Genomic DNA, 253,476 nt, shown 5'->3' on the forward strand with positions numbered 1-253,476 from the left:
AGGGGCTACTCACCTTGAAAATGAAAATCTCCGCTTTTCTTCAAGTCTGCGTGGCCCTTGTCTCTGCTACCCTGACAACTGTGCTTTGTGTCTGAATTATTCAAATGCCTCCAATCAATTTTTACAGCCCAAATTGTTAAAGGTCCACATGTTAGTGTTTGAACCCACATTTTTCTTATTTCAGAAGATAAAATATTCTGCTTCTTGGGGCGTTTCTGTGATTACAGAAATTAAGAAGGCATTACTTAGAGCCTTAGGTCAGAAGGCAGAGAAGAGAAGACAAGGTGTGTGGAGGAAGCAGGAAGGGGGCTTGCTGCCTGACATGAATCTTACCCAGCTCGGAATTCCCAGAGAATTGGGAGAGGGAGGGAAAGAGCTGGAAAAAGCAGATGGTCCACTCAGCATCTTGGCCTGGCCGTGTCTGTTTCCCGGAAGCTCTGCTCTAGCTGCCTGATGGACCTCAGGGGCCTTTTGCAGATGCCACACGCCCTCCTCCATTTCCCTTCTCACCTCACAGCAGTTACAGTGAGGCACATGAAGGGTTCCCCTGAGCCATTACTCTGAGAAAGAAGGCTGTGGAGTCAGTTATTCCAGTAAAGTCTTTGCTTTTGAGGGGCTTGGACTCCATCTTGGGTTTGGCTTGACAAGGTTTAAAGCACGAAGTGCCCTCTCTGTGGGTCTTCTCCCTCCTGAAAGCCGTTGGCTCTTAAAACCACATTGGCTGCTTGTACTCCTGGATCTGGTCCTCCAGGCACGGCTTCAGATGTTTTATGTGTGTTAACTCATTCAGTCTTCATAACATCCCTGTGAGGTGGGTACTCCTGTCACCTCCATTTTCTAGAGCAGGAGAGCAGGAAGTGAAGGCACCCAGAGGGCAAGGAACTTGGTTAAGACTTTGTACTGAGGCCGTCTACTTCAGGGGCCGGGCTCTTAACCAGAAGTCAGGAGACTTTCTCTAAAGGGCCATATAGTCAGTATTTTCAGTTTTATGGGCCATTACAGTCTCTGCTATAATGACTTGACTTGGCTGTAGTAATGTCAAGTATGCATAGACAACACTCAAGTGAATGATCTTGGCTGTGTTCTAATAAAACTTTATTTACAAAAAAAAAAGCAATGGTCTGGATTTGAACCATGAGCCCTATGTTGCAGACCCCAGCTTTCTTCTTTTTTTTTAAAGATTTTACTTATTTATTTGACAGAGAGACACAGCAAGAGAGAAAACACAAGCAGGAGGAGTGGGAGAGGGAGGAGGCGGCCTTTGGCTAAGCAAGGATCCCGATGTGGGGCTCAGTCCCAGGACCCTGGAATTATGACCTGAGCTGAAGGCAGATGCTTAATGACTGAGCCACCCAGGTGCCCCCAGACCCCAGCTCTTAACTGTACCAACACTACCTCTACCTCATTTATGTTTCCTCAGATCCACCTTAGTTCCCACAACATGCCATTCAAATGGCAACTATCATTATATCAAACTTAAAGTTTACAACACATCTGCTCTTGGTGGTACTTCTTTAAAGAATATTTTATCACTATGTCCATTTTGGAGAAGAGCAAAATGAGGCTTCAGAGATAGTCACTTGCCCAGAGTCTCAGGTTACAAAGCTCTTTGGCATGTTTTAAACTTGAAATCTAACTCAATATACACCAACTTCCCCATGCTGCCCTTCCATCCTGTTGTTGATATTTTCTCTTTTCCTTCTAAAATGCCCGCCCCCTGCAATATTCTATGCCTGCTTTCTTGTCGGGGAATCAAAAGGAAGGCACCCTGACCTCTCCTTCTGGACCTTCTAGAATCTTCTCTCTGACCTTCTAGAATCTTCTTGATGAAAAATGTTCTTCTGTCATGCCAGGTCTCTGGAGGGTATGAGAATAGACACAGCCTAAGTTTGAGTATGGAGACTGCTTAGCAAATGTCATTCTTTTTTTTTTAAGATTTTGTTTATTTATTTGACAGATCACAAGTAGACAGAGAGGCAGGCAGAGAGGGGGAAACAGGCTCCCCATTGAGCAAAGAGTCTGATGAAGAGCTCCATCTCAGGTCCCTGAGATCATGACCTGAGCCGAAGGCAGAGGCTTAACCCACTGAGCCACCCAGATGCCCAAAGATTGTCATTCCTGAGAATGAAGCAGGATCAGTCAAATGCAGGATCTATGCGCCAAAGGGCCAGAGGAATGGGAGCCTCAACATCAGTGACTAACATTTATTGAGAGCTTATTCCATACTAGGTGCTGTGCTAAGTATTTTTTATATATTATCATATTCTCAGAACCATACTTAAGGTTGGCAGGTCTCGTTATCCGTATTCTACAGATAAAGAAACAGAAGTGCAAGAAGCCCAATGACAAATGCCCTAAGGATTGAGTGTACTGATGCTCTTTCTTAAGGAGAGCTTAGATGTTCACGCAGGGTAAATAGTGCTAGTGCTAGTGCTAGGCAAGAACGTAGAACTTTGCAGCCAAAGTAAACTCCCCCTCCTTGTTGGAGGCCCATGGATCTAGAAGTAGAGAAAAAGGAAGAAGTTCTCCCCAGGGGAGAAAGTGGCTATCAGAACCCTCCCAAACCCAAGTTCTCTAGTTTTCCCACTGTTCAGCTCTGGTGACTGCATAAACTCCTCACCTTCCCAATAAGGTAACTAATGTGTTATGAGACATTATCTCACTACCCTGCCACAGTGTTTTCCAGTGTGATTGTGTAAGAGCACAATCACATTACTGCACCTCAAAAATTCTTCGTGGGAGATGGTCAATAAGTCTTCTCTCCAAGGCCTAGAGAATCATCATGGAGTAGAACTCAGGGGAGGTGGGGGGTACTGAATGACAGCCCAGCTTGATCCAGGGAGCAAACATTCAGTAGACCCGACAGGTCTATTGGTGTCACTACACCGAGCTCAGATCCTGCTGTCGGGAGGGAAACGCTGGTTGGTCTTTGCCAAAGGTCTCCACAGCTCTTGGAGGCCAAAACCACCTTCACATCTAAGAACAGTTGTGTGTGTGTGTTTTTTAAGATTTTACTTATTTATTTGAGAGAGAGAGAGCACGAGATGGGGTGGGGCAGAAGGAGAAGCAGACTTCGCGCTGAGCAGGGAGCCCAACGCAGGGCTCTGTCCCAGGACCCTGTGGTCATGACCTGAGCCGGAGGCAGACGCTTAACCCACGGAGCCGTGCAGGCACCCTACACAGTTGTGTTGTCTCGCTTAAAATACAGCAGTATGCTTTGTGTCTGTACCAGAATGTGAAAAAGACCGACTGGTTCCAGGAATGGCCCGATTCCTACGAGAAGCACATCTACAGCTCAGAGGACAGGAATGCGCAGCGGCACCTGAGCAGCTGGGCCATGCGCAACACCAACAACCACAACTCCCGCATCCTCAAGAAGTCCTGCCTGGGCGTGGTGGTGTGCAGCCGTGACTGCTCTGCAGAGGAGGGCCGCAAGATCTACCTGCGACCCGCCATCTGCGACAAAGCCCGGCAGAAGCAGCAGAGTGAGTAGCGTTGGGGGCACAGTGAGGAAGCTGGCGTCCAGCAGCCTCCTCACCCCTCAGGGTCTGCCCTATGGTTCTCCCCGTGCCCAGAGTACCTGCCAACAAAACCGCTCCCTTGGGTTAAGGCCCCTGACTCAAGGTTTCTGTTCAAAAGCGGAGGTACCACTTAGGGGACTCATACTAGTTCATCAGGGGACCCACATAAAGTCTAGGAGAACGTTGTTGATCACACTTGACCACGTGACATCTTGGGGAATGGGTCCCCATCGCCCCCACCCCGCCCTCACCCAGGAGCTCAGTGAATGCTTTGGTCTGGAGTGGGAGCAATGGGACGAAGTTGGAGATTTGGCTCGAGTCCACGCCATTTAGGTCCACGCCGTAGTCCGGTTCGTTGTGGTCCTCTTTATCATGTCCATCTGATTATGAAAGAGATGCATCCAGCATTCCCCTGTGCCCTGCCCGCTTCGGACTTCAAGTTACTTCGTGTTCTTTCTTTGTAAGCTGTCTTGAAAACTGGCTCTCCGGAAAGGGTCTCGTCTCAGTCATTTACACTTTAATGAACATTTAGGGGCTGTGCTTCTTCTTTTCTGTGACTTTGCTCCTTGACCCTTTAATTCTCACTGGGAAGTGAAGGATTTCTGTTCTCTTCTCTACAAAGAATTTCAGGTCTCAGTAAATACGGAGGGAGGGAATTTCTGCTCAGAAGAGCTCTCCCTTGACCTGTGAGATATCCCAGTCTGTAGGAAACTGCTTCCTCTGTCCCTGTGTGAGACTGGTCTGGGAGGCTTTGATGGCCAGGCCTCCGGGGGTCAGAGGTAATGCCCAGTGGAAGGGAGCCCGGAACACTGCACCCAGGCCCATTCTCCACCATCCCAGCGTCAAGCGCCGACTGCGGGGGCCGCACAGACTCAGGACTCAGGTGGCAGGGTCACCTGCTTGTGCTCTCTTACAGGGAAACGCTGTCCAAACTGCGACGGGCCTCTGAAGCTCATTCCTTGCCGAGGCCATGGGGGCTTCCCGGTCACCAACTTCTGGAGGCACGACGGACGCTTCATATTCTTCCAGGTTGGATTTGACTTACAGTTAGGAGATGCCGTTTTCTCTTTAATTCGGGAAGTGTGTGCAGAGCACAGGGGGAGGTTGCGTACAGGAGATGGGCAGGGGAATGCAAGCCTGTAGCAACCCCGAGGCATGCTCTGGGCAAGCAGATGTCTGTACCCACACCTGCACACAGACGCCAAGACCCGGAGCCCCAGGAGGGGAGCTGGCTGATTCCACCTCCGGCCCCTGGCGGGGAGGCACCCTGCAGTAATCTCATTACGCTCAGGCTAGCACAGTGCTGTGGCCTGTGGTTGGCTTCAACAAACCCAAAATGTGGGTGTGCAGGAGTCCTTGAGGGGGCGATGCTAAAAACAGGATAAAGTCTGGCTTCTGATGGCAGAAGGTCCTTGGTGTGCTGGTCAACCAACCCTCCAAAAAGAAAATGTCCCAATGGCTAGCGTGGGCCAGCATCTGTGATCACAGGGGTTCCCATTGTGGCTCATCTTCAGCTGCCAGCCAGCTCCCAGAATTCCCGAGCATTCTATAGCTGGCTCTCAGCTTGGGCAGCTCCAGCATGCTTTGAATCCCAGCTCCCCGCTCACTCATGGGGGGACGGGGAGGAGTGTCTCCTCCATAGCTGGTGGAGTGTCCCCATGCTTCAGTTTCCTACTCTGTAAGCTGGGGCAGTGATAATGGTGGCAGGACTGATGCTGAAGAGTCAGTGAGGTGTGTGTTGCAGCCTCCTCTGCACACCAGGAAGCACTTTGTAGTGTCGCTTGTTATGGTTGCAAGTGTGACTTCACCAGGTGGGCAAGGGGCACCGTGTTCAAAGGTGGGCAGGAAAGCGTGTGACAGGCCGAAGAGGTTTATGAAGTCTTGGGCCTGCAGCAGCACCCAGTCAGGCGGCAGGGCACAGGGTAACATTCTATACACCGTGAGGTCCAATCTTGCTGTTTATTTTACCTCCTTGTCTCTTGTAAGTCAAAGGGAGAGCATGATCATCCAAAACCAGAAACCAAATTGGAAGCCGAGGCAAGAAGAACAATGAAAAAAGCACACGTGGCATCTGCCTCTGTCCCCTTAAAGCTGAAGGAGAGCCCAGAGACAAAGGTAACCTGTCCCCCGTGTGTTCAAAACATATGGCAACTCCCCACGCCCGTGGTGAGGACAATACCCTTCTCCAGTCCCTCCTCACTGACAAATGAGGTCGAAACCATCCCATCTGGCTCGTCTATAGGGCAGCATCCCCCAGAGAAAAGAAATAGAATCTGGGGTTTTCCTCTTAATTTCTGCCATCTTGTAGCATGCTCTCAAATACTCTTAAACTTTATGTAATTTTAGAAACATCTTCCCTGCTACAATTACAAGGAGAGACTTGGATTAGTACTTAACCTCTATTTGGCACTTTATATTTTGGTTCAGAAGTGAACCTAAAGTGGTCTCAGCAAAATACCATTCCAAAATGGTCATTCTTCCCCTAAATAGATTAGCAGACTCGACCCAGAGGAAATAACCAGGAAGTTTCTGAAAACATTGGCCACCTGTGGGGTTGGGGGTGGAGAGGCCACACTGTGATGTGAACTCTCTGGCTTTATGGGCATCATATTATAGGTTGGTGGGTTTGTCTGCTTGATAGTGATGCTAATTCGTGTATTTTACTGCTGCTCCGTGCTTCACATTTCTTTTCATGAGGACCGAGATGGAGCCCGTGCATCCCTAGAGGTTTTAAGTATGCCTTACGTAGTAAAAGAAAATGTCACTTGGGTCGGTTATAGGGACACGTGAGCCCCTGAAACCGAATGGCAGGTTCCTCACCCCTTCTCCCAGCCATGGGACAAGTTGAAGGGCATTTCCTCCCACTCTACCTGGTCACAGTCTCTCTATCTCCACCCTCTTGTTACATAAGCAAGCAGATCACTTAACTCTCAGCCAGTTTTTTTTCCCTGAGATGAATTGCAAAGTAGTACGTATGCTTCCTTTATTTATAGAAATAAATTTGCTACTTCATTTTTCTAGAGGCCCTATTTATGGGTCAACAAAATCCCCATGACCTTGGAGAAAAGGCTCTTGAGAAGAAAAGCAACAGAACAACCCTAGTCTCTCAGACTGCAAACAGTACTAAAAAATAGAAAAGTCAAGGAAGGCAATGACGTGTGTGTGTGTGTGTGTGTGTGTGTGTGTGTGTGTGTGAGAGAGAGAGAGAGAGAGAGAGACACTGGGTGAGCAAGCAAGACAGAGAACTCCTGAGAGTTATACTGAGTATAATATAAATCTTTGAAGCTGTAGTTTGATTTTTCTTAAATAGTCTCTTACAAGTTTCTCACAAAGACAGTTACTGTATCAGATTTGTGTTTGAGGATGAACCATTTTCAACACACTCACTCTGCTCAGAGTCAGAGGAGTGAGAGTAACACAGCTTGTGCTGGTGAGTAGGCTGTACAGTGGACCTGGAGGCAACCTTGACTTCTTTCAGACTTTAAGTGCTTGTGGTGAAACCCCACTGTGTGTTTGCGCTTCAAGTATGTGAGGAATGAGGAAAGTCGGACAGAGCACTTATTTGTACAGAGTAACTCTGGGTGCCTGTGGTAGTCGTGTCAATTTGCTTAACTTATTAATGTGAGCTTTTCGCTTTCCTTTCTAGTCTCTTCCAGGTGAAACCCAAAGTTGGGGAAGTTTTCCTTTAACTTGGTCTTTCCAGGAGGGCGTCCAGTTGCCCAGTAGTTACAATGGACGTTTAATAGCTAACACTCCCCAGCAGAAGTCTCTGAATGATTGCTTGTTCTTCTCCAAGAGCTGTTGCTTGGGGGGAACCACTGACCTGGCAGACCCCACCTCCACCTTGGTCCCCACTAAGCTCTATGACAAATGCAAACTGTCCAGTAGTTGGATCTGTAATGGTGGGGACCTGCTTCATCCTGTTTCCGGAGTCTTCTCTGACTACGGTGATCGGCAAACATGGAATATAAATACTGCCTTGGGGAGACAGTCTCTTAATGACAACTGTTGTCCCAGTTACCCTTTCCCTCTGACCAGCTGGCCTTATGACTTCTCCCCTTCCCAGAGCTCTGCAGAACCCTTTCCCCAGCAGATTCCAGTGGAACCGCCTGCGGCCGAAAGTAGCTGTCACCCACTATGGCCTAATCCAGGGGGTGAGCTTTATGAAGAGAGGCTGCATGTGGATTTTAACAGCTGCTGCCCTTCCTCCACATGCCACTCACCTCAGGAAGACCCCTTTCTCCTTGCCTACGCCTCCCATCCCCACCACCAATACTCACTGACAGGCAAGAGCAGCAAATGGGATTTTGATGAAGACATGAGGGGCGTGGGTTTGGATCATTACAGCAATGAGATGCTTCTAAACCTCTGTCCTTTAAGATGATCCAAACTGAAAACCTGTACACTATTAGCAGGACTACAATTTAGTGCATACTCTCTGGAAAACAGTATGGAAGGTTCCTTAGAAAACTCAAAGTAGAACTACCTGCACTCCCGTGGTCATTGCAGCAGCATTCACAATAGCCAAAGTATGGAAACTGCCTAAGTGTCCATCAGCAGAGGAATGGATAAAGAAAATACGGTGTGTGGTGTATATTTATATATATATACACACATATACAGTGGACTCTATTACTCAGCCTCACAAAAGTGAGGAAATCCTACCATTTGTGACAACATGGATGGACCTTGAGGGCATTATGTTAAGTGAAATAAGTCAGACAGAAAAAGACAAATACTGTGAACTCATTTACATGTGGAATCTAAAAAAACCCAGACTCATAAAAACAGATCAGATTGGGGTTGCCAGAGGTTGTTGGGGGAGGGCGGGAGTCATGGTGGGGAATTGGGTGAAGGCAATCAAAAGATAACGAAACTTCCAGTTTTAAGATAAATGTACATTTATGTAATTTTGGAAGCTGTAATGTACAACATGATGACTCTGGTTAGCAGTATTGTATTGCATGTTGGGAAGTTGCTGAGAGTAGATCTTAAATGTTCCTACAACAGGGAAAAAATGTGTAATTATGTGAAGCAATGGATATTAACTTATTGTGGTAAAAAATTTGGCAGCAAATACATATATCGGGTCATTATGTTTTACATCTTAAACTTATACAATGTTATATGTTAATTATATCAATAAAACTGGAAGAAAAAAAAAGGTTACCCAGGTTTTTTATAACCATTCAAAAAAACTGTTTTAAGAAATGGCTGAAAAAATTTCTTTGGGCAAGAGCTTTCAGAACATAACCACAGGTAAATCAGAACCATGGCAACAAGCAGAAGGCAAGTCTTCCTCACACAAGTGCTTTGGGTCTTCCTCTATTCCAATCCTCTCATCCTTAGCGAGGAATGGAAACTTGTCTGGTCTGTGGTGAGAAATGTCCTCTGCTTTTTCTCCCCCCTCGTTATTTGGGGGGTCTTAGCATCTCCACTGCATTATCTGTTACATTGTCCTTGAATCCTGTCAAACAGCAGAGATGAGAAGAGCCCACCTACCTAGGATCTCACCTCTGCCCTCTGGGAAGCTGAAGCTGAAGCAACAGGGATAAAGGGTAAGAGAGCTTCAGAGGTGTAGAAAGATGAAGATTCCACCACAGAGGGGTTTAATAAGCATTGCCTAGTATTAAACCTGTGGGGTTGATTCGTGAACTCTGCACTTTCTGGTTGATTTCTAAGACTTGTGAGGACAAGGAATATGACCTGATCCCATCTAAGACAAAGACAAGACTAAATGGCTGCAGGAGAAAAATCCCATCGTGCCAAATGGCTTCCTGCTTTTCCTTCTCACTTTCCTTCATGGCCTTCCCCTTCCATGAAGGCTTAGACTCTTGTCCCATTTAACTTTGTTTTTATAGTGGCTAAGTCAGTGGCAAGTTCCTAAAGGAGCTTGAAAAATGTTAGCTCAGAAAAGTCCTTGCGTAATGAATGTGGCCATGGTTGGTCAGCCATGTTTAAATGCCAGTTCTTTGCTAAAGTACTTGACAATAAAAGATGACCCTAGACATAAAATCTGGAAAGAACTGTGCAATAAACAAATATTTTCCAAAATTAATTATTTTCTTTCTATTTAAAAGATAACAAATGCACATAATACAAAATTTGGTTGCTGGTCTCCTCCTCAAGGCAATATTGACTCATTTCTTGTCTATTCTTCTAGAGATAGAGGTATTCTTCGTGTGTGTATATAGATGTGTGTGTGTGTGTGTGTGTGTGTGTGTGTAGTACTATATGAGATTCATTTCTAGCATGGCTTTTGTCATTTTAGGACACATCTGGGCTTCGGGTCCTTATAAGCATATAGGACCTTATAAGCATATAATTGGCTCATTTTTGTTTTAAAGATTTTATTTGAGAGAGAGACCACACAAGCAGGGGAGGGAGGGCAGAGGGAGAGGGAGAAGCAGAAGCAGACTCCCCACTGAGTGGAGAGCCCAATGTGGGGCTTGACTCCAGGACCTGAAGATGGTGACCTGAGCCAAAGGCAGATGGTTAACTGACTGAGCCACCCAGGCACCCCCGGTTGTCTCATTTTTAATGGTACAGAATACATTCCATGACTGTATTATAATTAATTTAAGTAGTCCTCTATTAGCAGACATTTAGATTGGGTTGAATCTACTTAATTTGTTTTCTAAGTGCATAAAACTTAGAGTTTAACAGAGTTCTAAAGCAAGTGCTTATGTAAGCACCATTCAGGCCAAGAAATAGAACTTACTGACATTAAGTCAGTTAAGATCCCCTGATAGGAGCCCCTAATCTCACCCATTCCTGATCTTAAACCCTTTACTGCATTCCGAACATTAAGTAATTGACTGGCTTTTAATATTTTTACTACGTTTGTATGTACTATGGAACAGTAGTTCAGTTTTGCCTTTTGCGGGGAGCTTAACAAATAGAATCATATGGGATACTGTAAAAAAGTTGAATATAGCTTACATACAGAAGAATGCACAAATCATCTATACAGCTCAGTAAATTGTCACAAGCACACACCAATCTAGCCATCAGCTAGTTAGCATGTAGTTTGCTCAAGATTGTCTCCATAAGAATCAGATTGCTTTGTGTGGTTGTGGTTTGTTATTTTCAGTCGTAGTAAGTTATTTTTTCAAGTTGATTTAAGTAATCTCTGCACCCAATGTGGGGCTCAAATTCACATCCGTGAGATGAGGACCCATCTGCTCTACCAACAGAGCCAGCCAGGTGCCCCTAAATTATTTTTTCACCCATAAATGCCTTTTCTCCATGCTCTAAAGCAAGCAAGGTCTGCTTGCTAAAAATTTTGGCTCAAAATTCTGGAAAGTAGTGTGCCAGAAATTCATTTCTCCTCTGAGATTTCCAGGGTTTTGAGTCCCCTCTTTCTACATGGTCCTTGAGTCTGTAACCACTGGATCCAAGAGTTTGAACTAAGTTTCAAGGTCACTTGTGAAATAACTGAACATACATGAATCTTTCTTACTATTTCCCAAATAAAAGTTTATCCAGCATGTTTTTATTGCTTTGCAGAGAAGAGAGATTCTTTTCTTCAGAGCATAATCACCAATTAAAAACTACAATAGACTTGAAATACACTTTAATGTACCTTGAATATTGTGATTTTTCCTTGTTTTTCAAAGGTCTAATTCTTTTTTTTTGTTTTGTTTTGTTTTTGTTTTTAAAATAAGCTGTGGCCAGTTTTATTAAAGAAAAATTCTGCGTGATTTACTTTTCACCAGTCTGTTCTGGCATGCTTCTAATGATATCAGAATCACCTGGATCAATGATAGCCAGCGTGCATACTCTGTAGTATTTCCCACATGCTGTGCCCAATTCAATATTATTGCCACTGTGGTGAGGGACACCAGTTTTGGCCAACATGGCATAGTATTCTATTTCAGATTTTCTTAAGGCCGGGCAGTTGTTGGCGAGGATGACCAGCTTCGCTTTGCCATGTCTGATCATTTTCAGAGTCTCCTTGTACCCCAGCACATATTTTCCACTTTTCATAACGAGCTGGAGCCTGGAGTTGATCGACTCCAGCGACTTTTTTGTCTTCTTTGCGGCCACCATCTTCCTGCCTTAGGTGCGGGACAGCCCCAACCAAGAGCAGCCGCCAAAATGGCCGGGAGAAAGAAAAGGAAAGAGTCAAAGGTCTAATTCTTATCATTCCTCCTGCCCCATCTCTGAGAGTAGGGGTGGGGTATATTAGTGTGTGTGCTCAACTGTTTTTTTTTTTTTTAGACTAAATTGCCCTATATAAAATTGTATTAGCTTTAGCTACCCATATAACACAATGATTTGATATTTGTGTATATTGTGAAATGATCAGCACAATCAGTTTTGTCAACACCCATCACTGCACATAATTCCAAGCATTTTTTCTTGTGATGAGAAGTATTAAGATCTGTTCTCTCAGCATCTTGCAAATACATACAGTATTGTTTTGTCTTTTGTGCACATATAAATTTAACTGAAACTGCCAAACTATTTTTAAAAAATGGCTATATTATTTTGCATTCTTACCAGTTAGTGTACAAAAGTTCCAGTTGCTTCTTGCCCCAATCTTTTAAATTTCAGCCATTCTAGTAGGTATACGTAGTGCTATTTCAGTGTGGTCTTAAAAAAAAAAAAAAAAAAGGTTGATTGTTCAAAGACTGTATTTGTCAGAGAGAGAGAGAGCCCAAGCAGGGGGAGCAGCAGGCAGAGGAAGAAGCAGGTCAGACTCAATCACAGGACGCTGAGGTCATGACCTCAGCTGAAGGCAGATGCCTAACCTACTGAGCCACCCAGGGACCCCGATTTATTTATTTATTTTAGAGAGGGGGAGGTGGGGTAGAGGAATAGGGAGGGAGAAACTCTAAGCAGACTGCGTTGAGTCAAGAACCTGACACAGGACTCCTGGTCTCGATCTCATGACGCAGAGACAAGGACCTCAGCTAGAACCAAGCATAACCAAGCGTCAGCCACTTAACTGACTGCCATCTAGGCACCCCTCAGTGTGGTCTTAATTTGCATTTCCCCTGATGACTAATGATGCTGAACTTTTTGTATACTTATTTGCCATTTGTATATCTTTGGTGAAGTGCCCATTCGAAACTTTTTTTTTTTTTTTTTTATTTTTTTTATTTGATAGCACCTAAATTCAGAAGAAAGGGGGAGTGGAAGAGGAAGAAGCAGGCTCCCTGCTGGGAGCCTGATGGGGTTTGAGGCTTGATCCCAGGGCACTAGGATCTGCACCAGAGCTGAGGGCAGACACTTAAGGGACTGAGCCACCCAGGCACCCCTATTCAAAACTTCTGTCTACTTCATTGGGTTGATTTCCCAATAAAAAGTTGTAGGACTTACATATTCTGCTTACAGTTCTCTTACCAGATAAATGTTCTACAGATTTTTTCCTAAATCTTCTGGATAAAAGTCTATAATTGAATATAGGTTTTATGTATTTTTATCCCAGCTATTAATGTCTTTTCTGATCCAAGATCACAAAATTTTTCTCCTTTGTTTTCTGCCAGAAATTTTATTTCTCAACTCTTACACTTAGGTCAGTGTTCTGTTTCTGGTTATATGGCATGAGGTAAGCGTTGAACTTCATTTTCTTTTGCACATGGATATGAAATGGTTTCAGCACCATTTATTGAATCAAAATGTAATTATGACCTTTGGTTGAATGAATATTCAGAATTTCTGCTTTTATGACTATGTTACAGGGAGACCGTTTGGTGTACTATAATTACAGTACCCTTCTTAGACAACAGATTGTTTATTCTGGAGTTAATGAATGTCTCATCTCATTGCATAGTTTGCTATATTACTAACGATAGTTTATCCTTAACCACTGTCCAAGTTATAAAAGTCCTTTTCTTCATAGTAACTCATAGTTTTCTTCCTTAAGATTTTACTTATTTAAGAGAGACCACAAACAGGAGGAGCAGCAGAGGGAGAGGGAGAACCAGACTCCTGACTGAGCCCAGAGCCTGATGCAGGGACCAATCCCAGGACCCTGGATCGTGACCTGAGCCAAAGGCAGACACTTAACTATCTGAGCCACCCAAGCACCCATAACTCCTAGCTTTCTTAAAGACCATCCTCCTAGATTCTTCCATCTCTCCTCAACTGTGGACAGACTGCACAGTAATCCTGATGTTTTACTGTCCTGTTGTTTCTCTTCACCATCATCTTTGGACCCTCTTTCTTCTCTCTGGGGGATTCCACTCCTTTCTCACTCTTGGCATAGGTCCTGATTGGGTGGAGCATGCACTCCACTAGTTTCCTATGAAAAAATGGATGGGAGATAACTTTAGAGCTTTTGTACACTTGAAGATGTCTTAATTCTGTCCACATATTTGAAGTTTTAGCTGAGAGTAGAAGTCTAGGTTGGAAGTGATTTTCACTAAAAAATTTGAAGTTACTGCTCCACTATCTTCTAGCTTTCAATGTTGCTATTGAGAACAGTGGGATGATGTTTTGATTTCTGGCCATTTGAATGTGGCCTACTTTTTCTTTTCAGAAACTTCTAAGATATTTTTTGTTATTTCTGATTATCTGAGATTTCATGATAATGAGGTTTGGTGTGGGTCTTTTTATTTTTTATTTGTTGTGCCAGGCACTTACTGAGTTCTGTTCTGGGGCATTTTCTTGTATGTAAAAAGATGAAAATTGGGGAGGGGGAACCTGTTGGCTCAGCCCATAGAGCATGTGACTCCTGATCTTACATTGTAAATTCAAATTTTAAGTAGGGCAGGGACCCTACTTAAAAAAAAAAAAAAAAAAAAAGGATAATTTTCTTTTTCTCATTCTCTTTTTGAAACTTCTTTTATTTTTTTTTAAGATTTTATTTACTTATTTGACAGAGATCACAAGTAGGCAGAGAGGCAGGCGGAGGGAGAGGGGGAAACAGGCTCCCTGCTGAGCAAGGACCCCCCCGCCCCACACACACACACACAATGCAGGGCTCAATCCCAGGATCCTGAGACAATGACCTGAGCTGAAGGCAGAGGCTTAACCCACTGAGCCACCCAGGTGCCCCTTGAAACTCCTTTTAGTTGGGTGTTTTATTCAACAATTTTTCAATTGAGCATGTACTCATGTATTTGCCTCAGCTACTGTGCCAGGCAAAATTGCATCAACTGTGTTTACAGAGTATTGATTGGTTACAAGAACCATACCTGGGCCTAGAGAAAGTTACAAGATATAATACTAGATCAAAGGAATCCAAATATATTGAGGTCAAGATAAAATACAAATAGAAAATTATAAAAGGCAAGTAAAGTAGAAACATAGATCTTAACAGTTACAGTAGCACAAATTTTACTTTTAATATTGTCAGGCTTCATATATGTAATCAGTGAACCTCCTATCACCTGGCTTAATTCCAAGCTCCTGGAGATGACTTAGAATGGCTCAAACATAAAGAAATGTCAAAGGCTAATCAAAATCCATGATCAAGACTGTTATTCTGACTTTGATAAACATATAAATAAGAACAAAGTGTCCAGAGTAGAAACTAGTTCTACTGCCTTTGTTTTGTATAAAAACAAAGTCATTTATCACTTAGTTCAGACCAAGTGTATACCTTTGCTACCTCTTGACATCTTCCTCAGTGTCAGTGATAAAGTACAGAAAAAGAAGGAACTCCTAAGCCAAGAGAATATAAGGGAGATCATAAGTGCATCAGAAAGGTCAACACATTACTGAGAGATGGGAAGTAGATGGCCAGTATATGGACCTGTAGTGTGGAGGTGTGTTGGGAGACTAGAGGTGGGGCTCTGGAAGGTCTGTGGGCTTGTCACCAAGCTGAAGAATGGGAATGGGAAGGGTGGCGACTCCAAGAACAGGGCCAACACTTGAAGGTCTTTCTCCAGATCAGCAGCCACCAGTCAGGCCCTCTACCAGCAGGCATTCATCCAGACCTGTAGCCTGGGGAATAAAAAACTAAAACTAAGCCTTAAATTAAGACTTATCTCAAAAGAAATTCAAATAAGTGTTCTAGAAAGTACTAAGGCTCTTAATAGGGTACATGTTCCCAAGAATAAAACCCCTCATGCTTGCCTTTTGGGGGTCCAGTGTCCAAAGTAATAACTGGTATTACTTGATCTTTTTGCTACAAACTTAAACCCACAGGTAAGAAAATCCTAGCCCACTGGGTGGCCCTGCAGGGAGCTGTTGACATAGACCCAGTACTGTAAACAGTCATCCTTGAGTTCCAACTTTTATTTATTTATTTATTTTGAGTTCCAACATTTAAAATTAACCACAGATAAAATACAGAAGACCTTGTAAAAGTTATAGCACAGCATGTAACTTTTGCAAACATAAAGGTGTAGTTGATAGATGGTGAGGGCGAAAAAAGTGGAGAATTTGGGTAGGGTTCCTTATATCCTTGTGTGGAAGGGAATCACCAAGTGCTGATGAATATTGATGCACTAATAAATGCATGGTGGTTTAATGTGTTATTCCAAGCTTCCAAGATACTTACTAGAAACATTGGAGAATAATCCTATAACAACATATGTGGAAAGATCACAAAGAGGAAGGGAGAGGGCGGGGATAGGAGTGGTCCTGCCGTTGAACTAAATTCATTCTGAGGAATCCATAACTCCCTAGACTGGATAAGAATAGGATTTAGAATTCTGAGGGTGACCTTAGAAAAACTGAAAAGTCGGGGCACCTGGATGACTCAGATGGTTGAGAGTCTGCTTTCAGCTCAGGTCATAATCTCCAGGTCCTGGGATTGAGCCCCACGTCGGGCTCTCAGCTCAGCAGCGAGTCTGCTTCTCCCTCTCCCCTTGTGCTTTATCTCTCTCTCTCTCACAAAAGAATAAAATAAAATCTTAAAAAAAGAAAAGAAAAACTGAAACATGATTTAAAGTAGAGGATGCCTGGATGGCTCAGTCAGTTAAGCATCTGCCTTCAGCTTAGGTCATGATCCCAGGGTCCTGGGATCGAGCCCCACATCAAGCTCTTCACTCAGTGGGGAGCCTGCTTCTCCCTCTGCCAGCCGCTCCTCCTGCTTGTGCACGCTCTCTCTTTCTCTGACAAGTAAATCTTTTTCAAAAAAAAGTAAAGTAGTTGCCTTTTGGAGAAACTTAGAGGAGGGGCAGGACTTTTCTTATAAATTCTTCACTTGTACTATTATATACTATTTTTTATATTCATATATATGTGTATGTATTATATATATATATAATATGTTATATATAATATGCATTTACCATATACAAATTTCATTTTGATTAAAAACTGAAGAATAACAAAAATCACTACATGAGTGGTGCCAGGATGACTCAATCAAGGGTCATGATCTTGGGGTCCTGGGATTGAACTCTGCTCAGTGGGGAGTCTGCTAATCCCTCTCAAATAAATAAAGTCTTTAAAAAAAAAAAAAGTACTACACGAACCTGTAAATTCGTCACAAGTGCTTTTGATTGGCTTCTATTGTTCATCATATATGATTAGTAATACTTCTGTTTATGACTTGAGTGCTAACAGCTGTGCTTCTACTCTGTACCTTCCTACTGCTGATCTGTTAGCTGGTTCTGAAGGTACGAAGTGGCCCTCCATTCGGGGAGTGCTTTCTTGCTCATTCATAGATAATATGTAATCGGGAACTGGGTAACTGGAGAGGCGTGAGCTCAGAGACGCAGGTGAGGTGCTGTCCCTGGCCAGGTGAGTGCAGTGAGTGGGAGTGAGCGGACAGTCAGCCAGGGTGCTGCCAGACTGTACATACCACCTTCCAGGTGGTACCTTTTTTTTTTTTTAAGATTTTATTTATTTATTTTTTTATTTGATAGAGATCACAATTGGGCAGAAAGGCAGGCAGAGAGAGAGGAAGAGAAGCAGGCTCCCCACTGAGCAGAGAGGCTGATGTGGGACTCGATCGCAGGACCTGAGCTGAAGGCAGAGGCTTAACCCACTGAGCCACCCAGGTGCCCCCTTTTCCCACTTCTTGGGACCCATTTGGTTTTGCTCTTGGTGTAAGGGAGATGGAGAACATCCCTTGGAGGAACTGAAGTGTTCGAGCTGTCAAAACTCCATTCTGAGATGCAGAAAGTTTCTCATGAAGCCTGGGAAAGAATGTACTTTTTATTGAGAGGGTTAGAACGTGCCAGACATTGTGTTGCAGGCTTTCTATATATTCCCTTATTTAACCCTCAGAATGATGATGTAGACCGTTTTCACCATCTTCATTTCACAAAGAAGAAAACTGAACTCCCAAGACATTAATTAACAAGGCTACCCAGATAGAGTACAGAGTAAGGGTTGGTTAAGAGCATGAGCTGCGGGGGTGGTGGGGGTGGCAGAGGGCGGGGGTGGGGCAGTTGCATTAGGAAGAGCCTGATTAAAGAGTACAAATTTGGAATTAGAAGATGAGCAAGTTCTGGGGATCTCATGCACTGTATTGTCATTATAGTTTCAACACTGCATCATATTCTTAAGAGTCACTAAAAGATCTTAAGTGTTCTCACCACAAAAAAAGTAGGAGACACGACGGAGGCGTTAGTGGTAACTGGATTGTAGTATGTAAGTATGAAATCAACATGTTGGATGAAAGGTAGCCTGTTTACCATGTGCCTTTATTCCTCCAGGTGTTTTGAAACTTTGAATGTTTCCTTTAAAATCCATTTCCAGTTCCCCTTTTCATAAGCGCCAAACTTGGATCCAGTCCCTTGGATCCATCCAGTCTGAGTGTGTCCTCCAGGGGTCAGGAACCTCCTCACAAGACTTCACTTATGAAAACCCATTCTCTGCTAACAGCTCTGAATAAGTTATCCTCATATGGTTTTGTGTCTGTGTTCTAGCAGGGGCCTTTGCGGGACAGTGACTTGGCCTAGGACTGACTTGACCCATCACAGGAGGCCTACTTTGGCAGGATGCTGGGGAATATTCTAGGACTGGTGTGTGCTTTATGAGTCTACCTCAAACCAGAGTCCATTTTGGCCTTGCTTGTTTTGGAGTTGTAGTTCACATTTGTTGAGCAATTACGCTGTGCCAGGTTCTGTTTTAAGGGCTGTATGTTCATTTACCGACTTAAGATAGCACCACCATGAAGAGGGTGCTGTTACCATCACTCTCTTAAATGCCAAGAAGTAACTTTTCCAGGGGCCTTTAGTTGATCACTTGGGAAAGTCAGGATTTGAACCCAGGCAATTTTAGTCCCGATCTATGCTCTCAACGACTCACAGTATTTGCCTTGGTCTCCCAGAGCTTAGTGGTGTCCCAAAACCCGGGGAAGGAGGAGGACTGGCTAATGGAGTAAGGAAACCGGGTCCTCCCAACAGTTAGCCACTGAGAAGAGGGCTAGCAGGGGAAAGCCTCGGGAGGGAAAAGTCATTCCCCATCAGTCAAACACCACATCAGGAAAAGGCCAAATGCTCCTCCACAAGTCCCACGGAACTCATTTGAAATAGAAAAAGATAAATGTCTGAATTCTGACCTCCCCAAAATGTTACCAGGAAAATACAGATGATGGGATGAGTGTTCACTTCTTTGAAAACCTTCAAATTCACAAAGGTTGTGCCACACGATTCCTTTAAATAATAAGCTGAGGTTCACTACAATAAATACAGCTTCAATGAAGCTTTGCTAAGAAAAGAGAGTCATGCAGGTACCATTCCTAGAGCTTCCTAATATTCCTGAACCGGAAGGTTCAGGGCCAGAACTGCAAGGAGCTCTGTGGAAGGGTTCTGGGGGCGGTCATGGGGCCCCAAACCAAGGGCTCCCCAAGTGGTGAAGCCTGTTCTGACACCAACATGGCAGGGCTACAACTCCCCTGACCCCTTGGTGTCACCGAGACACGTGTCCTTCTCTGGCCTGTGAGGGCAAATGTCACCGTGTTAGTATGACAGAGTCACCTCAATTTTATACAACATTGTATATTTCTTTTTTACCATATTCTAATATTTCTGAAATCAGGATGTGGCGATTTATGTATATATTTAATGTAATAGTTTTCTTACTGTTTTTTAATTAAACTGTTGTTAAAGCAGTGGCTCATTTTGCAATAAATAGGACCTAGGTCCTAAGAACCTGAGCAAACTCCGTCCTCCAGAGCACCCGGTCCATGTGGGCTCCCACTTGAAGTGCAATCCCGAGTGCCTTTCCTTCCCCGCCCCCCGCCCCGTGTCCTGGGGGTCCCTAAGCGCGATGTGACGGGCTTCCCCCAGGGAGGTCTCAGGCTCACCTTGGGGGGTCTGTCCGTCCTGAAGTGTGCCCCCTCGCTGTGTGGCAGTCCCTCTCCCTGTGACAGGTGGGAGGAAGCAGCTGCAGGACAGTCCAGCCACAGCTTCTGGCCCCTTCCTCTGGCTGTAGCTCTGCTCCCTCACTGCCCTGGTTCTCCAGGCTGCTGGGCTGCCCTGCCACCGGGGCCTCTGCCCACATCTCTGCCATCCTTCATGGGCGCGTGAGTGCCGGGCAGCAGGGCCTTGCACCCCTGACACCTTTCAGGGTGTGGCGCATCAGTGGGCTCTTGGCGACCCTGACACAACCCTGACCTTGCTCTGGGTTTCCGCTGTCTCCCCTCCCAGAGAGGAGTCCCTTTCCTCGCACACAGCTTCTCCCAGGGGAATCCCACTGGGGACAGGCACTCTGAACTGGAAGGCCGCTATGCTGCCCTCCAGCCATAGTCTGTCCCAGGACGCGGGACTTGCTGCAGAGTCTGGCCTTCCCTCCCTGCTCTTTAGCGTTGTGACTGGTCTCCTAGGATCCCTACCTTTCTTCCCCACAGCCTTGCTTACAATGAGCCTCCCCGCCCTCTGCAAGTCTCTCAGCCATTTCTTTCTTTCTTTTTTTTTTTTTTTAAGATTATTTATTTATTTATTTGACAGAGTTCACAAGTAGGCAGAGAGGCAGGCAGAGAGAGAGCTGGGGAAAACGGGCTCCCTGCTGAGCAGAGAGCCCAATGTGGGGCTCAATCCCAGGACCCTGGGATCATGACCCGAGCTGAAGGCAGAGGCTTTAACCAACTGAACTACCCAGGCCCCTCTCAGCCATTTCTGAACATGCCTGTGTCCTGGCCATGGAAGGATCCAAGTTCTCTCTCTCTGAACTCCTGACCCACCTTAAGAGTTCCTTGGCTCAGGGAGCGGAAGGAAGATGGGCCACGCATAGTGGAGCAGACTTCAGGACAGACTGCTAAAGGGGCGGACCACCTCTGACACCCAAGCAGGTGAGCCCAAGGCATCCCTAGTTTATACCTGGCACGCAGTGCCTAGGGACTCAGGGGCTGGGGCTGGGCACTCACAACATCTGGTGACATTTACCCAGGCTCCACCATCGGGGCCTGACAAAGCTCCTTCTGCAATACTTCAAAGTAAGAATTAAAATTCTCCGGTGTCCCTAAAGTTGCAATGCACAACACACACACACCTTTGCATGTCAGTTGTCATTCTGCCTCCATTGACCTGTTTTCTCAGAGTAGCTTTGGTTTTCTCCTGTTGGATTTTGCTGGATCTGCGGTAGCAAAAGCTGCCAGGGTTCAACCGTGAGATAGACTCCATGCTGTGCGCTGACGTAAAGAATCCCAGGCTTTGGATGTGGAAATGTGCTTGGGTGACCAGAGGTCACGAGGCTGGCTTTACATGATAGCTTCCTTAGAAATGCTGGACACTTCTCAGAAACCATCAAAGCCTGCTGCGGTTTGCATGGCTAAGTGTGTTGTTAAGCAGAAAACTCCGATGCTTTCTCTGGCTTCTGGCTGTGCCTAAGCCTCAACGTTAATACAGAGATGAGTGATGGGAAGCTTGCTCTGGCATACCAACCCTGAAAGATACCACTGCGGAACTCAAAATGTGGACCACGAAGATTAAGATCTCCAGACTTGCCTCAAAATAAAGCATGCTTTAGGGAAGTGGGCAGGGTGGTGACAAGGTCAGGTGGAAGGAGCCACTGAAGACTGAGACTTGAGCTCACCTGGGAACTCTCCCTCACTGCTGATTCAGGAGTGTGGTGTCAACACCGCAAACTGGAAAGGACATGGGACAAAGTGCCAGAACATGTTGTAGAGGAAAAACACGGTGTCCTCTACCCTCTCTGGTTCTGTGACTGAGGCCCTGCCTGGAAATTAAACTGCCAAGGGATGGACGAACAGGAGTAAAAGGTTAAATTCGCATTTATACGGAAGGCCTCAGAGACATGAAATGAGACCCCAGAGACATGGTCAGACCCAAGGGCTTCTACAGTGGACAATAAATACGTAGAGAAGTGAAAGACATTTTGAAAAGACTTTTGAGCTTCTGGAGCTGGCACATTGTGGGAAGGTAAATGTAGTGGCCGATGAATGTTCAGGAAGTTTTGTTATGTCACTTCCTCTCTGTGCCATCTTGGGACTGCTGGGTCTAGAGTCCTCTCCAGTTGTTCCGTCTTTCTGTCCTTCTAGGTACAAGAGAGAGGAGGAGGATCCCTTCACAATGGGAAAAACTGTGCCCTGCTTTTAGGCAAATGGGGAGGGTAGGGAGCTTTTTCTGTGGTCTCTTTCATGGTTGCATTCAGCTCAAAATTCCTATGCCAAAGTGGCATGTTTTGGGGTGACCTATTCCAGTAACACTCAATTTCGTATAAGTAATCGACAGTCTCTCTCCTGCTAGGCCGGAAGCACTCTGAGGGTAAGGACTATGTCCATCTTGCCATCACTGTTATTTCCAGGACCTAGCACAGTGCCTGGTCCATTTGTTTGACTACAAATTCATGGACGGTTGATTTTGAGCTGTGCTGGGCCACAGTTGCTTTGTCTGTGAAGCCAGGATAATAATCTCGTCTTACCATCACTAGATCTCTTTCTACAATGACATACAGGTTCTCAGGGTGGGCATGAGAAGGAGACAGTATAATCTCTTAATTAAAAAAAAAATTTTTTAATAAGATTTTATTTTTATTTATTTGACAGATCACAAACAGGCAGAGAGGCACACGGCGGGGTGGGGGGGGCAGGAGCAGGCTCCCCGTTGAGCAGAGAGCCCAATAAGGGACTCAATCCCAGGACCCTGAGATCATGACCTGAGTCGAAGGCAGAAGCTTTAACCCACTGAGCCACCCAGGAGCCCCCCCAAAAAACTGTTAAGTGTAAAAAATTTTTCATCATTTAAATGGTAGCTCTTCCTTACTTGAATGTTCCCAGGGAAATATGGCAAGCTCGATGGGAAGGAGATCAAGACACATCACAGCAAACTCCCCGTGAGAGTTTTCTCATTTTGTCACCTCTTGTGACACGTTTTGCTAGGAGTTTGAAATATGTGGCTGCACGCCTTCTGCTAAGGAAATTGCACCAAGGCGGGGATGGCTGGAGGAGCAGCAAGTGTTGATTTCCCAAGTGCTGCATTCACAAAGGCAGGAAGGATAAGAAATCAGAAGCCCGACTTCGCTTAGCTGCAAAATGGAGTTTTTGAAAAAATGTATAGCTGCACTAATCTCCCCGTGTTTTTCACAGAAAAATGATAGTGGCAAATGTATGACTTAGTGGGGAAAAGTCTTTCGGGCTAGCATTGGGTGTCTTGGACCCTAGCCAGGGCACACTCTGCCTTGTCCTTGGGCAAGCTGCACTTCCCTGGGGCTCAGTTTCCTACTTCGATCTGAATGTCTATAAGGCTCCTCTGGGCTCTGATTTTTTTTTTTTTAAGATTTTATTTGTTTATTTGACAGAGATCACAAGTAGGCAGAGAGGTAGACAGAGAGAGGAGGAAGCAGGCTCCCCACAGAGCCGAGACCCCCCCGATGCGTGGCTCAATCCCAGAACCCTGAAATCATGAGCTGAGCTGAAGACAGAGGCTTTAACCCACTGAGCTACCCAGGCGCCCCTGGGCTCTGATGTTTTTAGGAAGGTAATATCAGTACAGACTGGGATAAGCCAAGACCAGGTGCTGCTGCCATAAGGTGTCTCTTCCCATTCCCAGGTGATGCTGGTATCCCCCTAACCAAGTCAGCTGGGCTAACACTTGAGTCCACTGCCCTAGGGTGGGTGAGGCTGCTTGGCTCATTAAAAGCCCCTGGCCCGACCTCCCAAGTGACCAAGGACACAGTTAAGAGATGCGGGGCATTCAGGGGGTTGGCAGGGAGCAGAGCCCTGTGAAGGGGCTGCAAGAAGGGGGAGTTTCGCTCTCCCTGCAGCAGTTTCAAGGACTCAGTAGAAAACTGGTGAGCCCATCAGGTGCAGTCTTCCAGGTGTGAGTTTAGCTAGGCCAGGCAAAACTCAGCATAGTTCCTTAAAGCTGGAGCTTTCAAGAAGCCCAGACATTTGGCTAGGACCTACAGGGAGTATCCTGGGGCTTGGGAGTGAGGGCAGGTTGGGTGCTAGGGAGGGGACTCTGCACACAAGTTGCTTGTGATAAACATCACACCCTTTCTCCGAAGCCTTGTGATGGGCGGTGCATGCCAGGATATGGGAGAAAGTAGAGCGCAGGTGAAACGCAACCTCTGAGAATGTCCTGGAGGCCCAGGGGGAGCAGATTGTATATAATTATTGAATTAGTCTTTGGCTGGGGAGAATTCCGGGAAGGCCTCCAGGAGGAGTAGAACTCTCGATGTAGAGCTGGAGGAGCTGGGAGAAAGGCATTCCAGCGCCAGCAGAGCAGAGGTGCCTGAGGCAGAGAGGTGACTCGGATGTCCCGGGAGCCAGCCAGACCGCCTCTTGGCTAGCCAAAGGCCCAAGCAAGGGCAGAGAGACATTTGGAAAAGTAGGTCATTGCTGAATCTGAGCCTAGAATACCATGTTAATGATTCTGGATTTAGCTTGTACACCAAAGTAAGAAATGGCTGATTGCATCTACCCTGCAGATGGCTTTTATCTGGCCTGTTTAGTGTGTGTGTGTGTTTGATTTGAGACAACTTTAAAAAATATGGACCCACATTTCACATCCTACCCAGATTTCCAGGTTCTCCTTAACCGACTGAGCCACCCAGCCATCCCCCTGCTTTTTCAAAAGATTTTATTTGAGAGACAGAGTGAGCGAGAGAGAGAGCACACAGGAGCAGAGGCAGAAGGAGAGGGAGAAGCAGGCTCCCCACTGAGCAGAGTCCAGTGCTCCAGCTTCTTAAACACGGGAAGATCTGGCCTCACAGAGACAATCTGCAGGAGTGGAGTAGCTGAGTCCCTTTCGGACGAGCTCCATAGGGTGCAGCAGGCGTGTCTGCATACCTGTCCCACCTGGCTCGGCTCATCTGTGGCACCCTCCAGCCCCAGGCCATCGAAGGTTGCAGTTTGGGGTTAACAGTTAATGAGTAAGGCCAGTGGGGGAGGGTGTAGCATTTGGGTGGGGCAGGGGCAGGAATGGAGGCAGCGTGCCCGCCAGAGACAGTTGGCAGAGGTTCCAGCAAGCGCCTCAGTGGTAGCGGGGCATGAAAAGAAAGCTGGTGTTCTGTGCCAAAGGAACGGGTGCTGCCTGGTGGTTTGATGTGGGGGCTGGTAAGGTCTCAGTCCCAAATTCCCTCTCAGCCAGGGTAAAGCCCATGCTCAAACCATAAGAACTTACACCAGATCATTTCACCTCCCTTATCTCCTTTGATCTGCCACACGCGTGAACGCAGGGTTGATACCGTCCGCCCTGTTCTGTGGGTGAAGATGTAAAGCTCAGAGGTGGGGGGGTATTTGCCTAAAGCCGCTCAGCCAGGAAACAGAAGAACCCGAACAAACCTTTGCCTTTCGGCTTCCAACCTGAAGCCACGTCCGTTGGTCAGGCATGCGTTTTTGTGTTGCACAAGGGACTCCTTTCGGCTTTTATCTTAAAAAGAATGCTTCACGAATTTAAGTGTCATTCTCGTGCAGGGCTTGTGAAAATCTATCATTCCAATTTGGGCATATGCGCTGCCAGAGTGAATGCCTCTCACTGGGCTCTTTTATTTTTATATTTACTTATTTGAGAGAGAGAGTGAAACAGAGCATGAGCAGGGTGAGAAGCAGAGGGAGAAGCCGACTCCCTGCTGGGCAGACAGCAGGGATCCTGATGCGGCGCTGGATCCCAGAACCCTAGGATCATGACCTGAGCCGAAGGCAGATGCTTAACAACTGAGACACCCAGGTGTGCCTCTCTGTGCTTTTTTTAAAATGGCAAATACATTTAGGTAGGAGACCGCTCTCCCGCTCCCAGCAGAGCGTGATGGTCTCCTGATGGAGGAGATATGGTAGCCTTGGGGGCTGGGCACTGGCTTGGAGCCTGCCTGCCTGGCCGAGAATCCCATGGCTCCCACTTCCTGGCAAGTCACAAAATACTGTTGCCTCAGTTTCTTGGGTGTAAGAAGTGGCGGCGGTGCCTACTTCGCAGGGATGCTGCAAGGATTCACTGAGCCGCTGTGTGCTCTCTCCTGGTTCTCCACACTTTTCAGAAGCCTGTTCCCGGCCCTGGGTGTCTTGTGCTGAGCAGAGAATAGCAGGAGCGTCGGGGAGACTTGCACAGATGTGGCTGGAGTACTGGTACACCCTCTCTGCACAGTGTTGGCCAACAGGAGGCTCTGTTGGTCGGTGCAGAGCCCTCTGGGCCATGATGGGTGGTGGAGAGAGGAAGTTGAAGATGGGGCTCACACTAGCTTTATGCCCTCCTCTTAGGCAGTCAGGCCTGGAGGCTTGTATTTCTGGCACAGCCAGAGCAAGGAGACTGGAGAAGGCTGGTGAAAAGCCTCGAGGTAGACTCCATGCTGCCTGGTATAATCATTGGTGCGAAACAAGCTGGTATTGGGCCGACCGTGATAAGCACCTAGTGAAGCCCCTTCCAAAACCCCTGAGCTCACAGCCTGCACCCCTCAGAATGCAGACACCGAGCTGGACTGATGTTTGTAGAGACTAGGTAGTTGGCACACCTGTAGTGAGCGGAACAAGGACCCTGATGCCTAGGACCTGTGACAAAACATTACACGGCCTGTAACTGATGGGATTAAAGTAAGGATTTTGAGATGGGGAAACTAGCCTGGGTTATTCAGATGGCCCAGTCTAATCCCAGGGCTCCTTAAAAGCTGAGAAACTCTGCTAGCTGTGGTTCAAGAGCGAGGGAGGTGTGGCTAAGGAAAATGCCTGCCACCCACTTGGAAAATGGACGAAGGGGACCTTGAACCAAGAAGTGGGGGTGGCCCCTAGAAACTGGGAGAAGCAAGGGGATAGATTCTCCCCTAGAACTTCCAAAAAGGAACGCCATCCAGCAGACACCTTGATTTTAGCTCAGAGAGATTCATATCCCATTCCTACCCTCCAGAGATGCAGGAAACTCTCCTAGAACCAAGGAATACAGAAAGGGCACAGAGAGGTTTCAGAGAGTCTTGAATGTTTGAGTGGGATCAACAGTGAAGGAACTGTAACTGGAGTCAAAGGTCAAACCTAAAGTAATATATTTAAGGATATGTGAGCTGAGTTTTAGCTGGGCCTTGATGTAGAGTGAGTGTGACCCCCCTCCCCCCAGAAAGAGGCTGTCCCTGAAGCCACCTCTCTAACTACTGCTCAAGACTTCTACTTAGTTCTCTCTCCTTCAGGTTATCTCAAGTGGTTCTCAATGAGGCGACGACAGGGGTAATTTTTCCCTCAGGAAATATTTAGCAATGTCTGAAGAAATTTTTGGCTGTCACAACTGGGAGGGAGATTGCTACTGGCACCTACTGGGTAGGGCCAACAGATATTGCTAAATAACCTACATGGGCAGGAACTTACCCCTCCCACACACAGTGAAGAATGATCCCGCCATAAGTGTCAACAGTAGAAGTCTGAAAACCCCAGCGGTAGACAAAACTGGGAGGAATGGGTTCAAATCCACGTGGCTGATGAGTGAGAGACAACCCTGCTTCTCTGTTCCTCACTGAAAGGCGGTCACGCCTCAAACCAGTTCCCTGAGTGCAGCAAGTTTGATTGGTTCCTCTGCCCACGCATAGGACCAACCCCAACTCAGGCATTTATGACAGGCAATAACTGGGATGACTAAAAGTTGTTTTTTCCCCCCCATTGGTTTTATTTATTTGAGAGAGCAAGAAAGAGAGCTTGAGCAGGATGAGGGGCAAAGGGAGGGGGAGAAGCAGATTTCCCACTGGGCAGGGAGCCTGTTGTAGGGCTCTATCCCAGGACCTTGGAATCATGACGTGAGCTGAAGGCAGAGGCTTAAACCCACTGAGTCACCCAGGCATCCCGAGAAGGTAGTTTCAATTCTGAGTAGCCACCAATGGCACAGGGGGAGTCTTTCTGTAAAACTGCTTCATCTCCTGGTTAGTATACCTCCTGTTTCTTGGAGGTGTCTGTCCCATTCCAGCAATGTCCCCTTGACCATGTCTTCCCAGCGCTGAGCAGAGAATTCCAGGGACTATTTCGGTGATCAGGATATAGAGCTAATCTCAGGGCAGCCTCTGATTGACCCAGAGCTCTTCTGTATTTCCCCATCATCCCCGCCCATCAACATAAACCAGATGGTCACTGCCTACCTTGGTTTGGCAGAGGGTAGAACCCATGGTTAAGGTATAAAGGCCCTGGCCACAGGAGCTTCAATAAGTAGGCTTTGAAATAATTGTTTCATTTTTAGTTTGCAGGGAACTTGACACAATTTATCTAGTATAAACAGAGGCTCTCCCCACTGTACAAATGAGGAAACAAGGCTTTGAAAGAGGATGTTTCTCAAACGTGAGGGACTGTGGTTCTAGGTGGTGAAACCCCTAGCTACCTACCTGGATACATGAGGATAATCTTCACCAAATTATTCCCCAGGCCAACAGTTAGTGTTACCACATCTAGAGTTGAAAAGCCTTAAGCTCACACTTTACTCACACCTTCCATCCCCCCATTTCTCACCACTGTGATAACCACAATTAGTACCCCTCATCTTCCTCATACCAAACCCTGCCGGGTGAAAAATTGGCAAGGAGACAGTAGGAACATCTTCCCAGCATACCCGTGTCCCACAGCACATACAGACAAGGGTGACCCAGGTACTCATTACTGAATGGCAGACGTGAGGCAGGCACGTGCAAACAGTGGTTCTCTCTGGTGGCAGCTTTATGGATAAATGCTAATTTCTTCATGCCTCTCTGTGTTTTCCAAAATGGGTATATTCATTCTATAATCAGGAAAAAAATAAGTTTTGAAACCAACATTTCCTAAGAAATAATACAGGAAAGTTGTGAGTCTAGAACCCACATCTTTTCAAACTGAGCCAGACTCTGTCGTCTTTACTTTTCAGTAACATTTGCCAAAAAAGTATGGAAAATTCACAGGTGCTTCCCAGGGGGCTGTGTCCTTGGAAAATGGAGGACAAAAAGGCAAAGTATTATTGCTTGTCCCAGAAGGATTAGGGCGAGGGCCGTGGCGTGCTTCCTCCATGGTGGCTGACCCTAAGGGTCCAAGCAACATGGTAGCCACCTGGACAACTCTCCTCACACTCAGAGAAATCTGCTTAATGATGGTCTCAGTAGGAGAGAAGCCTGTTCTTGTTTTTTTTTTTTTTAATTGTTTCATTTGAGAGAGAGCACAAGTAGGGAGCAGAGTGGAGGGGAAGGAGAGGAGCAGAGGCAGAGGGAGAAGCAGACTCCCCACTGAGCAAGGAGCCCAATGTGGGACTTGATCCCAGAACCCTGGGATCATGACCTGAGCTGAAGGCAGGCGCTTTACTGACTCTGCCACCCAGATGACCAAGATTATTCATGATTTTAGAATCTTCTTTCTGGGGGCTCCTACTTTAGGAGCTATCTTCTCCAGCTACCTGAGTGGTACTGTTCTTTTAGAGAATCCCATGCAGTAATAGTTTCCATGGATAGAGAGCTGTTTACGAGCTGGGGCTTAACATCTGTAGTCTTTTGTTATCACAGCTACCCTGCAGGTAGCAGGTCATCATCATCCCTAGTTTACAGGTAAGGCTCCAGGGGGTAAGTGAAATAACTAGTGCTAGTAACTGTGGGAGTTCACAGCCAAGGCTGTCTCTAACTCCCAAGTCCAGAGTTGTCTTACTGTTTTCTGCTACTTTCTTCTCCCTTCAAGTTCTGAGTTAGGGGAAGGCATTACTCCTTCCTGTTTGGGGGAATAAGGTCCTTTCTTTCCTGTTCAGTTCCAAAGATCCAAAGGGATCCAAAGGAATCATGTTTAAGGTTTGAAAGATGTACAGATGAGAGCCCCTAGATCTATAGAAGCCCCAGTGTTAATCACGTGCTCTGAATGGTACTCCCCTCTTCCTACCACAGTAGGCTTGAATTGGGGGCACACAGGCAAGGAACTCCTCCTCTGACACCCTGATAGTAGAGAAGATCACAGACCTCCCCTCCACTGCGAGGGTTCTTATGATGGTCGAACTTGCAATCCTTTGCATTTATTGAGCATTTACTATGTGTCAGGCTCTGAGCTCATGTCCTTTGATCGAATTTGTGGTCTTTGTGCCACATGGAGGTGCCTCACAGATGGGAATGAAGAAGGATCAAGGCAGGAGGGGGAACTTGGCCTCTGCTTTACAGCTCAAGGGAATGTGAGTCATGAGGCAAGGGGAAGATATCACTCATCAACCGTCCACATCAACCTGGGATTGTGGGTTCAGGCCTGCAGCAGCTAGCCATATAGCAGAGAATCAGACTGCACTAGGGAACAGACGGGAGGGAAGGAGGAACTGGCATACTGATGCACACTTTCCTGCTGTTGGTGATTGCTGGCACCAGGCCCTGCTGGCTGACGGTAGTGTCGGCGAGTCTTCCAGGGGCAATGAGCCGCGTCCACCGGGAGTCAGTCTACACCCACCGAAGAAGCACCAAAGTCCTTTTCTTCTTTGCTGTCAAGAGCAAGAGAAATAGCCAGACCAGAACAAATAACTTAGATTCCAAGTTAAATCTGATTAAAAGCTGTTTGTAGGGCAGTGGCCTTGTATCTAGAGTCACCATTCATCCCAGTTCGTCCAGTTTAACAGGCCCAGTTTGTGCTTGTTGTCTCAGTGTGATGAGAAAACACACTCCTCTTTCCACTAAAAAATATTCTGATTTTGCCAACAAAGGGAGATAGGGTCACCTCGCTTATGCAGCAGGTGTCAACTTACTGCTCCTCTGGCAATAAAATGGATGGATTTCCCGTGTTTGAGGAAAGGTTAGTCTGAAGACTTGCATTTTGTGAGAGAGAAGCGGAGGCCACTGAGGACATTTCCACCCCATCCACCTTCAGTCTGCTGGGCGTGCCTGGCCGCGCGTGTGTGCGTGTGTGCGTGCCCGTGCGTGAGCACGCACGTGCGCGCCCACGCACACAGTGTCTGGCATCAGTCGCCTTTCTTTGAACGGTTCCGCGCGCTTTTGTGAATCTCGGTTCCACGGCCAAATGTACTGCAGTCACAAGAACAAGGTAGAGATCAGGGAGCCTTGAGTGGATTTAATAGCGATGCGCCAAATCTTGCTTCCCGTGGTATGGACTATGGGAGGCGGGGCTGGGAGCCTCCAGATACAGAGTAGTTCCAAACTGAGCTATTTGCCTGTGAAATGGGGACAGCTTGGCCTCTCTTCTACCCCTTCCTATCTTTCTTCCCCTCACCGCTTCCCCAGATGACTCATCCCAGGATCCCTCTCCTGTTCTTCCAAAACAGGATATTCTGTTTCCTCAAACAGCCAAGATAAACTGGCCAGATAAAAATGGGCCAAGACAACTGGGATTCCTTTGGCTGACATACTGGGTACTTCCACATGGCAGGAGTCAGAGCTCTGACATCAAGATGACATTTCATGTTTGGATGCACACCTTAATTCCTAGAGCCTGTCATTTGCAGCTTTGAAGGCCAATCTGCGGGATTTGGGAGTGCTCTGTTTTCTTGTGAATGTGAGAAATGGCTCCCCACAGACTTGACTACAAACAAAAGCAAAAATAATGGTGGGACAAGAGTGTCACCTAGTGGCAAAGATATACTTTCTTTTTTTTTGTTTTGTTTTGGGTTTTTTTATTTCAATAAGCAAAAAAAGCCCATAGAATGTGCCCAGTGCTTAATAGGGATTATCGTTATTATTTTAATTGAGGTATAGTTGGCATTCAATTTCACACTAGTTTCCGGTGTGCAACATAGGTGATTTTTGCAAGTCTGTGTGTTATGCTGTGCTCACCACAAGAATAGTTACCATCTGTCACCATACAATATTATTAGAATACCGTTGTGTGTCTTTCCCATGCTGTACATTTTATGCCCATGACATTCCGTAGCTGGAAGCCTATATGTCACACTGCCTCTCACCCTCTTTGCACATCCCCCTACCACTTCTCCTCTGGCAACCATCCGTCTATTTTTTGGAATTTTTAGTTTTTTTTTCTGCCTTTTGTTTGTTTATATTTTTGTGTTTTTTTAAGATTCCACATATAAGTGAAATCATAGGGTGTTTTTCTCTGTTTGACTTGTTTCACTTAGCTTAATAACCTTCCATTCATCCATGTTGTGGCAAGAGCCCATTCTTTTTCATGGCTGAGTAATATTCCACTGTGTGTGTATACACATCATTTCTTTATGCATTCATAAATCAACAGACACTTGGGTTGCTTCCATATCTTGGCTACTGTAGATAATGCTACAGTAAACACAGAGGTGCATGTATCTTTTTGAATTTGTGTTTTTGTTTTCTTTGGGTAAATGCCCAGTGGTGTAATCTTACATTTCGAGCTTTAATTTTTTGATAAAACTCCATACTGTTTTCCACAGTGGCAGCACCAATTTACATTCCCACGAAAAGTACACAAGTGTTCCTTTTTCTCCATATCCTCATCAACACTTGTTATTTCTTGCCCTTTTGATTCTAGCCATTCTGAATGGTGTAAGGTGATATCCCGTGGTAGTTTTGATTTGCTTTTCACTGATGAGTGATGTTGAGCATGTTTTCTTATGTCTGTTGGCCATTTGTATGTCTTCTTTGGGGAAATGTCTGTTTAGGTCCTCTGCTCGTTGTCTAATTGGATGATTTGGTTTTTTGGTACTGAGTTGTAGAAGTTTTTTATATATTTTGGATATGAACCTCTTATTTGATATACCATTTGCATAGCTCTTGTCCCACTCAGTGGGCTGCCTTTTGGTTTTATTGATGGATTCCTTTGCTGTGCAAAAGCTTTTTAGTTTAATGCAATTTCAATAGTTTAATTTTGCTTTCGGTCCCCTTGTCTGAGGAGACGTATCTAGAAAAATACTGCTAAGGCTGATATCAAAGAAATTACTGCCTATTTTCTTCTAGGATTTTTATGGTTTCATGTCTCACATTGAGATTTTTAATGAGTTTTGAGTTTATTTTTGTGTGTGCTGTGAGAAAGTGGTCCAGGTTCATTCTTTTGCATGTAGCTATCCAGTTTTCCCAGCACTATTTATTGAAAAGACTGTCTTTTCCCCCGTTGTATATTCTTGCCTCCTTTCTTGTAGATTCATTGACCATTAAAACATTTTTTTTTTCTGGGCTCTGTGTTCTGTTTCACTGGTCTGTGTGTCTCCTTTTGTGCTGGCTCAATACTGTTTTGATCACTACAGCTTTGTAGTATATCTTGAAATCTAGAGTTGTGAAACTTTCAGCTTTGTTCTTCTTTCTCAAGATCGCTTTGGCTATTTGGGGTCTTTGGTGATTCCATATGAATTTTAGGACTGTTTGCTTTGGTTCTGTGAAAAATGCTGTTGGTATTTTGATTGGGATTGCATTGAATCTGTAGGTTGCTTTGGCTGCTAGGGACACTCTGACAATATTAACTCTTCCAGTCCATTAGCATGGGCTGTCTTTCCATTTGTTTGTATCATCTTCAGTTTCTTTCATCAGGGCTTTATGGTTTTCAGAATACAGGTCTTTTACCTCCTTGGTTAAATTTATTCCTAGATATTTTATTCTTTGGGGTACAATTGTAAATGAAAGTGTTTTCATAAATTCTGCTTCTGCTACTTCATTATTAGTGTATGAAAACACAACCAATTTCTGTGCATTCTATATCCTGCAAGTTACTGAATTCATTCATTCTGATAGTTTTTCTGTGTATAGTATTGTGTTATCTGCAAATAGTGACAGTTCTTCCTTGCCAATTTGGATGCCTCATTTCTTTTTCTTGTCTGATTGCCATGAGTGAAAGTAGTGAGAGTGAACATCCTTGTCTTGTTCCTGGTCTTAGAGGAAAAGCTCTCAGTTTTCACTGTTGAATATGATGTTAGCTGTGGGTTTGTTACATGTGGCCTTTATTATATTGAGGTGTGTTCCCTCTAAACTTATTTGGTAGAGAGTTTTTATGATGAACAGAAGTGAATTTTGTTAGAGTCTTTTTCTGCATCTATTGAGATGATCCTAGGATTTTCATCCTTGGTTTTGTTGCTGTGGTGTAGCATGATGATTGATTTTGCGAATATTCAACTATCTTTGCATGCCCAGAATACATCCCAATTGATCCTTGTGAAAGATATTTTTAATGTATTGTTGAATGTGGTTTGCTAATATCTTGCTGAGGATTTTTGCATCTATATACATCAGCGATATTGGCCTAAGATTTTCACTCTTTTTTAGTGTCTTAGTCTGGATTTGGTGTCAGGGTAATGTTGGCCTCGTAGAATCCATTTAGAAGCTTTCCTTCTGTTTTTCTTCCATCCTCCCTCACAATAGTTTGAAGAGAATAGGTATTCACTCTCCTTTAAATGTTTGGTAAAATTCACGTATGGATACATCTGGTCCCAGATTTTTGTTGGGAGCTTTTGGTAACCAATTCAATCTCATTACTAGGAATCAGTCTGTTCTGAATTTTTATTTCTTCCTGATTTAGAATTATAGAAGATTATGTTTCTAGGAATTTATCCATTTCTTCTAGTTGTTCAATTTGTTGGCATATTATTGTTCAGAGTAGTCTCTGTAATCCCTTGGATTTCTGTGGTGTTGCTGTTACCTTCCCTGTTTCATTTCAGATTTTGTGTCGTCCTCCCTTTTTTTTCCCCTCTTGAGTCTGGCTAAAGGATTATCAATTTAGTTTATTTTTCAAAGAACCAGTTCTTGGTTTCATTGATCTTTTCTATGTTTTCAGGTTTTGTTTCTTTGTTTGTTTTTAGTCTTTATTTCTGCTCTGATCTTTGTTATTTCCTTCCTTCTACTAACCTTGGGCTTTGTTTGTACTCCCTTTCCTAGTCCTTTAGGTATAAGGTTAAATTGTTTATTTGAGATTTTTCTTGTTTCTTGAGGTCGGCTTGTATTTGCTATAAATTTTCCTCTTAGAACTGCTTTCACTGTGTCCCAAAGATTTTGGACCATTATGTTTTCATTTTCACTTTTCATTGGGTATTTTAAAATTTCTTCCTTGATTTCTTTATTGCCCACTGGCTGTTTAGTAGCATGCTTTTTGGGCTCCACATGTTTGTGCTTTCTTTTCTTGTGAATGATTTCTTTTGATTCATACAGCTATGGTTAGAAAAAGATGCATGATATGATTTCAGTCTTCTTAAATTTATTGAGACTTGTTTTGTGGCCTAACATATGACCTCTCCCAGTGAATGTTCCATGAATACTTACAAAGAATGTGTATTCTATTGATTTTTGATGGAGTGGTGTGTATATATCTGTTAAGTCCCTCTAGTCTACTGTGTCCATTCAAAGACACTGTTTCCTTGTTGATTTTCTGCCTGGGCGATCTATCCATTGAAGTAAGTGGAGCGTTAAAGTCCCCTATTATTGTATTACTGTCAGTTTCTCTCTTCATGGCTGGTAGTATTTGCTTTATGTATTTAGGTGCTCCAATGCTGGGTACATAATAATCTGTATTCTTTTGTCAGATTAATTCCTTTATCATAATGCAGTGTCCTTCTTTGTCTCTTGCTACTGTCTTTGTTTTAAAGTCATTTTGTCTGATCTTAGTATTGATATATCAGCTTTTTTAAATTTGATTTTTTTTTTTTGGTTGAAACAAAATGTTACATTAGTTTCAGGTGTACAACTTAGTGATTTCACAAGTTTATGATACGCTATGTTCACTGCAATTATAGCTACAGTCTCTTCCATTACATCACTATTATAATTGACTATATTCCTTACGCTCTGCTTTTTATTCCTGTGACTTACTCATTCCATAACTCAAGGTCTGAATCTCCCTCTTCCCTTCACCCATTTTGCCCATCCCCCACCTCTCTCCTGCCCTGGCTATCAACTGTTTGCTTTCTGTATTTATGGTTCTTTTCTTTTTAAAAGATTATTTATTTATTTGAGAGAGATGCGAGAGAGAACACAAGCAGGGGGTGGGGAGAGGGAGAAGCAAGCTCCCCACTGAGCAGGGAGCCCAGTGTGGGGCTCCATCCCAGGACCCTAGAATCATGACCTACTCTGAAAGCAGACACCTAACTGACTCAGCCACCCAGGCACCCATGTATTTATAATTCTGATTTAGCTTTTTGTAGATATTGTTTTTTAGATTCCACATATGGGTGGAATCATGGTCTTTGTCTTTCTCAGTCTGACTTATTTCACTTAGCATAATAACCTCTAGGACCGCCCATGTTGACTCAAATGACACAATCTCATCCTTTTTATGGCTTTGTAATATTCCTTTGTGTATATATACCACATTTTCCTTTCTATTCATCTTTTGGTGGATACTTAGGTTGCTTCCGTGTCTTTTTTTTTTTCTTTTAAAGATTTTACTTATTTATTTGAGAGCATGAGAGAGCAAGAGAGAAGGAGCAGGGGGAGGGGCAGAAGGACAGGGAGAAGCAGACTCCCTGCTGAGCAGGGAGCCCGCTGTGGTGCTTAATCCCAGAACTCCAGGATCATGACCTAAGCCAAAGGCAGACTCTTAACTGGCCTAACCACCCAGGTGCCCCAAGTTGCTTTCATGTCTTGCCTATTGTAAATAATATTGCGATAAACATAGGTTGCATATATCTTTTTGAGTGTTTTCATTTTCCCTGGGTAAGCCCAATAGTGGAATTATTGGATCATATGGTGTTTCTCTTTTAGGTCTCTAATCCATTTTGAGTTTATTTTTGTATACAGTGTGAAAGTTGTCTAGCTTCTTTTTTTTACATGTGGCTGTCCAGTTGTCCAAGCACTATTTATTGAAAAGACTTTTTTCCCCATTATATATTCTTGCCTTTTGTGTTATAGATTAATTGACCATATATCTGTAGGTTTATTTCTGGGACTCTGTCCTGTTCTGTTGATCTTTGTGTCTTATTTTTGTGCCATATCATATTGTTTTGATTACTGCAGCTTTGTAGTATATCTTGAAATCTGGAGTTGTGCTACCTCTAGCTTTGTCCTTCTTTCTCAGGAGTGCTTTGGCTATACCAAATCTTCTATGGTTCCATACCAGTTTTCAGAATATTTATTCTAGTTTTGTAAGAAGTGTTGGTATTTTGATAGAGATTGCCTTGGATGTGTAGATTGCTTTGGGTAATGTAAACACTTTGGCAGAATTAATTTTTCCAATCCATGAGCATAGAATATATTTCCACTTGTTTATGTAGTCTTCAATTTTTTTTTTCATTAGTGTTTTACCAATGAAACACTTTTCAGAGTACAGAGTACAGATCTTTCACCTCTTTGGGTAAGTTTATTCCTAGGTATTTTATTCTTTCTGGTACAATTTTAAATGATGGTGTTTTTAAATTTCTCTCTGTGATTTTGTTAATGTATAGAAATGCTACTGATTTCTCTGCATTAGTTTTGTATCTTGCCACTTTATTAAGGTTTTTTAATTACTTCTAGTAGTTTTGTTTTGTTTTGTCTTGTTTGCTGGAATCTTTAGGATTTTCTATGTATAGTATCCTGTCACCTGAGTAGTGACAGTTTACGAACATGGATGTCTCTTATTTCTTTTTCTTATCTGATTGCTGTGGCTAGGACTTCTAGTACTATGTTGAATAAAAATGGTGAGAGTGGGCATACTTGTCTTGTTCCTGACCTTAGAGAGAAAGCCCTCCGTTTTCCTCCATTGAGGATGATGTTAGCTGTGGGTATTTCATGTATGGCCTTTATTAGGTTGAGATATGTTCCCTCAGATCTCATTTATTTGAGAAATTTTTTTTTGTGAAAGGATTTTGAATCTTGTGAGATACTTTTTCTGCATCTATTGAAATGAGCATATGGTTTTTATTCTTGATTTTGTTGATATAGTATATGTCATTGATTGATTTGCAAATATTATACTATCCTTGCATTCTAGGAATAAATCCCATCTGATCATGGTGAATCATCTTTTTAATGTATTGCTATATGTGGTTTCCTAATTTTAAGATTTTATTTATTTATTTGACAGAGAGAGACACAGCGAGAGAAGGAACACAAACAGGGGGAGTGGGAGAGGGAGAAGCAGGCTTCCTGTGGAGCAGGGAACCTGATGTGGGACTCAATCCCAGTACCCTAGCTGGGATCAGAACCTGAGCCAAAGGCAGCCGCTTACCTGACTGAGTCACCCAGGTGCTCCTTCCTAATATTTCGTTGAGGATTTTTGTATCTATGTCCATCAGAGATATTGGTTTGTAGTATGAGTGGGGGGGGCGCTTTTTGTGTTGATGTCTTTGTCTGGTTTTGGTATCAGGGTAATAGTGTCCTTGTAGAAGGTATTTGGGAGCTTTCCTTCCTCTTTTATTTTTTCCCCTCTGAATAGTTTGAGAAGAATAAGTATTAACTCTTCTATAACTATCTGGTAGAATTCACTTGTGAATCCATCTATTCCTGGACTTTATTTTTTTGTAGTTTCTTCTTTTTTTTTAAGATTTTATTTATTTATTCGACAGGAAGAGACACAGAGAGAGAACACAAGCAGGGGAAGGGCAGAGGGAGAAGCAGGCTTCCCTCTGAGTAGGGAACCCGATGTGGGGCTTGCAGGACACTGGGATCATGACCCAAGCTGAAGGCAGACACTCAACAACTGAGCCCCCCCAGGTGCCCCTTTTGGTAGTTTTTTGATTACTGATTCAGTTTTGTTACTTGCAGTTGGTCTACTCAGATTTTTTATTCTTGGTTTAGTTTTGGAAGATTGTATGTTTCTAGGAGTTAATTCATTTTTTCTAGGTTGTCCAGTTTGTTGGCATATAATTTTTCATAATATTATCATAATCCTTTGTATCTTTCTGGAGTCAATTGTTACTTTTCCTCTCTCATTTCTGATTTTTATTTGGGTCTGTTCTCTTCTTTAAAAAATTATTTTTATTAACATATAATGTTTATTTGCCCCAGGGGTACAGGTCTGTGAATCATCAGGCTTACAAACTTCACAGCATTCACCATAGCACATACCGTCCCCAGTGTCCATAACCCAACCTATCCTACCACTGCCCCAGCAACCCTTAGTTTGTTTTGTGAGATTAAGAGTCTCTTCTGGTTTGTCTTCCTCCCAATCCCATCTTGTTTCATTTTGGGTCTGTTCTCTTTTTTGTTTGGTCTGGCTAAGGATTGGTCAATTATGTCTTTTCTATTGTTTTTTATAGTATGTACGTCTTTTATTTCAGCTCTAATCTTTATTATTTCCTTTATTCTACTTACCTTGATGTTTGTTTATTCTTCTTTTCCTAGGACCTTTAGGCATATGGTTAGATTGTTTAAGATTTATCTTGTTCCTTGAGATAGTCCAGTATTACTATATACTTCTCTCTCAGAACTGCTTTCTTTGTGTCCCAGAGGTTTTGGACTATACATTTTCATTTTCATTTGTCACCATATATCTTTTTTTAAATTTCTTTGATTGCTTCACTGACTCCTTGGAATTTTAGTGTCATGTTGTCTAGTCTCCTTGTGCTTGTGGTTTTTTCCCAGTTTTTTTTTTCTTGTGATTGATTTCTAGTTTCATACTATTGTGGTCAGAAAAGATGCATATGAGTTCAATCTTCTAAATTTGCTGAGGCTTATTTTATGGCCTACTATGTGATCTATTCTAGAGAATATTCCATGTGTACTTGAAAAGAATGTGTATTCTGGTTTTGGATAGAATGTTCTGTATGTATCTGTTCATCTGGTCCAATATGCCATTCAGAGACACTCTTTCCTTATTAATTTGCTGCCGGGATGATCCACTGATGTAAGTAGAGTGTTAAAGTCCCCTACTATTATCGTCTTACTGTCACTTTTTCTTAATGTCCATTAATATTTGCTTCATGTATTTAGGTGTTTCAGTGTTGGGTGAGTAGATGTTTACAATTGTTATATCCTCTTGTTGGATTGATTCCTTTATTTAATGTCCTCCTTTGTCTCTTATTATAGTTTTTATTTTTAAGTCTATTATGTGTGATGTAAATGTTGCTATGGCTTTTTTGTCACTTCCATTTGTATGGTGAATGTTTCTCCATCCTTTCCCTTTCGGTCCATATGGGTCTTTAGGTCTGATATAAGTCTTTCATAGGCATCATATTAGGTGGATATTGTTTTTTTTTGTTCATTCCACCACTCTCTCTTTTCATTGTAGCATTTATGCCATTTACATTTAAAGTAATTATTGATAGATATGTGGTAATTGCCATTTTTAAAATTTGTTTTCTGGTTGTTTTTGTATATCTTCTCTTGCTCTCTTTGTGATTATTTGTAGTTTTTTGTTTGGCTTTGTCTTTATTTTTTGTGTATCCACCATAGGTTTTGGGTCTGTGGTTACCATGAGGTTCATATATACCATCCTAAGTAAATAACTGCTCATATTAATTTGTTGGTTATTTAAGTTCAAACATATTAAAAAAAAATTTTTAATTAGGAAAGAAAACTTTTTCCCCTTCTCTTCCCTTTTTCAGTCTCCTCTCCAAATTTTATGTATATGCTATCATATTTTACATCTTCTTGTTCATATTTTTCTGATCTTTTTTGAAGTTATTTATTTATTTGTTTATTTGACAGAGAGAGAGAGAGAGAGAGAGAGAGAGAGAAAGCACAAGTAGGCAGAGGGCAGGCAGAGGGAGAGAGAGAAGCAGTCTTCCTGCTGAACAGGGAGCCCAACCAGGGCTTGATCTCAGGACCCTGGGATCATGACCTGAACGGAAGGCAGCTGCTTAACTAAGCCACCCAGGTCCCCCTCTTAGGTCTTAATGGACATTTCTTTTCCACTTAAAGAAGTTTCTTTCACTTTTCTTTCTTTCTTTTTTTTTTTTTTTAGATTTTATATATTTATTTGACAGAGAGAGATCACAAGTAGGCAGAGAAGCAGGCAGAGAGAGAGGAGGAAGCAGGCTCCCCACTGAGCAGAGAGCCCAATACGGGGCTCGATCCTAGGACCCTGGGATCATAACCTGAGCCAAAGGCAGAGGCTTTAATCCACTGAGCCACCCAGGTGCCCCTTCTTTCACATTTCTTTTTTTTTTTTTAAGATTTTATTTATTTATTTGACAGAGATCACAAGCAGGCAGAGAGAGAGGAGGGAGCAGGCTCCCTGCTGAGCAGAGAGCCCAGTGTGGGGCTTGATCCCAGGACCCTGTGATCATGACCTGAGCCAAAGGCAGAGGCTTTAACCCACTGAGCCACCCAGGCACCCCTTCTTTCACATTTCTTATAAGGCTGGTTTAGTGGTAATAAACTACTATCTGTATATTTTGTTTGGGAAACTTTTTTTTTAATTTTTAAAAAAGTTTTTATATTCCCATTAGTTAACATACAGTGTTCTATTAGTTTCATGTGCACAGTATAGTGATTCAACAATTCCATATATCACCCAGTGCTCATCACACGTGTACTTTTTAATCCCTGTCACCTATTTAACCCACTTACCTCCCTTTAGTAGCCATCAATTTGTTTTCTGTAGTTAAGGTCTGTTTACTGGTTTGTCTCTCTTTTTCTCTCTTTGCTTGTTTGCTCTGTCAAATTCTACATGTGAGTGAAATCATACAGAATTTGTTTTTCTCTGACTTATTTTGCTTAGCTAGTATACTCTCTACTCCATCCATTTTGTTCCAGATGTCAAGATTTTATTCTTTCTTATAGCTAAGTAATATTTGTATCTGTGTGTGTGTGTGTGTGTGTGTATGCATGTCAGATCTTCTTTATCCATTCATTAGTCTATGGACATATGGGCTGTTTCCATAATTTGGCAATCGTAGATAACACTGCTGTACACACCAGGGTGCGTATATATCCCTTTGAATTAGTATTTTTGTATTCTTTTTTTTAAAAGATTTTATTTATTTATTTGACAGAGAGAGACACAGTGAGAGAGGGAACACAGCAGAGAGAGAGGGAGAAGCAGGCTTCCTGCAGAGCAGGGATCCCAGTGCGGGCTTGATCCCAGGACCCTGAGCCGAAGGCAGATGCCTAACAACTGCGCCACCCAGGTTACCGTATTTTTGTATTCTTTGGGTAAATACCTGGTTATGCAATTGCTAGATCATGGTTCTATTTTTAACTTTTTGAGGAAACTCCATATTCTTTTCCAGAGTGGCTGTACCAATTTGCATTCCCACTAACAGTGCACAAGTGTTGGGTTTTTTTCCATATCTTGTCAATACCTGTTATTTCTTGTGTTGTTGATGTTGGGAGTTTTTTGGTTACTGATTCAATTTCTTTCCTAATTGTCAGTCTGTTCAAATGTTCTGTTTCTTCCTGTTTCAGTTCTGGTAATTTATATGTTTCTAGGAATTTATCTATTTTTGTCTAGGTTGTCCAATTTGTTGGCATTTACTTTTTCATAATATTTTCTTATAATTGCTTGTTTTTCTGTGTGTTGGTTTTGTTATTTCTCTTCTCCCATTTGTGATTTTATTTATTTGAGTCCTTTCTCCTTTTTTCTTGATAAATTTGGCTAGAGGTTTATCAGTCTTATTGATATTTTCCCAAAGAACTGGCTCCTGGTTTCATCTGTCCTGTTGAGTTTTTTCATTTCTATATCATTTATTTCTGCTCTAATCTTTATTATTTCCTTCCTCCTGATGGTTTTGTTTGTTCTTCTTTGTCTAGCTCCTTTAGATATAAGGTTAGGTTGTTTATTTGAGATTTTTCTTGCTTCTTGAGGGTAGGCTTGTATTGTTATAACCTCGCTCTTAGAACCATTTTTGCTGCATTGCAAAGGTTTTGGACCATTGTATTTTCACACTTATCTCCATGAACTTTACTTCTTTTATTTCCTGGTTGACTCATTCATTGTTTAGTAAGTAGCATGTTATTTAACCTCCATCTCTTTGTGGTCTTTGCAGATTTTTTTCTTGTGCTTGACTTCTAGTTTCATAGCCTTGTGGTTAGAAAAGATGCACAGGATGACTTTGATCTTCTGGAATTTGTTGAGGCTTGTTTTGTGGGCTACTATGTAATCTGTTCTGGAGAATGTTCCATGTGCACTTGTAAAGAATGTGCATTCTGCTTTAGGATGGAATGTTCTGACTATAGCTGTTAAATCTTTCTAATCTAGGGTGTCATTCAAAGCCATTGTTTCTTTGTCGATTTTCTCTTTAGACGATCTGTTCATTGAGGTAAGTGGGGTGTTAGTCTTCTGTTACTGTATTATTATTGACTCATTCCTTTATGTTATTTACTGTTTTATGTATTTGGGTGCTCCTAAGTTGAGTGCATAAATACTTAGAGTTGTTATGTCTTCTCCTCTGTTATTTTGTCCTTCTTTATCTTCTAGCAGGACAGCTATAGTTAAGTGGGTGCAAGCTGAGGTATTCCAGGGTTCTTAGTGTGTGGGGTGCCCTGGTGGGGTGATTAGAGTCAGGGCTAGCATGGGCCAGGTTGTCCTGAGGTCCTCTAGCCCTGAGGACAGACATCCTGGTAGAGAGTAGTCTAGGGGTGCTCGGGTTGTCTATACAGGGAGAGCCTTGGTGGGGCAGCTAGAACTGAGGGAGGCACTGGCCAGGCCTTCCTGGGGTGCTCTGCATAGGGGGAGGTTTGGTGGGGCAGCTAGAGCCAAGGCAGGCATGAGCCAGAAGGTCCTAGATTGCTTTGTGCCATAGGTGCCGTGGCAAGCTGTCTGGAGCCAAAGTGGTGTGGGCCTGGAGTGTTCTGGGGTGCGTTGCACCTTGGTGTGATAGCTAGAGCTGCAATGAGCCCGGACCAGGGAGTTCTGGGGCTGCCTTGGTGGGGCAGCTGGGGCTGGGGTCATTTAGGGCAAGGGCTCACCGAGGCGGTAAGCCAGCGGTGGCACCCAGGCCTTGTTCCTGTCCATTGTGGAGTGGGAATATAAATCATGGTGCTCACCAGCCCTTCTGGTCCGGAGAGAGTTCCCCCACCATTTGGTGGAGTTTTATGACTGGCTCTTTTATATTTTAGTTGCTCTTCTATTTTATTTCATTTTGATTTTTTAAAAGATTTTATTTCTTTATTTGAGAGAGAGATAGGGAGCACGAGCAGGGGGAGGGGCAGAGGGACAGGGCTTCACCAGCTGAACCACCCAGGTGCCTCTAGTTGCTCTTTTATTTTTTTAAAAAAGATTTTATTTATTTATTTATTTGACAGAGATCACAAGTAGGCAGAGAGGCAGGCAGAGAGAGAGGAAGGGAAGCAGGCTCCCCACTGAGCAGAGAGCCCGATGCCAGACTCGATCCCAGGACCCTATCCCAGGACCCTGAGATCATGACCTGAGCCAAAGGCAGAGATTTAACCCACTGAGCCACCCAGGCGCCTTCTAGATGCTCTTTTAAACACTGGTTGTTGTTTTTTTCTGTGCCCCAGGGCATTCGGGGCTGGTGTGGGTGAAGGCCCAGGGCTCGCTGAGGCAGCCAGCCGGTTATGCTGCTTGGACTCTGTTCCCATGTGCACCATCAGGGTGAGGGGGAGCATAAACCACGGCACTCATGTGCCTCTCAGACCCGGAGAGAGTTCCAGGGCTGGTTCCTATATATTCTAGTTCTCCTTTTAAAACACAGCTTTTTGGTGGCCGGGGCAGGGGGCTACCTGGGTGGCTCAGTGGGTTAAGCATCTGCCTTTGGCTCAGGTCATGATCCTGGGGTTCTAGGATTGAGTCCCACATGGGGCTTCCTGCTCAGTGGGGAGCTTGCTTTTCCCTCTCCCTCTGCCTGCTGCTCCCCCTGCTTGTGCTCTCTCTTTGTATCAAATACATAAATAAAACCTTAAAAAAAAAACAACAAAAAAAACACACAGCTTTTGTGTGTGTGTGTGTGTGTGTGTGTGTGTGTGTGTGTGTGTGAGATAAGGGAAGCAGATCTGCTTACCATCTCTCAGCACCTCCCTCCTCGCTGACCTTTGCGTGAGAGGGATAGTTGGTCCCTTCACAAGTGTGTTTCCATCTCCCATGCTATTCTCAGTGTGGTCTTTTCTTTGTGCAGAAGTTGTTCAGTCAGCCATCACTTCCTCCTCAGGAGGAATTGCTTTATGAAAAGATGTAGATTTGGTGTGTCCCTGGAGGGGGTGGGTTCAGGGTGTTCCTGCATTACCGTCTTGGATCAGAACTTAGGGATCATTTAATGTACACAGCACAGAGGTGCTTCGGAATCAGGAATTTAAAAGGAATATTCCTAGACCTCAAGGAACCCAGACTTTAATAGAGGGAAATCGATGTGTAAAAACTTTAAAATTGTCTGTGATAACAGATGAGGAGAACAAAGGCAAGAAAAATGCAGCTAAAATTAAATTTCCTTATAGTTTTTAGCCCACTGATAAATACCTGAGGGTTACAGAGCATGACATTCCTCAAGGACTCATGACTGCCTTCATGTTAATTTTTTTAAAGATTTTATTTGAGAGAGAGCGAGCACGTGAGTGTGTGCACAAGTTGGGGGAGGGGCAGAGGGAGAAGCAGGCTCCCTGTTGACCGGGGAGCAGGATGTAGGGCTTGATCTCGGGACCCTGGGATCATGACCTGAGCCCTACACAGACACTTAACCCACTGAGCCACCCAGGGGCCCCAGTGTTAATATTTTGCCAGAGACTAAAATTACCTTATCTTGACAATAATAGTTAGATCTCCAGATCCTGTCATTCTTCTTTAACATGTGGAAATCCCTTTAGAGACTTACGGTATCTCTGGGCACCACCCCTCCAAACTTCAGCCACTCTTCACAATCACAACTGCAGCTATCTGTCCACAGGTCCTGTGCCTGTGCTATAATCATCTTTTTACACTGAAAAATGTCTTAAGAATTCTTTTTTGAGCGTTGTGCTTGATGGCCCCACATCATTTTTGGTGTCCCCTGTATACAGGGATTCTGCATCATCCTTCATTTGGACTTCGAGCCTCAGTGCAAACTTGATGAGTTACTAATGCTCAGGCTCCCATGGGAGGTTTCCTCCTCATTAGTCTAATGTGATCCCCTCCACATTTCTGGTTTAGCAACTTCTGCCCAGGAGACCTCTGCCTACAGCTGGCTAAAACAGGTGCCCTGACTGAATTAAAACTCAGCCAGGGACCATTTCCTGGGGAAGTCAGCTATCAAGACCACATGTGTTGGAATGTCACTTAGACCATGATGGATTTCCATCTTTACTATTCTTCCTCAGTGTCCTCTACTGACAATTTAAATTGTAACATTAGGTATTTCCTCCTGCAAATTGTTAGCATCTCCAAGGGTTAAGATGGCAGGCTCTGTTGGTTCACCTACTGACACCTGTTGTGTCCTGGGAAAAACAACAGGGAAGCGAAGAGATGTTGACATCCCTCCAGTTAAATAAGTCAGTATTTTAACAGCTTTTTGAAGGATGCCTCTGGTCTCTCTGAATACTAGGAACCCTTGCCATAATCCTGAATGGGATGCCATCAAGCAGTCCAGGAGGGATTATGATAATGGACTTTTCTCCTTTTATGGGAATGGAATTTTCCTCTTGGGGGTGTCTTCCTCCCTTGGGGTATCTCTTAACCCATTGGAACAGATTTGGATTGCAAGATTTAAAAAGAAGAAAGGACTCATCATCTTCTGCAATAATGCATGGTCTCAGTACTCCTTAGGAGTTGAGGGGGAAAAATAGCCCAATAATGGGACAACAGACTTCAGTAGTACATACCAGTTAGATCTCTTCTGCAGGAAACAAGGCAAGAGGATTGAAGTGCCCTATGTCCAGGCCTTCATGGCCTTAAGTTAAGATCCTGACTTCAGGGCTTCTTGCAAAATTTGTTCCGCCATTAAACAAGCTAATGAATCCCCCCAACATATTGGACGATGACGGTCTGAATAGGCCCCCTCCTCCCAAAGAACTTGGGCTCTGGGAGGAATCACCAGCCAGTTCAAAGAAGACATTGAATCTGTTACTATCCCTCCTCCTTAAAAGCCCCAAGACCCTTCTGCTCCAGCTGGGAGTAGAATTCCCTGTCTTCTGGGAGCTCCTTCTAAACCTGGACTATATCCTGTCAGGGAGGTTGCTAATGGAGACAGTGGACGTGATTAGAGTCCATGTCCCATTATCCATGGCAGACTTGGCTCAGATAAAACAATTAGGATGATATTCTGAAAACTCTTCTCAATTTATTGAGGGTTTTCAGCAATTATCTGTTAGGTTTGAACTCATTGTTGTACCCCTGAGGAAAAGAACCCTGTCTGGGCAGGGGCTCAAGAATTTGTTGATGAACTAGCAGCCAGAGATGGAGATAGAGATGGTGGGAGGTGTTGCTATCCCAAATACCCAACCACATTGGCATTATCAAGGAGGGGAAAGATGAGTCCAAATGATAACTTAATAGAGGAATGAAAAAAAGTATTTGATAAACCTGTAAGCTTTGTTAAAATTCATGGAATTACTCAAGGAGCTGATAAAAATCTAGCTCTATTTCAAGGTCATTTGCTAGCAGCCATCCTTACATATACAAATCTGGACTCCATCTCACCTGAGGGAACAGTTAGATTATGCATGCATTTTATAAGTCAGTTGGAGCCTGACATCCACTGAAAATTGACTAGAGTGATTTTAGGTCCTCAAACTCCCACCCAGCACCTACTAAAGTTCACTACTGGAGTTTTTAATAATAGAAAGTTTTAAGACAGGGAAAGGACCGGAGAGCTAAGCTGCAGGGTAAAATACAGGTTCAAATATTGGCTGCCGCTCTTCGCGGATCCCCCACAACACCAGACTAACCAGGGGCCAAAGAAAAAGCCGGCATCAGACCAAGGACCAGGTAAGACCCATGCTATGGGTGTGGCCAGATTGGACATTGGAGCAAGGAATGTCCAAAAAAAGCTCTCCACCGGGGCCATGTCCTGTCTGTAAGGAAGAAGGACATTGGAAGAGAGACTGTCCTCATCTCCAGAGAGAGAGGAAGACAGGAACTCACTTCTTCGCCTGAGAGCAGGAACCTGAGGATCTGGCATGATGGGGCCCTGAGGCTGGTCCGGCTGCCTTTGACATCCAGATGACTGAGCCCCAGGTTACCCTGGATGTGGAAGGTAAGTTTGTCAATATCCTTATTGGTACAGGAGCCATTTACTCTGTTTTTTACTCAGCACTCAGCCCCTAGTTATCTTTCTCTCTCTCTCTCTCTTTCTTTGTTTCTTTCATTTATTTATTTATTTTTTTTTTTTAGAGAGAGTGAGTGGAGGGGGGAGGTGTACAGGGAGAGAGAGAATCCCAGGTAGGCTCTACATTCGGCATGTAACCCAACTCAGGGTTTGATCTCGTGACCCCAAGATCATGACCTGAGTGGAAACCAAGGGTAGGATGCCTAACCCCAACCACCCCAGCCCTAATTGTCTTTCTAACCACAATATTGTTGGCATAGAAGGGGAAACTAAAATGAAATGTCAGACAATTCCTTTAACTTGTAAATATAGAAGTCAGTTGGAGACTCGTGTTTTTCTAGTCCTTCCATATTGTCCCACTCCATCACTTGGAAGAGACTTAACACATAAACTAGGAAGCAGGTTTGCTCTTACTAAAGAGGAGAATGGCTTTTCTCTTTAACACTTGGAGAATTAAAACCTTGCCCTGTTAATCCCTTCTAATATTTGGAAGGAAGTAAATCCACAGGTCTGGGATTGCAGTGTCCCAGGACAGGCTCTTAAAGACCAACTAGTTAAAATGACCTTAAAGGATCCAACCACTATATGTCATAAAAAAAATAGATATATCCCTTAAAACCTGAGGTAAAAGCTGGGTTATAATCACTTATTGGTAAGTTTCTCAAACATGGTATGTTAAGGCCTTGTCAATCTCCTTATAATTCTCCAAGTTTACCAGTTAAAAGGCAAATGGAGACTATTGAATGGCATAAGATTCAAGGGCAATAAATGAAGCTGTTGTACCTATTTATCCCATAGTGCCAAATCCCTATACTATTCTCACCCAGGTCCCTGGGGATGCTAACTGGCTTACAGCACTTGACTTAAAAGACACCTTCTTTTGCAGCCTTCTAAGTGAAGAAACACAGCCACTACTTTCTGTTGAATAGGCCTCACGTTCAAGCCCAGAGGCTGCTCAGTAAACTTGGACAGTCTTGCCATGAGGATTTAGAGACTGTCCTCACCTATTTGGGGCTGCACTTAGTAAAGACTTTGGTGATAGATCCTTGATCTATCATGCCCTTGAGGGACGATAATTCAATATGTGGATATTTTACTCTATAGTCCCACAAAAGAAATATCTGAGAGTAATTCTGTAACTTTTAATTTTTTTTTAGGATTTTATTTATTTATTTACCTGACAGAGATCACAAGCAGGCAGAGAGGCAGGCAGAGACGGGGGTGGGGGGTGTGGTGGGGGGAAGCAGGCTCCCCGCTGAGCAGAGAGCCCAATGCGGGGCTCGATCCCAGGACCCTGGGATCATGACCTGAGCTGAAAGCAGAGGCTTTAACCCACTGAGTCACCCAGGCGCCCCTATAATTTTTTATTTCTTGGTAAATGGGATAGCATGTTTCTTTTAAGAAGCACAGATATCTAAACAAAAGGTGCACTCATCTGTGATACGAATTAACCCAGGCTCACCATACCCTGTCCGCTGATAGGAAAAAGACTGTTATCTCAGACCCTCTGCTACAAAAAAACAACTCCATATTTTCCCAGCTGTGGCAGGATTTTGCCACCTATGGATGGCTGGATTTGGGTTCTTCGAATCATTGCATGATTCAGTTAAAGGCCCTGATAAGGAACATTTACTCTGGACTAAAGCCCAGCAGACAGCCTTTCAAACATTAAAAGCTAACCTTTTGTCGGCCTCAGCTTTGGCTTTACCAAATTTAGAAAAACCTTTTACTTTGTCTATAGCAGAAAAACAAGGACAAGCTTTGGGGCTGCTTACCCAGAAATTAGGGAACAAAACAAGAGTGCTGAGGTGTTTTTCCAAGGCCCTTGATAACTATAGCGTCAGGGTGGCTGGCTTGTCCTCAAGTGGTGGCTGCAGCAGCTCTCCTGGTAGAAGCAGCTTCAGAACTTACTGTGGGACAGTCCTTGACAGTGGTGACTCCACATCAGGTGCACAGTGTCCTAGAGACCAAAGGTGACCAATGGATGACAAGAGGCGGACGTACTAAATGCCAGGCTATGTTTACAGATATGTCTGAAATAATACTTAAAACCTGTCAAACTTTAAACCCAGCTACCCTGATGCCTGGACCTGACCATCTGACTTCTATGTTAGGACATGACTGCTTAGAAATTATTGATTTTGATTATTTTAGCTGACCAGACTTAAAAGATTCCCCCTATTGAAAATGCAGCGGATAGTAGATTTACCAATGGCAGTAGCTTCATGGATAAGGGAGAAGGAGAAGTCACTTATGTTGTAGTTAGCTTAATTAAGACCATTGAGGCCAAAGCCCTTCCAGTAAATACATCTGCCCAAAAGGCTAAATTAATAGCACTTACCCCTGCTCATCAATTGGCAAAAGGCCTGAAAGTTAATATTTATACTGATACCTATGATTTTTCCTGGTGCTACATGCCCATGGAGCAATTTGGAAAGAAAGGGGATTACTATCAAGTCAGCTCCTCAGATAAGGGCCTGAAATAATTACCCTTCTTGAGGCCATAAATCTACCTACAGGGGTGGCTGTAATTCATCTCAAAGGACATCAAAAGGATAGGACCTTGGAATCTAAAGGAAACAGTTTGGCTGACAGACAGCACAAAATTAACAAATATTAAGTCTTACATCAGTTTTAACTCCAATTATTTACTTAAGTGGTGGGGGGGGCAGACAGGGGGAAGGGCAGAGGGTGAGGATGAGAGAGAATCTTAAGCTTAGAGGCTTGATCTCACGAGCCTGAGATCATAACCTGAAGTGAAATAAAGAGCACTTAACTGACTGAGCCCTCCAGGTGCCCCCATATCGTCAGATTGTTTAGACCAAGAGATTCACGTGGCCTGGAAACAAGTATATTTTAAAAAATGCACAGGACTGCCTTGTTAATGATGGGAACATCTCCATACCCAAAAATAGCTGATGGGAGGTAAAATACAGGTTTACACCAGGCTAGTCATTTGGGCAAAAAAACGCTTTAGAACGTTTAATAAAAAATATATTTGGTGGCATAAATTTAACAACTATAAAACAGATCTGTCGATCCTGTATTGTTTGTGTACAAGTAAATCTGGAAAGAGCTGTCCATCCCGCCTCCCCCCACTTTTGACACCAGTCCAAAGACATGGAACGTATCCAGGAGAGGACTGGCAGCTTGATTTCACACAGCTGCCTCCTTGCAAAGGCTCTAAGTTCCTACTAGTGTTGGTTGATACTTTCACTGGCTGGGTCAAGGCCTTTCAGTATAAAACTGAAAGAGCCATGGAAGTAACCAGAGTTTCATTGTGTGACATTATTCCTAGATCTGGCCTTCCACGGACCCTTCAAAGTGGCAACAGACCTTTTACTGCACAAATGACAAATAGCACAGGGAGCTATTAAATATTAAAATAATTAAATATTTTCTATATCCACAATCCTCTGGAAAGATAGAGAAAGCTAATCCTACTTTAAAACAGCACCTTACTAAGTCTAGAGACCCAGGAAGATTGGTTTACTCTCTTATCACTAAGATTTCTCAGAATGAGAACTGCTCCAGAAGAACCTATAGGTTATGAGATATTATACGGAAAACCATTTCTTACAGTGGACCTGTGATAAGATAAAGATCATAACACTTTATGTAATGACTCATTTGAGGCTGGTTTAATTCCTAAGTTACTTAACAAATATGCTGATGACATGCTTCCCAAACCTGACTGAACTATAACTGAAAGCCCAGCCCATGCCAGCCCTGGAGACACGGCTTCTTTCCAGGATTGGAAGTCAAGTGCAGTGGGGGACTTAAATCTAAAATAGAAGAGTTGATGTCGGGTCATATTATGTACTTCTACTGCAGGAAAATTAAGGGGACACTCTTCTTGGACTCTTGGATCTAAAATAAAACCTGTACTTCCTTCATAGGAAACCAGTGAACAAACTACCATGCCTTCTTACTCCTGTGAACCTTTAGAAGATTTGAAACTCCTCTTCAAACGACTATGAAGGTTGTATATTTTCTTTTTGTTCTTTGTTCACCAACATTAAGAGACAGTGCCTTTCTACAATGGGCTGAACTTCAAAATCAAACAATTTGTTGGCTGTGTGGAATTATGCCCATGTCAAGTACATTCAAGTTACCCTGGTGTGTTTCTCCTTTACAAGGTACTGACTGGCACTCCTTATACACTTATATTTTAGATATGATACATAATCCTAACACCAGCATATATTGTGATAATTCTATCACTTTAAAAAAGTGTTTCTTCTTGGCCCATGATCAGTATGACTTGGAACTTTCCAGGTCATAGCCAGACTTTTTGAGTCTGGTGTTTTTTTTTTTTTAAGATTTTATTTATTTATTTGACAGAGATCACAAGTAGAGAGGCAGGCAGAAGGAAAGGGGGAAGCAGGCTCCCTGCTGAGCAGAGAGTCCGATGCAGGGCTCAATCCCAGGACCCTGGGATCATGACCTAAGCCAAAGGCAGAGGTTTAACCCGCTGAGCCACTCAAGCGCCCCTCAAACTATTAAGGTTTTAACTGAATTCACAAGCCTACAAATTAGTGTCTGTCAATGAGTGCTTAGATTACAAAACCCTGCTTCTCAATATACCTATGATGGTATATACCAAATCTGGGATGATGATTTATGGTTCACACCAACTTCTGGACAATGCAATCAAAGGGCAGTTTTATGCTGACTACAAAGAAATACATGTGATACCTGGACAGCATTTGAGATGGCTATTGCTAGAAGATGCTCTCAAGCCATTGTACTCCAGGTTACCGATTAGTTTGCTACTGGCTGAGCAAGGCAACCCAGAATTAGATGGCTGGCTCCAAATGGCCCCTGATGGTTACATGGCTCTAACCCATGGCCCTGGTTTCCTCTGGGATGGACGTGTCATTGTACCTTGGGTTTTGCTTGGATTCATGGGCGCGTTATCAAAACCATCACTACTCTGGCTAATCTTCCAAATTTAAAACAATGATAGACACAATCACTGTTTCACTGGTATGATCATTTAACATCCATCTTTGTTCCCTCGATGGAACTGGAGGATGTCATTTGGCATATGGAATCCCTTACCGAAAGCACTATAAAAGCACTAAATGATTCACAAAGCAGTATTTCCTTACCTAATGCTGAAGTTACACAGAGGCTCAAAGCACTTCTACAAAATCAAATGGCCTTCGGTATTTAACAGCTGCACAAAGCGATACCAACCCTGTTATTAAAATGGAATATTGTTTATATATTCCAGTTCATCACAGAAAGGTAACAGGATTGCTAAAAGATATGAATACTCAAATTGGCACTTTACACGATCCCTCCCTCTCCTTTAATGATTGGCTAAACTCCTGGACTGGAGGAGGATCTTGATCAACTATCAAAGGTCTTTTTGTTGGGCTTCTTTTTCTTGTAACAATATCCATCTTCTTTTGTTGTTTTTTTCCAGTGTCTCCCTGCCTGGTCTCCCTGGGGAGACTCTTCCAACTGCCGTTACTTCAAGCTGACCGATGATCTTTTCTACTTGAGGAGATTTGCATGGGTTTGTCTACCTTGGATTCGGCTGCCTCTGCCTTTGGTAACTCCTCTGTATAAATTCCCCAACTGACCGATGTTGACTTGTAGGTAGGGACATCGCTGTTCCCCTCTTCAGCAGAAAGAAGTTACAGAAGATAAAAACCTTCCAGCCTCAGCAACCTTAAAGATTGAAGGGTCAAAATTGTTCGGGGGTCGGGGGGAGGATGATGAGGAGAACAAAGGCAAGAGAAATGCAGCTAAAATTAAATTACCTCACAGTTTTCAGCCCACTGGTAAATACACAAGACCTGCAGAGCATGACATTCCTCAAGGAACTCGTGGCTGCCTTCATGTTAATGTTTTGCTAGAGACTAAAAGCAACCTTGTCTTGATAATAATAGCCAGATCTCCAGGATCCTATAAATATTCTTTCACATGTGGAAATCCCTTTAGAGACTTACATTATCTATATACTTTTAAGTTTGGGGGGTGCGTGGTGTGTAATCAGTTGCTCCTCACAATCCTAAGTGCAACTCATTGCCCCCCAGGGGTCCTATGCCTGTGCTATAATAAAGGCACCTTCTTGTACCGTAAGATGTCTCAAGAATTCTTTCTCCACGAACCCACATCAGTAACTCCACGTGCACTCCATGACACCACATCAGTAACTGCTAAGAGAGCGGTAATATGGGGTATTTAGGAAACACAGACCAGGGCTACGTTCTGATGGAGTGGGGGAGCGTATTATAGAAGGGCTGAGCCTCAGGTTAAGAGGGAATCCCGTTAGCTCCATGATTGGCTCAGTGATCCCTGCAGCCAGTTACACTGGTTAAGAAGCTGTGAGGGTTGAGCTTAGCCCTCATCATTCTCTTGCTCTCACTGGTTGGGTTCGTGCCTGTCCATCACTGTAGCCACCTGCCTCATGGGGCTCTTCAGCATCTGAGGTACAGATCATGTGAACTGAGATGTGCTGTAAATGTAAATTATATTGCAGATTTCAGAAATTAAGAATGAGTGTAAAAAAATCACATTAATATTTTTATATTACATGTTCAAATGATAACTGTCTTGGATCCATTGAATTAAAGTCTATTATTGAAATTAATTTCATCTCCTCTTACTTTTTTTTTTGTTAGTGTTGCTCCAGAAAACTTAAAATATTTAATTTATGTAGTTTAAGTTTGAACTAGGCTATGCTGGTCTAAGTCATTGGTTCAGCTCCAGTAGGAATTCTAGAATGTTGGAGTTCTGATGTGACCTCTTTAGAAGTGGACCCTTGGCTCTGCCACGGAGTCAGCCTTGCCCCACTCCTCAGTAACTAGGGTAAGCTTACACACGTGTAAGTAAGCTCTCTTAACACCAGGGTTATTTTAACTTTTAAAGTGGGGACAATAATGCTCATGAATTGTGAACATACACAATTGGTTTATATTTCCTATAAACCAAAGCTTATTCCCCATACATAATACATTTAAGCTCTTAAAATGTTTAAACAGCTCTGTCAAGGTGTCATTTAGAAATAATAAACTCTTAATGAACGTTATTAAGACACAAATTTATGGAGTGCTTCCTACTGCCAAGCCCTTGGTATGAATTCCCTACTGTAATTTTTGAGGCTCTAGTTTTATCGCCTTTGGCAAACCAGTTCACCATTCCAGGTCCTCATTTCCTCACCTCTGCACTGGGATGGTTGATCAGTAAATGATTTCTAAGATAAATTCTAGCTTTGACATCCTATGTTTCCTCTGAATTAAAAAAAAAAAATTAGCTCTCATATTTGTAATATTCCAAAGAGCTATTTCCAATGGTTGGTTTCTTTTTGTCATCTCTTGTTCTTGTTTCTCTGGTTGTATTTCTTCTTTCATCTCTCTAGAGATGTATAATGTTGGTTTGTTCTTAAATTTTTCTCCTACTACCTGTCCTTTCCTGTTTCTCTGCAATTCTTGTTCTTTTTCTCTGTAAGTTTGCTTCCTTTTTTTTTTCTTTACTTTTAAAAATTATTTTATGTTAGTCAGCATACAGTACATCATTAGTTTTTGGTGCAGTGTTCCATGATTCACTGTTTGCATATAACCGGGTGCTCTGTGCGATATGTGCCCTCCATAATACCCATCTCTGGGCTGACCCATCCCCCTACCCCCCACCCTTAAAACCCTCTATCTGTTTCCAGAATCTGTAGTCTCTCATGGTTTGTCTCCCCTCTGATTTCTCCCCCTTCATTTTTTCCTTCCTTCTCCTAATGTTTTCCATGCTATTCCTTATGTCCCTCACATAAGTGAAACCATATGATAATTGACTTTCTCTTCTTGACTTCTTTCACTCAGCATAATCTCCTCCAGTCCCATCTACGTTGAGGAAAAAGCTGGCTATTCAACCTTCTCTATCTTTTGTGTTAGAGACTTTCCCCTCCCATGTCTGGCCTTCCTGGCTTGCCCATTGATATTCAGGAATGAGACACTGCATGCTGACTGGAACCTCTGTCTTGATATTCAGGAATGAGACACTGAATGCTGACTGGAACCTCTGGGGGGGAGGGGAGAAGCGGTGGGGGACGGGTGTTGACTGCGTAGTGAGAGATGAGCCTAGTTTGTTGAGGTACCTCAGTGTCAGCATCTAGAGGTCTTTATTTGGAGAGGCTATTTTCTCAGAGAGGAAGTCTCCACATTCCTGCCTGATAGGTATCAGCCTGGCAATTGGAGTTCTGGAGGCTAATTGGGAATCCTTCTTGCCAGGTCTTACCATTTCAGTGTGGTGCCTTGCCTCCAGTTGGAGTTCAGTTGAGTTATTTCCTCTCTTCAGCCTCCCCTACTTCCAGCCGAGTCTCTACAGAACAGCAGCAGTCATGAGAGTATGTGCAATGGCTGTTGTTGATGAAGCACCAATTCCATTAAGCATTGTTCTAAGAGATTAACAAGGAATGTGTCATTTCTTCCTCTCCACTCTTGGGACATGGAGAGTTTAAGTGACTTGGGACATGGAGAGTTTAAGTGACTTGCTCAAGGTCACAGAGTCATGGATCTGGCACTTCCACCCAGAACCCAGGCTCAAAATCACGAGTCACTTGTCCCTCTGCTGTCTACTTCCCAAATTCTACCCTCTCTTGTCCATTGATGGTGCCTCTCCTGTTCTTGTCTTTGGGGATTTACTGCCATTTTAGCAGGATCGCAGAGAAGAGTGGAGATAATGTAAAGGTGTCATTCACCATATATAACCAGAGATGGAAATCCCTTTTTGGATATAGGTGGCCCTCATAACTGGTCACCTGACTGATGAATGGCCAGTGTGAGACTAAGGCCAGTCCCGCTGTCCCAGCTTCTGCTTCTGATCCCAGTTAGACGTTGTAGCCTCAGAAGCCCCAGGGAGCCCTAGTTCATATATTTATTGGCATCATAGTCAAGTTACCTAGAGCTGTTGCCAATAGCATCCACCACCAGGGAAATGACTGGCTAGGTTGTGCGATTCAGAGCATGAGACCATCTGCTAAAGGAGACAGAACTGGAAGTGTTTCACTGCAGGAGTGAGAAAAATCTCACATATATATCAGAGGCCAGAACAATTAACACCAAAAGGTAAATAGTGGATTTTGTTGGGTGAGGTTCCTACAGGTAATTCATGTTTTTTTCTTTCTGCTCACCTGTTTTGCAGATTTTTTTTATACTGCATGTCTTATTTAACAAGAAATGGTTAAGATGTTTAAAAACATTCACCCTTTGATTCAGCATTTCTGCTTCTTGGAAACATCCTAAGGAAATGATGAATGATACTGTATGTTAGGATTTAACCACAGCAATGTTCATTCCAGAGACATTTAGAAAGTTAGAAAACAGAAATGTCTAAAAAAGAGATTAAAGTTGGACTATGTAGTCAGTAAGATATATATTGAGGGGCACCTGGGTAGCCGACCCTTGATCTCTGCTGAGGTCTTGATTGCAGGGTCATGTGTCCAAGCCACACATTGGGCTCCACGCTGGGCATGGAGCCTACTTAAGAAAAAAGAGAATATATTGAAATGATGTACGTGGTACAATTATGTAAAGAAAACATACCTACAAAGTCTGTGCAACAGAATTCCAGTTTTTAATTTTTATTTTATTTCTTTAAAGATTTTCTTTATTTAGGAGAGAGAGAGTGAGAGAGAGCATGAGAGGGGGAGAAGGTCAGAGGGAGAAGCAGACTCCCCGTGGAGCTGGGAGCCGGATAGGGGACTCGATCCTGGGACTCAAGGATCGTGACCTGGGCCGAAGGCAGTCGTTTAACCAACTGAGCCACCCAAGGGCCCGAATTCCAGTTTTTTATTGAAGTATAATTGATATACCCTCATGTATTCATTTCAGGAGTACAACACTGATTCAGCAGTTCTATACTCCGTGCTCACCGTGGTAAGCGTAGTCACCATCTGTCACCATGTGATACCCTTATAATGTTACTGGCTATATTCCCAATGCTGTACTTTTCATCTCCATGAATTATTTTTTTAAAAAGATTTTATTTATTCACTTTGACAGCGGGAGAGAGAGTGAAAGAAAACACAAGCAGGGGGAGCAGCAGAGGGAGAAGCAGGCTCCCCACTGAGCAGGGAGCCCAATGCAGGGCTCGATCCCAGGACCCCAGGATCATGACCTGAACCAAAGGCAGACACTTAATGACTGAGCCACCCAGGCACCCCTGTTCTCTGTATTTAAGAGTCTCTTGGTTGGTTAGTTGGTTTGGTTTGTTTGTTGTTCATTTGTATTGTTTTTTAGATTCTAAATATGAGTGAAATCACTTGGTATTTTTCTTTCTCTGACTTATTTCTCTTAGCACAATACCCTCATGTTTATCTGTGTTGTGGCAAACGACAAAAGCCATTCCATTTTGCAGCTGAGTAATATTCCATCATAGGTATATACCATTTCTTCCTTATCCATTCATCCACTGACATACATGGGTTGCTTCCATATCTTGACTGTCAAAAATAATACCGCAACCTACAGGTGTATATCTTTTCTAATTAGCATTTTTGTTTTCTTTGGGTAAATACTCAGGGGTGAAATCACTGGATCATATGGTATTTCTATTGTTAATTTTTTGAGAAACCTCCATGCTGTTCTCCACGGTGGTGTACCAATTTACATTCCCACCAACAGAGCACAAGTGTTCCTTTTTTCTCCACATCCTCACCAACACTTGTTGTTTCTTATCTTTTTGATTCCAGCCATTCTGACAGGTGTAAGGTGCTATCCCATGGTAGTTTTGATTTGCATTTCTCTGATGATGAGTGACATTGAGCATCTTTTCTTATGTCTGTTGGCCATCTGGATGTCTTCTTTGGAAAACTGTCTATTCAGGTCGTCTGCCTATTGTCCAATAGGATTATTTGCTTTTTTGGTGTTGAGTTATAGAAGTTCTTTATGTATTTTGGATATGAACCTCTTATTGGATATACCATTTGCATAGCTCTTCTCCCACTCAGTGAGTTGCCTTTTGGTTTTGTTGATGGATTCCTTTGTTGTGCAAAAGCTTTTAGTTTTTATTTATTTATTTATTTATTTATTTATTTTTAGATTTTATTTATTTATTCGACATACAGAGATCACAAGTAGGCAAGAGAGGCAGGCAGAGAGAGAGGAAGGGAAGCAGGCTCCCTGTGAAGCAGAGAGCCTGATGTGGGACTCGATCCCAGGACCCCGGGATTATGACCTGAGCTAAAGGCAGAGGCTTTAACCCACTGAGCCACCCAGGCGTCCCATAAGCTTTTTAGTTTGATGTAATTTCAATAGTTTATTTTTCCTTTTGGTCCCCTTGTTTAAGGAGATGTATCTACAATAATATTGCTAAGGCTGATGTCAAAGAAATTACTGCCTCTTTTCTTCTAGGAAGAAAGGTCTTTTTTTTTTTAAGATTTTATTTATTTGATAGAGAAAGGAGGGAGAGAACACAAGCAGGGTAGTATGGCAGGCAGAGGCAAAGGGAGAAGCAGGCTCCCCACTGAGCAGAGACCCCGACATGTGGCTCGATCACAGGACTCCAGGATCATGACCTGATCGGAAGGCAGATGCTTAACTGACTGAGACATCCGGGCGCCTCTCACATTAAGGTCTTTAATGCGTTAGACTTTATTTTTGTGTGTGCTGTGAGACAGTAGTCCAGTTTCATTTTTTTTCATGTGGCTATCCAGTTTTTCCAGCACCATTTATTGAAAAGACTTTTCCCCCATTGTAAATTCTTGCCTCTTTTCTCATAGATTCATTGACTATATAGGTTTTTTCCCCCTGGATTCTGTATTCTGTTTCACTGGTCTGTGTGTCTGCTATTGTGCTGGTTCAGTATTGTTTTGATCACTACAGCTTTGTAGTATATCTTGAAATCTAGAGTTGTGAAACTTTCAGCTTTGTTCTTCTTTCTCAAGATTGCTTTGGCTATTTGGGGTCTTTGGTGATTCCATATGAATTTTAGGACTGTTTGCTTTGGTTCTGTGAAAAATGCTGTTGGTATTTTGATTGGGATTGCATTGAATCTGTAGATTGCTTTGGATGGTATGGACATTCTGACAATATTAACTCTTCCAATCCATTAGCATGGGCTGTCTTTCCATTTGTTTGTATCATCTTCAGTTTCTTTCACCAGGGCTTTATGGTTTTCAGAATACAGGTCTTTTACTTCCTTGGTTAAATTTATTCCTAGATATTTTATTCTTTGGGGTACAATTGTAAATGAAAGTGTTTTCATAAATTCTGCTTCTGCTACTTCATTATTAGTGTATGAAAACACAACCAATTTCTTTGTATTAATTTTAAAGATTTTTTTTATTTATTCATTTGACAGAGAGCGAGAGATCACAAGTAGGCAGAGAGGCAGGCAGGGGGAAGGGAAGCAGGCTCCCCACTGAGTGGAGAGCCCGATGTGGGGCTCGATCCCAGGACCCTGAGATCATGACCTGAGCCAAAAGCAGAGGCTTAGCCCACTGAGCCACCAAGATGCCCCTGTGTATTAATTTTATGTCCTGCAAGTTTACTGAATTCATTTATTCTAATAGTTTTATGATGGAGCCTAGATTTTCTGTGTATAGTATTGTGTCATCTGCAAACAGTGACAGTTCTACTTCTTCTTGCCAATTTGGATGCCTCATTTCTTTTTCTTGTCTGATTGCCGTGGATGAAAGCAGTGAGAGTGAACATCCTTGTCTTGTTCCTGGTCTTAGAGGAAAAGCTGTCGGTTTTCACTATTGAGTATGATGTTAGCTGTGGGTTTGTTATATGTGGCCTTTATTATGTTGAGGTGTGTTCCCTCTAACTTACTTTGTTGAGAGTTTTTATGATGAACAGACGTGAATTTTGTTAGAGTCTTATTCTGCATCTATTGAGATGATCCTAGGATTTTCATCCTTGGTTTTGTTGCTGTGGTGTAGCATGATGATTGATTTGAGATCATTGAACCATCTTTGCATGCCCAGAATAAATTCCACTTGCTCATGATGCAAGATACCCTTTTAATATATTGCTAATTGTGGTTTGCTAATATTTTGCTGAGGATTTTTGCATCTATGTTCATTAGGGATATTGGTTTGTAGTTCTCTTCTTTTTCTTCTTCTTTTTTAGTGTTTTTTTGCTTTGGTATCAGAGTAATGCTGGCTTCACAGAATGTATTTGGAAGCTTTCCTTCCTTCTAGTGTGTGTGTGTGTGTGTGTGTGTGTGTGTGTAATTGTTTGAGGAGAATATACGTTAACTCTCCTTTAAATGTTTAGTAGAATTCATTTGTGGATCCATTTGGTCCTGGATTTTGTTGTTGTTGTTGTTGGGGAATTTTTTATAACCCATTCAGTTTCTTTACTAGTAACCAGTCTGTTCAGATTTTTTGTTTCTTCCTGATTCCGTTTTGGAAGATTATATGCTTCTAGGAATTCATCCATTTCTTCTAGGTTGTCCAATTTGTTGGCATATAATTTTTCAGTGTCATCTCTTAATTCTTTGTATTTCTGCCAGTTTTTACCTCCCCTCTTTCATTTCTGATTTTGTGTCCTCTTCCTTTTTTTTCTTCTTGATGAATATGGCTAAAGGTTTATCAATTTCGTTTATCTTTTCAAAGAGCTGGCTCTTGGTTTCATTGATTGTTTCTTTTGGTTTTGTGTTTGTTTATTTGCTTGTCTCTATTTCAAATGCTTCTGCTCTGAACTTTATTACTTCTTTCCTTCTACTAACCTTGGGTTTTGTTTGTTCTCCCTTTTCTTATTCCTTTAGGTGTGAGGTTAGATTAAGGTTTTTCTTGTTTCTTGAGGCAGGCTTGTATCAGTATAAATTTTCCTCTTAGAACTGCTTTCACTGTGTCCCAAAGATTTTGGACTGTTGTGTTTCCATTTTCATTTTTCACCAGCTATTTTTAAATTTCCTCTTTGATTTCTTCATTGATCATTGGTTGTTTAGTAGCATGTTGTTCAGCCTCCATATATTTGTGCTTGTTTTTTTTCCCTTGTGATTCATTATATTGTGTGAAAAGATGCATAGGATTTTAATCTTCTTGAATTTATTAAGACAGGTTTTGTGGCCCAACATGTGACCTACTCTGGAGAATGTTTCATGTGCACTTGAAAAGAATTGGTATTCTATTTGGTTTAGATGGAATATTCTGTATATATCTCTGTTAAGGCCCTCTGGTCTAATGTGCCCTTCAAAGACATGTTTCTTTATTGATTTTCTGTCTGGATGATATATCCATGGAAGTAAGTGGGTTGTTAAAAATCCCCTACTGTTTTTGTATTACTGTCAGTTTCTCCCTTTATGACTGTTAACATTTCTTTTATGTACTTAGGTTCTCCAATGCTGGGTGCATAGATATTTACAATTGTTATATCTTCTTGTTGAACTGATCTCTTTATCATTATGTAGTAATGCCCTTCTTTGTCTCTCGTTACAGTTACCATTTCAAAGTAACTTTGTCTGATCTGAGTATTGCTACATTGACTCCTACCCCCGACCCACTTCCACTTGCATGCCAAATCTCTTTCCATGCTTTCTCTTGTCTGTATGTATCTTTAGGTCTGAAGTGAATCTCTTACAGGCAACATGTAGATGGGTCTTTTTTTTTTTTTTCATTCAGTCATTTTGATTGGAGCATTTAGTCCTTTGACATTTAAATTATTAATAACTATGTACTTATTGCCATTTTGTTCATTGTGTTGGTTGTTTTTGTAGGTATTTTCTGTTACTTTCTTCTTCTCTTGCTCTCTTATAGTTTGTTGGCTTTTTTTAGTGTTATGCTTGAATTCCTTTTTCTTTTGTGTGTGTGTGTATCCACTACATGGTTTGATTTGTGGTTCTCTTTTCATTCATATCTAATATCTCATGTGTACAGCAATTTTATATTAAGTTGATGATCTCTTAAGTTCAAGCACACTCTAAAAGTATTAAATTTTTATTCTCCCCCTACTTTTTATGTGTATGATATCATTTTCTACATTTCTATTTTGTGTATCCCTTGAGTGAATGTTGTAGAAATAATTGATTTTACTAGTCTTTGTTTTAACCTCCATACTGGCTTTTCAAGTGATTTATCTGGTACCTTTACTATATGCTTGTTTTTACCAGTGAAATATTTCCTTTTAATTTTGTTCTGGTTAGGGCCTTTTTTTTTCCAGTCAAAGAATTCCCTTAAATGTTTCTTATCAGGATGTTTTAGTGATGATGCATTCCTTTAACTTCTGTTTGTCTGGGAAGTTCTTTATCACTCCTGTTCTAAGTGATGACCCGCTGGATAGAGTATTCTTGGTTATAGCCTTTTTCCATTTCAGCACTTTGTAGGCCAGAAGGGATTGGCATGATACATTAAAAGTTTCTGCTGAGGAAAACAAAACAAAACAAAACAAAACAAAACAAAACAAAACAAAAAAACAACTGATAGCTTTATGGGGTTTCTCTTGTATATCTTTTTTTTCCTTTTCTTTTCCTGTTGCTTTTGAAATTCTTTATCATTACTTTTTGCCACTTAAATTATTATGTGTCTTGGTGTGGAACTCCTGGGTTCATCCTGTAAGGGGCTCTCTGCACTTCCTAGACCTGGATGTCTGTTTCCTTCCCCACATTTAGGGAGGTTTTCAGTTATTTCTTTAAGTAAATTTGCTGAAGTTTTTGTTTTTGTTTTTGTTTTTTTGAGAGAGAGAGAGAGAGAGAGAGAGCACAAGCGATGAGGATGGGCAGAGAGAGAAGGAGAGCAGGGAGCCCGACACAGGGCTCAATCCCAGGACTCCAGGATCATGACCCGAGTCAAAGGCAGATGCTTAACCAACTGAGCCACCCAGGAGCCCCTCTTCAAGTAAATTTCCTGCCCCCTTTCTCTCATTTTTCTTCTTCTGGGATCCCTATAATGCAAATGTTATTAGGGTTGATGCCATTGGTGAGTTCCCTTAACCTATTCTCATTTTTTATTCTTTTTATTTTTTTCTGTTTGGCTTAGTTGCTTTCCTTACTGTCTTCTGGATCACTGGTCTGTTCTTCTGCATCTTCTAATCTGCTGCTCTTTCCCTTTAGTATAGTTTCTATTTTGGTTATTGAATTCCTTACCTCTTGTTCTTTTTTATATTTCCCATCTCATTAAGTTCTTTCTTTTTAAGTAAACTCCAGGCCTGCCATGGAGCCCAACTCAGCACCTTGAGATCAAGACCTGAGCTGAGATCAAGAGTCGGATGCTTAACCAACTGAGCCACCCATGTGCCCCTATCCATTCTTTTTTCAAGTCTAGTGAGTATCTTTATGACCATTACTTTTTTTTTTTTTTTTTTGAGAGAGAGAGAGAGAATGAGTGGTGGGGAGGGGTAGTGGGGGAGGGAGGGAGAGAGAGAGAGAGAGAGAGAGAGAGAGAGAACAGATTTCCTGTTCAGCAGGAAGCCCAAAGCAGGGCTCGAGCCCAGGACCAGAGATCATGACCTGAACCAAAGGCAGACGGTTAAATGGCTGAGCCACCCAGGTGCTACATTACTTTGAAAAAAAAATTTTTTTTTTTTAAATCAGGCATAGTATTTCTCTGTTTCATTTTTGCTGTGATTTTTCTATGCTTCCATTTGGGACATATTCCTCTGTGTCTTCACTTTGTCTTAGTCTCTGTGTTTGTTTCTGTGGAATAGAGAGGTCAGCTACGTCCCTGGTCTTGAAAGTACTGGCCTTGTGTCCTGTGGTATCCTGGAATGCAGTGCCCCCTGGGCCCCAGAATCAGCTGCTCCAGGAGTATCCCTGTGGAGCCTGCATGTGCTCTACTGTGTGGCTGAGCTGTGTTTGCCTTCCCCTAGTCAGCAGCAATGACCTGCTATGCGTGCTGTGGGCACACGGCACTGGGTTTGGACCCTGCGCTGTTGAGGGGCCTGATACCAGTTTGGGGCTTGTAGGTGGATGGGATCAGCAGTCAGGTGAGGTGTGTAAATCAGCCTTTCTGCTGTAGCTGTGGGCCCTAGGAAGGGCAGCGCTTTCTCCCTGTGCTCCACAGAGGCTCACACTGATGGGCAGAGCCGGCAGTCAGACCAGATTAATCTTGCTGGTGCAGTTACCAGAGCACTGAGCAGTGGGCTTGCTCCCTGCACAGCCAGCTAAGAGGCTCTGCCTCTGGAACTGGGGCGCACTGGCAGATTGAGTTTTCTCCCTCTCCCCATGGCAGGAGTCGCTTTCGGCAGGCAGGGGAATTGGGGGGGTGGGGCAGGGGAAGCACACGGGGTGCTGGCGAAGTAGGTGGAGCGTTAGTGCTGGTTGCCACCAGTATCTGTCTAGTCTCAGGGAGGGAGAGCCCCCAACAGCCCTGAGCCCTCCTACCTTACCCTCCACCAAGGTGTGAGAAGGGGGTTTCTGGAGGAAATGCAACAGCAAGAGAAGCCGACTCCAGGGTTAGTGCTTAGGCCAGAGTCCCCATGAAGACAGCTGAACAGTTCAGGCAGGAGCTGAAATGCAAGTTCTCGAAAATGTTTCATGGATTTTTTAGGAGTGACTGTACCTACTGTTCTGTCAGCTTCCCCTGGTACTTGCTGGCTTCTGTAATATCCAAATAGAGCAAAGGAAGGACATTCCTGAAGTTGAAAGGCTTCTGTGGCAGGATTTGCAAAGAACAGTAGAAAAAGGCTACACAGCAAAAATTCCTTCTGGTTAGTTATCTTTGGGTGTGTCTTCGGGTATTTTTTGATTTTCTGTATATTCTAATATTCTCAAAATAAATGTATATTGCTTTTGTATTAACAGTCTGAATGTGCTGGGTAGGCACCTGCACGGTTCAGTCAGTTAAGCGTCTGACTTGGTTTCAGCTCAGGCCATGATCAGGGTCATGAGATAGAGACCCCCCCCCATCAAGGTCTGCACTCAGCTCTGAGTCGGCTTGATTTTCTCTCTCCCTCTGACCTCTGACCCTTTCCCCTGCACTCTAAAATTAATATTTAAAAATAAAATTTAAAAATCTGTACAGAAAACAATTTAAAAAATACTATTTTCAGCTTCAAGCTGAAGATGTAAAAGTTGCTTTAGCGGGCACAAGGAAAGCTTTGAACTTGGTACCTACTGGCTGTCTGCAGCAGGTCTTGACTAATCCAGGCATGGTGGCCAAACAAGAAAATCTTCGATTCCTACTCTCCTTAGGAAATTCTTTTCTAGCTGTATTTGACAAGGTCCTAATCAAATGTCCTTTTAACTTGCATTATCAAAACTACTGGTCACATGAAGAGCCACTTTACCTTAGAAACAGGGAGGAAAGCAAAAAGCCTATCTTGAGGGAAACACCATTTCTCAGAGGACTATAAAAATTCAGCTGAAGTAGGAGTCTCTTCAAACACACTCTGGATGTTTGGTTTTCACCTTAAACATAACATGCATTAGTTTTTTAAAAGACCCTTCCCATATCGAATTGCAGGAACTTAGGAGGCATCTTTTAATGTCCACATGAACTTGAAAGCAGCTGTGGCTGCAGCTGCTGATTTCTGTAAGTGTGTGTGTCTTTGACCCTAGCTGTGTTTGAATCACCAAGGAGAGAGCGGACTCTGGGTGAGGGCTCCCCGGCACCGACTCTGAGACCACACAGCAGTGGCATCGTCACTAGGGAGGCAACACAGCACACTCAGGGGCTGGCGCTCTCCTTGTTTGAATTCTGGATAGAGCGGGGACTGGGTTGACGTGATCGTCTGCTGTGTTCTTTGAGGAACAGAGATGCCCAGCTGAGTTTGTTGAGGGGCTCTCGGCTGGAGTGTGCAGATCTACAGTCTGCAGCTGCAGAGACCATGGATGGAAAAGAAGCAGGTTCCTAAGCTTTTGCTGGCTACCACAGGGCTGTTTATGACTCTGACATGTAAGGAAGGCCATCCAAAGGCATTTTGTTGAAAGAAATGTTTATTATTTTTATTGGTCAAACAGTCTCAAACAAATTCAGAACAAGTTTTCACATTTTGAGCCTTTAAATGCAAAGACACTATGTCATGCATGAGAGAAATGCTGACCCAGGGGAGCCCTCCCCTGAAGCAATTAAATACCAGGACGGTCAGGCGGAAGGAGACTTGTGGGACAGAATTCTGCTCAGAAATCCTCTTGAAAAAGGACATGATTTAAAGCTCATCTGAAGATTTTTCACAACATAAATGTGCCTGAACAACTTGTAATCTCAACTTCTTAATTTCAAAACAAAATACCCCAAGTATCAACTATCCCTTTTAAATAAAAAAAATAATCAATTTATACTCTTCTTAAAAGAACTCTAACAATGTAAAATAAGTTCCAATTCCATATATATATATATGTACATTTATAACTTAGGTGCTCTTTTGCTCTGTATACTTTTATTCATGCAACAGTGACAGAGGACTGGATGTGAGGCCCTACAGAGGCCTCTCTGAGAAAGCAGTGTAGCTCCTCACTCTGGCGAAGAACAAGGGGGTGTACATCTTGTCAATCTCAAAAGCAGTAACTGCAGTCTCACCAGTTGATCTGGAAAGAAAGCACAAAATTACCAGTTACAAGGAAATTTCAACTTATTTAAAATCCTTACATATTTATAAGGGAGAGCTTATCTTACACTTTAGTCTTTTTTATTTTGAGTTCATCTCAGTAAACTAAAAATGATAACAGCAGGATAAGAGAAAACCGCAGGCCCAAAATTGTGTCACTTAGACCGAGTTCCCAAACCAGGGCCCAATACCTAATCTAAATGCAGTCTCAAATCAGTCGGGAATCTTCTGATGGGTGCCCATGCGTCTGCCACATGGGCCCTCTCTACCCCGCGAAGGAAGATGAGGTAGCCTGCATGGTACGACTCCCTGCTCCTCCCTCTGAGGGAAAGCAGCACTGCCTGGAACAATCCTTCCTGCCCCTACCCTCCTTTTATAAAAAACTTCCAAGTTTGTGCAAGCTGCACACTCCAGCTCCCCTCTATACCCTATATGGGATGCTGCCCAATTCAGGACTTGTTTAATAAAGCCAATAAGACAATTAAAATTTACTTGGTTGAATTTTTGTCATTTAACAGATTTGGTGGCAGCGCCTGGGGACGAGAAAACATAGGCATGGTACCTGTGAACCTTTGGAGTTCACTCTTTCTCACCATTCTGAGGGCCATGGGTAAGTTCCTCTCGGTTATGGGTTCTTTGTCATCATTGCTGACACTCAGGCTCCCCAGCTACGTGGTGTCCCTTTACAAGGCAGGATGGCTTGTACAGCCTATTGCTAGTGGGGATCTTGGAGGCCAAAAATCCACAAGAATTGGTGGGGATGGGTCGAGCATTTAAGGCCTGTTACAAGTGCTCAAAACCTCAAGAAGACTGCTGGGATGGGGTAAGTTGATCGTGAAACAGGTTAGCCTGGCACTAGGTCACCTACCAATCTCCAGAAACTTCCCAGGCACGAGGTACTCTGCGAAACACGCACCACCCCCAGCCCCATAGCACATCCCTTTCAGGTGTTCGTTTAGCTCAGAGGATCCCTAAATTCTGAAGGGTCAAGTGTGCCACCTTCTGGCACACCTGCTTATTTCATGTCTAAGAACTACAGTCCCAGAAGTTTCAGATATCTAGCAAAAATGACAAAATCTTCCTAAGCTTGTTTTGTGTCCTGAGGAACTCGGCTTGGTAACCACCAGGTCCCAAAATAGGCTGATGTGGGTTGACTCTGTGACTAGCGTCCTACCAACCTACTGGCGCCCTCAGAAGATGATGACCTAGAAGTACAATGGCCGTTACGTGGAAGGTTCCAATTAGGTAAGATCATTTAAGAACGAGACCTGAAAGCACAGGTTCCCAATTGAACAGAATGGGATACCCATTTCATGTGGCATGCAGACGCCTCCAAAAGGTTTCAAAATTCCAAAAACAGTTTCATCGAAAGGTTTTATTGCAAAAAACTTAAAAATTAAAAAGAGAAAAACATAGGTACCTATAACAAGACTGTAAGACCGAGTACTCGTTCTCATCTGAATTTTACATAAACATCAACAAAATTCTGCCAAGTTAAGGGCCTTACGGACGCCCTGTTATCTGCCTTCTAAGCAGGGTCCTCATGTGAGCCCCAGCCAGAGCTGACAAAGCTGAGGGATTTTCTGATAAACTGCTGCTACATCATTCCTTAGGCAGTCAAGGGGAGATCAGCAGATACCAGATCGTGTTGAGGGGATCCTGGACAAACTGGCAGAAGCCAGCAAAAGGTGAAAATTCTGACCAGAGTCTGCTGTTCCAAATCTCTGCCCACCGAGTCAAACAGAAAATACAATTACACTGTCCTTGCCTTCTAAATCCAGGCCCACTGGTTAGTGAGCCCTTCTCTCCCAGGGACAGCTACTGTCTTTCCTGTTTATCTGGTTTTGTACAACTGGGCTTGGCTTTCTGCCTGCTTGGGACAGGCAGGTTGTTGGTTCTGTCTTTTGGCCATCACGGTGAGTGATTCTAGATTTGGGAAAGTTGATATCCTCTGTACCCTCCTTGCTGATCCATCTTTTTTACCCAACAGAATCTATTCAATACTACCAAAAATACGTAAAGTTAGAACGATGTACCCAGAGGGGAAAAAAGCAAACTGAGGATACTACAGTTAGACAATCGCAGCAAGCTCTGATGCCATGTAAGTTTGACAGTCCAGTTCTCTGGACTGAACTGAAAGCAGTCGTCCTTGTGTTACACGTCTTTACAAACCAGCAATGCAGCTCTCCAGGCAACTGAAAGTTCCCCTATTCCTTTACCAATCCCAAAATGTCCCCTGCTCACCTCAAACAGCTTGTACATTACTGGCCTTTGGAAACTAAATTTCTTGTAGAAGGAGCCTGCATTTTTTCCTGTGCTTTTTAAATCTAAATGTTGAATGTTCTACCTGGTCTTCTCCAAGAATTTCTTAGTCCATCTCTTTAAAATACAAACTTAAGGAGATGATTCTTATCAAGAAAAAACAAAATGGGCAAAGTCATTTGGAACTTGATGTATATAAAGAAAACCTTTACCCATGTAGCCAGGTAACCTCAACACATTCAACCTACCAGGAAAAAAAACTCACATCCGACTTTGATAAATCTTTATTTTAGGGCAGGATTTTCAAAACCAGCAATAAGGTCTCTGAGCCAACCTGTTCACATGTGTTTATACATGTGTGTTAGTTATGTGGTACTTTCCAATTATGGTATTGCTAAAACGAATTTATAAAAGCTCTATTTATGGGTTTGAAGGCAAGTGCCTGTATTGGATGGACATTCTGAAAATCATAATAAAGTCAGAAACTAACCCAAATGGTTAAGTGCATGTGATCCAGGAAAACATATGATATAAAAGCTAGATTATGGCTGATGGTTTAATTAAAAGACATGGTTTTAGTTATCAACATTAAATATTAAACTTATTCTACCTGAGTTTACTAGCCATATAAATTCACGTTCTCTAAGATGTATACACACAAAAAATAATAGCTTCGGAGAATGGCTGACTTTGTCTAACACTTTAGACAAAGTGTTTGTAGTAATCTAAACATAATTCAGGACAAATAAAGCTAAGCAAGACAAAAGTTTATAAATGAGATTTTTGGCAATATATGTCTACTTAGTTTTCCCAAACTTTTTTTAATAGCCTAAAACCTTAAACTGAGTTAGGTTAAATGATGAATTAAATTAAATGCATTAAATATCTAAATCATTTCCAAATAAGATAAAGTACTAAAACATTAATAAACATAAGTTTATCTACTTTTGGCTTCATATTACAGAGAATCTAAAAGATTTAAAAATGCTAATGCTACACTGAAACACATAAAACAGCGCATGCTTCAAGAAATTTTAAAATGTATTCCTAAGTAAGTGAGCTAAATAGGAAACACCTAATAGATTTGGCTTTGGAATACGTGACATCCTTTTAGAAGACTTACCCTCCTTGCTACAATTTTATTAAAATCAGTGTATAATCCCAGAGGGTAAACCAACTGGAAATAAAAGCTTAAAAAAAATGGTAAGAGTGAAGCACTGGAGAAGAAAAAAGATTTGAGGTTTTAAAAGTGCCTTGAGTAAGTCAATGAGGATAACACACATGAACAGCGTAAAGGTGACAGTACCATTCTAATTCCAAAGTGGTGGCACCCATTCCCATGCCTATTCCCACGGCCACTGGGGAGAGCACCACCTCCTGCTCCACTCTTCTGCGTGCCTGACAGACTCCTCTAGAAAAGACGGTCATTGGCCTGGGACGTCTCTGTGGTGCCACTATCACACTGACAGCTCTCTACCTAGAGCACAGCAAACTCTGGAGGCATCTACAGGGGCCATGTAATACTCTAATGTAACGTCACAGAACATAAAGTGGTTTCATAACAGAACGTTAACCCTGAGGGCTTTCAAATCAGAGAGTTTGCTGAGCCTGATATTATGGTGCAGCTTTGGCATCTGTACTACATTCACCTACCTGTACGTGACGTGACAAGAATGATGGATCCAGATGAGTTTGTTGAACCTCTGGTGGCCACTGGAACACAGCTGGAGCCCCACATGAAAACTCTGATCTGCTTCTTGTACGGGGACACGACGGAAATATCTGTATTTGTAGTCAAGTGGTTTCTATAAAAGAAAAAGTGTGTGAGCTATCATGATACATAAAACTCAGTGATACATAAAACTATGACAGGCACCTATCATGCAAGAGTAAAGTAAAAGTAACCTCTTCTCTGCACACAGTAGGGGGGGTCTTGGGTATCAAATGAGAAGGTGGATGAGTGCCCTGAAAAATGGTAAGCACTCTAAAAATAAGGTTTTCTCTCCTTCATTGGCTCAGTTACTCAACACAACCACCCCAAGTGTTAAGTATGACTATACACTGCTATTTAATGGCTAAAAGAATGAAGACCCCAGGAGGTCAAACAAGTTAACCAAAATTACACAGCAGTTGCAGAGTTGGAAATGAAAACTTCTGTCTTTTCCATGTAAGCCTAGTATTTCCTTCTACTGAAAATATGGGAATTTTTAAAGAGGCAAAGTGATGAATTGGTGAAAGATGCAGAAGCAGCATGGTAAGCAGAAACTTACCTTTTGCAGTAACAGTAAAAGAATCAATGAAGAAATAGATGTGGACAAGGTTCATTAGAATCACACTTTTGCAAATACTGGTGCTAACAACACAAGAATGCCAACACTATCCACGGTTTCACTGTTACATTCTGAAGAGATAACTGGTACTCAACATAGAGGAGTTCCTATACTCTTTTATAAGATAAGACCTAAACAAGGGCCTCACAACTCCCCAGTTCTGACCTCGGGAAACTCATGGCCACAGCCACAGCAGCTACCTCTGCTCCTTAGACAGCTGCCCCAGATCCCCAGAGGCTACCTGAGGCAGGCAGAGAAGCCAGCCACCAGCGGCCACAAGGTGAAGGGACTCCAATGAAACCCTGCCCTAACTAACACATGATGCCAGGGAAGAGAGGAGGATCTGATACAAGGAAAACATCTGAAAACCATATTAATTATAAAAGTATTGGGCAGGGCGCCTGGGTGGCTCAGTGGGTTAAGCCTTTGCCTTCGGCTCAGGTCATGATCTCAGGGTCCTGGGATCGAGTCCCGCATCGGGCTCTCTGCTCAGCAGGGAGCCTGTTTCCCTCTCTCTCTCTCTGCCTGCCTCTCTACTTGTGATCTCTGTCTGTCAAATAAATAAATAAATAAATAATCTTAAAAAAAAAAAAAAAAGTATTGGGCAAGGGGCGCCTGGGTGGCTCAGTGGGTTAAGCCTTTGCCTTCGGGTCATGTCATGATCTCAGGGTCCTGGAATCGAGCACCACATCCGGCTCTCTGCTCAGAAGAGAGCCTGCTTCCCCCTCTCTCTCTGCCTGCCTCTCTGCCTACTTGTGATCTCTCTCTGTCAAATAAATAAATAAAATCTTAAAAAAAAAAAAAAAAGAAAGCATTGGGCAAGTATTTATTCCAACTACATCACAACTGACTCCTTTCGTACCCATTTTTAAAACCGGGATTGAAAAACACATACAAGAAAAGTTGTGGAAAAAAAATAGGCCCTCAATGTGTTAGAGTTAAAAATATTCTGGAATGTAATAATTCAGCAATATTTGCTTGGCATTTTTTTTCCTTTTGTAAGAACAGGAAGAAGGAAATTATCTTACTTTAGCTTATTTCCAGTAGAAATTGAAATTCTCCGTAAGAACATCCTTGAGAAAAAATTATCTATATAAGCTAACTTAGAAAGGAAATCCCTTATGATTCAAAATAGGGATAGCTAAAAAACATATTCAGGTATAATTTTACTAGTTATTTCGTAGCACATTTTGGCTTTACATTTTCTAATGTAAAAAACCTAGACCAGAAAAAGAAATCACTTAGAGAAAAACAAGCTGATCCAATTTAAAAACCCCCCACATTTCAGAAAACCCTCCAGCTCTCTTCAGAGAGATGTTTTAAGTCAACATACATATTGTGTAACAGTATACATTATGAAACAGTATTTTCTTATCCTTTCTAATCAAGAATGCTTGAGTAAGTAGAGTATTGAAATAAACAGAGGACCTTTAATTCCAATCACATACTCACCTCTTCTTTTTTCTTGGTTATCACAGCAAATACTTTGGTCTGATTGTCTGTATCTTGTGATAAGCGATAATGACCCAATAGAATTGCATCAGTTCTAAAAATTAAAAAGTACAATTTAAGTCCAAGTCTATTAATTAGTTGTTACATGTATTTAAATAATCTAGGAAGTAATGTGTTCTAACAGCAGTTACTCAACTTGCCCGAGAAGAATCAGCTAGGATGTGAGTAAACCTAGTTTGCAAGGGTTCTAAGAACTACTGAAGCACACTCCCTAGGCAGAGAGGCCCAGGCACCAGTGTTTTTCCTAAGGGCCCCTGTGGAGTACTGTTTTCATCAGCCAGTACGAAGTTAAGGAAGCACTGGATTACATTAACCTGCAAGTAACCACAGAAAATGTGAACTGGACAGACAACTACAGAAAAATACTACCTAGTATTCCTAGTTCTTAAGCGAGGAACAATGGACTGGGGCTCCTCAGGGGTTGTCAACACCATCACGAGGCCATCAGGGAAGAATCTTATGTACCTGTGTAAAAAGAAAAAGAACACCAAAAAACACCACACACACACACACACAGTATAAAATATGTCCTTGTTTCCTGGCACCTAAACCTGTTCACTGCTGTGAAATCAAATCAGAAGTACCATGGGCCAAAAAACCGGCAAAACAACATTAAAACAAACATGACTGGCAACCCATGAGGCCAGCGAAAAAGAAGTGAAAACAGTCTGTTATTTTTCTTAGAGGGAACTGTCGAACTTTCAGTTTTATTCCTGAATAAAAATAAATATACCTCCATTAAAACTGTTTTTTTCTTTTTCCTAAAGCACTAATTAAGGTCAAGAGTAAGACCTAATGATCATACACTGTAGTTCACATGTCTCCGTATTTCTCAAGGCCAGTAACGTCTGATGGACAGTACAGCTGAAAGAGCACCAGCTAAGTGAAAAGGCAAATGAATCCCACCAAAAGCAAAAAACAATGAAGAGCTCTAAAATGTAAAGGGATTCTTCAATTTAGAAGCTAGGAGGAATTAAATAATTTGTATTAACCTCTTGGTTCTTTGAGTTCAGTTCCTATTACAAAACTGGAGAAAAGTACGGAGGGTCATTTTGTGGATAAATGCGAAGGCCACAAACAACAGCCGCCCGGTAGCTAATGAACTAATACTTGGAGAGAGAGAATTTTTCACTCACTCAGTTTACTACAGTTGTACCTGTAATATTCCACTTGGTGCCAGGCTCTATAGAAACCATCAAGAGACTGTTCCCCTTGACGAATATATGTCGTTTTACTGATATACACTCCTATAAAAAGAAAGTTTTGAGGTTTTTTAGTTTAGTTTTTTTTTTTTTTACAGTTAAAATCAGCTAACATGTTTCCAGCTTTATTTTTATTGTGGTTTCCTTTAAGTATGATTAGAGTACTTCGATCTGTTACAGAAAGTTAAGACTGTGTACTTATCAAAATCAACATGCTAGACCACTATTTCTCCTAAGTTCTGAAGAGTTCAACTTACCATCAAACCGAACACGGGGCCTTTCTAAAAACATCTCCCTCCAGGATGTGTACGGAACAAGCTTAATACAGCTTCTGCCCCAAACTTTCAAGCAGGCCAAACGCCATATCTCAGGGTCTCTAGGTAATAAAAGCATAACATCAACTTATAAAAAAGGCTAAGTCCCTAAATGTAGAAATATTTCTGCAAGAATCTGATGAGCACCTGCAAGGCACTGACCAGGGCTCTGGAGACAGACAAGGCAAAGACCCTGCTCTTTTCCTGGTGGGAAAGCAAACCATACTAAAAAACAACAGTTTCAGATAGTGTGCTCAGTGCAAAAACAAATGAAGTAGGGTAAACAGGCAAGGACAGCTAAGGTGGGGGAGGAGAGACTACTTCAGGCACAATGGCAGGGAAAATACCTGGAGAGAAGCCATAGCAAGTGCAAGGCTCTGGGTGGGAGGGTGTCTGGTGCGTTCGATGAGGACCACATGGTTGCAGCTAACTAAGCCAGGTTCACAGGCTGCATGACTGGAGGGGCAGTGAGGGGCTTCCAGGCTATTTAGTGACATGGATGCCACTGAAGAGCTCTGAGTATGATTTAGGCTTTCTAACTCTGGTGGTCTGCTCTCTGGGTGCTCTAGGGGTGTAAGAGGGGAAGCAGGCCACTGCCATAATAACCCAGACCGGCTGTAACGGGCAGAACAAGAAGGGTCCCTGGACATGGGGGAAATGTCAGATTAAAGATCTATTTTTAAGGTAGCACCAACAAGACTTTGTTACGGGATTAGTGTAGTAAACGGAGTATTTTTTTTTTTTTTAAGATTTTATTTGAGAGACAGAGTGAACGAGAGAGAGAGCATAGCAGCAGAGGGAGAGGGAGAGGTTCCCTTGCTGAGCAGGAAGCCCAACACGGGGCTAGATCCCACGACCTCAGGATCGTGACCCAAGCCGAAGGCAGACAGTTAACCAACCAAACCAACCAAGTGCCCCACAAAGTATTTATTTTTATGTAAAATATCCATGAAAGATTACCAGTCTCAAATCATTTTATACTAAACTATGATTATTCTTCACAAAGCAATATTTTAAAAAGTATAGGATAACTTCTAATGGGCCAAAAGAAAATGCTAGTGCAATCTAAATTTAAGTCATTACCACATAATGGTATTTATAGAGTTATTGTGAAGATGACTCAAGTTTATTTTCCTAGCACAATTCTTTTCCCGAATCAGCTAGGATAGCACGCAAACTGCTCTATGTAAGTACCACATGTGACTACATCTGCACCCTGGAAATCCACTGCACTCTAGACTTTAAGGGCTAGGTGGTTTGGGAAGATCACGTAGAGCTTAGGCAAAACCATCCATTCTAAGTTTTTACTGAATATCGATCAAGTTTTTTTCTTTATCGAAACTGGCAAAAGACCATAATTCTTTCTTCACCCCTGCCTGAGTTGTTTTAAAAAGATGAAGTACCTGGCACAGATATAGAATCCTCTGCACACCTGCGACAGCTGCTCTAATGACCTGAGGTCCAAGTCGCTAGACACCACCCATCGGAAGATGTACATCAGGACCTCCATCGGCAACACTGCAAAGAAAACATCGTCCCTTCAGCGACCCTCCTTCGCTATTGGGTGGTCTCATTCTCGGGCGCAGGCAGCTTCACTACTCCCGGACTTTGTGAATCACAGCCTCAGTATGGCTCAGAGTAATAATGGTTTTGGACGTCAAGACACAATTTTCTTTTCAGTATAGAACAGATCAGAAGCTACTTTTATAAAGCACCTTTTCCTTCAAAAGATCATTTTATCACCAAGAGATTTTAAAATAAAACAGTCTGATATGTATATATTTATATCTAATTATGTATGTATACGTAATCCATACTGCATTTGCTGACACTAAAACTAACTTTCATCTTCTTGAATATTTTCAAGTGTCTTTCTCTAGAAAACCACATAACTAAATAACACTTAACATATGAAAAGAAAGAAACATTCATTTTTATTAAGATCTTTTTATTTATTTGAGTGAGAGAGAGTGTGAGCACAAGCCAGAAGGGCAGAGGGGCAGAGGGAGAGAATCTCAACTAGACTCCGAGCAGAGCGCAGAGCCTGACATGAGGTTCAATCCCAAAACCAAGGGTCTGGACGCTTAACTGACTGAGTGGCCCAGGTGCCCCAAACACTCATTTTTAAGTATGCAGCTTCTGGGGTGCCTGGGTGGCTCACTTGGTTAAGTGGCTGTCTTTGGTTCCAGTCATGGTCCCAGGGTCCTGGGATCAAGCCCTGTGTCCGGCTCCCTGCTCAGCAGGGAGTCTGCTTCTCCCTCTCCCTCTGCCTGCCTGTTGCTCCCTCTGCTTGTGCTCGCTCTCTCTCACTACCTCTCTCTGTGTCAAATAAAAAAATTAAATCTAAAATAAATAAATAAAAATGCAACCTCTCTCAGGCTGAAATGCCTCATGACACCTGTCTTCCTCTAATTTTCTTGGGCAGCTTCAATAACTCAGACACCCTTTTAAATCTTCACTGAATCACGAAGGGCATCCTTGAACTGTACTCCAAACTCCTTTCTACTTCAGATTTTGAAAAGCTTATTAGTATATGCAAACAGTAATTATAACTAGCTCTCCCAACGTACTTTAAACTAGAGCAATTATTTGGCTAGTTATCTGGCCCTGTAAGTTTGGAAAATCTAAATCTAAAGTGAAAGTGTGCCTCCCTGAGTTCTAACAGCCATGTACGCTTACCTGATATGTGAGTCTGATTGCTCTCCAGCTCAGGCTGACACAGTTTGAGCACAGACTCCTGGAACGTGAGCTGCTGCTGGAAGCACGACAAGAGGTCTGCCATCTTGCTGTCATCGTCATTATCTTCCATGCTGAAAAAGGAGGGAGGTGAATAAATTAAGTGCTTCGCTCCACAGAGTTTAGAAACTGATTTTTGATAGTACTTTCAAATCTGCTTTAGAAAAAGTTATCTAAATGCAAACTGTCTTAACTACTTTTTTGATTTGATAAAAGTTTACTCTGCCTCACGAAGGAGGGCCATACCAAATTTTTTGGCGAAAAAAGCTTCAGCCATTTTCATTCTCACCCAGGAAGAACTAGAATTTTGGATATAAATGTTGAGATTTAATTAGTCCATTTTACTGTAGAGATTTCTTGAGTTAGTGAAAAAGATAATTTCAAATGATTTTTAAAAACTTATGTAAATATAGTCCATACTAATGTGACTACAATCCATTCTAACTGGATAAAAATCAAGTATATAGATGTTATCTGCAGTACTTACTTACCAAGGGTTTTCTAACAGATGTGCCTTACCACCCTACCTTGAGAGAGGAAAATATGTAATTTAAAAATCTTAATCAGCAGGGTCCACAAATCATCTATCAATCATCTAAACAGGGTAATTCAGTGTTTAAAAATAAAAATCTAGGGCTCCTGAGTGGCTCAGTGGGTTAAGCTGCTGCCTTCGGCTCAGGTCATGATCTCAGGGTCCTGGGATCGAGTCCCGCATCGGGTTCTCTGCTCAGCAGGAAGCCTGCTTCCCTCCCTCTCTCTCTGCCTGCCTCTGTCTACTTGTGATCTCTCTCTGTTAAATAAATAAATAAAATATTTAAAAAATAAATAAATAAATAAATAAATAAAAATCTGCCTTTAATTTTTGTTGAATTAACCTTAAAAGCGATCAGATATACAAAGCAGCTTAGATGAGAATAAGGTCCGAAGACCAGGAAGGGCTAATTATACCACAAGAAAGGCACGTGTGGCAGAGGCTAGATGGGTACAAGGGCCGCTCTACCAGCGCTTCACAGAAGGCAGAAAACAAGAACAAAACCAGGAGAGTAACTTTCAGGGATTATTAAACCTAATAAGAAAAAAACACCTTTATCCTTCAAGAACTTTCACTGCATCTGGGCTTGTACAAAGGGATGGGAGAGAAAAGAAATGCTTCTTTACCGTTTTTAATATGGCCTTTCTCAACAGCACCTGCACCATTCATCAAACTGGCTGGGAGCCGGGTCTAAATGCCCACCAGGGCATAATGAGGCTTAGAAAAAGCCCACATGATTCATTTTGAGTTTCAACTACCTCACACTATTAAATTTCATTTGGTGAACAACACCATTAGCCTCCAAGTTCAGACAGACAGTTAAGACTAACTTCACTGTGATATTTTTATTATCCAAAGCTTGAGTGTTAATACTGCAAGCAGTTAAAAAAACACTGGCAATGAGCACATGTTATCCATAAAGGTAACTTCTTAATTAACTCATGATGGAGGTATACCGTAACATAATGGTAGTATTTTATTACTAAAAACACTATTTTCCTATGTATTGCTCGTTTCTAACCTGACATTCTCTCATGGGTAGAGACTCTCCTCTCTCTAATATCAGCAAATTGAGCTTTTGGAGATAGATTAAGCCAAAAACAATTCTCTATAATTGGCTCGCAAATCTTTTGATCTTTGTCCATGTAAAACTATCAATGCCGCTTTATGACTTTGGTGCAAGAGGCATCTATCCAAAGAAACATGGCTTCTATCCTGCACCTGGGCTTTTAAAGAAACACAGTCTTAACAATGTCCTCCCAGATACGTTAAGAGAATAATAAAGTCTTGTTATAATTTAGCATTTTCTTAATAAAATGAAAAACCTTTAAAAAAATGTGTAACTTCAAACATATCTAAAAGGAGAAAAACTAGTTTGATGAAACCCCATGTACCCATCACCCAATTTCAACCATTATCAACATTCTGTCAACTTTGGCCTAATTATATTTTAATAGATTTGACTTTTTAAAATAGGTTTCAGTTGGGTGAACTGTGTCTTTTAATTTACTTTCAATAATTACTGCTTTTATTTAAAAAAAAAAAACAGCTTGCCACCTTATCTTTGTTGTATCTGTTTAAAATGTGCATTTCTATATTTTAATCTTAACATTTCCCTAACTAAAAAAAATTTCTACAACTTTATAAACAAGTCTTTATGCTAAAGACTATATAATTTGACAGAATTACCACCATCTTCTTATCATGTTAAGAGTCAACAGGGCAAAGATGCTTAACTTTAACGAACTCTATGTATTACTGTCTATCGAATTATATACGCACTAGCTGTTTCCAACGCCATCACCATCTGGAGACCGGGTATAAGTAATCTTGAACTCTATATCAGGTACAAGTTGCATAGCCCTACGATAAAACTTGATGGCTAAAAGAAGAAATAAAGCTAAATTAGCTATGACCACACATTTTTTGTCATTTCCTTTGATTACCTGTAACTGTGGTTTAATTTGGTAACTTTCTTTCAAATAGCCAAATTCCCTTTTTCTACATGCAGTAGTAGTTCAGTGAACAAACTTATTTCCAAGCCTTACTACTCAGAAATAACCTTTCTTTTTTCTAAAGCTAACACATTATAGCAGCTTAAGGACTGTTAGCCCTTCCCACCTTTTCCCTCAACCTTGTAGTTAGAAGCGATCTTATGTGGTTGTCTTCCTTCACACTTTGGAAATGCAATTGCTGTAGACCCAAGAAAAACACTTTTAAGCAACCTTTTGATTCTAGGATGCAGAGTTAAGGATAATCAAATGCTTCCTACTAGGTAGAAGAAAGACTTTTTTTTTAAATTAACCTTCAAATCCAATTTCCTTTAGTCGAGATGCCTATTACTTAGCTAAATAACATTTAAAACCTATTTTCTTATAAGTTCCTGGCCAGGTGGTTTAGAGCTATGGTATTTAGCAATCTCTCCCACAAAGCTATACAACAGAACTTGAGACTGCAGAAGCCAACCAGCTCTTCTTTCCATAGACAGACGCTATTCAATTCAATATATTCTGCTGTGTTCTGTTACTCTGGGTAAATTACTGTACATTAAATGGAGATGAGAATCTTACAAACTAATGAAGACTGTGGAGGGATCTCACCATTTGGGCTCTTTTAATATCTGAGTGAAAATATCACTAGAAGAAACTTGCGAGTAAAATGCAGTAATCCTGAAAATGTCATTTTGAGGACATTTTCAAAGTGATTCAAGCACAAGCATTTTTCCCATGCCCCAATTATTAGCTTTACTATCACAAAATGGAAGCCGACTTACACACCTAATACAGTAAAATACCCCACTGCTCTGTTTATGCATTTCTAATGGGTTAATAAAAGAGGTAATTAAAAGAGGTAAATTAAAGAGGTAATTAAAGCTGAGGGGTAATTCCTTAGTGTAAAATGTAAACTAGTAAATACATATATGTTCCAGAAACTTTTATATTCCCCCCTCTGAAGTAATTTTCACCCATAAAAGAATACACTATTTTAAAACAAGAAAGTTATTTTTAAGACCTTAATAAAATGAAGAATAAATACTAAAACCTAAACGTAGACCAATATGATGATGGTTCACAGCAATATTTTTTGAAAAGAGGTTGTAGAGAAATACAATATTTAGTTTTGATTTGGTAGAAAACAATTTTAAATATAGGGAGACTGATAGCTACATTCCAAATATATTCTAGTTAAAAAAAAAAAAAAATATTCAGTAACTAGGAGTTGTTATTAGAAGTGTCATGACATATGATCCTGGGCCCTGAATTTTTTTACCTTCATAGAGAGCTCCATTCTGTTCTTCTTCTACTGCTTTTAGGAAGAGTTCTCGAGCCTATAAAAATAGTGAAATGCAATTTTTGAAAGTCTGTTTTAAAAGTGAGTATGCATGGCATTACAGCCTTTCTAACACAAGTGCCAGAATGATTGGACACCCACAGGCAAAGTAATGAACCATGACATAAACCTCACATCTTACATAAAAACTCAAAAATGGATCATGGACTTAATTGTAAAATAAAAAACTTATAGGAAAAAGAATTTTTTAAATCTTGGAGACCTATGGCTGGGCTAAGAGTTCTACTTGATCCAAAAAACACAATCCACAGAAGGAAAGGTTGATAAACTGGAACTCATCAACATTAAAAACTTTGGCTCCATGAAATACCCTGAGGATGAAAATGTAAGCCACAGGCTGAGAGAAAGAATGTATGAGCCATTTACTCAACAAAGGACTGTATTTAGAATAAAGAACTCTCAAAACTCAACAAACACAAGCAATGCAATTAGGAAAGACAATATATTATACAGAGAGGAGAGAAAGGTGGCAAATGGCACATGAAAAGATATTCAACATCATTAGCCACTAAGGAAATACAAATTAAGATCACAGTGAGGTATCACTACATGCCTATCGGAATAGCTAAAAAGGAGTGACAACCCCAAGGGCCGATGAGGCTGTGGAGACGCTGGACCACTCAGATACTGCTGCTGGAAACGTAAAATGGTGCAGCCATCCTGGAAAACCCCTGGGCAGTTTCTTTTAACCAAATAGGTACTTACCATACAACCCAGCAACTGCACTCCTAGGCCAGAGAAATGAAAACTTACATTCATGCAGAAACCTGCACATGAATATTCATAGCAGCTCTATTAATCACCAAACACTGGGAACAACCCAAATGTCCTTTAATTGGTGAACAGTTCAACAAACTGGGGTGCACCCATATTGTGCAATACCACCGAGCAATAAAAAGGAAGAAACTACTGTTATACACAAACCTGGATGGATCTCAGGGGAACTCTGGTGAGTGAAAAATGTCCATCTCAGAAGGTTATATACTGGAGGATCCCATTTTTGCACCATTTTTTAAATATCAAAGTTACAGAACTGGAGAAGAGATTAGTGACTGCCAGTGGGAAGAAACGGTCAGGGAGTGGGGGACGGGAGAGAACTACAAAGGTGCAGAAAGAGGGAGTCCTGTGGTGCTACCACAGTCCAGATCTCCATCGTGGTGGTGGTTACAGGAAGCTACACATGTACTATTTATATACGTGCACATAAAAAAAGTGCTTACAAATCTGAGAGGTCCAAATAAGCGCCGTGCATTATACCAAGGTCTATTTCCTAGCTTCTGCTAAGGTACTATAGCTATGCAAGGTATCACCGCTGAAGAAAGGGTGAAAGGTGCATGGGGATTCCCTGCACCTAGGTTTCTGTAATTATTTTCAAAATAAAAATTAAAACAAGATGAATATGGAAGTTTTTAGTTATCATGGTAATTTCAATTACTTAATGCCAGATTGCTTATAAAATATTTTGTGTAAACATGAGCACCTCTATGGAACAGGAAAAATGGAAAGTGTAATGTGCCTATGTCATGTTAAGTACTAAAAAGAGGTTTATTCACCAGGTTTATTAGACAGCATTCCAAATATTTTCAGTGTGAGCACTTTCAAAGTTTTCCAGAAGAAGGAAATAATTAATGCATCATTATACATTGGTTCAACTCAAAATGTAACAAAATACTGCATTAAGACCTTTGCAAAGGTGTTAACATTTGAACAAGTTTTTTCTCCTTTTTTAGCATCGAACTTTTAGAGACCAAATGAATCTTAGCCATCTATAAATTGCCAAAGAGAGTTCTATGAAGACACTGTACCTCTAGAAAGAAGCCCCTGAGGAATGATGGTATCATCCAAAGCACCTAGAAATAGTAGTGAAGGATGGACATACCAGTATTCTTCTGCACATGAGGGAAAGTTTTACTTCATAAGTTACATGCTTATGTCACCAGAATACAATTAAAATGATCACTTACTTAGACTCTAAAAACTCTCATGTATAATTGAAAAAGAAAAAGTTCCTTTGTCACAATGTCCATAATACTTAACTTTTCTTCTTTTGCCAGTTCTTGCTTTCCTTTGGTGTCTGGTGCTTTCAGTAAAGAGCCTTTTGATGCTCTGCAAGGCCGAGTTTCTAAATTGCTAGAGCCTACACCTGGAGCAAGTTCAAACATCCACTGAGCTCGGAACATCTGGAGCTGTGCCTAAGGAAAGAGAAGGGCTTTAGGGCTCACCAAGGAAGAGCAGCTCAACCCTGGACAATTTATCAACAGGCCCGACATCAATTTCCATATAAATGCATACTTAAGACTAAGAAACATGGTCTTTTAAATTACTAAATCAATATCCATTCAACACCTTACCTTCTAAAATACTGTTCTGCTTAAATCTTCGAAAAAAAAATCATGAAAAGTTGCCTGATTGTCTATATGGGAAAAATCTAATGGTATCAGAAAACCAAGTTCTGGTTAGAGTTGGAAAGATAAGCCATCTCCTAGGGGCTGAACATAAAAGCTTTCAAACATTTGTTTACCTGGAACACATCATCTACTAGACGTGGAAAGTACTGTTAATAGTTCTGTAGTTGAACCCTAAGTCTTTCTTTCAAAAGGATTCTCTTTTTTAAAAAGGAACTATTTTCTCTAATATATGTCATCAAAAATTCTGAATATAGAAACTGAAGTTCCCCAGTGTGGTGGACTCTGCTGTGCTACCCAGATCCCTTCAGGAATGAAGGCACTGATCAGCCCAAAAGCTGGGACTGCTACAGAAACAGCCCCCAGCTGTCAGCCCGTGCAGGCATCGCCTACGCAGGATCACGCCTCTTCCCAAACGATCGCTACCCAATGACTGATCAACAGCTGATAAAAGTGTGAAAGGCTCTGGTTCCTCCATACTCAGAACTCCCACAGAATTGGCTGAGACAGTCCATTAAGACGGTATAGCAGCTAGACTTCCTCTGCCCACTCCGGCCTCCTCCCTCTCCCCCTTCCATAGGTGTAGATCCCAAAAGAACTCCCTAGTACACTTTCCTCATCATAGTTTCTACTTTAAAGTCTGTTCTCTGGGATCCCAACTTGAAATACTCCTTCTCCCAAAGAAGGCCATTATCAATACGACTGTGTATATTATTCCTAGTTTTTTTTTGAAGAGGCATATATAAAATATGTAAGTTTTAAAAATAACTTTTCTTGCCATTCTGAACAGTTCTGGTTCCCACCCACCTGCTTCTAACACAAAACAGACACATTTGCCCTACAGAATCTTTAGTAAACACTGAATGTCTGCTAGATGATATATTCCAAATAAGTATTACAAAGCTTATAAATTCAGTAAGATACACTAATGTAACTACAATGAATATTTTTCTATTTTAATGCACAAGGATTTGCCCCATCCTATTAAATGACTGCAGTGTAGGGGCACCTGGGTGGCTCAGTGGGTTAAAGCCTCTGCCTTCGGCTCAGGTCATGATCTCAGGGTCCTGGGATCGAGCCCCGCATCGGGGTCCCTGTTCAGTGGGGATCCTGCTTCCTCCTCTCTCTCTGCCTGCCTCTCTGCCTACGTGTGATCTCTGTCTGTCAAATAAATAAAGAAAATCTTTAAAAAAAAAAAAAAAATGACTGCAGTGTATTTCAGTGTATGAATGTACCATTACTTAATACAAATGATGAATATTTAGGTTGTGGTCTATTTTTTCATATAATGCTATAATAAACATTCTTGTACATTTATATATACTCAGTTTCCCCATCATTTTCTTAAGATTAATTTTCTAGAAATAGAATTGCTTGATCAGGGGCGCCTGGGTGGCTCAGTCAGTTAAGTGTCTGACTCTTGATTTCTGCTCAGGTCATGATCTCAGGGTTGTGTGAGATCTAGCCCCACATGGGGCTCCTCCATACTCAGTGGGCAGTCTGCTTGAGATTCTCTCTCTCCCTCTCTGCCCCTCCCCACAACTCACACGTGCATGTACCCTTATTCAAAATAAATAAATCTTTAAAAAAGAACTGCTTGATCAAAGGGAATGTATGTTTTTCATCTTGTTCCATGTTGCTAGTCTGCCCTCCAAAAAAGCTGTAGCAATTTACACTTCATGTGCACTGCTTAAATGTCCTCAAAAACTGAACAAAGGGCACTATTCACCAATCTGATTAAGAAAAATCTCAGTGTAGATTTAATCTGTATTTTATAAATCATGAGACTATCTCTTCAAATATTTAATAGCCATTTATATTATTTTTTTCCATTAGTTGTCCATTCATATCTTTCTATCTTGTGTCATTTATATTAATTTATAAGGATATTCCATATACTAAGGGTGGGTTTCAATCCTCTGCCAGTACATGGTAAATAGTTCTCCTAGCTAATCATTCCTCTTGATTTATGATGTCTCTTCTATATATAGGTTTTAACTTTTGGGTGATCAAAGCTGTCAATCTTTTTAAGGTGATGGGTTTTAAGTTATGTCTTATTTGGAACATTTTAAACTTATATATTGAACCTCATAACGGCAATTATTATATTCAGTGTGAGCACTTTCAAAATCTCCAGAATAAGAAAATAATTTGTGCATCACTACACATCTGTTCAATGGAAAATATAACAAAATACTGAATTAAGACCTTTGCAAAGGTGTTAACATTTGAACAAGTTTTTTCTCCTTTTGGGCTTCTGCTAATAAATTCAGAGGCACTGACCTTTTAGAAACCAAGTGAATCTCAGGGGTCCATAAATTACCAACAAGAGTTCCACGAAAATCGTGTATCTGTAGGAAAGCACCCATAAGGAACCTGTGATACTTCGGTATCATCCAAAGCACCCAGAAGCAGTAGTGAGGGATAGACTGGATCTGCTGCTTGTGGAAGCTGGTGAAAGGGAGGATCCCAAGCTCACCTTCTCCGACAGATATACCAAGACAACATCTACCACAACTCATTCCGTAAATGACCTGAAGACGCAGAACAGATCTTCCACAGCTAGTTACAGAGAGAAGACCACCTCGCAAAGGGTAAGAGGGGCAGAAATACAGCTGGGAACCAAATCCCCAGGAAGACTAACAACTAACAGGAGGGACATCACAAGCATAGAGGAGTGAGGGGATCAAACCCCATACCAGCCCTGGGAAGAGGAGTCCCCATTACATCTGGCTTTGAAAATCAGTGAGGCTTAATTCCAGGAGAGCCAGAGAGCTATTAGAAAAGGAGTCTCCATCTTTAAAGGGCCAGCACACTAAAAACTCTACCAGGAAAGAGCATAGAAATTGCACTTTGCAAATGCCTGGATATATGTAAAGGGAATTTATTAATTAATTCTAGGACATGTGCCAAAGGGGTGGGTATTTGCAGGAGAGTTCTCCAGGAACAAAAGTGCTGGTAGGTGCCATTTTTCTTCCCTCCCCTAGCCTGGATAGTTGGATGCAATAGGAGCTAATTCTAACACTATCCATCTCCCTTGCTAGCACACTGTGCCCAGCTGCTGCATTCACCTGTAGACTTCTCACCCTAGTAGGCACCCATCCAAAACAGCTCTATGCCTGCTACAGCCGGCAAGGCAGCCCTGGCCAGGACCAGCAAACCTCCTAGGGACGCCTATCATGGGAAGGGAGATAACCCCACACAATAACATGTTAATCCCTGCAGCCAGCCTCTTTGCTGGCAGTGCAGGAAGCAAGCCCTGCCCTTTGGTGTGCCTGCAGCTGTCAGCAGCAGTGAAAGGCAGACAGCCATTGTGAAGACTGACTCCAACAACTATAAAGCCCATAGGAGCCGGGCATCTAACAGCACCAGGAGCAAAACCTGCCCAGGGCACCTGCAGGAAGAAGTAGATCACTGAAACCAGTGGACTGAGGGCAGTCCAACCCACCAGCATGCCTGTATCAATCACAGCTCATCCACAAGAGGGGGGAAAATACAGCCTACACTGCTCATGGCGTGACTATTCTGGTGACCAGGGGACTGAGCTACAGGGCACCTCAGGACTTCTTTCACACAAGGCTACTACTTTCAAGACCAAGACATGTAACTGACCTATCTAATAAAAGGAAACAGAGAGTCAGACAAAATGAGGAGACAGAGGAAAATGTCCCAAATGAAAAGAACAAGACAAAAATCACCCCCGGGGAAAACAAACAAACAAATAAACAAACTAAATGAAAACAAGATAAGCAATGTGCCTAATAAAGAGTTCAAAGTATTGGTCATAAAGATACTCAACAAACTTAAAAATGGGTGAAATCAGTGGAAACTCAACCAAGAGATAGAAAATATAAAAAAGAACCAATCAGAGCCAAAGAACTCAGTAACTTAAATGCATAATACACTAGAGAGAATCAATAGCAGATCAGAGGACATAGAAGAATGGATCAGTGAGGTGGAAGACAGGGTAACGTAAAGCGACCAAGCTCAATAGCAAAATGGAAAAAGAATAATAAAAAAGAATGGGTTAAGGGACCTCAGCAACATCACTGAGTGTAGTAATATTTGTATTATAGGGGTTCCAGAAGGCGGGGACAACAACTCATTTCAAGAATACCTGAAAACCTCCCCAATCTGGGGAGGGAAACAGATACCCATCAAGGTCCAGGAAGCACAGAGAACCCCAACAAGATGAACCCAAGGAAGTCCACACCAAGGCCCATAATTAAAATGGCAAAAAGTATAAAGAGAGAATCTTAAAAGCAGCAAAGAAAACAGTTCCATATGAGGGAAACCCCATCAGGCTATCAGCTGATTTTTCAGCAGACTTCGCAGGCCAGAAGAGGGTGGCATGCTATGATCACAGTGCTGAAAGGAATAAAACCTACAACCAATACTCTACTCAGCAAGGCTAACTCAGAACAGGGGAGAGAGAGTTTTCCAGATAGAAAAAAGTTAAAGAAATTCACCACTAAACCAGCCTTATAAGAAATGTTAAAAATAATCCTTTAAGTGGAAAGAAAAGGTCAGGTCTAGAAGAAGATATTAACAGAAAAAAAATTCACTGGTAAAAGCAAACATACAGTAAAGGTAGTAGGTTAACACTTGTGAAGCCAGCATGAAAGCTGAACAACTAATGTAATAAAATCAACTATATCTATAAAGATTAGGCAAGAGATACACAAACTAAAAAGATGTAAAATAAGACATCATATACAAAGAACAGGGAATGGGTAATGAAAAGTTAGCGCTTTAGAATGCATTTGAACTTAAGTGACCACCAACTGAACACAGAATGGTATATGCACAGGATGTGATAAATGAACCCATAGTAACCACACATAAAAAAAATAATGGAGACACAAAAAATAAAGAGGAAGGAATCCAAACATAACGCTAAAGAAAGCTATCAGTCACAAGGGAAGACAGCAAGAGAAGAAAAAAGGAACAGAGAAAAGCTACAAAACCCAAAAAAACAATGAACAAAATGGCAGTAAGAGTATACTTATCAACAAGTACTTTAAATGTAAATGGACTAAATGCTCCAATGAAAAGACAGGGTGTTGAATGGATAAAAAGACAAGACCCACCTATATGCTGCCCAGAAGAGACTCACTTCAGAGTGTGAAAGATGGTGGCAGATTAGGAGGACACTAGGATTGCTTCATCTCTCAAATACACAACTAGATAACTATCAAATCAACCTACATACTTCAGAAACTGACCTGAAGACTGGCAGAACAAACTCCACAACTAAAGGTAGAGAAGAGGCAACATCAAAGATGATAGGAAGTGTGGAGACACAGCTTGGGAGAGAAACTGATCATGGACACTGCAGTGGGGAGGGAGTCGCAGTTGCAGAGAAGGGCTAGAGACAGACTAGCACACAGGGGAGAGCACAGTGTGGACACTTGCTACCTAACTTGCTTATACCAAACCCCACCACCCCATGATCCACAGGTACCACCCCTCCCATTCACAACTGCCTCAGTCCCATTGTGGCAGGCCCCCTCTCCCCTAGTAGTGTAGCCCAAACCCCTGCTCACACCACGTTTCGTGACCCAGGAGTTTTCTAGGGCCTCAGTTCCGGTGGCGGTGGTGACAGTTGTCATTTCATAAGCAGACCAGAGCACACCTGGTTAAAACGCAACACATTCAGGCCAGGGACCAAACACTGCCCATAACAGCCAAAGGAGCCTCTGCAGACTGGCCTGAAGGATAAAGCAGCCAGGACACAACAGCAGAGTGCACAGAGCACACACTGGAGACGCTCCCTGAAGCACCAGGCCCTGGGGAACAGGAGACACTAGACTGCAGGGCCCTACAGGACCTCCTCTTCATAAGGCCATCACCCTCAAGAACAGGAGACATAGCTGACTTTCCTAACACAGAGAGGCAGGCACAGAGACTTAGACAAAATGAGAAGACAGAAGGATTTGTCCCAAATGAAAGAACAGGACAAGGCCATGGTTAGAGATTTAGGTGAAACAGATATGAGTAACTTGCCTGACAGAGAATTAGTAATGATCATAGAGATATAAATAGAGAATATAAATAAATATAAATATATAAAGAGAATAAAGTAACAATTATAAAGATACTCACTGGACTCGAGAAGAGTAAAAGACATCAGTGAAGTCATCAACACAGAGATAAAGAATAACATAGAGACAAAGGATTTGATAAACGAAATGAGAAACACATTTGATGGAACGAATAGCAGCTGAAAGAAACAGAATGAATCAATGACCTAGAAGACAGAGTAATGGAAAGTAATAAAGGTGAACAGAAGAGAAAAAAGAATTATGCAAAATGAGAAAGAATACACATTCTTTTCAAGTGCACATGGAACATTCTCCAGAACAGATCACATATTAGCCTAGAAAACAAACCTCAACAAATGCCAAGAAGAGTGCAGTGATACCATGCATCTCTTCTGACCATAACATGATGACACTAGAAGTCAAACACAAGAAAAGATTTGGAAAGACCACAAATACATGGAGATTAAATAACATGATACTAAACAATGAATGAGTCAACTAGGAAATAAAAGAAGAAATTTAAAAAGTATATGGAAACAAATGAAAATGAAAACACAACTGTCCAAACCTTTGGGATGCAGCAGAATTGGTTCAAAAAAGTAAGTTTATAGCAATGTAGGTCACCTCAGGAAGCAAGACAAATCTCAAATAAACAACCTAACCTTACACCTAAAGGAGCTAGAAAAAGAACAAGCAAAACCTAAAACCAAAAAGAAGGAAATAGTAAAGATTAGAGCAGAAATAGATAAAGAAACTAAAAAACAAAAACAAAAAAAAAATAGAACATATCAATGAAACCAGGAGCAGAGTCTCTGGCAAAAAAACAATCCATAAAATTGATAACTCTCTAGCCAGACTTATCAAGAAAAAGAGAAAGGATCAAGTAAAACCACAAAGGAGAGGAGAAATAACAACCAATACCACATAAATACAAATAATTATGGGAATATTATGAAAAACTATATGCCAACAGACATCTAGAATAAATGCATAAATTCCTAGAAATACATAAACTACTAAATCTAAAAAAGGAAGAAAAAGAAAATTGAACAGACTGATAATTAGCAAAGAAACTCTATCAGTTAAAAAAAAAAAAAAAGAAAACCTCCTAACAAACAAAGTCCAGGACCAGATGGCTTCACAGGGAATTCTACCAAACATTTAGTTAGCAATAATTGTGCCTAAGATAAACTTCATTGGCTTTAATACTGCTGCTGCACAAAGCTCTACCAAACATTTAAAGAAGAATTAATACCTATTCTTTTTAAACTATTCCAAAAAGGAAAAGAGGAAGGAAAACTTCCAAATTCATATGAAGAGGCCAGCATTACCCTGATAACAAAAACCAGATAAAAGCACCACTAAAAAAGAGAACCACAGGTCAATATCCCTGATGAACATAGATGCAAAAATCCTCAACAGAAACCAACAAACTGAATCTAAAAATACAGTAAAAAAAAAATCATTCACCACAATCAAGTACGAGTTATTCCTGGGTTGCAAGGTGGCTCAATACTTGCAAATCAATCAATGTGATACATCGCATCAATAATAGGAAGGATAAGAACCATATAATCATTTCAACAGATGCAGAAAAAGCATTTGACAATGTACAGCATCCATTCGTGATAAAAACCCTCAACAAAGTAAGCTGAGAGATAACATACGTCAACATAATTAAGGCCATATATAAAAACCCCACAGCTATATGGTCAATTAATCTTTGACAAAGCAGGAAAGAGTATCCAATGGGGAAAAAATAGTCTCTTCACAAATGGTGTTGGGAAAAGTGGATAGTGACATGCAAACGAAGGAAAGTGCATCATTTTCTTATACCCTACACAAACATAAATTCAAAATGGATTAAAGACCTACATGTGAGCTCTGAAACCTTAAAAACCCTATAAAAGAGCAAAGACAGTAATTCCTCTGACACTGGCCATACCAACTTTCTTCTAGATAAGTCTCCTAAGGTAAGGAAAACAAAAGCAAAAATAAACTATTGGGGGACTACATCAAAATAAAAAGCTCTGGGGCACCTGTTTGGCAGAGTCAGTTAAGCATCCAACTCTTGGTTTCAGCTCAGGTTGTGATTTCAGGGTCATGAGATCAAGTCCTGCATTGGGCTCCACACTAAGTATGGTGGCTGCTTAAATTTCTCTTCCCCTTCCCCTTTCCTTGCCCCTCCCCCATGCACTCTCTCTAAAATCAATCAATCTTAAAAAAAATAAAATTAAAAGCTTCTCCACAGCAAAAGAAACAATCAACTAAACTAAAAGGCAACCTAAGTAATGGGAAAAGATATTTACAAATGACATATCCACAATTAAGAACCAGTTAGTATCCGAAAAAGATAAAGAACTTAGAAAACTCAACACCCCCAAAAAACCAAATAATACAATTTCAAAATGAGCAGAAGACAGACATTATTCCAAAGAAAAAATCCAGATGGCCAAAAAAGACATGAAAAGATACTCAAATCACTCATCATCAGGGAAATACAAATAGAAACTACAATAAGGTATCACTTCACACCATCAGAATGGCTAAAATCAACAACATAAGAAACAACAGATGTTGGTGAGGACATGGAGGAAAAGGAACCCTCATGCACTGTTGGTAGAAATGTAATCTGGTGCAGCCACTGTAGAAAACAGTTTGGAAACTCCTCAAAAAATTAAAAATAGAACTATTCTTCAATTCAGCAAGTGCACTACTGGGTACTTACCCCAAAAATACAAAAACACTAATCCAAAGGGATACATGCACCCCTATGGTTACAGCAGCAATAATGTACAGTAGCCAAGATACAGAAGCAGCCCAAGTATATCCATCAATCGATGAATAGATAAAGATGTGGTATAAACAGACACTGGAGTATTATTCAGCTATTAAAAAGAATGAAATCTTGGGGCACCTGGGTGGCTCAAGGGGTTGGGCCTCTGCCTTCGGCTCAGGTCACGATCTCAGGGTCATGGGATCAAGTCCCGCATCGGGCTCTCTGCTCAGCAGGGAGCCTATTTCCCCCCACCTCTCTCTGCCTGCTTGTGATCTCTGTCAAACAAATAAATAAAATCTTTAAAAAAAAAAATGAAATCTTGCCATTTGTAATGACATGGATGGAGCTAGAGAGTCTAATGCTAAGTGAGATAAGAAAATGACAAATGCCATATGATTTCACTCATAAGTGAAATTTAAGAAACAAAACAAAAGAACAAAGGGGAAAAAAGAGAGGGAGACAAACCCTTAACTATAGAGAATTCTTAACTATAAAGAACAAACTGATTACCAGAAGGGAGGTGGGTAGAGGAATGGATTAAACAGGTGATGGAGATTAAGGAGTATACTTGTCATGATGAGCACCAAGTGATATATGGAATCGTTGAATCATTGTATAGTATACCCGAAACTAATATAACACTGTATGCTGTTGTTTTTTTCAAAGATTTTATTCATTTATTTGAGAGAGAGAGAGACAGAATGAGAGAGAGCATGAGAGGAAAGAGGTCAGTGGGAGAAGCAGACTCCCTGCTGAGCAGGCAGCCCGATGCGGGACTCGATCCCAGGACTCCAGGATCATGACCTGAGCCAAAGGCAGTAGCTTAACCAACTGAGCCACCCAGGCGCCCATAACACTGTATGTTAACTAACTGAAATTAAAATAAAAACTTAAAAAAATCAGACTGTAACCTCTCCCCAAAAAAAGCCTATTTGTTTTTCAAAATCTATTTTATATAATAGGATTAAACTGTTACCAAAAGAAAAAATAATTTATTCAGCTATGAAGATGACAACAAAACATAGTAGCCAAGGCTAAGAGCTTTACCAAGTTTCAACTTCCACGTACCAATATTTAATTCAGTGTATCTTCTCTTTTTTACAAAAATAATTTGTAAGAATAAAATAAAAAGTGTGTGACAGAAGTATTTAGGGATAAGCCAATAAAGTGTATCTTTTTTTTTTTTTTTTAAAAGATTTATTTATTTATTTATTTGACAGACAGAGATCACAAGTAGGCAGAGAGGCAGGCAGAGAGAGAGGAGGAAGCAGGCTCCCTGGATGCAGGGCTTGATCCCAGTACTCTGGGATCATGATCTGAGCCGAAGGCAGAGGCTTTAACCCACTGAGCCACCCAGGCGCCCTGAAGTGTATCTTTTATTTATTTTTGTCTGTTTCAGTCAGCAAAAAAAAAAAAAAAAAAAAAAAAAAACCTTTTATCTTAAGACACATACAAACTAAAAGTGAAGGAGAGAAAAATACATACAATGCAAATGGAAGGGGGAAAAAAAAGCAATACCTGTATCAGACAAAACAAACTTTAAAATGAAGACTGTAGCAAGCGGCAAAGGAAAGTACTACATAGGGCATCTGGGTAGCTCAGTGGGTTAAAGCCTCTGCCTTCAGCTCAGGTCATGATCCCAGGGTCCAGGGATCAAGCTCCGCATCAGGCTCTCTGCTCAGCAGGGAGCCTGCTTCCCTCTCTCTCTGCCTGACTCTCTGCCTACTTGTGATCTCTGTTTGTCAAATAAATAAATAAAATCTTAAAAAAAAAAAGAAAGAAAAGTACTATATAATAGTGTGAAATGTATAAAAGGATCAATCCAAAAAAAGATATAATAATTACAAATACCTATGCATCCAATATAGGAGAACTTAAATATATAAAGCAAATATTAACACAGAAAAAATGGACAGTAACACAATAATAATAGGGGACATGAACACCTTATTTACATCAATGGACAGATCATCCAGACAGAAAAACAATACGGAAACAAAAGTCAATCAACAACAACAACAAAAAAATCAATCAACACAGGAGACCAGCAGGACTTAACCGATACATACAGAACATTTCAACCAAAATCAAGAGAATACACATATTTTTCATGTGTAAATGAAATGCCCTCCAAGACCAATCACATGCTAGGCCACAAAATAAGTCTCAATAAATTTGAAAAGTTTGAGATAGTTACCAGAGGGGAGGTGGATGAGAGGATGGGTGAAACAGGTGATGGGAGTTAAGGAGTGTACTTGCTCTAGTGAGCACTGGATGATGTGTGGAATTGTTGAATCACTATATTGTACACCTGAAACTAATATAATACTGTGCATTAACTATGTTGGAATTAAAATAAAAAATAAAATGTTTGAAATTATCAAGCATTTTCTCTGACCACAACACTATGAAACTAAAAATCAGTTATAAGGAAAAAAAAGGGAAAACAATAACCACATAAGAGACTAAATAACGGGGCGCCTGGGTGGCTCAGTGGGTTGAGCCGCTGCCTTCGGCTCGGGTCATGATCTCAGGGTCCTGGGATTGAGTCCCACATCGGGCTCTCTGCTCAGCGGGGAGCCTGTTTCCCTCTCTCTCTCTCTCTGCCTGCCTCTCCATCTACTTGTGATCTCTCTCTGTCAAATAAATAAATAAAATCTTAAAAAAAAAAATTAAAAAAAAAGAGACTAAATAACACATTACTAAACAACCAACAAATCAACAAAGAAATCAAGGAGGAAATAAAAAAAAATACATGGGAGACAAATGAAAATGGAAATACAATGGTCTAAAATCTTTGGGATGCAGTTGAAAGTAGTTCTAAAAGGGAAATTCATAGTGATACAAGTTTCTACTCAAGAAATAAGACAAATCTCAAACAATCTAACCTGACATCTAAAAGAACCAGAAAAAGAACAAAGCCCACAGCTAGTACAAAGAAGGAAATAATAAAGATCGGAGCAGACGTAAATGAAACAGAGTAAAAAACCAATAAAAAGTATCAATGAGACGAAGAGCTGGTTTTTTGGGGGGAAAAATTGGCCAGACTCATCAAAACAAAAAAAGAACTCAAGTAACTTCAGAAATGAAGGAGGAGAAATAATAATGGACACCACAAAAATCAAAGAATTGCAAGATAATATTATGAAAAAGTATATGCCAACAAATTGGACAACAAGTAGAAGAAATGGATAAAGTCCTAGAAAAATACAGTCTTTAAAACTGAATCAAGAATAGAAAATTTGAACAGATCAATTACTCTAACACATTTGACCTGGTAATCGAAACACTCGCAACAAACAAAAGTCCAAGACCAGATGACTTTTCAGGTGAATTTCAACCATTTTTTTTTTCCTATCAAGCATTTAAAGAAGAATTAATACCTATTCTTCTCAAACCATTTCAAATACAGTAGAGGAAGGAAATCTCTCAAATTTACTATACAAGGTCAGCATTACTGTGACACCAACAAAGAAAAGGAAAATTACAAAAAAAGAAAAAACTACAGGCCAAACTACAGGTCACCCGATGACCCCAGAGATACAAATCCTCAACAAAATATTAGCAAACTGAATTCAGTAATACAAGGATCATGCACCACAATCAATGCAATTTATTTTAGGGATGCAAAGGTCTGATTCAATATCTGCAAATCAATGCGATACTTCACTCTAACAAGAGGAAGTGTAAAAACCATATGATCACCTCAACAGATGCAGAAAAAGTATATGATAAAATTTAGCATCCATTCACAATAAAAACTCTCTGAACAAATGGGTTTAGAGGGAACATACGTCAACATAATAAAGGCCATATATGACAAACCCACAGCTAATACCATACTCAGTGATGAAAAATCCAAAGTTTTTCCCCTAAGATCAGGAACAGGACAAGGATGCCCACTCACCACTTTCATTCAACATAGTACTGGAAGTGCCAGTGGCAGCAATCAAACAAGAAATAAAAGGTATCCATGGGGTGCATGGTGGCTCAGTTGGTTAAATCAGTCGAAGTCTTGAATTTGGCTCAGGTCATGATCTCAGCGCCATGGGATCAAGCCCCTGTGGCAGGCTCCATGCTGGGCACGGAGCCTGCTTGGGATTGTCTCCCTCTTCCCTGTACCCCCCAACATGTGTGCATTCTCTATCTCTAAGAAAAAAAAAAAAAGAAAGAACTAAAAAATTATCCATATTGGTAAGGAAGAAATAAACTGTCACTATTTCCAGATATATACAGGAAACCCTAAAGGCTCCACCAAGAAACCATTTGAGTAATAAATGAATTTAATGAAGTTGCAGGATACAAAATGAATATATAGAAATCTGCTATATTTCTGTACACTAAGAACAAAGTAGCAAAAAGAGAAATTAAGAAGACAATCCCATCTGCAACTGCACCTGAAAGAAATTATGTAGGAATAAACTTAACCAAAAAAGGTGAAGGAACTATACTTTAAAAACTGTAAGATGCTGATGAAAGAAATGGAAAACAATATAAATAAATGGAAAGACATCCCATGCTCGTGGATTAGAAGAATTAATACTGTTACAATGTCCACACTACCCAAATCAAATCTAGAGATTCAATGCAATCCCTGCTAAAATATCAATAGTATTTTTCGCAAAACTAGAACAAATAACCCTAAGATTCATATGGAACCACAAAGACCCTGAAGAGCAATCTTGAGAAAGAACAAAGTTTGAAGAGGTATCATAACTCTCTGGATTTTAAGATATACTACAAAGCTATGGTAATCACAACAGTATGAGACTGGGACAAAAACAGATATAAAGATCAACAGAACAGAAGAGAGTCCAAAAATAAGCCCACACTTAAGTCGTCAATCTACAACAAAGGAAGCAAGAATATGCCAGGGAGACAAGACAGTCTCTGCAATAATGGTGCTGGGAAAGCTGGACAGCTACATGCAAAGGAATGAAACGGGACCACTTTCTCATATCACACACAGACATAAACTCAAAGACCTAAATGTGAGACCTGAAACCACAGAACTCCTAGAAGAAAACACAGGCAGTAATCTTTTGGACATTGGCCTTACTAACATCTTTATGGGCATGTCTCCTTAGGTAAGAGAAACAAAAACAAAAATAAACTAATGGGACTACATCAAAATAAAAAGCTTCTCCATAGCAAAGGAAACAATCAACAGAAAAAAAGGCAACTACTAATGGGAGAAGAGATTTGCAAATAATCCAAAATATATGGAGAATTTATACAACTCAATACTAACAAAACAAATAATCCCATTAAAAATGGGTAGGGGGCGCCTAGGTGGCTCAGTGGGTTAAGCTTCTGCCTTCAGCCCAGGTCTTGATCTCAGGGTCCTGGGATCCAGCCCCGCATCGGGCTCTCTGCTCAGTGGGACGCCTGCTTCCCCCTCTCTCTCTCTGCCTGCCTCTCTGCCTACTTGTGATCTCTCTGTGTCAAATAAATAAATAAAATCTTTAAAAATAAAGTTAAAAAATTATAAATAAATAAATAAGTCACAGATGAAAAGCACAGCACAGGGAATACAGCCACTGATAATATAATGACACGTAGACAAATGGTTTTAAAAATAAAAGAAAGTCTGGGCGCCTGGGTGGCTCAGTTGTTAAGTGTCTGCCTTCGGCTCAGTTATGATCCTAGGGTCCTGGGATTGAGTCCCACACTGGACTCCCCGCTGTTTCTCCTCTCCCTCTGCCTGCTGTTCACCCTACTTGTAATCTCTTTCTCTCTGTCAAATAAATACATAAATCTTAAAAAAAAAAAAAAATCTGTAACACAGCTTTAATTTACATATTCTGTAAACCAATATGAAAATACAGTTAAGGGGCGCTTGGGTGGCTCAGTGGGTTAAACCTCTGCCTTCAGCTTGGGTCATGGTCTCAGGGTCCTGGATCAAGCCCTGCATCAGGATCTCTGCTCAGCAGGGAGCCTGCCCACCCACCCCCCCCGCCGCTGCTCTGCCTACTTGTGATCTCTGTCTCTCTGTGTCAAATAAATAAATAAAATCTTTAAAAAAAAAAAGAAAGAAAGAAAATACAGTTAAATTCAATGCAAATAAGAACCAATAAATCTTGGAGCACCTGCCTGTCTCAGTCAGAAGAGCATGCGACTTTTGATCTTGGGGGCTGTGAGTTTGAGCCCCATATTGGGGGTATGTACTTATGTACTTAAATACATACGTAATTTAAAAAAAATAAAGAACTGATAAATCTTCATAAGGAAGACCAATTTTTGCTTATGTGTGGCAAGCAATGGAATAAGAATTAAATATACACTTGAAGAAACATGCCTGCAGATCTGTTTCAGCAGGGCTTTCGTTTTCATCATCATCTGCTCTGACAGTATCAGAATGACAATCTTCCTCAGCTTCTGCCTGAGGGGAGAAAAACAGAAAGAATCATCAGGAATATGCGAACATCAGTTTCCCTTTGTAATCCACATCTCTTTGAGTTACCTGCCCAATGAAATATTTAGTTGCTTCTCTCTAGGTATCTCCTTCACAGCTGAAGTTTAATGATTTGATACTTTAGTAACCCTGTAGAACAAACAACTTCACTGGGCTCTGGTTAAAATGTTCTAGTAGGTGATTTAAAACAACTTTGCTTCAAAAAATAACATGTAGCTGCAGCATGGCGTTCAGCAAATAGTTTTTGTTTCATGGATCACTTAAAATTTGATTATTTTTAGCCCGTATTTGGATGTCCTTCCTTTTACATGACTGGCATGTTACCAATATGCGAATATGACTTTTGTCCATTTATTATTTTAAATGTCCTAGGAAAGCTCATTAATCAAAGACATGTAATAGTGAATGTTTTTGTAAAGAAGCCTGTTCTATTTCACAAACCCAGGTTTTTATATATCGAATTGATTTAAAGTGGAGTAAGACCGGACTAAAATTACTGTGCAGTGGCCTGGGGCATTTAGTACAGGTTTCAAGTCAGTTTCCTTGCATTTTATTCTTGTATTCTCAACATGTTTGCTAAATTAAACTGAATCCTACCTTCCAGGGAAAATGACATGTTGCCTCAGGTCAGTGTGTTGGCTAACAGACTTATTAACAAATGGGACTTGCTCAACACTTCATGTGTTCAGTCCTATAATGTAGCAATAGGGGAAATAACCTGAGGGTCAAAAGTAAGAAATTATAAAACCAATTTCACTTGTTCCAAAGATGTAAGTTTAAAATTGTAAATTTTCACTGGAGTTTGTTTCTAGGGTAAAAACATTTACATTAACACACATTTTTGAACTTGGCCACCAGATGGACATGCAGTACTTCACAGAGCAACATAAATAAGCCCTGCTTCTTATCTCTGACCACCAGGCTCAGAGCAGAGGTGCCTTTAAGACTTGAACTAGATGGTGTAAGTAAGTGCTAGGCACACTGTAAAGGATAAATTAATGAAAAAATAAATGAAAGAAGCCAAGATTCTGAATTAATTTCCAGGAAACTGGAAAATTGAAGCATTAATATATCACCAAATATATATTTTTAGTATCTAAGCTGGAAGCCTTCCTACTAATAGGAAAATAATAATGAAGGACTTTGAATTTATAGATCCCACTGAAAAGGCTCTTTCCATTCTTCAGTAAGAGACTGATTTATTACTGTAAACTCTAAGTACAGCTAATGTGTGGGGACCTGAGCTCTCTAGGGTATCCCCTTAGTAACTCAGTCCTCTAGCTCTGTCCGAGCAGTCATGCCTAAGTGACTTCTTTCAACAGCTTTCTCTGCTCCCTCCAGCATCAAGCCCTAGCATATGCTGCTTGCTCTCTCCACCTGGAATAATTTCTTCCTCATTTGGCTATTTCTCATCCTTCAAGGTCCCAGTCAGGGACTATCCCAGTAAAAAGGGCTTTCTGGTCTTCTGAATTGCCTTTGTTTGCCTACAAAAGTTGTGCTTGTATCACAGCATCTAACAGTTGTATTGACATTTTGTCTCTTCCCTAGAGTCAGTGTGTTGGGAACAAGGATCAGTCATAAATTTGTAATCTCAGAGGGCCAAACACATTGGAGTTATAGTAAAAGCCTGTCCAGGCCTCAGCTTTCACACCTGTAAAGAGAGGGTGTTGGATGTGGGAACCTCTGAGGTCCCCTTTCATATACGAAAATCTATGATTAAAAGTTTACCATAAATCACCTCTGGTGATTTGAGCTGGTTATAATGAAGCTCTAATATTGTGCTGGGACTCTAACATTATGCCAGGCTACTAGTAAGTGCTAAAAAAACAAAAACAACAACAACAACAACAACAACAACAAAAAACCAAATTAACCAATTGTGCATATCTCAAGGATGAGGAAATGAGAAATCAACAATACAGAAAGCATCTTCTCCCCTGATTTCCTGTTATTATTGAATTCCAATCCTCTATTACTTTAATTCTGGCTGTACGAGGACTATAAATTGGGGGTTTTACTACATTTTGCCAACTCAAATACCAACTGAGATAAATAGGTCCCCAGCTGTCACCCAGAGATTTTCACGTTATTTTTCATAACTGAGCAGCACCTTTCGCGCGAGAAGTTCACGTCTCCATCATTTTACTCCTGTTTTACAAACAGGATTAACGAAATATAAGAAATTAAGTGCTTAATCCTGGTCAGAGAACCACTTCCGAAAGTTGAAGGGCACAGTCAGTTACTGCTTTTTCTATCCTCCAGGTTAACTTAATATAATAAATTCTTTCAGCCATCCACTTATTCAATAAATATTTGACTGTCTGCGACGAACTCATTAGTCTGGTATCACTTCACACTCGATTCATTTAATCCTAGCTAGAGATGAGTTTCTCAGATGGGAAATTTATTCAAAGCCAAAGAAAGGTAGCATAGGGCAGAGACTACATATTCCAGCATGCAACAGTCCCATGGAATTTGCGTTGTCAATTTCTGGAGCTTAACTCAGTCCCTCTCCATTTGGACCGCACTGACGCTGCTCAGGCCCTCACCGCTCGGAGGTGAGACATAATCCCTCTGATCCCACACAGCCAGGACCGCCTGCCAACATCCTACCCTCGGCAATGACGCGTCACGGGGCCGGTGCGTCCCAACCTCAGGACTCCTTAAAGGATCTGAACGGCTTCTCCGTGGGTACTGCTTTCCGGAGGGGAAATAAATCAACAAGTGTCTCCGTTTGTCAAGGCTTCCCCCCTTCCCCGCCCGCCAGTTTCAGACCTGCTACGGCTCACCTCAACCTATCCTCATTGCTTTGGATAAAATCCCCAGAGGAGAGTAAGACTGGCTCGCTGTCCTCAGCGAACCAAGAAAAGGCATTCTTCTCTGCTCTCCTGCACACCCGCTCTTCCTCACATCTGGTCCCGGCTACCGGGGGCCGCGTGGGGCGGGGGTGGGGGGGGAGAGTTCAGCAGGAAGGAACCGCGGGGAGCGGTCAGGGCTGGCACCCGCTCCACTGCCGCTCAGGCCAAGGGCCTTACAGTGGGTGGCGGCCGAGCAGTTCCCACTCCTCCCAGTCTCCACTTCCCGCTCTCTCGGGGCTCCTCCCAGGCCTACCCCCTTCTGCACACCGCACTCCTGCCTCGCAGTATCCCTCCGAGTCCCCTCCCGGGTTACCATGCTGGCGGGGCAGCCGGCCGCGGTCGAGGGGCTCTCCGCGCCCCCTCTGCACCGCTCCCCTGAGGAGGTGTGCTGGGTGTTCGGGTGTCTACTCCTGCCCGTCTGCTGCAACGGGGCTTAGCAGAGTTCTCGGTCGGAGAAGCGCACCAGGCAGCGGCAGTAACTGCGGGCCCGACGTACGGCAGCCATCTTCGCGGGGCAGGGGGCCAGATCCGGGCGCGCTAGAGCCACGGCCGGGAAGTCGCGGAGCGGAGGGACGCCCGCTGCTAGCGGAGGCCGAAGACCGGACGAACACCAGAGCGTCGGCGCTGCTGGAAAGCCCGGACGCCGCGGCGTAGCTACCCCCCTCTACTGCGGAAACCTGTGTCGGCGCACTGAGCATGCGCAGTACCGCCACTGCTTGCGTGCACCTCCCGGCTCACTTGCCCCGCGCGCGCCGCCTAGTGGAGGGGTCGGTGGCGTGAGCCTACTGCGTGCGCGACGCGGAATTGGCAATCGGGTCACCAATTTGCCGACCCGAAATTCAACCCACGTGTTTGTCTCAGTGACCCCTTATGCAAACTTAAACTATAATTATCTAAAAAGTGTTTATAACTGAAAACTTAGGGTTGAGACCCTACGGCGAACAACCCTTAAAGAACATTGAACTTGGTGCTCCGGGAGGTCGCTAGTACGCTTTTCCGAGGTTGTCCAGAGTCCCAAGCCGGGAATGCGGGGAAACAGTGAAACTCCACTAACAGTCACAGGCTGTTAGAATGGCTAAACTTTTTGAAAGCACGGATCTGGAGGTTGAGGAAAAGATAGGCTCAGGAGAGAAGCAAGAGAAAATAAACGCCCCGCAAAGCATGTCTTACTATAGATCCCATCATGCAACCGGCGAAAGACGTTGGGGCTTCCAAGGCCCTGAAACCCGAGTCCTGCGGAGACGGCACCCGGGAGGTACTCTGGGATTTGTAGTCCGCTGTTCTTCGTAGAGTGCCAGAGCTTATCCCGCGATACTAGCCCCACCTCTTAAAGCCCAAACACCTGACTTTGCTTCCTAAGAAGACACCCTTATTTATCAGGCAATTTATTATGTTTCCACACTTTACATTATTTTCAGTACGGAAGTTTGCATGCTCTGTGAAAACCTACAGTCTTACAGCCTCATACCTTCATTTGGCAAACGTTTACTGAGTTTCTACGATTTCTACCAAGTGTTAGGTACTAGCAGTGATTAGGTTTCCAAGATTGGGTTCCAGAGTTTACATCTATTATCCATTATTTTATTCTGGAGATACTAGAAATGCAATACATCTTCAGCAAAAAAAAAAAAAAAAAAAAGAGTAAAAAAGTGGGGGTGGGGGTAAAATAAGCTACAATAAGAAAACCCAACTGCTTTCTTTTAATATTAGGATCCACCCTTCAGATAGGTGTTTTTATTGCTCCCTAAATCAGCTACCTAGAAAAAGGAACTTCATGTTTAACGAAGGCCAAGAAACTTAACAGTTTTAATTTTTAAAGGAAACGTTAGTCTTTTAAGAATGATTTCCTCCCAATGACCTCTTTAAAATTAGATTTTGCAATTTAAATGGGTGGGAAGGTCAGATGTAAGGATTTATAGTAGAAGAAAATGATATGTGACTCATGAACACAAAAAAATTAGTTTTGCAAATAAACAATGAGGTACTGAAATGTTTTCAGAACTACTCCATTTCATTAAACATGTTGACTGCTAATTTAAGATATCTTGGTTAATTAATACAGATGATTTCTATTCTAATTAATAATAAATCTTAAAATAATAATTAGTATTCATAATGATAAATTAAACACCCATTTTATTAAAATGTTATATGGGGCACCTGGTTGGCTTAGTCAGTTAAGCGGCTACCTTCCCCTCAGGTCATGGTGTCAGGGTCCTAGGATCCATCCCTAATCATGCTCCCTACTCATCGGGCAGACTACTTCTCCCTCTTCCTCTGCTGCTCCGCCTGCTTGTGTTCTCTCTCTGTCTCTCTCTCTGTCAAATAAATAAATTAAAATTTAAATAAATAAATAAAATGCTCTTCTATTTCAGTTACTAATATTCTATTTTAGACCAATATCCCCTGTATCCACTATACTTCAGGTTTGTATTATCCTATCATATTATGTTTACAGGATTATAATTTTCCTGACCTAAATCACATACTAGCTTAGTGGACCCTTGTTAAAGGTAGAACAAGAGAGTCCCTATATTTGCTGGGTAGACTTGCTGGGACAACTGGTAATTTTAGATACTTTAAAAATCACCTTTCATGGGAGCAGAATATAATTTATTAGCTCACCCCTCTTGTCTCCTTGTCTTTTCATTGATAAAGACTTTCAGTTTTCATTTACCATATGGTTTGGGTGTTATACAGGTAAACACAAAGATAGATAAATGTTATACATTTCCCAAGTGGCCAGATGATCCTTTCCCTTCTGGGACAGGAAATCTTGTGTCTTGTGGGTTTCTTCAATAGGAGCAAGAATAGAGAGGGATTCAGGTCTTTGTTATAGATTCTATTAGGAAAAAACAATGCTGAGTTCTTAGAATTCAAAAATAAAAGCAGAGAAAATCGATATGGTGATGAGCTGGAGAATCTAAACTCAGAGAAAGATCTGCAGTGTGTAAATGGGCTATTGCTTTATTGATTAAAATTGTGTTGCTTATGGCAGTACGGTTCCCGGGACCAGAAGCATCAACACCAGAATTCTGGGAATAAGGCCCATCAGTCTGTTTTCACAAGTCCTCAGATGATTGTAATGCCTCCAACTAAAGTTGCCCCCCCCCCCCCCCCGCTATGGGCATTAAACTAGTTCTGAAAAACATAAAGACGTGGGGCAATTACATTAATTTAAATCGGGAGCCTTGAAGCAGTTTCTTGTCTCAAGGCACTTCCGAACCAGTCCTTGTATGGTTGATTTAAGGTAATGTCTACAGTATAATTTAGGACACAAGTGTGTTTAGCACACAAGCGTTCGGTTACATGTAACTAGTTTCACACAGAGGACAATTGTTGCGTACATCATATCTAGTGCGTTTCCCACCTGGATAACAATCCAGTTTTTCAAACTAAAGTTGCTAACTATAGAACTCTTCCAGCTCACATGAACGCGAACGGGCAATCCGTTGCGTGTTTATTTTAAAATATTTTTCTTGCGGGAAAACTAACACAATCTGCCATCTTAACCGTGTTGGAGTGTACGTTTCAGGGGCATTGATTGCATTCACAATGTCGTGCGTCCCCGGTTATGTTTTCCGAAAGCCGGGAAAGGGTTTTCACCATGATTACCTGTAATGAAATGTACTCAGAACCTGCGCCCACAGCCTCCATATCTAAAGCTGTGTACCTGAGGCAGCCGACCTGCAAAAAGGCGTGTGTGTGGAGCTGGGGGGCGCACGGGCGGTCAGCGGGCCGCAGGGATCCCTGGGCTCGGTCCGCCCCGGAGGGGAGCGCAGCGCCGCGGCTCGGCGCCCCCGGGCGGCCTGGACGCGGTGCAGGGACGCGCAGGGCCAGCGAGGGGAGCTGCAGGGTAACTTTTCCCAGGGAAAGCGGCCGGTCGTCCCCGCTAGAAGCCTCCCTGCCTTTTGTTTGTTTTTCTGCCGGAGGCTGGAGAGCGGCCGGGTTCCTGCTGCTCCACCATGCGCCGCGCGGCCCGTGCGACTCGCCGGACCTCCCGGGCGTCCCTGCACGGACCGCTCGGCCCGTCCTAGCAGGGATCGCCCCCATCCCCAGTTCCCCTGCGGGCCGCTGCGCCCCAGTCGCCGAGGAGCTGCGCTCACCGCAGGGGCGGGCCCCCGCCTGGGTTCGCGGCGCCAGTAAGTGGGGCCAGGGATTTAGGGGCTTCTGCCGGGAGATCTGTCACAGGGGGCGAAGGACTGGAGCTGCGGGGGGACCCCTACCCGGGGCCCCCACGAGGGGCTGGAAGGAGAGGGAGAGGCTCATGGGCTGTAGTTTGTCTCGCGGTCATGTGGCTCTCTCCCTCTTGGCTTGGAAACTCCGGGTTGCTCGGAGTCTGGAAGATTTTGATGGGTGTTTACCTTTCGGTGATAGGGAGAGGAAAGACCCGAGCCGGCTTTGAAGACCCTTTAGTAGAATGTGGAGGACTTGTTCTTGGAATTTTCCTGACTAGGCCTGTGGCTGTCCCACATGGGGTCTTAGCAGGAATCCTCTCACATTTATGTGCAACCATTTTTCACTGGGTTTCTTTCTCCTCTGATTTCTTCTTACTAACCTGAGTAGATGTTAGGAGAGGGGTGTTGAAGGATTTTTTTCCAGAGCAGCCGTTTCTTTTGTAATGTGCCTTTTCAAGTCTGACTTGGACACTGACATTGAGGGCTTTTACTTTTAAATATAAAAGTGGTTTAAGGCATCATTCTGCGGAAGAGAATATTCATTTCTGCTTATAATTAAGTAAAGATCTGCTTTTACTAAAGTTGGGCTATGCTGAGAGGATACTGCCTTGAATTTTGCGTGCAAGTCTAGATTTCTCCAAGGTATTGAGATTTGTGTTTTTATTTTGGTCCGGAGCACTCTTCGTAGCAATAGAAGTTTGATAGCTACACTTCTCATTTCTTGCATTTTCCAGTGAGTAGGCTTTGAGGATGTGCCCCAATAGTGAATTGTACTGTTGCTGAATGTAAAATTAAAATGAGCTTGAAATTTGTGTAGTCAACATATAAATTATTAAGAAGAATTTGTGTCTCAGACATATGCTAGCTGTACTAGGAGTTGATGTATGCATACATATGCACATTTGAAATAGTTTCTGGACAAAGAGCTGCAATTTGGTAAAGAACCTTTTTTTTTTTTTTTAATTTGGTAAGGACTCTTTAAGGCCTTCCTATCTATCTGAGGACTGACCAGTAATTGTAAAACACTAGGCAGTGGGTGTAGAAATGAGAGCAGTGCGGGGTTCCTCTGTTTAAAATGATGTCCTGTACTATTGCCCCGTTCCCTAAGGTCCAGCCCCCTAGGGACCCTGCCTACTTTCTGTTTACCCCCTGTCCACTTTGCCTTGCCCCTTCTCCAAAGTCAAAGCTGTTGGCTGGGCACAGTGGGCAGCCCTGTCTCTTAGTGAGATCGGTTTTGTTTTAGATGATAGGGGGATGTCTTGGAGGATTGATGGAACCTGTCTGAGTAGGCAGAGGTCTGTGCTCCTTGCCAAGGGAACTCCGCATTTACTCACACAGAAGTGGTTTTTCTCACTGAAGTTTCTTACCTACAGACTACCTGTAAATGGGCTCCCAGGATAAAGAACAGGTCTTTGGGGGTTTTGTTGACCATGCAGCACCAACAAAGCACTTTTTATACTTTCATTGTTTTATTCTCAGTGCCTTTTGAGGTTCCCGATAAAGGTGGAAAATCATGTCAATCTTGAACCTTTGGAATTATCTTTAGCCATCTTTTCCTTCATTTCCTTCATCCTTTGTATCCGTGAGTCACCAAGACCTTTGAAATGTGATTTATGCCAATCCCTCCCTCCATATTCTAATCCAGAACCTCACCCTTCCTCTCCGGAGGACTGGAACAGCCTCTTAGCTGGCCACCCAAGCCTGGCTCTTAACAAGTCCTCAGTACCTGTTTGCTGAATGAAGGAGTGAGTGAATGAATGAGACGTTCCCCTTTCTCTTCTCTTCAGCATTTGTCCCTCTAATTTTTCTAAACCATCACTTCCTCGACTCTCTCCTTGCCTTTCAACATGGTTCCTCTCCATGTGCTATCTCGGGTTGAAAATAATTTGCCTGATTTTTCAAAGCCTTCATAATCAGGCCTCACCCCTCCTATCCAAATCCTATTTTCAGCTCAGCATATGTCCTGTCCCCATGCTCTATGCTGCTTGGTCTGGCTGTCCTGCTAAGGGGGCCAGGCTCCTTCCCACTGCAGTGTCATTGCCCAGATTGCATCCCTAGAAACCCCCCTTCCTCCCCATTCTCCTGGGCAAATCTTACCCATCCTTTGAGAAGGATCCCACACCCTCCTTCCCTAACATGTTCTCTAACTACTCATTTATCTTCTCTTTCTTTAAGTTTTTTTTTTTTTAAGTTATCTCTACACCCAACGTGGGGCTCAAACTCATGACCCTGAGATCAAGACTCCCACACTCTCCAGACTGACCCAGCCAGGGACCCCTCTCTTCTCTTTCTTTAAAGTCTTTTTTTTTTTTTTAAGATTTTGTTCGTTTATTTGACAAAGAGAGAGAGCAAGAGAGAGAACATAGGCAGGGCAGCAGGAGAGGGAGAAGCAGGCTTCCCACTGAGCAGGGAGCCCAGAACCCTGGGATCATGCCCTGAGCCAAAAGCAGACGCTTAACAACTGAGCCACCCAGGTACCCTCTTTCTTTAAAGTCTTTTTTTTTTTTTTTTTTTTTTTAAGATTTTAATTTGACGGAGAGAAAGACAGCGAGAGAGGGAATACAAGCAGGGGGAGTGGGAGAGGAGGATACTTGTTTGTTAATCCTTCATTACATTGGCTGCATTGATCTCTAATTGGTTTAGGTTATTTTAAGCCTCTTCAGGGCAGAAGCCATAGTTTATGCACAGTAGTGTAATGTCTTGGGCTTTGGAGTCAGGCAGAATTGAGGTCAGGGCCCGAGGGCACTGATTATTCCTTCGGCCTGGTGGGATTTCCTAGATTTGAAAAGAGGGGCCATGCCTCCCCTAGCAGGGGGTGGTGTGAAGATGGTCTATAGTATCTCTACAGGGTTGGTCCTGCCCTACATCCCCCAGTGATTCAGTGACTCGAAGGGGCCTGAACATTTAGGACCTATTTGGTAGGTATTAGTTGACTGACTTGTAGTAAACTACAAGTCACGGCTCAGCCCGGAGACCCAGAGGACAGACAGGCGTGCAGTGAATCCTCCCTGAGCATTATCCTGACCTTACTTAACATGGCTTGAGCTGAGGTTCTTCCTGGCTGCAACTCTGCTTCTGGGATGTTGCTGTTTTTCCATCTGAACCTTGCCAGGAACACTACTACCTTCTAGTTTTGTGTGTGTGTGTGTTTTCCTCTCACTGCTTCTCTTGCAGAAAGCACCTCTGTTTCATTTTTTGGGATCTTGCTGAGTTGGAGTTGTACCTAGGCCTTCTATTTTTCTGCTAGTGGGGTGTGTGTGAGCATCTTTATTAATGGCAGAACTCCTTGCCTGGTGCTTTCTTGGCAGAATTCTGGGTGCAGTGACCTTTCTATGTATGTTGATCTGTCAGCCTGTGAGGAGAGTCTCACTTAACTGTAAAATCTCTCCTTGGCTAACTTTGCCAGCCACAGCATCCTGAGAGGGGCAGATGAGTGGAGGACTAGAAATCTCCTCTCTGTGGACCTCAGCACATGTGGCTAGGAGAACGTGCAGAGGAGTACACAGGCTGATTAACACACACACACACACACACACACACACACACACACACACGTTGTTTGGGGATTACGATGCCACCCTATCCTAGGTTGTGACTTTGCTTACCCTGAAACAGCTCTGATGTTGTTATCCATACACATGTGTTCTGGAAAATTACCTCATAAAAGCAATTTGGTAAAACGAGTCATTCTGTGGGCAAGTTGCACTACAGTGCTGAGTGTTACAGCAGGAAGAAATCAGAGATGTCTTTACTTGCAGCCAGAGAACGAAGAGAGTAAGCACAGGTCTTCTCAGGATGGTAAGGAAAGTTCATGTGGGCATCCAAACTCACCCTCTCTGCTCCTAGTGAGGTGCTGTGTGATGTTAGGAAAATACTACTATGCAGCCGATCCTAAGGAGCTACTCAAGCCCAGTGGAAAGCTTCCATTCCTTATTGCCTTGCAAGGAAACTGAAGTGTCCTGGCACAATGAGTCAGTGCCTGACTCACTGTGCTTTGAAAGTCGAAACCTTCATAGAAAGAGTGCTTGTGTCCTGGCTCACCTGTGCAGGTGAAATGAAGCCCTGTACGTGTGGACTTGTGAAGTCGTCTCCGAGTTTGAAGAAAGCACATCATCTGCCCCCTTTTTTTAGTATGTGGTTCAGGATTAACAATACAGTTATATACTTTAAAAAGACTATTAGAACACTTCTTAAATTCACACATTAAAATATGTGCTACTCTGAGGATAACAAAGATTCTACTCATATTTTTTTAAGATTTTATTTATTTATTTGAGAGAGAATGAGAGCGTAGAGGGGGGAGGGTCAGAGGGAAGAAGCAGACTTCTTGCTGAGCAGGGAGCCCAATGTGCAGACTCCATCCCTGGACTCTAGGATCATGACCTGAGCCGAAGGCAGTTGCTTAACCAACTGAGCCACCCAGGCGTCCCAAGATTCCATTCATATTAATTGGGTCTCTAGGTCTCATCCATAAAGTGAAGGCATTGGATCATCATTAAAGTCCCTTACAGGAAAAAAAAAAAATCTAATTCTGTAGTCTAAAGTTTCCTCCACTTTATGCTATCTCTGTGTTGAATTTAGGTCCTGTTGAACTTAATTAGCATTCATTCTATACTGATTGGATTGGGTTATATATTCTCTTACTTTAAAATTTTCCAGAGTTTTAGGTTTGTTGTCTTAACTCAATTTTTTAAAATGGGAGGGCCACAGTAGTGCCTTGCATTTCCTTTGGTGCTTTTACCACGTCACCCGGACCTCTTAGTAGCCACTTGATAAATGTACAGCAATGGCCAAGGGCTTGTGAGGAGAGATCAAGGTGAGTCATATTTTACCTTTCTGTAGGTGTAATATGACCTGTGCTAAAGTGCTGATAACGAGTGGCTGCCCTCGTCGTTGCTATGGAAGATAATGTCCCAGAGCCCAAGGTAAAGTATTACGGTGTAATGTCCAACTACATACTTGACAATGTCATGAAAGTTACTATCTGCATGAACTTGTACTTCCCAGAAGATAATAATTAATGGTTTTGGCCTCTTGGACATTGCCTTTGCTCTGACAGTAAATTTATTTAAGCGTGATTGTTGTGTGTGATAGTGAAGCACCTTCCGTTGAGTGAGATCAGCCCCTGAGTTACAAGATTTGCACAGCCCTTGAGCTACACCGTATGTTCTCGTTCACTTCCTCCTTCTTCACCTCAGCCTGCCCTGCCCCACTTCAATCATGAGGTGGTTCTCAGGCAGGCCGCCATGCTGGACTATTGTCACCTATGACAGCCTTCATTGTTAAGCCTGGGGGGGCTGTCCCCGAGCTCATCCATAGTTTCACGTAAGTCGGAGTGTTATTCTTCCTCTTGCTCATCAGCCTCTCACGCTAACTTCAGCTCTGCACCGTCCCCAGGAGCCACCTATAGTGATGTGCCCTCGTTTAGAAATAATCTCCAAGTGACCAAAGACTTTTTTTTGGTTCGAGGCCCGAGCACCCTTTGGTCCTATAGGAGAAGCAGTGGGAAGTCATGCTACTGAGGGCCCTGGTGCACGAAGCGTTCTTTGCTCAGAAGTGGGGTTGAAGGAGGAGAGGGAGGGAGAGGTGTGAGCAGTTTCTGGGGAATAGCAGAGGCATACCAGCTAGCTAATTTTCTTCTCCCCTCACTCCAGTTGATGCGATAGCCAAAATCGCCTTCGGTAAAAGCAAAGCAAATTCCACATAAAGAAGGTTCCTTTGGCTTTCCTAGCTTCAAGCGGCTGTCCCCAAGGCAGAAAAAAGCGCTAACCTAAGAGGCAGAGTACTTAGAAGATGTTTTTGCTGAGATGAATATGGGCAGAAAGATTAGGCCCCAGAGAGGAAAATATAAACGCAGATGTACTATTTTTAGTACCCTTTTTAAAGTAAATTAACAGTATTAACTTAACTCTTGCGAAGTTATGACACTATTGGACCCAGAGTATGATGTGCTATTACCTGCAGGATAAAGTAAAAGGGAGCTCTGAAGTGCCGTGAGAAGGGCCATTGAAAGATTTTGCACATAATTCAGCTTTCCTAGGAGGACAGATAAGTTTCAGTGTAACACGATTGAGGCGGAGGGAGAAAAGCTGCTCAGAAGGGTCTGAGCAGGGCCCGTGAACTGCAATTCCCAGGTAAGACCAAGTTTGTGTACCGTTTTCTGTGTTCTCTCTTGAAGAATTAGTAATTGTGACATTTATTCAATGACGGTCTGAGATTCAGACTGAAGAGTGGACTCCCATTGTCCTTGCCCTCAGCCTGCAGGCTGGGAACGAGCACTGCTGGTCATGAGCAGATGTTCTTTGCCTCCGCTGAGGATTGAAGCTGAGGGGAGGGAATTGGGGAAGGTTTTCCCCGATGTCACCTAGACAGAGAAACCATGACATTGGTTTCAGAGGTTTGCCGGAACTCTACAAGCGAAAAAGAGCTGTATGTCTGTGTTCATTGAATACAGCTTTGCCCAAAGGCCAAAGGCCTGAGCTGATGACATTGAGGAGGCCTTTCTGTGATTCCCTGAGACGCAGTAATTCCAGCGTTGCGGTGGGAGGACCCTGGCGGCCTGCCGGCAGCAGCCTTTCTGTGGTATTTACTGCCCTTCCATTTTAGAATTCCAGAGCATTTCCGGTCAGGTCGAACAATTTGATGATCATCACGTTGCACGTGAGGAAATAGCGCTGTGTTGGGAGATACTTACCAGGGTTGGTACAGGAAATAAATAGCAAAGACTAAAATTCAAATTTCGATCATACGAACAATGAGTACCTACTATGTGCAAGTGGAATGTGAGGTGTGAGGGCACAGAGATGAAGGGAGCGCGGTGAGTGTCACTGCCGATCCTGAGGGCAGGCCTGTGTGTCACTGACCCCAGCGACAGGCTGCTGTGGTGGCTGGGGTAGAGAGCTATCGTGGGACGGAAGGCTCTTGAGGTGACGTTTGAGCTGGACTAAGGGAATGGAAGGAGTAGATTCTGATCTGGGGGCCTGGCTGAGCCAGTGGGGCACTGTCCCCCCTCTAACAGAGAGATGTCATACAGCGGACAGGGTCACTCTGGGCTACTTTCCCTTTGCTAGCTCTTATGTGTGTGACGGGAAAAGTGGGAACACTGGGTCCATTTTTTTTTTAATCTTTATTTTTTTAAATTATTTTTTTTTAAGATTTTATTTATTTATTTGACAGAGAGAGACACAGTGAGAGAGGGAACACAAACAGGGGGCGTGGGAGAGGAAGAAACAGGCTTCCCACCAAGCAGGGTGCCCAATGCGGGGCTCAATCCCAGGACCCTGAAATCATGACCTGGGCTGAAGGCTGATGCTTAATGACTGAGCCACTGAGCAACCCCCCCCCCTTTTTCTTTCTTAGACAAAACTAACTTGAATCCTGACACAGAATCACAGAATCAGAGATCATTAGAGCAGACAACTGCCTCACTTCATCAAGTCCAATGTCCCGACTGCATAGAAAGTAAACCTAAGGACCAAGAGGTCCTCCAAGTCACAGGGGTTGGTGCCTTTAGCTCTACCCGTGGGATCTGGACTAGACTTAGCAAATCCTGAGAGAACCGGTTTAACTGATCAAACTGCTGTCTTACAAATGATGTGTATTTTGTATCCCATTCTCTCTGTATACTCTGCTATCTATTCCGTAAAGGAAAATGAAGAAATTGGACCCAGAACATATTGGGCCCGCAGCAAGTAGCATTATGGGGAAAAGACCTCTGTTTGGTGTTCATCAAAAGACTGGATGGGCTGCAAAAAATGGGTGTGTCAAGAGCATCTCAGTTTTTGTCAGAATAATGGTTTGGGGCAATCTACAATATGTGACAGTCCCAGAAATTTTTTCTGTTTGAGTTAAAAAGAACATCTTTAAAAAGACCACTAAATGGGGGCGCCTGGGTGGCTCAGTGGTTAAAGCCTCTGCCTTCGGCTCGGGTCATGATCCCAGGGTCCTGGGATTGAGCCTCACATCGGGCTCTCTGCTCAGCAGGGAGCCTGCCTCCTCCTCTCTCTCTCTGCCTGCCTCTCTGCCTACTTGTGATCTCTGTCAAATAAATAAAAATCTTTTTAAAAAAAAAAAAAAGGCCACTAAATGACCCCAACAACAGTCTTTGCCCAAGTGCTGTGAGCTTGGGTGGTCAGGGTTTCCATCCCAGGTGGGTCCCATGATAAAGGCAAAGGCCGACTCCCCACACCCAGTATGAAAAACCCAAGGAGGGGCACCTGCCTGGCTCAGTTAGTGGAGCATCTGAGTCTTGATCTTGGGGTCTTGCATTCAAGTCCCACATTTGGTATACAAATTACTTTAAAAAAATGAAACAATTCAAAAAATAACAATATAAAAATAAAAACCTTTCCTTTAAAAAAAAGCACAAAAATCAAAGAGATGGTGATAATTCTGCAGGACAGGTGAAGGCATTCAGTCATCACTACATCATTTGCTATTTAAAAACAATCAACAAGCCTGTGAGCTCAGTCTATGTGATGATGCATTTGAGTTGAAACTGGGACCCAAGCCCTCTTTGTCTGCATTCACTTTGCCTCCATTGCAGACAGTCAGTGCTGGGGAGGTCCCTGCTGGGTTCCCTGATGTTTGATTGCAGAATGAGGCCAACTAGAGCATGGCCACATCACTGGTTTCCATATTTGGACTTTGAGCTATAAAGTACTTCCAATGCCTCTCATTCTCAAATCCTCAAAAGATTTCATTATCTTTGGATCTTTTGTGACCTTTCTTTTGAGTCAGCCTGGGTTCCTGTCTCAGTTCTGTCACCTATGAGTTATGTAACCTTGGGCAAGTCACTTGTGTCTCTGTTTCCCTATCTAGAAAATTGGGGGGGAGGCAGGTTGATGATCACAGCACTATGGACAAGTTGCTTGTGCCTCAGTTTCCTTATCTGTAAAATAGTAATATTGAATGGATTAATATATTGCAAAGCACCTATAACAGTACTGTACACAGACCAAGTATTTAAATTGTCATTACTATCCTTTTGGCTTATTTGATGTATTAGGAGGCTAAGTGTGGATTAATTCTAGTGAGTGCTTTATCCAAGTTAATTCTTGGAGGCGGAGCTGCATTTAGAGTACTGCCCATCAGCTGGTTAGCTAATTCCCAAGAAAGGATGGGCTGCTGCGTTGCGTTCCCTTCTCAGGCAGTCTGTACCACGAGCTACGAATTCAAATGCTGCCAGAGGCAGAGGAAGAAATATAGAAGATTCAGAGAAGCTGGGTATGTGCTTGTGAAACAGTAAAGGAATTGCTTTTCTCTTTAAAAACAAAAACAAACAAACAAAAAAAACCACATTTTTTCTTTCTAATTTTTCTCCAAACAAGAGGGGCTTTTTTTAAAAAAATTTTATTTTTTATAAACATATATTTTTATCCCTAGGGGTACAGGTCTGTGAATCGCCAGGTTTACACACTTCACAGCACTCACCATAGCACAAACCCTCCCCAATGTCCATAACCCCACCCCCCTTCTCCCAACCCCCCTCCCCCCAGCAACCCTCAGTTTGTTTTGTGAGATTGAGTCACTTATGGTTTGTCTCCCTCCCAATCCCATCTTGTTTCATTTATTCTTCTCCTACCCCTTTAACCCCCCATGTTGCATCTCTACTTCCTCATATCAGGGAGATCATATGATAGTTGTCTTTCTTCGATTGACTTATTTCGCCTAGCATGATACTCCAAGAGGGGCTTTTTAGGCTGTCTTTTACTTTGTCACTTTTGATGGAGGTCCGGGAACAGATAAATATTTTTCTTTTTCTTTCTTTCTTTCGTTCTTTTTTTTTTTTTTTTTTTTAGATTTTATTTATTTATTTGACAGAGAGAGAGAGTATAAGCAGTGGGGAGCAGCAGGCAGAAAGAGAGGGAAAAGCAGGCTCACTGAGCAGGGAGCCCAATACGGGACTCCATCCCAGGACTCTGGGATCATGACCTCCGCCAAAGGCAGATGTCCAACAACTGAGCCACCCAGGCACCCCAAGAAATATTTTTCTTCTAGTAAAACAAATTATGTGAACGTACAAAAATAAATGACATCTAAAAGTATTGGCAATCGATGTGGTATATCCATTTTAGGGACAACAGGCAGTATGGGGACTGGACGAGCCAGGAGACCCCTGCTCAGTCTAAAAGGATGGCGACATTTCTCTGGTTTTTTATTACCATCGAAGGCTAAGGAGCTGGTGTTATTAACTCTTCAGTTTTTCCAGGGAAGCCCCAAATCTCATTTTTATAGAAGAGTTCCTATTTTTTTTTTAAGATTATTTATTTATTTATTTGAGAGAGAGAGAGAGCACGAGAGGGGAGAAGGTCAGAGGGAGAAGCAGACTCCCCACGGAGCTGGGAGCCCGATGCGGGACTCGATCCTGGGACTCCACGATCATGACCTGAGCCGAAGGCAGTCGCTTAACCAACTGAGCCACCCAGCTGCCCCGAAGAGTTCCTATTTTTAAATATAGACTCAAAGCATACCTCTGAATTCAGTTCTCAGGCTGCTGGTTTGCAACCCCTGGTCCACACGGTGTGGAATCTCCATATGCTAATGTCATATATTCAGGGATTTCAGCCAGAATTGAGAAGTCTTGTCCACTGTGCAAAATTAGAGAGAAATCCTCTCTGTATTTTAGAGAGGACTGCCCTTGTTCATTGGGTAAGTAAGCACAGACTTCTGATTCCATTCCCAAAACGCTCAACTTTGAGTGAATGAAGAGCATTGCTCCGTGATTCAGATGCTCGCCTGAAAGCTTATGTTGGAGAGTAGCAGGCTAAGTAAGGCTAAGTAATATCCCCCAGAGATAACAGGTGCCCGGAACCTGTGAGTGTGAGTGTTACCTTGTATGGCAAAATAGACTGCAGATGTGATTTCATGAAGGGATCGGAGGTAAAGAGGGCAGCCTCGATTATCCGGCGGGCCCTAAATGCAACAACAAGTTCTCATAAGACAGAAGCGGAGAGAGGTTTGACATCACCCAGAGGAGAAGGCAATGGAACCACAGAGACAGAGACTGGAGCCATGCGGCCAGGGCCAAGGAAGGCCAGCGGCCACCAGAAGCTGGAAGGGACAAGGAAGGGATTCCCTCTGGAGCCTATGAAGGAAGCGCCTCCACCTTGATCTCAGCCCACTGAGAAGCTCAGTACTGGTTTCAGACTCTGCCCTCCAGAACTGTGAAAGAATAAATGTCTGTAGCTTTCAGCCACCAGGTTTATGGTAGTTTGTTACGCCAGCCATGGGAAATAAACATAGCTGGTATAGAAAACTTTTTATATTTTTTTAAAGAGTTTATTTTTTTGTCAGCATATGGGCAAATGGCATGTCCTCAGAAATTAGCCATGATTTCAAGATCAGTGACCTAACACCTGGAGAGTCCTAGCCAGTGGTTCAAAATGACTTCTTTTTACTTGGGCATCTCTAGCATCCTTGTGGTCTCCACCCCTCCCACCCCTGCCCTGTCTTCTACTCACTGTGTGTGTTCTACCTCCCCAGCTAGACGGGAAGGTCCTAGAGGCCAGATCTACTTCCTTCAGCTCTTTGGATCTTGTCTCAGAACTGAGCATAGTGCCTTGTTCATAATTTTTCACCCATGTGATATATTGTGGATACTTTAATTTTTTGAGCATATTTCAGATATTCCTGTAAATCTGGAATAAATATATACTTTTTAAATAAATAAATACTTTTTAAAAAAGATTTATTTATTTATTTGAGAGAGAGAGAGAAAAAGAGGAGGAGGTGGGGGGGGCAGAGGAAGAGGGAGAGACAATCTTAAGCAGACTCTGAGCTGAGCGCAGAGCCTGACACAGGGCTTAATCCCAGCGCGCTGAGATCATGACCCAAGCCAAAACCAAGACTGCACCACCCAGGTGCCCTTAAATATTTGTATACTTCTATAAAAATATAAAAATATATATTTCACATATTTCTGTATTGTGCAGCAAAAATGTGGGTAAACCTCACAAGAAATTGTAAAATTTTTTACCAACTGTACAGAACCCCAAAGTAGAAACTGTCTTCTATTTATGTAGTGAGATCTCAATAGAATGACTTAGAGACACGGTGTTGTGGAGAGGAGCCGACGTGATGGACTTGAGAGCAAGCAGAATGATATGACTATGATTTTTATACTAAGTTGAGACTCAAGTTAGCTACAGTTAAAAACATAGTTTAGCTTCATGGCTTTTGTTCTAAACAAGCATTCCAAAATACCGAGTTAATAAAATACATTAAGTACCCAACTTTTTATTTCACATATGCATTTTACACATTTGATGTGGTCTGGTTTTTTTTTTTTTTTAAGATTTATTTATTTATTTATTTGACAGAGAGAGAGCCCAAGTGGGACTCAATCCCAGGACCCTGAGATCATAAACTGAGCTGAAGGCAGAGGCTTAACCCACTGAGCCACCCAGGACCCCCAGTCTGCTTTTTTTTTTTTTTTTTAAAAAGAACTGACTCGGTAGATGTGGATGTCTCTCAAGCATCAAAGAGTATCAATTAGTATGCTGAAACTGCTTTCCTATTAAAACTCAGACTGAGAGTCCTGTGATTTCCTTGGTTGCCTTTAACTTAAGCTCCCTTGTTCCATGTGGTAAGTTTCACTATCAGTAACGTACAGACCACGTCCCACGTGGGCGTCAGGACAGTCTTGTCTGTTGGGCCATTATGAGAGGATTTGCAGAATCTGGGTTTCGGTGCCAGCTGTAAAGAGTACTTGTCTGGGAAAACCATCCGCTTAACATGGAGGGACCCTCAAGGCCCAAGAGAAGTTGGGTTTAGATAAATCCTGGGGAGAAGAAGGAAGCCCAGTCCCAGCTGGCTGGTTGTCCAACAACCCTGAGTGACACCCAGGGCCATTTTTGGACACTCATCCTCATTTCACTCCAAGATTTGTAGTCACTTGTTATTCCAAAATAGAAGCTGATCATGGTGGATGGAAAATGAACCTTAGGCTAACAGAATTACTTCTTCTAATTTGTTTCCACCTATATTCCTCTTGCAGTCTTCAAAACCGTGCTAGCAACAGAAGTTTAATCAATCGATTGATTGAACTATCACCTCCTGTGTAGATAGAACTCTGTGTTTTGTCTCTTAAGTCGGAGTAGCATTAGTCTACTGTATCCAGAATGCTTTCCACTGTACTCGATGGATATCTAACATTGGCCTCAGCAGCAAAGACCTTTAATTAGGTCATATAATGAGAAATCTAAGGCTGATAATTTCAGAGATCATGCAGGAGCCCAATGCTATCATCACAGACTCAGCCTCTTTCTTTCTTTCTTCTTATCCTTTCTGAGCAGACAGGATTCTCATGTTGAGAGTTGATTTCTCATATTCACTGGAAGGCTGTCTCAGGCCAAAATATTATAGTTTTATGCAACCATGCTTAAGGCAGAAACATAGGGCAACCTCTTTGTCAGCTGTCTATCAGGTAGGACATTCCTTCTCAGAAGACTTTGTCTTTCCCTTACCAGCTCATTTTCCTTTCCAGCTTATGAGTGAGAGCCATAGTCCCATTCCTAAACAAATGTCAGTGGCAAGTGGGATTGCTTTGCTTGGCTTAGCTGGACCAGAGTTCATGCCCTGGGGCTGTGGTAGGTGGCTGCCATCCCCGATCATGTGGGATCCTGAATAAAATCAGGGTTTTGAAAATTAAGCAAGAAGGGCAGCATTGCTATAGGGTAGATCAGCAAAGGCATCCGCTGCCTCTCCCTTCTTTTTTCTAGTGCATTGTCCATTGCCTTGTTGTTTTCCCAGAGCAGCAGTGAGATTTTGTTCAGTTTCAGATGATGACATGAGTCATCATATTCGGGCCACCACAGAAATGGTGAACAACTGAAAATACTGATCTCAAATGTATTTAACCACTTCCTGCTGGGATGTGCTCAGAACTGACTGTGGGTGGACTGAAACTTCTTGTGTAATGCTTATTTGAATAATACCACTGCATTTTTTTAGTATGGGAAATAATTCACCAGAGTACAGAGCAGCAAGCTCAGACAGTTGTCATGGTCCTGTTCTCTGGATCCAGACGTAGTGCCACCAATCCCTCACTCTTATGCCCCTTTGTACACTTGAAACAATGATCTTGGCTCCCCAGGTCTCTTTTACTTCAGGTATCTTTTCTTCACTTACTCTGGTTGTGCTTTTATGTAGGCCCTTTTTATGTTCTTTAATGTCTGTCTGGAAGTTTGTCACCCAAAGGTGAAATGACCAGAGTCGTGCAATGTATCAACCTTGTCTGAATGCTGTGTTCCTAGTAAGAGTTCCAATCACGCATTACCTTTGGAATAAATAAAATAAACAACCTTAGATCTACTAGAGCTGTCTGCTGAGCATCCGAGCATCTCCAGTGGGAGGTTTTGTACATACCTCAAATCCTACACCTTAGAACACAGAACCATCATCTCCACACCTTGTCCAAGCAGCACATGCACACACATTACATATTCCAAAGCTGTCTCTCCTGTACCTAAGAGTCAGCCAGTCCAGAGCCTTTGTTCAGGCCTTCAACATGTATCACATGGACTACTGCAAACTCTCCAGACCAGTCTCTCTGCCTCTAGTCTCTCTGTTCTAACATCTTTGTGGTCTCCAGAGAGACCTTTGTTGTGCCATTTCCCTGCTTAAAAGCCCTGGAGAGTTCCTCTCTGCACTGCAAGACCAAAATCCTCCGTGACAAATATAACCCCTTTGCAACTGGGCCCCAACCTGACTTTCTAGGCTTGTTCTGCCAAGTCCTTACTGCCCTCCATGGTCTTGATGCCTTAGTCTCCTACTTCACCACCTGGTTGCACGTTAGGGTCACCTAGAGAGCTTTCTTAACTACTGAAACTCGTTCCCCACCCCTGACCTGACCTTTAGAGGTGGGGCCTGGGCATCAGTATTTGTTAAAAGGTGATTCTAATGTTCCGCCGGGGACGAAACCACTGGGCACTTGCCAAAGGCCTGTACCACTAACCTTTGCACATAGGTTGCATTTTGCACACTGCTCCATTTCTAATTCCTTTCTCTCCCTTTTATGTATAGTAAAACTTGGCTCATTCTTCGAAACCTCAGTACTGCCTCTTCTCTGAAGGGTCGTCAAATCCCTCCCTCCACACGAGAGCTGGTTGCTCTCTCTACCATGTTCTCATAATACTTTCTACATTTTTCATGATCGTGTCAGTTGTGAGTTACTTAAGGAAGGACCCTTACCTTATGCATAGTATGCCCCAAAAGCCTCGCATAATACTTAGCAGTAAAGCTTCAAGAAAATTCTACATTGTCAACCTGACATCAGTGCCTGAAGAGACACTAGTCGGATCCATTGTACAGTTACCATGTAATCACCTAAAATAGTGTGAGGTTAAAGAGCAGCCAGCATAGCATGGTGAGAGTCAAATGTTGCTAGAATAATTGAATTTTGTTCTATGATGATAGGACAAACTGTAACAAAGAGAAGTTGTGAGGGCGGCTGTGTGTTAAATGAATGACTCACTCTATCTTGACTTCACTAAAGTTCTTAGTTCTTTCACAAATGGCTTTCTCAATGATAATCTAGAAGCATTGTCCCAGTTATACAATTTAATTGTATGAAGAGGTAGTGGAACATTAACTACCAACGAAAGATGTCTACAATTAATAATTTATAGATATGAATAAGTAAAATAATGCCATTGCAAAAAAAAAATGTAGGGAAAGCCCACATGCTACTGGAATGTACATCGTTATGAAGTTTGGTCACCACAGCTCATCAAGGGGATGGAGAAATGTGCGAGGACTCAGAGATGAATGCCAAAAGATAATTAAAGGAGTGGAAAAAGGTCCTATGAGGAAAGGTTGCATAATTAAAGCAGAAGGCTGAGAGACACACATTTGATTACAATTTCACGTAGACACACATATTTGTGGGATACTCTCTTTTATATCAGCAACAAAATGAAGCATGAAGAATTAGCTTAAATTAGAAAAGGAAAGTTTTAGTTGGATATAAAGAAAAATATTCTCATTAACTGGATTACAAAATACAAATCTGGTCATGTTATTCTTAAGTTAAAAAGAAAAAAAAATACAAAAAGCTTAGGGCACCTGGATGGCTTAGGTGGTTAAGCATCTACCTTTGACTCAGGTGTGGTCCTGGGGTCCTGGGATCAAGCCCCACTTCAGGATCCCTGCTCAGTAGGAAGTCTGCTTTTCCCTCTCCCTTGGTCCCTCCCCCTGCTTGTGCTCTCACTCTCTCGGTCAAATAAATAAATAAAATCTTTTAAAATTAAAAAAAAAAAAACCAGATAGAGGTAAATATGAAAAAGGAGAGAACAAAGAGTCAAAAATTGCTTATGTTGTGGTTCAAGTACTCTTTCTGTGTTGTTTTGAAATACAGCCATGTTGTATGATAGTGTTCTAATATTAGTTTTTATTGAATAATTCTACACTTGTATATCTTAAGCTGAAGTTTGCAGTAGGTATCTTTTTAAAGATTCTCTTCCTCTACCATTTTGAGAACTTTTAAAACTTCAAAGTAGAATAATTTCAAACATACAGAAAACTTGCAAGAATAGTGCAAAGAATACCCATATACCTTTACCCAGATTTACCTTTTGTTAACATTTTACCCCATATGTTCCCTCTGTCTTTACACTCACACCATTCCCTGCACACACCCCCCCCCCCAATCTTTTTGTTCTACCCAATTGAGAATAAATCGTGTACATCGTGGTCCTTTACTTATAAATCCTTCAGGGTATGTTTTCTAAAAATAAGACCATGCTCTTACAGAACCACAGGACAGGTATCAACTTTAGGGACTTTAGCAGATGAAATAAGTTCACCTCATCTACCATCTATATTCCAGTCTTCTCCATTGGCCCAATGATGTCCTTTGTAGCGTTTCATCTCCTTTGGTACAGGATCCAGTCAAAGCCTATGTTTTTCAAAATGGCATCTAAGGCGCTCCACAAACAAAACTCTGGGGTTCACTCTCCCCAGTTCCAAGCTCCCCACCTTTTCCTTCCTCCCAGGTTGATGCCTTTGTTTCTGCTCCTTGAACTGCTAGAATGTTTGACCTTACCAAACACCTACTTTTCTTGTTCTCTCAAGCTCTGTCTTCTGTGAAGACTTTGCATATGCCCTTTCTCAGCTCAGATGGAATTGACCCAACTGGAAGTCAGCAGTGCAGCGGGCGGGTGTCCCTTTAACCTTGCCAATGTCCTGAACCCGAAATGTAAGCATACTTGAAATATCTTAGTGCATATTCATGAGTACCTATCTGGGCCCACACACTGTGTACCCTTATCCCCCTGCCATGAGACTCTAAGAGCTTTGAAAAAAGGAACAATACTTTATATTCCTTGTATCCTCAGGCTGGAACATAGGGTCTCTCACACAGGAGGGGCTTTATAAGTATTTATTAATCAGCAGTAGAAGATGTCACTGTAAAGAGCTGCTGTAGGAAGTTGCAGGGAGTTTGAGCTTGTCAGAGTTCAAGAGGAAGGAACATGCGCCTTTGATCAGGGGCCTCAAAATGGCTCTGAGGGAGGGGAATAAGTTTGGGGTGGGACAGTTTGTTCTCTGAAAGGTCTCCAGTTATAGAGTGTGATGAAATCAGATATAAGCTTTACATTTAAAGCTTACCAAAGACCTGCACAACCTTTGCAAGAACAGACTGGATTTTTTTTTTCACCCATCCCCCCACCCACCTCCCCTCTGACAACCACAGTTCTTTATATTTAAGACTCTGTTTTTTGGTCTCTTTTTGTTTTGGTTTGTTTCTTAAATTCCACGTATGAGTAAAATCATATGGTATTTGTCTTTCTCACACTGACTTCTTTCACTTAGAATTATACTCTCTGGGTCCATCCTTGTCAGAAATGACAAGATTTCATTCTTTCTGATGACTGAGTAATATTCCATTGTGTGTATATAGCACATCTTTATCCATCTGTCAGTGGATACCTGGACTACCTCCATATATTGGCTATTCTAAATAGTGCTGCAGTAAATATAGAGGTGCATATATGTTTTTGAAATCAAGTTTTTGTTTTCTTGGGGTAAATACCCAGTAGTGCAATTACTGGATCAGAGCAATTCTATTTTTAATTTTTTGAGGCACCTCCATGGTGTTTTCCGCTGTGGCTGTGCCAGTTTGCATTCCCACCAACAGTGCATGAGTGTTCCTTTTTCTCCACATCTTTGCCAACACTTGTTGTTTCATGTGTTTATAATGTTAGCCATTCTGAAAGGTGTGAGGTGATATCTTGGTGGTGGTTTTGCTTGGCATGTCCCTGATGATGAGTGATGTTGAGCACCTTCTCATGTGTCTGTTGGTCATCTGGATGTCTTCTTCGGAAACATGTTTGTTCAGGTCCTCTGCCCATTTTTAGTTCGTTTGGTACTGAGTTGTGTAAGTTCTTTATATATTTTGGATATTAACCCCTTATCAGATGCATCATTTGCAAATAGCTTCTCCCATTTAGTGGAATATGACTGGATTTATGTTTTTAAGATTTTATTTTAAAAAGCTTTTAATGTAATCTCTACCCCCAATGTAGGGCTCAAACTTAAACAACTCTGAGATCGAGAGTCACATGCAGCTGGGTCTCATAATAAATAAATCTCCTGGATTTGTTGATTTATTTATTTTTATTTTGTGGGTTTTTTTTTTTTTTAAGATTTTATTTATTTATTTGACAGAGACATAGCAAGAGAGGGAACACAAGGAGGGAGAGTGGGAGAGAGAGAACCGGGCTTCTCACTGAGCAGGGAGCCTGATGTGTGGCTCGATCCCAGGACCCTGGGATCATGACCTGAGCTGAAAGCAGAAGCTTAACGACTGAGCCACCCAGGCGCCTCTCCCGGATTTATTTTTAAATTCTGAACTAATTTTGGACTTCCAGAAGAGTTACAAAAAACCATACAGAAAATTCCTAGAAATCCTTCACCTAGCTTCCCCTAATATTAACAAGTTCTCTAACAAAAGAACAATGATCAAAACCAAGAAATTAGCATTGGCACATTGCTATTAACTAAGCTACAGACCTGATTTAGATTTCACAAACTTTTCCACTAATGTCTTTTTTCTGTTCCAGGGTCCTATTCAGGATCCCACATTGCACTTAGCTGGTCACATCTCTTTAATTACCTCCAATCTGTCACAGTTCCTCAGCCTGTCCTTGCCTTTTATGATCTTGACACTATTGAAGACTATAGGTCATTTGTAGAATGTCCCTCGTTTTGGATTAGTCTGAAGTTTTCTTATGAATAGAATGAGGTTCTGCATTTTTTATAAGAATACCATGGAAGGGAGATGCCCTTCTCATAACACATATTCAGGGTTCATGAGGTTGTAAGTTTTATAAATGGTGATACTGAATTTGATTGCTTTGGGTAAGAAAGATTCTGCTGGATTTTTCCCTATGGAGTTACCATCTTTCCCTTTGAAGTTAATAAGCATCTTAGAGATACTTCAAAACTATGTAAGTATCCTGTTTCTCCTCAACCTTTCATCCACTCATATTTGCATCCATCAGGACTGTTGTCTGCAACAAATCTTACTGTGGTATTTGCCTAACAGTGAATTTTTTATTTCCCTCTTTCCTTCTGCTTTTATTGATTGGAATTCTTCTGGAAGGAGAAGCTGCGTGGACTGGATTTAGATGCAGAAGTTCACATACTTCTAATGAGTATTTTCTGATCTTTTGATTTTTCAGATAATTAGTTTGACAGCCTTATTTTCCTCAAGAGTGCCTGGTAGGCTCAGTTGGTAGAGAATGCGACAACTCTTGATGTCAGGGTCATGAGTTCAAGCTTCATGTTGCACGTAGAGCTTACATTAAAAACAAAACAAAACAAAACCATAAAAACCTTTATTTTCGTATTTATAATTTATTATTGTTTATGTAAAAGCATTGCAATCACTTATTACTACATTTTCTTTATTATAGGCAGATTGAATGACTCAATTTTATAAATTGCAAAACCATAATTTGTTATTAAAGAAAACATAACTGAATGACTTTTAAAAGGGCACACCCTACATACAGGCCTTAAGAAATTCGTTGTTCCTTGTTTAGCTTCTGTATGTCTAGTAGTAAAAATAATACTGTTGATGCCTTGCCACAAATAGTCCGTGGAGCACATGTAAATTCTGTATCGGGAGAACTTTAATTTTAACATTTCTTGGCTTTGTTACATTGTAAATCGTAGCAGAATTACGCAGAACACGGTATATTTAGTACAGATTTTTGTAGCTCGGCAATTTTTCTCGACCGTAGTTTTCATGCCGTGTTTGCCCACAGTGGCTGGTCAGCAGAAAAGCATTGAATTGCAACTGATTCATTTCTGAGTCAGTGATAAATTCACTTTCCAAGAGTGGTATCTCTCATCTTATAAAAATTAAAAAGAGCCTTATTTAGGCCAGAGGTTGGTAAACTTTTTCCATAAATGTCCAGATCATAAATATTTTAGGTTTTGTAAGCCATATAGTCCTTGTCACAACTGCTGAATTCTGCTCTTGTGTGTGAAAGCATCTGTAGACAATGTACAAATGAGTGGCCATAGCCATGTTCCAATAAAACTTTATTTACAACAACAGGTGGGGGGGGGTTGTCATTTGCTGAGCCCCGATTTAAACAATAAAAATACACAAATTTAAAAAAATGCACATTAGCAGTTACCCTTGTCTCGCATTTGTCTCTACAGGCAGAAGACTGATCTTTGAAAATATGTATTTGGGAGATAGTCACGTTCTATTGAATACCTTGTGCTGGTGCTGCCATCGAAAAATCTGGTTACACTCCGGGGAGGCCTGCCGCCTCTGCAGGACTGCACCGCCTCGGCCCTGAGATGAGTGTCCGGCCTGAGCGGGCACACCATGAATAGATACACAACGATCAAGCAACTCGGGGATGGAACCTACGGTTCCGTCCTACTGGGACGGAGCATTGAGTCTGGGGAACTGATTGCCATTAAAAAGTAAGTTTTATTCTCCACTTGTATCAGTTCATCTTCAACTCCACATTGTCAACATCATTTTAACTCTACCCTCTGCATTTCTCACTACTGAAAAATTTCTAAAGGGGGTGGGGAGGTAGGATGCATGGAGGAAAGTTTTTTTTTTTTTTTAAGACTTTATTTATCCATTTGAGAGAGAGTGAGAGAAGGCAGGAGAGCGGAGAAGATCAGAGGGAGAAGCAGACTCCCCGTGGAGCTGGGAGCTTGATGAGGGACTCAGTCCCAGGACTACGGGATCATGACCTGAGCCCAAGGCAGCTGCCCAACCGACTGAGCCACCCGGGCGCCCCTGGAGGAAAGTCTTAGACATTGATTTCTGTAGGCTAGGTAACTTTCGGCTCTGGAATGTTCATGGCAGAGGTCTTAAACACATCCCTACTTTAGATTTGCATACAGCACTAGTACTTTTTCAAAGGGTCTTATCCTAAAGAAAAGAAAATAAAACAAAGTGTTAGCCTAATGTGACATAATAACGAGCAGGTTTAGAAACATTCATTGGAGAGGAGATTGAAACTCGGAGAAGTTAAGTGACTTAATTTGGGTCATTTACACATGGTACACATGGTGGTAGTCTGGGGGCTGCTGTCTTCCTCTCCCCTGTTTACTTGCCCTTTGCAGTATGTATTAGTTATCTGTTGCTATGTTTAAAACTAAGAATTCATTGTTTAAGACTATACACATTTATGATCTCAGAGTTTAGGTGAGTTCTTTAGGGTCTCTCATGAGGCTGCAGTCAAGGTGTTGACCAGTGCCGGGGTCTTGGCAGAAGGCTGGACTGGGAAAGGATCCACTTCTAGGCTTACTCACGTGATTGCAGGCAGCATTCCATACCTCCCTCGTGGTTGCATTGTGGGCCTCTCCAAAGAACAGCTCACAACTTGGCATCTTGCTTCAAGATGGGGCCATGAAGGCCGTGAGAGAGGCTTCTACCAAGGTGGAAGTCCCATCTTTCTGCTTTTGTTAACTAATCCCAGAAGTGACCTCCTCTCAGGTTGTTGTATTCCACTGGTTAGAAACAGGTCATTGAAGGGGAGGCATTATCCCAGGCACTAGGAGGTGGGAGTCTTCAGGGACCATTTTAGGGCCTGCCCACCATACCCATCTATATCCAGTCACTTTCTCAACGTCTCCATCTGGATGCCCTGCAGGCACTTTGAACTCATTACATCCCGAACTGAGCTTTTATCCAACATTTTCCCTCTCTTGCCCCAAACCTGTTTTCCTTCAGTGTTCCCTGTCTTGAAAATGATACCACCATTCCTTCAAAACCTGCACATCCTCTTGACCTCCCTCTGGATGCCCAGCATTGGCCACCTAGCCCCGTAGATTCCGACTACTGTATATTTATCTGACCCACCTACTGCTCTGTGTTCACTCTGCCAATCTCCCACTCAACCCGTTATCATTTACCAGTTCTACCACTGGAATAATCTCCTCTCTAGGGTTCCTGAGTTCCGTTCTACTCCTCTCCATTCCAGTCTGAAGGGATTACTTTAAACACATGAATCTAATTGTCTAAAATCCTTTGCACCAAACACTGTGTCTCTGCTGCCCCATCTCATCACCTTGCCCCACCTGATTTCGGTGTGTTGCGGTGTACAGTTCTATGCCCACTACCAGGACCCTTACCCCCAAAAGCATATGGGAGATCTCAACTAGGGCACCCTCCATACCGACCAATAGAAGGCCCCCAGCAGGACTAAGCCCCAATTGCACACCTTGGTATCAGCTCAGTAACATACACTTTAATGGGCTTCCCATGTCTCTGTTTCCATTTTCCCTGGTCCTTGCTCTATCTTCCTGGAATCACCTCACAAATAAACCACCTGTACCCAAGTCCTTGCCTCACGCTCTGCTTTCAGAGGAACCCAAACCACAGCATTTTGCAATATCTTCCTATCAACTTTAGGAATCAAGCCCCCAATTTTTAATGTGACCTATAACGTGCTGCATCACTTGGCTGCTCCCTGTTTTCTTTAGTCTGACCTCCTGTCACTAACCCCCTGCTGACATCATTTTTGTCACTCTGGCCTTTCAGCTTCTTGAACTCATCAGATACCTTTTTTTTTTTTTAAGTCAAATACCTTCCCACACCTAACCTTCACATTGATATTCCCTGCCTCCTGCCTCCAGGGGCTAAATTCTGCTGCTCCTTCAGGTCTTAATTAAAACATCATCTCTTTCAGAAGTGCTTCCTGGGGGCGCCTGGGTGGCTCAGTGGTTAAAGCCTCTGCCTTCGGCTCAGGTCATGATCCCGGGGTCATGGGATCGAGCCCCGCATCGGGGTCTCTGCTCCACAGGGAGCCTGCTTCCCCCTCTCTCTCTGCTTGCCTCTCTGCCTACTTGTGATCTCTGTCTGTCAAATAAATAAAATCTTAAAAAAAAAAAAAAAAAAAAAAAAGAAGTGCTTCCTGATAGCCCAGACTAAATTCGGTTACTTTGGAATCTGCCCTCATGGTGTCCTGTGCCTTTCCTTCCTGGCACTCAGCACAGAAAGTGATGATTAATTGCCCACCCTCCTGCCACCGTGTGAGGCCCACGAGGGATGCCCCTCTCACCGTTGTGTCCCTAGTGCATGACAAAGCCCCTGCCATGAAGGAGAGGCTAAAGAATATTTGGGGCGTAAACTCCACCAGCGGACCATGTGACAGTGGGGACAGAGTGTGAGAGTGAGGTGGAAAGATTCAAGTTAGCCTCCCATTATCCAGCAGGAAGACCTTAGGGAAAATCACACGACTTCTCTGTTTCTTCATTTCCTTCCTTGTCCCGTCTGTTTCACCGGGGCTGCTGGAAGAGTCCAGTGAGACCATATGATTGCAGGGCGATGAGAGGTGGAACCTTGAAACTTGAGTTTCCAGTTAGCCTGTAGGGTTCTCTTTCTCTCCCCTCAGGCTATTGGCTGGGGTTGGCAAACAACCTCTGTACAGGGCCACACAGTAAATATTTTACGCTTGGCAGGCCACATGGTCTCGGCCCCAACACAGTTCTGCATTCCTGTAAAAGCAGCCATAGGCCACATGTACATGAATAAGTGTGGTTGTATTCCAATAAAACACTTTCTGGAAACTGAAATGTGAATTTCATAAAATTTTCACAAGTCGTGAATTCTTAATCTTCTTTTGATGTGTTTTCCCCAACTATTTAAAGAGATGGTGGGGTACAGATGGCCCATGGGCCATAGTTTGCCAGTCCCTGCACCAGAAGGTCTAGAACTGTGTTGTCCAACAGGGTAGCAAGTAACCATAGGACATTTAAATGTGAATTTTATTAAAAGTTGAGTTCCTATGTTATGCTAGCCATATTCCAAGTACTCTCTACCCAGATTTATGTAGTCTCGTGGCTACCATACTAGACAGCACAGAACATTCCCATCAATATAGAAAGTTCTGTTAGAAAGCTCTAGTCTAGATCAAAGAAGCCTGAGGGATTAGCCTCCAAGACAAGGTTAGCCAGTTTGTGATGGAGCAAGACAGCTGGAGAGGTCTTGCCCTGCCCTGCTCTGTACCACCTCTGGGAAATTTTGTGATGTAGGTTTGATTGCACTGCCAGATTTTAAAATGAATGTTTTGAATAGTATAATATTTGGTGGAAATTGAAACCAGCTTTAAGCACTACTCATTAGATTCAGAATGAAAACATTTTTTTGTTTTGTTTTGGGTTTGAGGTTTTTTGGGTTTTTTAGGTTTTGGGGTTTTTTGTTTATCCACCCTCCTCCCCCATCCCTGAATGAAACCATTTTTAAACAAGAAAGTTGAGCCTATTACTGAGAATAACACATTATTTGTTTCTTTGTTCTCTTTTAGAATGAAAAGAAAGTTTTATTCCTGGGAGGAATGCATGAACCTTCGGGAGGTTAAGGTATTTATTAATACACCAAGGAATAATTTATGTATGGTTGATTAAAATAACTTTATACCTGCTTAGATTTATGGTTGATAGTGTTAGTCATTCTGTTTGAATTGTTCCACTGATGCCAACAAAAGGGGGCAAATAACAACATTATACAACAAATAGCTCAAAGGAGAAGCTTGCTAAAATATTAAGAAATCTACTTTTTAAAATTTTGGTATATTACTGTTAACTAAACCACAGATTTATTCTGATCTCACACATTTCCTACTAACATTCTTTCCCTTTCCAAATGTCGTGAAATATACATATGTGAAATTTACCATATTACGAATTTGTAAGTGCACCATTCAGTGGTATTTATGACATTTGTATTGTATGGGCCTCACCTCCATCCACCTCCAGAACGCTCTTCATCTTGCACACCTGAAACTCTGAACTCGTTAAACAACAACCCCCACAATCCCTCTGCCCCTAGCCCTTGGCAAACACCCTTTTAATTTCTGTCTCTATGAAATTGACTGCTCCAGGCACCTCAGGTAAGGGGAAATCATACAGTAGTTCTTTCTTGTACCTGGCTTTTTGCACTTGGCGTCATGTCTTCAAGGTTCATGTCATAGCCTGGGTCAGAGTTTCCTTCCTTTTTAAGGCAAAATCCTAGTCAGTTGTAGGTATATGCCACGTTTTGTTGATCCACTCACCCGTTGATGGTCACTTGGGCTGCTCCTACCTTTCGGCTCTTGTGAACCTTCCCATTTCTTTAAGCTCTTCCTTTCCACTGGCTCCTTCTCTTCAGTCTCTAAATAAATATATGTACCCTCCATCCTCCCTGATCAACTGAGCAGCAAGCCTGGTGTGGGGCTCAATCCCAGGACCCCAGGATAATGACCTGAGCCAAAGACAGACATTTAACTGACTGAGCCACCCAGGCACCCCTCCAGTTCGTTTTCTTAGGCATTTTCTTGCCTGTAGTGTTGAGTGCTGTCTTCTCCCAGGGCTGTGTGACTGTGCTTTTTGCCCCACTGTCCTACCTCTTTTTTTTTTTTTTAAGATTTTATTTATTTATTTATTAGAGAGAGAAAGCATGAGAGGAGAGAGGTCAGCGGGAGAAGCAGACTCCCTGCTGAGCAGAGAGCCCGATGTGGGACTCAATCTTGGGACTCCAGGATCATGACCTGAGCCGAAGGCAGTTGCTTAACCAACTGAGCCACCCAGGAGCCACTGTCCTACGTCTTTCTTGCCTTTACCAAGTACTCTGTAGTTCACCCTTTACAGAGCAATGATTTCTCACATTTCATCCTTAGCGGTGTTCTCCTTTGCTCCAAGTCTCCTCCCGAGTAATTTCATTTACTTCCCTCACTTCAGTGGTCTCGTCAGATCTTTTATTCTTTGTAAACATTGGACCAGAGATTGATGAATGGCCACGTCCTGTTTAAATGTAGTTCTGTTGGAACACTTGTCCACTTACATACATATTGTCTATGGAGGATTTCATGCTTTGATAGCAAAGTTGAGTATTTGTGGCAGGGACCTAGATAGCCTAAAATATTTATATTCTGTCCTTTTAAGAAAAGTTTGCTGACACTTGCTTCAGGCCCACATATCCAACTGCTTCATGGATATCAGTACCTGAATTTTCTAGAATGTCTGCCTCCCCAGTGCTCCTATTTTCTCCCTCTTCTGCTAATGATCATTTACCCATTCACCCAGAAACTGCAGCTCACTGCAGGTGGCCTCTGTGACCTCACTTCCTCCACATCTCCTCCACCCAGTGTGCTGTCCCCAGAATGATCTCGGTGACATTCAGCTGCTCACACACTACCTACTGTTTCCTGAGACGATACTCTGAGCCAGGCAGCACATGCACTGTCTTTCATTTCATTCTCACAATTACCTCACGAGGAAACTGTTAGTACCTTGGGTTTGCTGCTGAGAACAGCTGCGACCCAGAGACTCAGTCATGTGCTTGAGGTAACAACAACTCTAAGGCCACAAAGCTTGGTTTCAGACCCACGTTTGTCAGGCTTCAAGGCGTATATATATACATCTGGCATCCAACCAGTATCTTCTCTGCCCACTTGCCCTGTTGGAGTCTTCTGGATGGGCTTCCTTCAGAACCAAACTGGGGCGGTTCTCGTCCCTCAGGCATAGACCACGCCATTCCACTCACACACCCATACCTAAGAAGGGCTTCTCTCCCGACATACCCTTTCCCTCCCACTGACTTCGTCAAGATGCTACTCTTCCTTCAGGTTACATTGAGAATAATACACTCATTGACCATTCAGTTTGCTGATCACTCCTTCTTGAAACATTTCCAAGTTGTCTCTGTTTCTTGTCTCTAAGTTGTCTCTAACTTGTCTCTGTCATTCTCTTGACCCTAATAAAATCTCCTTCATTCTGTTCTGTAGATTTTTGTATTCATATCCTCTCTTCTTAATTAGGTTGTTTGCCCCTTACAAGCAAGGACTGTGCCTCATGCCCCAGGGCACCCTTGAGGAGTAGTTCGTTGTAGTTTTGTTTGATTGTTAAGAACCTTCACCCAAATGGGGATCCACACTCTCCACTTGGACTGCTGACCTGGGTTTAATCTGCTATTTGTGCTTCTCAGCTCTAACTGTCCTGCCTCTTCCTCTCCTTGTAAACCTTCCCTGTGCCTAAATAAGATGCCTTCTCCCTGTAATGAGTCCCACGAAATCTCCCACACAGAATTCATCCCTTTTATATTAAACCAATAAAGGCTTTACTTATCCACGGGACTCACGCAGAAACAGCTATGAGCCCTGAACCAGTAATTCATTCTCAAAACATACGTCAGCCCAAACATTTAAGGTACTCTGCTCCTTACCTAGAATCCTCCTCTTGAAAAGCTTTAAAAAACCTACTTCCTTTTCCTCTGACTGAATTTGCCCAGTTGGTTCTGCGGCTCACCCGCTGGACATGCGTCAGCTGTGGTTGGGATGCATTTTAAGCGAATTGAAAAGGTGGCTGCAGGGTTGAATACTTAAGAGTTAAGCAATGTTTGTGTTTGTTACTCATGGAGAACCTGGAAATCAGCCTAACTAAAACAAGTAGTTGGCCTGGTTGGGTCATTCCAGAAGGATCCGGCCTTCGGTTGAGGACTTCCTGCCTGAGAGGCTCCTTGGCAGGAGTTTGTCTTTCAGGAAAGAGGCTTCAGAAGACTTTGATTTTGTTCTCATTCACTGGCCATATTTCCTCTCTCTTCCTTGTGGCTTGAAGTAACTCAATGTGTTTACAACACTCCCAAGCTGTCATTCCTTGGGTGCATTATTACTGGGTGTCCTTCTAGATTTGGATATTCATGTTCACCTTTTTGTCTTCAGCCACCGTGTGTATTTTACAAAAGAAGTGTTCTTTGGAAGGAAATTCAAAGATCAGGAGGGCTTTACAATGTATTATCATTGGAGTCACTTCTCTGTGAGGAGAAGGCTTTTGGAATTAAAGGGCTCATCCCACTGGCCCATGGCCCTTGGAGGCTCCCTTGCAGGAGACTGTTAATCAAATTCTGACCATCTGGTGAGCAAAGCTGCAGTTTCCCTGGCTGTGGTACATGAACAGGATCACTGCTCACGAACAAAAAAGTGTCCTCACTCACCATCAACAGAACTAATGATGCAAACAGAAAAAAGTTGACAGGTGGATGCGTCAGGAACAGGAGAACTGCACGTGCACAAGGGTAAAGAATCAGGTCACACCCCGTTTTCTGAGCCACCCTCGTTTCTCATCACCTGCCTGCCCTTTTTTGCCTTTGCTGTTCTTGAAAGCAGAGCTCTTTCTCCCTTCTCACCTTGGTGGGGTGGGGGGATGGGAGTGCTTTGCAATGAGATTTCTCCTCTTTTTTTTTTTAAGATTTTATTTCTTTGTTTGACACACACACACATACACATACACACAGAGAGAGAGAGAGAGAGAGAGAGAGGAACATAAGCAGGGGAAGCAGGAGAAGTAGAAGCAGGCTTCCCACTGAGCGGGAAGCCCGATGCGGGGCTCGATCCCAGGACTCTGGGAACATGACCTGAGCCGAAGGCAGACGCTGGATGACTGAGCTACCCATGTGCCCCGAGATTTCTCCTCTTCCCCCTTTCTCCTTTAAAACTCACATTGGTGGGGGATGGGCTAGATGGGGGTTGGGCATGAAGGAGGGGATTTGTTGGGATGAGCGCTGGGTGTTGCATGTGAGTGATGAATCACTAAATACCTCTTCTGAAAGCCAGTACTACATCATGTGTTAACTAACTTGAATTAAATAAAACATTAAAAAAAAAAACACCCATCGTAAGGACTGCTGTGTGCCTCATGGACACACATGAGTCCAACGAAGTTGAGAGCCTCGGGCTGTCAGCCTCTGTCTATGAGAACAATTTCCCGTTCAAAGCGTCTGCAGACTGTTGGCTGGTCATCTCGGCCCAGAGCAGCTGCCTTCTCTAATACTAAAACGATCAAAGCCTCAGCTTCCCATTGGTTCCCTTCTGGCCATTTTCATGGCATGAATTCCATCATCTGGAGGGAGTGGGCCTAAAATAGCCCAAGCCCATTGCCTGGTGTAGCAGGTGGCCAGAAATACCCGTCATGGTCAAGTACTTACTGGCTAGTCAGCTAATCACAATGGCTTTGCTACATGAAGTCATTATTGACTTCGGAGAAATACCATGTATTGTCAGTGAAATGGGAATTGTGGCATTTCTGTGGTTCTTCTGAAGAATTAGATGTTTCTTCCGAAGTATACGTGCCACTGCTTTTCTTTTCCAGCAACAGATTTCCTCTCATTTTCTTCTGTTTCTCCTTTCAGTCTTTAAAGAAGCTCAACCATGCCAATGTAGTAAAATTAAAAGAAGTTATCAGGGAAAATGATCATCTTTATTTTATCTTCGAGTACATGAAGGAAAATCTTTACCAGCTCATTAAGGAAAGGTACAGTTTGGTCTTCACGATCTTAGAAATAAAGACCACAAAGTACATGTGTTTTCTTTTTGCTTTTGTCTATCGTACTTAATGCTGCTTAGGCTTCCTTGTTGAAAGCCTCCCAGTGGATGAGGGGCCCAGCCCACATTCCTGCTCGGGAGGCCTCGGGATGGCTTCATAGAAGCGACTTTCAGTGTAGCCGTTTTCATGCTTCAATGGGTTATTCACCCAGAGAAGCTCAGAGATGGAACAGAAACTCTGCAGCTCTCCATTCCGACGAGGACATATGGACAGAGCAACTAGAGGTCAGGGTGTAATGGCCTCATTTATTCTGAGGCCTCCATCGAGAACTTGGTTTCTCGAACTTCCCTTCTTGCTGTACAGGGTGCAGGGGCTTACGTGCTGGGAAGAGGAAACTAATAACAAACTTGCCTGCGATGGTCATTTTGAACTTTTGAACTAAAGTGAGCCACATGGAACTTCTTGGGGATATTTTCTCAGTGGCAAATGAGCGCCATTCACAGCTTCTCTCTGAATGAACTCAGTCAATAAATACAGTCTTCACGGTCACCAACAGCAGAAAAGTGGCATGGTTTGCCCGACTTGGAGGGGAATACGGCACTATTCCCAACTATCTACTACATTTTGTAAGGACTTCATCTGGAAGACCTCAGATTTTCCCCATTACAAATTTTTCAAGTTTCATATTATGGAGAGAGAAGATTTTTATATGATAGATCAGAGGGTTTGGAGGGGTGGCTCCCATAAAATGTTTAATCTTTTCTTCTTAGTAACATAACTGAATATACCAATTGCCAATATACCAATACAGCAGTGTTGACAAGGTAGCTGTCTTGTATGGACAAATGGTTGTTTTTCTTTGGTCTTTGTTATCAAAGGATCTGGTCGCATTTGTGTGTAAGCAAATGTTTTCTTAAATTCCTACTGTGTAACCAAAAGAACAGGAACATAGAGTATTTGTTTTCATATGTAAATCTAGATTTATAATTTTTTTCCTCCTCTGTCCCATCCAGAAATAAGTTGTTTCCTGAATCTGCCATAAGGAATATCATGTACCAGATATTACAAGGACTCGCATTTATTCACAAACATGGTAGGTGATTTAGAGTACTGTGCTTTTTAACAGCAGTGAAATGTTGTCATCAGGTAGAAGGTACAGGAAGCATCAGGGTCTTTGGTGACTGCCTCCCAGAAGAGGTTGCTGGGTTGAGAGGTTGGCAGTGGAGTTTGGGTTATGTTCTCTTTTGTAACTTGATTTCTAAATTTTTCTCATTGTTTATCATGTCTGTGTGTTCTTATTGTTTAGGCTTTAAGGTTAAGCTCACTGGTTATAGATCTAACAGTTATTCCTGCCCGTTATCTGGTGTATTAATAAGACCCCTAAGGTTAAGATTCAGAGACATTTCCACATATTATGTTTAATCTACTATTACCTCTTCCGTGTGGCTTCTCATTTTCCTGATGTATTATATTTCAGTTCAGAAGCCTTCAAAAATGACCTAACAAAATTTATTCAACACAGAAAAATAAAATCAGTTAAAAGTAGCAAAGAGGTGGGGCGCCTGGGTGGCTCAGTGGGTTAGGCCACTGCCTTTGGCTCAGTTCAGGATCCCGGAGTCCTGGGATCGAGCCCCATAACAGGCTTCCCCTGCTCTGCAGGGAGCCTGCTTCTCCCTCTCCTTCTGCCTGCCACTCCCCCTGCTTGTGCTCTCTATCTCTCTCTCTGCCAAATAAATAAATAAAATCTTTAAAAACAAAATAAAACAAACAAAAAGTTAGCAAAGAAAGACAAAGACAAAAGGTATGGATAGAGCTAAAGGGGGAAGTTAATCGGCAAAATGCGTTTCTGCAAGTTCTATTTAAGTAAAAGAAATAGGCTATAGATTTGATTCTGAGCTTGCTTTCTGACAATGCAAAATGTGAAACATGACCAGCTACGTCCAACGTAGTTCCCCCAGCCCCAGTAAAAGTAGTCCAGTTGCCCAAGAGAGGCAGAACTATTCTTGGAACTAAGACCAAAGAGGTTTTATCTCATGAATCCTTCTAGAGGGGACATTATATAATATGACTTCACAGTAAACAGTGACAGTTTGCATAGAGCAGTTTCATGTCATGTCCCTCATTCTGGGCCAGTTATATCACTTGGTCAGAGAAAACAGTCCTGCTGGGGACCAGTATGATTCACTGTAAGGATGGTCCAGGGACGCCTGAGTGGCTCAGTGGGTTAAAACCTCTGCCTTCAGCTCAGGTCATGATCTCAGGGTCCTGGGATCGAGCCCCGCATCAGGCTCTGTGCTCAGCAGGGAGCCTGCTTCCCCCTCTTTCTCTGCCTGCCTCTCTGCCTACTTGTGATCTCTCTCTCTGTCAAATAAGTAAATAAAATCTTAAAAAAAAAAAAAAAAGGGTGCCTGGGTGGCTCAGCGGGTTAAACCTCTGCCTTCAGCTCAGGTCATGATCTCGGGGTCCTGGGATCGAGCCCCATGTCAGGCTCTCTGCTCAGCAGGGAGCCCGTTTCCCCTCTCTCTGTCTCTGCCTGCCTCTCTGCCTACTTGTGATCTCTGTCTGTCAAATAAATAAATAAAATCTTTAAAAAAAAAATTAAAAAAAAAAAAAAAGTATGGTCCAAGGAGCGATTTAGAATATCTAGAGGAACGGATGGCCACAGACCCCCTGGGAAGTCCTCCGAGACTATTGTCCATGGCTGAAGATTTTAAAGGTGCTGAGTAGCAATAACTCTGAGGCTATATTTTCCAGCAAACATCTGGGGCGTTACTAAGTCTCTGCTACTAACTAGACACAGACCCGCCTTCTTGTGAACCTAGAGCCATGGGATGGACGTGTTCCCCAGTGGAGCCAGGAGTTCTGTAGGGGTCATTTGAAGGCACTTTAACTTGAAAGACAGATGGACCAAGCAGTTGATCTTGCAGAGGCGGAAAGCCATTCAGTTCACCCCCAGCCTGAAGATGTTGCCACTGCAAATACTGCACCATCAGATGAGTTTCATTTCCCAGTAGGGTAATGGGTGGAAGCCCTTTGATAGCACGGTCAGCGCCGATTTGACACAAATTGGCAGAGAGTAGAAAAGACATCGCACCTCAGCCAGTGGCACAATTCATCTGGGATCCTTCCCAGCCCGTCTTTAACCTTGAAGCAGCCCCTCGGGTAGAGGCTAAACGAAGCACAGACAGATAGACAGAGGCTCTCTGTGCAAATCCATGTTGGCCTCAGGCACATGCTGAAGAACCAGTGAGTAATAATGCAAGACTGAGTCCACTTGTGAACCAATTCCAGGAGAAAGTTTTTAGTAAACAGTCAGCCTGATTCTGCTGGCATTGATAGAGCCTTCAGTCACCAGGGTTCACAAGGGATGGAATTTACAAAACATGAAAAACTGGTATGGTGTCTAAGGGACAAATTGGGGGAGAAGGGTAACTTACTACAGGTAAGAGTCCAGCAGAAGGAAGTGACGAGAAACCAATGAGATTCTCAAAAGGGAAAGGTCGACCAGAATGTTTTCACCCAGGGACAGTCACATAATGGCTTAGTTACTCAGGCTGTTGACTCAGTCCTGGAAACTGAGTAGTGGATCTAAGAGAAAGTGAATATTCATTGGCTTTCTTTTCTTGTCCTTGGGTTGCTTTTCATGAAACTCGGGTTTTCTGTTGCCAGAAAGGACTTGTAATCTTTTTGCCTGGGTCTCTTCCTGATCCCATCAAATGAACACACATGCTCACACTGGAGCCTTGTGCCCGTGCATACGCATCTACACATATACAAGCCCACGTACCTGCATGTATGCCGCCTCCCCCCAACACCTGCACACCCCCATACCCACGAACGCATGTGTGTACACACACACATGCATATTTATATCCAGTAATGTAGCTTCCAGACACTAATGTGAACCACAGCTTCTGGAAACTCTACACTGTTAGTTTCCCTCACCCGCCTTGGACACTCAGATCGTGTATGAAGACAGCGCAAGGGAAGGCTCAGATCATGGAGTAAAGTCAGACCACTTCTGTTTTTACAAACCCAGTGCCATTGCTATTCCCAAAGATTCTTGTGGACGCTTTTCCCCAGCTGTTAAGTGCCCAGTTCTAGCATGAGCTTCGTAACACTTCATCTGTCATCCAACTTACTTCCTTACCACTTTCTCAGTGAGCAAGGACAGATGGTATCTATTCCTTCCAAAGAAGAGACTGACGTTCAGAGAGGTTGAAAGACCTGCCAAAGGCCCCCCTGCCGAAAAGTAGTGGGATTGGAGATTAGCTCAGGGATCTGTGCCCATTTGCGGTGCTTTACTAGAAGAACCCGCCTTTCTTTCACAGAGAAACAGAATCAGAGGTGAACAAAATAGTGATAATAATTGTAGGTGGGAGGGATGTTAATTTTACAGGTCATTTTCATTGATAAATGATTTTCAGAAATATTATAACAGTTGGTTTTTATATCATTGACTAGCCTTTGTTTAAGTGCACACGGAACTCCATACTATCCCTTTCCTCCAGTAATGGAAAAGCAAATCATCTCAAGCACTTCACAGATTTATCTTGTTAGCTTGTTCTTACTGTGAGGTGCATTCTGTCCCCGGGGAGTAGACTCCTTCGAGAGGAGAGAAGAGTGCTATAGGTAGTTGCTATGGGCATAGTTCATGTCACTGAGTACTTTCCCCCCACAGGGAATGAAAACGTGACACCACTTGGTGCTGATTGAGCAATGCCAAAGCATATGTACTTTGCTGCAATTAAATAATTAATGCAAACCATGTTTCACCCTTGACCTGCCCTTAGAAATGCCCAGCTCACATTTACCCATGCAGGCAATCAGAAACACCTTAAGTGGCTTGGAGGACAATGTTTTGCCCCCAAAAGTGGTTCTCTGCTTCTGTGTTTCACCACTGTCTTGCAGAGCATGACCTGGGTTAGCCCGTGGCCCTTCTGTGTGTTGCTGTCCTATTGGTCTTCGTGATCATAAAAACACTGTAGTTTTAAATTCAGTAATATCTGTGAAACTAACAACTTCCATCGCAGGAAGGTGTGCCGTGTAAATTCCTTGTGTTTCAGTAGTCCCTGGTTATTTCCATATACTCATATCAGGTTCATCATTAACAGAATCCGGCAGAGGGGAAAAAGCCTTCTTTGTGGCTTGATGTTTTCCTTGCCCAAGGGTTATTAATGAAAAGTAAGCACCACACACTTTCTGCCAGGATGAAAGAGAAGATCCCTCTGTTACTTGACTGGCATGGGGGTGCCCTGAAATTAAGTTGAAGTTCTGTTCCTGTCTTCTGGAAGCCAAACAGTTTTGAACAGGAAGGTTCTTATCTTACTAGCACTTTGCTGTTGCATGATGTCTGAATGAACCATCTGTATGGGTTTCCATTGTGAATCAGAAGCCCAGAGGAAGAAGTGGGCTCATTGTGACAAGCTCCAGTGCCCACATCAGCAGAACACAGACCTAGCTAAGCACTGGATCAGAGGTTAGCACCACCTACTCACAGGTGAAGCACATGGCTAGCTTCCCAAGCCTTAATTCTTACATGCAAAAAATGGAGCAGTGTCTGCCTGCCCCCCTATTGAGAGGATAAGAGGATTCATACTACTACTGATGACAAGGTCTCACAAGGGGCCAGCGTGCCCAACATGGCTCTAAAACTTTTATAAAATTGACACATTACATTCTGCAAAACAAGCCCTCAAGGTTTTCTTCCCATTTTCCAGATTTCCCAATTCCAGTGAACAGAATTGAGATTTGAGTGGTCTGCACACTTAACAACTATGCTGCATTGCTTCTTACATGAAAATTACAATATTTTGTTAAAATAGAGATGAAAAATAGGGGCATCTGGGTGGCTTAGTCGGTTGGCATCTGCCCTCGGCTTGGGCCGTAATCCCAGGGTCCTGGGTTCGAGCCCCACATCAGGCTCCCTGCTCAGTGGAGAGTCTGCTTCTTTTCCCTCTGCCTGCCGCTCCCCCTGCTTGTGCGCTCTCCCCTCTTCCTTCCCTCCCTCTCTCTGTCAAATAAATAAAAAAAATCTTTTTAAAAATAGAGATGAAAAATAAATGTACAGAATGTGAGGGTCTTGTATAGTTTTAATTACTAAGGAATAGAACTCATAGGTATAAGATTAATAGTAGCCAATTTAGTAATGAAAAGAGCAGAGGGCTAGATCTTCTAAAGACTTATTCCTGAATGCTTCCTAGTTATAAAGGCTTATACTCAAATACAGTATAACAAACAACATATGTCACCTGACCAATACAATTTTCATTAGTCATTTGTAAGGCTTTGTTTGCAGTTAAGTTTTTTCCTAGCCAGTGTTCCTCTGATTGTTTTGGGCCTAAAGTATGATCTATAGATCACTGACAGATACTTACACAGATACATGGTGGGGGCGGACCAGAATCTTCATTCTCCTCATTTTATGAGTGTATCTGTTCTGGTGGGGTTAAAGAGGATCTAGCAGTGAGGGAAAGGATAGAGCTTGACTAATGTGAGGAGGTGGTCAGTGCTCACGGGAGCATGATCTGTCGAGGAAGCAAGGTGCGAGGTCTGCAGTGTGAGAGTGACACTTGTATTGTGGTACAAGTCAGAGTGATGGGACGAAGGTGCTAGTTCGTTGAGGTGGGTGTTACAGATGGTGGCAGAGGGAGCTCGCCATGGGGCTTGGACGCTGGAGGACAAATGATTCATGATGAGGGAAAGTCCACATGCGTTTGGAAATAATAATTTAGCCCAAGTAGAGGAGAAAAAGGGAGTCTAAGAGGAGAAACAGTGTCAAAGGGTACTTGAGCGGACTGGAATCACAAATTAAGATTTAACCGTATGGATTGAGCTGGACAGACTAGAGTCCAACAGTACAGTGGCGCTAGCCCATTTCTGGTAGGATGGGGAATAATTAACCACCCCCACCCCCGTCACCAACCAGTGACTCAGTTTTCCCATCTGTTTAGTCAGAAAATGATGTTTGCCATTTCTTTTTTTCACTGGTGTGTCTTTAATGCTCTGAGTTTTTAGGAAGAGGGGCCATGGTCCCACAGTTCATAGCTTTTCAGGGTCACAGGAGTTTTCCTGCGTGCGCTGACGAAAGATGACTCTCTGGTAACTGCTTCTGTCTTTGCACATTCTTTAACCAGTTACAAGGTGGGAGCATACAACCAGGCCTTCTGGGAGCTGGAGGGTGCTCTGATGAACAGAGGGTCCCAATGTGGTGACTCAGTTATACTGAGTTAGAAACTGCCCAGTCTGGTGTGCGTTGATCATCTTTATCTAATTCGTCTGATACTAAGCCATCCAAACTTACCCACATCAGAAAATTCTTTTATTTTAAAGGCTATCCTTGACTAATGCTGAATTACCATTTGAATATGCTGGCGGCCTCAAGTTTGGTTCTTACTATAATTTAGGTTTCAGTTATTATTAATTTGGTTAGGATACTTAAGGAAGTGGTGTGAAGAAGGCCATAGGGTATATATTGGTATGATGGCAGAATAAAGAACGAAGCAATGGAGTATAGACATACTACATTTTTTTTTCTTTCCATACATATTTCCACATAAAGGAGATACGTAGGCGTATGCACACACATACTCAGATGGCATGCCAGTAGCAAAGTTTCTGTGCCTCTGGTCTAACCCGGGTGGGACTCCTTTGATCTTCTCAATGCCTTGGATTATGGAAAACAGAAGCAGCCTTTGGTGAGAAGGAAATACTTCCTCTTGTCACTTGTGGCCCTCTTGAATATATAGGATTCCTTCTATACGTCCAGCCCCTCCTTTTTTAAAAATTATTTGTGTGTTTTTTTGTTTTTAAGATTTATTTATTTATTTTGAAGAGAGTGCGGGTGGCAGGGCAGTGGCAGAGGGAGAGAGAGTCTTAAGCAGAACCCATAGTGAGCACCGAGCCCAACACAGGGCTCAGTCTCATGCCCCTGAGATTAGGACCTGAGCCAGAATCAAGAGTTGGGACACTCAACTGACTGTGCCAAATAGGCACCCCACTTCAGCCCCTTCTATGTGCTCTGTAATTATATTTATTTTGTGCATTCTAGCCAACCATTCGCCTGCAGATCCATCATTAGGCCATAATACTATCCGTTTGGAGTGTGACCTAATACCAAGCTCTGGCAATGAACAGAGGGGAGGGTCTTAAAAAAAAAAAAAAAAAACACGTTGCTTTCGGGGCGCCTGGGTGGCTCAGTTGGTTAAGCAACTGCCTTCAGGTAAGGTCATGATCCTGGGGTCCTGGGATAGGGCCCCGCATCAGGCTCACTGCTCAGCAGGGGTCTGCTTCTCCCTCTCCCTCTGCCTGCTGTTTCCCCTGCTTGTACTCTCCTGCTCTCTCTCTCCGTCAAATAAAAAAATAAAATCTTTAAAAAAACAGACAAACAAACAAGATGAGATCAGGAGGGAGACAAACCATAAGAGACTCTTAATCTCAGGAAACAAACTGAGGTTTGCTGGAGGAGGATGGGGTGGTTGGGTTATGGACATTGCGGAGAGTATGTGCTACAGTGAGTGCTATGAATTGTGTAAGATTGATGATTCACAGACCTGTACCCCTGAAACAAATAATACATAATGTGTTAATAATAATAATTTTTTAAAAACCAACCAGTGTTGCTTTCCATGATACATGACCTCCAGTGCATGTTCAAGTATAACCACGTCACAATCGCCCGCCCCTTCCTCTACAGCAGAGAGGGTTTGGGGGATTTAGTCCTTCTGGAACTCCCCCCATGTGAGGACTTCCTGCTTTGAGCCCTCAAGGTCTCCCCTACTGCTTCAGGGTCACTGCTCTTCTCACTTCTTAGTTGCTGTTTGGTGAGGCTTCCTGCCTCCTGGTCTTCTCTCTGTTGCCCCCGATGATTTGGCCAGAGTAGATGTCACCATTGAGCTCTTTCACATTCCCTACATACCTATTCAAGTCTTTGGTTCTGTCAGTAAGACTATCTTATGAGACCACCATGCTCCCGCCATAGTGCTAGGTGCTCAGAAAAAATAGCATCATGGCTTCTACCCTTAAAGTGCTCCATCTAATCAGAGAGAGATGGTCAGTGTACCGGAAAATGGCAGAGTTCTGCTCAAGTTCAGAGGGAAGAGCCTATCATGTCTATAGGGCAAGAACTGTGTCCATTTGGGTTGCTTCTGAATCCACAGTGCCTGGTCCAGAGTGGGCCCTCTGTGAACACTTATTGGTTGGATGAGTGAGTGAAGAAGGCTAGCATAATTAAAATGACCTCCTGGAGGAGGAGAAACTCGACATAGGTCTTGAAGGATAGCAAAGATTGGGATTGACATAGATACAAAGGAACAAGGGTACAACATTGGGAATAGATACAATGAATCTGAAGGAAATGAGGAATTTTACCTGATGGGAACATACTTTATACATCCTGGTGATAAATATTAGAAAAGTCTATCTCTAGGTATACCGAAAGGTGTTTGAGCTTATTAAATAACTTTAGAGGAGCCATGGAAGGCTCTGTGTGTGTGTGTGGCAGTGACAAGGAAAGACAGTGTTTAAATTATCGGGAGGTGAGGAAATGCAGAGAAGCTGATCGAGGAAGGCCTGCCAGCAAGTGGCAATAGAGGGATAGATGAGGAGAGCAAAGATTTGGGAGGGAGGACTGAAAAGGGGCAGGAAGGGTCAGATAGGAGATATTTGGATGAGAAATGGAACACAATTCCATGACTGTTTGGAAAGAGTCCAATATAACTACAGGGAACCAGGATATCTTATCAGAGGTTTGGGAAGGAGAGATGATTTGGGAGAGGAAAAAAGTGGTTTGGGACAGGTTGATGAGGGAGACAGTGATATCCAGCTGCAACCCCAATAGAGACGGAAGTCCAGAGATGGGTGGGAAAGGCATGTCAGAGACATAGATCTGAGCATCTTCAGCATGGAGGTTGTCAAGGAATAGTGTAGGTCTTCTGTGATGGCTCTTTATTCCCCCCATCATGTGCTAGTTGGGATCCAACTGTCACAACATTGATTAAAAACAGCACATAACAAATAACACCATCAGCAGCTTTCACAGAGTTGTGTACTCAGTGTTGTTGTTCCACCGCCATTGAGAGTCATGCACAATGATGGCCATGTCAGTGATGCTCTCTACAAGTGGAAAGTTTTGGGGGTTTTGAGGCGTTTATCACTGATCGGTGGGTATCTGAGCGCACCTGGAAATTTCACGTGTTGAATATCCTGCGCGCATCCCCAGAACTCTGTGGTAGCCGAGACGGGCTTCCCATTTGGTGAGTTGTCTTTGCCTTCCACAGTACATGCTGCAGATACCTCTGCTTCTTCATTAGGCAAAGTAATAAGCATTGAACCTCTGAAATATTTGTTGTGATACACCAGAATCTCAATACGAGTAGGTCCCTTCTTAAATCCCTTGTTCCTTAAACAGAAATTGTAATTGTGTTTTTCTTGTGATATAAACTCTCAAACTCCTAAGACTTTTGTCTTTTGAAATGGTTTTAATCTCAAATTCTTTCTAGCTGATGTGGGCAGTGTAGGCATGAGATAGATAGATAGATAGATATAGATACAGAAAGAGATATCTATGTATCTATCTATTACCCCCCGGTGGGTGACAGTTTCTTTTTGCAAAGTTATCTCAGCCTGATGCAGGGCTTGATCCCAGGACCCCGGGATCATGACCTGAGCCAAAGGCAGATGCTTCACAACTGAGCCACCCAGGGGCTCCCAGAGTTTTGATATTTTATTTATTTATTTATTTGTTTGTTTTTGAAGATTTTATTTATTTATTTGACAGAGAGAGAGATCACAAGTAGGCAGAGAGAGGGGGGAGGCAGGCTCCCCACTGAGCAGATCACCAGATGCGGGACTCGATCCCAGGAACCTGAGATCATGACCTGAGCCGAAGGCAGAGGCTTAACCCACTGAGCTACCCAGGCGCCCCATGATGTTTTTAAAGCTGTTTTCTACGTTGGAAAAAAAGGATGATCGGTGTTTTTAATTGTTTTACATTTTGGTGAATTCATCAGTGGGCAATGAAAGAAGTCCTGTGCATAGAGCCTTTGGGGTCATTCCAGGCTACTTCTCAAGTTACAGCTATTTACGAAAAGAGAAATATAGCTGCAAAGAGTAATGCAGAAGCAAACATGTATTGGGATTTCTCTCTCTACAGGTTTCTTCCATCGGGACTTAAAGCCTGAGAACCTCCTCTGCATGGGCCCAGAACTTGTGAAAATTGCAGACTTCGGGTTGGCCCGAGAAATCCGATCCAGACCCCCATACACAGACTATGTATCTACCAGATGGTAAGCCCTCTTTCCTCCAAGTTACTTAACTGCACTTCTTTTTTTTTTTTTTTTTAAAGGTTTTATTTATTTGACAGAGAGAGATCACAAGTAGGCAGAGAGGCAAACAGAGAGAGAGAGAGAGAGAGGAGGAAGCAGGCTCCCTGCCAAGCAGAGAGCCCAATGCGGGACTCAATCCCAGAACCCTGAGACCATGACCTGAGTGGAAGGCAGAGGCTTAACCCACTGAGCCACCCAGGCACCCCTTAATAGCACTTCTTTTAAAATACACCATTATACTGAGAATAACATTAATGTCACAAATAAGTAACTTTTCACTGAGAGCAACCCTGCAGCTTGAAACACATATTTGTAGGTATCTTGGCATTGTACCAGGTTTAAAAGCTTGGGCTGTAAATCCTTTTTACAAGGAGGCCTGTGATGCTTTTCCATGATATAAATAATATTTTATATACAGCCCTTACTGAAGACCGTTTCCTAAAAGAGTTGTGTAGAAGATTCTCCAAAGACCTGTCTAAAAAGCCAGCTAACGACTATTGCTAAAACTTTGAGACCGGAAGCATTTAAGCACTTGGCCATGACCAAGAAGTAGCCTGCAGACAAGTTTATGTTCTCTCTTTCTCCTGTTCTTCCTTTTCCTCACTCTCACTCTGTGTTTCTCAAGGGTGCCATACAGAAGAGTCCTGCAGAGAAATGCTCAGTAGGAAAAACCATGAAATAGAGAAACACTACTTTATGACAGCAGCCCCGACAATGGCCAAGCCGTCCTGGGTCCACCTACCCCACAGAACTAGATAGCAATTAGAAATAGAGAAGATCTCTCCCTGAGAATGGATGGTGGTATTTCATTGAGCTTCTGGCCTGTAGCCGCACTAACTGGCAGTGCATCTTTGGCCCTCCAGGTACCGGGCTCCGGAAGTTCTCCTGAGGTCCACCAGCTACAGCTCCCCCATTGACATCTGGGCCGTGGGCTGCATCATGGCGGAAGTGTACACCCTCAGGCCACTCTTCCCCGGGGCCAGTGAAATTGACACCATCTTCAAAATCTGCCAGCTGCTGGGGACACCCAAAAAGGTAATGATGTTGAACAAAAGCCTGGGGGCTGAAGCCAGCAGCTGCCCCTCCCCCCGCCCTCGCTTCCTGTCCTGCACCCACACAGCCCTAGTCCTGTGGATCGCCTGCTAGTCCTACAGTCTTTCCCTCGACCTCAGTGGCCCTTCCCTGCCCTTTCCGCTGACGTGGCGGTCTCTGTCCCTCCTGGTCTTCATCTTAAGTACACATGTTATGGCTCCCTCTGCTCCTCTCTTGGCCACCCCACCTCCCTCGCTGGGCTTCTCTCTCCTCCTGGCTATGACTCCTACAGCCCTTCCCAAGTCTCCTAACTGAAACCCTCCTTGGGCCTGCGATCACATACTTAGACCACCTGTGAGATTTTCTCCCCACACCCTCACTGTCACCTTGGACTTGACACCTGACATAGATTGTAATTTGCTGACCCCCACCTAGCTTCCTTCCCCCGTTCTCCGTTCCTGTCCACGCTCGCACCAGAATCCCAGCGCCCCAGCCTTGAGGCTAAATTTCAGTGTTCCTCTCTCTCTCTCTCTCTCCTCTCTTTCTCTCCCATATCCTCCCCTGGCCACAAATCCTGTAGAACTCCATGGCACAGCCAGCGGTAACCCTCCCGCTATGTCTGGGGCATCTTCTCAGTCCAGCTGCCCTCAAGTTCTGCCCCCAGCTTATCTTTTGCTCTGCAGCCAGATTCCCCCAGCCAAACAGCAGCCTTGGTGCTGCCTTCCCCTGTGAAAAATACCTATTGAGTGCCCACACCACAGCCTGCTTCACCCTCACCACTAATCTCCCACGTGCTCCCTTGCACCCAGCCTGGTGCGGTGGGGGAGGTGCCCCCCCTTCCCTGCCCTGCGCACTCGAGCTCCGCTCCCCTGCCTGAATGTCTCACGTGACTGAATTCCACTCTTTCCAAGGCCCCTTAATAATTTACGTCCTCGCTGCTGCTCTAATCTCCTCTCCATTTCAGCTGTGCTTTAGGTTAGTAATATCATTATCCTTGGACATCTCTGTGCCCTGGACCATGAGCTTGTGTTTATTGGTATTCATTTTCCAGGTCCTAGCACCATTGCTTATACAAACCAGACCCTCAGAACATTTTAGATCATTTGAATAAATTATGAGTGCTACTTCCTCAAGATTTTCCAGAGTCTCTTGCTGGATATCTTTGCCTCCTCTGGTTACCAGTAACTTTCTTGCAACCCTCATCACTTTTTTCTCTGTATTTCTGTGTTTTAAAATAAATGCCTTTTTTTCTCTTTTTGGACTGTAATGCCAAATCCTGGATTATTTTTGGATACCCAACAACACTAAGCATATAATTAGCCCTCAATAACCATCTAAGTGAATAAATAACATAAGCTATACATAATGCCACTTTACCTTAAAAGATAAAATTATACCAGAATGTGTTTTGTTAAAAAAAAAAAAAAAAAGTGGGGTGGGGGGAACTTAAAGATTATTTGCTCGTTGTTTTGCGTCATTACCTCCAGAATTTAGTGGGAATGATGCATGAAGCAGTGGAGAGCTTGAGACTGAGGGGAACAGCTTTCTTCCCTGCTGGACTTCGCAGCATGGTTATTTTCAGTTGTCAAGATGGGGTTATTGGGACGCCTGGGTGGCTCAGTTGGTTAAGCAGCTGCCTTCGGCTCAGGTCATGATCCCAGCGTCCTGGGATCGAGTCCCACATCGGGCTCCTTGCTCGGCGGGGAGCCTGCTTCTCCCTCTGCCTCTGCCTGCCTCTCTGTCTGCCTGTGCTTACTCACTCTCTCTCCCTCTGTCTCTGACAAATAAATAAATAAAATCTTAAAAAAAAAAAAAAAAAGATGGGGTTATTGTTGGGCACCTGGGTGGCTCAGTGGGTTAAGTATCTGCGATCCGCTCAAGTCATGATCCCAGGGTCCAAGGTGTGCTCCTTGCTCAGTGGAGAACCTGTTTCTCCCTCTGCCTGCCCCTCCCCCTGCTTGTGATTTCTCTCTGTCAAATAAATAAAATCTTAAAAAAAAAAAAAGGTAGGAATATTATAATATATAGGGTAACACAAAGTTATTTAACTGGAAACAAGGTGTCTTCTTTTCTTTTTTTCCCCAATACAGTTTCTCAGCGGTTTCTTAAAACCTCTGTCTCATAGAACACAATTGGGAAAACACTCATTTGAACAATCAATTGAACAGTTACAAAACCAGTTGGTGGCAAATTCACTGTGTTTCCCACTGTTCCCCCACATTCACATTCTTTGCAGTCCCTCCATTAGCATCTTCTGTGTTTCGTCAGACGCAGTGCCGCACCGTGAGTACCAGCGTGGTAATGACATGATTGCTTTTCCGGTAGGGGCACGTGGGCTGGAATAGAAAAGATCAGAACAAGTTGGCTAAGCAAGATCTTCTGTTTTGTCCTTCTTTCAGACCGACTGGCCTGAAGGCTACCAACTTTCAAGTGCAATGAACTTCCGCTGGCCCCAGTGTGTACCCAATAACTTAAAGACGCTGATTCCAAATGCTAGCAGTGAAGCCATTCAGCTCCTGAGAGACATGCTCCAGTGGGATCCCAAGAAACGGCCAACAGCTAGTCAGGTTTCCTTCCATTTCCTTCTGTTCGATGCATTTCTTGTGAAGTTCATTTCTGACTCTGGATAATTCCTATAAACCTCATAGGAAGTATCTTACTTGGTATTATGGGTGAAAAACAGTATCAAATGCCACTAATGGTATATTATATATAAAAACAAATAGTTTGAAACTCACTGTATACAGTTAAAGGTTTAAACAATACAGTTGCTTTGGAAATTGGCATACAGGTTCCTATCACCACGTACGAGGAAGAGAAAATAAGCAAATATATCTGCCTGTCTTTGGAGAAAGTTTTCAAAGATATTCTCTAAGTTAAGACTACGTAGCAGTTTGCTTATAAGGCATTATGGGTTGTCAAAAGGGAATTTGAAAATATCTTGTGAAATCCAACTCCCTCATTTTACAGCTGGCACAGAGAGGGCGACAGACAAGGTAGAGCTAGGATGATAAGCATCGTTAATATTTGATAGCACTTAACAGTTTGTAGATGCTTTAGTGTGTTCTTACATGCTATTAACCCTATGAAGGTTCTGTGAAATCAGGGGTAGTGTTTTCCCTCTGTGAGAAAACTGAATCTCAGAAAGTTGAAGCGATCTCCCCTAATCATTCATCCAGCAACTAGTACAGATAGTGCCCCGGACTGTAGTTCAATGACACGGATCGTGGGTCTCCTGCTTCATACATCCTTTTTTCTCAACCCGCCCTCCCCTAAGGCCACTTGGACTTAGATGATAAAACACCCTTGTGCCTCTTGGAAGCCTCCCTCTCTAGTGTGTCTGGCTCCTTCCCAGCAGCCCCTCACCCCCATGGTGGTTACGCGGCTCAGAATGACAAAGGTGACCAGTTCTAATCAGAGATGATATTTCAGCTAAACAGAAGTGATGGGGGCCATTTGAAGATAGGGCCAATGTGATGTTAGAATTTGTGAGAACCAGAGAGACCATAGTTGGAGGTTAAGGAATTATGGAGAAGCAGCTTTCCAAAGGCTCAGAGGAGAAAAAGCCATAATTTGGTACCATAAGACTCCGGGTAGCCAGGGCTGGAAAGCCCACAGAAGTGCACTGGGTTGTGGGAGGGGGGGTGAAATTCATAAATATCCTGAGGGCAGGAGAAATGCTTTCTGATGAACCCAGTTTTTTAAAGGTTGTACCCAAGACATGAAAAGAAAAAAATCTGTAGCAAGGAACCAAGAGAACAATGTGTACTTTTAAGAATAGTGTCAGAAAAGCTAAAAACAGCCCCAGATCAGTTTGCAGAAGTGCCTGGAACTACAGAGACTTCTCAAATTAGATGCCAGGGTCCAAAACTAGTACGAAAGTCTCCACGTTATTGGCCTCCGCGTCTACACTTACATATAATCACTACAGATGTTTATAACAGAGCTATTAAGAAAGGTTCTGTTCTGTTTTGTGATTTCCATTCAAAAAGACTAGGGAATACAGAGACTATTTCAGAAAGAATTGTAAACCCCAGCCCTTCAAGATTTATCCCCCGACTGTCCAGAAAACTGGATTGCTGAGAACAACTAACAAGGCTTGCCAGTTGTTGATAGGCAGGGTTTCCCTGTATCCTGTATCACATTCTTGGCATTCCTGGGGTAAAATTCCTGCTCATTTTACACTTGCCTCTTCAGAGTCTTCCAGGATTATTGTGTTTGGCTCTCTCAGCTTTATATTATTTTTATGGACTGAGGAAATTGGCTCTGAAAGGTGAAATACTACATTTAAGACACATAGCAGGGGCCCCTGGGTGGCTTGGTTGGTTAAGCGTCTGACTCTTAATTGGCTCAGGTCATGATCTCAGGGCTGTGAGATCCAGCCCCACATTGGCTCACGCTCAGTCTGCTCGAGATTCTCCCTTTCCCTCTCCCCTGTCCCTCCCCCTCAAAAAAGATACATAGCAAATAAGTTACAAAACCAGCATCTGACTGGCTATTATATAAGACTGATGAATCATAGACCTGTACCTCTGAAACCAATAATACCTTGTATGTTAATTAATTGAATTTAAATTTAAATAAATAATAAATTAATACATACCACAAATTGTAATTTGCCAGCATGGACCAATATTTCTATGACTCCATGATACAATGCATATTAATTTATTTAAATTAAATTTATTTAAATTAAATTTCTTTATTTAAATATCCTTTAACTCTTTTAGTGAGGTCTACTTATATTAAATGGAAGTTTCAAAGGAAAAAAAAAGCATCTGTGTTGAGCAAGATATTTTTTAGAAGTAGCAAAGGTAATAGCAGTGTAACTGGCTGCTTTACCCAAATAATTTTAAGTGTATAAACTTTGTATTTTAGATAAGGAAAATCATAAAGATTATCACACATTCAACGCTGTTTTCTCGTTGGTTTAGGCTAAGAAACTGTAGTAAGCTGGTCCCATGAAATGTAGCTCAGTGAGCCTGATGGTCGTAACCTTCCTGGCTAGACTTTTCTCCTACAACAGCCCTCTGTGTTATTCCAGGCGCTTCGATATCCCTACTTCCAGATTGGGCATCCACTGGGCAGCACCACACAGAGCCTTCAAGATTCAGGAAAAGCACAGAAGGATGTCCTGGAAAAGGCAGGCCCACCTCCTCACATCAAGCCTGTCCCCCCCGCCCAGCCCCCAACCAAGCCACACCCACGGATTTCCTCGAGACAGCATCAAGCCAGCCAGCCCCCTCAGCATCTCATGTACCCCTACAAAGCAGAGGCATCCAGGACAGATCACCCAAACCATCTTCCGGAGGACAAGCCAAGCCCGTTGCTCTTCCCATCCCTCCATACCAAGAATGCTCAGTCGGTAAGCAGTGAAGATTTGCTAGGATGCCTTGTCTTGCCTGTACCTCTTTCTGACCCCACCTATGGTGTGAAAGATTTCCTTTTTTCAGCCTATAAAGTCTAATTACAAGGAAGGTTGATTACAATAAATATATCTTTGCAATATCACAGAATAATGAAAGGAGCTTTGGCCTTGGAGTTGAAGGTCTAAATTCAGGTTCTGGCTGTGCCTGTTAACAGCGGGGCTGGCGGCGGACAGCTGCGGTGTGGCGGTTCAGAGCTCCCCATTGTGAACATGTTTTGAAAAATCACAAAGTGCCATAACGAAATGTATAGGTTGTCATTCCTATTAATGCTGTCGACAGTTGCTGTTAAAGCTAGGCTATCGGTTGAGCCCAAATCGTTCTCCTTCTCTGGGACTGGTGCGCAAAAGGAAGGAAGGAGTGCTAGACTCAATAACCTGATCGGGGCATCTAGTTACCAGTAGGTTTGTGGTGCTGTCTGAGAGCCTGATTTTCTGACAACTTTATGCAGAAGCAGAATTTTTTCTGTCGACAAGTATTCATTCACTGATGGCCGGCTCCCGACCCGCACTGAGCTGCCCTGTGAGGTTACCGGAGTGCCAACTTTAGACTGTTTGCTGGGCCCCTGCCCACAACTTTGGAAGCAGTGTGTATTTGGAAATTTCCTACTATAGCTAATTCTGTAATTAAATAGTATCCAGATCTACTAAGAAGGCATGTTTGATCTACTAAAGAAAGCATGTTTGCCGTGTTTTCAGTAAATGAGCCGGATGACTGATGTCTGAGCTGTATTCTCTTGCATCTCTGTTTACGACAGAATAAAGCCTGTTAATGTCTTCAGGGATGAGGCCCGGATGACAGCCTAGTTATCCTCCCCATATGTGAGCAGTACCTTGGACTTCTTTTTAGGGGCACCAGGGTGATGCAGTCAGTTAAGCGTTTAAGAGTCGGTTGGCTCAGGTCATGATCTTGTGGTCATGAGATCAAGCCTTGCATCAGGCTGTGCACTCAGTGTGGAGTCTGCTAATGCTCTCTCTCCCTCTCCTTCTGTCCCTTCCCTGTCTCTCTCTTTCTCTCTCAAAAATACATCTATTTTATTTATTTATTTATTTATTTGACAGACAGAAATCACAAGTAGACAGAGAGGCAGGCAGAGAAAGAGGAGGAAGCAAGCTCCCTGCTAAGCAGAGACCCTGATGCAGGGCTCCATCCCAGGATCCTGGCATCATGACCCAAGCCGAAGACAGAGGCTTTAACCCACTGAGCCACCCAGGCACCACTAAATCTATTTTTTTAAAATGTCTTTGTAAAAAATCCTTATCTTATACACCTGAATGTCCCCATAGGATGCCAGTGGGTGGGATGCACGCAGGAGAGGTGAAAGACAGAGGCCCGGGAATGTGCTTCCCACTGTGGCATGTGGGGAATGATATGCCCCTGTCCTCCTTTTCATCAATGAGGAAGTGTGGAATGGGCATTACTCATGGGTGAGCTCCATTAATGCCAAGTACCGCTTTGTCCCCTACTCCTTGGGTGCACAGAAAATGCTAGCTGGCCTGGAACACAAAAACGGGGAGATCAAGCCCAAGAGTCGGAGAAGGTGGGGTCTTGTCTCCCGGGCGACAAAGGATTGTGACGACTGGGCTGACTTGGATGACTTGGATTTCAGTCCGTCCCTCCCCAGGACTGACCTGAAAAACAAGAAGAGACAGAGCGAGGAGGCTCTCTGCAGGCAAGTGTGCGCCTCGGCTCTGGACACAGATTGACTCTGGGGTTTTTGAATCGGTCTGTACCTCTCTGATGGGGCTTCCCATCTCATGCTGATCCAAGCCATGTTCCCTTGCTTCAGATTTGAGAGCGTTCTGGACCTGAAGCCCTCCGAGCCCATCAGTACAGGCAGCAGCGCCCCTACCCAGACCTCCTATCAGAGGCGAGACACACCAACCCTGAGGTCCGCGGCCAAGCAGCACTACCTGAAGCACTCGCGATACCTGCCTGGTAATAGAAATGCTTGCCTTTCCTTTCCTCCTCAATAAGAAACCATTTCCCTGGAATCACGTATTCACAGAGATTCTGTTTTGGAAGGCAAGCGCCCCTGGGCTTCTAGAACTTCAGAACTGGCAGGAACATCATAGAAATATATGGTGTAAGCCCCTGTGCAGCCTATTTTCTAATGCTGGGAGCCAGACCCTAAACAAACAGACAACCAGTAGATCCGGTGGTGGTAGAAGGCGGGGAGAAGATGCCACTGTAGACAGAGGACTCAGGAAGGGCCTCTCTGAGCGCATGACTCCTGTTTGGGCCCCCAAAGAATGGGGAGGAACAAATGAGCAGAACAAAGGCAGGGGAAGAAGCAAGAGGAGAGCCTGGACGGAAGGCAGGGGCTTGGCTTGTGGGGGGAAGGGCAGAGGGGCTGGCGTGACCTGAGCGTGGTAAGACGGTGATACACGTGGCACAAGGCATCTTTGGGGGGTCTCATGAGACATTTGGAATTCATTTCACAAGCAGCAGGAAGCTGTCAAAGGGTTTTAACTGGAGAGCACTCTGGGTTCACGTTCATCTGCGTGCTGAGTGGCTGAGGGCAGGCTGTAGTTCTCGTGCAGGTAAGGGGAGTGCTGGCTCAGGCTGGGGCTGTGGGGCCCAGGGGACACGAGGTGGGAACAGCAGGCCCCGCTGGTGGATTGACTCCTTGCCTCTTGGTTGGCCTCCCAGGATGACCTGGAAGAAGAGAGAGCAGGTGACGGTACAGCAGTGGTTCGGGTGTCGGGACAGAGACACCCTGTGTCCTCTGGGCCAAACTCCAGTGGCCACAGGCCAAAGGGAGCAGGGAGGGAATTAGAGTTATTTCTTTTTGGCTCTAGGAGAGGAAGGAGGATAAAGGATGAATTCAGTCTTTCAGTTCTGAAAACCTCTGCAGTGCTTGACATAAATGGGAAAGTGGGCGGTCTAGTGGGTGGTTTGGCTTGAGTTTGAGGTGATTGATTAAGGTCAAGGCAGCCTTGGGTCTGATGGAGTCTGTGAGGGTCCCCAGTGCTGACCCTAGTCACCAGCACTAGATGGCGCTAACGATCCAGGTCAGGTGAGAAGAGGGATCTGGGGGGACAGAATGCAGAGAGGAGAGCAAGGAGCTGCAGAGCTGGGGGGGTGGGGAAGGGGGACCAAGAGGAACTTGGGAAAGTGATGGACAGGTAGTGGCCCATGCAGGGGTACAGATGGGAATGACCAGGAGCACTGACACCCAGGAAATAGCACCAGAGGGTCCAAGAGAGAACACATGAGACAGACCTGTTGGGAGGAGTTTAGGGAGACCTCTTTCAGGCTGCCTACCAGTGAGTCAGCCTACTAAATCCCAGGACACCATATTTCCTTCTTTCCTCAGCAATCTATGGACAACCTCAGGGTCAGTTTTTGCTACTAAATACATTACATTCCTACTACATAGAAAGTTTAGACAAATTGAGTTCTGTGATGAGTTTACCACTGGAATCTGGTTCAACATGAAATAATGTATTTTGCATCTGAAAATCATTTCTTCCCCATTAGGAATAAATATAAGAAACGGCATACTTCCAAATCCAGGCAAGGATTTTGTTCCATCTAATCCGTGGTCGAGTTCTGGTTTGTCCGGAAAATCTTCAGGAACAGTATCAGTAATCAGCAAAATAAATTCAGGTGAGTAGTGATTATTAACTCCGAAATGACAAGAGGCAGATTCTCTGGATACAGCAAGGCCGGTCCAGAGAGACAGGCTATGGAAATGAGAGGGTTTTCTGGGGTGGAAACCCAGGGCCCCTTTTTCAGGCCGCGCTCCTGTCTCTTTCTTGGCAGCAGACTCTGGGGACCCAGCCAGCTGCCCTGGGTCTGCCCCCAGGCATAGCTGGGGAGTTAGGCATCTCTGACTTCCAAGGCCCCGCCCTGCTGGACATCCAGCTTAGCTCCACCTGCCGTGCTCCAACTCGCCCCTCTCTCTGATGACCCAGCCTTAGCCCAGAGCATTGGAAAAACCTCTTCTGGACAGCTCAGAGGGCCATCCCCACTTTTTTGTTGTTGTTCTCAGTCCCACTTCTTTTAAATGACTAAGGGAATTTCCTAAGCCTTCCAGGCAGGCTAACACCATTCCCATCAGGCCTGTTCCCTACGCCATTTTCCCTCACTCAGGCAGCCCCTGTCATGCATTGCTTCCCTTCCACATTGCCAGGTAAACATCTGGGCCTCACTTCTCTCTGCTTTATCCATGACACGTTTATTTATTTTGAGAAATACAAAAAAGAGGGAAATGAGGTATCAATACCCATGTACCCACCCCAGCTCAAGGAGTCAAACTTTGCAAGTACACATGAAGCCCACCGTCTAGGCCCTCCTACCCATTCCCTCTTTCCCCTCTCCTAACCCCCCAGCCCCTACCTAATTTGGTGTTTATTACTTCTGTGCATTTTTTCAAAGATTCATGAACCACATAGTATTTTTTACATGTTCAAAAATTAACATGAACGTAATTCTGGGTCTTCACTCGTTTTAGTAATTCTATTATGATCTAGCAATTACGTAGAGGTGTAAGACCCATCAGAGTGTATGTTATAAAACCTATATAACTTATGACACCATATCACCCCCTAATTTATGACTTTTACTGGACCGTAATGTATTTATCCTTCTCTCCTTGGTGAGCATGGAAGTTGTGAACCATCTTTGCTATAGAAGGAGCGCTGAAATGAACCTGGGCGTACCCTCTTGTCACGCACCTGCATGAAGGTTTCTCTGGGGTTGATGTAAACAGGTTAAAGGGTGTGCTCATCTTTGACTTTACAGATGTTGCCCAATTGCTCTCCAGCAGGGTCTGGGAGTGGTGCTGCATCCTTGATGCCACTTGGTACTGTGGTGATTGCAAACTGTGTGCTGGTCTAATGAGTGTGAGATGGCCTCTTGTGGTGGCTTAAGCTTGCATGTCCTGTGTACTAATAAGGTGGAGCATCTTCTCTCATGGTCATGGACTGTACGTTCTTTCCCTTTTGTGACTTAACCTGTTCAGATTCTCTCATTTTTTGTGTGTACCTATTCACCAAAAATGCAAAATGTCCTCTAGCACAACACAGCTCCTTACCCAGGCATTGGTCACTCTGCCACACATTCTCCCCCCGACCCCCGGATATAACTTCCATTTGTATAATGGCTCATGATAACATTTGTCATCATTCCGTGTGTACCTGAAGTCTTAATAGGCTCACAGATCTCTGTTCATCCATCCAATATGTATTGATCACTGCTACATATAAGGCGTCCCATTAACCTCCTAGAACACTGGGTCCCCATACAGTTCCAGCCCTTAAAGCACTCTTACTCTGAAAGGGTCATAAAAAGTGAATATATTTAATATACATCATTAATTTTTCTGATTACGGGCAAGAGTATTTAGCGTAGACTTACTTGACATAACTAAATAGTTAGATCTTAACTATTTAGTAGTTAACTAGTTAACTACTAAATAGTTAAGTAGACTTACTTGTCATAACTAAATAGTTAAGATCGCCTACCTGCATGCCGTTCCATAAGAGAGTGGTTTGTGGATTATGGTTTAGCCGGATTCTATGATTTGTACATACTGACCTGGAAGGATAACTCTTCTCTGTTTTGGAGGGGAAAAAGCAGATTTCAGAATGGGCTAAACCCATTATTCCAAAAAAGGAAGAAAACCATACCTTTCCCTTTTCTTGAATGAACCAAGCATCTGGCCTCCATTCAGGCACGGGCTACAAGAGCGGCCCTGTCTTTGCTGCCCCTCTCCCCCGTCTTTCCACAGTATGGTGTGGAGGAATGCTTTGCTCGCAATTCGCTGTTCTTATCCTATTTCCCCCCTAAAAGTAAACACCTAGTTCTTTATTGTTCCACACCTGTGTGACCCTGTTGTGTTATGTGCACATGGGGTCTTCATAGTAATGAGCTTTTGCTTTTGTGCATCAGTTGGTTCCGGTTCTACGAGTTCTAGTGGACTGACTGGAAACTATATCCCGTCCTTCTTGAAAAAAGAAGTCGGTTCTGCTGTGCAGAGGGTACACTTGGCTCCTATTCCAGACCCTTCTCCGGGTGAGTCCTATTTGGGGTTATTCATGAAGCAGTTCCTCAAATGGTTATCGAGTCATGGCTTTGTGCCAGGCATGTTGTAAACGGAGGACCCACCAGGGCAGGGTAGATGCTCGCCAGTGCTGAGGAGAAAAATGAGGTAGGCAGGATATAGGGAATGTGGAGGTTGGAGTGTGCATGTTTAAAGAGGGTGCCAAACCCTAAGAGACTCAATCTCAGGAAACAAACAGGGTTGCTGGAGGGGAGGGGGGATGAGAGGAAGGGGAGGCTGGGTGATGGACACTGGGGAGTGTATGTGTTGTGGTGAGCGCTGGGTGCTGTGTAAACTGATAAATCACAGACCTGTACCCCTGAAACGGATACTACATTATATGTTAATTTAAAAAGAATAATAATTTTAAAAAAATAAAGAGGGTGGCCAAAGAAGACCTCACCGCCAAGGAGCTGTTGAGTGACGGTGTGTGAAGGAGGTGAGCGGGCTAGCCCTGCGGTGAGGGTGAGGATGCCCCCCAGCCCCGGGTTCCTAGCGCATGGGCGAGTGGGCCGGAGACGGGAGAGGTGGGCGTGTTCCGGAAGAGCCCGGAGGCAGGTGGCAGGGGTGGCATGGGCGGCATGGGCGGGGCCGCCGTCAGCGTGCTGTCCCTGCGTATGAGGGACCTGGCAGCCACCGGAGGGTCTGGGGCAGAGGTGTGAGGTGATCTGACTCGCATCTTGCAGCCTCACTCGCGTGCTCCTCGTCGTCGGACTGGAGGCGGGGAACACGGTTGGCAGCGGGGAAACTGGCTGTTGCAGTCATCCCGGCGGGGAATCACGGGCCCGGCTGCTGAGAGCGGAGCCAGGCCAGATTCTGAGTCTATTTGGAAGGGAGAGCCAGTGGCATTTGCTGACCAATGACACGTGGGCTGGGAAAAAAGAGGGGTCAGGAATGACACCTGTGTTTTTAGCCTGACAACAACAGAATGGGGTTGTCCTTCACTGGGAGAGGGAAGACTGTGAGTCGCCCACCAATGCTTCTCTTGAACTCCCATTTTCCGATATTTTGTCACCAAGATGCATTTGTTTGCTGCGTTTGCAGGAGTCCCGTATCAATCCGACCCACCTTCCTCTAATTGCAGGCTATTCTTCCCTGAAGGCCGTGAGACCTCATCCCGGGCGACCTTTCTTCCACACCCAGCCTAGAAGCACTCCCGGGCTGATGCCACGGCCTCCGGCTGCACAGCCGGTGCACGGCCGGACGGACTGGGTTTCCAAGTACGCGTCTCGGCGATGACCAGCGAAGCTTCTGGGCGTGGGGGAAAGCAAGACACGCTTCCTCGGCCATCTGTCTGCCAACAAGAAACTGGCGACGGTGTGAAAGCAAACAAACACTTTATAGTTATTCTTCTGAACTAAGACATTTCAATATTCTTTTTAAGGTTTTTTTTTTTAAATATTGATTTGAATGCAATACCCTTTTTTTGTACAAAATTATTTTATTCTAAAACTGGGTCCCATTATTTTCTTAAGCAGCAGCATTTTGTATATATGGATTATGTTCTAGCATTTTATACAGTCAACTTTGTAACGAACTTTTTAAAAATTAATTGATTTTCCTTTGGGGTTCCAGATAATATTTTATACAGATTTTTTAAAATGTAATAATATTGATGCAGTATTGCAGCAGGGGTGCAATTGGAGGCTACATGATAGAGGGTTACTGACTCACCGCGTGCAGAAATTTGTGAAGTGGTTAAATTTTAAATGTGGCACACTGGTACATCGGCTTTCTTGGACCAGCCTCAGCCCTAGATAAATGATCTTCTGCTTTTCTCAATATCGGGTTATTGGTTTGATTCTGTGACACCACTGTGCTGTTCTAAAAATACTATTATGCAATGAATTTCGCAGCTGAAAGAACTCCAAGTAAATAGTTTTTGAAATTTTTACAACCCTTTTTGGTGGTTGAGGATATGCAAGGTGGTTGGAGAGATGGTTTTATCATGGTAGGCCATCCCATTCTATTTTCTCCCATTTTTTTATGTTTCTTCCATTTTTTAAATCCAATTGTATAAGTACCCCCAAAATGGAAGCTTTTCAAGCCAACGGGTCTTTCACTCAAAGGTCAACACAGTCCATTAAACTTATATTCCTATCAAGATGCATGACCAAAAAGCTAAGTTTCAAAGCAGCAGCAGATTTTTTTATTGTAATAACTGATCAACTCTTGCATTTGGTCCAGTTCTCCAGGCCTGGCTAGGAACAGACAATGAAGAATCTTCTGTCCTAGCCACATTCTCAGGGCACTTTGGGGAGCAGGAAGGATTCATGGCCGAGGTTCCACTGACCTGGGACATCCCGGCTACCATGATGGTGGTGTCAGTAGCGTGCCACATTTGAACTCGTAACCCTTGTGTAGTTTCTTCACACAGTGGGAACTCTAATTTGTTGGACAGAGGCTATTCCATTGAGAGGAATGTTTACAGCAATTTTGAAAACGACAAAGCTAGTTTGGAGACAGAAAAAGAAAAAAGGTCCACTCTTCGTCCATCTCTGTAGGCCCATCTGCCCCCGCCTGTGGTTTACCTGAAAGGCAGGAGGGAAGGTCTCCGCCAGTGGACGTAATACAAGCTCAGTAGCGCATTGACTCACATTCTCCCAGGCCCCAAGCTACTCTCATTTGGTTCCAGGTTCCCGGATCTAGCAGGTTGAGCCGTGTGAAATTGTCTATCATTTCTGTAGGTTAAAATGACAGATAAAACAGAATGTCAGCACTTGGACACAATTTAACCCAATCCATGGGTAAATGATTGCTTTGATGTATTCGTAGTGTGTTAGAGCCTGAGCAAATTGCCGGGGCTCCCATAGGGCCCTCATCTAAATCAGGGAGTAATTTTCGCTTTGGGGAATCTGGCGCAAAAATGTACTTGACCAAGCACTATGATTCCTAGGGGCGTGAGAAAAGCACATAATGGATGTGGATTTGATAGGGAATATTTTCTGTTAACAAACTGGCAGCAAAGCTTCAGAAAACAAATATGTATATGTAAGCACAACTTGAAGCTGAGTTCACTTCTGTATTATATTCTCAACTCATTATCTAAAGCAGCAGAAAATGGGTTTTCAGAGATGAGTCCTTTACTGCGATTACTATTTATTTTCCCTTTCTGTATTATGTATAAAAAGTAAGTTAATCTGTAACCTTGCCCAGCTTGCTGGAAAGCTGGTTTTAAACTGTAAATACCTCTTAGAAAAGCGAATGGATTGTGAAAACCATATTCTTGGCACTCTAGCTTATGTTAAGGTCATGACATTTTTTTAAATGGAAAAACCCAGTCACCTGGTTATTATGCATTATAGAATTGTTTCTGTAATACTTTTTTGGGCCCACATTCAGAAAATATTTCCGTTTTCTTCCTCTTACTTTTTGCTTTATGAGTAAACAAGTTCCCTTAGGAAGCCAAACACGATTATCCTTGCGGAAGTCGAGAAGCTGATGTGCAGTCGAGAAAACTAGAAGACTGAAAAAACAATGTAAATTCTAAAGAACCAGCAAAATTCTGGAAAGTTCCTTTTTTTCCCCCCGTAAAGGGTAAACGGAAATGTGTATACACGCTGTTTACTATAGAAGGGAATCGTGACCATTTTTTGTTACGTGAAAAATTAAATGATACCTGGTGTGTATATCTTTTAGTTAGTAGGGAATTATAAGATGTACTATAAGACACCAAGAGGAATGAGGAGTTTCACCGTACCTATCCATGACTATACCTCATTTCCAGTCAGAAAGCTTTTCGGGACGTCGGAAAATGGTACAGGGATGGCTCTCTTTCCACACCCAAAGGTCCAGTGATAAGTGGTGGGCCAGGGGGTATGTGTGCCAACCACAAGGCAAGCCGCATGGGCATAAAAGCTACTCTTGGTGTGACTGTTCGTCTTACAATAAAATTCCATTAATTGCTAAACACTCACCCAGCTCATGTATGATAGGATTTAAGGAGGAAGAAAATTGATTTTCAGTTATTTTAGACACCTCTCATAGATAGGCTAAAGGACTGTATACATCTAACTGACACTGTGTCATCTTCTGATGTTATCAAAAGTTGAATACAATCAAGGTAATGCCCAAGAACAAATAAGGGTGGTACTGGGGCTCACAGGCACCATCTTTGCTCATGAAGTAGCGTTTCCCTACCATCAAGCCATTGTTTTGTGCCATTTAGGAGGAAAAGAACGCAGGCTGTACGTTTCAGCTCAGTGTATGACCAAAAGCAATATGTTTATAAGAGAATGTTTGACATGCTAATTATTTTATATCATTTAAAGCATACTGTAGCAACGCGTTTGTTTAATATATGTGCTTAATTTTTAGAATTATTTTTACAATTTCCAACCAAAGTACTGTATTTTATATAACTTATTGTGAGGACCCTCTCATGGAAACCATTAAGAAGACAAACTGGAGGCAAGCATCCCATCGATCTGTATTACCAATTTCTTAGGGACACTGAGCTAATGTGAATTTCAAATGACCCAAACAGTCTTCTGATCTCAGATGTCTTTGTACTGATAGCAGTGTAGTCACCAGATTTGATTACAAGGGAATAACTGAGAATATATTTATTTAAAAAGCAAATAGTCATCACGATGAGAATAGAGGAGGAGAGAAAACCACTGACACAAGCCCTTTCTGAAATAAAACATTGTATTTTGAATAGTTTGTCCTAAGTTGTTTAAAAACGTTAACTTTATGTAAGGAAAATTCTGCTCCAAATAAAGTTACAGTTAAAGAAAGAGAAATGATCTGAGTGTTCCATTTTTATTTTCAGTATTCTTCTATCAGAAGATAACAGTAGGGCCCCTGGCAGGCTCAGTTGGTAGAGCACGCCACTCCTGATCTCAGGGTTGTGAGTTCAAGCCCCGTGCTGGATGTAGAGATGACTTAAAATCTTTCACAAGAAGAAGATAACATTAGTGTTTCTTGATGGGGGGTTTTGCTATTTTATAACTTCTTAATCCTTAGTACAGTGTTACTGCCATGAAATTAAAAGGATAAGCTTAGAGCAGCATGTAAAGAGTTATTCTGCATGGAGGATTTTTTTTTTTTTTTTTTTTTTTTTTTGGAGGCTTTTTAAAAATTTAGTATTTAGCAAGTTAGGTGAGTAGGAATATTCCAAATAAGAAAAAAGCAGATGGAGACAATTTCTGGTTGCCGATTTCATCGTGCCTCCTTATTAATACCTACCTTGTATGCTTTCAGCTTTTCATAGCATACTCCTATGTACAATAAACACAGTCAAATGAAACTCCCCACTTCGTGAATTACACACAAGATTCCATGGGAAATTCACTTCCCATTCTTTGGATCCTCAAAAGAATTTTGTAGGGACACAATTTACCAAAGGTGCATTGCTGAATCCCTAAGTGTGAACTCAACAGCATGTGTGTAAATTTTTGGAATCATCTGCCCATCCTGCCCCTTCAGAGGCCTTAGGGATCTGAGCTCCCGCCAGCCTTCCTGCTAATAAAATCTGCTGTTAGAGTCTCCCATGTAGAAGCAGCTTTCCAGCTCCAATCTCTGACTCGTTCAGCCTACTTGCCTCCACTTCAGCTTCTACCACATCCTTCCGGGTGACCCAGAAGTCCTACAGGATGTCTACCTGCCTCCTGGGACCTTCAGTAGCCTCTCCTACATGGGAGTGCCTGGTGGACACATCAGCTCCTCCCTGGCCTAGCTGGCATCACCGCCAAGGTCAGCCCAGTAGCAGGGGGTCACCAGCTGCAGCTGCAGCCAGGCCGAAGCTGAGAACGTGTACTTGATCCAGTACAGGGAGCTGCAGACCCTGGCTGGGAATCACGCGGATGCTCCCCAAAAGCTGGAAAACAGAGAGTTCCGAGATGAACTTCAGCCTCCGTCAACTCCAGGATGAGATGGAGGGCCTCCAAGGCCAGAGGCCTTCCCTGGAGGCCACCATAACAGCGTGGGGGGCCGGGGGAGGGAGGTGGAGTGCATTAAAGAGATACTCCAGGGCCCTGGCCTTGGCTACCGCCTACGTTCTTTCTAGTCCAGCTTCGGCTCTGGTGGGGGCTCCAGCTGCTTCCACAGCGCCAGTTCCTTCAAGGCCATGCTTGGTGAAGAAAACCAAGACCCGTCATGAGAGGCTGGTGTCCGAGTCGTCTGATGTCCTGTCCAAGAGAAGCAGCCGCTATGGTGCCTCCCAGTCTCCCCCATCCGGTGCCTGCCATAGAGCCTTTGGGGGAAGGAGCCGTGCAGGGAGCCTTGGGAACAGGAAACCCACCTAAGGCCCATCCCCAGTCCTCAGCTGACCCTTGGGTATAGTCCATGCCCTGGGTACCCCTCTTGCCCTTGCCTCCAACCTTACCTCCTCCTTGCCCATTCAAGTGCCTTTTCTAAAATAAAGGCTCAGGGCTCCAGCTGGCTCAAGTCAGTAGAGCGTTTGACTCTTGACCTTGAGGTTATAAATTGGAACCCCAGGCTGGGTGTAGAGATTACTTTAAAAATAAAATCAAAATCAAATAAAATAAAATCTAAATAAAATAAAATAAAGCTTCACCTAGTTCAAGTCAGTACAGCATGCAACTCTTGATCTCAGGGCTATAGGTCGGAGCCCCAAGCTGGGTGTAGAGATTACTTAAAATCTAGATAAACAAAACCTCAGTGGGTTCAGCCAAAAACAAATCCACAGAAATAAAACCCTGCTGTTGGGGAGTGACATCACCAAGATGGCAGCATAGGTTGCTCCTGACTTCATGACCTCTCATAGGAACACCCAGCGACTATTCAAGATCAAGACACCACTGAGAATCCCAGAAAATGCAGTTGAGGCCAAAGCGCGCCCTGCCCCGAGGAGACCAAGAGCTTCTGCATTAGAAGGGTAGGAAGTGACTACGTGCGGACTGCACTGCCCCTTCCAGAAGACAGCCTAGCGCCGCACAGAGAGGTCTCCCCTGAGCCTCTCATTGCTCCAGTGGGAAGAGAGAACCCCAGCGAGACAACTGGACTCCCCTGAGCATTGTGGGCCCCTCTGGAGGAGCCCCTCCCTGATCGCACACCAGGGGAATCTGCAGCTGTCGGGAATCTGTGATGGAGAAGCGGGAAGAGACTTGCAGCAACCGGCACACACCTCTCAGCAGACCGAATTCATGCTTGCAGTGCCCAAGGGGTAATCCCGACCAGCAGTTTTGCTCATGTGCAGAACCAAGTCAGGAGTGCACTCTGACCAGGGAACGTGGTGGGGTGCAAATCCGTCTGTTTTAGATCCTCAGACATGGAGTTTTGCTGGGCCTAGAGCTCAGTTTGCCCATGCCCAGGCAAGGAGCTGAGTCACAGCACTACCTGCTGGGGAGTGTCTCCCAGCCCCATCTGACCGGAAGGGCTGGCAACAACTCCTGGAAGCTGTGTAGCCCAGCAGCACTCAAGCTAAGAAACTGAGCGGAGCTGATCACCTGCAGGGCAAAGCCAGTATGGGGTGCAGTGTTCCCATGCTGTGCCCAGGCAGGGGTCTGATCCACAGCTAAGGCTGAGGGTAGCTCCTGGCTCCGCCCAACCTGAGGGCTTGTTGGCGAAACTGAAAGTAGCCTGGTGCAACCCAGCCCCCTTCCCAGCAGGCAAGGATGCTGAGGCCAGGCCATGCTTGCTGTAGAGGGTGTCTTCTGACCCCGTCTGATCAGAGGGGCTGGCAAAACACCCAGCAGTACTCAAGCCTAGACACAGGCAGAGCCCACAGTTTGCGGAGCAAAGCCAGTGGTCCTGTTTGGGGTGTGGGTGAACTTGAATTAAGAAAATCAATGAAGAGCTGTACCCGCTTTAGAGCTGCTTCTCCTGGTGTATCCAGGCAGGGAATCTGATTCGTAGCCATGCTCCTCACTGGAGAGAGACTGCAGTGTGTGCAGCCAGGAACCTAAGCAGAGCAGGCAGGAAGCTCTGTAGCCCATTCCACAGGGCCACATACAGTGACACTGGAAACAGCACAGCCCATGGCTTTCCCATCTGCAGAGAAAAACAATGGCTTCACCTGACCACAAAATGCAGTGCACACTCTAGCCTGATTTGGGCCCCCAAACAACAAGCTATATAAGACTTGGGTTCTGTCCTGCTACCCTAAGGCAAGGAAATTAATTCATAGCCTCATCTATTACTGAAATAGTTCTCAGTCCTGCCCATCTAGCAAGCCTGTAGAGCCCATCCTACAGCCTCACTTGGGCAGGGAACCAAGAGCCAGCTGTCCTGTCCAGCTGTTCTCATCCAGTGACACACTCTCCCATCCCCATCCTCAGAGCGTGAACAGCTGCCTCACCCAAAAATAGACCATAATAGTAGGCCTCTTCTATTCAAAGACATTACCAGCGGACATACCCATAAACCCCAACTGGGCTGAGTGGTGAAGAACTATCTCTCCCAAAGTAAATCCGTAAAGTCTGAGAGAGGAGCCACATTACTCAAATACAAAGATACTAAGTAAGGAATCACGGATCACAAAAAAATCAAGTAAATATGACACCACCAAAGGAAACTAATTAAAGTTTCAAGAACTTACCCTAAAGAAATGGAAATCTATGAACTGTCAGATGAAGAATTCAGAATAATCCTCTTAAGAAACTTTAGTGAAGGTCGCCTGGGTGGCTCAGTCAGCTAAGCGTCTGTCTTCAGCTCAGGTCATGACCCCAGGGTCCTGGGATGGGGTCCCAGATTGGGGTCCTTGCTAAGCAGGGATTCTGCTTCTCCCGCTGCCTACTGCTCCCCCTGGTGTCCTCGCTCTCTCTGACAAATAAATAAAATCTAAAAAAAAAAAAAAAAAAAGTTTAGTGAACTACAAGAAAACACAAATATAAATGAAATTAGGAGCACGATGCATGAAAAATTGAGAAGTTTAACAAGGCAATAGCAACCATAAAAACAAAACAAACCCACCCAAAACCCCACCAAACCCTAGAAATTCTAGGAGTTGAAAAATACAATAATTGAACTGAAGAATTCAATAATTTCAAAAGGAGACTCAACCATGCCAAAGAATGAGTTACCTGAATGAGACACTGGAAATTACCCCATCAAGGAGCAAAAAGCAAAAAGAATGAAAAAGAGTGAATAAAGCCCATGGGAATTATGGAACACAATGAATTATGGGACACAATATGAAGCAATATTCATATCATAAGAATTCCAGAAAGAGAAGAGGAAGAGAAAGGGACAGGAAGTATATTAAAGCAACAATGGCTGGAAACTTCCCAAACCTGGGGAGGAGAGGGAAATGGACATCCAGATCCATGAGGCCCAAAAGACTCCGAATAGGTTGAACCCAAGTAGGGCTTCGCTATGACACATTATTATATTAATAATTAAATTATATTACATTTTATTATAATTACATTGTCAAAAGTCAAAGAAAGAATGTTAAGAGCAGCAAGAGAAAAGAGAGATTTTATAAATAAAATACCTGATATGTTAGATAACAACAAATGTTATGGAAAATAGACAAGAAGGGTCTAAAAGGAAATGTGTATATGTATTTGGGGGGAGATTTTTTTTCTCTTCCTTTCCCCTACTCTCTGTGATATTATTACTAAATCTGTTACCTTCCACCTCCTTAATATTTCACCTTTCCTTAACCATCATCTTCAAATTCATGGTGCTACTTTAAAACTCATGGCTATTTAGTAGGTATGTCTCTCTCCTTCCCACTATGCCAATTCATTCATTCATTCTCCACACTCCTGCCACAGAAAACTACTGAAATTAAAATCTCTGTTATTCTGCTGGGTATTTACCCTAAAGATACAAATGTAGTGATCCGAAGGAGCACGTCCACCCGAATGTTTATAGCAGCAATGTCTACAATAGCCAAACTATGGAAAGAACCTAGATGTCCGTCAACAGACGAATGGATAAAGAAGATGTGGTATATATACACAATGGAATACTATGCAGCCATCAAAAGAAATGAAATCTTGCCATTTGCGACGACGTGGATGGAACTAGAGGGTATCATGCTTAGCGAAATAAGTCAATCGGAGAAAGACAACTATCATATGATCTCCCTGATATGAGGGAGAGGAGATGCAACATGGGTGGTTAAGGGGGTAGGAGAAGAGTAAATGAAGCAAGATGGGATTGGGAGGGAGATAAAACATAAGTGACTCTTAATCTCACAAAACAAACTGAGGGTTGCTGGGAGGAGGGGGGTTGGGAGAGGGAGGGTGGGGTTATGGACATTGGGGAAGGTATGTGCTATGGTGAGTGCTGTGAAGTGTGTAAACCTGGCGATTCACAGACCTGTACCCCTGGGGAAAAAATATATTATATGTTTATAAAAAATAAAATTAATTAAAAAAAAATCTCTGTTATTTGCAGCAATTGTTCAGCACCCCAGGTTTCTCAAGGCAGGTACTCTCAAGAGCCCTTCATGAAGGAAACAATAATCAACAACATCTATAGTCTGAAAAATAGCAGAAGCTGCCTCTAAAAGCAAGAAATAGTTCTAAATAATTATTTTAAATGTATTTTTATTTTATTTTTAAATTATTTAAAATTAAATTTAAATGAATAATTTAATAATTTAATAATGCATTTTGAAGGCATATATTTTAAACTTTGAGAGCCGTGTGAATTCTGCATTCTCTATAATATAGCCTTGATGGCTTTACTCTATTTTTTAAAGTTTTAAATTATTTACCAACCAAAGTATTTTTTAGGCCCATTGACACCTCCACCCCAATGTTCCCCTTCCTCCAGGAAGATGCTCTGTTTAGCCCATCACTTAGAGTGTCTGTTTTTAAAGTGTGAAATGAAGGGAAAGCTCAAGGTGATCATGGAGTAAAAAAAGGGGGGGGAGCAATATGTATATGGTCTATACACAAGATTAGATATTATAAGTTCTGTTAATACATGTTCTATAACTGCTGTGAATTGTACTCGCTATTTGCCAAGAGTTTTAAAATTATTTCAACACTTTATTCTCAAAAGAAAGGCAGACTGCCACGTGCAGCGCCTCATTTGGATGTGTCTGGAGTCTTGGAAGCTTGACTACCCTACGTTCTCCTACAAATGGACCTTGAGAGCTTGTTTGGAGGTTCTAGCAGGGGAGCGCAGCTACTCGTATACCCTTGACCGAAGAACGGTCCTCTCCTCTATCGGGGAAGGTCGTCCTCTTCGACCGAGCGCGCAGCTTCGGGAGGGACGCACATGGAGCGGTGAGGGAGGAAGGGGACACCCGCCTAGCCAGCCAGATCAGCCGAATCAACCCTGGCGATCAATGGGGTGACAGATGTCGCAGCCAGATCGCCCTCACATCCGAAGAAACGTGGCTACGCACCAGCTATATAAACTCTAAAACCAATTTTACTTTTAGGATAGGTCGAGTTTCTTTAACCATACCGGATCTCTAACAGGTCTTTTCTAACTAAAGTTGTAATCTAACCAACAGTTTAAGGCCATTTTATGTCTCGCAAAGCTAAAATTTGTTTTGAAACCTGCTTGAATTTGGGCTGTTTTCATAGTATCCAGAATGCCTTGCAGATGGGTGGGGCATGCTAAACATTGCGGTCCCTATTGGTGAAACTTCCCGGAGCCTCGCCCATCCGAGCGCCTTCTGGCGGCCAACCCGGCCCGCCTTGCTGCAGACCGCTCGCCGAGCGCTTTGTGCAGCTCCGTGTGCTCCGAGCGGACTTCAGGTCTGTCTCCCTCCTGCCGTCCCTCTTTCCGCGCCGCGTTTCTCCTCCCCTCCGCTCCTCGGCCCCAAGCCTCCTACTCCATCGTCCGCCGCAACTCTCCCCAGCTCCCCATTCAGTCCTCGTCTCCCTCCCTCCGGTCCCTTTGGCGCTTCTGCCCCCATCTGGGCTGACGTGGGCTCCTTGGATGGGGCTGGGGTCATTCTTGGCTCCGAGTGCGTATTATTTTTATTAACCCGCTCTGCGGAGTCTAAATCCATGGGTTTCAGTGGACGACTAGCGCCGATCCTCCCGAAGCCCCGGTGTAGCGTGGGCTGAGCGGGGACCGGAGTAGCCCAGGACTCTGGTTTCGGGTGGCCGAGCCCGTGGCCTGGGCGCATTCCGAGGTGGGAGGCGCAGCTCCCAGCTGGGGCGGGGGATGTGCGGGACCCGGGGCGGGGTGGGGAGAAGCTACGGCAGGCTGGACGGGGGACGCGCATTTTGCAGACAATAGTATTGTTCGGCCCGTCCACCTCCCCGTTACTGTGATAACCAAGTAAGATGTTGCTGTTGAGAGCGTGAATTCTTGCAAGGGTTCCGAAGGGTGCACACTTCCGCGCGGCGCCCCCGCGTCTTGCCTCTCCAGCCCGAATCTGGAAAATTTTAAATTTTCAAGGTCAAAGTATATGATGTTCTGAATCTATGAAGTATCTTACTGCTGGCACAAATGTCTGTATAACCAATGTCCCCAGCTTCCCAAGATCCAGAATAAGGAATCATAAGTAGACACGGTATGAAAACCAAGGTGGTTGTTTCTTTTAATATTTGGAAATGGTGGTAGGTTTTTATGGAGTGAGGGAAAACGCAGTCATTAAAAAAAAAAAAAAAAAGCGAAAACCCCCACCAAAAACCGATTTCCTGTGCCAAAATCCTGAATATTCATTTAGCCCATGAGCGCCGAATTGAAGACAGGACACAAGACTGCTCGCTTAGGAGGAGCTGCGCATTTGTTTTTTGTTTTGTTTTGTTTTGTTTTTGTTTGTTTTTTGTTTTTTCCAGAAAGCCTGAAAGGCCATCATGGCAGCGAAGCCCAAACTCCACTATCCTAATGGAAGAGGCCGGATGGAATCCGTAAGATGGGTTTTAGCTGCCGCCGGAGTCGAGGTACCCTATATGCCGTTTCTTCACAGATTTGTCGTACAACTTTGAGACTTTTGAGGAAAACATCAATGGCGGAGTCCTGTTCTCACTCTCTCCCCCCTAACACAGATAGGCTTGGTTGAGTCAGAAGACGCCCTCCTTGCCAGGGTTATTTTTCTTTAAAAATGGAATGTGGTCGATGGAATTTTATTTTACTTTAGACTTTTACGTAATCATTAGCTTCTGATCTGCCACCAGTAAGAATTTATTAATAAGGAGGAAAGGAATGAACCTGAAATTTGCCAGTGATGACTTTTGTTAATTAACACAATCTGTAGGTAAATTTCCTCTTCCCCTAAATGGCTTCTAACCGGTAGCCTTCTTGTCTGTCTGCCTCTGGTGTAGGCTTTGACCCACAGTGTTTTTATCTTTCTTTTTGTTCTCTTAGCTTCTTATTTATGTAAATGTTCCAGTTGGTACAGAGGTTGAGAAAACGTTGCCACACATTTCCCCTCATCCAGTTTCAATAGTCATTTGCTTTAAAATGCTGCTCTGCTCTCCTCCATCTCCTCCATTTGATTTTGTGGGAATATTTTAAAGCAAAATCCAAGCATCATATCCTTTCATCTGTGATGAGTGTTTCAGTTTTTATCTGTAAAAGATGAGGATTTTAATACGCAACCACAATACCGCAATCGCACCCAACAAAATTAACAGCTCCTTATTAATATCTGAAGAGCCTGATTGTCTCAAACAGGTCTTTTTATAGTAAGTTTATTCCAGCCTGGGTCTAAATCACGCCCACACATTGCATTTGGTTATGTTTCTTTCAGTATTTTTAAAATCTGTAACAGTTTCCTCTGCATTTTTTAAAAATAAACTTTATATATATTTGGGAATAATTTTAAATATATAGTGAAGTTGTAAAGACAGTGCATGTAATGGTGACTGAGTCTTCCCTAATGATATCATCTTACGTAATCATGTCAAAACTAAGAAATTGACATTGGTGCCCAACTACGCTCCAGACTATTTGAATTTAATGAGTTTTCCAATCATGTCCTTTACTGTTGTTGGATGCAACATTATACTCAGTCACTGTTTCCTTAAGTCTCTCTCAATATCACAGTTCCTAAGTCTTTCTTTTATTTCATTATGTTGACAGTTTTGAAAACTACTGATCAGAATTTTTGTAGAACTCCCTGGTTTGGGTTTGTTTGTTTTCCCATGATTGTACTGGGGTTTGGGACTTGGGGGAAGACTAGCACAGAAGTCAAGTGCCCTTCTCGTTAAATCATATTAGGGGTGATATTAACATGAGTTATCCCTGGTGCTTTTAACCTTGGTCACTTGGCTAAGGTCATGTCTGCCAGGTTTCTTCACTGTAAAGGGATTATTTTCCCCTTTATTATTTCCAAACAAGTCATTAAGTTCAGCTCACATTCAAAAGGACAGGCATTAAACCACACCTCCTGGAGGGGGAGGCATCTGCATTTAGAATTCTTACATAAGAGAGATTTTTTTTTTCTCCTCCAATTATCTAGTCAAGCATTTCTTTCTATCAGTATGGGCGTAAGTATATAGCATCTATTTTATGCTTCGTGTTATAATCCAATAATGTTTTCTTGCCCAAATCATCCCATTTTGGCCATTTGCTGTTTTGGGTTGGCTCCACGGCTCCACACTCCCTCTCTTTTCTTACCCTTCAGCTCTCTCTTACGTTCTGTCACTTCAGGACGCTCCAGGCTCTTTTTGTGTCTTCCTTGCCCTGGCCCTAGAATCTGGTATTTCTCCAAGGAATCCTGGTCCCTTTTGCCGGCAAGTGGTTTTAGCAACCGGGAGCTGAGTGCCAAGTGTCTGTATTTGTTTTTGTGCCATTTCTTTGTGGGAGAAACTGTCCTATAGAATTTCCCCCATTCTGGATTTGGCTGCGTTACCCTCATTTTAACATATTCTTCTCTTCCTGTATCTCCTGTTAACTGTTAGTTGAACCCAGAGCTGTCATCATGGCTCACTTTTTCTCTCTAAACCTTTTTTTTTTTTTCCTTTTTTGCCTGCCAGACTCCATCATAGGGATACTGTAAACATGTGTTTATTACACAGCATCAAGGGATGCCTGATGTCTGTCTCCCTTTCAGAAGAGCTGAGCTTGATCACCGTGTTCCAGAGATGTCAGCCTGGTCCACACATTGCAAAATTTCCTCCATTACCTTCTCAACTAGTGGTTTTAGCATCTATTTTTCATCACCGTTGTTAGGGATTACAAAATGGTGATTTTTCTGTTTCTATGAGTGTATCTGAATTTATTAACTGTGTTTCTCTTACAAAGAGTAATTTTTTTAAAAGATTTTATTTATTTATTTGACAGAGATCACAAGCAGGCAGAGAGGCAGGCAGAGAGAGAGGAGGAAGCAGGCTCCCTGCCGAGCAGAGAGCCTGATATGGCCTGATATGGGGCTCTCTCCCAGGACCCTGGGTCATGACCTGAGCTGAAGGCAGAGGCTTTAATCCACTGAGCCATCCAGGTGCCCCACAAAGAGTAATTATTTTTTAAAAGATTTTATTAATTTATTTTACAGACAGAGATCACAAGTAGGCAGAGAGGCAGGCAGAGAGAGGAGGAAGCAGGCCCCTCGCTGAGCAGAAATCCCGATGGGGGACTTGATCCCAGGACCCCAGATCACAACCCCAGCAGAATGCAGAGGCTTTAACCCACTGAGCCTCCCAGGTGCCCCCAAAGAGTAATTTTTAATTCCCTTGAAGTACAGTTCATATGGGAAAGATCAGGTAAATGCTTGATGTAGTCTCTTCATCGATTTTCAGAATACTTGGTCGTTACCCTAGCAACCTCCAAAGATGGCAAATGAGGGTTGTTGGGTTTGAGGCTTTGTGTTTTGTTTGGTTGGCTTGGGTTTTGATTTCTTTGCATATCTTTTTTCTTTTTTTTTTAGGATTTTACTTATTTATTTATTTGTCAGAGCAAGAGAGAGAGCACAAGTAGGCAGAGTGGCAGGCAGAGAAAGAGAGAGAAGCAGTCTGCCCGCTGAGCAGGGAGCCCAGCATGGGGCAGCGGTTAATCGACTGAGCCACCCAGGCATCCCTTTGTGTATCATTCTAACTCACTGTACAGTATGTTAAAATTTGCTAAATTAGTTAATATCATTTTTATGTACGAATTCTGACTTCTGACTTCTCTTGGTAAGTCTGAAGATCTGATGGTACTAGGCCCTCGTTTTCAGAGGGCAGTAATTGCTAAATCTGAGTAAGGAAGGACTGCCACTATAGATGGACCTTTCTAGTTGATCACGCTCCCCATCATTTCCCTGTTGTCTCAGGATAGATTTTCTAGTTGTGTTAAGGGGTGAGTGAAAAAATTCTTGGTTCCATGTCCTGAACCTGGTTGGCTTATTGAAGTCACCTATCTTTCCCCTGTGTGTTTCTGAGTTTGTAGTTCTGGCTTATTTAAGAGGTTTGCAATGGGTGTCTTACTTGTGCGTTTAATATAATCCTTTGCCAAACCCTCTCTTTCCAACCTTCATTCTCCCCTGTTCCTCCTACTCCCCTGTATATGTGTCAAGATTCTTGGTGACAGCAGTAGAAAAACCAACCCTAAGTAAGTTAAAAACAACAACAACAACAACAACAACAAACAAAACATGGGTCCCATGACCAGTCACCGTGGGCAGACAGGTGAGGTAGAGTATTGGTCCAGCGGGTCCCAAGCCCACCCTTCCGACCCGTGTGGAGGGAACTAGATTAGCCTCCCTTACTAGGGGCCGGCCACATGGTTATAGAAGCTGTTCCCCAAAGATAGTACTGGTGACGAGACCTCCATCCAAAAAGCACATGTTTAGTTAAACACACAGATCTGAACAGTTGTGGAGGACGTGCTGGCAGCCTGCTGGTTAAGTTCATGGTTCCCAATGTCACAGCGCTGGGTTGAGCCTGTCATGTAAAGCACACACATCTGAGTCACTCGGTAACCAAAACCTGCTGAAAGGCAGCCCACCTGATTCGGACACTCGACGTCCTCGCTCTCAGTCAGTGGCTTTGGGTCCGTAGATGTTGCTCTCTGCCAAGTGTTGCTTCATTGCTGCTTGGGGCTTAAATTACCTGAAGACCCCCTCAGAAACCCAGTCCAATCCCGCTGGGTAAGAGGGAGAGTAACACATAAAAGAAGACTCAAGTGCTACAAACTCCTCATTCAGGGCTTCTGGGCCATTCATGTAAAACTGACAGTGTGGATAAGGGAGTGGTAAGCAGGAGAGCAGGTCTGCAGAATATCCCACTGGGAAGGGTACCCTGGTTAGGGAGCAAAGGCCACTGATTATGTAGATAGAAATCGAGACACGGTGTCTGTACTTGAAGCCTCGCACAATACTTGAGTCACCAAGCTCCCTCCAAGGTCTGCCTTGTGATTTTTTTCTTCCCTCTCCCACCCTCTCATCTACCTGCACTTCCGTGCTGGCTTCTTACTGAGCACGTTTTGTAAAGCTGGGGACAGAGTGTCCCTGGTGAGAGATCACACACATCTTGCATGATGTTCCCAAGAAGTCAGAAGCCAGAATCAGAACCCTTTAGAAAGATTGGCTTTAAGAAATGTGCGTTTCTAGCCTCAACTGTGGATCTCCGAAGAGTGGGCTTGAGTTCTCACACACACACATATACACAGATGCACACACGTCAACGTACACACACATGCACACACACACTTTCCTATATGCTTTAAATGATCGTGGTTATAAAAGTTTGCAAGGTGTAGTATGGAGGGAGTACCACCTGCACTACATCTGGCTGTTGCACAAGTGCCCTGAACATTTTTTTTTTTTAAAGATTTTATTATTTATTGGGCGCCTGGGTGGCTCAGTGGGTTGGGCCACTGCCTTCGGCTCGGGTCATGATCTCAGGATCCTGGGATCAAGTCCCGCGTCGGGCTCTCTGCTCAGCAGGGAGCCTGCTTCCCTTCCTCTCTCTCTGCCTGCCTCTCTGCCTACTTGTGATCTCTGTCTGTCAAGTAAACAAATAAAATCTTTAAAAAAAGAAAAGATTTTATTATTTATTGGAGAGGAAGAAGGAGAAGCAGGCCCTCCACGGAGCAGGGAGCCCAATGAGGGATTCAATCCCAGGACCCCGAAATCATGACCCAAGCGGAAGGCAGGTACCCTGGTGCCCTGCCCTGAACATTCTTGCCCAGACGTTGCTGCTCAGGGGTCACCAGATGGTGATCCTGCCAGACCCCTCTCACACCACGAGGATCCCGGCGAGTAGCAGAAGCCATACCTATACGCCATTATCTGGGTTCAACTCCCCCATCAGGTGGTTGAGCCAGAAGAGGGGAGGATTGCTGATTTGTGCTAATCAGCTCTGCCCCTCCCTAGGATGATTCGGAGGAGAAATACGGGACAGACATGGGTGGGGTGTTGTTGGGGGACTTGGTGAGAGGAGGTCTCCCCTTCCGGACATGAAGCACATTACTGCATTAGAACACTTTTTTTTTAATGTCCAAGAAGAACATGCTTCCACCATTTCTTTTCCCCCAGCTTCTTAATTTGAAAACTTTCAAACTTACAGAAAAGTTATAATAGGATAATGGACACCTTTGAACTCAGTGCACTAATTGTTAACATTTTGCCTTGCTTTTTTTTTTTTTTTAAATCAACCATGTGAAGGAAGTTGTAGACATCAACATGTATTTTCCTCCTAAAAAAAAAGTAATTGTGCTAATAACCACAGTATCATTGTCACAACTAATAAAATTAATACTAATTTTGCAATAGCGGTATATGATCCATATTGAAAAGTTCCATACTGTCCCCCAGATGTCTATATTCCTGTTATCTGTGTAGCAGTTTTAACTGCCACTCCCCTTCCCTGCCCCCAATATCCAAGACCTAATCAGGATTCAGGTGTTTGGTTATTTTGTCTTTTTAGTCTGTTTTCATCTAGAATAGTATCTACTTTTTATTCCTTTTTCCCTCCCATACCCTTGACTTAACTGAGAAGAAGTGTGTAAAGAAGAAAGTGACTCTTTTGCATGAACTTGGAAACCAAATTCCATAAAGAAGAATTATCTGAGGAGGGGTGCCTGGCTAAAGTTGAAATCTCTTTTATTTTATTTATTTTGGCTTTTTTTTTTTTTTTTTTTTTTTTTTTTCAGAGAGACACAGTGAGAGAGGAAACATAAGCAAGGGGAGTGGGAGAGGGAGAAGCAGGCTTCTCACTGAGCAGGGAACCCGATGTGGGGCTCCATCCCAGGACCCCGGGATCATGACCTGAACCGAAGGAAGAAGCTTAACAACTGACCACCCAGGCACCCTGAAATCTCTTTTAAATAAAGATTTGTCCTTGGATGATGGAGCTCAAATTTTCAGTCAAGAAGTGAATGGAAGTCTAGAAAAGGAGAGCCAGATAAGTGGTGAGGAGGTCAGAGAATGGCAGGAGGTCAGGGAATGGCAGAGGCAAATCCCTCAAACCTGCTATTCTGAAACCTTGCACACCCAGGAGAGGCTTAAACACAAAATAAATTGTTGTTTAAAGATTTTATTTATTTGAGAGAGAGAGAGAGCATGAGCAGAGGGAAGACTCAGAGGGAGAGGGAGAAGCAGACTTCCCGCAGAGCAGGGAGGCCAACATGAGGCTCATCCCAGGACCCCGGGATCATGACCCAAGCTGAAGGCAGACGTTAACCTACTGAGCCACCCAGGTGCCCCCAAAACAAGTTTTCCGTAGGTTTGAAAGAGTCAGCCGTATTTGTTACAGAGTGCCCCACATTCTGCACATGCCTGATTTTCACTTTGCATTTAGATCTGGGTCACAGTGTTAACCGTGCCCTTCTCATTGGGTCACAGCAGGAAGCACACAACATATCCGTGTCCCCCAATGGGGAGCTAAGTTTGATCACTTGGTTAGATAGATGGTGAGATCTCCAGATCCTTCCACCACAAAGCTACATTTTTCCTTTCTCATAATTAGCTTGCGGGATGAGACTTCAAGGTTGTCTGAATATTGTCCACCTTTATAACTCAGTGATTTCAGCATCCTTCTTGATCCTTATCAGAATCAGTTGTAGATTACAGATTTGTGATATCCTTATTTTATCATCGGTTAGCACTAATTCTTCTGTAAAAAAGAACTTTCCCTTCCACCTTTTTGAGTATCATTACATAAGGACACAGGGATTTTTTGTTGTTGTTACTGGTATGTGTAATGATCCCTACGTGACATTACTCTTCTGATGCTTGCCTAGGGACTCCCCCTCAAGTAGGGTCCTGCATGCCTTTGCCGTATCTTATCAGTCTTTGAGCTCGTCTTTGCTTTCTAATCTACCAGCAACAACCTTTTCTCCAAGGAGCCCTGGTTGCTTTTAGTGGGAAACCAAGATGTGGGTGCTAAGTGTGCTCATTCTCTCTGCTTCTGAGACAGTATGACTTGGTATTTTCAGTCCTGATCCTATAATGACCTATGCCTTCTTGGGGTGGGGGGGGCGGGTATCTTTTTTTTTTTTTTTTTAATTTAGTTTGATGAAGAATTCTTAGAAACAAAAGAACAGTTGCAGAAGTTGCAGGATGGTGAGTATGGAAATGAAACAACTGTTGGTAATACTGATTTTTCCTCCAGGTTTTCTTTTTAAAAGATTTATTTTTAGAGCATGTGCATGTGTGCATGCGAGTGGGGGAGGGGAGGGACAGAGAGAGAGGGAGAGAGAGAATCCTAAAGCTGACTTATTGAGCTGAGCATGATATGATGCCCAATTTGGGGCTTGACCTCACAACCCTGAGATCAGGACTGAGCCAAAATCAAGAGTCGGACGCTCAAGTGACTGTGCCGCCCAGGCGCCCCAATAATGATTTTAAGAACTGATTTTTATGTGGAAGGGCAAAAATGCTGACACGAACACTCAGAGCAGTATCCTAAAACCAAAGGGGAGAAAGAACTGAAATTGCCAGTAGATCACTTTTCGTCAGTAATTCCCTGAGAGCTGAAGGGAATGATCCGTTAGGTAAACAGCTCTTCTCCATCCCTTTTTCCTCTTCCCACCCTCCTCCGACTGCTCCCTCACCTCTCTTTTGCTCTCCTTCATCCCTTCCTTCCTTTTCATATTCCATACCTCACTTCTTCCAAATTGTCTGGGGCACCGGTGTTTGCTTGAAGTATACAGCCGGAAGTCCCCATTTACACTGGGCCGCCTTTCTGTGGTGCATAGCAGACAGAAATGAATTCAGTGAAAGGCCCCCCTTACACTCCTGGTCGGCCCCACTCCCACCATGCGTGCCCAGGCTCTGTAAGGAATACCCAGCAACTGTAAGTAGCCTCCTTCCCAATCATCAGCAGGGGGTCTCGGCCCAACTAAAGGCTCCCTAGCGAGGGACCAGCTGCAGTGGCAGCCTTCATATGTAACACTGGCCTGATGTCACTGGGCATGTGTGGAGTACTCATCTCCTCCAGACCCTCAGGTACCGTCCCAATCCTTGAGCCCCTTAAAGACTGGGCTAGATCCTGTATTTGCCTCTGCAAATATAAACAGCAAACCTTAATACAGGTTTGTTGGAGAAAGCAATAAGCTGCTGTCGATCACTGACAGTGAACTTGGTTGTACATGGTCTGTGGCTAGGGCGTACACGAATGCCAGTTGGTGACTTTGGTTTTATGCTCAGATTTTCTAAAGCTGTGCCATCAGTAGAACATTCTGCAGCAGTGGAAACATCCTGTTCTCAGTCCAGTGTAGTAGTTGCTAGCCACGTGTGTCTACTCAGCACTTGAAATGTGTCAAACATGCTTAAGGAATGGAATTCTAAATTTTTCAGAATTTTGATTACATGTAGGTTTCACTAGACATGGCACCTGCTGGCGGCCGTGTTGGCCAAGGCAGCTCTGCAGAAATATCTTCACTGCATTCCCCCCTGCCCCTTGCCCCAGTGGGTAAGTATTTCCCCCTGCAGTGAAAAATGAAAAAGGAAGGTTTAGAATAGTGCTGGCTTTCAGGCTTCTTTGAGGGTTCAGTATACACCCCTGAATGAAGTTGAGGTTATCTGGGAGTTTCACACGGGTCCCTTTTCATGCGGTTGGGCGTGGTTAGGGGCACGGGGACAGGGAAGAGGTCAGTATTAACTCTGGGTCTCCATTCTTAGGTAACCACCTGCTGTTCCAACAAGTGCCAATGGTTGAAATTGATGGGATGAAGTTGGTGCAGACCCGAAGCATCCTTCACTACATAGCAGATAAACACCACCTCTTCGGCAAGGACCTCAAGGAGAGAACCCTGTACAGTGTCCCATCTCAAGTGTCCTCGCTTGTCATTCACTGATAGCTTAGCTGATTAGCGGTCTCTACAGCACGGCCGTCTCCTTTGTGCCTTGTATCGTTAGTGTAAATGGGGAAGAATCAGTATAGAGGGTCTGGGTAAAATGAAAGAGAAGAATTGAGTTCAGATGCTGGATCCTCTCTCTGGGGCGTGATTGTTTCAGGTTTCAGCATCTTTCAGTGCTTCGATGCTGCTTTTTACTTTCCTCGCAAATTTATTATCACAAAGCATGAAGAACAGGAAGCTGCTATGCCATGATTCAAGGCCAGGGATACTGTGCCTTGATTATAATTTTGATTATATTTTTGAACTCAAAGCCTGGTCCTTGTACCTCCTAAGATGTGTGATCTAGGGCGAGGTGCTGGGTTCCACAGTCCCACCGTGTGTCCCGTGCAGTGTACAGATAGTGCATACCTGATGATGTCATCGGAGTCCATGAAATAATGGGTGTAGAGCATTTAGCACACCAAGCAGTCCATAAATGATAACCGTTATTTTTATAAATCTGAAATTCCACCCACACCAAGGATGGGTGCTAGAGTAAGGGTAGGGGCCCGGGAGAGGGGGAATGTCATGATTCTTGTGCTTACTGATTTGTGACAGATTTTTCTGAATTACAACTAGAATTGACTTTGCATCTTTGCTCTTGGAGGCAGATATAGGTGAATGCTTCTGGGTTGCCAGAATCTTAAGAGAAAAGCACTCTGAATTCTTAGTCGTGGAAGCCGATGAGTTCAAAGAAGGGGAAACTGAGGAAACTTCCGTTTTGTTTTGTTTTAAGGATTGACATGTACGTGGAGGGAACACTAGATCTGCTGGAATTGATTATCATGCATCCTTTTCTAAAACCAGATGACCAACAAAAGGAAGTGGTTAACATGGCCCAGAAGGCTATAATTAGATACTTTCCTGTGTTTGAAAAGGTAGGTGGCAGAGAAGCCCATGAGCACAGCCTAACCAGATGACCGAGGGAGGTGACGGTAGCCGTCAGCACAAAGCAGGGATGTTTTGGAGCCCCTCAGATGCTCCTTGGGCCGTACTATTCTAGAAGCCTGGGGAAAACACAGGTTCACCCCATGTGTGCATTACTGTCCTTACATTCACCATGAGCCCACCCTGTGGGAGATACAGAAGAGCAGAAACTTCCTATTCCTTCCTTCTTTCATCCCACAAACCTTTGTGGAACAGCCGTTGTGTGTCAGATATCCTACCTGATGGTTCGATGTGATGAGAAGACCATTGTTGTTTTGTTTCTCTTCCCTTTGCTCTTTTTGCTTCCTGTTTTGTTACTTTCCTTGTCTTATTAATAATATATCTGCTTTTCTGAGCCTCAGAGTCTTTTTCTCCACGGAGAGGAATGGTTTTCAATGTTTCCGTTAAAAAAAGAAGTATAAAAGTAGGGAATTGGTAGATCTCCTCTGGCCATCTTTGTGGAATTAGATTTAAGAAGGAGAGGTATTTTCTGGGTTTTTCTGTCGCTTGTGTAATGGTCTCTTGCCCACAGGCACTTGGTGAATGTAAAATATGATAATGTAGAAATGTGGGTGTGATGAGGGAGGAGCAGGTGGCTTGGTGAGGTTGCAGGCTAAGTTGGGGCTCCTCCCAACACATCAGCTGTGAACTGTTACCCCTTTGACACATAGTGGAATGGAATCCCAGGCAGCTTGAGGGACACTCCTAAGGTGGGGAGCCAGAATCGGACAGGCTTCAGACTACAATTCTGGATTCATTGTGCTCTCCCATTCTGGCTTCAGTAGCTATATTTGACTGGGAGTTCATGGAGAGCCCCTGTCAGACACCACACACACACGCACGCACGCACACTCACCTATGGGCATCCAAGAGTTCACTGCAAAGAAGATCCTCACTTTTCTAGCACTATTCCTTGCTTCTCCCCCATTATCATCTATCCCTGTGAATCTCTGAACCTATATGCTCTCAAAATGGGCATCAAGATGAGCTCTGGAAGATAGGGAAGGAAGCCTACTTTTTTAATAGTCATGTCTAGTTAATGACTGAGTCCTGATGTTTACAGAAACACAGAGCTGCCAAGTGACATGAGACTCCTTGAAGGGAACCTGTTGCTTATATCTCATCCCCAAGCCTCCTGAATTTGTCACCCGTAATTCATTTCTATAGATACATTTATGGAATGGGTGTATCCTTTTGAAGCTCTCGATGCTAAATCCAGAATTAATATTTTCTTCCCCTTCTCCCCTTCAGTGTTATTCCGATACAAAGCAGATATATTACGGTAGTTCTGTTTCTATACCCTGTGTGCATTTTCTTTCTGTCTGATACAGGGAGCCTCCTCTTAGTTGATATTATTTATAAAATACTCAGATACTGCACTGATTCAACAGTTTCATCAGTTTCTCCATGTGAAGTATTGTAAGCAATGCAAAACATTTGTATCCTGTAGGTTTTAAGAGATCATGGGCAAAGGTTTCTCGTTGGTAACCAGCTGAGCCTTGCAGATGTGATTCTACTACAAACTATTTTGGCTCTAGAAGAGAAAATCCCCAATATCCTGTCTGCGTTTCCTCATCTCCAGGTAAATAAAACCATGTTTTAGAACATTGGTCCAAAACTCTCGGGCCTTCCTTCGATGTCTGTTGATTGGTTGGCTGGGGTGTGTTTGTACTTTTTTAGATTCTAGTTCATGAAATGGAAGTACAGACTTGAAATGGTTTTTCTCGTCCCCAGATCTTTAGAGCTAAAAGATCACATACCTGTGCAAGGGATTTTACCTTAGTTTTGTTTCATAGCTACGCTCTTGAAACAAACTCCATACACAGTTTGCCAGTGAGGCTTTCCTTGGCGGTAATTGCAGGGATGAGGGATTCCTCCTGTCTGTGCTGTATATATACAGACAGGAGAGCTTGAGGGTCAGTACCAAAAACAGTCTTATCATTAGGGTGTGGCTCCCAGTCTCAGAAATACTGTGCTCTCCAACTGGAAACATTCCAGCCTGTGTTCTAAAAGTTGATCAGTGACCTGCAAAGAGTTCCCACCATTCCCCTTCCCAGAAATTCCAAGGAGAGACTTGCATGTGGCTCCGCTTTTCTCAATATTATTCTGCTAAGATTGATCATAGAACTTCAAAGAAGCGGAGGGCTTTATTTTTTTGTTTTTTGTTTTTTTTAAGATTTTATTTATTTATTTGTCAGAGAGTGTGAGCATGTATACACACAAGCGAGGGGAATGGCAGGTAGAGGAAGAAGTAGGCTCCTTGCTGAGGAGGGGACTGTAGTCATTGACTATATTCCCTGTGCTGTACATTTCATTCTTAGGATTTATTCATTCCATAATTGGAAGCATATACCTCCCACTCCACCCATTTTGCCCATCGCCCTACTCCTATCTGGCAACCATCAGTTTGTTCTCTGTATTTTATGTGTCTGTTTCTGTTTGTTTTGTTTTTTAAATTCCACATATAAATGAAATCATTATCCTTGTCTTCCTCTGACTTATTTCCCTGAGTATCATACCTCTGCGTGCATCCATGTTGTCACAAATGGCAAAATTTCATTCTTTTTTATGGTCAAGTAATGTTCCTCTGTGTGTGTGTGTGTGTGTGTGTGTGTGTGTGTGTGTGTGTACCACATCTTCCTTATCCATCCGTCTGTAGTTGGACACTTAGGCTGCTTCCATAATTTGGCTATTATAAATTAGACGATAAACATAGGAGTGCATATATCTTTTCAAATTAGTGTTTTCATTTTCTTTGGGTAAATACCCAGTGATGGAATTACTAGATTGTATATTTCTATTTTTAATTTTTTGTGGAACGTCCATATCGTTTTCTACAGTGGCTACACCTAAATACAGTTTATTTTTTATTTATTTTTTATTTTTCTAAATATAGTTTTAATTAAAGGACTTCAGAATCTAATGCCAGATCAGAATTGAATTAAAGGGTCATTCATTCCTGCATTTAATCATTGATTAAAGGGTATTTTAAAAAGTCAGAATTTACAAAAATTTTATTGGACATGACAAATTATGAACCTTGGGTAAATCTTGAAATGATAAATCCTATAGAACAAGCTTCTAAATATTAGTACAGTATTGATAAAAGAGAAATTTGTCATTTAAATAGCTTTGACATAATTATTAGCTTTTGTCAGTATTAGCAATATATATATGTATGTTTGTGTATCTTTGTGTGCATGCTTAAGGCTGTGCTTTGTACATTATAGACATTTAATAAATAGTAGTTTTTTGAATAAATGACTTCTTCAAAAAATTTAACTAGAATATTTATATTTGATGGATATACACTTCTTCCTATGGTTGAAAAATATTGCTAGATCAAACAGAATTCTGTCTCAATTTCTGAGAATTGGTAAGATTTGACACTGAATGGACAATGTGATTTCCCTAAGTATGGTTTACATAAACATCTGGTGTCTGGTGTCTGAGCCCTAAGCCATTAAAAATGCAACTGGCTATCTCCCACACATAGCCAGAAAGAGGATTCATTTGCTAATAGGGGTAAAAAAGTACAAGGAAGCTGAATTTTAAAAAGGAAAGTGTACTATATGATGACCTTTTAAAGTACTTTTATTTAAATGGCTCGTGCATTTTCTCTGAGTAGATCAATATATTTAAGGTACTGATTTTTCCTTCCTTTTTTCTCTTAAGCAAGCATCATAATCCTAATCTAAGCATCTTTAAAAATTTTTTTTAATCTCTGAAAAAAATTCATATGTTGGTCTGAACTGTGAGGTTTGCGTACATAAAGCCTGGTCTAGATCTCAGCCATTGTGGACAGAAATCGTCAAGAGTCCACACCAAGAGATCAGATCCCAAGCAGATGCTGGATTACATTTGTGGTTGGGTTCCTGTAACAAATACTTCTCGAACAGATTTTTTCATGGACTGTTTTACACAACTGTATTTTCACAGTTACCTTTGCTTTCACATTACTTTTGCTGTTAACCTCGAACTGTTGTGTTTTCCTTTTACAGGAGTTTACGGTGAAAATAAGTAATATCCCTACAATTAAGAAATTTCTGGAACCTGGCAGCAAGAAGAAGCCTCCTCCCGATGACATCTACGTGAGAACCGTCTACAACATCTTTATGCCATAAAACATCACGTACATCTGTGAGTGAGAGCTAGCACCTAGAGATTTCTGTGTCCACAGTAGAATCTTAATTGATGCCCTGATCCCAGCTCTGTCATGGTGCTATGTATAACCTTTCCTTAGTTGGGTCTTTCATGCTGAGATCTTATCTAGAAACATTCATTGACCTTTTGTTTTGTCCGGTGAATAATTGTTAACACTGCTTTTTCCTGAAAAGCCTTTTCGGAGAGGCTGGCATTTCAGTTAGATCTGATGTGGTGACTCATTTCCTGACAACTAGGCTGGGCAGGACCTTGTGTTCTCCCTTGAGCTTCTTTCCCCCTTCTTCTTATCCCTTTCTAAAAGCCCTCCAGTCTCTTCCTGATTTTTGGTGTTTAATGACAACAGAATATCTAGTGAATAATTCTTCTCAGCTATAATAAATCTGTGGTAGTAATGAAGGCAGTCAATATTAGCCAAAATAAAGAATTTACAAATCACTGCCCTGTTGCCAGAATTTTTTTTTTATTAAATTTTTTGTAATCTGTAACATATTCCCATGGTTCAGAAATCAAGAGGCATAAGAGGGTGTAGAGTTGGAAGTGGTCTTTTCAGCCCTGCCCCCCAGCTGCATGGTTCTGCTCCCCACAGAACAGTTATTGTTTGTATATCCCTCTGGTTGTATTTGATGCACGCGTAAGATAATTATATATTACTTTTTTTAAAAAGATTTTTATTTATTTATTTGGCAGAGAGAGAGAGAGACAGGGAGAGAGAGAATACAAGCAGGGGAAGCAGGAGAGGGAGAAGCAGGCTTCCCACTGAGCGGGGAGCCCAATGTGGGGCTCAGTGCCAGGACCCTGGGATCATAACCTGAGCCGAAGGCAGCTGCTTAACAACTGAGGCACCCAGGCGCCCCTGTATATATATTACTCATATCTTCTTACTACCTAAATGGCTATTTATAGGCTGCTAATTTTTTGCATTTCAGAACTAAAAGTACAGTTTCTTAATATTGCTTTGAACATGTATTGATTTAGGTCTTAAATATAAATTGAGCACTTCCTATGTACCAAGCAGGGTGCCAGGAGGCAGAACCCTAGAACAGAGCCCCTGCTCTAGAACAGTTCAGCACACAGTAGGTGAGAGAGATGTGTACCCAGCCGGAATAATTTTGGAAAAGGAAGAATTGCTGCTTTTCGCATCTCTGGTATTTCAGGAAAATAAAAAAGCCGAGGAGAAGCCAGTGTTTGATGAGAGTCTCAGAGAGGGCACATTCATTCCTCCCTGCAGGAGGGATTTTTGGCCAGAGGTGAAAAGCCAACACCAGTCATGAAGTGCTCATTGATGCCTGTCACCATCAATGCAAGTATCTCAGCATTTTATTCGAGAAAAAGAAAGGGCAGGCATCCAGGTGGTTGTTTGTGTTCCCACGTTCACATTGGGGGCTTCTGTCATCACCATGGTACTTAAAATTGTGGGACAAGCCATGACTGAGGGCAGGTGCAGTGCCAGGCAACCCTGAGGAGCAGTGATGGCCCAGGCTACTGCTCCTGAGAGCCCAAGCCAATAAGAAGAAAATGGGGGCATGCATAGTATGGGATTACCCTGTCCAAAGACAGGTCTGGCCTTCACTTCTGGGAGCTGATCTCTAAGCCCTTGGACTGTCCTGCCCGATGGGAACCCCCTTTTGCCTTGAGGCTTTGAGTCAGCCGGATAATAACCTGTGATTTAGGACGAGGGCTTTGAGCTGCACCAACAAAGCAGCGTAGGGTAGGGTCTTTGGGTCATGTGGTGTCAGCTCCTCTCTGGAGGGGCTGGAGTCCAATCAGCTAGATGGGCCATCAGTTATGCCCACGTGACGGAGTATCCCCCCAGAAGTCCTGACTCAAGGCTCCAGTGGGCTTCCCTGGTTGACAGTACCCCCATTGTCACACATGGTTGCCATGATGTCAGTGCTGTCCACAACTCCATGGAGACAGGACATCTGGAAGCTCCACATGTGGAACTCTCCTGGATTCTGCCCTGGGCATCTCTCCCCTTGGCCGATTTTCACCTGTGTCCTCCCCCTGTAGTAAACCATAGCTGTGAGTAGAACAGCTTTCAGTGTGGTCTGTGAGTTCTAATGGACTGTGGAACCTCAGGCTGGTGTTTGGGCACCCTTCAGCTTGGAGCTGGTATTAAGAATGAGGGTGGCCTTTTGGACTGCTCCTTCTAACCTCTTTAAGGAAGAGAAACACTTTATACTTATGCATTGATTAATTTATGCATGGGAAGCAGACATTGACTTGATAACACCCAGGGGCCTGTATAATGGAGTTGTGTGGGATGGCAGCAATTTTGCACTATTTTATACTATGATTTTGGTGTGATTTTACGAGGGAGTGCCATTGCCTGGCAATACGTGGACTCGAAGCCTTTTTGTAATCATTGGGTTGTACTGCTCTTAAACACCAGAGTGCGCTCAAGGCTGTCTCTGAGGAAACAACCAGAGAGGAATGAATGTTGGTTTTTGCATTGAGAAAATTAGAGGCAATAAACACCTCAGGCCATGCTGTCACGTGAAGACGCGTGCCCCTGTCTTTCCTGCCCACAGGTACATGACCTTAAATGGTGCTGGGCCCTTCCCATACTAAAAACAAGTCTCCCTCCTCCTCCATCTTGCCTCAGGTTGCCACCTGAGTCTTAAGACTGCCACCCCAGTCTTAACCCCGTCCCCTTTTGGTCCAGACCCCTGCCCTTTAGTCTCAGCCCACGGCACCCACCCCCATTTTCCTGAGCCACCAGCCTCTGGTCATAGAGTAAGTGGTCAGGCACGAGAAATCGTTGATCCTTAAAAACGACAGTGTGCGAGAGGGTTCAGGGCTGAACCCAAGCAGAGGAACCAGGAGGCTCACCGACTCGAGTCCCAATAGGTAGATCAAGCAGTAAAAGTGTGGAACAGCACGTCAAGGGGCTGTGGTGTCTAAAGAGAGGGGGAGGGGCAGCACTAATCTGAGACCCGCTACCAGCTGCTCAGAAAGTTTGCAGGACCACTTCCAAATAAGATACCTGATGGCAGGGGAGGGTGCCTGGGTGGCTCAGTGGGCTAAGCCTCTGTCTTCAGCTCAGGTCATGATCTCAGGATCCTGGGATCAAGCCCTGCATGGGGCTCTCTGCTCAGCGGGGAGCCTGCTTCCCTCTCTCTCTGCCTGCCTCTCTGCCTACTTGTGATCTCTATCAAATAAATAAATAAAATCTTAAAAAAAAATAAAAAAGATACCTGATGGGTAGTGCAGGTATCTTACAACAGAGTCTTCCCGATTCCTCCTTCCGGCTCCTTGTAACGTTTCTGTTACAGATGTCACATCCATCAGCTATCATCGTCTGTCACTACTGTTATTTTTAGCACACGACATCGATTTGTTCATATATTGATGCTGCCTGTCTTCCCCAACTAGAATGTGAGCACTGTGGGGGCAGGAATCGGGGCTGTCACGCCCACCATTTTAGACCAGAGGCCTAAAATAGTGCCTAGGACAGAGTGGTCCTCAGTAAATATTGGTTCAGGAAGCCAGTGAAGTCCTTCTTCTTACTTGGGCAACTTGGTATGCTCTCAGATCCACAAATAACAAGTGTAAAGTGAAACCCCAGAGGTGTGTACAAACTGGAGTGCTCCATTGGCTAATCCCTTGCGTGGGTGGGGCATTTAATGGGAAAGAGTTATAAACCCTCTCTTGATCTCCCAGAGGCACCCTGAGAGGAGAGCCGGGAAGAGAGAAGGTTAGTGGTGAATTTCTTACACACTCTTCTCGGCTGTGGCTAGATAGTTATATTCTGTGGCCGGTTTTGCAGCTTACAGTCAGCAATTGTTCTAACTTCATGGCTAATTTAATGCCTATTATTTTAAACGTGCTTATATCAACAGGAACATATTTTTATGTAGAGTAGATGGGTACATGAAAATGAGATGGCAAATGTATATTTAGATAAGGCCTTTTAAAGACTTTCATTGCCTGTGTATGACATTAAAATGCCACGAGACCCCCGTACCACACGTGAAGTGGAATTTTAAAAATATGTAAGAGTCAAGTGGTGTTTCGGTTGATGGATGGAAATAACCCACTTAACAGAATTGAAGCTTTTGAGCCATTACATTTTTTTTCTTCCTCAGGCAAATCTCATATTTTTTTAAAAGAATTTATTTATTTGAGAAAGAGAGAAAAAGAGCAGGGCAAAAGGGCAGAGGAAGAGGGAGAAGCAGGCTCTCCGCTGAGCAGGGAGCCCAATGCAGGGCTTAATCTCAGGACCCTGGGATCATGACCTGAGCTGAAGGCAGATACTTAACCGACTGAGCCACCTAGGCGCCCCCAAATCTGATATTTCTGTATAAGTTGAAGCGAACACAGGCAGTGCCTCACAGGCCAAATCTCCTTCTCTAGGTGTCTGCATAAGCTAGGAGGATATAATCCAAATAACGTGACGCGGGGGCCTTCCTCTGAGGTCCTGCATCCCTGGGGGTCTGTGCTAAGTTGAAAAGCAGAGGGGCCTCTCGTCAAGCCCTGAAACAATTTTCCTAGGACTTGTCCTAATCATTAAACAGCGTTGCGGCAGGCGGTGATCCACTGTGCTTATTCTCCCAGCAGCCTCAATCACCTGGGCAGGTGAATGTCTCTTTTGTAGCTCAGGTCCATTTTTCATTTCAGTTTATAAGGCTGGGTGTAGAAGTCGACCTCTCGTCAGTTTTGGAAATGTGACTCAATCCTTTAGACCCTAATGGAAAGGAAATATAGTTTCTGAAATTCAAATATTGGGCTTTTTGGAGAAATTACTTCGCATGCCAGCAACACTGGTCTAGAGCTACCACCCTAATCGTCCTGTGACAGAAGTGACTCAAACCTCACCCCACCCAGAAATTTCCTTCGGCTATTTGTGTATTAAAAATGCCAGGTGGGGCACCTGGGTGGCTCAGTGGGTTAAGCAACTGCCTTCGACTCAGGTCATGATCCCAGCGTCCTGGGATCAAGCCCCATTCAGGCTCCTTACTCAGCAGGGAGCCTGCTTCTCCCTCTCGCTCTGCCTGCTACTCCTCCAGCTTGTGCTCAATCTCTTTCTTTCTCTCTCTGTGTCAAGACTAAATTTTAAAAAAAAAAAAAAAAAAGGCCAGGTAAGTGCTTAAGCTGGTTTTCGGAAGAGCTAGTTCCATGTAGGAGGCTTATCTTTTGATAACATGTCTGATTTTGCTAATAGGTCATGTTAGGAAAATAGAAATAATTCCAGGCCATTATAAATGGACTGTAACTTGAAGGCTCTATTTAGCCATACTTTGAAACTCTACTGAAAGTCTCGGTTATGCTGTTAATATTGCTATTTTCCGAACTTGAACATATTCTTTGTCTGAAACATTACGTACTTAGGGCTAAATTGATGCTACATATCTCCAGTCTAGCAAGTTTTTTTTTTTTTTAAGATTTTATTTATTTATTTGACAGAGAGATCACAAGCAGGCAGAGAGGCAGGCAGAGAGAGAGGAGGAAGCAGGCTCCCTGCTGAGCAGAGAGCCCGATGCGGGGCTCGATCCCAGGTCTCTGAGATCATGACCTGAGCCGAAGGCAGAGGCTTAACCCACTGAGCCACCCAGGCGCTCCTCCAGTCTAGCAAGTTTAAGTTCTGTGGGGAATACAGGGCTATCTGGGAGAGGTGTGTTTTTGGTTTTTTGTTTTATTGGTTTTTTTTTTGTTTTGTTTTTAGTTGTTGTTGTTGTTGTTTGGCTAAGTAACACATTTTGATCTGCTGGTTGTAATGAAGATAGCCCATTCTGATCCACTGGAGAAGCCAAAGTAAATGTTATAGCTATTTCTATTAATAATAGATTTAGAATTGACATCTTATATTCTGGCCCAGAGCATCTGCTAAAACTGGAAGCCTCTTAAATGAACCCCTTAAAATGTTCGTCATCCAGAAAATTCAATAAAATCCTACCTTTTGCCTGACTGTTCAAATAGTTGATAAAAATGTGTGCCATTTCACCCCAGCTTTCCAGAATGGCAATAGAGTTTCGCCCCCAAAAGACTGGCTGCTTTCCCAATGTGTTTGTTCTGCAGTTAGGCGCATAGGGCAAAGAATAAAGACAAGGGAAGAGACATAAGATCAGAAAGACTGTTAAAACTGGAAGAAATGAAGGAGGTTACCAGATTCTGAACCCACTTCCATGTTTATAGTTCAGGCACCTGACATTTCTTCCAGATCTGCTCCAGGAAAGAAGCTACACACCTGTTACTCGGTTCAACTTGGGGTTTGAAGAAGGCCTCACTCACATCTCCTCAAAGGAGGTCAACAAAAATGATATCACATGGGAAATTCACTCATAATCACCCCAATTTCTTCTGCCCTTCTTCTTCTTAGCTACACACAACTCCAACACTTCACCATTTGCTCACCCTATTTTTCAGGCATCCTTTTCTGCAATTTATACCTGCACAACTGTCCCTAAGAAGAATGACCCATGGCCACACACCGAGCCCCTGATGCAATTTTGTTGGGTTTTCACTCCAGACCTGGCTTCTCAAACTTCATTTTATTATTATTATTTTTAAAGATTTTATTTATTTGTTTGACAGAGAGATCACAAGCAGGCAGAGAGGCAGGCACAGCGAGAGAGGGGAAAGCAGGCTCCCAGCTCAATCCCAGGACCCTGGGATCATGACCTGAGCTGAAGGCAGGTGAGCCACCCAGGTGCCCCTCAAACTTCATTTTAATATACAAGTCCGTTGTCACCACTGAGCCACCCAGGTACCCCTCAAACTTCATTTTAATATACAAGTCAGTTGTCCAGGGCTCTTGAGAAAAATGTAGGCTCTGATTCAGTCACTCTGCCCCAGGGACTTAGACTCTGCAATTCTAACTTCACTGTCAGCCTCTTGGTGAAGCCAATGCTGCTGGTCCGAAATCACAGTCCTAGAGAATGACTTCCCTTCCTTTCAGAAGCAAATTTCACTGCTTTTCTCTCACGTGAATGTTGCTGCCATCAGGAGACATGGATGTGTGTGTGCATATGTTTGCATGCCTGTGTGTGTGTGTGTGTGTGTCTGTGTGTGTGTGTGTATCATTATTTGAGTCCTTACGGTGCTTAGCGGTTTGCACACATGACCTTATTTCCACCTCGTAATGACCCACATGAATTAGGAACAATTAGTCTTACTGCACAAATGAGGAAACTGAAGCTCAGAGAGTTTAAGGAACTTGCCCAAGGGAGAAATGGAGCTCAAATTTCAGCTTAGGTCTTTGCTTTTATTGGTACCCAGGGCAAACTCAGATACGAGTTCTTCCACATTTTCTTTTCTTTCTTCTTTTTAAAAAAAATGTTATTTATTTATTTTGGGGGGAAGAGGGAGAGAATCCTCAGGTAGACTCCACGCTGAGCATGGAGCCCAAACGGGGGGCCTGATCTCACGACCCTGAGATTATGACCTGAGCCAAAACCAAGATCGGATTGCTTCACTGACTGAGCCACCCAGGCATCCCCACATTTTCTGAAAGATTTTGGGCATGTTTTTTTAAAAACCAAAGCCCACACTCTGACCATCCAAAGTATGCTATGACACCGTTGCTGCCTTAGACACGGGCCTCCGGAGCTCTGGGTTGGGGATGGGGCAGGCATCCCAGGGCTCATCTCAGGTGAAGCTGCATTTGGGGGATGTTTGCAAGCCCCAAGAGATGGCTTTCAATTTCCAATGCAATAAGCCCTTGGCAGGAAGCCTAGCTGGTGAACTAGGTTTAATTCAGGACATACCTGTTGGTCAATATTAGCTGCACAAAAACCAGACTTGTTTATGGTGAGCTCAACACCTCGGGTTCTGGATCTTTCAGCGGCTATGTTCGCAGAGTGTCTGCATTTTGGGTGAAATCCAGAAAACACTCTCCTTTGTTCCCTTTATTTCTCATGAAAGGAATGAATATTTTCATTGTGGTATGTGTTTTGTCCATTACTTTATTTAGTCCTCAGCCCTCACAATAGCCCACTGATGTCAGTAGTGCAACCACCATACCCATTCTCAGGATTAGGAGACTGAGGTTCACAGAGGTGGGAAAAGGTTGCACAACATTAGTGAGGACTCATGACTCTATAAAGCCCAGAGCCCCCCTGCCTTTGAAAGATGGGGTTAGTAACACACACTCACCATTTCCATTTAAGGACTGGACATAGTTGGGTATCGTGCCTGGTAGAGGGGCTGTGAATAAATGGGACTAGATCCACATCCGAGCCCTCAGCTTTCTCAGTGTTCATTCTCTCAGTGAACCCAGAGTGGCTATTAATCCACATTGTTGGTTATAGACCCAAAGGAGCACAGCTTTCCCTTCTTACCCAGTGAAAACGTCCCTCCCAAAGGAACACACCACCTTCCACTCCTGGTACTTAGCCTCCCATCTACCTGATGTTGCCAGCTCCCGCTGTTTCATTCCAGCACCTCGAAGGGCTCACATCTCTTGAGTGTTGCTCCTGCCATGCCAGCAAGAAGCTTGCCCTCTCTTGATCATTTTCGGACTACATTTTGCTGCCTCTCATCTGAGAGATTTCACTGGGTCTCTGGAACAAAAACGATGTCTGGAGCCTCCACGTTAGGACACTCAGTAGTCATATTAGGTTAACTGTCTCTTGTGGGCAATCTGGGGCTAGGATTTTAATCTCCGTAGGTTTCAAATGACTAAGAGAAGAGTCAGAAGAAAGACCATTCGGCCTGCATTTTAAGTGACCGTTCATTGCCTAGAAACAACATTCTGGAGGCTACCAGATAAGACCTTTTCTGAATTCATGGTCTAAACCAAAGGATAATGTTCAGCTCTGGCTAACTGGGGGAGCAGGATAGAATTTCTATAAAAAAGGTGTTTGCAGGTGTTCATATGTCCCACATTCTTCCACCACAAGATTTATTTCGAACAGAATTTGGACTGTTGGAAGGTTTCAGGAACACAGAACGACAGGAATTAACCTGAGACCAGCCCTGGCCAGATTCACAGCCTCATCCCCATCTCTCAGCAGGTGGAGAGGAGTCAGGCTGGTTGGAGCGCTGTGTGCTAAGCAGAGAGTGGAGAGAAGGAGCTCCTCTAGACGGGTAGCAATACTTAACTTCACCACTATCACTTTATTTTTGTCTGAAGGCAGCAGGATGGACGAGACCTGGAAGGGGTTCTCAGAGGGAGGGTTTGAATCATTTGCCAATCACTCAGAGTTTGCTGCTGTTGGATGTTTGTAGTTGTTTGTGTGTTTGTCTTGCTTACAGTGGCTCCTTAACCATCCTACTTAGGACCCTGGAGGTGACCAGAGAATTCAAGAGTTTTTTCACCAGGGAGAGTTTAACATGAAGCCACCATTTCTCTTCTCCCTCTCATCATATTTTCCCACATTGATTTTGTTGTAAGGTTCATTCTAACGTGTGTTAGCAGTGTGTTACTACACTCAAACATATTTCTCTAAATGGGGAATTTGGGTGCCTTTTTTTTTTTTAAGATTTTTTAAATTTATTTATTTGACAGAGAGAGAGAGATCACAAGTAGTCAGAGAGGGAGACAAAGCTAGAGAGGAAGGGAAGCAGGCTCCCTGCCTAGCAGAGAGCCGGTGCAGGGCTCGATTCCAGGACCCTGGGATCATGACCTGAGCCGAAGGCAGAGGCTTTAAACCACTGAGCCACCCAGGTGCCCCTTTGGGTGCCTTTTTAATCATTGTGTCTCCCAAGACAAGAAAGTAGTGGGTCTTTCTGTAACTTTCAACACTCAGTAGCTAAAGAGGCAACTTAAAAGGAAGGACTCCTGACAGCAACCCAACAGAAGCAGTGCCCAGAGCATGACAAGACCACCGCAAGAAAGGAATTAGCGTGGCTCTGATAGCACATACACTACAACTGGAAAAACACAGAGATGACCACAGCTCCAGGCAAAGATGACGCACATGTTTGTGACGTGTTCCATATTAAAAAAAAAAAAAAAAAAAACCAAAACCAAAAACAAAAAACAAAGGAGGAAAGGAATTCAACTTTTCTAAAAGTTAAACTGTAAATGCAGCATATAAGAAAATAGGGTGGTTGTGGGTAGCATTGCTTCAAGATACTTTTAAGATTTTGTGAACCCGAGTGCCTTTGCTGTCATGATTGTGGATATTTTACAGTCAAAGTTTTCATTATCAGCCGAGCTACTGAGCTGATTAAAAAAAAAAAAATTTAAGATTTTATTTATTTATTTGACAGAGACACAGCGAGAGAGGGAACACAGCAGGGGGAGTGGGAGAAGGAGAAGTAGGCTTCCTGCTGATTAGGGAGCGCTATGCGGGACTCGATCAAAGGACCCCGGGGATCATGACCTGAGCCGAAGGCAGATGCTTAACAACTGAGCCGTCCAGGTGCCCCTACCAAGCTGATTTCTAATTTTTTGGTGAATTTTATTAGCACAGGCAGCATCCTCAAGCAGAATCCCAACTAGGACAGGATACTTGGCAGTTTGGCACTTAGTAGGCAAAGGACCACAGTGAGTGCTGCGTTAGAGAGCTAAGGTCAGTCTCTCCAAGAGCCATGCGTCATCCCAAGGGTGCACCCTCCCAGCCACACCACCCCATGCACCACCTGTGCCAGAAGCTTGGCTTTCTTGCCATTTCCTTGAAGCATGCATTGTTGCCTATGGGGCCAGAGTGGCAAATGTGAGAAAGGGAGACCCAGTAGTCCTCTAAGTTGGTATAGAGCTTTTGGTATTCTCAAAGCATGTTCAGTAATCCTGTGAGACAGGCAGGGGTCACTAACATCATGACCACTGGTTGCCCTTGCCACAGCTAGGCGGAAGGTGCAGATCAGACGTGCTCCCATTAGCCCTATCCTCTTCTTTAAAAGGTTGTGGGTCACCTAGTGCCATCCTTCCCAGTTGCAGACGAGGACATGCAGGCAGACAGAGGTACTGAACTGGGCCTAAGTCTGCCTGGCTCCCTGGTGCCTGGGTCGACTAGAATCCTGGTCCTGACTAGGCCAGCCTTTGTCTTTGTCTCCCCCAACACTCAGAAAAGTCTTGCAACAGAGACAAAAGCATGTCCAACTCCCACAGAACATTTCAGTCCTAAGCAGCCCAGCTCCCTGACACTGTTAGATAAGATTTTCTTTTTGCAAGGTCATTCACAAAACCATCATAATAACTCCTGGATCCTATCTCAAAACACCAGAGACTCTCAAATCTATGGAATACCTCGATACCGTGGTATGTATCGTTTGTGCTTTCTTTTTTCTTAAATTGTGAGATAGAGCATACATACAGGAGAGTGTATTTTATGTACAGTTTAAAGACTAGTTATAAAGACTGGTTGTTAATTTTGTTTAAGAAACAGAATATTAATAGCACTCCAGACTCCTCCCCATGCCCCTCCCAAATCATACCCCTTGTTCTCCTCACCAGAGGTAACAACCATCCTGCTTCCGTGATCATTTTTCTCTTGCTTTTCTTATTTTTCTTGTTTTGCCCTTCAGAAAACCCCAAGCCCAGAGTCATGGCAACCAAACCCAAGCTCTTCTACTTCCGTGGCAGGGGCAGGATGGAGTCGATCCGCTGGCTGTTGGCTGCAGCTGGAGTGGAGGTTGGTTCCTAACTGGGAAAAGAAAGGGTAATTTGGGTGGACTGGAGTGGTCCTCTTCCCCCTTCAAAATTTAGGATGGTGCCATCAAGATAGATCCACTCTTTCCCTTTCCACCTACCTTTCTTTGTAAGAGGTGAGAGAGGGATCACAGTCTTCTGTTTAAGCAAGGATGGCGGGGGTAGAAGCCTAGGGAGATGTTCTGGAAGCTTGATAGAGGCCCAAGAGGTCATAGTGATTCATAAGACAGAGGAGAGAGAGGAGTCTTTACAGGAACTGACTGATTTCCTGTGGTTCTTCTGGCTCTGGCCTGACACCTCAGTCTTACTCCACCCCTGGCTGCCTACTGGAACCTGAGGCCCAAATGCAGTCTGGTTTCTTCTTGAGCCCTTCTCGGAAAGGTCTGCCCCACTGGGATCTTTCCTTAATTCCAAATTCCTTAACCATTGACTTTTCCATAGATTTTCACAAATTCTTTGGAATTATTTGGTTTCAGACAGGTGTGAACTTCTTTCTCCCAATTTGAATGCCATTCTTTAAGACAAGGACCCATACATGACCTTCTTTGTTTTGTTCACCTTATCCTACCCCCATCTCAAAGTTTAGGGGACCAAAAAAATCACTCTTTCCCACAGGAGTTTTAGGGATTCCATCAATAAATAATGATAACCCACCTGAGTAATAATCTTCAGACCCCTTTTCATTGAATGTATGAGGCTCAAAGAGAAATTTAATTTGACCTGAGAGGGAGAATGACACACAAGAGAGAAAATAAAAGAAAGCAAGGAATGGAAAAAGGGAAATCATTGAGGGAAGTTGATGAAAAAGGCAATAATTTGGAGAGAAAAAAGAGCTAAGGTGAAGAAAAGGGAAAATATGAATGGGACTGAGGAGATCCTATAAGTAGGCAAAGTCCCAAAAGGGGTGCCAGTCCCATGCCCATATAAAGTAATCTACACACACACTGGTGGAATTTTCAGCTGTGTGGAAATTGACAACTTTGTGGTTCCTTTTAAAATTTTCATTCTGAAAGTCATTGGGTACTTTATACTGTGAACATCTCTCTCTCCCCCCCACCACCCCAGGACATTAAAGTTATAACCAAGTTTCTATCCTTTATCTAGTTTGAAGAAGAATTTATTGAAACAACAGAACAATATGAGAAGTTGCTGAAAGGTGAGCCTAGACTTAATCAATGTTTTCTTACTGGAAAAAGTAAACATTTGCTTCTGGAAATATTCTTTCAATACAGAACACAGAAAACTCTGGAGTGACAACTATAGAAAAAGGACTGCTCGCACTGAACGAGTGCTCACTGTGCCCCTGTCACAGGGCTAAATTTATCATCTGCATTGTGTAGTTAGCTGTCATAAAAGCTTATGAAGTAGACTCTGACCTGGACCTCAATTAGAGATGGTAGCATGGGTTTGACTCAGCTAATTTGTTCAATACTCCCCACCCCACTAAAGAATGCTTTAAGAATTCTTAAATAATGATCCAGTGGATTGGAAGGGAGAGAGCAAAAGGGAAGGGAAATTTGAGCTAAGATATTCTCTAGTTCTCATGGCTCACATCCGTTCTTTCTTAGTGGTTTCAACAGATTATCAGACACCATCTTATCACGTCATAATAGTAGAATTAAGATTATCGAAAAGACCAAAATTTGGTTAAATTTGGAAGAAGTCCTCCTTCATCCTTACAATTCCCTAGAAAAGTTTCCCACACCAAGAGAAAATACTAATACTTTCATAGTACTTACTTTTTTTTAAGATTTTATTTATTTATTGGATAGATATCACAAGTAGACAGAGAGGCAGTCAGAGAGAGAGTGAGGGGGAAGCAGGCTCCCCACTGAGCAGAGAGCCCAATGTGGGACTTGATCCCAGGACCCTGAGATCATGACCTGAGCCAAAGGCATAGGCTTTAACCCACTGAGCCACCCCAGCATTCTGACTTTCATAGTGCTTCTTAACCATCTAACAGCCACAATGTTACTTTCCTTACCTAAGGAAACATGGATGTCTTCACCATTGCTGATAAACAGTCATGAAATTGACACATATTATTTTTTTTGAGAAACATTCAACTAGTAATAAGCAGACCTGCCATTTACAAACTGTATGACTTTGCAGAAGACCTTTAACTTCTCTGCATCTTATCTCCTTACCATAAAATAAAGATAATCTCTGTGGTCACAGATATAGCATACCAGTAGATCTCACTAAATGGGGAAGGCTGGCTAGCCCCTTACCCAATTCTTGCCCAGGAACTTTATTGTCTGGACTATCCCTGAAGCTCCCCATTCTCTTTGTTTCTGCCCTACTCCACCCCAAATGAGGCCAGTCCCTGGTATGTAGTAGGGATTAAGTACATATGTATTGAATAAGTAAATGAAATGCATCTCCAGAAACTCTTCCATGATGATTCTGGCAAGAACTCTTCCCTAACAGCCTATGAAATCCTCCATCCCTCCCTGAGTCTGCGATGCTGCTCAGGCGCTTGAGACACTCTCCTGGGCATTATTATTAGTGAAGAGGAGACAGAGAGGGACTGTTGGCTGAAGCTCAGGTGGCCCACTTCTGTTGTGAGTTCGAGCAAGTCATGTTTTCCCCCTTGGCCTTCATAGTGCCATAGTCTATTACATGAGTGAGCTAAATGGTCTCGAAGATCCTTTCCTATACTCTGGATATGAGAGTTTTAAAAAAGCTTCTGAAGAAGATCATCAGTTCTGAGAAGCATGGGTCATATCTAATGGACTTCTGCCTCACTAACAAGCCGTAGCACAGAGCCAGTTTAGATGCTCATTCAATGTTGGACAAATGTAGAACTGCCTTTAGGAAATGGAGATTTTACAATCTCTGCATTATTAATAGTATTAATATTTCCAAAGCACGGTCACAGGCATGGTCTTATTCTTGCTCAAGGAAACTCTACAATGGGCAGATCAGAAAATAGGCTCAGGGAAGACAGAGACACTGGCTCTCTGGAAAGTTCCTCTACTGGCTCTCATTAAGTCAAGTGGAAACAATATTGGAAGTTGGGGAAATTAATACTGGCCTTTGCCAATGCACTAATGAAGTCTGGTTCCTATTCTGGATACAAAGTTCCTTATTCTCAGCAACATAGGGGTGGCAAAGGAAATTTAAAGGCCATTTATTTCTGCAAGACCCTATGAAAAGAGCACTATTTATAGTGCATCTTTACATGCATTACTTATATAGGCGGTCACTCACAAAGAAGAAAATTTAACTTCACTGAACACTAATTATTGACAGTATTGTTTTATTTATCTCGTTTCATCCTTTCAAAAATCCTGCTAAATAGATACGATTACCATTTTAGAACAAAGGAAACTCAAGCTCAGATAGGTCATTCACTTAAAGTTGCATGGCTGGGGAGGGCTAAAGCTGGCATTTGGACCTGGTCTGCCTGGGTTCTTGCTGTTGCATCCATCCTGCTGCCACATAGGCCTGGAGTAATACCTGCTGTGCTTTCCAAGGAATTCGGGCTCCCATCCTCCACTCCTGGATCAGAATATCTGGGGAGTGGGGTATTTTTAACAACCCACCACAGTGAGATGATTCTCATACACCCAGAAGCACTTACACTATAACAGTCATAGTAAATGTACAGCGTCTTAAACAATCATGATTAACCAACAGACAAAAATGCATGAAACCGTGAAGCAAATCTCAGATTTTCCATAAAGCAAATGGTAGGCATTTCCTCAACAACTGGGGTCTTTATCTCACCACTTTGGATGAAAACCAAATCATTCAACAAAATTAAAGAGACCCTCCTGCAGGCTTACCAGAACCATGGAAGGAGAGTTTCCTAACCTCGCTTTGCTCAATCCACAGATGGACGCCTGCTTTTCGGCCAAGTGCCTATGGTTGAAATTGATGGAATGGTGCTCACACAGACCAGAGCCATCCTCAGCTACCTTGCCGCCAAGTACGACTTGTATGGAAAAGACCTGAAGGAGACAGTCAGGTAGCATAGCATTCACAGCTGTACTTGATTTTCTTTTTTAAGATTTTATTTATTTATTTGACAGAGAGAGATCACAAGTAGGCAGAGAGGCAGGCAGAGAGAGAGGAGGAAGCATACTCCCTGCTGAGCAGAGAGCCAGATGCAGGCACTAGATCCCAGGACCCTGAGATCATGACCTGAGCCGCCGGCAGAGGCTTTAACCCACTAAGCCACCCGGGCACCCTTGTACTTGATTCTTATCTAAGCTCTGTAGTCCTACACCAGCTGAGACCCAGTTATGGTGTTGCCTTTCAGCCTAGCCTGGGGGAAGGCGGCAAGGAAACAACAGGGAGATGCTCTTGCTATACCCAAATGTCTTGTGCATAACTGAATAAGTACTCCAGCGTTTCCCTTTTACTACTCATGGTGGTGTGCATTCAACATTCTCATATTCTCTCCCCACTCCTAACAAAATACGTCCTTATAAAATGATCTGGTAAACTCTTCAGCATGAAGGTGGAAATGACTGACAGGGCAAACAAACATTGAGCATTGTATCAGTCATCTATTACTACAAATAATGCTGTATAGCAGATCACCTTGAAACTCAGTGACTTAAATCAGCATGCATTTATTACTCTATCTTGTGGGTGTTGGCATATCTGGGCCAGACTTGATTCCTCTTGGCTGGACTCAGTCGTGTGACCTGTGGTCAACCAGTAGTCAGCCAGGAGGCTCTGGTTTGGAGTGCTGAGTATCAACCCAGGGGTAAGTGGGCCATATGTCTCTCATCCTCCCACATGTAGCTTGTTCTTGGGGCAGCTAGGGAAGGTTCTAGGAGAGAGACTGAAAGCACACAAGGCCTCTTAAATTCAGAACTGCTCAATTCCACCGCATTCCGTTAGTCAAAGCAAGTCATGAATGAGATCATCCCAGAAAACAGTCATCCTAACTTGCAATCCCAAAAATACATGGCAAGAGAAGCAATTACAAACAGTGTGTGAAAAGAATCCTTTTATAACACTGTAAACAAGTACTAATATACAAAAGCAATCTGTTTCTCATCGTTTTGATGCATGTGGTTTTTTGTTTGTTTGTTTGTTTTTTGTTACAATTAAAGTGACCGGCTAGGTAACAATCTAACCTGTAGAAAAAATTATTTGTAATTCAGATAGGACAATAAAGTAAATTATGCTTTTTATATATGTTATAAAGCAAAAGACAAAGATGACCACTGAACCAAATTTGTTGGGCAGTTAGCATATAGGAGGGATACACAGACACACAACCCTTAATGTTTGCACACTGGTTGTAGAGATAACTTGCTCAGTTTAACTCCGCCAATAGGCCAATAATCCATGGTAATGTATCTACCATTCTTGGTTATTATTGTTGTTGTTTTTAACCTTTTCTGTGTTTGTCAGTGAAAGAAAAATTTTAGAGAATGAAATCCAGGTGTCTGTCCGACCTGAGTGGGAAAGCAAACTTTTCTTTCTCAGTTGCCAGGTCAGGGGAAGACCTGCTAAATTATACATTTTCCCTAAAGAAGTGAAAAGGTTCTGGTACTAATAATCTCGGACTTCTGGTAAACTTCATCCGGTTGGGTTTTTAAAAACCATAATAACGTATTTATCTATTTACGGCAGACTTCAGCTTGGAGGCACGTGTTAATTTTTTCCACACATCCCTTCATGCAGTAAACATTTCCAGAGACCCTCGTATCCTCGGGTCCCTTGGAGGGCTCTGGTTCCAGAAATCATTCCTGAGCACGGACTCTTAAGGGAACGGGTGCGACAAGTCATTTGCCCCTATATCCATTTCTGCCATCGCAGAGGCGAAGTAGCAAACCCCCATCCTCAAAAGGTTCCCAGTGCGAACACCAGTCACGCGCTGTTTTGTCAGGATCAACATGTACACGGACGGCACCCTGGACCTCATGCTAATGATCGCGGTGGCTGCGTTCAAACCCCCCGCGGAAAAAGAGGAGAGTCTTGCTTTAGTCGTGAAGAGAGCGAAAACTCGTTACTTCCCCGTCTTCGAGAAGGTAGGGGGCAGGGACCCGGCTTGTGTCCGGGCGAGGACCCAGCCCAGCGGGGACAGACTCCTAGGTGCTCTCGCGAGAGACTGGATTCCTGTCGGCGACGGCTGCGCGCGCAGATCATGCGGGTGTGGGGTGGGGGTGGGGGTGGCGAGGGGAGGGCGGGGAACAGGGGGCGGGGCTGACGTCCTCGAGCGGCCTCCAGTACCCCACCGCCCCCCCATTCCAGAGAAGGATGGGGACTGAGAGGTTTAGGGCGCAGCAAGTTCCCACTGCCGCTTCCCGGCGTGTAGGGATGCAGGGCTTATTTCCTGTTGCTGAGAAGAATAGTTCAGCGGCGAAGATCTGAAAGGACAAGCTATGATGGTGCTTTACTGCACTCGGACCAAAACTTTAATAAAGGGTTGCAAAACAAAAGGACGTAATTATGTGGAACCTCTGACAAGACAATGGGAATAAATCAGATGCAGTGAAAGGACACAGCATTTCTGTTCCGATTTTTTTTTTTTAAATAAGCCATCAGCAGCCTAGGGCATCACCACCTTAAATTCACCGTGTCTGATGTTTCTTTACCTTTAATACTGGAGGCTGATCATGCCTCAAGCAAAAGGCAAGATCTTTTAAATTTACAACTTTGCCGAAGTCATTTTGGAGTGAATCCTAACTACGAATGTTCTCGAAATACAACTGGTGAGGTTCCAAACTTAAAGGACAGCATGGGACATGGTAAGAAAGACTTGTTAGCAGAGGGCTCCATCAATAAAGGCTTGCCAGACAGAAGAAGTCTGTGGGATTTCTCCTCTGTCTTAGTCTTGGGAAAGAATGATTTACTACTGATTAGTCTATAATGAAGAGTTCTGCCGGTGCTTCAAAGTCCTGGACGATCCAGTTCCTCTTTATTCAGGAGCAATGTACAGTGTTGTTGAAACGCCTTCCATTTGAAAAATTAGTATCATTCTTTGAGTTGAAATGTTAAATGGGCTTTCTGATACTATTTTCTACTGTGGTGTAGCAGCCTGATTCTAACTAATCATGACTTTTGTGTCTCCCTATACTGGTGGGTATAGTTTTACTTAATCATCTGTAGGCTTATAAGAGAGAGCTCCCTTCATGCCCTTCACTACCCCAAATGTCTTGATAATCACTGACAGATTCCCAACAAGACTGTGCCAATTTACAGCAATGTTTATGAGTGTTTAAGACTTGCTTTCATCTGATCCTTTCCAAGCAGTCTTGGAGATTATCAAGAAAAAGATTCTTTAGTAAATTTGATCTGTACAGAAGATTCCCTGCTTTTATGAGTGCGTAGCCAGGCAAAACAGTCTTTACTTTTATTTGATATTCTTTGTTATTTCTCTTTCCTTAGATTTTGAAAGGCCATGGAGAGGATTTTCTCGTTGGCAACAAATTCAGTTGGGCAGACATACAACTGCTAGAAACGATTTTAATGGTGGAAGAACTCGATGCTTCTGTACTTTCTGAATTCCCTCTGCTAAAGGTAGGGTATTCACTTGCACACGAAGCCCAGGAAATAGTGAATAGAAACGAAGGCTAAAATGAAATGCATCTCAAAAAAAAGAAAAAAAGAAATGCATCTCCAGGTCAATTTCAAAAGAAGACTTGTTAAAAGTCATTATTTTATTCATCTCGGCAATTTTCTCCTGCTCGCCCTATAGGATCATTAGGAAATAAACCCTTATGATGGGAGAGAGATAGGTTATGTTGGCTTCTAGCATAAACATTGAGTGCTTTCTTTCTTTCTTTCTTTTTTTTTTTTTGTGCCTTAAACATTTTTTCCTGATGAAGCAAGGCTGACAAGTCTTCCTTCGTTGTTTCCCTCCCCAGCACCCACCGGACAACTCTGCCTCCCTTTAGTACCCCCAATGTTGAGGACACCCCACCATGTCCCTCCATTGGTCAGAGGTTCTGCCTGGGTGTCGCTGCCTGTCTCTGCTGCGTCACCCATCCTTAGACCTCCCTCTCTCAATCCTGCCACTGCCAGACCTGAGCCAGCCTCTGTTCCAGTTTCTTAGAAACCTTTTATCTAAGAGAGGACCATAGGTTTTTTGGTTTAAGAATAGTATTTTTTTTTTTCTTACTACCAAAGAAATGGAATTTCAGGTCTTTACACTAGGCATTTATATGAAACAAAAAAAGACGGGACCTAACTAGCCAAATGCTACTACTGGATTAGACTCTTTGCTCTCTTATTTTACATTTTTTCCCCAAAATAAGATCATACTAAATATTGTTTTGTGACCCACTTTTAACATTTAAAAAATTATCATGAATATTTTGACATGTCAGCAAATATTCTTTTTTTTTTTTTTAAAGATTTTATTTATTTATTTGACAGACTGAGATCACAAGTAGACAGAGAGGCAGGCAGAGAGAGAGAGGAGGAAGCAGGCTCCTGCAGAGCAGAGAGCCCGATGTGGGGCTCAATCCCAGGACCCTGGGATCATGACCTGAGCCGCCGGCAGAGGCTTTAACCCACTGAGCCACGCAGGTGCCCCAGCAAATATTCTTCTACAATATCATTTTATTTTATTTTCATGAGACAATACAGTCCCATCTTTTTGAATAATCAGAACTATATAAAAAGGGCATAAATTGAGAAAACTCATTCCCACCACTACACTCTCACCTTCCTGCCCCATAATCATTTTTATTAGTTTCCTGTATACCTTCCCAATGTTCCTATTTATGCAGATACATAATATGAATATCTATTTTTCTCTCACCCCCACCCCTAGCTTTCTCTTACACAAAGTAGCAAATATATTTTGTTCTGCCCTGGGCTTTTTTATTTTTTCTTTCTTTCTTTAAAGTAAACCATGCATTCTAGAGTTCTTTTTCTGTCAATATAGGGACCTTCCTCTTTCTTTTTATATACAGTATCATTTTAAATTACCAGCTTATATACCTTGTGGGGACTTACCATAGTTTATATGACCAGTTTTCTTTTCTTGGAAAGATAGACTATTTTCAATTTTTCACTCTGCTAACGTTTTTAAAAAAGATTTTGTTTATTGATTTGACACAGATTGAGAGAGAGGGAGTATAAGCAGGGGGGAGTGGGAGATGGAGAAGTAGACTTCCCACTTAGCAGGGAGCCCAATGCAGGGCTTGATCCAAGGACCCTGGGATCATGACCTGAGCCGAAGGCAGATACTTATGACTGTGCCACCCAAGCACCCCACTCTGCTAACATTCTTAACATGATTTCTTTGCTCACCTTTATAATAAATTCCTAGAACAGGAATCGATAGGTCAAAGAATATTACTGTTTTAGAGTTTTTAATTTGTGCCATCTACTTGTGACAGTGAGTTTTTAAGAAGATAGTTTATTTTATTTATTTATTTACTTATATTTATTTGAGAGAGAGTGAGAGAGCGCATGAGAGGGGAGAAGGTCAGAGGGAGAAGCAGAGTCCCCATGGAGCAGGGAGCCTGATGCGGAACTTGATCCCAGGACTCTGGGATCATGAACTGAACTGAAGGCAGTCGCTTAACCAACTGAGCCACCCAGGTGCCCTTAAGAAGATAATTTAATTCACACTAAACACACTAGCCATTGTATTACCTTTCCCGGGAACACCAGGCAACCAGGTGTTGAGGGATTAGGTCAGATTCAACAGACTGGGCTCTGAAAGCTGACAGTCTAGACACCCTCCTCCCATGACAAAGTTCTGTTTAAGGTTATGACTGCTATTAAGGCTCTGACTTTACTGGTTCTCACCTCAGGCATTTAAAACAAGAATCAGCAACATCCCTACAATTAAGAAGTTCCTGCAACCTGGGAGTCAGAGGAAGCCACCCCCAGATAGCCACTACGTGGAAGTGGTCAGAAGTGTCCTGCACTTCTAATGGCAGCAGGTCTTACCTTGGTCAACAGCAACGATCCGTCCGGTCACAGCGTCAGTACGCGCTGCCCAGTGAAGCTAATTGTAGAATCTAGGAGTAAAGTGTCTGAAAAGAACAAAACCATACAGCCATGAAAGAACAAACACCAATTAAATGCAATACAAAACCATTCTGATGTGTGACTTTTTTTTAAATTGTAAAATGTTATAAAATTATTTTTATTATTAATGTAAACAAAGGGCTTGGAAAAGTTGAACTTTCTTTTAAGGTATCTCTTAGGCAAAGTCTCTTTTAAGAAGTCTCTTCTCTTCCATGCCTGGGTGGCTCAGTTGGTTGAGCATCTGACTCTTGGTTTTTGGTCACGTCCTAATCTCAGGGTTGTGGGATCCACCCTTCTCCCCCATGGGGCTCCACACAGGCTTGTGCGCGCGCTCTCTCTCTCTCTCTCAAATGGGTAAATCTTTAAAATTTTTTCAAAAATTAAAAATTAAAATTGAAAAAAAAAAAAAAGTCTCTTCTCTCTTAAGAAGCCGTAAAGAATATAGGCTTCTAGACCAGAGAAATGTGGTATCTAGGAGGAGTTTATTGAATTTATTGACTAGCATTCTTTTTTTTTTTAAGATTTTTATTTATTTATTTGACAGAGAAAGAGATAGCAAGAGAGGAAACACAAGCAGAGGGAATGGTAGAGGAAGAAGCAGGCTTCCAGCTGAGCAGGGAGCCCGATGTGGGGCTTGATCCCAGGACCCTGGGACCATGACCCAAGACAGAGGCAGCCACTTAATGACTGAGCCACCCCTTGACTAGCATTCTTGACTGTTTCTGGATATTTCAACTGTCTAAAATCGTAACAGTTTAATATTTCTATTATGTGGTACTTTTTTTTTTTAAGATATTTATTTATTTATTTGGCAGACAGAGATCACAAGTAGGCAGAGAGGCAGGCAGAGAGAGAGAAGCAGGCTCCCTGTGGAGCAGAGAGCCCGATGTGGGGCTCGATCCCAGGACCCCAGGATCATGACCTGAGCCAAAGGCAGAGGCTTTAACCCACTGAGCCACCCAGGCGCCCCTAATGTGGTACTTCTGAATATTAAGTTATATATAATTATATTTAATATAATTATATATTATATATTGTATGTCATATATATTTGGGACAATGCTTGAAGCCTAGTTATACATTTGATAAATATTGATATATATTAATTTTCTTTCCTCTTCTTTGGGGATTTTTGTTTCCTTGACATGCTATTTCTCATTTATTTATTTTTGAAATATAATTAACATAGTGTTATATTAGTTTCAGGTGTAGGATATAATGATTTGGCAATTCTGAATATTACTCAGTGCTCATCATGCAAGGATACCCAAGCCCCTTTATCTATTTTGCCCCACCTACCTCCCCTCTGGCAACCACTAGTTTGTTCTCTGTATTTAAGAGTCTGGGGTTTTCCTTTGTTTCTCTTTTTTTCTTTGTTCCTTTATTTTGTTTCTTAAACTCTGCATATGAGTGAAATCATAACATTTGTCTTTCTCTGACGGACTTATTTCACTTAGCATTATACTCTCTAACTCCACTTTTGTTGCAAACGGCAAGATTGCATTCTTTTTTATGGCTGAGTAATATTCCAGTGTGTATATATATCACATCTTCTTTATCCATTCATCTATTGATGGACACTTGGGTTGTTCCACATCTTAGCTATTATAACTAATGCTGTGATAAACATAGGGGTGCATATATCTTTTTGATTAGTGTTTTCACTTTCTTTGGGGAAGTACCCAGTAGTGGAATAACTGGACTATAGGGTAGTTCTGTTTTTAACATTCTGAGGAACCTTCACACTGTTTCCCACAGTAGCTGCACCAGTGTGCATTCCCACCAACAGTGCACCAGGGTTCCTTTCTCTCTACATCCCCAACTTGTCATTTCTTGCCTTTTTGATTCTGGGCATTCTGCCAGATGTAAGGTCATATCTTATTATGGTTCTGATTTGCATTTTTCTGATGATTAACAATACGGAGCATCTTTTCACATGTCTGTTGTCCATTTATATTTCTTCTTTAGAAAAATGTCTATTCAGGTCCTCTGGCCATTTATTAATCAGATTATTGGGTTTTTGGTATTGGCTTATATAAATTCTTTATATATTTAGGATATTAACCCCTTACCAGATATATCATTTGCAAATGTCTTCTGCCATTCAGCAGGTCGCCTTTTTGTTTTGTTGATGATTTCCTTCACCACACAGAAGCTTTTGATTTTGGTGTAATCACAGTAATTTAGTTTTGCTTTTGTTTTTTCTTGTCCCAGGAGATACATCTAGAAAATTTTTTTCTATGGCTGGTATCAAAGACATTACTGTCTGAACTCTCTTCTTTTTTTTTTTTTCATGAACATATAATGTAATTATATTTGCTTCAGGGGTACAAGTCTGTGAATCATCAGTCTTACAGGATTCACAACACTGTCCCCGCGAGGGCTCCAACCCCCCAACCTCCAATGCCACCACTTAGCCTCTGAACTGATGTCCCTCAGTGGAGCAGACTTACAAAGTTCCAATTTTGTGCTCCACTGCTCTACTGCTTGCTGGGAGACCACCCCTGTGGTCTCTCTTCCAGTATATTGCCTTGGATTCACTTCTCTGCACGTCCTTCCAGAAAGTGGTCACTTTTCTGTTCCTAGAATTACTGCTCTTCTTCTCCGATCTCCTGTTGAGTTTGTGGGTGTTCAGAATGGTTTGATATCTAGCCGAATTCCTGGGACCCTAAGATATTTAGGTCCCCTACTCCTTTGCCATCTTGCTCCTCCCTTGATGTGTGACATTTTTGTAAGCTTGTCAATTGTGGACAATGGTTACAACTTTGATGAAATCGGAGTTCTGTGTAAATAAATAGGAGGTTGATGTGTTTAGGGCAAGGCACAGTCCACTTAAGGCACTGTCCTTACCATCTGTACCAAGATCAAGACCACTGTTGGAAGAACAAGCAGAGACTTGGGGCCCAGGATCTCCTCTAACACCCACAATGACGCTGTGTACTTGCAATAGAAAAAAAGTGACAAATGACAAATCAGAAGTAAGACAATGGCTGATGCCAGGAAATCCTGTGAGAAGGGATGGGGAAAGAGAGACTGTCCACGGAACATCATTCTGAGACTGTAAAAAAAAAAAATGTGGACAATTAGACAACCTTATTCCACCCAACAGAGCCACCTGAGACTGGGTTTTGCTTTGCTGAAACACGTAACCTGAGATTAAGATTTAACCGATATTTATACGAATTGACCCAAAGATTCCTTCTCCTTTAAGAGTCACAATGGTGTTCCACATTGGGTAATTTGGAACTCAGCCCCACATCAGGGCCCTGTGTGATGAGGGATGGAACAGCTGTGCAGGGTGATGTCCCGGGCAAAACTGTGGTTTCCAGTGGGGGGTTCTGTGGTGTGGAGCAGGGCTCCTGCCAATGCTTTGATGTATACGACTCCACCAGCTCTCCACTGCTGCTGGGCCATCCTGCCCAGGCCACACACTAGACCAGCTTCTGAGTGCATATCCATGTACATGTCCTTACTGGTGAGATGACCTCATGGCTCACCAGACTTCATACCCTTTCCTTAGGACCACCACAGGCCAGGACCCTTCCCTCTCACAATATGCTGTCCCATCCATTTTTCCTCCCCAACTCAACAGAGTTGATCAACAGAGTTATGACCACCTGGGCCATTCAGCGTCCCCCAGCCCAGCCCATGTAGGGCCTGAGCTCTTACACCCATTGTGGTCAAATCCCAATTCAGGATTCTCATTGAGCTAATTGCCTGATCTCATTGGCCACTCTGGCAAGGCCATGGCCAGCTACCAGATGATGCATAAGACAAAGAGGGAAGAAAAGTTTCTCACAGAAAACTCTGCCTCTGTCTGTGTGAGATGACTTTTTCTTCTGACCTTCTCCAAACGTAAGAGTCTGACCTGACAAAAATTAGGTGAGAAGAGGAAAAGAACTCATTTTTTCATGATTCATAATTGTAAGCCTATCTCTATTTGTTATAACCACATGGTTCTGGTAAGTAATTCAAATTGTTTAGAAGACTTACACAATGAAAAATAAAATCCTTCCCTCCCTGAATTGTTCTTAAACACAAGCACTTTCTGGGGTCCTCCCTCCTTGCCCTGGTGCTTGCCTTGAGAAGCGAAGCACTGCATGATTGAGTTCCCAAGGCTCTAAACCTGTTTTGCCCGGGGTTCTACTTCCCGGGTGTTGAAAACAAGCCCTAGGTCTGATGCCAACCTGGCACATTTTCTGAGCACACCCTAAAAGCACCTGACAGAGGGACAGCCAGCCAGGGCCAAAGCAGTTTTCGTCATCTAATAACCCCATACACACAACTTGCTGTCTTTCTTGTAATAGTTTTTACACCTTCGTTCTTCCCTATAGTTCTCTTTGGGCCTATTGCCTAGCTACCCAAACTTAGTAGAAATAACTCGGGGTACCCAAAGAAGGGAGCCTCAGAGAGCCCAAGAGCATCCAGCAACATTCAACTTCTCTCCCACAACCAGAGAGTCGTAGCTTTGGATCGAAAAAACAAGGGCAAGTGAAGACGGTCAGCTCAATATACCCAAAGAAGTGGTGCAGGGCTTGGAGGTCCTCGGTCCTCCTTTCCAGAAGATACTGGAAAGGAGATCCTGTTACCAGCTTTGTTCTCCCATTTCAAGAGTTCAGCACTCTAGAACATGAGAATTTCTTTTCTTGGCAACTAGGACTCTCCCGTTTCAGTTAAAGCCCATTTGTTTTGTTTGTTTAAACAAAGAATTAAAACCTGAGCAGTGGCCCCATAATGACCCTTCCTAACTTGATGTTGATAATTAATCCTCCCTTTGGACTCCAGCTTGGTTTTTAAAACATGGGATTGCTGTGTAAGTTTCTATGCACAGAGTTAGAGTGAGAAACTTAAGACAACAAAGTCAGAGATGGTTGCCCCGCGATAGACCCCCCTTCCCTGGATTGCCAGCCTTGAGCAAACTGGGGAGAAAGGGATTTGTTTTTGGTTTTGGTTTTTTATTTGGGGCACGGGGTGTCGGTTGTTGCTTTTAAGCAAAGATTTATTAGCTCATATGTTTGGAAGAACAAGTATGAACCCCGGGACTTTCAGACCATTAGTACTGCCCAGATTTCATTCCAGGTTGGCCTCAGGTTCTTCCAAGGGTCTGCGGTTGGCTCATCCTCATCCCAGGCGGCCCAGGGGCTGGCACTGAGGTTACTTACCATGCAGCCCCAAGAGAACCACTGGGAGGAGGCAGAAGAGGTTCCTCAAAGGAGTGGGCTGGCATTGCCATGAGGGGAGGGGCCAAACATACTTGCAAAGTTTTACTATCTCCCCAGTTTGCAGATAGGGAAAGTGAGGCTCGGCAAGTCAGTTACCCCCTGCACCGAGCTCCCACCCTGTGTGCTGCCAGCAGGAATTACATTCCGGCTTTAGGAATGGGAAAAACTAGACCCACAGAGAGGAGGCAGATTTGTCTAAGCTAATGAGCCTCTGAACTGAACCCAGACCCTACAGTCAGGGTCGATGGTCTTTTAAGTAGATTTGGCAGTAGCCTGGTGTTCAGTTTGCAAGACTGAAGATAGCGAGATTAGTCTTTCCTGGTTGCTTAAGAAAAGGCGGGTTTGGATTGGGTGTTCCCATGCCTCGCCCTCCGCTGCCATTACCATGCTGAGTCAGGGCATTGTGGTTTTTTTTTTTTTTCCCCCATGGCCCTTTCCATCCAGTATCGATTGGATCCTCCCCAAAACCTTGCAAGGCTAAGACTTCTTTCTTTCAGATTAGAATGCTATTGGAACTTGATGCTTTTTTTTTTTTTTTTTTGATAAAACTTTTTAACTAAGTAAAGCAAACACTCAGTAAAGGGGGCAAATCTTACATTTACAGCTCAATGTTTTTTATTTCTGTTCTTACAAATATTACCTACCTTTCTTTCTTTCTCTCTTTCTTTCCAAGATTTTATTTATTTATTTGACAGAGAGTGACACAGCAAGAGAAGGAACACAAGCAGGGGGAGTGGGAAAGGAAGAAGCAGGCTTCCTGCCCAGCAGGGAGCCTGGTGTGAGGCTCGATCCCAGGACCCTGGGATCATGACCTGAGCTGAAGTCATATGCTTAACCAACTGAGCCACCTAGGCACCCCTCACATTTCTTTTTAAAAAAGATTTAATTAATTTATTTAGAGAAAGAGAGAAAGAGCAAGAGAGAGTGAGAGGTGGGGAGGTGGTAGAGGGAGAGGGACAACCAGATTCCCCACTGAGTGTGGAGACGGCTTCGGGTCTCGATTCCACAACCCTGAGATCATGACCTGAGGAGAAACCCAGAGTCAGCTGCTTAACCAACTGAGCCACTCAGGTACCCCACACTTCTATTTTTAATAGAAAGCATTACTGAGAATAGCATAAAGAAAATGTTCAGTAAGTTTTAGTAAGTGTATAAAGTTGTGCAAGTACCCCTCCCTGTAGTTTTAGAATGCTCCTATTCCACACAAACCTCTTTGTTTCAGTCAAAGGCTGCTCCCACGCCCCCAGCCCCAGGCCATCTCTGATCTGCTTTCTGTCACAGAGCATTCACTTCTCCAAGATAAAACTTGCATGAACCCACAGTGCCAAGGTAATAAATAACCCTGGGTCATCTTCCCGTGGCTTTCTCTTCCTGCAGAAAGGTCCGGTAAGACTTTCCCTCACAAGTGAGAGGCTGTCCTGCCTTGAGCTGGTAGCTCCTTCTCTCAGTAGCGAATGAAAGAAATAAGATATAACAGACTCCACTAGGCAAAGCGAGAATGTCAAGGTCCTGTGAGGAAATCAGAAACTCCTAAGTCTGTTAAGGATGTTGAGGTCTAACCTTCAGAGAATAGGATTTAATGCAGAAGTGAGTTAGAAATCACTTAGCTGTTTTATAAGGCAAGGTGCAAAGGACAGGAATTTGGAGATTGTTCCAGCCCTTGAGCATGAGTATTCTGGGCCCCGTGACGCAGAGCTTCCCAATCTGTGTGTCCTGATGGGTTACAGAAGCCAGGAATGAATGAGCCAAGCCCCTGGGGCAGTTAGAGCAGTGCGGTGATTTACCTCCCAAAGCTTACAAATATGACCATTTCTTCTATTAGTCGTGAAAAACTGGTTGGGAAATTGCCCTGGGAAATGCTGATGGTGGACCCTGAGCTTCTAACTTCATGAGTTGAGCCAGCTCTCAACATCACCCCACTTTCCTTACTTGGATTCTGTGTTCATCACCTCATCTCCTACAGACCTTTTTTTGTTTTGTTTTCTTTTTTCATCTCCAGGATTGTGGGTGTGTTGGCCAGCTACCAGGAACATTTTGATACTCCAGAATATTATTTTGTTCTTACAAAGTAACAGGTGTCTCTGATATGTATGTATACACACATATATATGTCTCCTTTGTGTGTTTTGTTTCTTATGTTTTTGAAGATATATTTATTTATTTGAGAGACAGTGTGTGAGCATGAGCAGGGGGAGGGGCAGAGAGAGGGAAAGAGAGAATCCAAGCAGACTCCATGCTGAGCAGGGAGACCGACATGGGGCTCGATCTCACAACCCTGAGATCATGACCTGAGCCAAAATCAAGAGTCTGATGCTTAAGTGACTGCGCCCCCCACCAGGTGTCCCTCCTTTCTGTGTTTTATTGTGGTAAAATATGCATAAAATTGACCGTTGTAACCATTTTTAAGTGTCTGTTTCAACAGCACTAGCTGTATTTGCATTGTCGTGTGACCACCAAACTGAAACTCTATACACAGTAAGTAATAACTTCCTATTCCTCTCCCCCAGCCCCTGGTAAACCCTATCCTATTTTCTGTCTCCATGAATTTGCCCACTCTAGGTACCTCATACAAGTGGAATCATACAATATTTGTCCTTTTGTGTTTGTTTTCAAGGCTTACCCATGTTATAGCTTATGTCAGAATTTCCTTCTTTTTTATAGATGTCTCCTATGTTTTTCATGAAAGGAAGTTTTTCCCTGTTATAATACCTCTGGAGGCACTTTATTGTATCTTAAGACCTGTAGAGCTGACACACAGACCCAGGGCTGATGATCCTACAAGATGCCACCATCTTTGAGAATCCAGCTGGGGCCCTGTTCTTTCTGGCTTCTCTGATCACAATACTTTTCCCCTCCACAGTTAGTTCTCAGATTTATATAAACGCTCTCTTCACAATTTGTATGTTCTATGTCATATTTAATTGTAAAAACCTTTTTCCCTTCTAAGAGGAATTTCAGGTATCCAAACATACGTATGGATATATTAGGGAACAAAAGTCCTTCATGCTGAAACTGTACAACATAGAGATTGCTTCAGACATATGTTATGAGTGAAAAGTAACATTTATTAGGAATTTTCTATGGACCAGGCTCTCTTCCAGGTGCTCTACCTCCATTATGATATTTAATCCTTTCAACAACGTTCCAAGAGCCATATGATCATTTGAGATCGTACAGAGGAACTCGAGGCCGAGAAGCCAGAGGACGAAGGTTTCCAGAGACAGGATCAGGACAAGGGTGAAAAGACTCATGCCAGGCTCAAGGTGCCTTTCTTTTCCAGAGTTAAGAGTAAATAATTGTAAAATACAAGGCTTTAAAAAGATCTAGACACTGGTTGGGGAGAGATTATCCCATCTTGTTTCCTGGCCTCTGATAGCCCAAAGGAATCCAGTCTTGGGGGACATCTTTGCTCAGCCCAGGCTCCAGGTAAGACCATTCTGACAAGCCAGGTTTGCCAGGCCAGTGGACCCAGAAGGGACCAGAGAGGCAATTCTCTTTTGCTTCCCTGGGAGTTGTGGGAGATAACTACGGCCATCCTGCTTAGGAAGTTGATGTGGCTCCATTTGCCCTGGCGGCATCCCCCAAGACCTGCCCAGTAGACTGAGGCTGGCTTCCTGGCTAGACTTCTAACTCTGTGAGATAGCAATCATTCCCAGAGGCAATTGACTTACTTCTCTCATCCCCACTTTTTTTTTTTTTTAAGATTTTATTTATTTATTTGACAGAGATCAGAAGCAGGCTCCCTGCTGAGCAGAGAGCCCGATGTGGGGCTCAATCCCAGGACCCCAGGATCATGACCCGAACTGAAGGCAGAGGCTTTAACCCACTGAGCCACCCAGGCACCCCTCATCCCCACTTTCTATTAGCACTCCTCAGTGCTTTGAAATTGTCTTCCCATAGCCTCTTTTACTTATAATGATGCCAATAATTTAGCGGCTAGTGTTTTTGAGTACCGTCCTTTCGTCTAGCTTTGTGCTAGGCAAGTTTTACCTATGACTTAATCTTCACAGCCACCCTAATAAGTAGGTCTCAGGGAAGTTAATGGAGTAAGTTGAGTGAGTGAAAGGAGTTTCCTCTGCCATTATAAGACTGGCTGTTGTGAATCTCACTAGCGGAGCGGAGGGACAGGGGCAGGAAGGACCCGCACTGTTATTAGAGTGCATACCAAGGACGCTGGTACAGGTGAGAGGAGAGTGTGGGAGAACTTTGAAGTCCTGCTTTTAAGCTGGATCACTTCTTCACAGGGCTGAAATGCATACCAAGAAGTAGCCAATATTTCCCAAAAGTCTGAAGGCCTCTGTTGTCCCTTGACATTTGCGGAAGAATTCAATAATCTAGGTAATTTGATTGTTCTTCCTTTCATGACTTTGAGGCTGAATTAAAAACCATAATTTTGTTGCATTTGTTATTCCCAGAAAGCATCAAAGAGAATAGCTTTGTGTAGTGATAAAACATCCAGTCAAGGGCAAAACAAACCAAGAAAGGAATGTTGGGATTGGGAGACATGCTGGAATTTACTGAATCAGGAGATACCTCCAGAGACAGGTCCCCGGAATGGGTGGGGCAGCACCAGTCCCTTCTAGGGAATGGAATTACAGAGGCTTTTTCTTGGGTAAGATTATACTCTATCTGAACAATTTCCAAAATCAAATTTTCAGTTTCATCGGGGCATCTGTATCAACAAAAGGAAAAAGATTTGAAATGTGTGTCTCTCTGTACTCTAAAGATAGATATTTATTCTCACAAATGAACAAAAATTAAAAACCAGCTGCTTTCTGCCTCTTACTTCTCCGTGTGTGTGTGTGTGTGTGTGTGTGTGTGTGTGTGAATCCAGTGATGTGATTTAGGCACAAATGCCTGGCACATAGCAGATCCTCGACACATTGCAGTGTTTCTCTTTCTTTCCAACCCTAGAGAAGTAGAGATTTTTGCTGATGACCCTGAAGCCATTATCTGCCTTCAGGTTTGCCAGATATGAGGTGCCAGGCCTTGATATCTGGAACAATTTCATTCTGTAGCATTGCTGATCTTGGGCAGGGAAAACTCACTCTTCCCAAGGCTGGCTCAGGCCCAGGGCACCTGGCTTCTTATGAGCCTCTCTGGGTCTGGCATGACAATTGAACCCTGCTCCCTGTAATTCAAACACAATTGAATTGTTTCTGAATTGCTCTGCAATTGCTCTGAAAAGTAAGATGGTGGGGAAGGGATCTGGAGATGGAAAGATGAGATGAGATGTCCTCATCTTTGAATCCAAATGTCTGCAGGTTAGTAAATGCTCCCACAGCCAGCCCAACCACTGTAGAAATGCAGATCTTTCCCCTGACAGAAAAGAGATAGCACCCCCAGGCCAACAGTGCTCATTTGTCTTTTGCTAAAAGTAAATAATTAAGACGCACCGTTGGACTGGAACAGCAGCAGAAAATAACAGCCATGCCCAAGACTGTGGTTTTCTGAAGCACAGATTCCTGGCACCTCAGCAGCTGTCCCCTGGGGCCTCTGTCCCCCATTCCAGGGTGGAAGGCTCCATCTGTAGAGGGCACCTGTGTCTGAACTACTGGTTCAGCTTATATGGTTTACCCGCGCTACTCAGAGTGTGGCCCAGACCAGTAGTATGGACAGCACCTGGAAGTGTGTTAGAAATGCAGTCTTAGGCCCTCCCTCAGGCCCATTGAATGAGAATCTGCATTTTAACCAGATCCTAGGTGATCTGGGTGCCCACTGACATTTTTGACCTGGCCTTGTATTTTCTTTCACCTGTCTTTCCAAACAAACACAGTCTTGGCTCCCCACGGAGAATGCTATTCTCCCCAGGTGTGAGAATGTTCTATTGCCTTTCATCCCTTCCTTGTTGTCTACTACCATGGGAGCCATCAAACACTGACTTAATAAGAACAACTTCAAGGCCCTGCCTCTAACTCAAACAAAACAGATACAAAAGGCATTCAGAAGCAGGGCTGCTAATTTAGCAAATTAAAAATACAAGATGCCTGGTTACATTTGCATTTCCGAGAAGTAATGGCAAGTTTTTTGGTACCAGTATGTCCCAAATGTTGCATGTGTCCTGTATTTTATCTGGCACCACTACTCAGGGGCCAAAGTCCTGGGTTGCCCTGACCACCTCTCACCTCCACCTCCGCATGCTTTAGGTTTCAGACCCTCGATTGTTTCCAGTGGTAGTGGCTTTGGTTCATGTTTCAAGCCCCAGATCATGGGGTGATTCCTTTCTCCCACTGTGGGTGAGACGCAGGTGGTGAAAACAGCACAGATTTTGACATCAAGGCAGCCCCTTAATTCAGCAAGTTTTGTCTTCCTGAGCCTGTCTCCTTGCCGTACAGAGAGTGACTGGGACAGAACACATCTGCTTATCCAACGTCCTTGGCTGTCTTCAGTTATCTCTTGATAACCGGGTTCCTGGCAGGCGAGGCCCAGTTGTCCTTGAGTCTCTACCCTTGTCCAGGATCGACTCCAAGAACTGGATGTGAACAGCACTACTGATGCAGACCGGGGCCATCTTCCCATGGTGTGTATTAGTGGTCTGCTATGAATTCAGCTCTAGTTGGAGCAATTCCTGGGTTGCAAATTTACCATCAGTTCCTTTGCTCAAGGTGCTTCCAAGCAAAATGCAGTTATTAGATGGTGGTTACGTTGCAACAATAGCGGCTTTTTGTTTAAGAGGAAACGAATTTAACTATCGCCAATGGACAAATTTTCATTTGGGTGGTTTCAATTGCATGTCTAAGGAAAACATGTTTGGGGTATTATGTATTCTGTGCCACAAGCACCATGTACTCCCCGCCCCCCTCCCTTTGAATTTCCACTTTGGTTGGCTCCTTTAAGCCCTCCTGCTGTCACCACTGGAGGTCAGCAGAGGGAAGAAGGTGCCTTCTGGTCAACCCATTGGTCTTTACCAGGTGATAGCTTTGAGAGGGGAAGTTGAGTTTCTCTGTAACTTTTTTTTTTCCCAAATAGGGAGAAACAAACCTGAAATTGATGTATCCACATTAGTTTTACTAGCTCTGTTATACAAGCTCTATGTATATTTGATGACAGCTGAATAATCAAAAGTTAAAGAAGTACCAGCTTTATGAAGTATCTTGCATCTAATGTTTACTTCAATTTTAACTGCAGCCCCAGCTGTTTATGTTGTCCATGCAGTGTGGGCGTCTCACTGCAGTTAAGGAAATAGGACTTCACAATAATAAGAAAGAGAAGTTGGGATCTAGAAGTGCCATGAGCACCAGGAGATGTATGGAAGTGTTAGATTGCTGTATTGTACACCTGAAACTAATACAACACTGTATGTTGACTCTATTGGAATTAAAGTCAAAATGAAAAAAAATGACATAATCAGTTAAGATTTTGGTTTTGGGCTTTTACCTGGCTCTTTTTTTGTCAACACAGATATTTGTACCCATGCATTTGCATTGCTCATCATGACCAATGACTTCTGTGCCAGCAGGCCTCTTTGGCCCTCTGGATGGTTCCAAGTATGTTGGAGGGAGGGACAGAATCCAACAGTTAATCTCAATCTAAAGTCACCTGGGGGTTGGCTTTTTTTTTTTTTTTTAGATTTTTTTTTTTTTTTAATTTATTCATTTGACAGACAGAGATCACAAGTAGGCAGAGAGGCAGGCAAAGAGAGGAAGGGAAGCAGGCTCCCCGCTAAGCAGAGAGCCCATGCGGGGCTCACCTAGGACGCTGAGATCATGACCTGAGCTGAAGGCAGAGGCTTTAACCCACTGAGCCACCCAGGCGCCCCACCTGGGGACTGGCTTTAACAGAGGCACCAACTTGATCCTTGATGAGTTTCAAATTGTTGGCTTTCAAATTATAACCTTGTAGTGGAAGGAGGATATATTAAAAGAAACACTCTCTTCATTGGGGAGGCTGGTTGGCGCAGTCGGTTAAGCGGCTGACTCTTGATTTCCGCTGAGGTCATGCTCTCAGGGTCCTGGGATCGAGCACTGCGTGGAGCTCTGTGCTCAGCACAGAGTCTGCTGGAGGAGTCTCTCTCCCTCTCCTCCCATGTGTGCATGTGTACTCTCTCTCTCAAATAAATAAACAAATCTGTAAGGTTTTACAGGTGAGATACACATGACACCAGGCGAGATAGGTGCAAGGCAAAGTTTATTAAAGGCGCCCTTGGGCGAGGTTCCGGAGAGGAGAGTCGAGGAAGTCACGCCCAGGGTGGGGTCGAGTGGGTCTTTAATTTGGGTTAAGACAGAGCATAGGTTCACAGCCATATTAGGTAAGGTATTTGGTAATTGGAGGGTAGGGGGTGTCCTGATGTTCCTGTTTCCTGCTTAGGTATCGGTTTACTTATGGTGATGTGTGCTCTGCATACGTCCTTCCGGCGGGAGAGTCATGGGTAAAGGAAGAGGGCGGCCTGGAAGATGACAGCCTGGTAGCCATTTTTATTGTTCCTCCTGCATTCCCAGAGCCGCCCACCCAACAAAATCTTAAAAAAAATAACACCAAAAAAAAAAAAAAAACCAAACCAAAACAAAACAAAACCCTCTTCATTGAAATGAATTTGGAATTTGTTGTTCCTGTTGTAAGAGAAAAGCTGGCTTTTGAACAGAACAGGCAGACATGATCAAACCAGGCCATTGTTTGCTTTTCCCTTAGTATGTCTCTAAAAATGTCAGAGGAAAGTCTCTTTGTCAGTAATTTGATGACCTCCATGGTCATTTTGTAGCTTTTCTACTGGACTAAACTCCTACATTTCTGGAAATGACCAAACATTGAAATCAGGGATTCCAATGACCACTTGTCAGAATCCAGGCATACTAAACATTGATCCAAAACCTTCAGAACCATCCTGAATGAACCTAATTTTCTTAAAGAATTTGTTCCCCACCCCTCCCCCATAGACTGGAAAGTCTGGACCGTCCTAAACCACACTGTATACATGGCACAGTCTTACCATCCGCTGGCTGGAGCTCTCTCCTCAAAGCACATTCAGATTCAAAGCATGTCCTCACCTAACCCTCAGGAAACAGGGGCCACCTGGTCCAGGCTCTCATCCAAACTGTCATCTTCTGCCCATGAAAACAAAGACCCAGGGAGGCTAAAGGATCTGCTCTCTGGATAAAGTCCTAAAGAGGAAAGCTGGAATCCCCAAACGCTAATCCCCAAGCGCTAATCTGGTTTCAGTGTCAATGTTTTTATGGTTGGTGGCGTCTTGTAAACGTGTGGTTCATAGGTCAGCAGCATCAGCATCAGGGAGCTTCTTAGAATGCAAATATTTTTATTATTATTATTTTTAATGTTAGTAAAATATGTATAAAATTTACCATCATACTGATTTCAAAGTGTGCAGTCCAGGGCATTAAGCACATTCGCATTGTGCAACCGTCACCACCACCCATCTCCAGAACTCTCTTCATCTTGCAATACTGAAACTTCATACCCATCAAACAACTCCCTTTTCCCCTCTCTCCCCGGGCCCATAGCAGCCGCTGTCTCTGTGCACCGGACTCTTCTAGGTATGTCGTGTGTGTGCAATCAGCCAGTCCCTGTCTTTTTGTGGCTGGTTTATTTCACTTAGGGTTCATCCAGGTTGTAGCATGAGTCAGAGTTTCCTTCCTTTTGGAGGCTCAGCGCTGTTCTATTGTATGTACACACCATATTTTGTTTGTCCGTTCATCTCTTGTTGAACCTTGGGTGTTTCCACCTTTTTTGGCTTTTGTGAAGCAAGCTACTGTGTGAGCATGGGTGTCCAAGTATGTCTTCAAGACCCTGCTTTAATCCTTTTGAGTTTCTATCCAGAGGCAGGATTGCTGGGTCTCACCTGAGCACAACTCAGTTGGACTCTCTCCTCACGGAGGCCCAGGATCTGTGCTTTCACAAGCTCTCCAGGTGATTGCCTTATACCCTGGAGCTGGAGCAAACAAGGCTCTGGAGGGCTCCTCGGGGTGGTGGGCTCAAGGGGGAAGAGAGGGGCTGGACTTCCTTGGGCAGGAGCTTGGTTGCTCCCCTGCCGTCATGGTGCCACTAGGAACTGACTTTGCTGCTGGTCAGACGTGAGGTCTGACTACAGAGTCCTGAGATAGGTGTCTTTAAAAGGGGACTTTGGATTCCGTCTCACTCCTCGAGGGCTCTAATTCATTGGAGAATAAGAGTGCAGAGTAATAGGTGGGGCTTAAAACAAACAAACAACAAAGAAGAGGTGAAAAAAAGAAGAAAAAACGCTTGATTGCTTTGCTTTTAAGGAAAGAGAGGGAGGAAATTGAATGATAATAAAAGAACTGTAAGGACTGGCTGGAAAAGGGAGGATAGCTAACCTAACTGGAATGCCTGCAGGAACTTGGGGGGCAATGAATGAAGTGGGCTGGTGGGTGGAGGGTGTGTGTGAGTGACTGAGTGATGGGGGGGTGCCCCCAGCGGCCTCACCAGACTGGTGGGTATGACTCAGCGACTCAGTTCTGGCCCACAGCTGACCTGTCTGAACTTGCACTAATTGCTTCATTTTTCTGAAATTTTACAAAAGAAGCTTGATATCTGGGTGTGTGTGTGAAAGCTCCCCATTTCCACTATTGGCTTCAATGTTTTAAAAATACTGGGCCAGTCAAATAAAAGACCGAGACAGATATGAGCCCACAGATGGTCATTGAGAGCCCATCATCTTTCGCCGTCTTTTCACTAAAACTGGAAGGTAAAATAATGTGCTCAAGATAGCAGCCTCCAGTTCCCTGGGATAAACAGTTTAAACTCTCAAAGACCCAGATTCCTTGTCTGCAGGAGGAGAATAATGGTGCCAGATCAAAGGAGGGTTGTAAGGGTCAAAGCAATTAGCACAGTAGTTGCAATACAATGAGTTACTTAGTAAATCATAGCTAGTATAAATATTGTCAACATTCATTCATTTATTCAGTCATTCAGTTAAGAAATAGTTTTTAAGGGACACCTGGGTGGCTCAGTTGGTTAAGTGTCTGCCTGCTGCTCGGGTCATAATCTCAGAGTCCTGGGATCAAGTCCCACATTGGGCTCCTTGCTCAACAGTATGCCTGCTTCTGCCTCTGCCTGCTGTTCTCCCTGCTTGTGCTCGCTCTCTTGAGCTCTCCCTCCCTCTCTCTCTCTGACAAATGAATAAATAAAATCTTTGAAAAAAAAAAAACAAACCAAAACGAGTTTTTAAATGCTCTCTGCTCTGCTTGATGTTGGGCTGGACAGACCATGGATATCAAAGCAGACACAGTCTCTGATGTAATAATTCTTATAGACTAATGGGGAAGAGAGTCAAATCATTAAAAATAATAGTAATAACAGTGTGCTAAGTATGATGATGGTGATACAACAGGTTCCTATGGAAGCTGCCAGGCACTGGCAACCCGAATGAGTGGGATCAGGAAGTAGTTGCGTCTAAGCTAAAACCTCCAGCCCTATTAGGTCCATATATACAGGTTTTCAATTGGAGATGAATAGGTCTTTTCTGAGGATTATACCACCGTTGTTGGTTTTTTTTTTTTTTTTAATTTATTCGACAGAGAGATTACAAGTAGGCAGAGTGGCAGGCAGAGAGAGGAGGGAAGCAGGCTGAGCAGAGAGCCCAATGTGGGGCTCGATCCCAGGACCCTGAGATCATGACCTGAGCCGAAGGCAGAGGCCTAACCCACTGAGCCACCCAGGCGCCCCACCATTGTAACTTCTCCTGGCCCCAGAGAGAGATTCCAGTCTTTCATCTTACCAGGGCGGTCCTGCCATTGCCTAAAAGTCCACATGGCCAAATCTTAACACCACAGAACCTATGTTCCCTCCTCAGCTGGCTCTCCTGCCCAACTTTCTTCTAGCAAAATTATTCCACTTATCACCATTATCTTTGACTCCTTCCTCTCTTTATCAGCTTGTATGCAACTGGTTCAACAATAACAATGTTTTAGGTAATTGAAAGCTCACTTTATGCCTATCATAGAGGTGGGTGGGGGCTACATAGATCAATAAGATATACACACTAGCTCAATGAGCTAGTATTTGGCAAAGAATCCTTACATCAAGAAGTAACTTCTAAGTCAGCTTGCAAGAGTGTTATAAAAGCAGGATGATGTGAAACATTTAACAATGGGTTCTAGGAAGGTCAGCAACTAACCAGAAGGGAACTCAGCCCTGAACAACCACTGTACTGAGTAGTTATAACTTGGAATGAGACTTTAATAAGGGTTATTTAGGCCCATCTTAGCTGAAAGGGGAGACTCTCTCCAGGTGTCTTGGAGGCTCCATATTAGCATAAGAATAAAGGAGGGAGAGGACAAGCGTGGAACAGATTAATTGGTATGTGTAAACGCAGACCTGGTCTGTGTGAACACGTCAGGAGAAGCTTCTAGCAGGCAGTGGCACTTTAGCTGGTTGAAATGTGAGGAGCTGGTATCCAGAAGCAGGAGGAAGAAGGCAGGTGGAAGAGAGAATTCTAAGACCAAATGGCCTGTGTCAAGGCAGGAAGGTAGGGAGGTGGAAAAGAAGTTCTAAAGGTGAGAGGGGGGACACCTGGGGGGCTCAGTCAGTTAGGTGTCTCCCTTCGGCTCTGGTCATGATTCCAGGGTCCTGGGATGGAGCCCCGAGTCTGGCTCCTTGCTCGGTGGGGAGCCTGCTTCTCCCTCTGCCTGCTGTGCCCCCTGCTTGTACACTCTCTCTCTCTGACAGATAAATTTTTAAAAATCTTAAAAATAAAAATAAATAAAGGTAAGAGGGTGGTGATGAGGGGGGAAAAATGACCAAAATGAGGCTGAACAAGAGTGGTGAACTCAGGAGGGCTTTGTAAACTCTGTGCAACAGTCTGGACTTCTCTGTGAAGGAAATGGTGGCTCACTGAAGGGGTTTAAGCCAGAAATGACAGTCTTCATTTGCTTCTTAAAAAGACCATTTTGAGGGGAGCCTAGGTGGCTCAATTGTTAAGTGGCTGCCTTCGGTTCAGGTCATGATCCCAGGGTCCTGGGATCCAGCCCCGAATGGGGATCCTGTTCAGTGGGGAGCCTGCTTCTCCCTCTCCCACTCCCCCTGCTTGTGTTCCCTCTCTCGATGTCTCTCTCTCTCTCTCTCTATCAAATGAATAAATTAAATCTTTGCTCCTCTGGGGGGGGGGGGAAATAAAAGACCCCTTTGAGGGATGCCTGAGTGGCTCAGTCAGTTAATTGTCTGACTCTTGATTTTGGCTCAGGTCACCATCTCATGGTCGCAGGATTGAGCCCTGCATTGGTGGGCTCTGCCCTCACCAAGGAATCTTCTTGGGATTCTCTCCTCCTCTCCCTTTTCCCCTTTGCCCCCCTCGAATAAATAAATCTTAAAAAAAAAAAAAGAGTTTAGAAGATATATATTTATTTAAGGATGAAATAAAAAAGTCTGGGATTTGCTTGGAAATATTACTGACAATTGTTGAAGCAAGGTGATGGGTACATTGTATCTATTATATGTTAGAAATTTACCATTAGCAAAAGATAAATTCTGTGTATTTATTAAGTCCCTTCCATGGGCCAGGTACTATAGTTAGCCACGGACACTTGTAGCCCTGCCCTGAAGGGAGCCCACAGTGAACGGGGGAAAGCAGCTATTAAACACATGACGTCAAAATAGCTACAGGCTTGTGGACGCACAGGTTGGCTAAGAGTAGGGAGGGGAGACTGCTTCCAAGCCCAAGAAGCAATACATGCAAGATCCCTGGGGCTCAAGAGAAGAGTTAAAAGTACAGTTAAGAAAAGAAGAGTCTGCAAATGACCCAGTTAAGGCAGCTGCGGTCCTCCCACCCAGGGCTAGAACAACTCAGCTAGATTTTCTGTTTGTACAGAATTTGCATTCCAAAGGTATTCCGTATATAGTCCTTCTCACCAATTTAGGTTGCTATCTCCCCTATTCTATCATATCTTCTTTGCAGACAAGACCCTCCCATGACACACCCTGCCTTTCCACACAGGACTTTCTCCATGGGCCATTAACTTTGCAGACAAAGTAATGAAACCCATAGGCAGTGTACATAGCAGCCTGGCCCCACTGACCTTCTGGGCAGCAAAATAAGCCTGAAACCTCTTATTTGTGCATTCAGGGATCACCTCGAAATGAAACATTGTTGATTTGTCTTTTTTTTTTTTTTCCTGATCTGATGGGGGAACCGTGTGGGGCCTGGAGGGCTGTGTGAGGGGCTGTTCCTTACTGGGGAACACCTTTTGGGGGGACCAGCTTGTCTCAATTAAATCATCTAATATAGACACCAGCAGTTAGCACTGACGAGTGAGCTGAGAGGCAGCCTGCACTTTAATCAGGTTATGGTCCTGACCTTACAGATCTTCATAATTTTCTCATGCCTGTTTCACTAGGAAAATATTTTCAAATGTGTTCCTTTGAGTTTTCATTGTGTTTTATGTTTTCATTGTGCCTCCTTTGTGTGCTCAGGAGACCGTTCAAGTGTTGTTTATTAGCTCCTCAAGGACATATCTTAAAAGAAAAATAATCATAGTCAAGAATTTAGAAAGTTGGGGCGCCTGGGTGGCTCAGTGGGTTAAAGCCTCTGCCTTCGGCTCAGGTCATGATCTCAGGGTCCTGGGATGGAGTCCCGCATCGGGCTCTGTGCTCGTTGGGGAGCCTGCCTCCCTCTCTCTCTGCCTGAGTACCTACTTGTGATCTCTCTCTCTCTCTCTGTTAAATAAATAAATAAAATCTTTAAAAATAAAAAATAAAAAAGAAAGAATTTAGAAAGCAAGAACAGAGGATTTGACAATACAGGGAAGGGCAGAGTGTTACCATTACGGTAATTGGAACATACCACCTTTCCAAGGCCAGCAGGAGTGTGTGAGCTTACACCGAAACTGCTTTTCTCTGTTAGAAATGCTGAATGAGTGTGATTCATGTAGAAGTCAACACACAGTTATATTGGACTCAAACCTGGCAGCGTTACACATCTGGGGACTCCACTTTAGCAATGAAAAGAAACTCTGTCTGAGTGGTTGCCTACCCTCTAACTAGCATCTCCTGCTGGTAAACCCATCATCAATGCCTGCCTATTAGAACCAGAATTCACACCCCCATGGCTGATTTCACAGACACGCGCTGGTTGTTCCTGTGAGTTCCTTTATGAGTCGGTCGAAGGAGTGTGCTATTTTCCTTCCTCCTTCTCTCACGTTTTCTGGTCCTTCTCTGCAGACTCCTCTGCTTCTCCCTTATTCCTCTCCTCTTCCTCCTCCCCCACACCTTTCCCTTCCTGTTCCTTCTCCTCCTCCTCCTCCTTCTCTCTCCCTCCTTCTCCACCCCATCTTCCTCATGCACCTCCTTCGTGTTCAATGTTTCTGGCACCAAAGGTTTTAATGAAGCCAAGACTCAAAATTGCAAGTTAGTCTAAATGTCTAGGGCTTTTGGGTTAGTAAGGCAAAGGCATCTAGGTTTACCTCTTGGGCAAAGTTAAGAGCAGTAATGCCCTTCTCTTGAGCTATCATGTTCCCGGTGCAACGGAGGATTTGCTTCCTTCTGTTGGACTCAGTAAACATTCCCCTGGGCTACCTTGCCAGTGAATTGTCCAAATTTTATCGCCTGGTTATGTTTCTGCCATGTGGGAGGCCTCGTTCCACTGCTTTGATAAGTCTGTTTAAACAGCACCATGTGGGTTTCTAAGCAGCATCAGGCACTTCGTTACCATGATCGTAGATTATTATTTAATTATCCTATGTTGCTGTATTGCAAAATGGGGAACCCATGAGAGAAATGTCACACACACACAAAAGGTGTGGCTCTTGAGATATCCAGTCATGCCATGTTATATGGGGGGTGCTGAACTTTGAGCCACCCCCCTACTGAGCAATGGACTGTGTTAATGGACTATGACAACTTCTCTGCTTTCTGGAAGCCCACCATTTAGGGAGGGGCACAGAAACTGTAATCTCGGCAGGCTGTGAAAATTCAATAGTTAGGAGTAATAGGGAGATACAAGTCTGAAGTTCAGGAGAAGTAGGATCTAGTTCTAGACTTCATCCCTAGCTGGCAAATCGCACACTTTCTCTAGGGTGCAGCGTATGCCTTACACACTTGGAGGACTAGCTGACTTCTCAGATACCCTGTGGCTCCATGGCTCGGGAGTCTAGAGGGGGAGAGCCGGATACATCCATGGAGCACAGAATTAGTCTTTAGAAGGCACATCAAGGCATCAATTAGGATGTAACATAAGGAAAGTCAGTAGGGCCCTGGAAGTATTCCCAGCATTAAGAGAATAAAACAGAAAATAAATAAAACGGGCTTTCTCTCATACAGGAAAGCCTCGGACCTTCAGCTGGCTACAAGATGATTTTTCTGACTAGACTTACACCCCTTCAGGGGAGGGAACAAATCAGCCTTTTATCCTGCTCCTGATCTGCCATTTTGGCTTCATACTTGGGACTGCTCAGTGAGGGTTAGTGGAGGAAGTTTGAAGGAAACTTCTTGAGAAGAGGAAATGTGCTCCATGTCAACCAGGAGCCAGGTGTCCAAGAAGAAAAATAAATACATAAAGGTCCCCTGGAGCACTTAAACTATTTTGGCATATAAAAATTTACATTTCAAGGGCACCTGGGTGGCTCAGTGGGTTAAGCCTCTGCCTTCAGCCCAGGTCATGATCTCAGGGTCCTGGGATTGAGCCCCTCATTGGGATCTCTGCTCAGGGGGGAGCCTGCTTCCCCCTCTCTCTCTGCCTGCCTCTGTGCCTACTTGTGACCTCTCTGTCAAATAAATAAATAAAACCTAAAAAAAAAAAAAAGCAATGTTTCACAAGTGACACATAAGTCACACTGTGTCAGAAGCATGCAGAGGGAGAATGAGCATGGACCCCCTCCCCTCCCCTTTAAAAAAATTTACATTTCAGGTCACTTTTCAAAAAAATAGGGCAGTCATGAGAGGATGAGCCGGTTTGTGCTAAAATCTCAACCACCACAAAATCTTGCAAAGATGTTTAAAAATATTTCTTGACCAGAGCTTTGATGACTAAAAATGGGACTGACATCGTCCTGCCCCAAGTCTAGGTACAAGAATCCTTGCTTTGTAATGAGTCTTGTGCTTTTGTACTCACATCCCTGACAAGCCCAAGACCACTGCTGATTTTCCCAGTTACTGTGTGAGGAGCTCTCTGGCTCCTCCCACCTGTGAGCAGCTTGGGATAGAGCCCTAGTTCTCAGCGGGGGGTGATTTTGTCCCTGGTTTTATTTGGGTTGTCAGGATGGAAGAGGGGCACTGTGCTTCTGGGATCTCATGGGCAGAGGCCAGGAACGCTACTAAGTAAATATCCTCCAGTGCACAAGCCTGCCTCTGATAACAAAGAATTACCCAGCCCCAAATGTCAACAGTTCAGAGAAGCTTTAGAATAGAGCAATGGCTGTCAGACTTCTTTGGCTGCTTCCTGACAAAATATTTCACTTTACAATTGAGAGCCCCCAGTCACACGGGGACACTCACATGAAGCATCAGTGTAACTAAAATTAAAGCTTTACCCCCCAAATACTTACCCTTAATAGGATACACTCCGATGTCTACTATGAAGTTGCAGTTGAAATCTTAGCAGAATCCATTATGTTGATTTCACAATCTGTTAATGGGTCACAGCCTATAGTTGGCAAAACACTGGTATAGAGAAGCTCTAAGACTTTGTGGTCAAATAAAAGCAAGTTTAAATGCCAGACTCACCACTTAATTTAGGCTAGTCACTTAACCTTCATAGGTATCAAAATCCCCAAATGTAAACAGAGGATAATAACAGAATCTAGGACCACCTGGGTGGTTCAGTTGTTAAGCACCTGCCTTTGGCTCAGGTCATGATCTCAGGGTCCTGGGATCAAGCTCCACATCTGGCTCTCTCTTCAGTGGGGAGTCTGCTTGTCCCTCTCCCTCTCTCCTACCTCTCCCCTACTTGTTCTCTCGATCTGTGTCCCTCAAAATACAAATGAATAAAAAATCTTAAAAAAAAAAACAGAATCTCCCTCAAATAATTTTTATGGGGTTGAAATGAAGATAAAAGTGAGAAAATGCCCTTGATGTGGGAGACACTAAACATATGTTAGTTCCTTTACATATACTCTAAAGGTAAGACACTAACATCCTCTTTTTCTAGATTATAAAATCAAATTTGCCCAGCAGTGGGAAAATACAGAATTTCAACTGGGAAAAAAAAAAAAAAAGATTGAGTATCCTTTTCTATGGAGAGAATTTAGAAGGTTTTGGCAACAGTCAGGGGAAGACAAAAGACAAAGGCCCAGTTAATGCTTTTGAGCAAGTACAGCATGACAGCCCATGAGTGGAGACTGACTGTTCCCTTGTCCCACTCCCTGTGAGTGAGGTCCTTGGGTCTCAGTGTCCCTCACAGGCTCACAGGGCGAGCACGTGTGTGGGATTAAGGCAGCCCTAGTTACGTCCTCAGTTTGAGAAGAAATGGCAACCTGAGCCTGGTTTGGTGCAATTCTATGGTGATGGCCACTGATGGGAGAGAATCTGGGCAATGAAGCCCTTTGTGGGGCTTCTCCAACCCCACTGTGAAGAAGGCAGACACTTCACTCTTCTGTTTGAATGCATATCATAAAGTACAGTTTGCTTCTCTGGTTTCATTCGTTCAGCGGTTATCCATCCATCCATCCATCCATTCAGGTTTAGGGAAACCAGGAGATGGCATCATGGTAGGGAAGCCCTTCACTATGTCTACGGATAAGGCAGAATGGAGACCACTGGGTGGCTCCCGGCTACATCTGGAGTAGAGGTAGGTTCTAAGTGAGGTCATCTTAAGTTGGATATAAAAGTGACTGCTTCAAAGTACTTTTCTCTCATAAACTAAGAGACTTCCATCCTAGATGGCAAGTAAATAGTTTTAACCTTCAACAAAAATATCAGCATATTAAGAAGAAAATGGACCGATTTGATGGAATAAAAATTTAAGTCATCTTGCCCATGAAAGAGCACATAAGCAAAATTTAAAGGAAACCAAAGACACAGCAACTCATCAAATGTGTGGACCTCATGTGGATTTGTATTTCAACAAACTATACGTCTGACACATACAAACATCGGAAACTTGGTATTTGCTTGCATATTAGATGATGTTAAAGAATTATTGTTGATTTCTAGGTATAATTTTAGGTGTATCATTGTGGTTATTTTTAAAACATTTCTTATGCTTACAACATATACACAGCCCTAAGTATAAACCAGAGAGCAGGGAAAGGGACGCCTACATATATAGAAATGTCTCTCAAAACCTTCCTTAATTGCCAGGAACACCATGAGACTTGCTACCGGCCCCAAATTTGGCTGCCCGTCATCTGAAAGGCCAGTACTCAGGAGATAGGTTTTGAATGGAGAGGGATATGAGCTGTCATCAGAAGGCCAGCCACCTGGCCAGCCACCAACTCAGAGGTTTCTAAAGGGCTTTTTAAAGGAGTGTAGGTCAATTAATCAGTAATGGGAGTGAGGAGGCCTGCAACATTCCTTGATTGCATGCAGCCTCCATGATACAAATGTTATCTCTGTGCTCAGGGTTGTGCGAGAGGGTTGGGTTGCGAGAGGGTCAGGTTCCTGTTTTGTGTGGTGCAACAGTAACTGTTCTTTCTGTAAATGAGGGCAACGTCTACAGATACACAAAGGAAGGTTACTAAAATCATTTGTATGACCTAAAAAAGAAAAGAGCATTTGGCTAAAAAAAATTGCTAGGTTGATCAGAAAGCCGAGGCTGCTTCAAACAGAAGCCAGAACAAAGTTCTGGTCGCTGCCTCCTCAAGGCCAGTGGTCTGTCTGCTAAGGATCCAGGGACTTATGTCAGCAAGTCAGGAGTGTTAGCTGGACGCAGGTTAGCCCTTCAGACCGGCCAGAATGCTTGTTACGCACTTCCTTCAGAACTTCCCATTTGGAGTGGCACCTGGTTGGCAGCCTTCTTGAAGTCTCTTCCAGCATCTTCTCAAAGTCTCCATGATTTTATAAATGAATTGACACAAAATTATAAGGGACTGCTCATGTACCTGGTGGGTCCTTGAGCGGATACCCATGGATGCATGCTGGATGGATTCATGACACAGCGGCTAGAAAGTGAAAGAGCGATTGCTCGGAAAAACAAGGCTCCTGGGGACCTAAATGCCATTCTGCTAAAATGTTACCAGGTGATTCTAGTTTCTTTCTTTTTTCTTAATCCCTGGCATCTCAAATATGTTTTCCATCTGAGATGGGTACAACCCCGAAAGCATTTTATTCTGCTCCTTCTCTTTTTTCAAGAGACAGAACTCTGATGTTCCAGCAAGTTCCAATGGTGGACATCACTGAAATGAAGTCGGTGCAGACCAGAGCCATTTTCAACTACGTGGCCCCTAGATATGACCTCTATGGGAGAGACCTAAAGGAGACAGCCCTGTGTGGTACGTTTTCTGTGCTTTCATCAACAATTAACAGGAGCAATCTAGTTCCTTCCCTGAGTGAGCAGGTCTGTACTCACAGGTTTCATGGCCAATAGCAGTGTAGGTCTTGGTGTTATTATAGAGGTCCAGCACAGCAGAGACGTATGAGGGTGAGAAATAGTAAACATGGAGTGGATTCAAGTGAGTATGATTATATAAGGGGGTACAATCTACGGATATAGTACACTGACAGAGTTGACCAAAACAGATGAACTACGAAGCCAGGAGGATAGTGGAAACATGACTCCAGGGACTCAGGCTTTGAGGAGCTGGGTACACCCAATAGCTAGAGCCAAACACAAAACTCTGAGTGTCTAGAGAAGAAGGCTCGGGAAAGGACGAGGAAAGCTAGGACCTGACTGGCATTCCTTAGGCATTGACCTTCACTTCCTGTGAGCTAACAGTACTGCAGCACCCTGACTCTCAAGGCATTTTATAAAAACCGACGGTGAGGAAGAATTGTACCAGTTGTACCCAAATCTTGGTTTTCCAGCAAGACTTCCACTAACCAGGACCTGATCTAGAATTCTCTCTTCAGCAGACCTCCATGGTCATAGTCAACAGCTTGGGCTGTCGAAGGCTCTGAGAGCCGCACTGGACGTTGGAATAGATCTTGCAGAGCACCATGCAGGGGCTTTGATCCAAGAGCAGCACAATGACAGCAGTGGGTCAGGAGAGACTCTGGCAATGTGGTAGGGAGACATGAGGCCAGTAGCCCTTCAGAAGAATATGGTAGTGTTTCAGAGATGGATGAATGAGATGTATCTGGACAGAGATGGGGGCAGTGGGCGGAGAGGAACAGACAGATAGAGGGATGTTAAGGAAAAATTAGTTGACATACTTGAAGACATGGTTCTCAGACTTGAGAGGAAAGTCATGCAAACTAAGGAAATAAGGTTCCATCACTCTACATAGTATGTGTGTTATGTTTTTCCTGGGAGGTAAGAGAATATTTCAGGATCAAAAGTACCTGAAATTGGACTAAATAAAAACCGTGGGCCAAAAAAAAAAGGATTGCAGGAGATACGGGAGTCCATCCATAGAATGAAAGGGTTAACACAGACACTGCCATCTTTATAAGGCATTAGATCATTCTGTCAATCACTGAACCAATGTTAAGTCATTGTTTGTGTCTTGGCCCTATTCAAGGAGGAAAGAATTCATAGAAATCAAGAAATACTCCCTCCTGCCCCTTGTGGTGCTGAGTTTGGGACACATGGACATGACAAAGACCTGAACAGTCTTTCCATTTGAGCACAGCTCTACTTTGAAATCACAGAGCCCTATGATAAGATAAATGAAAACGGTCTATTACCATATAGCATTTGAAGTTTTATTATATTCTTTGCCTGATAATTATCCATAGTTTCTTACGTGTACATAGTCTGAAAGGGTATTTGTCAAAATTTCCTGAAGTCGGTGGTGCCATGGGGTTTTCTCTTCATGTTATCATTTGCATATTATTGGAAGACTTTAATACATTTCATGAACTTCTCCAACATTTTATTTGGAAAAGTTACATACGTCGGAATAGTTGAAAGAGATGTACGGTAGACATGTGTTTTAGGGTATAACATTTTACAGTAATGGTTTTTCATCTGTTTGGACCTGGCATCCAGTTCATGGAAACCTCACAGTCAGTTTCTTCCAAAATTGGCAGACAGAGTCCGATCAGTCTGAAATTGTTTGTTTAATCTTTTAATTGCCAACCTTGAAAAAGAACATATTAACCAGTTGTTTCATAAGAGGATTACTTGTCATTCCCTTCTAATCTAACATGGGAGCCAAGACCCTGAGCATTGTGGGAGTGACTTCTCCCTCACTGAACTCTACCCTCATCCGAGAGGAGGCGTTACCTACTGTCAAAGAGCTTATAAACGCCTGAAGGGTTGGCATGGAGCTGCTGCGCCTCCTGGGAGAGACACTTCAGTAAGGTAAGTACTGCTTTCCTACATCTTCAGATATTGCCTCACACCCTCATCTCTAGATTACCAGAAAACTACTTTAAAATGTGTCTTTAGCACAAGGAAAAGTCTGTTTTATTCTCAACATTGTGCCTTCTTGGTGCGTTTAGGGGATAGTTCAAGAGTTGTTTATTCAATGGTTGTTGGATACAGCTTTACAAAAATATAAAAATGAATTCAGAGATTTGAAAACTAGGGCATGAGAATTTCGATAGAAAGATATTCATGACATAAGGGGAAAAAAGAACGAAACATTTCGGCAATCCGAGAATATGACCAGTGCAAGAGAGACTAGAGGTGTTTGTGGCAGCCTTACTTTCTCTGAAAGAATAGCGGCCCCCCCGCTAATGTGTGGTTTTGCTTACTGTGCTTATCAGTTACCCATGGTAACTAACCACAGCCTGAAAATATTAAGTGGAAAATTCCAGAAAGAAAAACATTCATAAATTACAAATGCCCATCAGTTTTATTACAGCATATCATTATACTTGTTCTATTTTATTACTAGTCATTGTTATTAACCCCCTACTGTGCCTAATTTAGGAATTAAACCTCATCAGAGGTATGTATAGGCAAAAACGTAGTATATGTAGGTTTGGTACTTTCCTGGTTTCAGGCAACCCCTGGGGGTCTTGGGACATAGCCACGCAGATAAGGAGAACTACTGTAGTCAACACACAACAGTTGTGAATTATGATAGTGCAATGTTATCTAGCCTATGAAAATTACGATTTGTCATAATAGAAAAAAAATTAGTCTGAATGTTAGCAGAACTAGATTCCAAGTCTCGGCTTACTAGCTAGCTGGCGAGGCCCATTGTCTCTTTAGGGTTCAACCAACTCATGGCAACCTAGAGCAGGGCTGGAGCAAGGTTTTCCAACCTTGGTACTATTGACACTTTAGGCTGGCTTGTTTGCTGCTGTGGGGAGCTGTCCCGCTAATCGTCCTTTTATTGTTGTTCAGTTAAAAAAAAAGTGTATTATAAACATGTACATTTAGTTTGTTTTAAAGAATGTACTTGACAATAGTCTTAACATACATATTTCCTCAAATTTGGAAACTTTTCACCTTTAAAATATCTACAGTGATAGTTAATTTACAAGTTTTATAAGAAATGGTCACTTCATGAATACTGTTGACACAGTTTAGATTCTCATAGTGTCTTTGCATTTCACTCAGTACTTGTAGAAAGAGCACAGTGCAAGGGTGAGGTTCCAACCTAGTGGAGTGACGGACAGCCCGAGGAGAAGAGTAAGTCCCAGTGGATAACAGGAGCATGCCTGTATTTTCCCAAATGGCCATGAACTCTATCCTGGAAAGACTGCATAGATACAGCAGCTAACCACAGTCAGCCGTAAGATATCTCCAACTAAATATCCAACCACTGTGTCTGCTAGGATAACATGGTAGATGAAAACTAGGCAGATAAAATGCAGAATGACTAGTCATAGATAAAAAGCATTCAGAGGCACATCAAGCATGGCCTCATGCCACATCAGAAACATCTCTGATCTCTACCCAATTGATGCTGTAACACCTTCCCTTCTGGTTTTGACAACCAGCCATGCTTCCAGACATTGCCAGATGGCCTTCAGGGTGCAGGTGAGCCAAATCACCCCCATTGAAGAATCACTGGCTTAAAGGACTTCTCAAACTCCCAAATGCAAGAAGTCCTGATGGGAAGACTGGGTGGTCAGCAGAGCGTATCTTTCATTTTTAAAAGGCACAGAAATTCACCTAGCTAGAATGCACGAGTCACTGGAGTCAGACTGGAAGGGTCCACGAAGTCCTGCTGGAAGTGTTAATATCCATGGGGGAAGACGGGTTTTGTACAGGCAGGGACGAGAAGTTCAGTGACATCACTGTGACAATCCAGAAATCCCCGGCAGAAGATGCTGAGATGCCAAGGAGGAAAAACAATCTGTGAGGTGCTAACAAGAGCAAGGTTGACAAGGAGGTGGCGTGATCCCAATATGAAGGGAGGCAGAGGAGTGGAGGTGGAAGAGGCACGGGTTTGAGGATATTATGCTGCCCTGGGGGAGGCAGGATCCTCCCTGGACAGAAGGCACAGCATGCTCAGCTTACAGCCTGGTAGCCTTGGCCTTGCTGTGACTTGCTTGGCCATGATTTGGGAGTAGGAATTGATGACACTGGAATCACCACTGGGCACTCTGTGAGCTGCCTGTTGTCTACAAACTTTCCCGGCAGCAACCAGATCTGGCTCCTACCTTGTTGCTGCACAGCCATGGTTTCTTAGTGCGGGAGTGTGCCCGATGATGATGCTAGTCGAGCAGTTGGAAGGAGACTTTTTGAGAGTGGGGAGTATAGGACACATCATCCAGAACCAAAATGTCAGAGAAGGTTCAGTTAAATGTCAGTTACCAGGTAAGGAACAGGATGTCAGAGAGAAGAGATCGTTTTTGGCAAGTGTCGACAGTGAGACCCTGCTCTTGTGCAGTGACCAGCAATTACACTCACGGGGCTGGGACCCACACAGGGGAGCCCGGAGATTGGAAAAACTCCAGAGTGCCTGGATCAGGCAGCCGGTGGCAGGGGGGATGGGCCAGAGGTGAGAGACACTGCTGGGTACATGCGGCAGGTGGGCCGAACCAGAATTCTGCTGACGTCTTGAGGCTACAAAAGGCTGTGTTTAATGATGCACCAGACCTCCCTGAATCTTCGCTAGAGGTCCTACAATACAGGTTAGCACACAGTCCATACCTTCAGTCTTTCCACACAATCCAGATAAATGATTGTATGACTCTGAAACAATGTCTGGAAATATGTAACATCTGATTCCTACTGGAGTTCTATGGGTCAAGAGCTAGGCAGACGCACACACAGTGGTGGGTAAATAGGCAGAGAGATGAGACAGATGGACAGATAGACGAAGAAAGATGTGTGCTATCCAATGAGCCCAGAGACCCACCTCTGTCCAGGAACAGAGGCCGGAGGGAACTTGCATTTTCTGATCCCTATTATGAGTTTTAGGTACATGATCTCACTTAACTTTCTCAACAGCCTTCAAGAGTCAGTATAACCGTCTCTAGAAGAGAAAATGATGGGTGGGGATTTAACAACCTGGCTGAGTTTATGTACCAGAAGAGAGGAGCTGGCATTTGTCTCCAAGGTCCCTTCTCTTTCTCTGTTCCACACACTGTGATTAGGACCACATCCAGAGATATAACTCTTTTCATGTACTACTGGAATTATCGTAGGATATTCTCCATTCGAGGAATATAAGCCTACTTAAAAAAAAAAGATTTTATTTATTAATTTGACAGAGATTACAAGTAGGCAGAGAGACAGGCAGAGAGAGAGAGAGAGAGAGAGAGAGAGAGAAGCCCGACGCAGGGCTTGATCCCAGAGCTGAAGGCAGAGGCTTTAACCCACTGAGCCACCCAGGGGCCCCTAAGCCTACTTTTTTATTAAGGTAAGATATACTTATGTAGTGCTCCTTGTACTCTGGGTTCTTCAGGGTGTCAAAGTAAAGCAAGGTGTGTTTTATCAATATTCTTCTTTTAATATTTCTTCTGTAAATCAGCTAACAAAAAAGGAGCTTGCAAATTCCATGTTTCCCCCTCTGCCTCCTTCACCCGGTAGTTGGATAATGGGCTCTGAATGGGAACAAATCAACAAGGATCTCCAGGAGAAGCGCGGAAGCTGTCAAAGTGTTCCATGGTTTTAGAAGCCCAGGACCTGAAGTCAGATGAGTTCTGACTAAGCCAATGCTTGTACAACCTATGAGTTGAAGAAAGCTGCTTTGTCTCTTTATACTTCAATTTGCTCATCTTTAAAATAGGATATTTGAAGCTGTTTCCCGGGGTTTCCTGGGCGGGGGGGGGGGGGGGGTGGTCACACTCGCCAAATACCAAGGGCCCATCAGGAACATCCGTGTGTGTCTCTATGGCCAATCATCGAGTCTCTCCAGATCTCCTTTTCTGCTGATCAGGCAAAGTTCTGTGACAACCTTTGCCCCAGTCTTGATCAGGCCTCTGGAGACCTCCCATTCAAGAGGGGAACAAAGTTGCTTATCTGGGGAGCCTTCTGATAAAATATTATATAAGGTAAACATTGTTTCCTTTTGTATCCTGACCCTCAGTCAGTGGGTAAGGTGGTGTGAGGCCTTTTATCACAGCTCTGTGACCAGTGGTTCAAAACACACTCAGTACAAGCCTCATTCTCCTTTGCATCCCGCTGAGTCATAGCACCCCCATTCTTCATGATAAGAAAGTACAATGAACAAATCTCCAATTATAAGACAGATGACTTGATAAGTATGTTTCCAAACAGTTTTTTACTTACTTTTTTTTTTTAAAGAGATTTTCTTTATTTATTTGAGAAAGTCAGGGGCAGAGGGCAGAGAGGGAGGGAGAAGCAGATTTCCCATGTTGGAGGACCCTGGGATCATGACCTGAGCCGTAGGCAGATGCTTAATCGACTGAGCCACCCAGGCACCCCCACGGTTCTTTGCTTCCTAAAGGTTGGAATTATTGAGTGCTACATGAAAAATGTGGACATTGAAAGCACTCTGATATCTAAAAGTCAAGTCACACACACTTTTTCTGAGATGTATCCATTTGAGGTAGTTTTTTGGAGTAGTGTTGTGGGGGCCTGGAGCTGATGGCCAAGAAGGAATTCTTCAGAACTTTTCAGTGCAAAAAAGGTGGTTTTATTGGGGCACCTGGGTGGCTCAGTAGGTTAAGCCTCTGCCTTTGGCTCAGGTCATGATCTCAGGGTCCTGGGATCGAGCCCTGCATCAGGCTCTCTGCTCGGCAGGGAGCCTGCTTCCCCCTCTCTCTCTGCCTGCCTCTCTGCCTACTTGTGATCTTTCTCTCTGTCAAATAAATAAATAAAATCTTAAAAAAAAAAAAGGTGGTTTTATTAAAGAACAGGGGCAGGACCCATGGATAAGTATGCTGCCCAGGATTGAGTGGAACAACTGCTTATATACTTCGGGGTTGCGGTAAGTAAAAATAAGGGAAGTTCAAAAGGATCTTCCTATGCTAAAGAAGACACTTGCTATTGTGAAGCAATAGCAAGTGAAGGTGGATATTCCCTGTAGTAAAGCCATAATCCTTAAGCCAGCTGAGAGTTTCCTGGAAGAATGTTCCATTCTGACCATCTCAAGTATTTGTCAGTGGACTGCAGGTTATAAGGACATTTAATATTATCTACATTTCCTTCTGCCTTTGTTTCCCACCTCACATTGGGTAAAGAGAAGTATCTTTTTGTCCCAAACTCCGCAACAAAATTTTACAAGAGAATCTTAAAGTTTTGTAAACAGAGCCTATGATTTGCACAGAATATGCACCTGTTCCTTTTTAAGACCTGGCTTTAGGACTCCTGATTTTAATGAGTCCTGTGTGTTTCCATTCACATCCATGATAGAACATCCATTGTTTGAGCCATTGGGTTTCATTGTCTGGTTCCCTGCTATGTTCACTTCTCATACAGGCTGGGATGGACCAAGGACTTTCAAACTTCACTGATCAGGCAGAACCAAAGTATCCCTTACCATTATACAGATCAAAAGAGTGTGCACTCATGTACGTGCTCATACCCACAATAAACACATATTTGAAGCTAAAATGTTTCTGTTTCTACATAAAATATACTCAGATATTTTCTATTTTCTACTTCACGGTAGAAATTGGTGGACTTCACAATCCACTAAAGGATGTATATTTTTAAAACACCAATATAGAAAATAAAGTCTTTGGTTTTGAATGGAAGTGGGTTTGAATCCCAATGCTACCACCTACTTGGGGCAAGTTACTCTAGAAACCTCAGTATCATCAACTTTAAAAAGACAGTAATAGCAGAACCATCTCAGGCAATTTTTGTAGGATGAAATAAAGACAAATAGCTAAGAATACCCCTTGTATGACAGGCACTAAGAAATGTGAGTTCTGTTCCATTTACTGTAAGATTAATGCAGTAACACCCCCTTTTCCAGATTATAAAGTGCCACCAAGTAAAGTTAGAATGTAGAATTCCAAACAAAGGAAGGGAATTAGCCGCCTGTGTCTATGAAAAGAACTAAGGTCTTTTGGGCTAGGGTTGAGCCTCAGCCCTTTAAACAAAAGCAACATAAGGGCCAAGGAGTGGAGGACTGACTCTGCCTTTCCTTCCCCTTCTTGTCAGGAAAGTCCTCTGGTTTCAGTGTCCCTCACAGTCTCCCAGGGGTCCAGCTCTATCCACTCTTTTCAGTCCTAGGTGTGGATTTTCATGTCCATCACTAACTAGAGAATGACTATAGACTCTTTTCACCTTTGAGCCTTGTTCTCATTAACTGATATGGGTATGATAACAACCAGTTCCATGGGGCTGTTATGAAGATTAAAGATATAATGTATCCAAAGGATACAAGGGACTAGCCTTGGGTCATGATCATTAGGAGATTTTCAATAAATATCAATTCTCTAATCCTTTCCCCCCTTTCCAATGCCCATGCTTATATCCTTATTGAACACTCTCCCTATTAGCCTGCTAAGACAATCAAACTTTACCCAGTGGAGGTTTGGAACAATTACCCAGGATTGACTACTGATGGATGAGAAGTTGGGTCATGAAAAACGTTCTAAGGACTCTTCCAACTCTGCCATGAGGAAGGCAGATACTCCCTCCACATTGTTGGTGCTATTTGGCCATATACCAGAAAGTACATTTTTGCTTCTGTGGTATTGTTCATTTATTAATCCATTCATTTGTTTGTTCTTTCATTCGTGTTTAGAGAACTTTGGAGACCACCATGGCAGGGAAGCCCAAGCTTCACTACTTCAATGGACGAGGCCGAATGGAGTCCATCCGGTGGCTCTTGGCCGCAGCAGGAGTAGAGGTTAGATCTGAGTCTTGTCATCTTAAGTTGGATCTAAAATTGACTTTATCAAAGTACTTTTCTTGCATAAGTTAAGAGAATTTTCTTACTAAATGACCTGTGAAGAGTTTTGCATTAAAAAAAATTGTCAGCTAAGTCTCCGACTCTTGATATTAGCTCAGATCACGATCTCAGGGTTGTGAGACTGAGTCCCACATTGGGCTCTGCACTGGGCATGGAGTCTGCTTAGGATTCTCTCTTCCTCTGCTTCAGCTGCTCCCCCCCCACCCTATGCTCCTGCTCTCTCTCTAAAAAAAAAAAAAGAAAGAAAGAAAAAGATTGTCAACCATTAAGAGATGAACAGATTTGGGGCACCTGGGTGGCTCAGTCAGTTAAGGGTCGGCCTTTGGCTCAGGTCATGATCTCAGGTCCTGGAATGGAGCCCTGCATGGGGCTCCCTGCTCAGTGGGGAGTCTGCTTCTCCCTATCCCTCCGCCCCTCCCCTTGCTCATGCTTTCTCTCTCTCTCAAATAAATAAATGTAATCTTTAAAAAAAAATAGAGAGATGAACAGATTTGACCTAATATATTATTAAAATTTCTTCTCATTAAAGGATATAAACAATTAAAATAACCTAAGGAAACTAAACACAGTGTGTAGGTCTTATTTGGATTTGGATTTAAGTGAACTACAAAATACCATTTATGACTTGTGTGCAACAACTAAAAACATGAGCCTTGATCTTAGATGATTTTAAGGAAGAATTGTTGCTATTATAGATGTGCTAATTCACTGTTTCTGCTTTCCAGTTTGAAGAGAAATTTATTGAAACTCCAGAAGACTGGGATAAGTTAAGGAGTGGTAAGACCAAGTATCTAATTCTTGGGATGAGGGTATCAGGTAGAAGTCATAAGCTGAGGTTTTAACACCTACGTGTGAGTGTGTTGGGAATTGTGGGTGGAGGAAGGGAAGAAAAGTAGCCCCCATGTAAGAGGTGGGGCTCCTTGGGCCAGTCTTTCATCTCACTCAGGGCTAGGAAAGTCTTGAACTCTGAGCATTTGCTAAAGGAATCATGCCTCTTGCCCTGCAAATGGCCTCTCTCTGCTCTCTCCAGCTTTTCTGCCCCCCAAGTGAATTGGGTCAGTTCAGTATTCCACACAATCTGCCCATCCAAGGACCCTGGAACACATGCAGTAGAGTGAAAAAGTAGAAATAGGCTAGCAGTTGCTTTGAGTTCTTTTCTCTGGTGGGGTTGACAAGGTCCTACCAGCAATATTATAGTCTCAGAGAATGAGAGAGCATTGCATTGTTGAAATGCCAGGTGACAATAGGAAAAGGGAGATGAAGAACAAGGTTCAACACTACAAGCATCAGCGGACTCAGGAAAGCCAGGCACACACCAACCGGTGGGAGAGTTGGAAGAACACCTAAAACACTCTACATATAAATCGCTTTTAGAATTGGCCTTAAAGGCATGAGCTCTAAGAGAGTTCTCATTTGAAAGATAGGTGGTGGCGTCCCTGTTGTAGCTTCTCTCAAAATTTCCTAGCATATCAACGAAAGTAAATCAGCTGCAAAAACTCCAGGAACCTCCATGTATCTGCATGGGAAAGAAAAAGATAAATGAAATGATAGGTGAAAAGGAAGAGGCAGACTGAGAACAAAGAGGACTAGAGGAAGCTGAGAACAAAATGCTGTTTTGTTGAAATGTGACCAGGCAATAATTTTTTGTTTCCTTTTGTGTCTTAGGTCATGGCAATGAATGTTTTTTTTTTTTTCTTTTCATGCTAAAGAGAGTATGATCCAATAAAACATTTCACTCTGCTTCTTCTTTTCTTCTTTCAAAAGATGGACATCTGATGTTCCAGCAAGTGCCAATGGTGGAAATAGATGGAATGAAGATGGTGCAGACCAGGGCCATTCTCAACTACATTGCCACCAAATACAACCTCTATGGGAAAGACATAAAGGAGAGAGCCCTGTACGTATTTTTTCTGTTCTTTCATGAACAATTAATGTGAAAATTTGGGTTCTTTCTTGGGTAAGCAGGACCGTGTTGGGGAGATTATGGCCAGGAGGAGCACAGGACTTGGTGGTATAGATTGAGGTCTGACACCAGCGAGATCTGTGAGGATAAGGGATTCTACTTGCAGTGGATTCACCAGGTAGGGTTACAGAAAAAGAAGCAGTCCATGGATAGAGAACATATGGGGACAGAGTTTCCCTAATTTGATGAACTATGAGGCCAGAAAGATGGTGGGCTCATCACCAGGTACTCAGGCCTTTTGGAGCTGGATACCAGCCAACAAGTAGAGACAAAGGACAAGGTGTCTGAGTATCTAGCAGATAAGGCAGGGAACAGAAGGATCCTAAAGGTTCATAAATTACAAGAATGCTGAGCAAGAACTTCACTTACCAGCTACTTGATAAGCGTGATTGGAGCCTAGTCCTTAAGCTGCTAGGGTTATCTTGAGCAGCCAGATTTTAGCCAATACAACCATATCTGTGGGTTCTCTTCTCTGTTGTGATGGGACCACATGACTGAAATTTAAATCCCAGAATGCTCTGTTACCAGTTACTCAAAAAGTTAAACATAGATTGACCATATGCCAGCAACTGCATTGGTAGGTATACAAACAAGATAATTGAAAATCCATCTACCCTGGAACTTGTGCATGAATGTTTGCAGCAGTGTTGTTCTTACTGTTCAAACAGTGAAACGTTGCAAATTTGCATCAGCTGACTAGTGGTTGGAAGATTGGCCTATCCATCAATGGAATATTATTTGGCCATGAAAAGGAATGAAGTATTGATGCATGGTACTTACTACATGGATGAACCTTACAAACATCATGTTACATACACCAGACACAAAGACACCTATGGTATGACTCTATTTGTATGAAATATCCACAGCACTCAAATCCATAGAAACAAAGTAGTTTAGTGGTTGCCAGGGGCTGGAGGAGGGAAGAAATTGGAATGGCTACCAAAGCATATAGCATTTCTTTTGGGAATATGAAAATATTCCGTAATTAGAGTGGTGATGGTACAGAATTGTGTATCTTCACTATAAAAATCATGAACTTGTACACTTGAGAAGTGTATACATTATGGTATGTGAATTAAGTGTTAATAAAGATTTTATTTAAAAAAAACTCTTAATAGGAAGCCCAGTTGGGAACAATAAAACCAGATCTCCTAGAATATGTACTGGTTGGAATGTCCAAAGAATTTCACCTTTTTAGGGGCTGAGTTGAGAAATGCAAATAAAGCCAGAGTTGGGCAACTATATGTGGACAGGGTTATGGGAATTAATTGGAAAACCTGCTGATATTGGGCACATAAATGGGCCTGGGTGGGGTCCTAGGATGAGACAGGAAAGGGACGTGAGTGAGACATCTGTGCCAGGGACTCTATCAAGAGATCATGTAGGTGGCATGTCTTAGGCACACGAGTCACATTACCTTTGTGCCCAGAACAAATCACAGCAGATATGGCAAGCCCCAGGTATGGTCCCAGTGGGTCCCTGCGAAATTGCACCAGTTTCTCTGGGCTCTGGACAAGTCACCAAAGCTCTCTGTCCCCCTCTTTGGTCATGTATATAATGAAAACTTTAACCATGTATCTATGTCAGTGGTTTGTTCTAGAATGAGATGATCAAATCAAGTAAAAACCCAAGCTAATGTGTGGCGTATGAAAATGCATCCAGTGGGAACTGAACTCCTGATGCCTACTCTTGTGTGTTTTTCAACTATAAAATCAAGACAGAAGACATTTGACAACTTGGTCACTTTGTCTTTCAGGATAGATATGTACACAGAAGGTATAGCCGATTTGAGTGAAATGATCATTGTTTTGCCTCTATGCCCACCTGATCAAAAGGAGGCCAAGATTGCCCTGATCAAAGAGAGAACAACAGATCGTTATCTCCCCGTGTTTGAAAAAGTAAGTGGACTGTTGAGCACTTTGGGGCACTGGACTTAGAGGACAAGGAAAGCTAGGACCTGACTGGCATTCCTTAGGCATTGACCTTCGCTTCCAGAGAGCAAACAGTAATGCAACACTCTGACTCTCAAGGCATTTTATAAAAACCGACGGTGAGGAAGAGTTGTACTAGTTGTACCCAAATTTCAGTTTTCCAGCAAGACTTCCACTAACCAGGACCTGATCTAGAATTCTCTCTTCAGCAGACCTCCATGGTCATAGTCAACAGCTTGGGCTGTTGAAGGCTCTGAGAGCCACACTGGACGTTGGAAAAGATCTTGCAGAGCACCATGCAGGGGCTTTGATCCAAGAGCAGCACAATGACAGCAGTGGGTCAGGAGAGACTCTAGCAACGTGGTAGGGAGACATGAGGCCAGTAGCCCTTCAGAAGAATATGGTAGTGTTTCAGAGATGGATGAATGAGATGTATCTGGACAGAGATGGGGGCTGTGGGCGGAGAGGAACAGACAGATGGAGGGATGTTAAGGAAAAATTAGTTGACATACTTGAAGACATGGTTCTCAGACCTGAGAGGAAAGTCATGCAAACTAAGGAAATAAGGTTCCATCACTCTACAGAATCTTTCCTGGGAGGTAAGAGGAGAATATTTCAGGATCAAAAGTACCTGAAATTGGACTAAATAAAAACCATGGGCCAAAAAAAAAAAAAATTGCAGGAGATATGGGCGTCCATCCATAGAATGAAAGGGTTAACACAATCACAGCCATCTTTATAAGGCATTAGATCATTATGTCAATCACTGAACCAATGTTAAGTCATTGCTTGTGTCTTGGCCCTATTCAAGGAGGAAAGAATTCATAGTAATCAAGAAATACTCTCTCCTGACCCTTGTGGTGCTGAGTTTGGGGCACATGCACATGACGAAGACCTGAACAGTCTTCCCATTTGAGCACAGCTCTACTTTGAAATCCCAGAGCCCTATGATAAGATATATGAAAATGGTCTATTACCATATAGCATTTGAAGTTTTATTATTTTCTTTGCCTGAAATTTATCCATAGTTCCTTACATGTACATAGTCTGAAAGGGTATTTGTCAAAATTTCCTGAAGTTGGTGGTGCCATGGGGTTTTCTCTTCATGTTATCATTTGCATATTATTGGAAGACTTTAATACATTTCATGAATTTCCCCAACATTTTATTCAGAAAAGTTGCATACATTGGAATAGTTGAAAGAGACATACAGCGGACACATGTTTTATGGAGACATTAGCCAGGGCTTCAGCTGAAGGAAAGAACAGCCCAGACCCAGTGTTTCACTGAGTCAGGGGCAATATGGAGGGTCTGAAGCCCCCACCCCCTCAGTGAGGCAGGAGAGGTGGGGAGGTAGGGTTGGAGAGCAGGGAGGAGCAGAGGGGCCCAACCTGACTGAGCCTGAGCTCATGGTGTGATTCTTCAAATCCTCCAGGTGTTAAAGAGCCATGGACAAGACTACCTTGTTGGCAACAGGCTGAGCAAGGCTGACATTCACCTGGTTGAACTTCTCTACTATGTGGAAGAGATTGACCCTAGCCTCCTAGCCAACTTCCCTCTATTGAAGGTGATCTCTCTCACAGCTATCAGGAGGGAAGGCTCACACCTCCCACCTCAGGATCTGACATTCGGATTCAATCCCCATAATTGCCTCTTCTCAATTCCACTCTGCCCTCCAGAGTTAGCTACTAGGGGCTGATTGAGGCACAGAATCTTGTCATGCCAAGGCCATTTGAGGTGGATGCTTCCTCAAAAGAGTAGATTGTCTTCACCAGGAGAAGGACCCAGAGCTCAGCATCTACCTTCCCATCCCCATTCCATTATGGTTTCTGTCCTTGTTTTCTCTGGGGTTTCCCTTATCCATGTGTGTCCCCTTTCCTTCGTGTGTCTGCTGGAGGAGCTCTCCTTCCTTCTGCTTCCTTCCTTCCACTCCTGCTCCTAATGGCAGACATCATGCTTCTCTGGGCAGAGTCTCCCTCTCTCCCTGTGCCTCTCTCAGTGGGCTGACTGGTTTTGACCAGTCTTGTGGTTTACCTTTCTACATTTTCTGTCTTCCATTCCGGGGCAGTTTTCCTATATATTTCATTGTCTGTCAGGAGACTTTATGTGTGTCGTTCCCTGACAGACACATTCCTCTTCCGGCTGTTGCACTAGAGTGATGAATCCATAGGATTTATGTGTAGGGAAGGAGACAGGGAAGCCCTGAAACTGAAATGAGTCTGAAAGAAAGATGTCTTTGGGGCAAATGGCATTGAGCTGTCTTTTCTTCTTCCAACCTTCATGTCTCTCTGGGTGTGGTTCCCAGCCTCACACTGGTGCTGATGGAGGAGACTCAGCTGGTCCTCACAGGAGGGTCTCTGTTCCCTGGCTTGTTGCTAATGATAGGGTTGGGCTTTGGTTCCATTCTGAAGCTGTGCCCTTGTGCACTGCAGGCCCTGAAAACCAGAATCAGCAACCTCCCCACGGTAAAGAAGTTTCTGCAGCCTGGCAGCCAGAGGAAACCTCCCATTGATGAGAAGAGTTTAGAACAAGCCAAGAAGATTTTCAGGATGAAATGAAGCAGGAATGGATGCCCAGCCCACACAAGACACACCTGCTGAAGTTTTCTAGCCATGAAGTGCATTACCTCCATGTAATTCCTGGCTATTGTGAGGTTAGGTTACCAACCACAAAAGCTTAGAAATTATGCAGATTTAGTTGCAAAACAATTTGTTTTGATCAAATATCAAATCATGATCACCTCCTAGGATATCTCTTGGTCATAAAATAAATAAAGGGAGAAAAATTTCATGGATTCTTTCTTTGATCTATTAAAAAATGGTCATTTTGTCTATCATGTACCTTGTCAAAAAGAGTGAAGTAGAAATTTTCATAGAACATTTTACTACATAAAAATAGTCTCTTTTGTATTTTGCTATGTTTCTGATCTGTGACCTAAAAGGTTTCTTTCTTTCTCATCTTAACTTGACTATAACTGCAAAGACCCTATTTCCAGGTAACGTCACATTCACAGGTACCCAAGGTTAGGACTACAACCTATCCTTTCTGGGGGACACAATTTACTCTGTAACTTCATACTAGGGCACGAGAGCAAACTGAGCATGAATCTAATCAGGACAACTTGGCTTGAATCTGTGAGTCCTTCATGGTCTGTCATAAGGGGGCAGTTTGGATTTTGTTCCAAGGAAAATAGGGTGTCACTGAAGTACAGCCATATAGCCTGCTTTCCCAGCCTGATGTACATATAATAAAATCACATCTTTTAAGTATTCATCTTTTTTTTTTTAAAGATTTTACTTTTTTATTTGACAGAGATCACAAGTAGGCAGAGAGGTAGGCAGAGAGAGAGAGGAAGGGAAGCAGGCTCCCCACCGAGCAGAGAGCCCGATGCGGGGCTTGATCCCAGAACCCTGGGATCATGACCCAAGCTGAAGACAGAGGCTTTAACCCACTGAGCCACCCCGGTGCCCCTTAAGTATTCATCTTAAGTCATTCAAACATTCATCTTGGAAGAGCAAGAACGTTCTTTCCCCCTGCAGTCTCTTTTGCAACAGTAAACCCAACAACTGAGGTGCTTACTCCATTCAAAGTGTCAAATAGACTTGACACTGAGCAAAAGTCCCAGAAGCCTCCTGCTGCAGAACCTGTTCTTTGTTGCCCCTTTTGCCACATGGAGTTCCTGTGTCCCATAGACTGCCCGATCTGAGATGGTTTGGTTGAAACCCTGACTACCATTCATCCACCCAAGAGAGGGCAGCAGCCTCCTCTTGCTCTGTAGCTCAGAGAGAAGGAAGTGGAGGCCTCCCTCCTGTCACTTAGGCCTGGGATCCCAAACTGTACATGAAGAGATACAGTCCTCTCCCCCCTGGCATGTTGCTCTGCAGGAGAGACTAGGATGTTGAGTGATGTCTAGCCTCAGTGATCTACTGAGCCTATCATTTGGGATCCCCCAAGAAATGTAGGATCTAGGGGGCTGAGCCCAGGGCCCTAGCCCTGACTGCCCATTTTCATAGTGTGAAATTCCCCTCAGTTGCATAGGGTGGGGCAGACACATACACAGGGCACATGGCTTGTGTTTTTTATGCCTACTCAGTGTTAGGTCAGTTCAGTCCAAGCAAGATGTGCCAAGTTGTCCTCCCAAAAGGCTCCCATTTCCCTTTGCATTTACCTATTCTCTCTCCTGCTCTGGACTCCTCAAGGTGTTTATAAGGAGGAGAGACCTTTGTTATCTATCCTTCCAACAATATATTCTTATACCTTTGCTCCAGAACAGAGGTCCTCAACCTCATCACATCTAGCTTTCCATAATTTATAACATATTTGTAATCCCTTTTAATGATCTTTTTTAAAAAAACTATGTATTTATTTGAGAGAGAGAGAGAACAAGCAGGGGAAGGAGCAAAGGGAGAGGGAGAAGCAGACTCTCTATGGAGCAGCAAGCCCAATGTGGGGCTTGATCCCAGGACTCTGGGATCATGACCTGAGCCAACTGAACCACCAAGGCACTTCTTTTTTAATTATGTTGAAGTGGACTCCTAAGATCTACCTCATCATGGCTGGTGTTCTGAGTACCTGAAGAATAAGATACCACCTCATCTCAAAAAGGGGGGCTGAGGAGAGGTTAGTGAAATGCCTATTAACAAAGCTGGAGTCATGTTAAGATACCTGAGGAATGGTGATGCACTTGGGGCTAACCACAATGGAAGGTTCTGCCTCCCCTATTCTCAGTGGGACAAGGGCAGAAAGCAGTAGAGGGACCTAGGGATGTGGTAAGTGTCATGGGTGCAGGAAAGGGCCACCATAACAGAGCAGATGGCACTCGCTGCCAACCCAAACTGCCCAGAACACAGAGACAATTAGTAAAAATCACAAATGACTGAAAACTATCACAATGATTTCTGACTGGCTTGCACTACAGAATGTTTATGCCATATGCAGTTTAGTTAGAAAATACAAATATTATTAATTTTCAGTATATATCCTGACATAATAATTTCTATTTACTATATAAATGCCAAGTATTTTGAATATCACTCCTGGATCATCTGTGACATAAAAGGATAAAGATGTTTGTTACAAAATAATTTACATCTGGTATTTGACCCTTAAACCACCCACCATTTCCATGGAGAGATCATACAGATATAATTGAAATGAAAATAGATATTAATTTCCCTGTGCTTTGTTGCTCCACCCCTTGCTGGGAGCCGGCCCTTCCCTCCGAGTCTATCTTCCCATCGCCTCGGATTCACTTCTCCGCACATCCTACCTTCCAGAAAGTGGTACTTTTCTGTTCCTGGAATTACTGTTCTTCTTCTCTTCTATCTCCTATTGAGTTTGTAGGTGTTCAGAATGATTTGATAACTATGTAGCCTAACCCCTTGGACCTGATGATATTAGGTCTCCTACTCCTCTGCCATCTTGCTCCTCCATAATATTTAAATAGTTTTATTCTTTGTTTTATTCAGTAAATGTCTACTGAGCACATATTTGGTTCTCTGAATTTTTCTGACCACAGAGGATGACATGGTACATATAAGAACATTTTCCTGCTCAGAAAATGAGGAAACAGATCAATGAAAAAGTTATTATGATTAGTGATGAGTACTAGGAAGAAAATAAAACAGAGGAGGGTAGTGAGGAGTTTTTAGGATGCCAATGGGGAAGTGGTTAACTTAAAATGAGTGATCAGAAGACTAAGTCCTAAACAACCCAAAGAAGGCAGGCATAAGAAGATCCAAGGCAATAGGATGTTAACCAGAGGTACCAGTGAGGACAGAGTCTTGGTCAAGAACAACTTTGGGAGTGTTTCAGGCACAGTATGCAGGTAGGTGCTATGGGAGCATGGTGAGAAAGTACAGGAAGATGAAGTCAGCCATGCCTACCTCAATGCTTAATGACTTAAAGCAACAAACATTTACTCTCTTGCACACTTTCTGAGCATCAGGAGCTTAGGAGCAACTTAGGAAGGTGTTTCTTGGTCAGGATGTCTCAGGAAGTTGTATGTCAAGGCGTCAGCAAGGACTGTAGTCATCTGAAGGCTTGACTGAGGATGGGCAATGCGCTTCCAAGATGGTTTCCTTATGTGGCTGTTGGCAATGAGCCTCGGTTCCTTGTCATATCTGCTTCTCTGTGGCTGCTTGAGTATCTTCATGTTAGATCAGCTAACTTCTCCCACCCCCAAGGGAGAACAAGATGGAAACAGCAATGTCCTTTATGATCTATCATCTAGGGCCATACTTCTGATAACAATGATAGACTGGAGACCCAGCTAGGTTGAGAAAGCAGTTGGAGGGGAAATGGGAAGCAGAGTGGGAGCCAGCCAAGGATTCTGAGGAGGTGGTGTCCGTGAAGTTGGGAAGAAGCAGGAAACTGTGACATCATGAAGGAGAGGAGCATGAGGAATGGAGAGTGAACAGTGATTCTGGGGACAGGAGGCCACTGCTGTCCTTGATGAGAGCAGTGGAGTGTGGGACAGAAGTCTGACCAGAGTGGGTTGAGGAGGAAATGGGAAGTGAGAAATAAGAGACAGCAGCTACTGACCACCCTTTTGGCAAGTTTCGTTAGGAGAAAAGGCAGATGTGCAGAAAGGAAGACTTTATATGAGAACTAAAAAAGAAAGGGAATGTTAAATAGGTTGGGCTTGGCTTCATTTGAGATCATGGGAAGTCGTCTGAGAGCAGTGAGTCTGTGCCCTACAGTGACAGAGTTTCCTAGAGGCACTGAGGTTGTTGGCACCAGGAAGGCCCCATTGCTCTAGAAAGTGTGCCATCTCGTGTTCAGCTATGGCCT

General features: G+C 43.2%; 7 protein-coding genes and 1 long non-coding RNA gene across 11 annotated transcripts in view; 6 read left to right on the forward strand and 2 right to left on the reverse strand.

Annotated features, from left to right (window-relative positions):
* GCM1 (glial cells missing transcription factor 1) overlaps positions 1–8,685 on the forward strand; it is a 19,756-nt gene extending 11,071 nt beyond the window's left edge. The window contains exons 3-6 of the mRNA XM_032864522.1: positions 3,233–3,485; positions 4,438–4,550; positions 5,508–5,636; positions 7,168–8,685. Coding sequence (XP_032720413.1) covers positions 3,233–3,485; positions 4,438–4,550; positions 5,508–5,636; positions 7,168–7,905 — 1,233 coding nt within the window. The 3' untranslated portion in view covers positions 7,906–8,685. The remainder of the gene's footprint in view (positions 1–3,232; positions 3,486–4,437; positions 4,551–5,507; positions 5,637–7,167) is intronic.
* Positions 8,686–11,175: 2,490 nt separating this feature from the next.
* On the reverse strand, positions 11,176–11,643 carry LOC116871733 (60S ribosomal protein L30-like). The gene has a single exon (XM_032864554.1). It carries the CDS (start codon positions 11,571–11,573, stop codon positions 11,226–11,228), a length of 348 nt encoding a protein of 115 aa, XP_032720445.1. The 5' UTR covers positions 11,574–11,643; the 3' UTR covers positions 11,176–11,225.
* A 31,017-nt stretch (positions 11,644–42,660) lies between these two features.
* On the forward strand, positions 42,661–53,344 carry LOC116871693. Its single transcript, XR_004383481.1, has 3 exons — positions 42,661–42,754; positions 51,586–51,668; positions 53,121–53,344. It is a non-coding gene; the product is annotated as an uncharacterized LOC116871693 (long non-coding RNA).
* A 13,149-nt stretch (positions 53,345–66,493) lies between these two features.
* On the reverse strand, positions 66,494–102,408 carry FBXO9 (F-box protein 9). 2 transcript variants are annotated; one of them, XM_032864523.1, is made up of 13 exons: positions 102,176–102,408; positions 98,888–98,971; positions 83,398–83,553; positions 81,281–81,338; positions 79,793–79,892; positions 77,422–77,552; positions 76,146–76,260; positions 74,686–74,804; positions 74,383–74,473; positions 73,596–73,691; positions 73,167–73,260; positions 71,038–71,189; positions 66,494–67,102 (listed from the first exon to the last, which is right to left on the reverse strand). In XM_032864523.1, exons 1-13 carry the CDS (start codon positions 102,176–102,178, stop codon positions 66,994–66,996), a joined length of 1,308 nt encoding a protein of 435 aa, XP_032720414.1. In that variant the 5' UTR covers positions 102,179–102,408; the 3' UTR covers positions 66,494–66,993. The 2 variants fall into 2 exon arrangements, with proteins under 2 accessions (XP_032720414.1, XP_032720415.1); XM_032864524.1 differs by lacking the exon at positions 83,398–83,553.
* A 3,337-nt stretch (positions 102,409–105,745) lies between these two features.
* CILK1 (ciliogenesis associated kinase 1) lies at positions 105,746–162,092 on the forward strand. 2 transcript variants are annotated; one of them, XM_032864525.1, is made up of 15 exons: positions 105,746–106,004; positions 110,883–110,965; positions 126,714–126,986; positions 130,829–130,883; positions 135,685–135,806; positions 136,832–136,911; positions 146,971–147,103; positions 148,006–148,177; positions 150,574–150,741; positions 153,219–153,539; positions 155,082–155,272; positions 155,390–155,538; positions 157,084–157,212; positions 159,499–159,621; positions 160,734–162,092. In XM_032864525.1, exons 3-15 carry the CDS (start codon positions 126,886–126,888, stop codon positions 160,886–160,888), a joined length of 1,899 nt encoding a protein of 632 aa, XP_032720416.1. In that variant the 5' UTR covers positions 105,746–106,004; positions 110,883–110,965; positions 126,714–126,885; the 3' UTR covers positions 160,889–162,092. The 2 variants fall into 2 exon arrangements, with proteins under 2 accessions (XP_032720416.1, XP_032720417.1); XM_032864526.1 differs by lacking the exon at positions 110,883–110,965.
* Positions 162,093–171,180: 9,088 nt separating this feature from the next.
* On the forward strand, positions 171,181–187,272 carry LOC116871695 (glutathione S-transferase A4). The gene is made up of 7 exons (XM_032864527.1): positions 171,181–171,282; positions 172,318–172,422; positions 179,915–179,966; positions 181,527–181,659; positions 182,481–182,622; positions 184,122–184,253; positions 186,673–187,272. The coding sequence occupies exons 2-7, from the start codon at positions 172,336–172,338 to the stop codon at positions 186,793–186,795; spliced, it is 669 nt and encodes a 222-aa protein (XP_032720418.1). The 5' UTR covers positions 171,181–171,282; positions 172,318–172,335; the 3' UTR covers positions 186,796–187,272.
* Positions 187,273–190,481: 3,209 nt separating this feature from the next.
* On the forward strand, positions 190,482–208,397 carry LOC116871696 (glutathione S-transferase A4-like). Of its 2 annotated transcripts, none has more exons than XM_032864529.1 (7): positions 190,482–190,532; positions 198,248–198,354; positions 199,476–199,527; positions 202,212–202,344; positions 204,226–204,367; positions 205,728–205,859; positions 208,109–208,397. In XM_032864529.1, exons 2-7 carry the CDS (start codon positions 198,268–198,270, stop codon positions 208,229–208,231), a joined length of 669 nt encoding a protein of 222 aa, XP_032720420.1. In that variant the 5' UTR covers positions 190,482–190,532; positions 198,248–198,267; the 3' UTR covers positions 208,232–208,397. The 2 variants fall into 2 exon arrangements, with proteins under 2 accessions (XP_032720420.1, XP_032720419.1); XM_032864528.1 differs by lacking the exon at positions 190,482–190,532 and adding an exon at positions 197,654–197,981.
* A 27,330-nt stretch (positions 208,398–235,727) lies between these two features.
* On the forward strand, positions 235,728–249,344 carry LOC116871698 (glutathione S-transferase A2). Its single transcript, XM_032864530.1, has 7 exons — positions 235,728–235,853; positions 242,620–242,724; positions 243,513–243,564; positions 244,552–244,684; positions 246,510–246,651; positions 248,120–248,251; positions 249,117–249,344. Exons 2-7 carry the CDS (start codon positions 242,638–242,640, stop codon positions 249,240–249,242), a joined length of 672 nt encoding a protein of 223 aa, XP_032720421.1. The 5' UTR covers positions 235,728–235,853; positions 242,620–242,637; the 3' UTR covers positions 249,243–249,344.
* Positions 249,345–253,476: the final 4,132 nt, after the last annotated feature.

Source organism: Lontra canadensis, unplaced genomic scaffold (genome assembly GCF_010015895.1).
Source record: "Lontra canadensis isolate GAN:19392208 unplaced genomic scaffold, GSC_riverotter_1.0 scaffold27, whole genome shotgun sequence".
Taxonomy (NCBI): domain Eukaryota; kingdom Metazoa; phylum Chordata; class Mammalia; order Carnivora; family Mustelidae; genus Lontra; species Lontra canadensis.

Coding starts and splice junctions, on each gene's coding strand:
- CILK1 (XM_032864525.1), top strand. CDS start 126,886: ATGAATAGATACACAACGATCAAGCAACTCGGGGATGGAACCTACGGT. Junction 126,987..130,828: donor GAACTGATTGCCATTAAAAA/GTAAGTTTTATT, acceptor GTTCTCTTTTAG/AATGAAAAGAAAGTTTTATT. Junction 135,807..136,831: donor TACCAGCTCATTAAGGAAAG/GTACAGTTTGGT, acceptor TGTCCCATCCAG/AAATAAGTTGTTTCCTGAAT.
- LOC116871698 (XM_032864530.1), top strand. CDS start 242,638: ATGGCAGGGAAGCCCAAGCTTCACTACTTCAATGGACGAGGCCGAATG. Junction 242,725..243,512: donor TGGCCGCAGCAGGAGTAGAG/GTTAGATCTGAG, acceptor TCTGCTTTCCAG/TTTGAAGAGAAATTTATTGA. Junction 243,565..244,551: donor CTGGGATAAGTTAAGGAGTG/GTAAGACCAAGT, acceptor TTCTTTCAAAAG/ATGGACATCTGATGTTCCAG.
- LOC116871733 (XM_032864554.1), bottom strand. CDS start 11,573: ATGGTGGCCGCAAAGAAGACAAAAAAGTCGCTGGAGTCGATCAACTCC.
- FBXO9 (XM_032864523.1), bottom strand. Junction 79,893..81,280: donor GAATGGAGCTCTCTATGAAG/GTAAAAAAATTC, acceptor TTCTTCTTTTAG/CCATCAAGTTTTATCGTAGG. Junction 67,103..71,037: donor TCTTGTCACGTCACGTACAG/GTAGGTGAATGT, acceptor CTTTCTTTCCAG/ATCAACTGGTGAGACTGCAG.
- LOC116871695 (XM_032864527.1), top strand. CDS start 172,336: ATGGCAGCGAAGCCCAAACTCCACTATCCTAATGGAAGAGGCCGGATG. Junction 179,967..181,526: donor GTTGCAGAAGTTGCAGGATG/GTGAGTATGGAA, acceptor CTCCATTCTTAG/GTAACCACCTGCTGTTCCAA. Junction 184,254..186,672: donor CTGCGTTTCCTCATCTCCAG/GTAAATAAAACC, acceptor TTCCTTTTACAG/GAGTTTACGGTGAAAATAAG.
- LOC116871696 (XM_032864528.1), top strand. CDS start 197,669: ATGCAGGCAGACAGAGGTACTGAACTGGGCCTAAGTCTGCCTGGCTCC. Junction 204,368..205,727: donor ACTTCCCCGTCTTCGAGAAG/GTAGGGGGCAGG, acceptor CTCTTTCCTTAG/ATTTTGAAAGGCCATGGAGA. Junction 205,860..208,108: donor CTGAATTCCCTCTGCTAAAG/GTAGGGTATTCA, acceptor TTCTCACCTCAG/GCATTTAAAACAAGAATCAG.